This window comes from Lagenorhynchus albirostris, chromosome 16 (genome assembly GCF_949774975.1).
Source record: "Lagenorhynchus albirostris chromosome 16, mLagAlb1.1, whole genome shotgun sequence".
Classification (NCBI taxonomy): Eukaryota; Metazoa; Chordata; class Mammalia; order Artiodactyla; family Delphinidae; genus Lagenorhynchus; species Lagenorhynchus albirostris.
The window spans coordinates 48,408,906-48,697,263 of NC_083110.1; the positions used below are offsets into that span (position 1 = coordinate 48,408,906).

General features: G+C 38.8%; 1 non-coding gene across 1 annotated transcript; it reads left to right on the top strand.

Annotated features, from left to right (window-relative positions):
- Positions 1-178,748: 178,748 nt before the first annotated feature.
- On the top strand, positions 178,749-178,809 carry LOC132507687 (U7 small nuclear RNA). Its single transcript, XR_009536260.1, has one exon. It is a non-coding gene; the product is annotated as a U7 small nuclear RNA (small nuclear RNA).
- Positions 178,810-288,358: the final 109,549 nt, after the last annotated feature.

Here is a 288,358-nt window from a genome sequence, read left to right on the forward strand (position 1 = left end):
AAAGCAAAGCTATACAAAGTCACACAAAGAAGCATACACATACACACTCACAGAAAGAGAAAAAGGAATATATATATATATATATATATATATATAAAATTAAAAAAGGAAGAGAGCAACCAAGTCAAGAAACAAATCTACCAATGATAATAAGCTCTAAATACTAAATACGATACACATAAAACCAGAAACAAATTGGATGCAGAAATCAAACCCCAAGTCTACCGTTGCTCCCAAAGTCCACTGCCTTAATTGTGATATGATTCATTGTCTATTCAGGTATTCCACAGATACAGGTACACCAAGTTGATTGTGGAGATTTAATCTGCTGCTCCTGAGGCTGCTGGGAGAAATTTCCCTTTCTCTTCTTTGTTTGCACATCTCCTGGGATTCAGCTTTGGATTGGCCCCGCGTCTGTGTGTAGGTTGCCTGAGGGCGTCTGTTCCCACCCAGACAGGATGGTGTTAAAGTAGCAGCTGATTAGGGGGCTCTGGTTCACTCAAGCTGGGGGGAGGGAGGGGTATGGAATATGGGGCAAGCCTGCGGTAGCAGAGGCTGGCGTGACCTTGCAACAGTGTGAGGCATGCCGTGTTTTCTCCCAGGGAAGTTGTCCCTGGATCATGGGACCCTGGCAGTGGCGGGCTGCACAGGCTCCTGGGAGGGGAGGTGTGAATAGTGACCCGTGCTTGCACACAGCCTTCTTGGTGGCTTCAGCAGCAGCGTTAGCGTCTCTTGCCCATCTCTGGGGTCCGCGCTGATAGCCGTGGTTCATGCCTGTCTCTGGAACTCGTTTAGGCGGTGCTCTGAATCCCCTCTCCTCATGCACCCTGAAACAATGGTCTCTTGCCTCTTAGGCAGGTCCAGACTTTTTCCAGGACTCCCTCCTGGCTAGCTGTGGTGCCCTAGCCCCCTTCAGGCTGTGTTCATGCAGCCAACCCCAGTCCTCTCCCTGGGATCTGATCTCCGAAGCCAGAGCCTCAACTCCCAGCCCTTGCCCGCCTGGGTGGGTGAGCAGACGAGCCTCTCAGGCTGGTTAGTGCTGGTCAGCACCAATCCTCTGTGCGGGAATGTCTCTGCTTTGCCCTCTGCACCACTGTTGCTGGGCTCTCCTCCATGGCTCTGAAGCTCCCCCCCCCCCCGCACACCCCTCATCCCCGCCAGTGAAGGGGCTGCCTATTGTGTGGAAACTTTTCCTCCTTCACAGCTCCCTCCCACTGGTGCAGGTCCCGTCCCTATTCTCCTGTCTCTGTTTTTTCTTTTTTCTTTTGCCCTACCCAGGTATGTGGGGAGTTCCTTGCCTTTTGGGAAGTCTGAGGTCTTCTGCCAGCGTTCAGTAGGTGTTCTGTAGGAGTTGTTCCACGTGTAGATGTAGTTTTGATGTATTTGTGGGGAGGAAGGTGATCCCCATGTCTTACTGCTCTGCCATCTTGAAGGAGCCCCCCATATATATTTATTTTAAAAATCTATATATTGGGATATACAGTATGAACTTTTACTTGAAATTTGCTTTTTTTTGCACTTAATGTCATGAGCAATTTCAGAACCATTAGGTATTGCTCAAAAATGTTATACGTGGCCACATGGTAGTTAATCCAAATCCCTTCTTTGAGCCTAAATTGGTTGGAATTGGGTTTCAGGCCTTATAACCAAAAGAATCTACAAAAATATAAATACCAAGGACTTTTACATATGGTTTTGCACTACGTGAGGTCAGTGAAAAATCTTGGCTAGTTATAGAAAATGATCTGAAAAAATTCTCTTCTAGAAAATCTTATTTCTATCCCTGAATTTAGTTACAGGAGCAGAGTGCTCCTGTAACTGATTATTTTGCATTGGCCCCTTTTAGAATCTAAACTTTGGAGTGAGGGAATCAGCAGATACATTGGGACCCATTAAGAAAGAGCCCACATAATATATTGCCATTTGTGCTGGAAAGGATGCTATTTAGGATAGTGTCTATTTCATTACTGAGTGTCTTTATATGTGGACCTTAGTTAGAACTTCCTGCCTTGTCTTGGTATAAGGCAATTTCAGTAGATGACAGGGGCAATATTGTGTTCTGTGAATCCAATGTCTATTTTAACATACTGTACTCATATCTTAAGATTGAATGAGACAGAAGATGGTGGATATTTCTGTTTGCAACCTCACTTGGCACCACTAGGAGGCAATAGCATGACCACAGTCTATAATTCACTTGACGCAACAATCATGAAGTTATGCATTAAAAAATTGGGGGAACTACTATTTCAAAATTTGTGCAAAAGTGGGAGTTTATTACTAGTTTTATATTGCATTACTTGAAGTTCTCATAAAATGCAATTACACTCTATTAGGAATGGTTGAACTTCTCTTGGAAAATTGTTCTGTTTGTATCTTGTGAACATTATGGGTTATGTAATTGATCACATTTCCCCATTTTTGTTGTTAGCTAAAAATCATAGAGATAAATGTTTCCCATTTATAGAAAATGCATAATTATAAAATTTAACTTCATGTCTAGTTTGTAATTAACCTCATTCTTGGATTCAGCTTATATCCATGCCTTCTGCTTACCCACTTACTTATAATCTATTTTATCTTCCTTTGGCTCATGAATATTACAAATTTAAATTCTTATTGGAAAATAATGAAATATAAGAAGATAAAAATATTTTTGTTACCTCTTTTAAGATGATACTTCTGGGTACGCCCCATTACCTTGTCCAATGACTATCAAGTCTTTTGTTTGTTTCCTTCTCCCCCATTCCTTTCCTTTGGTAAGGGTATATTCCTCCTCCAATTTCATGTACAGTGTTTTAGCCAGCACCTGATGTTGTAAAATACCCCATGGCCTTTTGTTTTGTCTTAATTCGTCTGGTACACATCCTCTTAAAAATTTATTTATTAAGAAATCCATCAATTTTTATTTTTATAAGTATAGTTTAAAATAATTCTTTGCATAATTCTCTTCTGAGCTTTTTTTTTTTTTTTAGTGGTGCGAACTTTGTCACTCAGTCTTGCATCAATTTTTATATATTTTATGATTTTGTTTTTAGAGTAGTTTGTCTTGAGGTGAAGGTTCCACTGTGGCCTCATGAGGATGACATGGCAGGGGTTCCCAGTTCACAGCATGCCAGTCTCACTGCTAGGATCACAGTGAGACTAACAGTTGGCATTAGAAAGTATTCAGTCTTTTCTTGTTTGGTAATTATAGCTTCCATTTCACCAGGTAGAATCGTTTCACAGCTAGAGATCCACAGCTAACTAGGGAGCATAAGCAGAAAAATAATTATGCTTCTTTACTATTGGTTAGACTTTATCTTTGTCACATGGTGTGGTTTTAGATGCTTACTTTTTTCCCCCGTTTTTTAATTACCAGTATTCCTTTTTCAAATCTCATCTATGTGATATCATTTATATATATGTGTATATATGTATACATATGTGTGTATATACGTGTATATATATGTATATATGTGTGTATATATGTATACATATGTGTATATATATATGTGTATATATATGTGTATATATATATATGTATATATATACACGTATATGTTTCCATTTTCTAATGCACTAGTGACTTCAGGATGATTCTTAGCTCATAACAACTTCATTTCTCTGAGAACTGGCCCCACCAGTAGGGAAGGGTCTTTGCAGACAATTTGTATGATTCTGTCCCTTTGCCAAAACACCTGATCTGGATGTCCAGTCATATTTTCCCTCTGTGAGTGAGCCTGCGTGGGTGGCTTGAAATGACATAAAGCTGTGAGGAAATCATCTTCCACCACCTTCTGTGCTGGGAAAAGGAAGTGAACTCTCAGAAGTAGGGATGGAGAGAAAACCTGGCTGGTTTTCTTGGTAACTTTCCTGTTTCCAAAGCCCCTGAGGTCTGGCTGTCCTTGAGCTTGGTGTGTTACTCAATATCCTTCTAATAACTTTTTCTTCCCTTTCTTAAGGCAGCTTCAGTTACTTTCTGGTACCACTAGAAGAAGTGTGACAAAGTCATGTTATTAAGAAGTGAAGAGCCTCCAATATAGTATTTTAGAAACAGCAAATTCCCTTCTTTATGTTCCATCTTGTTTTTCTCACAAAGTCTACATTAGTATCATCTTCCCTTAGAGACCTATAGGAACATTGTGCCTTGAGTTCCTTTGGCACATCTGTTACATGTTCCTGTTGTGAATTGTGCTTTTGTCCCAAGTTCACATGATTTTTCTTACTCTGTCAGGTACTCCTCTGAGCTTTCTTCTTCTCTGTCTCTTGCTGTGCTTCTTGCCCTCTTTTAGGTTGGGATATTCCACATTCTTTTGGACTCAAGTTCCATCTGCAATGGGCCTGTTGTTCTCTTTGGCTTTGGTCTCCCTCTACATTAATCCCCTTGCATCTTTTCTCCTCTCTTCCATTCATTCTCTCTGGGTTTCTGACAGAGCTGCTCCTACTGGGGCAGGTACCTTTGTCTGTTTTCTTCTGCAAGAACAGTTTTCTTCCTACACTTTTCTCATGGTAGCTCTTTTTCATCGCTAGACTCTTCCCCTTTTCCTTTTATTTATTTTCCTCTTGGAACATAAAGTTTCTTCTTTATATTCATTGAGCTGTTCCTGGAGTCGTGTCTTACTGTGTTCTTATTGGCCCACGTGTCTCTTCTGCATTCATTGAGGCTGAGATCCCAGCTTAGTCAGGCAGCCTGAATATGGCCAGTTCTTAGGAAATCTGTCTGAGTAGGTCCTTTGTAGTTCCAGAGGTTAAAAAGGGGAAGAATGTATTAGTCTGGGTTCTCCAAAGAAACAGAATATATGTATGTATTCCTAATAAAAAATAAGGAGTTGGCTCATGTGGTTTTGGAGGCTGAGAAGTCCCAGGATCTGCAGCCAGCAAGCTGTAAATCCAGGAGAACCAATGGTGTGAACTTCAGTTTTAGTCAAGTCCGAAGGCAGGCGTAGATTGATGTTCCAGCTTGAAGACAAGATAGCCAGAGAGAGTCTCACTCAGCATTTTTGTTCTATTCAGGCCTTCAACAGATTGGATGGAGCCCACCCACATTGGGGAGGGTAATCTGCTTTACACAGTCTGTCTTATTCAAATGTTAATCTCATCCAGAAACATCCTCACAGGCACACCCAGAATAATGTTTGACCAGATATCTGGTCAGTCTGTGGTCCAGTTAAACTGACACATAAAACTAGCCATCTCAGAGAGTTAAATAAAATTACCTCAACTGCTCATCCGTATCTGGTAGGCATCCGAGACCTGGTGTTTCCCTCAGGACTCACCTTCCCTTGGTGTTTCATGGATCTGAGGTCTTGTTCTCAGTGAACTCTTTACTTTTTTTTTTTTTTTAAACTTCTCTTCCACACTGATACAGAGAAAGAATGAACCTTTTTTGTGCAAATTCACATAAGGCATTTGAAGATAGCTAGACCTACACATGGGACAGGAAACAGAGAAATTGTACACTATATCAGTGCCATAAATCAAAATTATATAGTAGATAGTTCTATTTTTAAAAAAATACCCAGTCACTCCACCTTCAGAATTTTCTCACTGGGCATCTTTCTCCCACCAGATACCTCAGCTGTGTCCTCTTCTTCTTACTCTATCTCCTCCTCTCTGTTCTGAAACCCACAATTCCTGTTTGATTCATTTAGACAGCAGTTTAGTTAATTCGTTATTGCAGTACAGCCTTCCAAAGTGTAATGTGCAGATTCACTTTTCCTACCCAGAGATAGTTCCCCCCTAAAAAGCTATTAAAATGATAGTTTATTCAATCTGCTTTGTTTATGCAAGTAATCATTCATTCATTAAACTTTAACAAGTACCTATTAAGTGTCCGTTAAACATAGTGAAGCAAAAGAAAGGCAAAAATTGTGTCAAATAGTTTAAGTGGTGCTATTAGCTATTATGTGTTATGAATTTAGTATCTATTGCATTAAGAAAGAAGATTAGAATAAGAAGGAAAGAAAGGAATTGTCTCATAGCTTTAGGAATTCCCGCTAGCATAAGGGCTAAAAAATAAAACTAAAATATGAATGATGAAAGAAAGAAATCACATTTGTTAAGGCTACTGCTTGAAAAACACCACCACCACCACCACCCTTTCCATTGCTTAGAGAATTTACAGACTAGTGGCAGAGACAGATAAGCAAAGAGAAAATTGTAGCACAGTGTGACGCAACAGAGGTAAAATGGGATGGCATGCATGTGCAGTGGTCATCATAGTATATTTTCTAGAAACAGTACCATCTAAACTGAGTTTTAGTTGTTGAGAAGACATAGGCAGGTAATGAAGTATTTGTGTGTTCTTGTGTATTGGCGGGTAGAGGTGAGTGGAGGTGGGACGTGATGATGAGGAGGAGTCAACATCTCCACAGGGATGTCATACTGATAGGACTCAACATATCCTAAATTAAACTCTTATCTTCTTCTCTAGTTCTGCATTTCTTCTACCATTCCCTCCTCAGTAGATGACACGAACACTCACCTAACTGTTCAACCAAAAGTTGGGCAACATCTTAGTACATCCTGTCCCTCAACAAACATATATAGTCCATCAGTTACCAAGTCTGGCCATTCTGAACAACTTTCAAAATCCTAAATATTCTGTGACTCCTTTTACCTCTGAATGTTTATTTCCTCTGTATGGAACAGGGTTCCTCTCTCACACATCACCCACCTTAGCTTGGCTAACTCATACTGATTTTTTGGTTTCTTTTCATTTTTTAATTGACTTACAGTTGACATACAATATTATATTAGTTTCAGGTGTACAACCTAGTGATTTGAGATTTATATACATTGTGAATTGATCACTATGACAAGTCTAGTAATTGGCTATCACCACAAAAAGTCATTGTAACATTACTGACTATATTCTCTATGCTGCACATTACATCCTGGTGACATTTATTTTATGACTGTAAGTTGTACCTCTTAAACTCCTTCACCCATTTTGCCTAACCTCCCACCCCCTTCCCCTCTGGTAACCATCAATTTGTTCTCCACATCTGTGAGTCACATTCTCCTTTGTTTATTCATTTGTTTTATTTTTTAGATTCCACATAAAAGTGAAATCATATGGTACTTGTCTTTCTCTGTCTGACTTATTTCACTTAGCATAATACCCTCCATGTCCATCCATGTTGTTGCAAATGGCAAGATTTCATTCTTTTTTATGGCTGAGTAATATTCCAGTGTGCGTGTGTGTGTGTGCATGCGTGCATGTGTGCGTGTGCGTGCACGCGTATGTGCTCATGCATGTGCATCAACCATATCTTCTTTATCCATTCATCTATTAACGGGAACTTAAGTTGTGTCCATAACTTGGCTACTGTGAATAATGCTGCAGTGAACATAGGGGTGCATAAGTCTTTTTTTTAAAGGTCTATTTATTATTTATTTATTTTAATTTATTTTTGGCTGTGTCGGGCCTTAGCTGCGGCATGCAGTATCTTTGTTGAGGCATGCAGGATTGTGGCGCATGGGCTCTTTATTGTGGTGCACAGGCTTCTCTCTACTTGTGGTGTGCGGGTTTTCTCTAGTTGTAGAGTGCAGGCTCCAGGGCACGTGGGCTCTGTAGTTGTGGTGTGTGGGTTCCAGAGTGCATGGGCTCTGTAGTTTGTGGCACGTGGGCTTTAGTTGAGGCACGTGAGCTCAGTAGTTGTGGGACACAGGCTTAGTTGCCCCACGGCATCTGCAAATAGTGACAGTTTAACTTCTTTGCAGTTTGGATGGCTTTTATCTCTTTTTCTTCTCTGATTGCTGTGGCTAGGACTTCCAATACTATGCTGAATAAAAGTAGTGGGAGTGGACATCCTTGTCTTCTTCCTAATCATGAGGAAATGCTTTCAGCTTTTCACCATTGAGTGTGATATTAGCTGTGGGTTTGTCATATATGACCTTTATTATGTCGAGGTATGTTTCCTGTATCCAAACTTTGTTGAGAGTTTTAATCATAAATGTATATTGAATTTTGTCAAATGTTTTCTTCTGCACCTATTAAGATAATCATATGATTTTTATTCTTTGTGTTGTTAATGTGGTATATCATGTTAATTAATTTGTAGATATTGAGTCATTCTTGCTCGCCTACCTGGAATAAATTCCACTTGATCATAGTTTATGATCCTTTTAATGTATTGTTGAATTTAGTTTGCTAATATTTTGTTGAGGATTTTTGCATCTATGTTCCTCAGGGATATTGGCCCATAATTTATTTATTTATTTTTTTAGTGTCTTTATCTGGTATTGGTGTCAGGGTAATGTTGGCCTTGTAGAATGAGTTTGGAAGCATTCTTTCCTCTTCAATTTTTTGGAATAGTTTCTGAAAGATAAGTATTAAATCTTCTTTAAATGTTTGGTAAAATTCACATGTAAAATCATCTTGTCTTAAAGTTTTGTTTGTTGGGAGTTTTTTGATTACTGAATCAGTTTCATCACTAATGATCTGTCCAGCTTTTCTATTTCTTCCTATTTCAGTATTGGAAGATTGTATGTTTTTAGGAATTTATCCATTTCTAGGTTGCTGAATTTGTTGGCATATAATTGTTGTGATGTATTTTGATCCTCTGTGTTTCTGTGGTGTTGGTTGTAATTTCTCTTTCATTTCTGATATTATTTATTTGGATCCTCTCTTTTTTCTCGATGAGGCTGTTTAAAGGTTTATCAATTTTGTTTATCTTTTCAAACAACCAGTTCTTACTTTCACTGATCTTTTCTGTTTCTATTTATTTACTTTTTTAGTCTCTATTTCATTGATTTCTGCTCTGATCTTTATTTTTCCTTCTTTCTACTAATTTTGGGCTTTGCTTGTTCATCTTTTTATGTTCTTTTGGGTGTAAGTTTAGATTATGTATTTGAGATTTTTGTTTGTTTCTTGAGGTAGTCCTGTATTGCTATAAACATCCCTCTTAGAATTGCTTTTGCTGCATACCATAGATTTTGGAACATTTTGTTTCCATTTTAACTTGTCTCAAGGTATTTTATGACTTGCTCTTTTATTTCTTTGTTGACCCTTTGGCTGTTTAGTAGCATGTTGTCAAGCTTCCATGTGTTTGTGTTTTTTGCGGTTTTCTTCTTGCACTTGATTTCTAGTCTCATACCATTGTGGTGGAAGAGATGGTTGATATGATCTCAATATTTTTAATGAATTGAGACTTGTTTTGTAGCATATGTAACCTATCCTGGATAATGTTCCATGTGCAGTCAAATAATGTGTATTTTGCTGTTTTGGGGTGGAAGGTTTTGTTTATATTTATTAAATCCATCTAGTCAAATGTTTCATTTAAAGCCAATGTTTTCTTTCTTTCTTTTTAAAAAATATTTACTTACGTATTTGGCTGCACCGAGTCTTAGTTGTGGTACGCAGGACCTTTTTTAGTTGCGGCATGCAGGATCATATGATCTCTTAGCTTCAGCATGTAGGATCTAGTTCCCTGACCAGGGATCGAACCTGGGGCCCCTGCATTGGGAGCACAGAGTCTTAGCCACTGGACCTCCAGGGAAGTCCCAAGGCCAATGTTTTCTTAGCGATTTTTATCTGGATGATCTGTTCATTGATGTAAGTGGGGTTAAAGTCCCCTACTATTATTGTATTCTTGTCAGTATCTCTCTTTAATAGTTTCTTAAGTACTGAGGTGCTCCTAGGTTGATGCATAAGTATTTACAGGTGTTATATCTTATTGTTAGATTGATTCCTTTATCATTATGTAATGCACTTATATATGTATTTTGTTATAGTGTTTGTTTTAAAGTCAACTTTGTCTGATGTTAATTATTGCTACTTCAGCCTTTTTTTTTAATTTACTTTTCATGGAATATCTTTTCCATTATTTCACTTTCAGTCTTGTGTGTGTCGTTAGATCTGAAGTGAATCTCTTGTAGCAGCATATATATGGGCCTTAGTTTTTGGGTTTTTTTTTAACCATTCAGCTACTCTATGTCTTTTGATTAGAACACTGAGTCCATTTTTTAATTAAAAAAAATTTAATTGAAGTATAGTTGACTTTGTCCATTTACATTTAAAGTAATTACTGATAGTTATATACTTATTGCCATTCTGTTAATTCTTTTCTGATTGTTTTTTCTGTGCCTTTCTTCTCTTGTTCTTTTTCCTTGTGATTTTATGACTTTCTTTAGTGTTACGTTTGTATTCCTTTCCTTTATTTTCTGTATATGTATTATGGGTTTTTGGTTAGTGGTTACCATGAGGTTCATATATAATAATTATATGTAGCAGTCTATTTTAAGTTGATGTTGACTTAAGTTCGAATGCATTCTAAAAGCACTACATTTTTACTTCTCCCCTTCCAAGTTTTATGTTTTTTACATCATATTTTACATCTTCTAATTTTATGTATTACATAAATAATTATTTTAGATATAGATGATTTTTACTAATTTTGTTTTTTAACCCTCATACTAATTTTTTTTTAATAAATTTATTTATTTATTTATTTTTGGCTGCGTTGGGTGTCCGTTGCTGCGCATGGGCTTTTCTCTAGTTGCGGCAAGCAGGGGCTACTTTTCGTTGCGGTGTGTAGATTTCTCATTGCAGTGGCTTCTCATGTTGCAGAGCATGGGCTCTAGGCATGTGGGCTTCAGTAGTTGTGGCTTGCAGGCTCTAGAACACAGGCTCAGTAGTTGTGGCACACGGGCTTAGTTGCTCCACGGCATGTGGGATCTTCCCAGACCAGGGCTCAAACCCATGTCCCCTGCATTGACAGGCGGATTCTTAACCACTGCACCACCAGGGAAGCCTCATACTAATTTTATAGGTGGTTGATCCACTAGATTTACTATATGTTTGTCTTTATTGTTGAGATTTTTTCTTTCATAATTTTCTTGTTTCTAGTTATGACCTTTCCTTTGCCATTTGAAGAAGTCCCTTTAACATTTCTTTTAAGGCTGGTTCAGGGGTGATGAGCTCATTTAGCTCTTGCTTATCTGGGAAACATTTTATTATTTCTCCTTCAATTCTGATTGATAACCTTGCTGGGTAGAATATTCTTGGTTGTACTTTTTTTCGTTTCAGAAAGTTGAATATATTATGTCAGTCCCTACTCTCCTGTACAGTTTCTACTAAAAACCTAGCTGATGGTCTTATGGGGTACCCTTATACACTACTAGTTGTTTTTCTCTTCTTACTTTTAAGGTTCTCTCTTTAACTTGTGACGTTTTAATTAGTGTGTCTTGGTGTGGACCTCTTTGGGTTCATCTTGTTTGGAAATCTCTATGTTCCTGGACATGGATGTCTGTTTCTTTCTTCAGGTTACAAAAGTTTTCAGCCATTATTTCTTCAAATATGTTTTATGTCTCTTTCTCTTTCTCTTATCTTTCGACCCCCATCATGTAAATGTTAGTTTGCTTGATGTTGTCCCAGGGATCTCTTAAACTATGCTTATTTTTAAAAACCTTTCTTTTTCTGCTCTGATTAGGTGATTTCCACCACCATGTCTTCTCCATTGCGGATCCATCTTCTGCATCTTCTAATCTGCTGTTTATTTTCTCTACTATATTTTTCATTTTTATTATTGTATTCTTTAGTTTCAATTGGTTATTTTTTATATTTTCTATCTCTTTGTTGAAGTTCTCACTAAGTTCATCCATTCTTCTTCCAAGTTCAATAAGCATCTTTAGGACAATGGTTTTGAACTCTTTATCTGGTAAATTACTTATCTCTGTTTTGCTTAGTTCTTTTCCTGACATTTTTGTCTTGCTCTCATGTTTGGAATGCCTTCTTTTGTCTCCTCATTTTGCCTCTTTGCGTTTGTTTTCTATGTATAAAGTGTACTGTCTACATCTCCTGGTCTTGAAAGAGTGGCCTTATGTAGAAGTTGTCCTTTCGGGGACCAGTGGCACAATACCCAGAGCCAGGTGTTCCAGAGGTATCCCCAGTGTGGGCTGTGTGTACCTTCCTATTGTGGTTGGGCTCCTATTGATGCAGTCACCCTGGTAGACAGGGTTTGTCCCCCAGACTAGCTGTCTGTGTGGCTTGGCAGAGAATGCTGTGGACACTCTAGAGGGTGGGGCTGGTCCCTCACCTGGCTGTCTAGTAGACCTGACTGTGAATATGTGGGTGTACTGGTGTGTGGGGCTGATCCTGGAGTGGGAACCACTTTGGGAGGGTGCTTATGCTGGCTAAGTCCTCCCATCAGATGGACAGCGCTAGCCCTCCAGAGCAGGAGCCACTATGGAGGGGTGCCAGTGCCAGCCAGGGCTGCCCACTGGGTGGAGGAGGGTGGGAGCCGCTTTGGAGGGGCTGGCTGCGTTGTCAGTTATTTCTCAGGGGAACACAAGGCGTCCAGTGTTAGCTAATCTGATGGAGAATGACAGAAATGGCACCTGCCAGTGCAAGACCAGCTAGGTGAAAGAGTTAAAAAAAAAAAAAATGTCACCTGCTAGTGCATCTGTCTCTGGAAGAAGTTCTACCAGATCACTGTCCTTCTATCACACACCCTAAAATTAGTCAGTAAATTTTCCTGCATGGCCCAGGTGCTTGGATGGCTCAGCTGCAGCCTCTGCATTGGGACTTAGAATGAGTGAGTTTGTGCAAGAGTCCTTCAAGAGTGCAGTCTCAGTTTCCCACAGCCCTCTGGCTCTCCTGGATGTAAGCCCCACTGGTTTTCAAAGCCAGACATTATGGGGGCTCATCTTCCTGGTGCAGGTCCCCCAAGTTGGGGAGCCTGACATGAGGCTTGGACCCCTCATACCTCAGGGGTACCTCCATGGTTGTGATATCCCTTCGGCTTGTGAATTCCTACAACAGGGGTATGGGTTCTGAATAGACCATGTCTCTGTCCCTCCCACCTGTCTTGATGTGGCCTTTTCTTTATATCCTTAGTTTTAAAAATCTGTTCTGCTGTTCTTCAGGTCATTTTCAGAGACAGATGTTGTAGTTTTGATGTGTTTGTGGGGAGAGGTGAGCTCAGGATCTCCATACTCCACCAGCTTGATCTGGATCCTGTCCCTCCTCTTGGCCTCCTCATACTCATTCTTTTTTTTCTTTTATTTTATTGAAGTATAATTGATTTACAATGTTGTATTAATTTCTGAAGTGATTCCATTATACATATATATATATTCTTTTTCATACTCTTTTCTATTATGGTTTATTACAGGATATTGAAAGTAGTTTCCTGTGCTATACAGTAGAACCTTGTTGTTCATCCGTTCCACACGTAACAGCTTGCATCTGTCAATCCCAAACTCCCAATCCATCCCTCCTCCACCCGCTCCCCGTTGGAAACCACAATTCAGTTCTCTATATCTGTGAGTCTGTTTCTGTTTCATAGATAAATTCATTTGTGTCATATTTTAGATTCCACATACAAGTGGTCTCATATGGTATTTCTCTTTCTCTGTCTGGCTTCCTTCACTTAGTATGATAATCCCTAGGTCTATTCATGTTGCTGTACATGGCATTATTCATTCTGTTTTATGGCTGAGTAGTATTCCTGTGTATATATGTACCACATCTTCTTTATCCATTCCTCTGTCGATGGACATTTAGGTTGTTTCCATGTCTTGGCTATTGTGAATAGTGCTGCTATGAACATAGTGGTGCATTTAACTTTTCGAATTAGAGTTTTGTCTGGATATACACCCAAGAGTGGGGTTGCTGGATCACATGGTAGCTCTATTTTTAGTTTTTTAAGGAACCTGCATACTGTTTTCCATAGTGACTGTACCAACTTACATTCCCACCAACAGTGTAGGAGGGTTCCCTCTTCTCCACACCCTCTTCAGCATTTGTTATTTGTAGACTTTTTAATGGTGGTACCTCATTGTAGTTTTGATTTGCATTTCTCTAATAATTAGTGCTTATACTCCTTCTTAAAGTTTCAGCTTAGACTTCACTTGTACAGGAAGCCTTGCGTGACAACCTGTATCCAGATCAGATGTTCTTCCTGTGGGTTTGCCAGCAAAGCATTTATGTCATTCTATTGTAATTGCCTGTTAGTTTTTCTGTCTCCTTCATTAGTCTGTAAGTTCCACAAAGGAAGAAATATTGTCTTTTTTAACTGTAACTACTTTTACAGTGACTAGCACAATGGTCGGCACAAGGAAGGTATTCAATAGGCATTTGTAAAATGAATGAGTAAATGAAAGATTGAAATTTCACAGGTAGAAAATTCCAATGACGGTAAAAGCCATGGTGTGTTTATGGTTCTGTGTGGCACAATAGAGGTGGAGTTGAAAGTCACCAGAATTGAGAAGGCCAAAGACTTGTCTACCTCGTAGGTGTCTGGAGGGATTGAAGTTGTTCAGGATGATAGAGGAGTCATGAGGCAGATCGAAAGATCATGAGCCACAGGCAAGGTCTTTAGTGAACATAGTGAGTAGACCATGAGGTCAACAGATCAGAGATGAGAAAGGGTAAATCGTGCAATAGCCGGAATCTAAGAGTGTCAAGGAATGAAGGAATTTTGTACAAACATGAATTTTTTTTACACCAGAAACATTTTTCCTGTCCGTACAAAGCTCTCAGATTTTCTTCAAGCCCCATCTCTAGCATATATTTACTGGCCTTAATAAAGCTTTAATATTGGACCCCTAAGATGGAAGTATGTGGCGAATATTTTCCACTGTTGCCTTTCAGTTTTTCGTTTCCAAGTTCAGACTTCAAGTCTGCCACTCCTTTTATTGAGACCGCCAGTCCAACACAATGCCTTTGAAAACAATCACAGTGCCTCCTACAGCAATTGTTTCCTCCCTGGAGAGAAAAAAACATGTTTTTAATCTTAGCTTTCAAAGTATGCTCTCTCACTGGCTCATTCTTTTTCTTTGAATACTCTTCAAAATCCAATTTTTCTAATGCTTTGTGGCTCACACTGAATCACTTATTTCCAGAGATTTGAATTGCTGCAAGCGGGTCTCTTGGGTCTGTCCTAGTGAAATCAATAATAGGCATTTCTACCATGTAACAACGTGCCAGGAAGTGTTTTGTATCCCTTTTTATTTAGATCATCCCAGTGAATCTTTATATAATGGTGTCCTTCTCTGCAAGAGGTTTCCCTTTTTTTTTTTTTTTTTTGCCTTCCTTCTCAACTCCTGTAGCTGGTAGGAAAGGCATGATGGAGAAATCAGTGATGTTAGTTTCTTTCTTTCCCATCTTTCTCACATTCACCTCTAGTTTTCTACTCTTCTCCCATTCCAATTCTTCAGTTGTATCTTGCTGGCCACTTTTAAGAGGCTGACACAGAGGCACCTGAGACACTCTCACTCTCAATGAGACAGTCTCACTCTGAAGGACTCACAGTGCAGACCTTTGATCTCAGGTTGCATGGAAGAGGCTCCTCCCACCTTGACTCTGCCCCCCGTCACCCCAGGGTTCTGCATGGTTTGAACAGACCCCCACTCCCTGTCATCACTGCCCTCCACTCTGTCATTTCTTGTACTTCACTTAGGTCTACTGCAGTACCCCCAACAGTTACTCACCCTACTGAAGGACATACATTTCCACTCCATGAGACCACAACTTGATTTGGATAATTGAATTTCATCAGATATTGAAGGAAAGGCGGCCTTTGAAATGATCTCTGTGAAGACATTTTAACTGATTTGAGGCCTGCCAGTAGAGTATAATAAATAAAATAGTGCCATTTAAATTAGTGACATGTGAATATCATATGATATTGACAGAATTGGGTCATTATTTCAGAAGGTCGTCTTCTTTGACTTTGAAGAAGCTTTAGTAGGAAGCATGAGAAAGGAGAGAGAAATTAAATCAGCCTGGTAACCAGTGTATGACAGATGTCATTGATAGATCATGCTTCTGAGTACAGTTTCTTCTCACAAAGCCAGACAGGAACAGTGGCAATATAAATGTTGGCCTGGGGCCTGCTTTCTCTTCTTGGTGTTGTAGAAAGGCTGAAGTTGAAAAGAAAAAAAACAAGTCTGGGGTTTTCTTTAAGCTGATAGTTTTTCTCTCAATACTAGGATACCCTGATAAATACTCCTTGACTTTCCAACTTCTGCCTTTCTAGGTTATTAGAGGAGACCACACAGCCTTTCTCAACTGTGTATTTCCCTCTTAGAAATTCCTTTAAAAGAAATACTGATATAGAGCCCTAGGCCTCTTCTTGCTGCTGGTTCTGATGCTTCTCTCCAGTATGAGAAGCAGGCAGAGGAAAGGTCAGAAGGACAACTCTTCCAGTTCAAGATGAATTGCCGTAGAGCATACAGCAAACCCATGCCCCCCACCAACTCTAGGGTGAAGATGTGGGCCTTCAGAGGCGGCTTGTGTTCCTACGGTGGGATGGGAGCCAGGACAGGTATCTCTGTGTTTTCTTTGTGCTTTTTATAGTCCATTAGGTAGGTGGAGAATACTGTGACACCATTTTAGAAATGAAGTGGAAGCAAAGCAAGGCTCTGTGTCTGGCTAGAGGACAAACACATCAGAGATGCAACTGAGCCTAGGCCTCAGGTCTTCTGACAACCAACCTGGCTTCTTGCTGTTGGTGTAAGTTGCCTCTCCCAAGACTCCATTCTTGGTCAGAAGTCCTATTATTCTGAACTAAAAGAAGAAGCTACGTTAAAAAAATTCTAAGCATGTTGTTTGTTCTCCAGGCACTGAGCTGAAGCTTTGGTCTAATCTGTACACACAGAGCTTTGACTTCATCGTGCTTTGCTAGAATCACATTCCAGGGCTTTGCGGTCGATATTATGCGATGCCATTTTGCTGGTTTGTGCTCCGCCAATTTTTTGGAGCAAGCTTAAATATGCAAATATTTAATGTTTGATAATAGATTATTCATTTTAGTTATGCGCAATTATTTATTTTTTATGCATGGCCCCCATTACTTGGACAGAGCTTAGTAACAGCTCATCTCACATCTAACAAGAAGACACAGGCAAGGACATAATTCGGATGCAGGTCAACCGCTCTTACGAGCGTCGAGCTGCATGAGGAAAGATCACATTTGAGACAAGGCCAACTATTTCTAGGGAAAACGCCAGCTGTTATTGCCTGTCTGTTACTCCCTCAGAGGCCATTTCATGGGATAGGAGGAGCAGTGACAGAGGCAGTAGGACATTACTTGAAATTATGGGTTGAAGGTGAATGGAAAAGAAACCTGTTTAGTCACTTCCACTGATTCCTAAACTGCAGCATTTCCCCATTTGGGCCACTTCTAGCTTTAGGGATAATAAAAAGGGACCTGGAGGGAAAGCATTATCACTTGGGTGGTAAATACTTTAATTAATTTGCACGAGGATGTTTCTGTACCTTAGAGGGAGTCACTAGGTTCTTACTTACCTAGTGTCAGGAAACCTCCTGTCATGGCAAAAGGAAAGAACAGTAGCCAGTAATTCCATTGCACTTTTGTGTGCTTTGCTGTTATGATTCCTGGATTTCGACGTTGCCCCTTACCTCAAGATGAGGAGAAATGGGGAAGGCAGAGAGGATAGAACTGTTTTGTCTGTGGCAGGGATGTGGTGGAGCAGTCACCTGTCTAAGGGATGGGGTTTCTAACTGCTAGTTGCATGATAAATTGGACGATAGCATCGTTTTACTTAGGCCAGTGTAGCTCCTTGACAGAAGCTTTCATTCATTAATGGATAACTTTTTCCTTAGGGTCAAATTTTTCTGGCAGTGGGTGTTCTATTTCAAATGCCCACTTTTTCAACCAATAACATTCAAATGCTTTAAAGATTTAAGTTATTCTATCAGGTATATACTCATAATACTAATTCTCTTATAACCTAATTAAACCCATTGAATTTGAAGAGTCATACAGTTCTTGCCAATACACAATTCAAGCCATTGTTTCATAATAACTTGTTTAAAACTGCAGGGTCCAGGAGTGCAGTGGCCTCCTGAAACCATCACCTGGGAGGCATCCCAGTATTTCCTATCAGGGACATGCTTGTCCTCACAGGGGATTTATCAGGATTGCCCAGTACAGACAGTTTGGGATGCTTTCAGTGGTCCTAGGATGGGATGCTTTCAGTGGTCCTAGGATGGGATGCAGCAAATGCTAACAGGGTCATGGTTTGTACAATATCTGGCACGAGGGAGAGTGAGGAGTGGGCATAGTGGCTTCTAGTGCTGTATTTCTAAAAAAAAAATTGTGGTAAAGTATACATAAGTGTACAACTTGGTGGCATTAAATACTTCACAAAATTATGTAACTATCACCAGTGTCCATTTCCAGAACTTTCTAATCATCCCATACAGACACTCTGTACCCATTAAACAATATCTCTATTCCCTCTTCTCCCAGGACCCAGTATCCTCTATTCTACTTTCTGTTTCTCTGAACTTGCCTATTTTAAGTACCACATATAAGTGGAATCATGCAATATTTGTCCTTTTGTGTCTGGCTTATTTCACTTAGTATGTTCTCAAGGTTCAGCCATGTCAGAGTATGTATCAGAATTTCATTTCTTTTTATGGCTAAATAATATTCCATTATATGATGTGCTACAGTTTGTTTATCCATTCATCTGTTGACGGACAGTTGGGTCGTTGCCTTTCTCTGTTGTGAATAATGTTGCTATAAACATTGGTGTACAAGTATCTTCTAAGTCCTTGCTTTCAATTCTTCTGGGTATATATCCAGAAGTGGAATTTCTGGATCATACAGTCATTCTATGTTTAACTTTTTGAGGGACTATAAAACTATTTTCCATGAAGTTTGTACCATTTTATATTACCGTCAGATGTGCACGAGGGTTCCAATTTTTCTACATCGTTGCCAACACTTGCTGTTTTCTGGGGGTTTTTGTTTTTGATACTAGCCATGATAATTGCATGAAGTGGTATCTCATTGTGGTGGTGCTGTATATTCGATAGAGCAAAGGGAAGCAAGGAATAGGAAGAGTACTTTTGCTTGGAAATTTAGCCATTGACTATATCCCAGAAGAGGCAAGTTCTACATTGCAGTTATGAGGTCCATCTAAAGCAAGTTACTTGGAGAGTTCTCAAGATGGCAGAGTGGGAAGATCCTGAGCTCACTTCCTCTCATAGGCACTCCAAACTTACAACTATTTACAGAGAAACTATTGATGAGAAATACTGGAAGTTACCGGAAAAGACCTTCTACAACTGAAGCTATAAACAAGGAACCACAACAAGACAGGTTGGAGTGGCAGAGCCACAGTATAGTCAAGATCCATACCCCTAGGTGGGAAACCCACAAATGGGAGAATAACTACAATGGAAGAAGTTCTCCCCAAGGAGCGAGGGGTCTGAGCCCCATGCTGTGCTCCCCAGCCTGGGCTTCCTGCACCAGCAGGCAGAGCTCCCAGAATGTGTGGCTTTGATGGCCAATGAGGCTTACTTTCGGGAGGCCCAGAGAGCTGTGGGAAATAGTGAGTCCACTCTTAAATGGCTCACAAAATATCACATGCTCTGGGACCCAGGGCAGAAGCAGTGATTTGAAAGGAGCCTGGGTCAGACCCACCTGCTGATCTTGAGCATCTCCCAGAGAGGCAGGAGGCAACTGGGACTCACCCTGGGGACACAGACACTGGTGGCAGCCCTTTTTGAGTGCTGTTCTAACAGGAGGACCCTGGTGCTAACAACCACCATTTTGGAATCCTCCCTGTAGCTTATTAGCCTCAGGACCCAGACCCACCCCTGCCCACCAGTCTGTAGGCACCAGTACTGGGACACCTCAGTCCAAACAACAATCAGTGTTTGCAGATGACATCATACTATACATAGAAAATCCTGAAGATGCTACCAAAAACTACTAGAGCTCATCAATGAATTCAGTAAAGTTGCAGGATATAAAATTAATATACAGAAGTCCATTGTATCTCTTTACACTAATAATGAACTACCAGAAAGAGAAATTAAGGAAACAGTCCCATTTATAATCACATCAAAAAGAATAAAATGCCTAGGAATAAATCTAACTAAGGAGGTAAAAGACCTGTACTTGGAAAACTATAAAACTATAAGACACTGATGAAAGAAATTGAAGTGACACAAACAGATGGAGAGATAGACTGTGTTCATGCATTGGAAGAATTAATGTTTTTAAAATGACCGTACTACCCAAGGCAGTCTACAGATTCAATGCAGTATCTATCAAAATACCAATGGCATTTTTCACAGAACTAGAACAAATAATTTTAAAATTTGTATGGAAACACGAAAGACTCTGAAGAGCCAAAACAGTCTTGAGAAAGAAGAACAGAGCCAGAGGTATCATGTTCCCAGACGTCAGAATATACTAAAAAACGACAGTAATCAAAACCCTATGGTACTGGCACAAAAACAGACACATAGGTCAGTGGAATAGAAGGCCCAGAGATAAGCCAATGCAATTGTGACAAAGGAGGCAAGAATATACAACGGAGAGAAGAGTCTCTTCAATCAGTGATGTTGGAAAAACTGGACAGCTACATGTAAAAGAATGAAATTAGAACAATTTCTTACACCATATATAAAAATAAACTCAAAATGGAGTAAATACTTACGTGTTAGACTGGAAAGCATAAAAATCCTAGAGTAAAATATAGGCAGAACACTCTGACATAAGTCATAGCAGTAATTTTTTGGAACTGCCTCCTAAGGCAAGGAAACGAAAGCAAAAATAAACAAATGGGACCTAATTAAACGTAAAAGCTTTTGCACAGCAAAGGAAACCATGGACAAAATGAAAAGACAACCTACTGAATGGGAGAAAATACTTGCAAATGACATAACAGATTAGGGGTTAATGTGCAAAATATATAAAAAGCTCATATAACTCAATATGAAAAATAGAAACAATCTGATTAAAAAATGGGTTGAAGACCTGAATAGACATTTTTCCAAAGAAGACATACAGATGGCCAATATGCACATGAAAAGGTGCTCAGCATCGCCAATTATCAGAGAAATGCAAATCAGAACCACACTGAGATATGCACCTCACACCTGCAGAATGAGTATCATCAAAAAGACCACAAATAACAAATGTTGATGAGGATGTGAAGAAAAAGGAACCTTCGTACACTGGGAAAGAAATTTGGTGCAGCCATTACAGAAAACAGCATGGAGGTTCCTCAAAAAAACTAAAAATAGAACTACCCTGTGATCCAGCAATTCCACTCCTAGGTGTTTATCCAAAGAAAATAAAAACAATAATTCAGAAAGATACATGCACCCCAATGTTCACAGCAGCATTATTTACAATAGCCAAGATATGGAAGCAACCTAAGTACCCATCAACAGATAACTGGATGAAGAAGATGTGTATACATATACAATGGAATACTACATGGCCATAAAAAGTGAAATTTTGCCATTTGCAACAACATGGATGGACCTGGAGGGTATTATGCTTGGTGAAATAAGTCAGACTGAGAAAGGCAAATACTGGATGTTATCATTTAATATGTGGAATCTAAAAAATAAAGCAAATGAATGAAGATATCAAAACAGAAACAGACTCACAGAGAACAAACTAGTGGTTACCAGTGGAGAGAAAGATGTGGGGACGAGCAAGATAGTGGTAGAGGATTAAGAGGTACAAACTACTATGTATAAAATAAATAAGCTACAAGGATATACTATACAGCACAGGGAATACAGCCAATATTTTAGAGTATTATCTATAAAAACTTTGAATCACTATGTTGTATACCTGAAACTATTATATTGTGAATCAACTATACTGCAATTTAAAAAAAAAAACAGCTAAGAAAAATAAAGTTACTTAATCGCTGACCCTCTTTTCTTCCCCAGTACCTGTGATCATGAAGCTTAAAGTGAATAAATCCCCTAGGGAATACCGCCTGCACCAGCCTAAGTTCAGAGCACATGCTGAATGGTGGGCCATGTTTCTCGCTGATTTATTTGCCTTTGATAGATACGGCACAATTTGGTTATGACCAAAGTATAATAGACTACATTTTTTGAAAAGATAAACATTACAGCTCCTAACTAAAACCTTTTACTTAAAACACATTCCGTTCAAAATACTAGCCACTTTACTTTCTGAAACTATGAGTTTCTCAAGCTAATATTTTAGAGGAAGGGCCTGTGGGATTTAGCCACTGCTGCTCTATGGGGATAATAATCACTTCATACAGGATTCTATCAGGAATAATATAGAATTTTTTTTTTTTTTTTTTGCGGTACGCGGTCCTCTCACTGTTGTGGCTTCTCCCGTTGCGGAGCACAGGCTCCGGACGCGCAGGCTCAGCGGCCATGGCTCACGGGCCCAGCCTCTCCGCGGCATGTGGGATCTTCCCAGACAGGGGCACGAACTCATGTCCCCTGCATCGGCAGGCGGACTCTCAACCACTGCGCCACCAGGGAAACCCATTTGTCATTTTTATTGACCTTCAGTCAGCTTTTGGTTGTGAACAAAAAATTGATTAAATCAATTCAAAATAACTTTCTCTCTCTCTCTCCCCCACAGTGCTCACCTACTGATGCTTATGAAGAATCTGAAAATAACATCCCACAAGACTCCAAGTGAGTAGGGGTGCCCTTAATCAAACAGGCAAGCTTTCTCAGTGAGACAAAGCATGGCTATGTCCTGACTTCCCTTCATTTTAATTAGTTTCTTATCATCTGATAACACACTGGGATGAACTTTCTTTTATGTAAGGCTGCTGTGTTTTCAATATTGTGATCTAGGAGAGATCTTAGTAGACAACCTAACATGCCATCTAATTATTACAGAAGAGAAAAACTACAGATTGTGTATCCTAAAAGGAAAACTATTTTGCAGCGAATTACTTTTTAATTAATTCATCTTTAATAATTTTGCACAGCAAGTCACCTCAGTGCTCTTGGTACACGTTTCTCATATAAGAAATAGCAGGAAATAACATTCCTCAATATTAGGCATTCCGTGAATGACATTTTAAAATGGTGGAGCCGTCATTTGGCTGTGGAATATTCTGGCTTAAACAAGTTTGGCCATTCTATTTAGAGCCTTCTGGAATGTAGATTGCTTTTTAGTCTGTGAGGTTAAGATAGAGGGATGCAGATATCAAGATGAATACACACTCAACTTTCTTACCACATCTTGCCTGAATCCCCTCGCAGAATGGAGGTGAGATGTATATCCTTGTTAGGCTTCTCAAATTCACAAAAGAACGTCAACTGATCCTCTAACTCAGCTTCAAAAGTGCCCAAGCCAGGTAATTGTCACGGATTACAAATCTGAATTCTCTTGGGCTCTATTCAAACACTTAGTCAAGAGAAAAATATTTGTAGAGAAGGGCTTGTAGGATAGACAATCTATTAAGTCCTCCAAATGAGTGCTTCTCAATTTCTCTTAACAAGGGAGATAATAAAATTAGTATTTATTAAAAACAACGTTGCTCTTTGACACCTGGTACAGCACTTGCACTGACCAGTCGGGATGGATGGTGGCTGTAAAGGACTATACTGCACACGTTGTGTCTTTGAAGATGGAGTTCCTTTGCGTATTGTGAAGTCATGTGGAGCCCCTCACCCACCATTTCCACATGATAATAATTTTCCTTCTAGTGTCTCTTGTCAAGTAGAGAATGAGAAAACAAGCCTCCATGAATTCTGTACCAAATTTAAGTGTATTTTACAATCATCATAATATCTGTACATATTTGAACATTGTTCATATATCGGTGAGTGAGACAATTATTTATGGCATAAATATATGGGCACTACCTTTGCAAAAACTTTAAGTTTCGCCAGGAATTTGTTGTGCAGAAGTTAGAAGTCACAGAGTAACCTAAGTCAATTGTGCTGTGTGATCACCAGATGAAAACCAAAAACATCTCTTGGAGGGTGCTGAGGGCCTGGTTTGTTACATCACACAATGCCAGACCCCTTCCGTGAAATTTTTCACTTTATTTATGAAAAACTATTGCTTTTCTTCTTGGCAAATAGTTTGATTTTACCTTTGGGAAGCAGAATCATACGATGGACAAGACAATTTAACCGTTAGAAAATCTGGAGGCAAATGTGCCACTTTCCTGTAACGGGCAAATAGTGCTTCATGAAAGGTATTTTATATCAGCCTCATTTCATTACTATTGTATTCCCGTGCTTTCTCATCATCATCTATCTCTAATTTCTTATCTTGACATATATGTCTTTGATAGATAACGTAAATCTTTTTCGGAATATAGCTGGATATCGATAGACAAGTGGCTGCTGTCTGTAGGTTGGCAAGTCGACATAAGCAAAAGGACAGAGGTATGTATTTGTTGATGCCTTGTGTAAGCTCTCTGGCCATTTGAATATGATGTCAAGATTTCTCTGCAAATCCTGTAAGCCCCTGCTTCCCTTACAAGGTGGATAGGTGCGGTATAGCTGGGGAAATCACTGGAGTGAGAGGAAATTCTGGGCTTTAATTGTTAGCTTTGGTGTTACCTAACAGTATTACCTTGATCAGGGCTTTGAGGCATTTGTTCTTTTACAAGTCAAGCGTTGATCAGTTCAGAAATCAGAGCTCAGTGCTTTCAGGGGTCCAAGGAACTCTGTAAGACAAAGGCCGAGGTGGGTATTGGGGAATGGAGAGCCCCTGCCCCACCTGGGGCACACCAACCTTTTCAGTACTCTGTACCAGCTGAGCAGTGGGGGTCAGATTTGCCCAGAGGCTGTCAAGTGTTTCTTTTTCTTTTCTTCTTTGTATAACCCCTGGTCCCAGTGATCCTGCAGGCTCCCGCTGTTCTGCCATTCCGTGCTGATAATTCCATTGTTCAGCAGAGTCCACCTCTTGCAGGCTAGGCAAGTGTGAAGAACGAAATGACAGCCAGAGTGTGAGCTGAAGTAGGGGATTGCAGGCGGGGAGACAGGAGAACCCTTTTAAGAATTCATTGACAGCCTCCGGCACCAGGGCAGAGCTGCAGCTGGTTGGGGAATGGTAGCAGCTCACAGACCTACATGACAGGCTGCTGGGAGGGGCGGGCTGTCCTCGCCGAGCTGGACTTTGGACTGACCGTGAATCTAAGAAGCAGAAGCACAAATAGTGACAGGCGGTACTAAATAACTCTTTCCCAGCTTCCCTTTCTTCCCTCCCCTAGACCCTTAGGCATCCAGCCTACTTTCTGCTCCTTTCAACAGCGTTCTCATTATATTCTACCCGTCACTCAAGTGCAGTTCAATCGCCAGTTTCTCCTCGAAGCCCTCCTGTCTCTGCTGTTGGAATTCTGTGTGCTCAGTGTTTGGTTTGGATTTCACTGGGTGCAGACTGCATTCTACCAGGCACTGGTATTATTATACATAGTCTGTTTTCCCCTGCTGGAATGTAAGCTGCTTGGGAGGAGGGATCACCTTCTCCCTGCTTTTCTGTCTCCCTCTTGGTGCCTAGAACAATCAGGTGTTCAGCAAATAAGGTAAAAAAGCCTAGGCTCTGTGTCCAGAAACACAGACTCAGTCTGGGCTGCTGGGCCCATTAGCTATGTGACTTTGGAGGAATTAGCAACCTCTCCAAATTTCAGAGTTTATTATTAGTTGTTTGTTTTTAGGATTATATGATAAACTCGCACACAGTTCTCAGCATAATAATACCTGTTGCCTGGATAAATGTTAAATGTTAAGAACTATGTTGCTTCGTGTTGCATTCTATGCTCACTGTAGCCAGTCCCTTTCTTCATTATCTGAAAAATGAGTTTATGCGTGTTGATGAAAAATGGGGCTTTGTGAATGAAGGCTTTAAGATGGACCAGAAAGGTACTGACAAAAATTGGAAAACAAGGATTTGGCATCTTAGATTTCGAGGAATAGGGAGAAAAGGTGACTGCGATTGGAAAGCAGAAATTGCAAACTAATTATGAAGAGGAGGCCTGAGGTAAACAGAGTAAATTTAATTAAGATGAGCAGTTGGTTGGGCTGTCCAGAATGACAAATGTTTTTTCAAAAAAAAAAAGAGGATAGAGTCAGAAGTAAAAATGAGGTAAAAAGTGAGAAAAATTCAAAGACAAAATCTCCTTGTGGAATCTGTCCTAGGACTAGGGTGCATAGCTGCGGTGGAGAGGGACCAGGAATTCCTATGTATGGGTACCTGAGGGTTGAGCAACCCACCTAGAGGCCTAAAGCTGTGCCTGGGAGAGGAGACTCATACCAGATCTCACCAGAAAGGACCAGGCATCCTCAAAGCTCAGGGAAGAGGGGTCCTATCTTCTCTGGGAGTGAAATAGCCTCAAACTGAAAAGTCCTGCTCACCTGTAAAAACATGCTAAGCACAAGTTGGTGACAGCTATGGACGAGTAATCTCCCTCTTTCCCTAGAGCCAGGATTTCAAAATTCCTTATTATTTTGCAAGTTGATCTTCATTTCTAAAGCACCTGTGAAGTGAGTGAACTAAGGTTGCAATAACGGAAGGATTTGGGAGTAGATGAAGTTTCATATGAAGCCAAATAATCAGAGGTTGCTGGCTGAGCATGGAATTAAACTATCATATTTCATTACTTCTAAGATACATATATTATCACATTTATTATGATATGTATTAGACAATGGTGTCTTATTATCATGCTGGCCAGGCAGCAGTCGAGATGTGGCTTGTCAAAATCTGCATAACTTCAAGTCAAAAGTGCGAGCATCAAAACTTGCAGAATGGGTGCGTGTGACTTTTTGAATTAGGGTTTTCTCAGGGTAGATGCCCAGTAGTGGGATTGCTGGGTCGTATGGTAGTTCTAGTTATAGTTTTGTAAGGAACCTCCATACTGTTCTCCATAGTGGCTGTATCAATTGACATTCCCACCCACAGTGCAAGAGGGTTCCCTTTTCAACATACTGGTATATTAATGGACATATGTGGAATCTAGAAAAATGGTACAGATGAACCTGTTTACAGGGCAGGAATAGAGACACAGATGTAGAGAATGGACATGTGGACACGGTGGAGAGAGGAGGGTGGGATGAATTGGGAGATTGGGATTGACATAGGTGCCCTGCCATGTGTAAAACAGATAGCTAGTGGGAACCTGCTGTATAGCACAGGGAGCTCAGCTTGGTGGTTTGTGGTGACCTAGATGGGTGGGATGGGGGGTGTGAGGGAGGGAATATATGTATACCTATAGCTGATTCACTTCGTTGTACAGTAGAAACTAACAACATTGGAAAGCAACTACATCCCAATTAAAAAGAACAAAAACCTTGCAAAATGGGTCAGCACCTTGGGAGAAAATCTGGAGACAAATGTGAATAACTGTTTTAAGAAATGTGAACTCACGACGACATTGACGGCACAGGGGCTGGAAAAGAACATGAGTGGCTCTTACACAGAAAGTGCTTAGGAAGAATGAAGAAATTTCAAAAAAGAGTTTTTATTTCACTTATATTTTTCAATTTATGTGGGTAGACGATAAAAACGCCTAAATCAGTTTCTATCAGCTAAGACTCAACAAGAGGCTGTTTACACATGCGGTAGGGAAACACAGGGGTAGTGGAATAGTACTGTGACCTGGGAACGGTAACAGCAAAGCCTTTGCCACCACTGGGCAAAGGGCTGGGGTGCAAACTAGAGGCCAGAGTGAGAGAGTTGTGAGATAGGGCTTAGGAGGAGGGAGCACAAGTGACCCTGCAGGGAGAGAGTTGGGGGAATAAACATCCCCACCTCTCTCTCCCTCATTCTCTGATCTCTTGCAGGGGCTCCCCACTGGTCATACCCAGTTGGAAGTCAGAGGTAAGAGGATCCATTTACGTAACCTACCAGTTTTCAAGCTTTTTGGTCTCAGAACTAAATTATTGAGAACTTCAGTTTATGTAGCTTATATCCATTGATACTTACCATATTAGAAATGAAAGCTAAGAAACTAAAAAAAAATAATAAACCCATTGTATGTTAATACAAGAAAAATTTCAATGAAAAACAGCTCCTTGTTTCAAAAGCTAGTGAGTATGTGGCATTGTTTTACATTTTGGAGAAATGCTAATGTTTGGCTTCCTGGAGGACACCTGGCTTTTCATGTTGATTTCTGCATTCAAAACGTGGTGACATATTATTTTGGTTGAAGTGTATGAAGAAAGTATAGCCTCACACCTACATGCAGTTAGAAAAGGGGTCTTTTAAGTATCTTTTCCAAAAGTCATGTATAGTCTTCTTTAATAATGCACAAAAGCTCAGCAAGTAGTTTCTTAAAGGTTAGTGCAACGTGGAATCTGAAATTGTAACAGTGAACTTTTTGTATTTGGTTACATTAAAATCCATTGGTCTATATCACACTTTGAATGTACCTTTTACCTATGCATGATTTTGTAGTTTTATGCCTTGGTCGTTTCAAAAATATGGGTTTAGTGAATTAGGCAGATCTACTACATATTGACACGTTTGAATATACAGTACCCAAAAAAATAACGTTTGTTAACATCACCACCAATCTCATCTGAAAAATCTTTAAACTGGGAAATTGTCAACATCATTGTAGCAGATATGTTTCAAAAATTCTAATATTTGCTTAAAAACTCAAATTTTATCATGGGCAACAAATGTCTTTCTCAAAATGATAGACCCACTTGTGTTATTTTCAAGAAAATACCTGCCAAAAGCCAATTCTGAGTAACTACAGTTTATCTGTTAGTCTTATTTCCAAATGGTGTTCCATGAGAAAAGCAGATATTCAGCCTGCAGTTGAAACAATCCTGCCGATGCTTTTCTTGGAAATAACCATCATGCTTTGGTGTACCACAGAAGTACGCTTTATGCATACTGCCATTTCATTACATGGAATATTAAAAAGACATGGACGCAAAAGATGTGAGACTGAATGCAGTTAATACTGTTTTTTTGCTGTTTTGTCATGGGCATTCTTAAATGAAACCGGCATTTCTTAAAAGATTGGGTTAGTGAAGAACACAGTGACTGCCAGCAGGTTGGTGCCGCTGCCTTGATTCCTGCTAAGGCTCCAGAAGTTTTATCCACCTTTGATTTTTGCACCATCAATTCAAATTGAAAAAGGCAAGTACTGTCTTAGTATTCTTATAAAGATACTTCTGACCTGTATACCTCCTGAAAAAGTCTTGAGGAAACCCGGGGCTTTGGGGACTATACTTTGTGAACTGCTGAGGTAGCCTATCCAGGTCAGTCCCCTGGGTCAGAAGGCAGCATGGAGAAAGGGGAGGAGTAGATTTTGGAGTGGTGGTGGGCAACAGGAAGATATGCAAAATAAAGCCTTCATCAGCGCTCTGCTTTCGTATAAAATACAAAACAAATCTCCATTATAAGACTACTTAATCTTTGGTTCCTAAGAGCTTGCAGTTTAGGAGAAGGGATAAGTCAAGTGTTCAGGTAACAACAGAAACTCAACAGTGGATGGGATCAAGATGGCAGAGTAGGAGGACGTGGACCTTACCTCCCCCCAAAAATCAGTCCACAAGTGGAACAATTTTCACAGAAAATCAGCTGGAAACTGGCAGAAGATCTCTCATACAACCAAAGCTGCAAGAAAGACCACCCTCCCCCCACCGCCATGTATCCAGGTAGGCAAAAAAGCAAAAAGGCTTCAGGATGGGACTGGCATCCCTAGGAGGGATCTGTGAAGGAGGGCGGGTCCCCACAGGCAGACCTTCATCCTGGGAAGCCTCCCTGTAGCCTGGGACAGATAGAGGGGTTGTAGGAGCCTGGACTCTGTTCACGAGGAGTGCCTGTGTACTAGCTTGCTAGCAATCAGGGTAGAGAGAGACCAGTGCTGAGGGCTGCCACCTAGCTGCACTTCCGAGCCCTGTGGGGCTGCTAATACGCACAGCACCTACGTGCTGAAAATTGGGCAGACAAACCCTGTGGTCGGGGCTGAACCTTAGAGCCCATTGTCAAGGTGCCTAGAGCGGGGCACAGCTCCTGCCGTGGCAGACTTTGTTAGCACGCACATGGCTGGGGCAGGGCTGACATCTGAGCCCATTATCAGCACTCACAGACTTAGGGCAGAGGGGAGGTCCGAGGGTGAGCCCAACACCTGTGGACTTTGTCGGCATGTACACCGGGTAGTCAACAGCATCACAGATTTGCACAAGTCCAGTGGAAAGCCCCTGGGGAGGAGTATGCAGGGGTTCCTTTCCTGGTGGGAACACTCTGGTTCCACCTAACTCACACTGCAGCTTGGAGACGGATCTGGGGCAGACAAGTCCTGGGAAAGCCCTAATAGAGAGGCAGCCCAGGTCCCAAGCAACAGCGAAACTGTCTTGATTCCTGCAGGCACCATGCTCCAGGCTCTGGTGCCAGCCCAGAACTAGGTCTGGAATGAACACAGTAGAGAAAGGAATGCGACCTTGGGCTGCTTCTGGCCAGAACTGTGGATACCTGCACAGGTGCTGCACAGGTTCACTGTGACCACATGGGCATCACTTGCTTCAGCACTAACCTCCTTGGGGACAGAACACACACTTAAGCACAAGGGACCCTTACTGAACCTGACTCTCAGGGCTTCTACTTCAACAACTGGAGAGCAGACTCTGCCACTGTCAGGGCTGTGACAGCCATGGAACAAAGAGGAGGCCCCGCCCAATATCCATTGCAGGCTCTAGACACCACAACATCAATCACATCCCCTATCAAGGGGATAACAGCCAACATACTCTGAGGAAAGATGTGGCAGCATCCATCCCAAAAACAGCCCTTGCATAAAAATATTGGACTAACACAGTCTATACAGGGCCACTCCCACATAATAACAACACTTTAAGACCACAGTAGATAACTTTCTCTGTTTCTGTGAATTTAGGAAGAATAGTTAAAAAGCAGAGAAAGAACAATACCCCAAAAGAATAATGAAAATGACCTTGCCAGTCCACTAGACCCTGAGTTCAGAAAGTAAGTAATAAAATGCTAAAGGAATTAAGAATTATTGATAGAAATTCAGATCAGTGTAACAAGAAACTAGAAACTATCTTTCAAAATTAGACAACTCAATTACTGAGATAAAAACCAAACTAGAACCAATGAATAGCAGACTAAATAACAGAGAAGAATGAATAAGTGATCTGGAAGATAGGATAATGGAAAGCACCCAATCAGAACAACAGAAAGACAAATGGAAAAAAAAGAAAGCAACATACAAGATTAATGAGATAATATAAAGCGTGCCAACCTATGCATAATAGATCTTCCAGAAGGAGATGAGAGAAAGGGATTAAAAATGGATTTGAAGAAATTATGTCAGAGAATTTCCTGCACCCAAATAAGAAAACAGATATCCAGGTACAGCAAACACAGAGGGTCCCAAGCAAGAAGAACCCAAACAGACCCACACTGAGACATATCATATATATATATATTTTTTTTTGATGTGGACCATTTTTAAACATTTTACTGAATTTCTTACAATATTGCTTCTGTTTGATGTTTTGGGTTTTTGGCTGCAAGGCATGTGGAACCTTAGCTCCCTGACCAGGGATCAAACCTGCACCCCCTGCAGTGGAAGGTGAAGTCTTAACCACTGGATGTCCAGGGAGGTCCCGTGACATATTATATTTAAAAGGCAAAAGTTAAATATTCTAAAGGCAGTAAGAGAAAACAAAGAGTCAGTTACAAGGGAATTCCCATAAGGCTATCAGCTGGTTTCTCTGCAGAAATTTGCAGGGCAGAAGGGAGTTGCATGATATATTCAAAGTCCTGAAAAGGAAAAATCTGCAACCTAGGATACTCTACCCAGCAAGATTATCATTTAGAATAGAAGGAGAGAGAAAGAATTTCTCAGAGAAGCAAAAACTAAAAGATTACAGCAGTACTAAACCTAACCTAAAAGAAATATTCTATTTCTTCTCTAAATAGAAAAGGTAAGAATCTATAGGAAAGGAAAAAAATCACAATAGGAAAGGCAAATAGATAAAAAAGATTGAGTATCAAATAAGTCAGTACAAAGATTAAAAGCCAATAAAATTTTTTTTGTAAAAGTGATTGTAACCACAATTAACAGCAGAAGGTAAACATGAAGATGTAAAATAGGACATCAAAATCACAAAATGTGGGGGAAGGGAGTAAAGAAAATGTAGATCTTTTAGAATGTGTTTGAACTTATATGACCAGCAGTCGAAAGAAATAGATATAGTTATGGGTTAATATACATGAAAACCAGGGTAACCACAAATCAAACACATACAGTAGATTCAAAAAGAACAAAAAGAAAGGAATTCAAGCATAATACAAAAGAAAACTATCAAACCATGAAAGGAGAAAGAAAAAGAACGAATGAAGAAAGAACTATAAAATCAACTGGACAACAAGGTTTGGCAATAAATACATGTGTATCAATAATTACCTTCAATGTTAATGGACTAAGCAAAACAGGAGTGGCAGATTGGATAAAAAAAACAAGAATATACAATATGCTGCCTACTTTAGGGTGAAAAGCACACACATATATTGAAACTGAGAGGATGGAAAAAGATATTTCATGCCAAAGAAAATGACAAAAAAGCAGGGGTAGCAATACTCACATCAGACAAAACAGACTTTAAAACAAAGGCCATAAAGAAAGAAAAAGAAGGACACTATGTAATGATAAAGGGATCAATACAAGAGGATGATATTATACCCAATATAGGAGCACCTAAATATATAAAACAAATACTAACAGGCATAAAGGGAGAAATTGACAAGAATACAATAACAGTAGGGAATTTTAACACCTTACTGATATCAACAGACAGCTCTTCCAGACATAAAGCAAGAGATCCTAAATGACACAATAGAACAGTGAGACTTAGTTGATATCTAAAGGACACTACATTCAAAAAAACCAGAATACACATTCTTTTCAAGTGTGCATGAACATTCTCTAGAATTGCCCACATACTAGGACACAAAATAAGCCTCAACAAGTTTAAGAGGACAGAAATTATTTCAAGCATTTTTTCCTAACCACAATGGCATCAAACTAGAAATCAACCACACACACACAAAACAAAATCACATGGAGACTAAACAACATGCTACTAAAAAATTAATGGGTCAATGATGAAATCGAAAGAAGAAATCAGAAAATACCTCGAGACAAATGATAATGAAAACACAACTTTACAAAATCTATGGGTTGCAGCAAAACCACTTCTAAAAGGGAAGTTCATAGAAATACAGGCCTTCCTCAAGAATGAAGAAAAATAAACAACCTAACCTACCACCTGAAAGAATTAGAAAAAGAACAAACAAAACCCCAAGTCAGTGGAAGGAAGGAAATAATAAAGGTCAGAGAGGAAATAAACTATAGATCAAAAAACAATAGAAAAGACAGATAAAACCAAGAGCTATTTTGAAAAGATAAAATCAACAAACTTCTAGCCAGACTCACCAAGAAGAAAAGAGAGAGGAACCAAATAAAATAAGAAATAAAAGAAGAGGAATAACGACCTATACTGTAGATACAAAAAAATCAGAAAATACTATAAACAGCTATATGTCAACAATTTGGACAGCTTAGAAGAAATGGACAAGTTTCTAGAAACATACAACCTGCCAAAATTGAGTCAAGAAGAAATAGATAATTGGAACAGAACAGTCACTAGATGTGAAATAGAATCTGTAATTAAAAAAAAAAAAACTCCCTGCAAACAAAAGTCCGGACTGGATAGCTTCACTGGGGAATTCTACCAAATATACAAAGAACTTATACCAATCCTTCTCAAACTATTCCAAAAGACTGAAGAGGAAAGAACACTCCCAAGTTCGTTCTATGAAGCCACCATCACCCTGATACCAAAACCAGAAGATACTACAAAAAAAAGAGAAAATTATAGTCCAATATCTTTGATGAATACAGATGCAAAAAACCTCAACAAAATATTAGCAAACTGAATCCAACAATACGTGAGAAGGATCATATACCATGATCAGATTGGATTCATTCCAGTGTTGTGAGGATGGTTCTACATACCCAGATCTATCAATGTGATACACCACATTAACAAAAGGCAAAAAACATATGATCATTCTCAGTAGACACAGAAAAAAAAATAAAATTCAACATCCATTCATGATAAAAACTCTCAACAATATGGGTATAGAGGGAATATATCTCAACATAATAAAAGCTATTTATGCCAAACCCACAGCCAATATAATACTCAATGGTGAAAAGCTGAAAGCCTTCCCACTAAAATCTAGAATAAGACAAGGATGCCCACTCTCACCACTTCTATTCAACATAGTATTGGAAGTCCTAGTCACAGCAATCAGACAAGAAAAAGAAATAAAAGGTATCCAAATCAAAAGGGAAGAGGTAAAACTGTCACTGTTTGAAGATGTCATGATACTCTACATAGAGAACCCTAGAGACTCCACACAAAAACTATTAGAACTAATAAATTCAGCAAGTTCGCAGAATACAAGATTAATATACAGATATCTGTTGCATTTCTTTATACTAACAAATATCAGAAAGTTAAAAAAATCCCATTTAAAACTGTCAAAAATAATAAAATACCTAGGAACAATCCTAACCAAATCTTAACCAAGGAGGTGAAAGACCTATACACTGAAAACTCTAAAATATTGATAAAGGAAATTGACTATGATTCTAAGAAATGAAAATAAATCCCATGCTCTTGAATTTTTCAAATGACCATACTACTCAAAGCAATCTACAGATTTACTGTGATCCCTTATCAAAATACCCATGACATTTTTCACAGAATTAGGACAAATAATCCTAAAATTTATATGGAATCACAAAAGACCCAGAATTGCCAGAGCAATCCTGAGGGAAAAAATAAAGCTGGAGGCGTAACCCTCACAGACTGCAGACAATACTACAAAGCTACAGTAATCAAAACAGTGTGGTATTAGCACAAAAACAGACATTAAATCAATGAAACAGAATTAAGAGCCCAGGAATAAAGCCATACACCTATGGTTAATTAATCTATGACAAAGGAGACAAGAATATACAATGGAGAAAGGACAGTCTCTTCAGCAAATGGTGTTGGGGAAGCTGGACAGCTGCATGTAAATCAATAAAATTAGAACACTCCCTCAAATCATATACAAAAATAAACTGAAAATGGTTTAAAGACCTAAATATAAGACATGGCACCATAAAACTCCTAGAAGAGAACACAGGCAAAACCACCTCTGACATAAATCATAGCAATATTTTTTTAGATCAGTCTCCCATGGCAAAAGAATTAAAAGCAAAAATATAAACAAATGGCAACTAATCAAACTTAAAAGCTTTTGCATCAAAGGAACCCATCAATAAAACAAAAAACCTATGAAATGGGATAAAATATTTGCAAAGTAAGAGACCAACAAGGGATTAATTTCCAAAATATACTAATAGCTCATACAACTCAATATCAAAAAAAAAAACAAAAACCCAACCCAATTAAAAAAATGGGCAGAACAGGGGTGGGGGACAAGAGGGATGGACTGGGAGTTTGGGGTTGGTAGAGGCAAACTATTATATTTAGAATGAATAAACAAGGTCCTACTGTATAGCACAGGGAACTATACACAGTCTCCTGGGATAAACAGTAATGAAAAATAATATAAAAAAAAGTCTCTGTGTAAAACTGAGTCACACTGCTGTACATCAGAGACTGGCACAACATTGTAAATCAACTCTACTTTAATAAAAAAAAGGGCAGAAGACCTAAATAGACATCTCTTGAAAGAAGACATACAGATGGCCAACAGGCACATGAAAAGATGCTCAACATCAATAATTATTAGAGAAATGCAAATCAAAACCACAATGAGGTATCACCTCCCACCGGTCAGCATGGCCATCATCAAAACATCGACAAATAATAAACCCTGGAGAGAGTGTGGAGAAAAGGGAACCCTCCCACACTGCTGGTGGGAATGTAAATTGGTGCAGCCACTATGGAAAATGATCTAGCAATCCTACTCCTGGGCATATATCTGGAAAAGATGAAAACTCTAATTTGAAAAGATACATGCACCCCAATATTCATAGCAGCAGTATTCATAATTTCTAAGACACAGAAACAACCCAACTGCTCATCAACAGACAATTGGTTTAAGAAGATGTGGTATATATTTATACAATTGAATATTACTCAGCCGTGAAAAAGAATGTAATACTGCCACTGGCAGCAACATGGATGGACCTAGAAAATTCTATGCTTAGTGAAATGTCAGAGAAAGACAAACATCATATATCACTTACATGTGGAATCTAAAAAAACAATACAAATGAACCTATATACAAAACAGAAATAGACTCACAGACATAGAAAACAAATTTATGGTTACCAAAGGGGAAAGGGTGTGGGGGAGGGAGAAATTAGGAGTATGGGATTAACAGATACAGACTATTACACATGAAACAGATAAGCAACAAGGATTTACTGTATAGTACAGGGGACTATATTCAATATCTTATAATAACCTATAATGGAAAATAGTTTAAAAAAATAACTGAATCACTTTGCTGTATAACTGAAACTAACACAATATTGTAAATCAACTATATTTGGTTAAAATAAAACTCAAAAAGTATAGCTTAGTGTAATTGTAGCTCTTTTTTTCTTTAGTGGTATATAAAATAAAATACATCTTTGAACTGATTCCTTAAGCCTTACGTTCTATGATGTACGATAAGTAGAGAGAATCAAACGAATCACATGTTGGAGTGACCTGATGCATCTCTGTCCATTCTAAGGTGTAACTGCCACTGGGACCAGACCGGTCAGTCTTTGGGACAGATTTCCTGCTCCCTACGTGGAACACCATGCATACTTATTTTAGAAACACTTGGTTTTCTAGCCTTCCATTGTTTATGAATAATCTCCTGAGAGATTATTTTATCTTCTAAACTTATGAATGTACAAAGGAATGGGTGAATGAATAAATATGAATGGCCTAGAAGTCATTGCGCCTCCTTCAAGGGACTTCGCCTATCCACTCTGGTGGGATGATTTTGTACCTATCATCCCACCAGAGATGATACTTTCTCTGGTGTCCAATTTCCTTTCACCCTTGGATAGGAAGGATCATTTTACTGTCACCCTGTACTCCTTGCTCGCTATACATATGGACTTAATAAAGAAATGAGGCAGACGGATACACTATACTGCCTTCAGTCACTCTTCCACGAATGCCCAGCCTTGGCTCAAGAGGAAGGTAATGTTATCTGCAAACTGCAATCACCTGAGTTTACATTTGCAAGGGAAATGGTAACCTAGGAACAATCCTTTACTTCGAGGGGATTAGCGCTTCAGCTGATTTTGGACTCTTATTTGTTTCTATAAATTTTTAACAGCTTGAAATGGCATTAAACTCTGCAGAGAGCACAGTATAATGCCACTAATCCTGTTGATCTTACATTACTTTACAGAGGCAAGAACAGCAATAAATCCTTTTATGTGTAAATCAGGAGAGATGTTAGCCATTTCTCTGCAAGGACATACTTTATTACTAGAGTTGGCTGATATAAGTTAGAACTCAAGTATTAAATTTGAAATGTCTTTTTTTCTTCCTTTTCTAGTCTACTGATTCTCTTCCTTCTCCCATTTCCCCTTCCCCAAATAACTGAACCTTTCCTATATCCATCCATCCATCCATCCATCCATCCATCCATCCATCCATCCATCCATCCATCAACTTGCAAAATCTCTGTGTCTGACCATCCTGCCATTTTAGGACATATTTCTGTAAAGCATTGTGACAGATGCTTTCTGAGGGAACACAGTAAGACCTGGTTTCTAAGATCTTGCTGTCTAGTGGGAGGGATAAGTCAAGTGCACAGGTAACAGAAACTTAAGGTTGGATTTGACAGGATATTGGTTAAGGGCAAGTGCTCAGCAGATAGTCTATGCTTGTCTCTATCATTTCCTACCGGTACATCCTCAGGCAAATCCTTTGATGTATCTGAACCTCAGGTTCCTCACCTGCAATGTCAACCACATATGATTGTTGTGATGATTAAATAAAGCATAAGTATTTAGCACAATGCTATTTATTGCCCTAAATAATATTAAATATAATTTGTGCTCAGAGATCTATAAGCAATAACCAAACTGACCCCTAAATTATTAATAGTACATTTACCTAGCCACCAATAAAATGTATCGAATTTGGTTTTCATTGTATATATCTTTCAGAAATAAAGCTAGCCAAGAGGCCCTGAGCTGTTACCAGCATTATACATATAGTAAAGTTGTTTCTTACACAGATGATATGGCTATGCCTAAGAAAAGATGCTCCCTGAATTATCTTTCTTATGGTAGACATATGTTGTGGGAAGCCACCTGCACTGTTTCAACTAATCCCTACTCTTACAAGCAATGATATCCAAATGTGTTACCTTCCCAGGGCTGGATTTATCCAGACCAAAGCTTGTCATGTCCAATAGGTCATCATATTTGCTGTGCTTGGTCCTGTACAAACCAATCCCACTGCCTTCAGCCAGTTGCAGGTTTGGCTGACCCCTGTGCTTGGTTTCTGCCCATCTCATCTTATACTAGTTTGAATCCCATCAGTTTCTACTCTTGAAGCACCTCCCCCGCTCCACCCCATGCCAACACAGCCATCACTGATTCATATAGGTTCTGGGGAAAGAAAGGGCCACAGTCTCCAGAACTTCAGAGGACCAGAGGAGACCAAGCTACTTCAAGACATTGGCAGTGTGGAGTTCCCACTGGAAGAGAGGAACAATGGGGGAAAAGGTAAAGGGCCTAGAATCAGAACCTCAGAGGGACTTCTGACCCCAGTTGCGATTTACTCTGTCATGCTGAACAAATTACTGAGACTTTGGGGGCCTCAGTTGACCCATCTACACAGTAAATGTATTGTGCTAACTAATCTCAGCTTATTGCATTCACCAGTTCATCCATTTAATATTTATAAAGTGCACAATTCTGCACTGTGCAGAAGACACACTTCTATAAGGGCTACACACACACACACACCATGGCTCAGAATGTTATATGAGCCACAAAGAAAGATACAAAATGTGAGGGGGTGCAGCTGTTCTGTTGTGGGTCTTTAAGCTACTTCTCAGTTCTAACCATTAGGCAAGACCTATCCCTTCTCTCTTCAAGTTCACTAAAATGCCACGGAGCATCATCTCTCTGGGGCTGTTGTCTCCTCTGGAAAATGAAGCAAACGAATTTAACAGCTATTTCCAAGAATTTTTTTTGAGAGGGGAGGTGAAGAGGGGAAAATGCATAGGGATATATAATTCAGTGGTCATATAACTTTATCACAGTTGTCTCCGAACCTCATTGTGAATTGGCCAGTGAAGATATCCTTATATTATTTTGATATAGCAGGAAACTGAGGCTCATAGAAGCTGAAGCACTTACTGGAGGAGAAATCAGGGTGAGGATGCTCGGTATAGTACTGTAAATATAATGCAGAGAGAAGTAACAGCTAGGTTAATTCTCCAAACCCAAATCTCACTTTTGCCATCAATATTTTCTTCTCCTGATCTATAACACATCCAGGGGAGGGGATGATGTAGGGTGACACCAGTTTCTTGGTTAATAATCTTCATCTGAGTTGAGGTTTGTGTGTTTAGGATGAGCTCAGCCAGATGATGTTTCCTCCTGCCAGTAGGTGCCAGGGGAAGCAAATTCGTCTGAGTGGAAATAAAATCCGAAAGGAGGGAGCTTGGGTTGGGATATCCTGTTTGGTCACCCTACATTTAGCAAGCACCCACACTGCAAAGCAGTAAAGACTTGAAAAAGACAGGGTCTCTACATCTTTTGGAGTTCCTGGTTAGCAGATGCATTGCAAAAACAAACAAAACACCTTTCCCCTTTTCTAACAGGAAACATTATGCAAATAGTTTCAACTAGAGTAAAAGAAACAAAAAAAAAATGCAACTTTGTTAAAGAAACTCCACATTTCTTACCCTCTCTCAATTTGACACATTCCTTAGTCTTAACTCTATAGACAACTACTCTGACATTAAGGACACCAGACTTTACTAATAATGAACCCTAGACAAACGAAACAAAACAGGGACTTCCCTCGTGGCGCAGTGGTTAAGAATCCGCCTGCCAATGCAGGGGACACGGGTTCGAACCCTCGTCTGGGAAGATTCCCACATGCCGTGGAGCAACTAAGCCCATGCACAACTACTGAGCCCATATGCTACAACTACTGAAGCCCATGCACCTAGAACCCTGTGCTCTGCAACAAAAGAAGCCACCGCAATGAGAAGCCCACACACCGCAAGGAAGAGTAGCCCCTGCTCACCGCAACTAGAGAAAGCCCGCACGCAGCAACGAAGAGTAGCCCCTGCTTACCGCAACTAGAGAAAGCCAGTGCACAGCAATGAAGACCCAATGCAACCAAAAATAAATAAATTTAAAACAAAACATACATCAGCAATAAACCCCCCAAACTTCAGCTCAAACCGAGGGCCCTCAGCCTTCTCTGAAAGAAAGAAATGCCCTTTTCTTTTACTATCAACAGATACTGCCTAAAGAACTCTAATATTTTCTCTAGAACAAGCTGTCTTCCATTCATTTGAATGACCGAAGGAAACCCACTGAAACTATGATTTAAAGCTTACATAAAGATGACACCACTTGTGAAGGATATTCTGAATTTGTCCAATTACATACTGAATTAAGTAAAAGGCAAGGGATGGAGGTTGAAAATACCAAGAGACTCTTATTTATGGTCTAAAACTCAGCAAAATCAGTGTCTCCTTGGTTAAGGTCTTCCTGTCTTTTAAATTTATTCCTTCTCTCTTCTGGGTTCTCATAGTACCTTCTACCATCACATACACTTATCCTAGGCTCTTTTAACTAATTTTTTTTAATCTGTATATTTTGCTCACCAAACTGAGATCTTGGAGGTCATGACCATAAAATTAGTCATCTTGTTTCTACAGTACCAAATACAGTAATCATTAATTATCTGTTGAAGAAATGAATTTATAACTAGACAGATAAGTGAGAAGGAAGGACTGGGATGTTATCTAAACTGCATCACCATTTTTAGAGGAAGGCTGTGGTGACTATGGAAAAACTGAGACATGACAAGAAGTTTGGTGACATAGCCTTTGTGACACATTAGCTGTAACACATTTCAGAGCCATATCTTAATTCATATATGACTGTCACATATTAGCAAATAATTTAGCATCTCTGAGCTTGTTTACTCATGTAAAATGGGAAACATAATGCTTCAAAGAACTGTTACCAGCTTAAGTAGCTAATAAGCAGGTTTAAGTTACGCATTTTAACATAACACACATATAAAGGATGGTGACTACTACTATTATCTCTGCAACAAACCATTTTCTCTTTGAAATGATATTTGATATCTTTAGAGTCAGCAAAATAACTAGCAAATCAAAAGTAGTTTATTCTTTTTGTTGTATCACCTGACTTTGCTCCCAAGGAAGTAAAGGCAATTTTGCAGGTAAAAAATGGTTGATGCATTGAAGGAAAAAATGTACTTGCATTTGTGATTTATTTGTACGATTTCCTCTTATGAACAATTTAGAAATGAAAAGGACTTATTTTGGGGTGTTGATTTTTACGCTGGATTTTAAAAGCGTTTTTGTAAAGACACTGAATTGTGTTATCTATTTGATAGCTCTTAGATGCTTTTTTTCTGGAAGACATAAATTAAAATTTAATTTGGTGGAATATAATTAAAAATAGGACTTTAAGTTGAAATTGAGGTCTGTGAAAGTTTGAAAATAGAGAACCTTTTTGGCAAAGAGAAAATGCTTGAAATATGTTTGTGGTTCATCACGTTGCTTATAGAATGATTCAAGAACTGTCGCTGGAAAATCAGAGGACTGACAATCCCGTTAAATCGGCTGTGTTACCAATGGTTGTACAGTCTCCTCCTTCCAGCTCAATCCTGGGTCATGGTACCTGCATCCGTAGCTGATGGGTCAGAATGCATATGAGGAAAAAATGTCTTATCAGACAGTAGAACCTATGCATTCTAGGGCCAGACACCAGATCCTACCATAATTAAAGGACCATAGAACAATAGTAGGAAGTGACACAATCTCCACATGCTGAATTCACCTCAATTCCTTAAAGTTATTTTTTTCTTGAGGACGTGCAGCTTGCAAAGCCCATGCTTTAAAAATGTACTGTAATTTTATCACCCCCACCTCCTGTCTTAAGCTCTGTCCAGAAGGATTTGTTCTTATTTATGTCTGTGGAATGAGGTTTTCTTTTCTAGTGCTTGGGAGCTTTCCATGGTGTCCTGTGGATGCTTCAAAATGAAGGCTTCTCTTTTTTAATCCTTTCCTTTTCTTAGACAGAATTGCCTTTTGTAATTTCTTCTTTCTTGTTAAAAAAAAAATCAGAAGAAAAGAAAAAGCAGCAGAAGGAATCTAGTTCGAGACTGCAGCCCAGGTGTTCTAGAAGACAATTCCTATAATTAGTTGTTAAAAGTGGCATTGCCATCATTTTCCCCACAGATTGAAACTGACTTTTCCTCTCAACATTTCATTCTGGGGCTAGTTAATCTGGTTAATCAATAATTAACCAATTAATTGATTTTAATGAAATAAGTGTTTAAAACATGTTCAAGTACTGGCCTCAAAGAGAAACAAAAGTGTTTTCAAGCATCTCTCTCCTGAACCAAAATTTTGCATAATCTACATGGTACAGTGTGTGAGCGCTGGTGTTCAAATGCTAAATCATTCAAGATCTGTTCTCAGTATACATTTTTCTCATTGAGAAATCTCACACATGATTTAGCATAAATTGTAGCCTATTGTAATGATCGTCCATAAGTGAAATACTCTCATTTGTGTTAAACTGTTGTTAACTGATTGGGGCAATCTGAAAAAGATCACGTGATAGCCATGTATCACTACTCGGGAAAAAGAAAGAGGTTTCCAAGGAAATGAACCTTACTCTCGACTGCTGGAGTCGAGTGTCCAAGGTCCTTTCAGTCATTATTGGAATATTGTGGCACTATGAGTGACACAAGTTAGTACAAGAGAATAGCGTCCATGAATACAAATAACCAGCCTACAGGTATGAGCAGTCTCCTACTTTGCGGATACCAACTTTCTGTAGGAAAATTTGGAAATACGTTGAGAAAATATAAAAATGTGCCCATCCCTTGGCTCCTCAATTCCATTTCTAAAAATGTATCCTAATGGAATTTAGGATGTGTGTAAAGATTCATTTACAAAGATTTTCATTGTAAAATTATGATAGAAATCAGAAGCAATCAAACTAACCAACAATAGGGTACTTATAGTACTGGTTAAATAAATCATGGTATAAATTTCAACAGTGCTATACCACTCAGCTTGAACTGTATTGTGAAGTCAGTGGAAACAGGTTACAAAAGTATTATATGTGGGTATAATTCCTTTTTTTTTTTTTGCAACTAAAGCATATGAAAAAATTCTAGAAAGTATACTTTAAAAGCTTACTAATATTGTTATCTAATAAGTTGTGGGGTTATAGGGTTTTTTTTTTAATCCTTTTGCTTCCTAGTATTCTCTTTTTCTACAATGAATGTGTGTTGCTTGTATCAATATAATAAAGTTGCCCACTGACCGCCACTCCTCCACTTTGACATGGCTCAGAGCCTCCCAGTTCACCTCAAAATAGCCACAGTAACCATCCTGGGCAAAACTAGAATCTTTATTCTAGAACATGGAATTGGAATCTCTTTAGAATCTAAAGATTTCGCCATTGTAACATCTTAACACTTTCTCATTTCACATTATCTTTTATATGTCTTAAATATATACTTCCTAAAAATACGATATTATACATGTTAATGTTTTAAAGCAATATATTTATTCTTATAAATTTATTTGAATATCTCTTGTGATAACTGTTTGCATAATTGGAACATCTAGGGCTTGGAATCACTCCTTCAGAAAGTAAATTTGTTTTAGGCTCTACTTCATAGATTTGAATCATTTTAGTAAGGATGCTAGGTAGTGATCTTTAGAATTCTTTTCAGTAGATGGTGAAACAAAGAACCATATTATGGTCAGAAAGAAAAAGGAAGGGTAATCTTTAAGTTCCGTGAATGGGACCAGTGTACTCTCTCCCTATCTCCATTATGCCTGGAATTCAATAGTCATGATCTGGGTCAAAGAAGAGAACACAGGTTAAACACTCTCCAACATAAATCACAGCAATATTTTCTTGGATCGGTCTCCCAAGGCAAAGGAAATAAAAGCAAAAATAAACAAATGGGACCTGACCAAACTTAAAAGCTTTTGCACTTCAAAGGAAACCATCAACAGAATGAAAAGACAAACTACAGAATGGGAGAAAATATTTGCAAACAATGTGACCGACAAGGGGTTAATTTCCAAAATATACTAAAAACTCATACAACTCAATATCAATAAAACAACCAACCCAATCAAAAAATGGGCAGAAGACCTAAATAGACATCTCTTGAAAGAAAATACACAGATGACCAACAGGCACATGAAAAGATGTTCACCATCACTAATTATTAGAGAAATGCAAATCAAAACCACAATGAGGTAATACCTCACACCATCAAAAAGTCTACAAATAACACATGTTGGAGAGGATGTGGAGAAAAGGATACACTTGTACACTGTTGGTGGCAATGCAAATTGGTGCAGCCACTATGGAAAACAGTATAACATTTCCTTAGAAATTTAAAAATAGAACTACCATATGATCCAGCAATTCCACTCCTGGGTATATATCTGGAAAAATGAAAACACTAATTGAAAAAGATACATGCACCCCGATGTTCATAGCAGCACTATTTACAATAGCCAAGACAAAGAAGCAACCCAAGTGTCCATCAATAGATGATCAGATTAGGAAGATGTGGCACATATATACAATTGAATATTACTTAGCCATAAAAAGTAATGTAATACTGTCATTGGCAGCAACATGGCTGGACCTAGAGAATACTATGCTTAGTGAAATAAGTCAAACAGAGAAAGCCAAATACTATATATGGACTCAAAAATAATACAAATGAATCTATATACAAAACAGAAACAGACTCACAGATACAGAAAACAAACTTGCAGTTACCAAAGGAGGGGCAAATTAAGAGTATGGGATTAACAGATACAAACTACTACATATAAAATAGATAAGGAACAAGGATTTACTGTATAGCACAGGGAATTATACCCATTATCTTATAATAATCTATAAAGGAATACAGTCTGCACAAATACTGAATCACTATGCTGTATGCCTGAAATGAACACAATCTTGAAAATCAACTCTATTTCAATTAAAAAATTAATCAGCCATGTATTTTTGGGCTCTAATGGAAAACAAACCATATCATTCATCCTTCAGGTGCACCATTTTTATAATTTTCTAAAGAGAATTATTCTCAACCATTGCTATGCCTGATATCCCAAGGTGTATATCCAGGTTTTCTACTACCATTATATCCTAATGCTAATCAGCTTTAACTACATCAGTGTGTACACCCTTGTTAGTAAGCTTGTATTGCCTTTTTGACTAGGTCCTCAGAGGGGAGTGAACCTAGAATTAAGGTTAATGGCGGGAGAAACAATTTCCATGAAAATTGGGTTAAAGGACCTTGCTTTTGTGTGAATCGAATTAATAATTCGTTTATTTGGCTTGCTTTTTTCAGACTGTGGGTACAGTTCATGCTACATGAGCAAATTCTAGATCTGCATTTCACCCAGAATTAAGAAGATTTTGCATTCAACTAACTCTCTCACTATTTTACTATTTGGATAGAAAACTACAGAGCTTAGCAGACACCAAAGTAATAGTATCTCCAGAATTCCCATGTATTGCAGTAACTTTCCCATGACATCTCCTTGTAAACATATCCAACCCTCTCAAATACCCATCCTCCCAGATGATTAGTTAGAGGTTTTTTTCCTCCCCAATAATACATTACCTTGTAAAATCTTTATCATAGCACTTAGGCTATTATATGGTAACTGTTTGTTTTGTTTGTTTTTTTCATAGAAGACTTTGAGCACCTTGAAGGCCAGAACTGTGACTAATTCATCTTTCCATATCCAAATCCTACTTATGCCATAAAATAGGCAATCGATGCATTAGATACATGTGGAATGAATGAGGACATAACTAAGAATTTTTGTTTTTTGGATTTAAACTTTAACATCTCTATTGAAGTATAATTGCTTTACAGTGTTGTGCTAGTTTCTGCTGTATAACAAAGTGAATCAGCTATATGTATACATATAACCACATATCACCTCCCTCTTGTGTCTCCCTCCCACCCTCCCTATCCCACCGCTCTAGGTGGTCACAAAGCACTGAGCCGATCTCCCTGTGCCATGCAGCTGCTTCCCACTAGCTATCTGTTTTACATTTGGGATTGTATATATGTCCATGCCACTCTCTCACTTTGTCCCAGCTTACCCTTCCCCATCCCAGTGTCCTCAAGTCCATTCTCTACATCTGCATCTTTATTCCTGTCCTGCTCCTAAGTTCTTCAGAACCATTTTTTTTTTTTTTTAGATTCCATATATATGTGTTAGCATACGGTATGTGTTTTTCTCTTCTGACTTACTTCACTCTGTATGACAGACTCTAGGTCCATCCACCTCACTACAAATAACTCAATTTCATTTCTTTTTATGGCTGAGTAGTATTCCATTGTATATATGTGTCACATCTTCTTTATCCATTCATCTGTCGATGGACACTTAGGTTGTTCCATGTCCTGGCTATTGTAAATGTTGCTGCAGTAAACATTGGGGTGCATGTGTCTTTTTGAATTATGGTTTTCTCAGGGTATATGTCCAGTAGTGGGATTGCTGGGTCATATGGTAATTGTATTTTTGGTTTTTTAAGGAACCTCCATACTGTTCCCCATTGTGGTTGTATCAGTTTACATTCCCACCAACAGTGCAAGAGGGTTTCCTTTTCTCCACATCCTCTCCAGTATTTACTGTTTGTAGATTTTTTGATGATGGCCATTCTGACCTGTGTGAGGTGATATCTCATTGTAGTCTTGATTTGCATTTCTCTAATGATTAGTGAAGTTGAGCATCCTTTCATGTGTTGGTTGGCAGTCTGTATATCTTCTTTGGAGAAATGTCTATTTAGATCTTCTGACCATTTTTGGATTGGGTTGTTTGTTTTTTCGATATTGAGCTGCATGAGCTGTTTATATATTTTGGAGATTAATCCTTTGTCAGTTGCTTCGGTTGCAAATATTTCTCCCATTCTGAGGGTTGTCTTTTCGTCTTGATTATGGTTTCCTTTGCTGTGCAAACTCTTTTCAGTTTCATTAGGTACCATTTGTTTATTTTTGTTTTTATTTCCATTTCTCTAGGAGGTGGGTCAAAAAGGATCTTGCTGTGATTTAAGTCATAGTGTTCTGCCTATGTTTTCCTCTAAGAGTTTTTTTATAGTGTCTGGCTTTACATTTAGGTCTTTAATCAATTTTGATTTTATTTTTGTGTATGGTATTAGGGAATGTTAATTTATTTATTTTAGTTTTGGCTGGATTGGGTCTTTGTTGCTGCGCAGGGATTTTCTCTAGTTGCCGCGAGTGGAGGTTATTCTTTGTTGTGGTGCGTGGGTTTCTCATTGTGGTGGCTTCTCTTCTTATGAAGCATGGGCTCTAGGTTCACGGGCTTCAGTAGTTGTGGCACATGGGATCAGTAATTGTGGCACATAGGCTCAGTTGCCCCATGGCATGTGGGATCTTCCCGAACCAGGGTTCGAACCCATGTCCCTGCATTAGCAGGCGGATTCTTAACCACTGCGCCACCAGGGAAGCCCTAGAGAGTGTTCTAGTTTCATTCTTTTACATGTAGCTGTCCAGTTTTCCCAGCACCACTTATGGAAGAGGCTGTCTTTTCTCCATTGTATATTCTTGCCTCCTTTATCAAAAATAAGGTGACCATATGAGCATGGGTTTATCTCTGGGCTTTCTATCTTCTTCCATTGATCTATATTTCTGTTTTTGTGCCAGTACCATACTGTTCTTGATTACTGTAGCTTCGTAATATAGTCTGAAGTAAGGGAGCCCGATTCCTCCAGCTCCGTTTATCTTTCTCAAGATTGCTTTGGCTATTTGGAGTCTTTTGTGTTTCCATACATATTGTGAAATTCTTTGTTCTAGTTCTGTGAAAAATGCCATTGGTAGCTTGATAGGGATTGCATGGAATCTGTAGATTGCTTTGGGTAGTATAGTCATTTTCACAATGTTGATTCTTCCAATCCAAGAACATGGTATATCTGTCCATCTGTTTGTATCATCTTTAATTTCTTTCATCAGTATCTTATAGTTTTCTGCATACAGGTCTTTTGTCTCCTTAGATAGGTTTATTCCTAGGTATTTTATTCTTTTTGATACAATGGTAAATGGGAGTGTTGCCTTAATTTCTCTTTCAGATTTTTCATCATTAATGTATAGGAATGCAAGAGATTTCTGTGCCTTAATTTTGTATCCTGCTACTTTACCAAATTCATTGTTTAGCTCTAGTAGTTCTCTGGTAGCATCTTTAGGATTCTGTATGTATAGTATCATGTCACCTGCAAACAGTAGCAGTTTTACTTCTTTTTTCCTGATTTGTATTCCTTTTATTTCTTTTTGTTCTCTGACTGCCATGGCTAAAACTTCCAAAACTATGTTGAAAAATAGTGGTGAGAGTGGGCAACCTTGTCTTGTTCCTGATCTTAGTGGAAATGGTTTCAGTTTTTCACCATTGAGAACGAAGTTGGCTGTGGGTTTTTCATATATGGCCTTTATTATGTTGAGGTAAGTTCCCTCTATGCCTACTTCTGGAGGGTTTTTATCATAAATGGGTGTTGAATTTGGTCAAATGCTTTTTCTGCATCTATTGAGATGATCATATGGTTTTTATCCTTCAATTTGTTAATATGGTTTATCACATTGATTGATTTGCATATATTGAAGAATCCTTGCATCCCTGGGATAAATCCCACTTGATCATGGTGTGTGATCCTTTTAGTGTGCTGTTAGATTCTGTTTGCCAGTATTTTGTTGACGATTTCTGCACCTATATTCATCAGTGATATTGGCCCATAGTTTTCTTTTTTTGTGACATCTTTTCCTGGTTTTGGTATCAGGGTGATGGTGGCCTCAAAGAATGAGTTTGGGAGTGTTCCTCCCTCTGCTATATTTTGAAAGAATTTCATAAGAATAGGTGTTAGCTATTCTCTAAATGTTTGATAGAATTCACCTGTGAAGCCATCTGGTCCTGGGCTTTTGTTTGTTGGAAGATTTTTAATCACAGTTTCAATTTCAGTACTTGTGATTGGTCTGTTTATATTTTCTATTTCTTCCTGGTTCTGTCTCAGAAGGTTGTGCTTTTCTAAGAATTTGTCCATATCTTGCAGGTTGTACATTTTATTGGTATATACTTGCCTGTAGTAATCTCTCATGATCCTTTGTATTTCTGCAGTGTCAGTTGTTAGGTCTCATTTTTCATTTCTAATTCTGTTGATTTGAGTCTTCTCCCTTTTTTTCTTGATGAGTCTAGCTAATGGTTTATCAATTTTGTTTATCTTCTCAAAGAACCAGCTTTCAGTTTTACTGATCTTCACTATTGTTTCCTTCATTTCTTTTTCATTTATTTCTGATCTGATTTATAGGATTTCTTTCCTTCTGCTAACATTGGGATTTTTTTTGTTCTTCTTTCTCTAATTGCTTTAGGTGTAAGCTTAGGTTGTTTATTTCAGATTTTTCTTGTTTCTTAAGGTAGGATTGTATTGCTATAAACTTCCCTCTTAGAGCTGCTTTTGCTGTATCTCACAGGTTTTGGGTTGTCATGTTTTCATCGTCATTTGTTTCTAGGTATTTTTTGATTTTCTCTTTGATTTCTTCAGTGATCTCTCTTGGTTATCTTGTAGTGTATTGTTTACCCTCCACGTGTTTGTATTTTTTACAGTTTTTTTCCTGAAATTGATATCTCGTCTCATAGTGTTGTGGTTGGAAAAGATACTTGATACGATTTCAATTTTCTTAATTTTACCAAGGCTTGATTTGTGACCCACGATATGATCTATCCTGGAGAATGTTCCAGGTGCACTCGAGAAGAATGTGTATTCTGTTGTTTTTGGAATGAATGTCCTATAAATATCAATTAAGTCCATCTTGTTTAATGTATCATTTAAAGCTTGTGTTTCCTTATTTATTTTCATTTTGGATGATCTGTCCATTGGTGAAAGTGGTGTGTTAAAGTCCCCTACTATGATTGTGTTACTGTCGATTTCCCCTTTTATGGCTGTTAGGATTTACCTTATGTATCGAGGTGCTCCTTTGTTTGGTGCATAAATATTTACAATTGTTATATCGTCTTCTTGGATTGATCCCTTGATCATCATGCAGTGTCCTTCTTTGTCTCTTGTAATAGTCTTTATTTTAAAGTCTATTTTGTTTGATATGAGAATTGCTACTCCAGCTTTCTTTTGATTTCCATTTGCATGGAATATCTTTTTCCATCCCCTCACTTTCAGACTGTATGTGTCCCTAGGTCTGAAGTGGGTCTCCTGTAGCCAGCATATATATGGGTCTTGTTTTCATATCCATTCAGCCAGTCTGTGTCTTTTGGTGGGAGCATTTAATCCATTTATATTTAAGGTAATTATCGATATGTATGTTCCTATTCCCATTTTCTTAATTGTTTTGGGTTTGTCATTGTAGGTCTTTTCCTTCTTTTGTGTTTCCTGCCTAGAGAAGTTCCTTCAGCATTTGTCGTCAAGCTGTTTTCGTGGTGCTGAATTCTCTTAGCTTTTGCTTGTCTATAAAGGTTTTGATTTCTCCGTCGAATCTGAATGAGACCCTTGCTGGGTTGAGTAATATTGGTTGTAGGATTTTCCCTTTCATCACTTTAAATATGTCCTGCCACACTCCCTTTTGGCTTCCAGAGTTTCTGCTGAAAGATCAGCTGTTAACCTTATGGGGATTCCCTTGTATGTTATTTGTTGCTTTTCCCTTGCTGCTTTTAATATTTTTTCTTTGGATTTAACTTTTGATAATTTGATTGATGTGTTTTGGAATGTTTCTCCTTGGATTTATGCTGTATGGGACTCTCTGTGCTTCCTGGACTTATTTCCTTTCCCTTATTAGGGAAGTTTTCAACTATAATATCTTCAAATATTTTCTCAGTCCCTTTTTCTCTTCTTCTTCAGGGACCCCTAAAATTTGAATGTTGGTGTGTTTAATGTTGTCCCAGAGGTCTCTGAGACTGTCCTCAATTCTTTTCCTTCTTTTTTCTTTATTCTGCTCTGCAGTAGTTATTTTCACTCTTTTATCTTCCAGGTCACTTATCCGTTATTCTGCCTCTGTTATTCTGCTATTGATACCTTCTAGAGAATTTTTAATTTCATTTATTGTGTTGTTCATCATTGTTTGTTTGCTCTTTAGTTCTTCTAGGTCCTTGTTAAACGTTTCTTGTATTTTTTCCATTCTATTTCCAAGATTTTGGATCATCTTTACTATTATTACTCTGAATCCTATTTCACGTAGACTGCCTATTTCCTCTTCATGTGTTTGGTCTGGTGGGTTTTTACCTCGCTTCTTCATCTGCTGTGTATTTCTCTGTCTTCTCATCTTGCTTAACTTACTGTGTTTGGGGTCTCCTTTTCACAGGCTGCAGGTTTGGAGTTCCCATTGTTTTTGTTGTCTCCCTCCAGTGGGTAAGGTTGGTTCAGTGGCTTGTGTAAGCTTACTGGTGGAGGGGACTGATGCTTGTGTTCTGGTGGATGAGGCTGGATCGTGGAGATCCCAGAGAGAGTCACTGCATGCCATGCAGGGCCACAGAGGAAGCTCCAGTTTTTGGTCAGGTGGCAAAGACAGGACAAGAGAAAACTTTAGGCCAGAGCCTTTAATGGGGTTTCTGAACTTGAGTTTACTTGGGAATAGCAGGGGAACTGCAATTCTAGAAGGCACAGTGTTGCAAGTTACAGGCCAGTCTGTGGAGAGTTCAGGATGCGCTGTATTTCAATAACTGTAAAAATTTGACATTCTCCTTGTGAAGAAAGCATAGGATAGAATGTCCATTTACTATTAAACTAACTTTATGTCTGTACTCATAGTGATAAAAAGCAAGAAAGGAAAACATTGTTTTATAGTGCCCATTTGACGATGTATGAGGCCTGAGGAAACGTAGGAGTTTTTCTCTCTATTGCACAAGTCAATTTGAAAAAGTGGTTACTTTACAGCTCTTTGACTGCTGGGGCATATATATGCATATTCAGTTACTGCTCAATCTCCTCAGACAACTTTTTTTCCAATAAAATTGCAGCTAACTTCTGCAAAAAGCTGATATCATCCTGTCACTCAGAAATCTTACACTGTATCAGAGTTGCTGCACCAAACATTAGCCACACACCCAAGCTTGTCTGGAGCAACGAACAGTCAGTACGGTGGCAGGTTTCATTTCAAAACTGCAGTGGAATTAAAGAAGGTTTTACTTTCTCAGGCACTAGAAATGTTTGAGTGTATCATTACTAAGAAAAAGTACATTCTTTCTGTGTATTTTTCCTCTTCTGTTCATATCTGTTTATTTCTATAACGTATGAAGTTCTAGTCATCACATGTAATTTAGGGCGAAAATGTCTCATAATGACAGAATCAAGGAGCTGCTGAAGTAGCCTGAAATTCATATAGTAAAACACATTGGGTTAAAATCTTGTCTTTAGCTGTAGGACTTGGAGGGTGTAAGTTAGACACTTCTCTATTCTTAGAGGTCAGTTCAACAGCAAAATATGTTAGGTGTAAATTAAGTGTCAGACAATATGCTGGGATCCTAGTGGGTGTTGGGAACAGAAGGAGGAATAGGTTGAAATGGCTTTTCTTGAGGGGCTCACAGTCTGGTAGGGCAATAAGACAATAGGATACATTGTAAGGACAACCAGAGAGGGCTTTGAGGTCCTAGTGCAGGGACATATCTTCTTTTGCAGTTACATTCATTTTCTGATTTTTATCACTTGTAACTCTAGGGTCCTATAGTCTTTTAGTTCTAGTAAACTGGGATCATCATTCCCTAGTCCCTGTAACCTATACAGTCTCTCTTGGGATCCATAGCTATGTCCCTGGTCTTTGATCTCTGTCCTCCTCTTGGTCTGGGACAGTTCTCAATACCTACTGCCAGAATACAGCTGATATTCCTGGGTTTTCAAACTGCTCATTTGTCTCACTTGGTTACACACTCCTGGCTTTTTCACTCCAGGTTTTTCCTCTATCTATCTCTTCCTGGGTCCAAACCACAGCAACCCAGTCACAGAATTCTGTCGGCAAGTTGCTGAATGCAGCTGCCAGACAGGGACTTCTGTCTATTGTTTCAAAAGGCCAGTGGATTTACTGTTGTGTCATGGAACCCTAGGGGACACCTAGCCCTTTCTAGTTGCCACTTTAAGAGACAATTAGGTCCGATTAGGTCCAGTAGAATGGAAATTTAATTAAGCAACTTATTTCATATTTATTCAGTGAGCATTTACTGAGCACGTTTTGGGTGTCTGGCACTGTGCTAGGAACTGGAAATTCAGAAATGCTCTCATGTAATTGATAGCCGAACAGGGGACACTGACATCAAACCAGATAGTTACACTGTCATGGAAGCTAAATAGAGACTTTGAGGGGGCAGAGGACAGACCTGGAGAACGGAAGAAACCTCCACAGAAACAGTAACATTTCAGCTGGTCTTAAGAGACCAGGACTTCATCAAGGAGTACAGAACAATCTGTTCCGAGGCATCGGAGTGGGAGAGAATGCAGTGTGGTTGGGGAACGATTTTAGTGCAGCTGTGGGAAGAAGAAAGGATTCAAGGGATTGACAAGTTCTGCCTGAGATCTAAGTGGATGGTTCTCCTGCCTGTGCATTTCCCGTTATGTTTTTCCTCTCCTTATGTTTTTCCTCTCCATTTCCTCTCTTCCTGCTAGAGACCAGATATTTAATAGCTCACTATTCTCAAAATATTGATTTCAACATGTTTTGGGGGGAAATGTTACATTTTGACCGTGACCAGGGATGCTAAACTTCATTAGGTGGTATCCAGCTGATCTGAAAGAATGAATACAATTCTTTAAAAGTGAAATTTACCCAGCAATTTACGTTTAAGAAGTAGTTAAAACACTTGCTGTATCTGATTCAAAGTTTTACCATCCTACAAAATGGGGCCCTGCAGCTTATAAACAACTGCTCTCAGGGTATATGCCCAGTAGTGGGATTGCTGGGTCATATGGTAGTTCTATGTTTAGTTTTTTAAGGAACCTCCATACTGTTCTCCATAGTGGCTGTATCAATTGACATTCCCACCAACAGTGCAGGAGGGTTCCCTTTTCTCCACACCCTGCCCAGCATTTATTGTTTGTAGATTTTTTGATGATGGCCATTCTGACCTGTGTGAGGTGATACCTCATTGTAGTTTTGATTTGCATTTCTCTAATGATTAGTGATGTTGAGCATCCTTTCATGTGTTTGTTGGCCATTTGTATATCTTCTTTGGAGAAATGTCTATTTAGGTCTCCTGCCCATTTTTGGATTGGGTTTTTTTTTTTTTTATATTGAACTGCATGAGCTGCTTGTATATTTTGGAGATTAATCCTTTGTCAGTTGCTTCATTTGCAAATATTTTCTCCCATTCTGAGGGTTGTCTTTTCATCTTGTTTATGGTTTCCATTGCTGCGCAAAAGCTTTTAAGTTTCATTAGGTCCCATTTGTTTATTTTTGTTTTTATTTCCATTTCTCTAGGAGGTGGGTCCAAAAGGATCTTGCTGAGATTTAAGTCATAGAGTGTTCTGCCTATGTTTTCCTCTAAGACTTTTATAGTGTCTGGCCTTACATTTAGGTCTTTAACCCATTCTGAGTTTATTTTTGTATATGGTGTTAGGGAATGTTCTAATTTCAAAGAGTCATGTACCACAATGTTCACTGCAGCACTATTTACAACAGCCAGGACATGGAAGCAACCTAAGTGTCCATTGACAGATGAATGCATAAAGAAGATGTGGCACATATATACAATGGAATATTACTCAGCCATAAAAACAAACGAAATTGAGTTATTTGTAGTGAGGTGGATGGATCTAGAGTCTGTCATACAGAGTGAAGTAAGTCAGAGAGAGAAAAACAAACACCGTATGCTAACATATGTATATGGAATAAAAAAAAAAGTCTGTGACGAACCTAGGGGCTGGACAGGAATAAAGACACAGATGTAGAGAATGGACTTAAGGACACGGGGAGGGGGAAGGGTAAGCTGGAATGAAGTGAGAGAGTGGCACTGACATATATACACTACCAAATGTAAAAGAGACAGCTAGTGGGAAGCAGCCGCATGGCACAGGGAGATCAGCTCAGTGCTTTGTGACTACCTAGACAGCTGGGATAGGGAGGGTGGGAGGGAGACTCAAGAGAGGGGAGATATGGGATTATAAGTGTACATATAGCTGATTCACTTTGTTATACATCAGAAACTAACACAACAATGTAAAGCAATTATACTCCAATGAAGATGTTAAAAAGAATGATAAACAGCTGCTCTAGTAAAGTACTTTACACCCATAAAATGATCTAGACAGCTTGCAGTCATCAAGGAGAGCCTCTGTGTTCTTAAACTGCAATACTAATATGATGAGTAAGAGGATGATTCATACTATAGGCATTCACACTTTGGGAATTTTAATTTTTCAAGACTGAAGATGAACAATTTGGAGAGAGACAGACCAAACTAGTGATTCTCAAGCTGGATGTACATCAGAATCACACATGGAACTCGTTAAAAATAAAGAGGGAAGGATCTGGAAGTCAAAATTTAAAAAAAGTCCACGGGTGGCTCTTCTGCACAGTCAGGTTTGTAAATTCCAGGGTCTGATGACCTTTTGTGATACATACAGTCATAAGACTGTTAGGCAGTTTTCTCAGTGAATAACTAAATGATGTAAAAATAATCCACCTGAATCTAAAAACACAATACAAATGAACGTATATGTAAAACAGAAACAGACTCACAGACATAGAAAATACATTTGTGGTTACCAAATGGGAGGTGGGGGGAGGGATAAATTAGGAATATGGGATTAAAGTATATAAACTACTATATCTAAAATAGATAAGCAACAAGGATTTACTTATAGTACAGAGAATTATACCCATTATCTTGCAATAACCTATAATGGAACATAATCCGCAAAAATACTGAATCACTATGCTCTATACCTGAAACTAACACAATCCTATAAACCAACTATATTTCAATGAAAAAAACCCCACCTCTTCTAGATTGAATTGTATATATAAAGAATTTGTTGGAGTAGAATGCCCAAGTGTTTTTTTCTGAATTGTGTAAGATTGTGTTAAAAACTGTATTTGACCTCAAACCGTTCTGTGGGTCCAGTATAGCAATAGATACACAATATATACACTATATATAGTTCAATATAACCGAGAGGAATCTAGAGTTTACCTGTTCTTTGTGTTCTTCTCATTCCTATTAGCAATACTTCTCTCACTTTTGGTCATTGATTCATAAGTGTCTTCACCCCCAGGCAAACACAGGTGGGAATGTGCTGTTACTTCTCTTCGTGAAAGCAGGTAACCACTTCTTCTCTTTTTCCTTTTTCTCCTTGTCCCTCTTTCCTCCAAGTTACTTCCCTGTTTCTTGTCAAGATGAATGTAAAGTTGGAGAACTGTACAGAAAAAAGGTTTAGGGAAAATGAAAAAAGTGTTGTGAGAGAGAAAATAAAATAAAAATAAGAAATGAAAGCCTTAAAGACAGTCTGTTACTTTGCTATAGGAATAGAGACTAATGCGGGCCTTGCAGATTGAGATAAATTAGATGGAAAGAGTCATGGTCACTAGCAATTGGCAAAGCTTTTAAACTATTCTTTTGGACTTTTAAGACTCCTTTCTGAAGATGCGTGAAGTGCAAGAGGATTCTTCCAGGTGTCTAAAGGGATGGAAACTGTCCTGCTTCCTCTTCCATGGCTTGGAAAGCAGCCTTTAATACAAAGCTTCCTAAAGTGGGATGTGGGAGGAACAGAGAAACAGAAAATCAGCTTTGACACAAGAAAAGAACTTGAAAATGGGAAAATCGAAAAGACAAGCACTTTTGCTTATAATTGCTTAGATGTCACCTGTGGTTCTATGTGGACGAAATTTTCACTAAAGGCATAATGTAAGAAGGTCATAGTTTTGAAGACTCTTTGGAGAAAGGGTTAAGGTTTAGGCAGCTGTATATGGAGTTCATTCCATAATTTTTTGAGGTTCACTTTTATTTTTAATAATGGAAGCAAATATAAGTTACCATCTAAATTTAGACTTGCTAATGGATTTGAGGCACGGACATCATAAACTCACAGGATTTTGGCAACTCTGACCCATGTGAAGGCCTTTGTGGGAGGAAGGGAGATTTAATGAGCCACGGGAAATAAGGTTTAAGTTTTAATTTCAGATGCAATACACACTAGTCTTAGCGACTTGCACAAGTGGTGATTTCTAAAGCAATCTCACAACTGCGAAATGGGGAGGAGATAATGAGCAGTCATTTTAATGACCCAACATAGTAAATGCCTACTTGTCATTCCCAACATATCCATCTCAAGTCAGCAGGCGTGTCCTGCTCATTGTAGCCACATAGGGACACAGGGTGATGGAGGCGGTATCTTGATACATGTTTTCATAATCACCAAAGCAAGGAAAGATGATGCAGTAAATCATCTTTCTTCAAGTTTCTGCCAGAAAGTGACACACATTAGTTCTGCTCATAATTGAAAAGCAAGTCATGGGACCACATCTAACCTCAAAGCGGGAAGAGAAGGGCGATCCTCACACCCGGTTATAGAATAGGAATATATGCAAACAATTCCGTTGCTGACTACACGTAGCGAAGGGCATTTAATACAACCTGAATGAATGCATGTGAAGGGCATAAGTATAGGGCTGAGAATACCTTATCCTGTCATATTAAATGGTTACTTTAAGTAGTCACTGACCCTAAACTCTAGAGCCTTAGCTCTTGATAGGATCCCATGTATTATAGCAGTGGTCCCCAACCTTTTTGGCACCAGGGACTGGTTTCATGGAAGACGATTTTTCCATGGACTGGCGGGGTCGGGGGGGATATGGTTTCAGGATGATTCAAGCGCATTACATTTATTGTGCACTTTATTTCTACATTACATTTATTGTGCACTTTATTTCTTCTTTATTTCTACTCTATTTCTATTATTACATTGTAATATATAATGAAATAATTATACAACTCTCCATAATGCAGAATCAGTGGGAGCCCTGAGCTTGTTTTCCTGCAACTAGATGGTCCCATCTGGGGGTGATGGGAGACAGTGACACCTGAAGTCTGTTGCTTATGTCTAGTCTGCTCCATAAGATGCAGCTTAATTGGCACTTGCCACTCACTGATAGGGTTTTGATATGAGTCTGCAAGCAATTGATTTATTATGGTCTCTGTGCAGTCAAACCTCTCTGCTAAGGATAATCTGTATTTGCAGCTGCTCCCCAGCGCTAGCTTCACCTCAGATCATCAAGCATTAGATTCTCATAAGGAGTGCTCAGCCCAGACCCCTTGCATGCACCGTTCACATTAGGGTTTGCACTCCGATGGGAATCTAATGCAGCCGCTGATCTGGCAGGAGGTGGAGCTCAGGCGGTAATGCAAGCGATGGGGAGCGGCTGTAAATACAGATGAAGCTTCTCTCACTCACCTGCCGCTCACCTCCTCCTGTGCAGCCTGGTTCCTAACAGGCCACAGACCAGTACCAGGGGTTGGGGACCCCTGTATTAGAGTGTTGTTTCTCCTTCTGATGACATACTTCGACACCTTTTTATCTTGCAGTCAGAGGGTACCATCCTTTGGCTTCCAGAGTTTAATGATTCTTTTCCTTTTTCTCAGGATGAAGACAACCCATTTTCACCTCAGCCTTACTGACACTGGCATTACCCATTTCTCTTAAGATAAATCTTCTGCCACCGCTGCACCATATGTGACATGGTCTTCATGACCCAGGTAAATACAGTATTCAACAGACTAGTTCCTAGTGGGCTGTTCAATCTGAATGTGGGAACTTTCTCCCCCTCTCACTCTCTTTTCTCTCTACTGCATTTCACTCCTTCCTTGATTGAGGTATTGGGTAAAAATGAAAAATGGTTGATGATCTGTTGGCGTAACCCTGGAAGTTCTGTTATGAGAAGTGGTCAAATCAAGGTATTGGGTCTCCTAGCTACAGCAAACCCTAGAGTGGTAGAAGGCACATTATTCTTTGCCCCTGTGAGGTAGTCATGTTAATTTGCATGAATTTGTCCCCTCTTGAAACACTGGGGAAAAGTTTCTCTGCTTCCTTGTTTCTCCAATTGCAATGCTATAGGATTTGCTTTTCCTTAGCCTCAGGTTTGGGGTATAGTTTTTGGCTCAAATGCATAACTTCCCTGATCCCTTGGAGTTCCCAAGGGGTCAGAAAACCTGCTCTCTCTCTCTCTCTCTCTCTCTCACACACACACACACACACACACACACACACACACACACACTCACACACAGACACACACACACACTCACACACAGACACACACACACACAACTACACAAATTCCCAGGGATATTTCTTTGATGGCAAACCCTCTCAAAGAACTTCAACCTTACCCACCTCCTAGAGAAATGGAAATAAAAACAAGAGTAAACAAATGGGACCTAATGAAACTTAAAAGCTTTTGCGCAGCAAAGGAAACCATAAAGAAGACCAATAGACAACCCTCAGAATGGGAGAAAATATTTGCAAATGAAGCAACTGACAAAGGATTGATCTCCAAAATTTATAAGCAGCTCATGCAGCTTAATAACAAAAAAACAAACAACCCAATCCAAAAATGGGCAGAAGACCTAAATAGACATTTCTCCAAAGAAGATATACAGAGTGCCAACAAACACATGAAAGAATGCTCAACATCACTAATCATGAGAGAAATGCAAATCAAAACTACAATGAGATATCATCTCACACCAGTCAGAATGGCCATCATCAAAAAATCTAGAAACAATAAATGCTGGAGAGGGTGTGGAGAAAAGGGAACCCTCTTACACTGTTGGTGGGAATGTAAATTGATACAGCCACTGTGGAGAACAGTATGGAGGTTCCTTAAAAAGCTACAAATAGAACTACCATATGACCCAGCAATCCCACTACTGGGCATATACCCTGAGAAAACCATAATTCAAAAAGAGTCATGTACCAAAATGTTCATTGCAGCTCTATTTACAATAGCCCGGAGATGGAAACAACCTAAGTGTCCATCATCGGATGAATGGATAAAGAAGATGTGGCACATATATACAATGGAATATTACTCAGCCATAAAAAGAGACGAAATTGAGCTATTTGTAATGAGGTGGATAGACCTAGAGTCTGTCATACAGAGTGAAGTAAGTCAGAAAGAGAGAGACAAATACCGTATGCTAACACATATATATGGAATTTAAAAAAAAAATGTCATGAAAAACCTAGGGGTGAAACAGGAATAAAGACACAGACTTACTAGAGAATGGACTTGAGGTTATGGGGAGGGGGAAGGGTAAACGGTGACAAAGCGATAAAGAGGCATGGACATATATACACTACCAAACGTAAGGTAAATAGCTAGTGGGAAGCAGCCGCATAGCACAGGGAGATCAGCTCGGTGCTTTGTGACTGCCTGGAGGGGTGGGATAGGGAGGGTGGGAGGGAGGGAGACGCAAGCGGGAAGAGATATGGGAATATATGTATGTATATAACTGATTCATTTTGTTGTGAAGCTGAAGCTAACATACCATTGTAAAGCAATTATACTCCAATAAAGATGTTAAAAAAAAAAAAAAAAGAACTTCAACCTTCAAATGCTTGCCCTAGGCCTCTCCACTCCTGGGACTGTAGCTCCTGCCTAATGCAAAGGTAAACTAAGTTCTGTTCTTGCCTTTAACTTTATAGCAGGTGTGTCATAAAGGCTATTCCAGGGTGCCCATTTTAGTTGTTGTTTTGCTTTGGAGATAATGCAGAATAAGACATCAGCAACACACACTCAAGTACCATCTTCCCAAAATATCTACTCAGAGAAACATTTGCTTACCCCATCTGAAAGGATAATTCTTGATGGGAGGATACATTTCTGTATATTCCTAGGCTTATTTATGGCTTCTAGAATATTGTTTCCTTGGGCTACTTCCTGCCCAAATTCTCTCCCTTTGGTGATAATTATTTTAAGTGACATTTCTGAGCCTTTATGGTATGCCAGATTCTGTGTTAAGCACTTTATGCATATTATTTCATTTACTTCTCTTTAAAGGCCCACATGTAGGTGTTGTTGTTTCGGTCTTACAGATTCCAATTCCAAGATTACCAAGGAATTAGAAGAAGAGTCTGATTTTGAATCTAGGTGTTTATCACGCAGTTCATATGCTCCATGTATATAGATAGATTCTTCTTCTTCTGTCTAACTGTGGCTCATAATTCTTTATATTTACTTACATAATAATAGTATTGAATGATACTTAAGTGATCTCTATGTGCTCAGCCCCCCTTTAAGAGAAAAAAAATAGAAAAAAAACCAACAAACAAAAGGAAAAAATAACAAACAAATGAAAATCCAATAACCCAATGTTAAATAGCAGTTTCATACTACAGTTTTATCTGCCAGCCACTCCACTGAGGTTGTGACTGTTATACAGAGAAATGAATCAATTGCCCCTTTTGCTAGTCTCAGCTTCCAGGCTGAGCACGTCTCTATGTTGAATGTAGTTCAGACGGACCCTTAACCCTTAGCTGAAGTCATTGACTTCATCTAGGGCTCATCAGAGGAAACCCCAACAGGGAAAAACACAGGGAAGAAAGCTGCTCTTGAAGAGTGATGTGCATCAGTTTCCAGTATGGCACCCTGCTTAGGGATTTTTAAGGATAATTTTCATCAGGCTCATTCTTGCCTTCTGCTGGCATCAGAGCACACCATGACACTTTCATCATGATATATGCAATATCAGAGAAGGGACCTCAAAAGCCATTTGGAACAACCCCCTCAAAGTATAAAGACAAGGAAACTCAGGCAGAAGAAGTTAAATGGTACATCTAACAAGACTAGAGTGAGTTACCCCAACCCCATCCTGTGGGTAGTAGGCAGTGCTCAGGACTAGGATTCAATGCCTGAGTTACAGACCCAGCTCTGTCGTTACCATCTGTGTGCCTATGAGATTTATTTCTGTCCATTCACAGATGAATAAAATAATATCTCGGGCTCCCCTGGTGGCGCAGTGGTTGAGAGTCCGCCTGCTGATGCAGGGGACATGGGTTCGTGCCCCGGTCCGGGAAGATCCCACGTGCTGCGGAGCGGCTGGGCCCGTGAGCCTGCGCATCCGGAGCCTGTGCTCCGCAACGGGAGAGGCCACTATGGTGAGAGGCCCGCGTACCGCAAAAAAATAAAATAAATAAATAAATAATATCTCCTCTTTTTTCTTTTCATTGCTGGTAAGTGAAATAATCCATGTAAACCTGACTTCTAAAATACTAGTATAAATATAAGGAATTATATTGTTATAATTTTATCTATACTAGGCTGCCTCTTTTTACCTTTGCCCTGTCTCTTCTGCTTCCTCTGTCTCTAAATTCATAACTGTCTACTGTTTGATGCTTCTCTATCTGTAGTAAACCAGTAGTTTTGTAATTCTGACCCCCGTGCAGATGTTTCCCACATGCTTATAGGGCATAAGCTTGGGTTAAGAGTCCAAAAAGAATCAGACTGTGTGGGTAGGAGATATGTGAGCCTCTCTGTTAGAAGGAAGAAAGAATTCTCAAGTTTGATGCCTCACAGCTTTCTTCTTCATCTTTCCAGGAAACTAACAATTTTTATGACAGCGGAGTACAAACAGCCTTGTGAGGAAGGTCCAGAAAAAGGGCTTGATTAGCTATTTATGTGTCCATTAGTATATACAGTGTTCCATGTGGGAGTGACAGTTGCTTTTTTCTCAACTCAGAGGTTTTTGTGCTCACTCAATGTGATGGTCATGAAACCTAGATGTGATGAGTGAGATTAGTAGCATCACATGTGGGTTAAAAGTATCTTTGGGTAAAAACATCCTGGGTGGAGTGAAAGCTCTGAGAATGTCCAGTTTTGTGACTTTCAGCAAATTATTTAATCTTTCTGAGTCAGGATTTCCTCATGTTAAAAATGGATACACGGATGTGTCCATCTCCATTCATCAGTTGTAACAAAGGTACCACTGTGGTAGGAGATGTTGATAATGAGGGTGTCTGTGCATGTGTGGGGGTAGGGGATTTATGGGAAGTCTCTACCTTTCTCTCAATTTTGCTGTGAACCAAAAGCTGTGTAAAAATAAGTCTTCAAATAGTAAAAGATATAGATACACTGTTTTTACTAACCTTATTAGTGTTGCTGTGAGAAGGATCTAATTATGGATGTATGATACTATACATAGAAAATCCTACAGATGCCACCAGAAAACTACAAGAGCTAATCAATGAATTTAGTAAAGTCACAGTATACAAAATTAATACACAGAAGTCTCTTGCATTCCTATACACTAACAATGAATGATCAGAAAGGGAAATTAAGGAAACAATCCCATTTATCACTGCAACAAAAAGAATAAAATACCTAGGAATAAACCTACCTAAGGAGGCAACAGACCTGTATGCAGAAAATTATAAGATACTGATGAAAGAAGTCAAAGACGACACAAACAAATGGAGAGATATACCATGTTCTCGGATTGGAAGAATCAACTGTGAAAATGACTATACTACAGAAAGCAATCTACAGATTCAATGCAATCCCTGTCAAACTACCAATGGCATTTTTCAAAGAACTAGAACAAAAAATTTCACAAATTGTATGGAAACACAAAAGACCTCAAATAGCAAAAGCAATCTTGAGGGAAAAAAATGAAAACAACAAACGGAGCTGGAGGAATCAGGCTCCCTGACTTCAGACTGTACTACAGGGCTGCAGTAATCAAGTATGGTACTCGCACAAAAACAGAAATATAGATCAATGGAACGGGACAGAAAGCCCAGAGATAAACCCATGCACCTATGGTCGCCTAATCTATGACAAAGGAGGCAAGAATATACAATGGAGCAAAGACAGCCTCTTCAATAAGTGGTGCTGGGAAAAATGGACAGATACATGTAAAAGAATGAAATTAGAACCCTCCTTAACACCAATAAACTCCAAATGGATTAAAGACCTAAATGTAAGGCCAGATACTGTAAAACTCTTAGAGGAAAACAGGCAGGACACTCTTTGATATAAATCGCAGCAAGGTCTTTTTTGACCCACCTCCTAGGGTAATGAGAATAAAATAAACGAATGGGACCTAATTAAATTAAAAGCTTTTTCACAGCAGAGGAAACCATAAAAAAGATGAAAAGACAACCCTCAGAATGGGAGAAAATATTTGCAAATGAAGCAACTGACAAAGGATTAATCTCCAAAATATACAAACAGCTCATACAGCTCAATATCAAAAAAACAAACAACCCAATCAAAAAATAGGTGGAAGATCTAAATAGACATTTCTCCAAAAACATACAGATGACCAACAAACACATGAAAAAAAATCATTAGAGAAATGCAAATCAAAATACAATTAGATATCACCTCACGCTGGTCAGAATGGCCATCATCACAAAATCTACAAACATTAAATGCTGGAGAGGGTGTGGAGAAAAGGGAACCCTCCTGCACTGTTGGTGGGAATGTAAATTGATACAGCCACTATGCAGAACAGTATGGAGGGTCCTTAAAAAACTAAAAATAAATCTACCATGTGACCCAGCAATCCCACTCCTGGGCATATACCCAGAGAAAACCATAATTCAAAAAGACACATGCACCCCAATGTTCACTGCAGCACTATTTACAATAGCCAGGACATGGAAACAACCTAAATGTCCATCAACAGAGGAATGGATAAAGAAGATGTGGTACATATATACAATGGTCTCAGCCATAAAAAGGAATGAAATCGGGTAATTTGTAGAGACATAGATGGAGCTAGAGACTGTCATACAGAGTGAAGTAAGTCAGAAAGAGAAAAACATATATTGTATATTAACGCATATATGTGGAATCTGAAAAAAAATTGACATAGACGACCTTATTTACAAAGCAGAAATAGAGACACAGACGTAAACAACAAATGTATGGATCCCAAGGGGGAAGGGAGGTGGGGAGGGATGAATTGGGAGGTTGGGATTGACATATATACACTATTGATACTATGTATAAAATAGATAACTAGTGAGAACCAACTGTATAGCACAGGGAGCTCTACTCAATGCTCTGTGGTGACCTAAATGGGAAGGAAATCCAAAAAAGAGAGAATATATGTATACGTATAGTTGATTCACTTTGCTGTACAGTAGAAACTAACACAACATAGTAAAGCAACTCTACTCCAATAAAGATTTCAAAAAAAAAATCATGGTGTTTTTAAAACATAATTGCAAATTCTCAGTTCCCATCCAGACTTGGAGTGTATGTCCCTTCTCCTCAAACGTGGACAAAACTTTGTGATGACCTGGATGAAGAGAATGCAGTAAAAGGATACGGCATAGCTTTTGAGTTTAGTTTGGAAAAGACCATGCAACTTCTGCCTGTCTTCTCCTGGGATTCCGGCAGTCTTCACCTGCCAAGTAAGAAGTCTAACTAACGCAAGTTCACTATTTGGAGAGATCCCAAAGAGAGAGGGAGAAAGAAAAAGACAGAAAAATAGAGAGAGAAAGAGGTGTCTGAGCTCCAGTTGGTCCAGTGCCCAATTTCTGAGTCTTCTAGCCCAGGTTCCATGTGAATGAAGAAGCTTTCAAGAGGATCCCAGCCCTAACCCTTGTCTACCTGCGTCTGTCTGAGAGACCCCCAGCGTGAACCACCGAACTGAGCCCAGTCAACCCTCAGAACCTTGAGAAATAGTAATAATAATAAATAAATTATTGCTGTTTAAGGCATTATTTTTGTTATACCAGAACAGAGCTTAACACCTAAGGTATTGTTCTGAGTTTCTCTCTCTATGCTTAACTCATTTAATCCTCCTAGCTCTAGTATTCTTCCTATTTTACATATTGGATAGTTGATATACAGAGAAGTTAAATGCATCAGGTGGTTTTTTTCTGTGTAACAGATAACCGCCAATCTAGTAGCATAAAATAATAATTCTGCCGATCTGGGTGTGGCTGAAATGATCTTAGCTGGCCTCGTTCATGCGTCTGTAAGTAGCTGTTGGCTCACGGAGGGGTGGGGAGTCTACAGTGGCCTCACTCACTCACACTTCTGGCCACTGATGAGTTGTTATCTGGGGATACTGGGGTGACTGGGCCATGTCATCTTTCATCACCTAGCAGGCCAGTCTGGGCTTGTTCACATGGTGGCAGCGTTCCAGGAGGATGAGTGAAGCATTGAAGGGCTCCTGAGGTCTAACCTTGGGACTAGTACCATGTCACTTCTGCCATATTTTGTTCATGAGAGCCAGTCACAAGGCCAGCCCAGAGCCATGGGGTGAGGAAAATAGAATCTGCCTCTTGATGCAAAATCATGTTACAAAGGGTGAGGATACAAGACGGAGGTTCCTAGGGCCGTTTTGCAACAATTGGCCATGTTATGTAACTCGCCCATTCCTATACAGGTTATAAGTGACAGAGCCAGGATCTGAACCCAGGCAGCAGGGCTCCAAAAAGCATATTTTACTGCACTGCCTCTGAGTAGATTATAGCTATTATTCTTGGTGAAAACCACCTTAAAAGACAGGCTGGCTCTTATATCAAATCAGGATCCCAAGGCTTTCAGAGTATGTTAGAGCAGAGAGTTTGAATCTTTGCTTAATTACTTGCCAGCTCTTTGTTCTTGGGTAGTTTACTCAAACTCCTCAAATCTCAGTGTCCTCCTATGAAAAATGATAATTGTTGTAAGAATTAAACAATAAGGTACAGTCAGTTCTACTGTAACACGACATATGCATTCCCTAAGATCACTGTACTATGCAAGATTACAAAATAAAACCCACAAGCTTAAGGGCTTCCCTGGTGGTGCAGTGGTTGAGAGTCCGCCTGCCGATGCAGGGGACACGGGTTCGTGCCCCGGTCCGGGAAGATCCCACATGCCGTGGAGTGGCTGGCCCCGTGAGCCATGGCCGCTGAGCCTGCACGGCTGGAGCCTGTGCTCTGCAACGGGAGAACCACAAGCTTACAGGATAGATGAGGTTCACTAAAACAAAGGTGAAACACAACAAAAAAAGAAGAGGGCACTTTAATGAAAATGGTAGTGCAATTTTACATGACAAGTGGTTAAGAAATATATAGCTACTACAATAAATATGTCCCTTTATGGGGAAAAAGACCTGGAGTTTTCTGTGGAACTGACTGTCCAAAGCATTGCAGCTTGTGGGTTATCGTGGAGCGGTGGATGGAGGGTTATCTGAAATTGGAAGGAAAGTTGTGACACTGGATATGGCTGAGTTGACTCATAACATGTGGGGAACTGAGGCAGCTGGTAGGTGTTATATGTATGTGCTTTGTGTGTTCATAACAGTTGGATTCAGCAGAATAAAGTTTTTGTTTTGGCCTAGAGGTTTCTGCAGTCAAAATAGTGTATAAGCAAACGAATTCTCATTATGTTCCAATCGTTCCCTAATATATCAATTGTTTTGGAACAAGTTTGTGTTTTCAAAACAAGCATTTAAGCAGAACTGACTTCGGAGTGAGCATACATCCACCACTTATTACCACTCAATAAATATTAGCTCATGACTATTAATAATGAGGACTCATTGAACGTAGAAAAAAGACAGACGCTATTCAATGGCATTAATGCATGTGAAGACAGAATATGTAGGTGTCCAGCAAGGAACCTAGCAAAAGGAAGGCCAGTGAGCAAGAATTGTTAATCTGTTTCCAGCACTGGCCAGAGAATCCAAGTGTCCTGCCTTCCTGGCAGGTCGATCTCAATTTGGAGATGGATGTGTCAGACTTAATGACAGCAGTTCTTAAGGCCATCCAACTTCTCCTGCCCCAAGTCCATGCTCACCTAGCAAACTTCCGATTATGATTTACCTCCTCATGCCTTTAGCAGGCTTCATTCTACTGCTGACATAAACATTTGGAACCACTTGGCAGTTACATTTCTTAGTATAAATTGCTAAATTGGCACTCTGTACATCAGTCTCTTGTAAATTCCCAGGGATTAATCAACTACAAGCACACTGACACATTCCACTTTCTGGAGCTGCAAAGCTGAGGAACAGATGCTGGAATGCTGTGACCCTGAGACATGACTGCGCCCTGCCAGGCCCAACAGCTGCCTCTCCAGATGACACATTTACCCCTTCTCCAACCGCAAGTGTACTGGCATGTAACTGCATCAGATCTGGACACGCATGCATGTGAACAGATAGAAGGTAGGATGCGTCTAAGGTTCCATTTCTTGTGGAATTCGGACCAGTTTCTTTTTTCATTAGCAATTCATTTCAATAGCTGGAATCTGAACCTCAGGCAGAGAATCTTTAGTTACAACACTTGGATTTTGGATAGCTGACTTTGAATGAATTTGCACCTGCAAAAACTGATTTTTCTTTTTCTTCAGGGGGTAAATTACCTTAGAAAGAAAAAGAGTATGACATTCAGCTGTCTATTCTATTCCCTATTCATTTTGAACCAAACCTGAACTAACAAAAAGCACTCATGATTAGTGTCATCAAAGACAGAACTTGGAGAGAAATAGACTCTTTACTTATTTCTTTCACTGCAATACTGTCAGACATCTAACTCCGTGACTGGGTCTGAAATGCGCCACTTTTGAAGATGCCAGGTTTGCCATCTTTTCTGTTACCAACTGAGAGAATCTGTCGGCTTTACCTATGGACGAGCACATACTAGTGCAAACAAACCAAAAATCTGCAAAAAGATGTTTTCAGATATTTGTTGTAGTTTAAAGGCAAAAATAATTGGCCAATTAGGTACATTGGAACCATTACCATTCTCTGAAATTTTTCAAAACTTGTAAAGTTCAATAGATCAATACCTGTCATTTTATAAGAATACCTTAATATTGAACTCAATGGTAGTTTGTATATTTCAAGGATGAAACACCAATTTTCTACGGCTGCATGCATTTTCATTGTCTTTTAAGTATTCACTCAATAAGTTAATGATTTGTTCAACAAACATTTATTAAATCAATTCCCGGCAGCATATTATGTGCTGAAGGTGTAACAATTGTATGATCCCTGGCCTCTAAGAGCTTGATGTTGGCTTGATGCAAAATACAAATAAATGAATGCTTCTGCAAATCATTCATTCGTGTATTCAACACATCTTTATTGAGCAGGTAAATGTCAGGAATTATCCTAAACATTGGGAATGCAATAATGAACCCAAGGTACAAGGTTCCTGCTTTGGTAAGCTTGCATTGTAGGGAACAGTCAATGAACAAGTAAACAAACAAGATAATTGCAGATGGCCATGAGAGCTATGAATAAAGTAAAGTGGGTGAATTGATACAGATGATGCACTAGGGAGCCCAGTACTTTTCTGGGATCGTTAGAACAGCTTCTCTGAGTAGGTGACATCTATGCTGAGATCTGAATATGAGGAAGTGGCCAGCTGTGAGCATCTGAAAGAGGAGATTTCCAGGCAGGGGAGCAACAATTTCAAAAGAAACAAGTTTGGCATGAGAGAAGAACAAGTTTGGTATGTTGGAGACACCATAAGCAAGCCAGCGTGGCTAGAGCAGGACATGGGGTCATAGATGTAGGCAGGGACCTCGAGACCACGGTAAAGCATTGAAATTTTATCCTCAGTGTGATAGGAGCTGCTGTGGTGGGGAGTTGCTGAACACTGAAATAGCCTGACTCATGTTTTTAAAAGATTATTCCGGCAGTTTGTGCAGGGGCTAGATAGAATTGGGTCAAGAAGTTGGCTTTTGCTCTAACCCGTGGGGAGATGGGTGACGGCAAACACAATCTCAGCAGTGACTCGAGTTACAATGTGATTGGTGTTATAACACTGTATATAAAAAGAGCCATGAAGGCACAGATGCAAATGCGTTTAATTCTGCTTTGGAAGGTTGGGACTTCATCAGGCAGGGCTTGTGGACTGCTACATGTGAGACTAAAGCAGAGATTGGCAGATTTCTGTGGAGGATCAAAGGGAAACATTTTAAGCTCTGAGAGATATATAGTTACCTGTTGCAACTATTCGATTTTGTTGTTAAAGCTCAAAAGCAGCTATAGATAATGTGTAAATGGTATGGCTGTGTTCCAGTAAAACTTTATTGACAAAAACAGGCAGCCGGGCTTCCCTGGTGGCGCAGTGGTTGAGAGTCTGCCTGCCGATGCAGGGGACACGGGTTCGTGCCCCAGTCCGGGAGGATCCCACATGCCGCGGAGCGGCTGGGCCCGTGAGCCATGGCCGCTGAGCCTGTGCTCCGCAACGGGAGAGGCCGCGGCAGTGAGAGGCCCGCGTACCGCAAAAAAAAAAAATAAAACAAAACAACAACAACAACAAAAAAACAGGCAGCCAGTGGATTTGGCCTGTGGGCTGTGGTTTGGCCACCTCTGGTCTAAAGGTTATTGTTTCTAGCACTGCTGAGTTTCTTCTTTTCCTCCCTTATGTCTTATGCCATTTCTCTTCACCCTCACTCTTCTGATTTCATTTATATTAACTTTGAGAACCCAGTATTTTTACATTTATTGAACTAATTTACAGCAGAATCAACCATGATGTCCCTCACCCCCCAAACTTTTGCTCAAAGGATTGGTCTGATGGCCTGTGATAGGTCTGAAACCTGCCCTAGACTCACAGCAACTTCTTTTTTTAAATATAGCTTTTTTAAAAAGAATTTTATTAGAGTGTAGTTGATTTACAGTGTTGTTTTAGTTTCAGGTGTACAGCAAAGTGATTCAGTTATACATGTACATATATTCATTCTTTTTTTTAAACATCTTTATGGGAGTATAATTGCTTTACAATGTTGTGTTAGTTTCTGATGTATAACAAAGTGAATCAGCTATATGTACACTTATAATCCCATATACCCGCTCTCTTGAGTCTCCCTCCCACCCTCCCTATCCTACCCCTCTAGGTGGTCACAAAGCACTGAGCTGATCTCCCTGTGCCATGCGGCTGCTTCCCACTAGCTGTCTATTTTACATTTGGTAGTGTATATATGTCAATGCCACTCTCTCACTTCATTCCAGCTTACCCTTCCCCCTGCCCCGTGTCCTCAAGTCCATTCACTACGTCTGCATCTTTATTCCTGTCCTGCCCCTAGGTTCGTCAGAACAATTTTTTCTTTTTAGATTCCATATGTATGTGTTAGCATACAATATTTGTTTTTCTCTTTCTGACTTACTTCACTCTGTATGACAGACTCTAGGTCCATCCACCTCTCACACCAACTTCTTAGTGGAAAACCTACAGCGGTCTTCATTTCTTAATCACTGCTCTATCTCTCAAGTTCATTTTCTGGCACTGAAATTGATTGGTTACAAAGATATTGGAGTCATATTTTATTAGTCACTGTCTTCAGCTCCTATATGAAATAAAATAGAAAGTTCTATTGACTCTTCCTCCTAAAGTTTTCCATCCAGCTATTACCGTTGACATAAGTCATGATCCAACCAGAAAACAAAATACTCTAAGTGTTTAAGATTTCACAGAGTGACTGGGTATCACCAGTGGTGAACCTAAAGAGATATATAGGGAGCAGTAAGATAACTCAGAGATAAGCAATAACAGGAAGCTGCTAACAACCTAGGCGGGGGTGGGGTGGCGGCAGAGAAAGGAGCTGGGGTTACTGTAGCCCAAGGACTAGAGTCACCAGGCAGAAAGTAGAATTCCTGGTTTTTGGCAGGAGCTGGAGCCATGGAAGAGACACTGCTATTGCTGAGACAATGCCCGACATAGGGAAAGGAGAAGGGAAAATCTGTTCCTTCCTCCCTCCCTCCCTCCCTTCCTTTCCACAATCACCTGCCTGTCCTTCCACAGGCCAGACTTAGCCAGAAGCCAGCTGACACAAGAGCCTGCAAAACAAAGTGAGACACAGCAGAGCAGAGAAAGGGCAAGGAGCAGATCCGAGAGAAACAGAGATCAAAGTGAGGAAGGGACTCGATATCCTTTCCTAGATGGAAAGCTGAATGGGAAACACACACACACACACACACACACACACACACACACACACACACACACACACACACACACACACACACACACACACACACACAAAGGCTACCATCAGGTGGGCAGACAGAAGAGCAAGGCCTGGAATCAGCGGGTACTCTGTGCTCTGATACAGGGTGAAACGTGCTTATCACAGGCAGTTAGAACAACAAAAATGTGCAGTCGTTGGTCTTACAAATCTAAATATTTTCAAATGTACTTAGAGGGACAGTTAGCAGAGAAGCCTCCTGTTTCCCCCAGAGGGACTCACTACCAGGTTTGTTTGTCGGAAGGAGGACTGCCTCCCGGTCAGCTTCCCCAGACCCTTACTGCCCATCTGTGATGTGAGTTGTTTCAAGGAAAAGAGTTTGGAGTTTGTCCAACCAGGCACTAGGGACAGACTGCCTCAGAGCCAGAGGTGATCCAAAACGTCTTTGTCATTCACAGCTGATTGCACAGCCTCAGCTGAGCTCACCCTGGCTGGCCTGGGATATCCTCCTTCGGTGATGGAGCTTCTCCACAAATCAGCAGCTGCAGCTTTCACAATTCGTGATTTTGTGCAAACATAAACCTGACACATCTTGGATAAATAACAGGGTGATGTAACGTGCAACCCAGGCATTTTCATTCCGTAACATCTACTAACAAACAGCTCTTCCTCCACGCATAGGGATGTCCCTTGTAGTTATGCCAGAAAGAAGTCCTTGCTGGCTTCTTTCACTGCCTAATGTCCTTCAATACCAGGATCTAGCCCTCCAACCCTTGGGGTAATGGCACAAAAGAGCTAAATCAGTAAGAGTTCAATGGCTCTACTGAAGGAAATTCCTCTGAAAGAGGTACTCTTTAAGAAGCCACTATGGAGAACGGTATGGAGGTTCCTTAAAAAGCTACAAATAGAACTACCATATGACCCAGCAATCCCACCACTGGGCATATACCCTGAGAAAACCATAATTCAAAAAGAGTCATGTACCACAGTGTTCACTGCAGCTCTATTTACAATAGCCAGGACATGGAAGCAACCTAAGTGTCCATCATCGGATGAATGGATAAAGAAGATGTGACACATATATACAATGGAATATTACTTAACCATAGAAAGGAACGAAACTGAGTTATTTGTAGTGAGGTGGATGGACCTAGAGTCTGTCATACAGAGTGAAGTAAGTCAGAAAGAGAAAGACAAACACCGTATGCTAACATACATATATATGGAATCTAAGGGGAAAAAAAAGGTCATGAAGAACCTAGGGGTATGATGGGAATAGAGAAACAGACCTACTAGAGAATGGACTTGAGGATATGGGGAGGGGGAAGGGTAAGCTGGGACAAAGTGAGAGAGTGGCATGGACATGTATACATTACCAAACGTAAAATAGCTAGTGGGAAGTACCTCATAGCACAGGGAGATCAGCTCAGTGCTTTGTGACCACCTAGAGGGGTGGGATAGGGAGGGTGGGAGGGAGGAAGATGCAAGAGGGAAGAGATATGGGAACATATGTATATGTATAACTGATTCACTTTGTTATAAAGCAGAAACTAACACACCATTGTAAAGCAATTATACTCCAATAAAGATGTTAAAAAAAAAAAAGAATAAAAGAAACAAAGTCATGTTTCTCCTTCCCAGACCCAGAGAAAATAGCTTAGTGATCTGGAAGAGGTCATCAGTGACTCCAGGTGACCTGGAACATGACAGAAGCAGTTGCAGTAGTTTGGTTTATATGCTGAGACATCACTGCCTTCTTCAACCTGATGATGTGGAGACTTCAAAAGGGAAAGTGGTCGTATCTAGGACCCACAATTTCTGAGACCTAGGAGACGTTTGAATTATGTGTTTTGGAGGAATCTCAGAACTATTTGGGGAAGGTCAACCCTCCTCTCTGGCTAAGAGTATTTCTAACTAAAGAGCAAACGGGGAGCCTTCAGAGCAGGAGTTTTACGGAATTAATGTAAATGCATTTCATTTGTACTCTCAGTTGGCTGGCGATGCCCAGAACATCCGGGTTTCATGAATAGTTTCCTAATAGTGAGAAAGATCTCAAGACTGCATTGTCTCTAGTGAAAGTGAGTTCTTGAGTGACTCAAGCCTGGACACTTCTAGTAAGCAGGGATTATTGAGGGGATTTGGGTTTCCCTTTCCAGGTGATCATATGACTCTTGAAGTCCCTTCTAATCCTCATAGTCAAAGGTAAGAGAATTTCTGTATACCATTCATATTGAGCGGCCCCGAAAAATTCTCTTATCTGTCCCTTGGACGCTTCTGTGTTGTCATGAGCCTGCATATGTCTTTATCACTTTAGTCAGAAGTTCTTATTTTCATAGTCAAGAATGTGGGAGAACGTGAGGACAGAGTGGCAACAGAAAAGAATCACGAGAGGCCGCTTTGGAAAAACAAATCTTCTGTAGGCTTTACATCTTATAGGAATTTAGTTCACAGTTGCCTTGAAGATCCTGGATGGCTGCTGAAAGTCTGTGCAGTAGGATGTGAGGCACTTCAAGTGCCAAATTATGCTCTCCATCCTTCCCACTTGCCCGTATGGCCACATCAGAGTTATACAACTGACGAGAGATTTTTATAGATTTTCTCAGCAGGATAGCACATTGATCATTTGGGGGCCTACTGAGGAAAACTGTCAAGCAGTCAATGGACGCTTCCACCTTGGCAAGCTGGCCCCATTACTAACCTGGTTTAAATAACTTGGCAGCACAGAGTGTCAACAGTTCAGGCTCTGATGGATCACTTTAGACAGGGGAGAAACTAAATTACCCTTCCAATGGGTTGATAAGGTTGAAATATGTAAAGAGAAGCAGTTTTCTCCTTAGAAAAAGTCCACTATAACACTTGAATCATAATGTAGTAGAGCCTTACAGCAGGAAGATTCATGATAATCTACTAGAGTAAAATGAAGAATTGGGGCAATTTTATGGATGTGATAACCCGGAAGTCTCCCGCTTTGCTCTGTCAGTACGGGCATAGAATGGGACTGACGTCCTACCTGGTGCTGCCAGGGGGAAATGACATTTTGCAAAAACAAACGCACCAACCAAACCAACAACCAGTTCAAGATTATTGTGCTACTTGTGAGCTTCATTTTATTTAACCTTGTCCTTGTACGTTAATGGGTCAAGACAGAAGTCCATTGCTAGAGCTGTTATTTTCTATAGTTTATTTAAATTGCTTTGTTTGTCAGGAGAACGTCAGCCTCTTTAATTTTCTGTGTGTGCAAAAGCTTTTGTTTATAATATTAAATTTTCTACTGGATATTTTACGGTGTAGATAACCTTTACCAACTTCTGTGTTATCTTTGTAAAAATATTGCCGCATGCTTCTTGTGTAAATATTAAAATCCTCAAGCCATTCCTGCATGAAATTCATTCTTCTTTTGCAAAGAAATTGGCGAAGCCAGCTGATTGCAGTTAACATATTAAATATAAAAGTTATTACTGTCTCCATATACTTAACCCACTTTTGCCTTTTGCTTTTACCTAAAAAAAAATCTTTTTATCCCATTATTTAGAATCAGTGCAGAGACTCAAAACTGCCTTGGGGCTCATCAAACCTGAGTAACAAAATAAATCAGAGAAATGAAAAAAGGAGCAGAAAATATAGGACAAAATATTATAGTCTCCTCAAAATAGTTGCAGAATTGAGGTGAGTATGAGGTGTGGGTCTTTATTTTTCAGATATCACTTTAATTCTCTATTTCACACTGAATGTTTTGACTTGGTCACTGTTAAGTACTTTTAATCAGTTGTGGTAAAATATTTTTGGCTTTTAACTTGAGTTAAAAAATATATTATGCATATACATATGACTGTGAAAGTTACCTCTATATACAGAGATGGAACATGATGTTAACTTGTTTTTTGGATTAAGTGAATAGAGGAGTCTGCATTATGTCTGAAATCTTTATACAGCAAATATATTCTGAGCATATGCTATGTGATAAGTCTTCTGCTAGGTGTAAGTTATGCAGATATCATGGGGTCAACATTTTTTTATACAATGTACTCAGGTGTCTAAAAAAGAGTTGATATATATATTAATCAGAAAGATTTCCTTCCAAAGGGGCTGGGAGTTGTTGGAAGAACCATCTTGACAACTCAATGTATCTCAGTCTCTGCTAGGATTAAATAGTTTCCTCTTGTTTAGTTCAGTCTCTTTTGGGTTCAAGGTTCATCTCCCTACCAGGCTGTGTTTCCCTTTCAAGTGTTCTCATATTGTCTCCCTCACTGCCTCCCCAAGATGGAATCTGTAAGGATGGCAAATCACTCACGTCCTTTGGAGGACAGAGGCAGCTGTTGGGTGTATGGGTCCTTGTGTCATCCTGTAGTTCTTTTCTTTTTTTTTAAAATTTTATTGAAGTATAGTTGATTTACAATGTTGTGCTTAATTTCTGCTGTATAGCAAGGTGACTCACTTATACATATATACATTCTTTTTCATATTCTTTTACATTATGGTTTATCACAGGATACTGAATATAGTTCCCTGTGCTATACAGTAGGACCTTGTTATTTATCCATTCTATATATAATAGTTTGTTTGCATCTGTTAATCCCAAACTCCCAGTCCTTCCCTGCCCAACCCCCTTTTCCCCTTGGCAACCCTAAGTCTGTTCTCTGTATCTGTGAGTCTGTTTCTGTTTCATAGCTAAGTTCATTTGTGTAGTATTTTAGACTCTGTATATAAGTGATATCATATGGCATTTATCATTCTCTCTCTGACTTCTTTTGCTTAGTATGATAATCTCTAGGTCCATCCACATTGCTGCGAATGGCATTATTTCATTCTTTTTAATGGCTGAGTTACTGAACTCTGGTTGAGATGTCCTTGTCCATGTCCACTGAGTGACCGGCTCTTATCTGAGGTACGTGGCTGGTGAAACTCATGTCCTATTCTCTCAATCCAGGCCACATTCCCTGGGAGTTCCGCCATCTCCATGCTGACCAGCAGAGGCCTGGCCCATCTGCCTCGAAGCCCTCATTCAGTGCACTTATTGGACCGGAATCGTCAGCTACCTGACTGTCTCCTGTGAGGCCACGGGAGCTTCTGGTGCCCTATCTGCAGCCCTTTCTCTACCCAATACCCCTGCGCCTCCACCACCACCATTTAACTCTGTGTGGCTGCATCCTCTGAGGCTGGCCTCTCTCAGGAAGAGGGACACGGATTCTTTCTGGCTCAGCTTCTCCCTCTGCTGCAACATATCTGGGCCTGCTATATATCATCTCCTCTCTCTCAAAAGCATATATAGAAAGGAGGAGGACTTGCATAAGGCTCCCCAGGCTCTAGAACCAGAAAGCTTTTCATCTGTTTTCTGTGAGGTGGCGGTTCCCTCACACCACATCACAGCTTGTTTACACGACAACTCCTAGCCAAGCTTTGCTCTTGTGATATGTGGAGATGAATTAGGTGAACTTTGAAAATCCCTCTTCTCTCTTGAGAAAATTTCCTTTTCCAGACGAATGTTGGCTACCCCAGGTTTTACAGGTGAGTACACCTCTCTTGTGAGGCGGGAATTTAACGTACTCTCTTGAGGTGGGAGATACCAAGATACCACAGTTGTCTGCAGCTGATGAGAAAGAAAAAGAGGCTCATTGGGGTCCTCAGCCCCCCACCTGCCTCCGTGTGACCTCTCCCAGGGCAGCTTGCCGTCCCCTCCCCAATGGGGTGCACTCCCAGGCTCCAAGTCAAGTCTATCCTTTTGTCTTATCACATCTTCCCCCATTGCCTCCCATTTTCTCTTCTACCTCTAGACTGTAAGTCAGTCTAGGACTGTAAGTTCCTTACATGCAATGCCCTGAGATTTTGGATTGTCATCTTATTCCTTTATGACAGCTGTCCACTTTTAGACAAAAGGAAGAACCACTCTCCCTACAATAGGAAGCTCTGGGCAGAGATTTCTCTGAGAGAAGAGGAAAAGAGGAGGCAACCTCTCATTTCTGAAATCTGTTGTAAGACTACATTATCAAAGGAAGAGAAGAAATACTTAAAAGGAGAAAAGGAGACTGCTAAAATTTATGATCTATGTTTTTCAACAATTATTTCCCTCAAACCTTTCCGCTTACAACAAGGATGATCAATCTGTGTGTGTGTGTGTGTGTGTGTGTGTGTAAGTGATGATGGAAACGTCATTTGCTTGAAATCTCATGTTTTAGTTTAAAAGTGTAAGAGAAAATTTTATTCGAATCTAGAATAAATCTTTGTTTTAATAGAAAAAAAATGAGCTCATAAAGTAAATTTTCCATGTTTATCTTTTGGTAGAACTCCAACCCCTGGTTGAAAATCACAGCCTCATTCTCTCTATTGACGAGGGTGTGTGGAAGAAATGGCTGGCTGTCCACCAAGATTCATGCTCCCCTTACACAGTGTAGAGACATTTTGGGGGAAGGAGCTGAAGCCAGGGACTACATTTCTCACCAATCACCTCTGACTCCACCTTCTCCACCAGCATCTCAGTATGAACTTGTGTGACTTGTTCTTGCCAATGAACTGTGAGCAGAAGAAATGTTTGTTCCCCATGTTCCAGAGCACTGGGATTAAGAAGCCAGTTTGCACCTCACACTAGTCAGAATGACCATCATTAAAAAGTCTACAAACAATAAATGCTGGAGAGGGTGTGGAGAAAAGGAAACCCTCCTACACTGTTGGTGGGAATGTACATTGGTACAACCACCATGGAGAACAGTGTGGAGGTTCCTTAAAAACCTAAAAATAGCACTATCGTATGATCCAGCAATCCCACTCCTGGCCGTATATCCCAAGAAAACCAATTCGGCAAGATACATGCACCCCAATGTTCACTGCAGCACTATTTACAATAGCCAGGACATGGAAACAACCTAAATGTCCATCGACAGAGGAATGGATAAAGAAGATGTGGTACATATATGCAATGGAGTATTACTCAGCCATAAAAAAATGAAATAATGCCATTTGCAGCAACATGGATGCAACTAGAGATTATCACAATAATGAAGTAAGTCAGAGAAAGACAAATATTATATAATATCACTTATATGTGGAATCTAAAAATTGATACAAATGAACTTATTTACAAAACAGAAACAGACTCACAGACTTCGAAAACAAATTTATGGTTAACAAAAGGGAAAGGTGGTGGGGAGAGGGATAAATTAGGAGTTTGGGATTAATGTAGTTACACTACTATATATAAAGTACATAATCAACAAGGACATACTGGATAGCACAGGGAACTCTACTCAATATTCTGTAATAACCTATATGGTAAAAGAATCTGAAAAAGAGTGGTTATATTTATATGTATAACTGAATCACTTTGCTGTACACCTGAAACTAACACAACGTTGTAAATCAACTATAGTCCAATATAAAATAAAAACTAAATAAAAGAAGCAGCAGCCCATTTGCCTTCTCCACTTTCCCCTTCTGCAGTGTGCTTGGAAACATTGTGCTGAAGATGATAGAGCCATAAAAGGGAATGAGGAAGGGCTTCCCTCTTGGCGCAGTGGTTGGGAGTCCGCCTGCCGATGCAGGGGACACGGGTTCGTGTCCTGGTCCGGGAGGATCCCACGTGCCGCGGAGCGGCTGGGCCCGTGAGTCTGCGCATCCGGAGCCTGTGCTCCGCAGCGGAAGGGGCCGCAGCAATGGGAGGCCCGCGTACCGCAAAAAAAAAAAAAAAAAAAAAAGAGAATGAGCAAATGTTCATCTGTCACCTGTTGGAAGGTATCCACCCAATACCCACACTGGACTGCTGCATGAGAAAGAAGTACCTCTTATATTGTGTTCATCCACTGAGGTTTTGGTATTTATTTTTTTACAGCAGCTAGAGTTGCCTTAAATAATACGAGGTATGTACAGAATTTAGAATCCAAGCATCGTAAATCTGTCTAGATTAAAAGAGGTCACTGTGCAAATCAACTTGGGAGACAGCCACCACTAGGAAGGCAGGGGGTGTACAGTGGGCAGTTGTACCTTCTGACCATTTCTCCCACAGTGCACGGAGTGAAGAGAGTGGAAACCTCTGCTTCAATGAGGTATGCATGACAACCCCTAGTGCAATACCTGACACACAGGATATTATCAGGAATATTTGTTGAATGTTAGCCTACAGTGAATTTGTGGGCATGATACCATTTATTCCTCTTATGCAAATATTTTGTAGCATTCAACAAGCATTCATTTAATGCCTATTGTATGTCAAGTGCTTTGCCTGTCAGGACGTGGCTAAGAAGCAGGGGCTCACCTTTGAGGCAGGGCTAACTATTGGAGGTCTAGCCAAGAGCTGCCAGGTTCCCACGGCCTCTTGCAAATCCACTTCAGAGCCCAAGGATCTAGGGCCTTGACTGTAGGGCCATAGATTCCTCCCAAATCAATTTCTTCTCCCTCCTCACCTGTTTTATCTCTCAATTTCCTTTCCCATCTTTCCTCCTCTTCTTGTTTTCTCTCTCTCCATCCTCCCCTTCTCCTCCCCTTCCTCTTCCTTCTCTCCTTCTCCCTCCTTCTTCCTCCTTTTACCCCCTACGACTTTATTCCTTTTGTTTCCTCTTCTTTCCTCTCCTGTTCTTTTTCAACCTCACCTTGCTGTCTGTCTTCCTAGCTCTGGTTGGTGTTTCAGATGCTGGAAGCTTCTAGTTCTACATCAAAGCCTCAATCTTAATAAATTCTGCTGCAGGTTCCTAGAAGAAGGGGTCAGTTCTGTCTCCACTGGTCCTAGTTCTAAGTACTAACACATACAAAATACCAACTCGAGCCTTTCAAGGAACTTTTACTTTGATGAGTATTATTCTGGAAAAGATACCCAAGAACCACAGAGTATTAAACATTGAAAGGACATTGGAGGTCATATAATTCACCTGTCTCTTCCCTTGACAAATGACAAAATTGATACCAAGAGATGGAAAGTGGTTTTCCCCACAAAGCCAGCTTGGGTCAGAACGAGGACGAGAACCCTGATCTCCCTACCCCAAGTGCTCTTTCCATTACCCAGTGATTCTCATTTGATTGATCCCATACCACCAAGAAGTGTGGAAATATTTTAGGTGGAACTTGAGGCTTTCATAATGGAAATTACAGCAACTTTATTCCCCATAGGGCCTCTGCAGTTAAAAATCTACCATGAGCTACCGTATGATCTGGCAATCCCACTCCTGGGCATATATCTGGAAAAGACAGAATCTAATTCAAAAGATACATGCACCCCAATGTTCATAGCAGCACTATTTATAATAGCTGGAAATGGAAACAACCCAAGTTTCCATCCACAGATGACTGGCTTAAGAACAGCCATAAAAAAGAATGAAATATTGCCATTTGCAGCAACATGGATGGACCCAGAGAACATTATACTAAGTGAAGTATAGAGAAAGACAAATATTATGTATCACTTATATGTGGTCATATTACTAAAAATAATTACTAATTCGTAATTTTAGTAATTACTAATTTTAGTAATTACTAAAAAGTAATTCAAATGAATCTATATACACAACAGAAACAGACTCACAGACACAGAAAACAAACTTACAGTTACCAAAACAGAAAGGGAGGGGGTGAGGATAGGTTTGGAGTATGGGATTGGCAGATACAAACTACTATACATAAAAGAGATAAGCAACAGGGATTTGCTGTGTAGCGCAGGGAACTATATTCGACATCGTGTAGTAAACTATAGTGGAAAATAATCTGAAAAATACATATATGGCTGAATCACTTTGCCGTACACTTGAAACTAACACAATACAAAGAGAAAAAAAAATTTTTTTAAATCTACCATGAAAGTGGAATATGAGAGAGGATACTATACACATTTAAATATTCTCTTCAGAAAAAAATGTTCATGTTTCTTTCAAGAGGAAACTAAGCTCTTTGATAATGAGTGGACAAGAGATTTTGAGAGTCACTGTACTTCACTAATTAGATTATTCTTGGTCCATGCTTGACATTCTTAGGGAAGTTGATCACCTCTTCACAGGTTTGCTACCACCCCCTCTCCACAGCTATAGTTTCCAGTCATTATGATACCAGGCAATTTTACATCACATTTTTAGAAATCCATCCAAGTTGTTGATCTGAGTGGGCGGCGTCTTGATTTATGAACACTGTTCTGTGAAATGTGATCCAGCTGACATTTATACTCCACTCGTCCATACAACATGAACCCATTTTTGCTCAGTGCATACTCTACTCATAGGAAATCCTAATAGTGCAGGCAACTTGCTACTGATGCTCTGGCTAGCTCCAAATCATCATCAGCACCTCCAGATGAGGCTGGTGACCATCCCGCACTTAAGGAGGCAGGCGGCATAGCCTCCTGGCACAAAAATTTGTCTCTGTGTTCATTCGGTTCTATTTGAATCCCTGCTCTGACACTTTCTAGCTGTGTTATTTTGGGAAAGTTACTTGACCTCTCTGATCCTCAAATTTCTTGTCCTTAAATTGAATATTATAATAGTATCTACTTAAGGGGTGTGTGTGTGTGTGTGTGTGTGTATGTGTGGTATTGGGAATAGAGAAAAAATACCATGGGATGTGTGACTAGCGTGTAGCAGTTAGTGCTCAGTAAATTTTAAGTTATTAATTACTGTAGTAAACACTGCCGTTATCATCTCCTCCTCCTATTCTCTTCCCAAGTTTAAAAGAAGGTTATCTATGTGAACGCACCTAGTACGGCTCAGGTCTGCTTACTTTATATCCGAAAAAATTAAAAGGAGGTCTATTCAAGACATTCTGAATAACCTCTTCATTTGCCACAGTAATATTGAAAAGTCCATCTTTACTGGGTTGGTTGAGCAGAGAAAATCAACTACATCAACATATATATTTATTGAGTTCAAAACACTTATTATTCTGCTAAGAGCTTTATGTTTTTCTCATTTAATCTTTATAGAAAGTCTCAGAGAACTCAAGTAATTTGCTCACCGTCATACAACTGGAATGGACAAAGGTGCAATTTGAACTCTGACCTGTTTGAATTCTGAAGACCATGCCCTTTCTATAAAGCAATGTCATCCACCCTCCACCACCCTGCACAGAAGGAGAGATAGCCACTAGATTTCACTCACCACTGACATCACAGCCATTTCTCCTCAACTACAATCAAAATGGCAAGGGCAATGGCTCTCCTAAGTGGACAGAGACTCCTAGAGTGCTCCCTGAGGATTCAAGACCTTGGTTTCCTCCAAACCAGTCCCCCATCCCTTGTTCATACTGTCCATCCTGACTCTGGAGGATGTCACTAGCCCCTTGTGTCATCACTCAGCTCAACTGCCTCTTTATAAGAAGAGAGTAAGACTAGGATGGTCAAGCCAAGGTGGTGAGGTCTGGATGGGCAGACCTCAGGCCATACCCAGCCATTTCCAGCCCCAGGAGAAGATCTGGAAATTTGCCTGCACGGTAAAGAAAAATGGTCAAATCACATGCCTCATCAATCGTGTGTGATGTGAAAGATTGAGGTAAGCCAGAAAAGTGACCAATTCTCAAATGCTTGTTTTCTATCATTTGTTTTGAATCCCATCACAGAAGGCAAGGCCACTTAACCACTGTAATTTGGTCTTGGGATAACTTTTCTGAAATATAAAGTTTTTATCTTTTCAAAAGGGAACGTTATTCCTTACTGCTTGTATCACAATTTAAATACAATTTTATGTTCATAAACCTTTCTTTTCTAATGTTGTCAACAGCTGAAGGTAAATAAAAATAACATCTGAATAATGTATGCTGATAAAATTCATAAAGGGAAGAATGTTTATAATAGAATTGAAAAATCAATGCCATCAAACCCCTACACAGTCTAAAAACCCATATTCAAAACACATTATTATTTTAAGGACAGTGACATTTCAAAGCTGTTAGGATGTCTTAAGCCCTTCCGAATTGTATGACCTGAGAATACTAAATAATTATTTCTTTTGATTTTTGTCCGTAGCTATTCCAGGAATAAGGGGAAAGACAATTATGCAAACAAGCCTGGGCAACTTGCTAAAAGGATCACGAACCACAAGTGTTATTTCAGATGCCCATATTTTATGTTAGATGCATCTCCTCAAAGAGTAGAAAACAGATTTCCAATTTTTCCCCCAAGAAAGTTCTCAGTTCAGAGTGTATTTCTGCTCCCAGGGTTTGAAGCTCAAAACATAAGCCAAGTATAAAAATATAGGAGGGTTTTTTGCTATTCCCCAAACAAAGGGTCTCTGGGTATCAAAGACCGTATTATACAAATAGTTTTTCAAAAGGCACAGTCCATGCAAGTAAGGAGCTAGAGAAAACTAAAGAGAAATTCAGCACGTTCGCTTTTCTTGGTCTTGAATTTCCCAGATAATTGTCCAAATATCTGTTGCATTTTGCGTAAGGAAATACAGCCATCATTTTGTTGAGACAGGAGCACCTTTTGGATTTCTTTAGTTCATTTATTAACTTATTTTATGGTTCAGCATGAGCTGAGCGATGAGGCCATTCATATAATCCAGCCGCACGTTGGGGTCAAAGCCACCAGCCTGTGACTATAGAATCCTGTCTTCTACTCAAGTCGGCTAAACACAACGAATAAACAAGGGAACAAGAGCTGAGTAACTCAGGAAAAAGATACACAAATTCTGTGCAGTCAATATGAATCTAGCACACCAGCTGGTGAAGAGCAGAGGGAAACTAAAAATGATACCGTCGACTTTAAAATAGTGGAAGCCAAGACTTGCCAGTAAATAGTCACATTCAACTAACATTTATTGAGTGCCAGCTACACACTAAGGCCCATGCTAAGCACTTCCCATATATCACCTCCTTTCTCGTCACAAGAACCCAGCAAAACAAGAGCTATGGAATTTTTTTTTAGAGGTGGAAACTGACATACCTCTAGGTTCAATGACAGGTTTCAAGGCCTTGCAGCTGGTAAGTCAGGGTTTCCTGACTCTATTTGAAGTAGTTGCTCCCAGAAGCGGACTCTGAGCCAAGTTTGAGTACAAGTGATTAAGAAGAGAGTGTTCCCAGGAGCAGGGAAACAGGATAGGGATGGGCAAGGAAACAGACCAGGGTGCAATTTTAGATGAGGCCTCAGATTGAGATTTTGCTTTGAGGCAAATGAACTAAGACTTTGTGCCCCCTCATCAGTTCATCTGTGGCTGGCCCGGCCACTTCCCTTCCTGCAGAGCAACCTTTTAGTTATGAGCATTTATCAGCAAAGCAATCAGAGGCAAGCAGAAGTTGGATGCAAAGAGAAGGTGAAAGAATGTCATAGGAGCCTACTCTAGTCTCGAAGAATTGTGCTTCCTGCTGGGTTCTGTGTGTGTGTGTGTAACTTTGGAATACATGTTTTTCCCCAAAATTATGGAACCAACAGTGTAACATAATAAAAGCACCCAAAGCAAGACAAACATAAGGAAGAGACAGATATTCCAAAGGGTGTCTTCAAAGATTGCACAGTTACACGGTTGGGCAATTTCTTTAGTTCCAACAGAAAAAAAAAAAAAATCATCTGTATAAGACCTATGGCTTCACAGAGTTTGTGTGACATGCAATATTTTCCCTTGAGCTTTCCTGGAACTGAAGGGAAAAGGAGACCATTTTTGTTATTGTTTTGTTTCTTCCCTCCCTTAATTTCACATTTTTGAAAGCCTATAGTTGGATGAATCAGCAGTTTGTTGGTGTTATGAGTCAAGCAGGACAAATTCTATTACTGTTTCTTAATAAAAAATGAATTATTAGTACTCACATCTTGCTACATTTTTTAAAAGGCCCCTCTCCTTTTTTTCCTTCTGCAGCTTCTCTTCACATCTTTATTTCTACTGGGTATATAATTGTTCTAATAGTGGAAACAATGACATTTATTTGAATGAGCTGTGTTAACATTTCTTCAGTGCTGACCATCACTTTACCAATCACTCCTGGGAGCATACCTGCTCCAGGACTCTCTTGTAACCAGGGGGGTCTCGTCATCTCTACCTCTTTTCTCCTGTTCCAGGTGCCATTATGGGCTATGAACTTGTGTGCCACCCCCAGGCAGGAAAGAGTCTATTTTTAACACTGTGATTGACCTTCATTGGGAACCAGAACCACAGTCAGCTGTGAATCTTCCACTGAGAACAATGAAAGCATTTGCTAAGAGGGACTAAACCCTCTCTATGGTATGAGTTACATGCTGCATTCCATGTAACTAACCTAGCAAATTACATGGAATGCATAATATGGTTTTAGTGCTAACTTTCCATCCCTCTTCCCAAGGATTGGGAGAAATGCCTCTGACCCTGCCTCATTTGCGTCCTCATCTTTCATGTCATCCATGTTCTGCATCCTTCATTGATCCTCCTCCTGGCTCATTCCATTTCCCATGCTTGTCTTTGTCAAAATGGGTACTTCATTTTGATTAGTCTTTGTTCTCCAGAGAATTCTGTCCTTCCAGAGTTGCTCAAAGTGCATGCTTTCCACAGAGGGCTGAATCTGGCTCTCCCAAATTCAACTTACACCATTCCTTGGTAAAAGAACAAGAGGAAGGTTGGTCCTCTTGCAACACACACTCTATAACCAGCCAACTATAACCACCAGTTACCCCAGAAATAGCTTCCTTCTCCTGCACTGTCCGTCCTCTGACTTAGGCCCGCTGAGTGATGTTATCCATGTGTGAGTGTGCACACCTACTCTCTGTCACAGTTGTGCACATGCATCAGGAAGCACTCCATGCTCTTATGTCCCCCCCACATGTGGGCTTCACAGAGGTGCTCTGTATGTGGGCAGGGCCCGAGGCTCGGGGCGTGCTCATGCATATAGCTACCCAAGTTATTGCTCCACGTGGAAATGTAGACTGGGGATTGTAATCACATCTTGGGTCAGTTCTCAAAATCTCTGCCCCATAAAGAAGAGAAATAGGGAGATTGACTGATTTCTTTTAATCATCAGGACAGCTAGTGAAATATAACCTGTCACTTACCACTAATCAAACATGAGAGTTTCAAAGTTTCCGTGACTTCAGAAAAGGCACTTATGCCGAATTTATAATCGGTTCCAGAAAAGTAAGTGACATTCCATAGATCAAATACAAGAGAGTCAAACTAGGATACATTGCCATCACATTTAACTACATTTTCTAACTCATATGAAGCAATACATTGAGATGGATTAGTAACTGGAGAGAAGCTGAGAAATGTTAGGCATCTGAAAAGACACTTATCACACATGCAGTGTACTATCAGATAATACTGACTGCTTCCATTATAGAAGCCAGATTCTGATAAAGGGGAGAAATATTTCATAAGCATTTTTAAAAAGATGCTAAAATATTGCAAACCTCTTTCTACTTTCACGTGGATGAAGAACTGAACTCTTCTTCTCATATTAAAAGCTCTTTGTCACTCTCCTATAAATCACTTCTCATTGCTCGAAATGTGGACCAATTCTGTAGTCATATCCTCAGATTTTTTTTATTGCTGTGGACTAAAATCCACCACAGGCCTTCAAAGAAGAGTCCGGTATGATGCATTTAAAAAACTACAGAGGTAGAGTTCCTTAGCATAGAGATAGTTTGTAATTCAGAGGTAATTTCATAAAAAGGAATCATGATAGTAAAATATCATTACCACTGTGTTGTTTTTAATGTAGCATCTAAAATGATTTAACTTGGATTTTGGAAGGAACCTATGCAAAAGACAGAACTAAAACTATTTGTTTTTCCCTGAAAATAATATAGAGTAGATGCTCATTTAAAGGGGTAGAGTAGAGAAGTCTATTGGTCACTGTCATCCATTTTGAATGTAGACATGATCAGACGTGAACCGGTGCCAGGCAAAGCCAGATCTTTCTGTGACTGGTTCATAATTTCTGTGCTTCTCCTCATTGCTCAGCCTTTAGATGAATCTCTGGTTATTACTGTCATTTTAGTTTTCAGGACTAACTAAGGTTTCTGAGCTTCACTCTCTTTTTCCTAATTATAATTTCTCAAACATATGACCAGTTTCAGATTTTATAATGTCAGATACAACCAAATGAAACAAAAATGCTCACTGTCTTAGCTTACCAAGGACACAAATCTCAAGGCATCTAAGAGATGGTGAAAGGAATGAGAATATGATGAGGTTCCTAAAGGATATGGAAATCAATGTCTTTGATTCTCCTTGGAAAAAGAAAACTAAAAAAGCATACTCAAGATGAGAGAGCACTGAGCCTCGGTCAGGGGCAGGACTTAGGTAGAGTTCTTATTGCTTGCACAGATGTTTGAGACCTGACTTTAAGATTGAAGTGAGTTCATTCTCATCAACAGTTGAAGGTAAAATTCTATCAGCAATCCCTGAGTTAAAAAAAATAAACAACCCTGTCTGTCTGTCTATCTATCATCTACCTATTTTTGCTCATTATTCTGTAAGGAAAAATTTAAGACTTTAGAAAGGGAAAAAGGATTACTAGATATCTATTCAGCAGAATGCCAGAGTCCCCAGCGAGTCTGCTCTTACAGGGATGTGAACCGTTGTCTTTCACTAGGCTGTTATTTAACTAGTAGAAAATGGATGGTAATGGAAAGCTCTGCAATCGATTCCTGTTCATGGCAATGCAAATGAATTTTGTTCAGTGGAGAATATAAATCTCTGTAAATCAAAACCTCATTTGGACCACTTCTAACACCTTACCTGTTCCCTTCTTAACGTGTCAGAAGTATTTTTGACACCTGTTCATTTTATATCTATGTGAGAGTCGGAATTTTATTTTTGTTGGAAGACTATCCTTTAACAATACTCAATAAGGGACTTCTTTTCCTTTTCAGAGCTAAAATGATTCTGGAGGAAGGGCAGTGGTGCCAGTAGGAGCAGAATCATTTAGTACCACTTGTGGAATACTTTTGCAGAATACTACAAACAGTTGGGATATGGTTAGGGATGGGGCAGGGCTGAAAGCACTGGGATATTGGGAGCAAAGACCCAGTTTTGTGCTACACACACACACACCTTTATAGGTGTGCACTACACAAATATGCTTATGGGGGAAAGGGAGAGAGGAGAGAGACATTTCTCTTCCTGAAACTTTCCTCTTACCCTTTGTTTGTTTCATGACTTGATATTTCTTACACACATCATTATTTGTTTTGCTTTCTTCCTGAAGAAATTTCACAGAATGCTTGCAATTTATACAGCAGATATATTTATTTTGGCATGCTGTCACTTTCATTTCTTTCAAGAGAAGATAATTTCAAAATACTTTGTCAGTAAAAATTGTTTACCTCTGTCTTTCTAGACTATGTATCATTTTTGTGTGCTCGTTCGGGGGAACCTTACAGAGCTATCTTCTATTCTTTCACACACCCAACCCCTATAATTAACTAAAAACATCAGTTGATCTTTTAAATTTTTAATTAAATGTTATAGTGCTTTCCTGTAAGCTACCAGGGCAGATCCTGGGCAAGCCTGTGAACCATGAATAAGATGCAGCCTATGATTAGGGAACAAAAGCAGAAAAGCTCAACTGAAAGCTGTAGGATTAGCGATGGAGGCTGGCTCAGTGATTCCCAAGTAGAGTTTGCAGTTGTAGACTGAGGAAAAAGGCAGGCTCACAATAGAGAGTGTGTGTTGAATATGCCTATTCAACTCAGCCTGGTACTGAAACACTGTTCATCTGTTTCCTTCTCTTGAAGTTGTCATCAACTGATGCTGTGTCGCCACAGATGGCCATGAGCCTGGCCAGGGAAGGCCTTGGCAGGGTACCCAAACATGTTTCTTTCTCTAAACACAAGAGCTCCAAAACTTCATAGCCATCTTGAAGGGACTTATTGCTATAGAAGTAAAATGTCCAAGAAAGGGGAGTAGAGAGAACATCAAGGAAGAGGCATCTGCCCAGTGAAAGTCTGTTCATACTTCTTTGCCCTTGCCTTAGGTTGAAGGAGAATTCCTCTGCAGACCTGTGAATGTCTGGGGCTGCACTTAGCCCAGGCTGCAAACACAGAGCTGGATTATCAGAGGAGACCAGGGTCCACTCCATAGCAGGGAGGCATCCGGTCTCAGGCTTGGACTCAGAGCATCTACTTGGTTCTGCCTATCTTGCATAATTTAGTGTCCAGACCACTGTATGACTCTCTACTTCCGAGCTTGGTAGTTCTTGCTTTGCTGGAGCTGAAATATCTTGCCATCTTCCTTGACTTATTATATGAAAATCAGGTGAAAGCCAGTTTATTTCAGTCACACACATTCAGGGTCAGTGCTTGAAGATGAAAGAAGTGGCAGGTTTGACAGTACAAGTAAAGAGAGTCTAAGAAATGAAGAAGAAAATACCTATCTTTAATCTAAAATTGCTCAGACCTAACTAGGTTTTTATTACAAAGCTATTTATTTAAAAAAAAACTTCAAACCCACAGAAAAGTTTATATGTATAATTTTTGCTGAATCATTTGAGAGAATGTAGTGTCACAATCCTTCACCCCTAGGAATAAGGACATTCCCTTACAGAATTACAATGCAATGATCAAATCAAGAAGTTCAACACAAATATGATACTATTCTTCAATATATAGTCCATGTTCAAGTTTCACCACTTGTCCCAGTAATGGCCTTTATAACAAGTTCTATTTTTTGATTCAAGACTCAGCATAGTAATAATTCCCTTCAGTCTCCTTATATCTAGATCAGTTTTCAGCCTTTCTTTGAATTGAATTAGGCATTTTTGAAGAGTACAGGCCAGTTGTTTTGTAGAAAGTCCCTCAGTTTTTGTTTGTAGGATGGTTTCCTTATGATTAGATCCAGGCAAAGATTTTTTTTTTTTTTTTTGCAGAAATTCTACATAAGTAATGTTGTGTCCATCTCAGCACATCAAAACTGGAATTTTGTGATGTTATTTTGTTTCATTATTGGTGACATTAGCTTTGATCATATAGTTAAAAATGAATCCTGTGCAGGATTTGGCAGTAGAAAGAGAATGAAGGATAGTATAAAAGCTTTATTTCACTCTATTAAGTATATTATTGTATCTAATATAGTAATATGTGAGGAGATACTTTCAGACTATGGAGGTATCTTGTTCCCAAATAAACATTTTAGCCAATGGTTTAAATATCTGTAATGATTCTTCCTTGAATCAATTAATACTACAGACTTTGAAAATTATGATTTTCTATTTCATTTATTTCACATACAATGTTAAGAATTCTGCTGAAAAGGGAGGCTTCCCCTTTCTCTGTTTCTTCCTCCCTCCCTCTCTCATTTCATTCTCATGTGACAGCTCCCTTTTCCTATGATATTTTATTAGAATTTTAACCTGTTTGCACTGGAAAGTCTATTGACAAAAGTCACTTTGTGGTTATTTGAACCATGTGGATAACAAAGGAAAGGACCTCTATCACCCTCTTCATCTCTGTATCTACTCTACCATATGCTCCACTATTATCAGTGTGCACAAACATATTTTAATATATCCCACAGAAAGAAATACATTTTCCATTATACTCCTGTGTTCATTTACCTATGCATTAACATAAGCTGAAAAATATCACTTTTGTTTATTACCCTTAACATATGCAAAACATGTTTTCTAGTCTATTCTAGTTTTTTTAAATAGTGACATCCACCTATATTAGTCTGCTTGGGATGCCATAACAAAATACCATAGACTGGATGGCTTGAACAACAGGAATTTGTTTCTCAGTTCTGGAGGCTGGAAGTCCTAGATCAAGGGTGGTCAGATTTGGTTCCCCATGAGAGCCCTTTTACTGGCTTTGCAGACACTTGCCTCCACACTGTGTCCTCATGGCAGAGACAGAGAGAGAGAGAAGGAGAGAGAGAGACAGAAAGCGAGAGAGAGAGAGGGAGAGAGAGGGAGAGAGAGAGAGAGAGGAAGGGAGGGAGAGAAAGTTCTCTGGTGCTCTCTGGCATCTCTTCTAATAAGGACACTAGTACCTCATGACCTAATTTAAACCTAATTACTTCCCAAAGGACCCATCTCCAATACCATCACACTGGGCATTCAGCTTTCAACGTATGAATATTGGAGGGGACACAATTCACCCCATAAATTGATCTCATATCAATTACTGGGTAACAACCCACAGTTTGAAAAACTTTGCTCTATGGCCCATATCTTGCCCAGTCTCTGAACTCTAGGGAAGTTTCCACTAAGTTCTATGTTACATCCCCTCCTATTTTCCTAACCACGGCTACGCATAAACACGACAGCCCTATATGATGTGGAGATAAATAGGACTGAGAATTTATAATGGCAAACATTCCTTGAAATTAAAAAAAAAATCAAATATGGCCTCCCAAATTCAAACAAATCATTTATAATATAAAAACAAGTTTCTAGCTACTTACAGAGTTGCAGCTACATTAAATCATTGTTGTCTGGTATTCACAGCAACTAGGCACTTTTTATTCATGGAGGCTGTTTGCATGTGGGACCCCTGGATTATTCATTACCACTCTGTTTCCTGGTCATTTCAATTACTCATTTCCCTTAACCAGGTTAACTGATTTTCTTTCTTTCCTCAAATAATTCATTGTTTGACCGAATCGACCAAGTAACAGCTTGTGCTCTGGAGATAATGCAAGTAAATGCAGAGCTGAGAGCTAATCTAGATGAGACCATTTGTTTTGGGTGGATCTTAATATGGTCTTAAGAAAAACAACCATCAGAAATTATCCCTGGACAGATAAGCTAATAATTTTGAGAAATAGAAGGCACTATTATTCAGGCTTCCGTTCTTTTTGTTTCTTAATAATTTGAAGCTACTTGGGAATGATGAGAATAGATACCAAATATTTCCTCTAAGCTAATAAGATATTTTTGTTAGAAATTTAACAAATAAATTCACTTTATTATCTAAAGAAGGTCCACAGAAAGAACTGCCAGGGTTCAATCACTCAAACCTGAAATCAACTTGAGAATATCATTGAGTTATACTACCAACTCTCTAGGGCTGGGTCGTTTAGAATATTTCATAATGCAGTGTATCCTGGAAAGCTGTATTTCTCCAAATAAGATAGTTTGATGTGTTCACCATTAAGGTTTTTCTTTGGTGAATCTAAGGGTGATTGGTGACTTCCATATTAAAATTGCCTGGGCTATAATCATCATTGTGATCATACTCTATGGTTTAGAGCTGAGTCTTGTATAGTAATTCACTCTCTGTTGGTGCTAACTTATAACTCTTTCCTGTGTTATGCAATGTTCCTGTCTGAATAATTCCCACCAACCAACAAAGGTGGAGTAATCTCTACACAAACAGAAGTGTTGACTGGGGGCCTTAATTTTGAGAAGCTATCAACCTCTTTATTGTCAACCAGTTTTTAAAGACCAAAGATGGTCCAGAATCAGCAATACAGAACACATGTAACTCTGAACATTTTTCAGAGGAATAACTTGACATTATCTAGTGCCTGAGTTTTTATCCAAAGCTAAATTGTACAAAATTCATGGAAGATTGCCTGTATGATCTGTGGCCCCTTCATTGCTCCATTTGCTTGAATTGAGAGAAATTATAAAAAGCAGTCATAATAAATTTGCCTTTACATCTATATAGGGATGTCACCGATTAAAACACTTATTGTCTTCTATACTTAGAGAACAGGCAGAAGAACTTTTCCTTTAGTATCCCAAATGAGGTAAGAAAATGATGACTGGATATCAATTCAGACGAAAGTGATGAAATGTCTCTATTTGCCCAGGATAGCCTTGTCTTTACCTGTTGTTTTGCTGTAATTATTAATAGTGACTCCCTTTATCATTTTCAAAAGTGTCTGGGTTTAAAATATTAATCATGTGGTTCCCCTACCACAGGAACACAAATTCTACCCAGTTTGGGGTTAAGAAAAGGAGACAGAGCATCTCCCTTCTTAGAAACAGTTGGTTTCTTGCTTACATTCTCGCTTACAGAGTTTGGCTTTGTGTCATGGGCAGAGCCCTGAACAAGTCTACCTGAATGCTAAGTGCAGCACTGTAGCCAAGGATCTGGGAATGGTCAGGTCTCGGGAAAGAAAAAAATTCAGCTTTGGTTAAGTCTTTGTTTGTTTGTTTTGTTTGTTTTTTTTTCGGTACGCGGGCCTCTCACTGTTGTGGCCTCTCCCGTTGCGGAGCACAGGCTCCAGACGCGCAGGCTCAGCGGCCATGGCCCACGAGCCCAGCCGCTCCGCGGCACGTGGGATCTTCCCGGACCGGGTCACGAACCCGTGTCCCGTACATCGGCAGGCGGACTCTCAACCACCGCGCCACCAGGGAAGCCCTTTGGTTAAGTCCTAGAAGCAGTGCGGGCATTTGAATATTTCCCTGCAGCATCTTGAATAGGAAATACAGGGTTAGGAAAACAACTTCTTCACAGTGATTATAGGAGTCAAAGTAAGACCATGCTCAGAGAGGAAGGTGTTCTTAATTTTCATAAATTCTATGACACGCAGCTCAAACGTCTAATGGTGTCCTATGTCCTCACACTGATGACTTTAAAATATTTGGATGTCATAGAAATAATGTATTATTTCTATGGTATATATGGTCAAGACTACTGTTTGGAATGTTTTATTCACCTCTAAAGGGGCTGTAAAGAACAACTCTATGCATGAGTAACACTCAAGGAATAAAAACTATTTCTTACCTTGAATATATTTATAAATCATCAGTGTACTTTTGTAATCCCAAAGAGTACAATATCCTAACATATGATGCATACCAGAGTCACTATTTCTTTAAAAATCTTTTTCTAAAGATTGAAAATATAGCAGCAGTTTGAATTTGAAAGTCAGACATCCTACAACAGCTAGCAAATTTGCAGACTCACAAAGTCAGCTACCTTTTTATCCTTCCCTTGATTGGAGAATTGGGCAGAAATGATCAAGATCAATCCAGGATGCATGAATTTCACCTTCTTCAGTTTCTGAATGTTGTATGAGGCCTATAATTTTGTCTACAAGCTGACGCTCTTAGGGAGTGAACAAAGAAAGCAACCGCTGCTTTATTCTTACTCTTGCAATGAATTTTGCTCATTACCTTCTTCAAAGTACAATTGAGTGAATAGTGATTGCCCCTGCAAAGGTGTAAATGCATATATGTGGAAGAAGCTAAAAATGAATGGCAGGAAAATAGCTTTCAACTTCCAAAACCATTTGCTCAGTCTGCTACATGAGGCCAGATTTGTGCAGTGGACATCAAGCCTAAAACAGAATAGACTCTTCCAGCTTTGTTGCTAACTTTGGGTCCAGTAATGTAAGGTAAACAGAAGCAAATGTTACTAATATCGGTTTTTCTACCTGTGGATGGGTAGAACATGAATCGTGTGTACTTCAATGCCATGTCTTTTGAGCACTTCACATATTTTTAAGGTACATATTTGTGAAATTAGTCCGTGGATTCTATTCCATGAATGACTGGAAATAAATGTTCAGTTGGTTCAATTTACATAAATTTTTCTTCCTTTCCCCTTCCCCCATTATAAGTATTTCTCCTTAATCAGTGTTATTAGAATGTAAATAGATTTTTTTCCCTAGCTAAATCATTTGCAAATGATTGCCCACAACTATTTCACTTCATGAATCTCCATTAATTGCATATATTACTATTCAGCTCACACATATATCGTGTACTCTCATTTAGGCACAATAATTAAGGAATGGACACTAACAGTTAATTGGCCATTCTGGTTAACTGGTAATTATGTGATACATTTCCAGAAATGAAGCAAAATCACAAGCAATATATAACACATCATTTAATCTTGTCTTTCACAGTCACAGGGAATTTCAGAACCTTCATGTGGCTCAAACTCCTTCTATTAACTTATTTCATGAGCACCGAGGCCTGTCAAAATTTATCTGTGGAATATACGTGTATGTGGACTCAGCCCTATTTTCCCCACCCCTGATTAATTCACTCTTCCTTCTGAAATTGGAGAGATTATTAAAAAGAGAAGTTCATAATTTTACTCCTCTGCTTAGAACAATGGCTATTCTTTCAGGGTAAAATTCAAAATTTTCAGTATGGTCTAGACCATACTTACTTTTCAGGGTCATACATCATCAGCCCGCTCTATATCCCAATCCCACTCGGCACACGTGCGTCATCTCTACACCTTCAGTCTATCCTCTCATTAGAAAAATGATTTTCAGGTCGCAGAAGCCTCTGGCTACTTCCTGGCCTCCAGGCCTCTGCACCTGCTGCCTCTTTGACTGGACCATTGTCTTCCCGTTCTACACTTTCTATCCCACTGCATGACTAATTCATATCCATCCTTCAGATATCAGCTTCACCACGGGTTTATCCAAGAGTGCTGCCTGCCTCTCTGATACGTCTGAGCCTTAGCCCAGTTGAGCATGTATCTGTAGTGATCCCATAGCAGATCACTAAACATCTTTCATCCCAGCACTTATATTTTGGACTAAAATTCCCTGTTTACTTCTTTATGCCCCCAAGTCTGGAAGGGCCTTCATGGTAATAAGTCTCACCATTAAAAACCCAACACCTAACACAGTGACTATATATAGAAGTCACTCTATATATTTTAATTAAATAAATGAATGTACTGCTTTCCTTGATATGAAAAAGCATAAAATTTAATCAGTTTAAATATCAGTTTTCTGTGTGCTCTATGAAAAAACATAGCAGATAAACTATTTACATTGAATCTTTAGCTACCTGAGCATGTGCCCTAGAAAATTCTTTCTAAAATCAATACCGGATATTAACATGTTTGCTTGTCACTTAACTTCTTTTCATAAAAAAATGTGCAGATTGGGCAAACGCAGAGCTGGTTAGGTCAAAATCACCTGGCTGCCCTTCATAAAAATGAATATAAGATTCTGCTCATTTGCATGCTCTGATGATTACAAGATAAAATGAATTGCGACATATAACCTGAGAACAAAGATTTATAAAGTGAGAATGGCAGAAAATATGCACAAGGAACCGTGCATGTGTTGTGTTAAACAGATTCTCAAATCTTGAGAAATTGCAAACTAAATATAGTAGCCTATGATAAAACTCTGAGAATTTAATCAAGCAATTACATACAGGAAAAGTATTTAATTGAGGTAATCGACAGGATTTCAGGTTTGTTAAGAAATAATTAAACCCAACTGATGTCATCATCATCCAAGAAAGCATCCTTATAAAGAACTGGCACCTCACATCCTCAAGGGTGTGACCCGAGCCCCAGAGCCTGGTGGAGATGCCTGAGAGAGGCTCTCAGCTGGGCCAGAGTGAGAGGACCTGAGGCAGGAAGTCTGTCTTGGTAGTTACCAGCTTTGCCGTGGTGACTAACGACCCTCCAATCTCAACGGTTTCCAAACATAAATGCTTATTTCTTATGCGCATTTCATGTTAGCTGTGAGTCAGCTATAGCTCTGTCTCAACATCCCTTTACTGGAAATCCAGGCTGAAGGAGAAGCACTTATTTGGGACACGGCATTCTCGTGGGAAAGGAAACACAAGAAGCAATATTTAAACACAAACTCACTGCTATGATTCTTTTCAGACATGGCCTATGTCACAACTGCTTACATTCCATTGGCCAAAACAAATCACCTGACTAAGCCTGATATTAGACTGAGGAAGTATCTGCCAACAACACAGAAGCCCTGAAAGTCACGTGCAGGGTGGGGTAGTGTTATGTACTCTTCTTATACAGAAGTGAATGAATACTTGGGAATAATAATATAATGGACCATAGTCCTTGAACTGGGACATAGAGAGGACAGAGTCAAAATGAGGAACGTGGCAGGGATGTGTTAGTTTGAAAATGAAAGGCCTTGTGGGATAACATTTCTAAAACCTGTGTCTAGTCCATTATATATAGAGGCTGGAGGTTAAGGACTCAGGCACACAGATCTCAGATTGTCCTGGATGGGAATCTGGGCTATATTGTTTATTAGCTTTGTGACCTGGTGGGTCACTTCACTTCTCTGAGCCTCAGTTTCTCTGGCAGAGTCTATTCTCTGCTCATGAAATATCAAAGAAAACTCCACATGCTTCTCTGTATTTACTCACCCCACCTGCAACTGGAGTGAGGCCTGAGACAGATTCTGGCTATAGGATTTTCTTCCTGTCCTATCTGGGGGGATAGGAAATTTCCGGACATGGCCCCTTAAATCTGCCCCGAGATCCTCGGCTCATTTTCTTCTCTTCTGCAGAGCAGGAGTTGAAGGAAGTATGGATCTCTGAGCCACTCTTTGGAGAAGACTGACACAGGAAAGCCACCCAACCCGCATAGGACTGTGCTGGGGTGACAACTCTGTGTTAAGGCGTTGAAATCTGAAGATTTGTTTCTGAGGAATCACTGAACATTCATCTATAGAAGAAGACAAAGAATATCTCCAGGGTCTTTGCAAAGATGAATTGAGATAATTTACGCAAAGCACACAGCAGTGCCTGGCACAGTTAAGGCTCGTTTTGTGGCAAGTGTTATATTTTAAGGTCATGTTCATTTAGAGGTTAGAATAAGGTCATTAAGAGCAATAGATGGAGTTTATATCCCAGCTCTGCTACTAACTAACCATGCATGTTAAGAAAATTATTTAACTTCTCTGTGCCTCAATTTCTTTATTTATAAAATGGCAATAAAAATAGCATCCAACTTACAAGGTTGTGTATTTATAATAAGATAATCCATGTGGTGGTGGTGACGGGTGATGATCTCCTGCCTGATCTACCATTACAGAAGCAGAGGTGATTGTCAGGGAAAAGAACTAAAGTGACAAGCTTGTGTGGAGACTGAACTATGATTTTGATCTGATCAACTGAACTGACTAGTCACAACATAAGTACTGACAGAGCTGTCTCCATCCACAAAGACTGTACCCACATCACAGCAGAATGTCTATATCAGTAGGTAGATTTTCTGCTGAAGACAAGAGAAACTTAGGAGCTGTGAATACACATATACCATTTTGACTTTATGTTGTGTTTGTACTTCCTTTTTAGTAATTTCAATGCAGTAAGGGATGCAGCATTAAAAATTAATTTCTTTCAATTATAATAGTAATGTAGTTTATTGTAGAAAATTAAGAAGTACAGATATTTGTACAGAAAAAAATGCATAGTTCTCATCTAACAAACAACTAGTAACTTTTCTGTATTTACATTCAGCCTTTTTGCTATGGATAAGCTTTGTTTATTTAACATAGTTGGATTTTCTAATGTTATATTAAAATCACAACATAAACATTGTTGTCAAGGACTTCATTAAATGAATGTACCAGTTTACATAACCATTTATTTATCTTGGAGCATTTATGTTTCTTTTTTGCCATCATAAATGATGCTCCTATTAATTTTCCTGTTATATATTTCTGCATGTTTTGATTTATTAGGACAAATTCACAGAACTGGAATCAGTAAGTCAGATAGAAGAAATATTTATAAGAAATAATATATTGCCAAATTGCTACCCCCAGAAATACAGTCATCCCTTTATATCCACAGGGTTTTGGTTTTAGTTCTGGGAACCCCCCTCAAGTCCCTTACATAAAATGGCATAGCATTCGCATATAACCTACACACATCCTTTAAACTATCTCTAGATCACTTATAATACTAATACAATGTAAATGCTATCTAAATAGTTGTAAATACAATGTAAATGCTATATAAATAGCTGATGGCGGGTGCAGCAAATTCAAGTTTTGCTTTTTGGAACTTTCTGGAATTAAAAAAAATGTTTTCAATCTGCAATTGGTTGAATCCACGGATTTGGAACATGCGGATTCAGAGGCCTAACCATATATGAAAACGATGATTTCGCGTGACCCATCATGGTTTTAATTTTTTAAAAAATATTCGCTAATTGTTTACAAATATTTACTAATATAGTATATCTATCTATATTTATAGATTTAGATACATAGAGTTATTTTCTTAATGATACGTGAGTTTGAAAAATCTTCCAAGTTTACTATTAGTGCACGGTTTTTGAATCATCTCTTTATGTCAGTTGCCAATTTATCAAATATTTTTATTATTGATTTGCATTACTGTTTTTAAAATTAGACATACTGTCTTCTATATAAATATATATCATCCTTTATATCAGGAGAACTAGAAGCTGGCTCTGCTCTTCTTAGCTCACTTTCAGCTGACTAGATGGCTGTCTTTTTACCCTCTGTTATGTACTCTCATAGCTGGATTTTCCAATGACCATAACTAAAATCTCCCTTCTGGGTGGACTCTCTATCTTAATAGTAGCCAACTCTCCATGAAGATAGGCCTCATGGAGACTTTTCAACTTTTAGTAGATATACTTAGTATCTGTTCTTTTTCAAAAATAGCACAGATGCAGAATTTTATTTAAGTCCCTCTGTCTTTGCGCAAAATGCTTCTTCTAACACAAATCAGAACTGTCAGAGAGGTACTGAACTGTGACTGAGTTTCTGTGTAAATTGAAATGTGAGAAATAATTGGCATCTTCATAAAAATTTCCATTTCCAGCTATAATTCACATTGCTGTCTGAACTTTAGACATTTTAGAATACCTCTTCCCAGATTATAGTTCTAAGCATTGGGAGTATTTTCTCAGAATTCCCCCCATGGAGGTGCTGTTTTCTATGATTGCCTGTCCTGGTATAAAGCAGTGGAAAAGTTGGTAGACTCTGTGGTCCAAGCTGTCAGTTGAGCTTTTACGTGTGGTTTCTGCTGAGCATGCTTTCCTGCCCAGCATTAATGCAGCGAAGTTTCCAAATGCCACAGTGCTAAGCAGAAATCCTCAAGGTCATGTGTGGCTTTCAACCATTGTTTTCCCTCAACTCTCACCTATTCTCATGTTTAGGACAGGAGATCTCAAAGATTTTGGCTTCCAGGATTTCAAACGCACCAGGACACATGCTGCGTTAACACTGCCATTGTATAGTATCATAACTAATGTCTTCCAGAATTAAAAGGCATCATCTATCCATTCATTCATTTGACAAATATTGACTGCCTAGCGGAACCAGTCTGCTTGCATTTGAATTTCAGTCTATTTAGCAGCTGTGTAAATTTAGGTAAGTCTAGTTGATCTTCTCAGTTTTCTTACATGAACTGTATTGTTTCAACTATAACGACTATAAGCCAGGCACTGTGCTAGGCGTGGAGAACACTTTAGTGAATAAAGCAAACACCGTCCATTCATGGAGCTTAAACTCAATCAGGGGAGGCTTCTGGGTTTTGGAGAAGATAATGGAGGCTACTTAAATTCGAACCTCTCTACCTAGCTTTCTAAAATGCAGAAAGGATAACAAGAAGAGGAATTAAATCTCCCTTAGCTCACAGCTACAGCTTTAGTAGGCAAAAGAATACCCAAAATTTCAATTTGGGCTTCCCTGGTGGCTCAGTGGTTGAGAGTCCGCCTGCTGATGCAGGGGATACGGGTTCGTGCCCCGGCCTGGGAAGATCCCACATGCCGCGGAGCGGCTGGGCCCGTGAGCCATGGCCGCTGGGCCTGCGCGTCCGGAGCCTGTGCTCTGTAACGGGAGAGGCCACAGCAGTGAGAGGCCCGCGTACCGCAAAAAAAAAAAACAAACAAACAAACTCAATTTGCATGTAGGTGAAAGAACATGTCTAAAAACAGTGGAGTCTGCTCAGGAGTCCAAAAGAGTTGAGAATCAGATGGGAATTCTGTAGAATTGGAGAGAGGGCAGTGGCGCCTGAGTGTCCCTATGACACAGATAGTATCAGTTGAAGTTTATCCCCGAAAGGACTGGGGCTTACTCTGAATGGAGAAATAATATGAAGTGTAGGTTCAGAAACCTGGCGGATAGGAGCCCTGGCTACTAAGGAGTCTAAAGAAGGAGGCGTGGAAAGTGAATGTTGTAGGAAGGCACCACTTCTGGGGAAGAAGGTGGCACCACCATAGAATCTGCAAGTGTCTCTTGGTGACTCGGAGGTAAAGCGAAAGAAAGAAGCATCTGAAGGTAAAAGCCACAACTTAACCTGATAAAATCAAAGATTCAGAAGAAAACAGACCAAAAAAATGTCACTTATTAAAGAAATTATACCCCACTGTAGCAATAGAAGAAGGCATTCTTTTTTTTTGCAGTACGCGGGTCTCTCACTGCTGTGGCCTCTCCCGTTGCGGAGCACAGGCTCCGGACGTGCCGGCTCAGCGGCCATGGCTCACGGGCCCAGCCGCTCCGTGGCATGTGGGATCTTCCCGGATCGGGGCACGAAGCTGTGTCCCCTGCATCAGCAGGCGGACTCTAAACCACTGCGCCACCAGGGAAACCCCGAAGAAGGCATTCTTAAACCAAGAAATCAAGTAAACCACTCAAACTCCTATAATACTGCTGCTCTAGGAAAACGCAAGCCAAACAAACATGGATGCCAATAACAAAAAGACCCGACACCCCTACTGAATTGTTATACCCAATCAAAGCAGTGGTATGATGAAAACACATAGCCTTAAATACTTTATGTTAATCAAGATTTCTAAAATGCCAGTAAATTAATTAACTATCCAACTCAAATCGTTAAAAAAAATTTAAACTGAAAGACAACAGAAGAAATGTCAAAGAAAACTGCAAATGTAATCATTTAGAAAGCAAAAACATGAGAACAAATCAATAATTATTCTCAATTATTTTCACATGTGATAATGGCAGTCACATGTTTAAAAAGTCTCCTGGAATTTTCTTACATTACTGATGGAAGGCAAAAAATGGCCCAGTCACTCTGGAAAAGAGTTAGGTAGTTTCGTAGAAAGTTAAACATGCACCTACCATAGGCTCTATTAATCCCATTCTTTGGCATTTACCCAAGTCTAATGCAAACTATGTTCACTCAAAAGCCTGAATACAAATGATGATAGTGGCTTAATAATCACCCAAACTTGAAACATCCCAGTCCTTCAACTGGTGAGTAGATAAACAATCTGTGATACATCCATAACACAGAATACTTCTCAGCAATTAAAAGGAACAAACTATTAATGAGGAAAACAACATGGATGAATATCAATTATGCTGTGTCAAAGAAGCTAGACTCCATTTACACTACATTCTGGAAAAGACGAAATTATACAACAGAAAGCAGATGAGTAATGCTGGAGTTAGTGGGAGGATTAATTACAAAGAGGCATAATGGAAATTTGGGGGTGGTGGAAATGTTCCATGTCTTAATTTTAATGGTGTTTACATGAATATAAACATAGCCTAAAACATGGAAATGTACATTTAAAAGAGTGACTTTTACTGTATGTGAATTATACCTCAATAAATCTGGGAGCGTCTTAGAGATTTAAGAGTTTTAGAAATTTTTGCTAAAACTTTTATAGATAAAATGAGATCTGATATTTTCTTCAAGATAACCTGATGGTTTGGAGAGAAGTAGGTGGAACTATACATAAAATCAGATTGCCCAAGTGTTGTAATTGGTTGAAGCTAGGGCTCATTACACTATCCACTTTGCTATTCTGTACATTTGACATTTCTCATAATAAGCAATATTTTAAATGTAATAACTTATCTGGAATTGGAAATTAGTCAACATAGAAGAAGAAGTCAATTTCACATATCCTTAAGATCAAGAAGCAAAACTTAGTATACTTTGCGGGAAGCTATTATGTTGTTACCACTGAAGAAGACTGGTTGGAAGTCTTGAGCTTGAAAGGCTAATTTGGAATTTTATAAAGTAGGTGTGTTCCATGGGAGTCCCATATTAAACAAAATTAAACTGTATTTTCACAAAGTGGTTATTATCTTGATGTATATAGCATTCTCAAATTTATTTGTCTATATAATCCTCTTTTTTCAGAGCGTTTGTAGAAGTAGCATTGCATGGAACATACTTGAGATTCTATACAATTTTTAAGACTAACAGTACATATTTATAGTTGCTTCGGTACCAAGAGGCAACTTAATCCTGAGAGAGAAACTTGGTGCTTCATATATTAGGGTAATGCTCTCTGCTATATCATACATTCATATATTAGGGTAATGCTCTCTGCTATATCACATAATTTCCAGCAGTAAAGTAGCTTAACAAAATAGAATTTATTTCTCCCTCATATATCTGTTGAACGTGGGTATTCTGGGTGGCAGATGACCTTCCTTTATGTGGACTTTCCAGGAAATGATGCTCTTCCCATATTATTCCTGTTTCATCCTCCAGAGGCTCAGATCCTTCATCTATCCAGCCTCAAGGAAGAAAGAATGAAGTCACGTTGACACCTTAACCACCTTCACCATCCACTGACGACAGTTAGTCATGTTACCCAACTAGGTACACGAGTCTGAGAAATGGGGTTCCTGGCTGGGCAGTTGCTTTGCATGAAAAGCAAACATGAATTTTGATGGGCAATTCACTGCCTCTACTATGGGTGGCATAAACACGTGAGCAATTCAACTAATTCAGTGTTTCCACCAGAGATTATGACTTTAATGATCTGAAGTGTGGTCCTGGCATCAGTATCTTAAAAACTTCCAGATAATTTTATTGCTCAGTTTGAATTAAGAACCACTGGAATAGTCATTAATTCTTAAGGAAGAAAAGGAATTTCTTATTCTTCATATTTTTCCAGCTTTATTGAGATATGACTGACAAAAAATGTATATATTAGGTTGAACAATGTGATTTAAAAAAAAAACAGCTCTGTTATGCATAGGGCACTTCATTTCATCCTACATTACAAATAACCCAGTGGACATGCTAACTGATCAGAAGACATTCTATTTAAAATATCTGAAATTAGGTCAATACAAACAAGCACTGTTGACATGATGATCTGCAGCCAATGATACCTTAATGCCACTGGGCAGCTTTCTCCAGAATAATATAGTTTTGCTTCCCAACAAAATAGATGTCATATTTTTACCCAGAATACTCCTGGAAGATAAATCATCCAGATGGCTGAAACTTATTCTTTGATGACATGATAGATCACTGGGCATTAGATCCTTGAAGAGATGCTGTTTTTCAGAAGCTGACTTTAAAACATCACTCACACTGTCACAACAGATCCAAGTTTTATAACCCTGCAGCTAGTATTCTAAATTATTGAAGTTGACACTAAGTAGGATGTCCACCATAAAAGACTTTTTAAAAAGTATATTTGAAATTTATTTCACTTATTTTGATAAATCGCATTAAACTAATTTGAATTTACTACACAAGTGCCCACAACTAGATTCGTCTGCTATGTGTCTAGGAGTTTTAATCTCTATTCTTTAAGAAATGATTCATTTTGTTTTAGCCACACAGGTCCAGAGCACACCTGTCCATCATATTTGTATGTGAAGGTGTTTATGTTGTTTTATTATGGAACATTGTGTTCCTCCTGGAATGGAGACAATCATAGAAAAGAGATGACCTTTATCTCTGTGCATAACTTCATTCCTGCTTCTCAACATAATCAATTGATTTCTATGTTTGTCAATTTGGTTTCATCAGCCACCATAATGGTCAATTACTAAATAAGAATTGATCACTAAGTGGCCTGATGCTGTTACCTTAGCAACCCTGTACACAGTCTAGCTATTTTAATCATGTAAATGACTAGATCAGATTAGCCATTTGCTATTTGATCAATAGCGCAGTGACCAGCATAAGACTGACTAATCTTACTGTGCACTTAGGCAAAGTCTTAGGGGAAATATGGTTTAATTAATATACAAATATATTTCTCTGGGCAAAACAAAATATTTGCAGATCTACTATCTAACATTGCAGCTATTTTATTTTTCTCATAAAGTGAGAAAAATGCTAGCCTTAAAGACTACGGTAGAAAACCACAGATAACTTATTCATTTAACAAACACTATTAAGAACCAAGTAAGATTTTATGAGCTTGATGTTGCAGATGTAGTGATGAATAATTCATAGTCCCTGCCTGCAAGTAAATCATGGGCTCATAACAGAGATATTCTGGTAAGGAAATAATTTCAATAGAGCATGGTAAGTAAAAACAAGGTATGATGAGTATGTGGGGAAAGGAGTTACTTTTTTCTACCTGGAGAAGTCAGGGAATACGCATACAGAGGAGATAAGCCTTAAGTAGGTTCTTAAAAGATTAATAGGAGGCCAATGCCTAGAGAGTAGCATTGACATATATACACTACCAATGTAAAATAGAAAGCTAGTGGGAAGCAGCTGCATAGGACAGGGCGATCAGCTCGGTGCTTTGTGACCACCTGGAGGGGTGGGATAGGGAGGGTGGGAGGGAGGGAGACGCAAGAGGGAGGGGATGTGGGGATATGTGTATACATATAGCTGATTCACTTTGTTATGCAGCAGAAACTAATGCACCATTGTGGAGCAATTATACTCCAATAAAGATGTTTAAAAAAAAAAAGATTAATAGGCATTTCAAGGTAGACCAAGGAGAGCATTATAGTCAGGGGAGGCACAAAATAGCACAACACGTGTGTTTTTTCATATCTCTTGGTTAAAAGTGACAAAAATCAGAAAAACTGATTTGAGAAGAAAAGGTGATTTTTATTGGAAATAGCAGTAGGAAGGCAGAATAATGACTGCCCCAAACTGTCTACATCCTAACTTCCGAAACCTGTAAGTATGTTGTGTTACACAGCAAAGGAAAATTAAGGTTGCAGATGGGATTAAGGTTGGTAATAAACTAAATTTAATTAAGATGAGGTTACCCTGGATCATCCAGGTAGGCCCATTGTAATTACAGGGGTCTTTACACGGAGAAGAGGAAGGCAGAAACACAAGAACCAGAATGAAAAAGACTTAACCAGCCACTGCTGGCTTTGAGGATGGAAGGGAACCATGAGACAAGAAAATGGGAAGTCTCCAGAAGCTGGAAAAGACAAGGAAACAAATTCTCCCCTAGAGCCTCTAGAAAGAAATGCAACCCTTCTGACACCTTGATTTTAGCCCAATAACGCTCATTTTGGACTTCAGACTTATAGAAAGGGAAGATAATAAATTTTTTAAGGCGCTGAGTTTGTGGTAATTTGTAACAAAAGTAATAGGAAACTAATGCAGAAATTTACTTGAAACTTAGTTTACTTGAAATTTAATTGAAGGAAGAGCTGGGAAATCAAGCCTCAAGAAGGGAAGGTATAACTGGAACCAGATTCTCCATCGTCTATGTCTCTCCACTCTCTCTCTCTCAATCTATTGGCTTTATTCTCTGAAAGCAGTTTTCCCCATGGGGCAGGGGATCTGGTCACTAGCTGCCCTGGGCTCATACATCATGGCATTTCAGAGAAAAATATTTTTCTATCTTGGTTCCAGTTTGGAAAAAATGCCATGAAAATATTCTGATTGGTCTATTTTGAGTCAAATGTTCAACCATTGAACTAAGCTCTTGGGGTGAATGATATCAATTAGCACAGCTGGGGTCATGTGCCCATTAATTTGGCAAAAAAAGAGAGATTTTCTACCAAAAGAAAGGGGACAGGAATGTAAGGTAAATTGGAATAGTAGCTGTCTACTACAACATGTTGAATGAGCTACAGGTGGTTTATTATGGTGGGAGCTTAAAGTCAGTGACAAATTCAACCAAAACTCATATGAATAGTTAGATCATGTAATTAAGCTCTAACTCTGTGGACTTTAAATCATTCCCAGAACTCTAGCTTTCCCAAATATATATTTATGAGCTTCCTGTTAACTGGAGAGGTCATGACAGATAAGTTCAGTTTACATTGGTCCACCATCTTGTTTTCAGTATAAGAAATTCAGGAATTGGTCAGCTGTGAGGAAGGTCAGTTTAGGAGAGATCAAGGTCTGGAAATTAGATTCTTACTGAGAAGTGCTGGTGCTTGGATCAGACTTAACTCTAGGCAACCAAAGAGTCCATTCAGGAATCTTCAACCTATTGGAAAGTACCTTGGAGTTTGGTTTCAAGGTCTGGATACAAGCCTAAGCTACACTCTTTCTTAATTTTATTACCTTAGACCGGTTCACTCAGCACTGTAAATCTCATTTTCATTATCTGCAATCTATATATTTATCATAACATCTGCTCCCTGTAAAAGCTGTTTATTGAGAGCTTATAGGTATCAGGCACTTTACGAGGTTCCAGGAAACTTCAGTCATGAAGGAGAAGTCACTGGCCTTGAAACAAAGTAAAGCTCTCAACTAAGGAAAGAAGCAAGAGCAAGAGTGCTGGTGAAGTATCGGGTTGGCCACAGAGTTCGTTCGGGTTTTTCCATAAGATTCTGTAGACATAAAATCAAATACTATAGACTTAGTAGTATTTGTCTATACTATAGACATAAAATCAAAAGAGGACCTCCAGTGAGGACCTCCAGTTAACTTGGTGCAGAGGAATTTAAAGTCGGGTTCTTGATACAGATATGATGGCTTGCTGAGCCTGGGTGAGATAGGAATGGGGTTACAGAGTCTATAGGTGAAGGAGGTCAATTATGGGGGGAGACAGAGAAAGAGAGACAGAGAGTGTCAGACAGAGACAGAGAAGAAGAGTGAGGAGGCACAGAGATCATTATACTTCCTGTTCTGCCTCTGCTTTTCCTACCCCAGGTTTTCCAAGTATGAAAACCACTCTTGAACCTGGCATTCATTTGTCATTTCCTTAATGAAAATGATTCAGATGAATCTAGGAAAGGAACCTCCAACCAAGACTGTTTTTATAATGGCCCCCAAATGGCAACTGTTTCCCAAATCTTAGAATTGGATCATTGCTGATGCTGACCCTTGAGGCCAGCTAGACCCACACTCACTTAGCAGAGTCTCTCATCCAATAAAGCACCACATTACTGTCAGGAGTTACCCTAACCCATCCATACTAGTTTCCTAGGGCTGCTGTAACAAGGTACGACAAATTGGGTGGCTTAAAACAATAGAAATTTATTGTCTCACAGTCTCCCTGTGTGCCTCTGTCTGCACATGGCCATTTTCTTTTAAGGCCATTAGTCATACTGGATTTGGGGCCCACCCTACTCTGGTATGACCTCATTTTAATTTAACTAATTACATCTGCAATGACCCTATTTCCAAATAAGTTCATAGTCTGAGACTCTGGAGGTTAAGACTTCAACATATCTTTTGGAGGTGATATAATCCAACCTATAATACCATCCTCTTATTTTTGACCAACTCCTGTTCAGATTCTACATCCATCTGATTGCTGGTTCCTCACTCCTGATTTCTCCCCTATTTATGACCCAGCTCTTATACTTGGGGTTAAGTGTTCACAGACTGTTGATACAGACATGAGAAAGAGAAACACAGCCCCTGACATCTGGGAGCTGGCTGGGTATTATCAGCCAGGCCTTGGTGTTGCCATGAGCCGCCTGGCAACTACAGCTAGGCCTTGATGTTCCCTGTTGAATATAAATAAAACTACTGTGAACATGATGAATCAAGACAAAAACAAGACCACTCTATAATCATGTCTGAACACACAGCAAAATACAAACACTGTCCAAACCACACAAAAGACCAATCTCTCTTTATCTGGCTAATATGAGTGACTGCTGCTTCTTTCCCAGTTACAGCTTTGCCTTGGCCTAGTCCTCTCCCCTGCTAGATAAATTTAATTAAAATAAATCATTAAACTTTCTCCCACTTCCTGAAAGCATCTAATCCAGAACAAAGCTCCCCTTCCTTAAATCTTCCCCAAATCACATAACACAACCCCAAACCTTATAGTGAATTCTTTCTAATACCTTCTTCCTGAGTCACCCCCTGGCTTAGAGATGTGCATTCTCCCTCACTGCAACAAGCAAAAAACTTTACTAGTTGAACTATGAATGTGTTCCTGATGGAATTTGCCTGGAGGGCACTGACAGGAATTTTAATAATGCATATTAGCTAAAATGTGATAATTGAATTAGGAAACATTTTGCATATGAAATGTATCAATCTATCCAGTGACTACTGTGGGGATGATTATACTTCAGAGAAAACCATAAAATATGGTTGTACTTACAAAAGTATTAATTGCTATACAAATCTGGTGTATAAATGCAGTCATATCTCTTATTTTATAAATCAAATTAAACTCAAACTTTGATATATCAATTTGGCATCAGGTCTAGTGTCTTTTTTTTTTTTTGAGTGTCTTCTTCTGTTGAATGGTCAAAAAAAACCAAAACCTAGAAAACTTATCAACTTCCACACCCAATTTGTGGGATGTGAGAGGGAAGGTCAGAGATCACATCAGCTGGTCCGTGCCATTACTTCTGGCTGCCCCACGGAGTCACAGTTGGAAATTCATCCCATCCTATAAGGTCAGGTGGTCAGTCATCTTTGATGATTCAAATCCCTCAGTGGGGACTTCTCTGGTGGTCCAGTGGTTAAGACTCTGCATTTCCACTGCAGTGGGCACAGGTTCATTCCCTGGCTGGGGAACTAAGATCCTGCATGCCACGTGGTGTGGCAAAAAAAAAACAAAAAAACCCTCAGTTCCTGGTGCTAGTGCCACCAAGAATATCCCTTACTTTGGTTCTCCAGGTCACAGCTGTTAGCTCTTGACTCATTCAGTCCCAGCAACAGTCATTCTGCCAAGGTGCCAGGCACTCCAGGAGTGCTGAGAGAAGTGGGTCAGGAGTCTGCTGTTTGGGAACTAAAACCACTCTTTTTCCTGTAGGGGAATTGCCTCTCCAGGATGCGCAGCTCATCTTACTCAGACCCTCAGACACAAAGGTCTCTTTATGTACATTGCCTCTACAACAGGAGAACTTTTTAACCTCAAGAGAGTTCTTAAATTCCTACTTCCACCTGGAAGGGAAGGAACCTCTATGTCTCAATGAGAAGAATCGTACCCAAGATTCTTGGGTAGACATGCGGGCTGTCTAAGCCCTCTCTCAAAAGAACAGAGAAGAAAGAAAACACTTTTAAGACATAAGTTAAATGCTTGATGGGGCCATGCTGCCACATGCAGTGACAAGTAACATAGAGCTTTATTGTTGAGTGTCTGCTCACTTGGAATTGTTGAATTTACATTGGATGTTGACTTCTGTGGTACAGTTTATTTTGATAATTTAGAAAATGAATACATTTTGCCTATCTTATATCCTATCCCCAGACTTTTAAATGTAAAGTACACTTGCTCTAGTCAAATATGTTCAACACATTATCTTTATTTTTAAAAATTTATTTATTTATATAGTTAGTTAGTTCTGTTTTGGCTGTGCCGCACCGCGTATGGGATCTTAGTTCCCCCACCAGGGATGGAACCTGCGCACCCTGCAGTGGAAGCGTGGAGTCTTAACCACTGGACCGGCAGGGAAGTCCCAACACATTATTATCTTTAGCTTGAAATAAGAATATATCCTTATATTCTTAAAAACCTTTTTAAAAATCCCTCTAGGAAAGATCACATTATCATTGAAAGTTAAAATTTCCTTAGCTCCTCGCTCTTTTTCCCCAATGAAACATTTATTTTTATAATTTAATTTTTAATAACATGATGCCATCTTGATGATATCTATCTGCAACTACTATATCGTAGCAGAACAGACAATATTTATGCTCATTCTAAATTCCTGTCAGGACTTTAACTCTATCTCCTGCCCCCCTTTCCCTTTTTACTGACCTAATAGGGTACCTCATTCTCTGATACAGATTTCAGTATCAAATCATTGGCCTCTGTACAGATTCTTTGAGGGGAATATGTTTAGGTTACTCTTATTTGCCCAAGTAAGAGTTACTTTCAATTGTTGCAAAATAACTGAGGCCTATTCTATAAGGAGTTGTGCTGGTACTATAGGGGAAAACCATTATCAACTAAGATATTCTTTGCTTAAAAGTGTTTTTTACCATAGTAGCAGAGAGAAAATCTGAGGATGGGACTCAGACTAGGTCAATTTTTGCTGGAAGCCAAAAAAAATTGAGAATATAATGTAATCCTCTAGAGCATCAGCTTGTAAGGGTGGCCAAGGTAGAGGGCAGAATAAGAGGGATGGGGATATGGGTAAGGGTAAGGAAGTCAAAATTTAATTCATGTCCTAGTTTTGCTTTGGTCTCTCCCCAAACCTTGAGTTTGTCTATGATAGCAATTAGTATCTTTTATAACAATGAACTAATTTAAGATAAGAAAGTCAATCATGTAAGGTTTAGATTTTTTTAAATGAACTTAGGTTGAATAATATTCACTCTCTTTCCAACTCCTGACACAGTCTCCTGATTATTTCAGCTAACTCAGATTTGTAGTACCTACCTGGAGTCTAGAAAGCCAGGAGACATACTACATCTCTGTCATCACTGATATCATCATTCTGGAATGTGATTTCAGCTCTGGTGAAATCCAATTGTGATGATAGAAAAACACATTTCCCTGTTGCTTTCAACTCAATCTCTGTTACTGGGCAGTATTTATTTGTTTCTGTTCTCTTCTATCAGACAAAGTATAGAAAAAAGCTCATAGGATAAACAACACTCCTTTCTTGCTCTACACCGATTCCAGTGAAAATTGAACTCGTGGTTCTCTGCAAAGAATATTTGATAAAATACTGACCATGAATCCTATGGAATATATGCTTCTTAAACTAAGCTGCATGCATTTATACTTTTCAAAGTAGCAGAATCTTCAACCATTGTCCTCTACCTGTTATGTCATGTTCTGATAATTAAAAATTTCTCCATTTGGAGAATCATCACTTCCAAAATTCTTATTTACCTTATATTATTCAGGAATCAGAGTTAAACATCTGTTCATTAAAGGACCACCAATAATAAATTTTCATCTCAAGATTTTCAGTGAACAGAATAATAGAAATATTTTTCTTTTCTGATGTTTTGTTACTTTTAGTTTACTGACTTCATTTGTATTTTAGTGCTTGACAAGTGAAGCATTCTAATATATCCTTAGATGATGCTTTCAGTGACATAGGTACCTAAAGTAGCGGAAACATGGTTGAAAGAGCCATTGGACTAGGCGACAGTAGAGGTTATTGCAAATTTTGTCCCTGTTATTTATAAACTATGTGATCACTGGAAAATTACTTAAGCTCTCAGATTCTCATTTTCCTTTTCTACAAATTGGAGATAATAATTATGCTATGTAGGGTCATTGTGAGGATTAGAGGTCATGTATATAATGTGAGTAAGAGCTTGGCATATATTAGATACTGATTAAAAGGTAGCACTTATATGAAAGCCCTGGGACATATGCATTCAGCAGCTTCGGATGGGCCCTAGTGGTCCTCATCTTCTGGAGTTCATGCCCGTGGGCAATCTCCTCTCCTTGAGTGTGGTTGGACTTATTGCCTCACTTCTAATGAATGGAATATGGCATAAGTGATGAAATGACACTTGTGGGTTTAGATTATAAAATGACTGCCTTTCATCTTGAGTGTGCTCCCTCTCACTGTCTCATGGGTCGTGTGCCCTAGGGGAAGGCAGCTGCCATGTGGTAGGGCAGCCCTGTGGAGTGGTCCATGTGGTAAGTGACTAAGGCCTGCCAACAACCATAGGAGTGAGCTTGGAAACAGTCACTCCCCAGATGAGCATTCAGATGAGACTGCAGCTCTGGTGCACCTCATGAGAGACCCTAAGTCAGAAAGACCCAGTGAAGCCGTACCCAGATTTCTGACCCCACAGAAACTGTGAAATAATTAATGTTTGTTCTTTTAAGCTACTAATTTTGAGGTAATTTGTTATATGGCAGTAGATGACAAATATATCATTTAAAATCATAATAGCAAAATTTTAGAAAAAGAAAATATTTTCTTCCATTTTATGGAAATCATTTGGTAAATGTATATAATAGGTTCATATAGAATTCACCTTTAAACTATAATTGACATGTTTTGGAGTGTGAGGTGGTGGAAGGGAGAGTATGAAGCAGTTTTACAAGTCAAACTTTAGATTCTGTTTATTTGACTATAGGCTTGAATCTCAAAATGTATCCACGGAGCACTAGTCAGCTTTTGAAATGCTCCAAGAAATGTGGTCATTGTGCTGAGTCTGGGACACACCAATACCTTCTTTCACTCCTGGAGAGTCACAATGAACAAAGTATATCATAGGTTCTGGAAATCTGAGAGATGCCAAGATTTCTAATAGGTTAAACATCTCACTGTAGAATTTGGGAAATCAATAAAGTGCCAAAATCCTGGCTTATACCTTACAGCAGCCCAAACCTTATTACTTTCAGTCAGTTTAACCTTGTCTTGGTCCCCAGACCCTGAGGGTTCAACCATTCCCCAGAGCAAATGTTTTATTATAAAATAACAAGAACTCAGTGTTACAATCACCAGATGGTAACAGCTGAGCAAGTTCTAGTCTGACACCACAGAAGAAATTGTTCCCAGTCTCATTCTGTCCGTTCTCATTTCATCATTTTCCTCCTAACTGTTGATTATTGCTTGAGCCCAATAATTCACTCATTTTTTTTCCAGAAGGACTTGTTAACAATGCCTTCTCCACTCCCACCCTTCAAGAAAATATACATATTGAAATCCTTCCCATTTAAAATTCCTGGTTAAGTACAGTTTTCGTTCTCCATGAAGGACTCCCCTCCACTATGACTTGCAGCACGTCTACTAAATATTGTATAATGTTTGTGCAACATATTGAAAAATTCTTTGGAAATGTTTGCATATCCCTCTAGTACCATTTGCAGCAGTGTGTGGCAGTTGCTATGACAACTAAATTTAAAATTAGAAAGAGAAATTAAAAGTCTTACATAACTGAAAGGATCTTCTGACACTAAGTTGAAGATGTTAGGACTTTAACAGAAATTATGTCTTAGTGTGTAGGTCTGTTCTTATTAGGATAAGATTTTAGAGATCATTAGAAATGCTGTTCTACCCATTTTTTTCCATGTCAACTAGGCTAATATTGTCAGAAAATTTCTACAAAAGGTCTGCATGGTTAGCAAATTCTCCTTTCTGAGTGCTAGGAACAACAACCACAAAAACCACAACAGTGCTAGCAATCACTGAGTGGCTGTGTGCTGTGCACTACGTCACTACTAATCACTACATTGTAGATATTCAGGATTTTGTAGGATTGTTGTGAGAACAAAATAGAACTGTGCAATTTTATATACACAATTAAATTCCTTTCTGACAACAATCCTACTAAGTAGCTGTTGTAATCCCCATTTTACCCATTAAAAAAAACTGAGGCTCAGAGAGATTATATAATTTGTTCAGGGTTATAAAGCTAATGGGTGGCAGAGACAGCATTCAAATTCAGGTCTGTTTACTGCAAAAGCTGTGCTCTTAATAATTATATTGCTTTATAAAAAATAACAAATATCCTATGATAGTGCTTATATGTGGAATCCCCCCCAAAAAAGATAAAATGAACGTATTTACAAAACAGAAATAGACCCACAGACATAGAAAACAAACTTATGGTTACCAAAGGGGAAAGGGGGGAGGGGGATAAATTAGGAGTTTTGGATTGACATATACACACTACTATATATAAAATAGATAGCCAGTAAGGACCTACTGTGTAGCACAGGGAACTGTACTCAATCTTATGTGATAACCTTTATGGGAAAAGAGTCTGAAAAAGAATATATATATATATATATATATATATGCATGTACACACACATGTATATAACTGAATCACACTGCTGTACATCTGAAAGTAACACAACATTGTAAATCAACTATACTTCAATTAAAATATTTTTTAATCTTTAAAATGTATCTACTTTACTTTTTAATTTGTCACTCCTTGCAATTCATACACAAGGGGTTCTTGACATGAGGATAGGGCAGGAGTGATCAAGGGAGAAGCTAAGACAAAGCAAAGACACTTTCACATTCCGTTGGCTTGACAGAGGTCACTAGGGAAATGCAAATCAAAACCACAATAAGATCACTTTACACTAGGATTGCTATAATCAAAGAAACAGAAAATTATATGTATTGGTTAAGATGTGGAAGAACTGGTACCCTTGTGCACTGTTGGTGGGAGGGTAAATTGTGCAGCCTATGTGGAAGACAGTTTGGTGGATCTTCAAAAAGCTCACATAGAGTTACCAGATGACCAAGCAATTCCACTTCTAGGTATATAGCCAGCACTGAAATCAGGAACTAAAACAGATTCTTATAGACAAATATTCATTGCAGCATTATCACAATAGCCAAAATGTGGAAGCAACTGAAGTATCAACACAGAAATGGACGAACAAAACACAATATGCATACAATAGACTATTATTCAGCCATCAAAAGGAATGAAGTTCTGACACAAGTTACAACATGAATGAACCTTGAAAATATTATGCTAAGTGAAATAAGCCAGACACAAGAAGGACAAATATTGTATGATTCCACTTCCATGAGATATCTAGCATAGGCAAATTCATAAAGAAAGGAAGCAGATTAGAGGTTAACGGGGCAGAGGGGAAGGGAAAATGGGAGTTACTACTTATTGGTTATAGAGTTTCTGTTTAGGGTAATGGAAAAAATTTGAAAATAAGTAATGGTGATGGTTGCATGGCACTGTGAGTGTAATTAGTGTCACTAAATTGCACACTGAAAAATGGTTAAAATGGCAAATTTTATGTTATATATATTTTACCACAAAAAAAAATGTTTCAATTATCTTTTTTTTTTTTGCGGTATGCGGGCCTCTCACTGCTGTGGCCTCTCCTGTTGTGGAGCATAGGCTCCGGACGAGCAGGCTCAGCGGCCATGACTCACGGGCCCAGCCGCTCCGTGGCATGTGGGATCTTCCCGGACCGGGGCACGAACCCGTGTCCCCTGCATTGGCAGGCAGACTCTCAACCATTGCGCCACCAGGGAAGCCCTCAATTATCTTTACTGTAACTACTAACTAACCTTTCCACAACTGTCCTGATTCAGCTTCCTGATACTCAATTCTAGCTTTAGTTGTTTTGGTTTTTTTTGTTATTGTTGTTTTACCTATATAGTCTGTCCAGAAAAGTTCCTCAGAGGGCCAGAATTTTATGTGTGCATCTTAGAATTTGAGAACTGGGATGAATTTAGACGTTAATTCTTTAAACACTCCAACCCTGTTTTTTAAAAGTTTAGATCCTCAAGACCAAAAATTGACCCATATATTTCCAGGTGCTATCACAATGCCTGACATGTCACACTTGAAAATTGTTAATTTGAATAAACGAAATGAAAGAAAAGAAGGAAGCAAAATGAAACCCAGAGAAGTACATTTCAGTTCATTTTCTTCCTTAATCTAGCCATTCATTCAAACAAAATTTATAACTGCCTGCTTGGTGTTAGGGCTACAAGATGCTGATATGGTGACCTTTATCCCTAAGGAGCACAGATTCTATGGTGGGATACAGATATAGAGGGATATTTCCAGCACAATGGAGTGTATGGGCATATGTACAGTCAGGGGTAACATAGCCAGCCAGTTGGAGGACCAGACTGTAGTCTCTTGTTTCCTATTTTAGCTTTATTCCTAAAAAAAAGATTTTATTCTAAAAAAAGATTGAACAGTATAAGTTGTGTCAATAACCTCTCTCCATTAAGGACTGGAACTAGGCCAAAAAAAGGTCACTCTGGTCTCTAACATTGTAGGGACTCTTGAAATTGTATGACTTGGGTTGGATTAGGCCACTTCCTAATTTAGGTGGCTGGTCCTGTTCCTGGCTATGGTAGGATATGAGAAGTCTCTGGGAGATTATATCAGGACTCAAGATGCTCAGCATATGTATGGACTGAATATTTGTGTTCCCCATTATACATATGTTGAAGCCCTAATCCCCAATGTGATGGTCTTTGGAGGTGGGACCTTTGGGAGGTAATTAGGTTTAGATGAAATCATGAGGGTTGGCCCCCCAGGATGGTTTTAGGGTCCTTATAAGTTGAGGAAGAGAGCCAGAGCTTGCTCTCTCTCTACCAGGTGAGAACACAGTGAGAAGACGGCCAACTGCAACCCAGGAAGAGGGAGCTCACCAGGAACTTAGCCAACACTGTGATCTTGGATTTCCCAGCCTCCAGAACCGTGAGAGATAAATGTCTGTTGTTTCAGTTACCAAGTCCATGGTATGTTGTTATAGCAGCCTGAGCTAAGAGCATATACATGAAATGGGAGGCTATAGGTGCCTGAAGACGGGGTGGGGCTGGTTTGTCTGTTCTGGGTTAGGGTAGATGGGAGAAAGGTACTGGAATGCCTGTCAATATGAGTGTCAGTGCATGAGCTCAGAAGGTCAGCTTCATGCCCCGTGGTAGGACGGGGACAGCAAGGTGGGACCAGGGTAATGAAAGCAATGTGGACATTCAAAGCCAGCAGTTTACAAAAGAAGAATTGAGAGTTAAGGTCCAAAGTTAAAAAAAAAAAGGGAAGATGAAAGTAAGATGAAATATAGACTGTGAACAGGAAAGATGGGCATATTTTAGAGGCCAAATTTACACATACACCTGTATAGGTTGAACAGGTCCCTTTTAGGGGGCTGAGGTGGGTTATACCATAGTACAGCCATCTTCTCACCTTGATTTCACTCACTTGGCTCAGTCACCAGGAATGAACTTGGTTCCCTTTACCAGGACCATCATGGGTCTATGTGTTTTTCAAATTGCCACAATGGTCACAAGTCTGCTTTCTCAGGAAACTTGGAGGAAGTTTGTGAACATCACAGGGATGCCCAACAAAAACCCTGACTCTAAAGAAGGAAGAAACCAAAGATACATTCATGACTCAGCTTCATCAGTGGAATATGATTTGAATTACTTTGTTCCTTTTTCCTCAATGGTTCATCTAGTTTGGCATAGGCCAGACACTTCAGAAACATACAAAAATTTCCTCTAATTCACTCAACTGTGTAACTGGAAACATCTGTATTATCCTGAAAACCTTTAGCCAGATCAAAACTGCTTATCAATTTATGCATGAACACTGCATAATTTGTAAAAAATTATTTTGCATGTCACTGAAATTGCTATGTTTTAAAATTGACAAATGCTTGGAAGTTAAAATTGCAACTACACATACTACTTGCAACTTTTCATCATGCATATTTCTGGAAATCTGAGGGGTCCCAATTTAGAAGCTCATTTTTCTTTCTTTCATCCTCCTTAGCATTCCAACCTTTTTCCAAACCAGGCTCTATTTTCCAAATAAAAGATGCAAAGAGATCGCTCATGTTCAATTTTTTCCTTTTGGTTCATTCAGAGTATCCGAACTGTTTATTTTGCATTGCATTTTAGGTTAGGTATTACTCTTTCTATATACTCTAGCTTTGGTAGAAAAAAAAAAAGAAAAAAAAAAAAAAGCCCTGGTTGAGAATTTAGAAAACTGGTTCTTTCCCACCACACCAGCTTTGGGTAAATTTCTTAAGTCTCCGAATTTCCGTTTTTATTGGCAACATAGGAACAATAATTCTTGCTCTACCCACATTGCTAGGCTGTTGAGATGATTAAATGAGGATACCAGATATGAACAAGGCCCTGTAAAGAACACAGCACAACTCCAAGAATGCATAATACAAAAAACAGAAAAGAGTCCTGGAAGCTTAGTTATTTAATTAACTACAGTTTCAAACACAGAACAAGTTGGAATCTTTCTGGAGCAGCTTTCACCCTGCTCCTAATCCCCATGCTTGAGCAAGCAGTATGAGCTCTACAACAGAGTAATTGAACCACATGCCTGGAGGGGAATTTCCCTGTGAATGTTAGGAGATGAGAAAGAAGCATGGAAGAGCTTGATGTAATTCCCAATCCACAAACAGATAGGGAGGGGTTACACGAAGGAACAGCAGCCCTATCCAAGAGAGAAATACTCTAGAATTCTCTATACTAGAGGGTGGAGTCCTTCTTACTTAGAAAACTGAAGAGATCCAGGGACTTCCCTGGTGGTGTAGTGGTTAAGAATCTGCCTGCCAAAGCAGGGGACACGTGTTCAAGCCCTGGTCTGGGAAGATCCCACGTGCCGCAGAGCAACTAAGCCCACAACTAAGTTGTGCACCACAACTACAGAACCTGAGCTCTAGAGTCCATGAGCCACGGCTACTGAAGCCTGCATGCCTAGAGCCCATGCTCCACAAGAGAATCCACCACTATGAGAAGTCTGTGCACCACAACAAAAGAGTAGCCTCTGCTCGCTGCAGTTAGAGAAAGCCCACGTTCAGCAATGAAGACCCAATGCAGCCAAAAGTAAATAAGTAAATAAATAAATTTAAAAAAAGAAAGAAAAGAAATTGAAGAGGTCCAAAACGCGACTCTGCTTTCTGCCTGCTCTCCCTTGAGTGGAACCAGACTTTCTGCCTTTCCCATACAGGAGAGAGACAACTGTTGGGAGAACAGACTTATTTAAACACTGAGGAAAACTACACAGTTCCTTTCTAATTAACTAGTCACTAAATTAATTCAAGTGTAGAGATGGGAAGAATCATCAGATAGCTGAAAGGGAGAAAATATATAAAAGGGAAAGGTTTTGATCAGTTAACAGAAATGATACCAGAAGAAGTAGAGATAATGTAGCAAATAAAAAAGAACTTAAAAATAATATTTTTTCTCTGGGAAATTTTAAAATATATTGTAGTCATAATATAAAACTATTTTGGAATGCAAACTAAGATATTTAGGACCAAGATAGCATCTTAGAAATTAGAAACATAATTCCTTAAAATGTAAAAGATCTAGAGTGATAGCTGAAGACAGAAATTTTGATCTGGAAAACAAAGTGCAGCTAATCTCCTAGAAGACAATGCAAATACATAAAATAATAGAAAAATAACAGAGAAAATGAAGAGATGTGGAAAATTATTCCAGATGTCCAATATTTATCTAAAGGAGATCCAAAAGCATAGGAATTAGAAAGTGAACATGGGAGGAATCATTTTTAAAAGATGATTATTTTTGCAAGCTGAGGAAAGTCACAGGTGGAAAGCTCTAAGTGCCAAAATGGAATGAATGGGGTAAACATATAGACAAAAGATGACAGGTAGATAGACAGATAAACAGACAGATAGATATCCATCCTGACAAAATTGCAAATACTCAAACATAAAAAGAGTATTCTCAAAGATTTCAGAAGGAAGAAAAGCAGCTTATTTACATAAGAAGGAGAACCAGATAAATATTAAATTCTTTACAGATGCAGATACTAGAAGATAGTGGAACAGTAGCTTTAGAGTTCTGAGAGAAGGGGAGTTCAAATTTAGAGTTTCATACCCAGCCCCACTGGCATTAGAATGTGAAGGCAAAGTAAAGATATAAATCTGCAAAGTTGACCATCCACAGAACTTTGCTAAAGAGTTGTTTATGAATATACTGCAGCAAAATAAAAAATGAATGCCAAAACAAGGGAGGCAAGAAATAATAGTGAGCAAATAATCCAGTAGAATGCATAAACGGAACGTTTATCTCTGTTTTAGGAATCCCAGTAGTATTCATGGATTAAACTGTACTATTAAAAGTGTGAAAAACTTAGCTTATAATTAAGAAAACCTCACTCTATTCTTTTAATAAGTATACCTAAAAAATAACAGAGAAAGGTAAGATATACAGGGGGTGAAAGATATAATAAGCCAATAAAAATCACAAAAACTAGGAGCGGCAATATTAATATCAAACTAAAATTCAAGGCCCAAAATAATTAAACTGGACAAGGGGGAGACATTTCATACTGATGAAAGGCATAATCCACCTAGAAAATACAACATACGCCTTTATTCTTTTCACAATATAGCTTCAAAATGTATGAAGTTATTACAAAAGAGTTATTATAAAAATTAGCAATATCCACAAACTTACTGGGAATTTTACAGGCCTCTCTCAGAAATCAACAGATCAATTAGGAGACAAAGTATAAGGGCACAGAGCTGTGCTGTCCAACACAGCAGTCACTAGCCGTATGTGGCTACTGAGCACTTGACACGTGGTTAATTCAAACTGAGATGTGCTGTAAGTATAAAACACATGCCTGATGCGAGAGGGGGAAGATGGCAGAAGAGTAAGATGCGGAGATCACCTTCCTTCCCACAGATACATCACCAATACATCTACATGTGGAACAACTCCTACAGAACACCTACTGAAGGCTGGCAGAAGACCTCAGACCTCCCAAAAGGCAAGAAACTCCCCACGTACCTGGGTACGGAAAAAGAAAAAAGAATAAACAGAGACAAAAGAATAGAGACGGGACCTGCACCTCTGGGAAGGAGCTGTGAAGGAGGAAAGGTTTCCACACACTAGAATCCCCTTCGTGGGCGGAGACTGTGGGTGGCGCAGGGGGGAAGCTTCGGAGCCGTGGAGGAGAGCACAGCAACAGCGGTGCGGGGGTAAAGCGGAGAGATTCCTGCACAGAGGATCGGTGCCAACCGGCACTCACCAGCCCGAGAGGCTTGTCTGCTCACCCGCCAGGGCGGGTGGGGCTGGGAGCTGAGGCTCGGGCTTCCGTCAGAGCTCAGGGAGAAGACTGGGGCTGGCGGCGTGAACACAGCCTGAAGGGGTTAGTGCACCACGGCTAGCTGGAAGGGAGTCCAGGAAAAAGTATGGACCTGTAGAAGAGGCAAGAGACTTCTTTCCTCTTTGTTTCCTGATGCGCGAGGAGAGGGGATTAAGAACGCTGCTTAAAGGAGCTCCAGAGACGGGTGCGAGCCACGGCTAACAGCGCAGACCCCAGAGATGGGCATGAGACGCTAAGGCTGCTGCTGCCAACACCAAGAAGCCTGTGTGCAAGCACAGGTCACTCTCCACACCTCCCTTCCGGGAGCCTGTGCAGCCCGCCACTGCCAGGGTCCCGGGATCCAGGGACAACTTCCCTGGGAGAACGCACGGCGTGCCGCAGGCTGGTGCAACGTCCCACCGGCCTCTGCCTCTGCAGGCTCGCCCCGCACTTCGTACCCCTCCCTCCCCCCGGCCTGAGTGAGCCAGAGCCCCCGGATCAGCGGCTCCTTTAACCACGTCCTGTCTGAGCGAAGAACAGATGCCCTCCGGTGACAGACACGCAGAGGCAGGGCCAAATCCAAAGCTGAGCCCCGGGAGCAGTGAGAACAAAGAAGAGAAAGGGAAATCTCTCCCAGCAGCCTCAGAAGCAGCGGATTAAAGCTCCACAATCAACTTGATGTACCCTGCAACCGTGGAATACATGAATAGACAACGAATCATCCCACATAGAGGAGGTGGACTTTCAGAGCAAGATTTATGATTTTTTCCCCTTTTCCTCTTTTTGTGAGTGTGTATGTGTATGCTTCTGTGAGAGATTTTGTCTGTAGAGCTTTGCTTCCACCATTTGTCCTAGGGTTCTACCCATCCGTTTTTGTGGTGGTTGTTGTCTTTTAATTTTTTTTCTGAGTAATTATTTATTTTAATAACTTTATTTTTTTCTTACTTTATTTTCTTTTATCCTATTTCTTTCTTTCCCTCCCTCCCTCCCTCCCCCTCTTTCTTTCTTTCTACTTTTTCTCCCTTTTATTCTGAGCCGTGTGGATGAAAGGCTCTTGGTGCTGCAGCCAGGAGTCAGTGCTGTGCCTCTGAGGTGGGAGAGCCAAATTCAGGACACCGGTCCACAAGAGACCTCGCAGCTCCATGTAATATCAAATGAGGAAAATCTCCAAGAGATCTCCATCTCAACACCAACACCCAGCTTCACTCAACGACCAACAAGGTATGTGCTAGACACCCTATGCCACACAACTAGCAAGACAGGAACACAACCCCACCCATTAGCAGAGAGGCTGCCTAATATCATAATAAGTCCACAGACACCCCAAAACACACCACCAGATGTGGACCTGCCCACCAGAAAGACAAGATACAGCCTCATCCACCAGAACACAGGCACTAATCCCCTCCACCAGGAAGCCTACACAACCCACTGAACCAACTTTAGCCACTGGGGACAGACAGCAAAAACAACGGGAACTACAAACCTGCAGCCTGCAAAAAGGAGACCCCAAACGCAGTAAGATAAGCAAAATGAGAAGACAGAAAAACACAGAGCAGATGAGGAGCAAGATAAAACCCACCAGACCTAACAAATGAAGAGGAAATAGGCAGTCTACCTGAAAAAGAATTCAGAATAATGATAGTAAAGATGATACAAAATCTTGAATATAGAATAGAGAAAATGCAAGAAACATTTAACAAGGACCTAGAAGAACTAAAGATGAAACAAACAATGATGAACAACACAATAAATGAAATTAAAAATACTCTAGAAGGGATCAATAGCAGAATAACTGAGGCAGAAGAACAGATAAGTGACCTGGAAGTTAAAAGAGTGGAAATAACTACTGCAGAGCAGAATAAAGAAAAAAGAATGAAAAGAACTGAGGACAGTCTCAGAGACCTCTGGGACAACATCAAACGCACCAACATTCGAAATTATAGGGGTTCCAGAAAAAGAAGAGAAAAAGAAAGGGACTGAGAAAATATTTGAAGAGATTATAGTTGAAAACTTCCTTAATATGGGAAAGGAAATAGTTAATCAAGGCCAGGAAGCACAGAGAGTCCCATACAGGATAAATCCAAGGAGAAACATGCCAAGACACATATTAATCAAACTGTCAAAAATTAAAAACAAAGAAAGCATATTAAAAGCAGCAAGGGAAAAACAACAAATAACACACAAGGGAATCCCCATAAGGTTAACAGCTGATCTTTCAGCAGAAACTCTGCAAACCAGAAGGGACTGGCAGGACATATTTAAAGTGATGAAGGAGAAAAACCTACAACCAAGATTACTCTACCCAGAAAGGATCTCATTCAGATTTGATGGAGAAATTAAAACCTTTACAGACAAGCAAAAGCTGAGAGAGTTTAGCACCATCAAACCAGCTTTACAACAAATGCTAAAGGACCTTCTCTAGGCAAGAAACACAAGAGAAGGAGAAGACCTACATTAACAAACCCAAAACAATTAAGAATATGGGAATAGGAACATACATATCAATAATTACCTTAAACGTAAATGGATTAAATGCTCCCACCAAAAGTCACAGACTGGCTAAATGGATAAAAAACAAGACCCATATATATGCTGTCTACAAGAGACCCACTTCAGACCTAGAGACACATACAGACTGAAAGTGAGGGAATGGAAAAAGATATTCCATGCAAATGGAAACCAAAAGAAAGCTGGAGTAGTAACTCTCATATCAGACAAAACAGACTTTAAAATAAAGAATGTTACAAGAGACAAGGAAGGTCACTACATAATGATCAAGGGACCGATCCAAGAAGAAGATATAACCATTGTAAATATTTATGCACCCAATATAGGAGCACCTCAATACATAAGGCAAATACTAACAGCCATAAAAGGGGAAATTGAGAGTAACACATTCATACTAGGGGGCTTTAACACCCCACTTTCACCAATGGACAGATCATCCAAAATGAAAATAAATAAGGAAACACAAGCGTTAAATGATACATTAAACAATATGGACTTAATGGATATTTATAGGACATTCCATCCAAAAACAACAGAATACACATTTTTCTCAAGTGCTCATGGAATATTCTCCAGGATAGATCATATCTTGGGTCACAAATCAAGCTATGGTAAATTTAAGAAAACTGAAATTCTATCAAGTATCTTTTCTGACCACAACGCTATGAGACTAGATATCAATTACAGGAAAAGATCTGTAAAAACTACAAACACATGGAGGCTAAACAATACAGTACTTAATAACGAAGTGATCCCTGAAGAAATCAAAGAGGAAATCAAAAAATACCTAGAAACAAATGACAATGGAGAAACAAGGACCCAAAATCTATGGGATGCAGCAAAAGCAGTTCTAAGACGGAAGTTTATAGCAATACAATCCTACCTTAAGAAACAGGAAACATCTCGAATAAACAACCTAACCTTGCACCTAAAGCAATTAGAGAAAGAAGAACAAGGAAAACGCCAAAGTTAGCGAAGGAAAGAAATCATAAAGATCAGAAATAAATGAAAAAGAAATGAAGAAAATGATAGCAAAGGCCAATAAAACTAAAAGCTGGTTCTTTGAGAAGATAAACAAAATTGATAAACCATTAGCCAGACTCATCAGGAAAAAAAGGGAGAAGATTCAAATCAATAGAATTAGAAATGAAAAAGGAGAAGTAACAACTGACACTGCAGAAATACAAAAGATCCTGAGAGATTACTACAAGCAACTCTATGCCAATAAATTGGACAACCTGGAAGAAATGGACAAATTCTTAGAAATGCACAACCTGCCAAGACTGAATCAGGAAGAAACAGAAAATATGAACAGACCAATCACAAGCACTGAAATTGAAACTGTGATTAAAAATCTTCCAACAAACAAAAGCCCAGGACCAGATGGCTTCACAGGTGAATTCTATCAAATATTTAGAGAAGAGCTAACACCTACCCTTCTCAAATTCTTCCAAAATATAGCAGAGGGAGGAACGCTCCCAAACTCATTCTACGAGGCCACCATCACCCTGATACCAAAACCACACAAGGATGTCACAAAGAAGAAAACTACAGGCCAATATCACTGATGAATATAGATGCAAAAATCCTAAACGAAATACTAGCAAACAGAATCCAACAGCACATTAAAAGGATCATACACCATGATCAAGTGGGGTTCATTCCAGGAATGCAAGAATTGTTCAATATACGTAAATCAATCAAGTGATACACCATATTAACAAATTGAAGGAGAAAAACCGTATCGTCATCTCAATAGATGCAGCTAAAGCTTTCGACAAAATTCAACACCCATTTATGATAAATACCCTGCAGAAAGTAGGCACAGAGAGAACTTTCCTCAACATAATAAAGGCCATATATGACAAACCCACAGCCAACATCATCCTCAATGGTGAAAAACTGAAAGCATTTCCACTAAGATCAGGAACAAGACAAGGTTACCCACTCTCACCACTCTTATTCAACATAGTTTTGGCAGTTTTAGCCACAGCAATCAGAGAAGAAAAAGAAATAAAAGGAATCCAAATGAGAAAAGAAGAAGTAAAGCTGTCACTGTTTCTGGATGACATGGTACTATACATAGAGAATCCTAAAGATGCTACCAGAAAACTACTAGAGCTAATCAATCAATGAATTTGGCAAAGTAGCAGGATACCAAATTAATGCACAGAAATCTCTGGCATTCCTATACACTAATGATGAAAAATCTGAAAGTGAAATCAAGAACACACTCCCATTTACCACTGCAACAAAAAGAATAAAATATCTAGGAATAAACCTACCTAAGGAGACAAAAACCTGTATGCAGAAAATTATAAGACACTGATGAAAGAAATTAAAGATGATACAAATAGATGGAGAGATATACCATGTTCTTGGATTGGAAGAATCAACACTGTGAAAATGACTCTACTACCCAAAGCAATCTACAGATTCAATGCAATCCCTATCAAGCTACCACTGGCATTTTTCACAGAAGTAGAACAAAAAATTTCACAATTTGTATGGAAACACAAAAGACCCCGAATAGCCAAAGCAATCTTGAGAACGAAAAACGGAGCTGGAGGAATCAGGCTCCCTGACTTCAGGCTATACTACAAAGCTACAGTAATCAAGACAGTATGGTACTGGCACAAAAACAGAAAGATAGATCAATGGAACAGGATAGAAAGCCCAGAGATAAACCCACACACATACGGTCACCTTATCTTTGATAAAGGAGGCAGGAATGTACAGCGGAGAAAGGACAGCCTCTTCAATAAGTGGTGCTGGTAAAACTGGACAGGTACATGTAAAAGTATGAGGTTAGAACACTCTCTAACACCATACACAAAAATAACCTCAAAATGGATTAAAGACCTAAATGTACCGCCAGAAACTATCAAACTCTTAGAGGAAAACATAGGCAGAACACTCTATGACATAAATCACAGCAAGATCCTGTTTGACCCACCTCCTAGAGAAATGGAAATAAAAACAAAAATAAACAAATGGGACCTAATGAAACTTCAAAGCTTTTGCATAGCAAAGGAAACCATAAACAAGACCAAAAGACAACCCTCAGAATGGGAGAAAATGTTTGCAAATCAAGCAACTGACAAAGGATTAATCTCCAAAATTTACAAGCAGCTCATGCAGCTCAATAACAAAAAAACAAACAACCCAATTCAAAAATGGGCAGAAGACCTAAATAGACATTTCTCCAAAGAAGATATACAGACTGCCAACAAACACATGAAAGAATGCTCAACATCATTAATCATTAGAGAAATGCAAATCAAAACTACAATGAGATATCACCTCACACCAGTCAGAATGGCCATCATCAAAAAATCTAGAACCAATAAATGCTGGAGAGGGTGTGGAGAAAAGGGAACACTGCTGCACTGCTGGTGGGAATGTGAATTGGTACAGCCACCATGGAGAACAGTATGGAGGTTCCTTAAAAAACTACAAATAGAACTAACATATGAGCCCGCAATCCCACTACTGGGCATATACCCTGAGAAAACCATAATTCAAAAAGAGTCATGTACCAAAATGTTCATTGCAGCTCTATTTACAATAGCCCGGAGATGGAAACAACCTAAGTGCCCATCATCAGATGAATGGATAAAGAAGATGTGGTACATATATACAATGGAATATTACTCAGCCATGAAAAGAAATGAAATTGAGCTATTTGTAATGAGGTGGATAGACCTAGAGTCTGTCATACAGAGTGAAGTAAGTCACAAAGAGAAAGACAAATACCGTATGCTAACATATATATGGAATTTAAGAAAAAAAAATGTCATGAAGAACCTAGGGGTAAGACAGGAATAAAGACACAGACCTACTGGAGAACAGACTTGAGGATATGGGGAGGGGGAAGGGTGAGCTGTGACAAAGTGAGAGAGAGGCATGGACATATGTACACTACCAAACGTAAGGTAGATAGCTAGTGGGAAGCAGCTGCATAGCACAGGGAGATCAGCTCGGTGCTTTGTGACCGCCTGGAGGGGTGGGATAGGGAGGGTGGGAGGGTAAGAGATGCAAGAGGGAAGTGATATGGGAACATGTGTATATGTATAACTGATTCACTTTGTTATAAAGCAGAAACTAACACACCATTGTAAAGCAATTATACCCCAATAAAGATGTTAAAAAAAAAAAAGCTGAAAAAGTCTTCAGAGTCAAGAAATACTAGTAACGATTGAGCAGGGTGTGTTAAGCGTTAAGGTTGTGTGCTAAGTGCCTTATAACCATATAATCCTAAAAATCAATCCATGAAGTTGACATTACTATGCTCATGTGACAGATGAAGAATCTGAAACTCAGAGAAGTTAACTGAACTGCCCAAAGGCATTCAGCTCAAAGGAATTCAGTAAATGTTTGAGACAAAAATGAAACTCACATATATCAATAAAAGATTACAAAACCCAAAATGCATGCAGTCTTGATTTCTACCATATTGTTCCCTAATAGTCTCAACATGAATTTTCTGTTACTCTCTAGAGCCCACAACTGCAAAAACATTCTAGCGCAATCTTAGGCTATGCTTATATGAGAAGTCACGTGCAGTCACACGGTTTTAATTTAACATTCAATCCATTTCCAAATGATATACATTGATATTTCCTCTTAGAACTATGGGCAAATCTTTCAGTACCTAGCAAAATGTGTCTGTAATCTCCCTGGATTCTACTTATTTCTGGTCAGCAAGGCACAGCCCAAATCACACTGCTTCGGTTTCTAATTTAATGGAACATTAAACATCCATTTCTGGTACCTAAATTATCCAGTCTCTATTATTTATAGAGCTTACATGCAAAGTGTTTAAGTAAAAAGTGGAAATAAAAATAGGAAACGGATGGGTGCCTGTCATTGAAGTCTCATGAGTGATCCCATAATATTATTAAGTCCAGTGGGTAATGAGTGTTAAACAATTTACATTTTAGAAATTTTAAAATAAAGACTTAATTACTTCCTTCTACTAATGAGCCTCCCGTTTTTCTTTTGTGTTGCAAACAGGGGCTTCTGCAAATAGTCAGGTCAGCCATGCGCCATATATCATTCAGACATCTCTTGTTCTTGGTGGTGGTACAGTAGGACCTCTTTCTGTCTCCCCCTCTCCCTCCCTCCCTTCCTATCAATCAGTGCTGTGATGCAGAAACCAGAAATGAACTCTAATACTGCACATGCTTGGCAGGGAAGCACGTTGTAAGCCTGTCCAATACAGTTTCAAAATTCCACTAATGAAAATAAATATACCTAATCTGAATGCTGTCTTTTGCTAGGGACATTCAAAATGGATATTTATTTTTGTTGATCTATAAGCACATGGAAAACAAATTTTTTGCTGATTCACAAATTCCAGCAGGTACTTAGTAAGGGTTTGAGTGTCTGGGACATAGATCTCCCCGCACACCAGTCTGACATCTGATTTCACTAATTGTTTGTTAAAAAGCAGTTGGGAGTCACAGAGTATCTCTTTACCCTTCTATAACTCATATGAGGTCCGAAGTCCAATCCCCTCTTTCCATGCAACTGTACCCATGCACACATGCTCTTTTCTGTCAGGGTTTCCCCTAGGGTACCACCTGCATTCTTTTGATTCCCAAAGTACCCCCTGACTTCTCCTGATGTTTGGGGGCATCAGGTGTTTTACACCGTAGAACACCAATGACTGGAAGGAATATTAACCACCTGGAGTCCCTCCACTCTCCCTCTAACAATTTCAGCCTGGGCTGCTACTCCATGGAAAGACTTGGCCCAGCGCCATGTTGCTCTGCTGCTTCTCCCCTCCCCACCCTCATCTCCCCATATCACCTCCTCACACATTCAGACTTTCCAAGCAAGTTTCAACTTCTTCCTACTTTATTATGCAGAGCAATTTAATTCTCTCTACCTCACCCTCTGCTCATCCTGACCAGGCCGTGAGGGCTTTTGTTCTAGAACCATAGGTTGTTTGGCTAAACAAAACAGTTCTTCCGTGCAAGAATTCTGCAGCCAGGATTAACTGTATATTAGATTAATCCTTTTTCTCCTGATCTCACATTCCTGACAGTATTCTAACCTCACAAAGTCATTACCAGTTAGGCAGGACTTATACATGATCCCCATTCTATGGACAAAAGATCTGAGTCATAGAGTTGCCGTGACTTGAAGCTGGAAAATTAAAGATCTAAAACTAGAATGCAGACCTTCCCATGCCTTGTCTTCTGCTTGTATCCTACACATGGTATGGGCTTCATGGATCTTCACAGTTATAGCCAGTGTATGCAAGGAGTGTGGCCAGTGGGAGATGTGGTGGTGAATTTTATGTGTTAACTTGTCTGAGCCAAGGGATGCCCAGATGGCTGGGAAAACATTATTGCTGGGTGTGTCCGTGAGGTTGTCTCTGGAAGACATCAACATTTGAATCTGTAGACTGAGTAAGGAAGATTGCCCTCCCCTAATGTGGGTGGGCATTATCCAAACCACTGAGGGCCTGAATAGAACAAAAAGGTGTTGGAAGGGAGAATTCTCTTTCTCTGTTGGAGCTGAGACATCCATATTCTCCTTCCCTCAGTCATTGGCACTCCTAGTTATAGGGCTTTTGGATTCATACCAGGATTTAGACCACTGGCCCCTGATTCTCAGGCCTTTGAACTTGAATTGAATGACACCACTGACTTTCCTGGTTCTTTAGCTTACACATAGCAGATTGTGGGACTTCTCAGCCAATTGGCCATGTCAGCCAATTCCTATAAGCCTCTCTCTCTCCACACACGCACACATATATCTCCCATTCGTTCTGTTTCCCTGGAGAACCCTGACAATATACAGGGTTCTGTGGGTGCTCCGATAGCACCCACAATATACAGGTGCTATTGGAGCAATGCACTGTGATGAACATAATCATTGCTGGGCTCATGAATAAGGACTGTAATATATTGTCTACAAAAGGGTGGCATTAAACGCTTCCCATAATTGGACAAAATGTGTCCTCTCCTCGCCTGGGAGAGAATGAAGAGGAGAGGGAGAAGGAGGAAGAAGTCATGCCCCATGAACAAGCTCATACGTTTGGAATCAGACAGCCTAAATATCACCTTAGCTCTGCCACTAGACTTGAACAGCCAGACCTTGGACTAGTCTGTCAGTCAGGTCCTAGCAGGAGAAAGAGGACTAAAATGATTGAAGAGAGTTTCAAAGATTATTTGCAACGTTGTAGGAGGGTTAAGAAAAAATCAAGAAGGAATAGAAAAACTCTGAAATTAGCAACCTAGGGAAATTGCTACTACCTCTAGAGCAATGGGCCAGGGCCAATAAAAAGAACTCCATGAGACCTGGCAAGAAAGGGTCAGAAGAATAAACACTCCAACCTCTCTTTCTTCCCACCCACTCATCTCCTGCAAGTACCTCCCTTTGGCTGAAGCCAGCTGAAAGTCAGAGGGCATGGGAGGCCACTGATGCAGTCCACAGACATCAGGCATGGAGCAGGGTGGAGAAGGGTAGAGGGTTCATCTGGAGAGGCAAACAGAAAAAATTCTGCACAATCGATATTAATAACAATCTCCTGGTACATAATAGAGAACAAAAGTGCCCATCTCAAAGTTTTGTCCGTTTTGCTTTTGCTCACTGAATGAGACACAATGACTGCAAAGGACTTAGGTAACCTCTAGATATATGTTATTTGCAAAGCAGTGCTCTGCCAAAGGAGAAAAGTGACACTAGCGTGAAAATTCACTGGATCCATCTGGCACCATTATTTCTATAGTGCCTTTAAGTCAATTTATCCATTTACTGCACAGTCTCTGTGGGTGGAGGATGGGGAGTGGTGGTCCAAGCCACCTAAAAGCACCCAGGGTTGGTAGCAGGGCAGAGGCAATCCTTCACTACACTGATAGTCCTTAACTCCTAGAGGATGATGAAGTGTTCCCTTTAGAGCAATGACTATGGTTTATAGAAGCATGTGTGAAGTTTGATATATTTATCAGAGATTCTAACATGAACAAAGTAGTTCTGTAATCACATCCAAGAAAAAAAATGAGGCACTTGAGCCATATAACAGTGTCTGGGAAGGCATATTGTTGTCCCCAGCCTTACCAGGCCACGAGGACCAATTGTAAAGGGACTAATCAATAATTTTACGGCTGGTAGCACTGATTGGTTTTGGGTTCTCTCAGATGGGAACATAATCTCAGCTTTAAGGAAGGAATTCTCTGAGGTTTTGAATTTCATTCTCCTGGATTTGTAAAGATAAGGAATTTGTGACTTCGTGTTTTAGCTGTAAGCCTGAGGAACATTCAAAATAGCTCTGATCTAACTACGTTAGGTGCATACTAAAGCCCCAAGTTTACTAGACTGACATGACCACTGTCTACATTTTAAAATGAGGGGAAAATTGAAGGGACAGAGGAGAGAAGTGAGTCCTGGGGAATGCAGAAATAATACATTAATAATTTTGATGAGAATTTGGGATCCGTGCTTCCAAACTTAAAGGCTCAGGTGGGAAGAAAGAGCAGAGTAATTGAGAAATTCTGAGAAAACATCTAGCAAAATAACCAGTTCTGGGAAACACTGTTCATCCACTAACTCACTCATTCAACAGATGTTTATTGAGCAACTACTACAACTCAGGCACTGTCCTACGTACTGGGGAGACAGAAAAATTCAGGAAAAAAATGTCCTCATGGCATACAGTGAGCAAGTGACATTTGACAGTAGGAAAAGTAGGCAGGAGCCAGGTCACAGAGGACATAGAGATTTGGGTAAGAAGTTTGTATTTTATTCTACGTGTAGTAGTGTAGCATCAACAATGCATTCATCTACAAATGTTAGAATGCCCTAACTTAACTGACATTTAAAAGGGAGAAGATTTATTATCTTACATAGTACATGCCAGAAGTAGGGTAGCTCCAGGAATGGTTAACTTAACACTTCGATAGAGCCCTCAAAGACCCTGGTATTTTACATCCATCTGTTTTGTCATCCTCAGCACACTGTTTTGTCTTCATGATTGCAAGATGGCAACCTAAGTTATATTCTGCAACTAGCAGACATGAAAAAGTTTAATGGTAGTAACTAAAATAAAGCAAGTAATAGTCGCTTAAAGAGACAGAAATTTATTTCTTTTTGCGTAAAAGAAACCTGGAGTTGGAGTTGGTATGGTGTCAGCCTAAAGTTGTCAGACTCAGGTTCCTTCCAGCTCTTTACCGCCATCATCCCTAGGATGAGACCCCATCCTCAGAGACAAATATAACTGTTGGAGCTCCGGCTATTTTATCCAGTAAAATGCAATGAGGAAGAAAGAAAATAGGTACATACCCCTTGTCTTTTAAGGGGAGTTTCCAAAAGTACACTCAAAACTTCTACTCACATCTCATTGGGTAGCACTTAATCGCAATGCCACATGTAACAGCAAGGAAATCTGTGACATGTGGTCTTACAGCAGGACAGCAAAATAGCCAGTTAAAAATTAGAAATTTAGGCGGGCTTCCCTGGTGGCGCAGTGGTTGGGGGTCCACCTGCCGATGCAGGGGATGCGGGTTCGTGCCCCGGTCCGGGAAGATTCCACATGCCATGGAGCGCCTGGGCCCGTGAGCCATGGCCACTGACCCTGCGCATCTGGAGCCTGTGCTCCGCAACAGGAGAGGCCACAACAGTGAGAGGCCTGCGTACCGCAAAAAAAAAAAAAAAAAAAAAAAATTAGAAATTTATTAACAAAGAATAAAAGGAGAACGAATATGGAGGAGAAATTGGAAGTCTCTGGCACTAAGAAGTATCTTCTTTTCTTTATGTCTCAATTGGAAAGCATGGGAAATTTCCAGAAGCATCTTAACAAACAGCTTAGTTATATAGGTTCTGAATTTAAACGAGTGGTTTGGAACCTAAAAGTTGGTTTTATTGGATTGGCCAGTAAGTTTCGTTTGGGTTTTTCCATAACATCTTACAGAAAAACCTAACGAACTTTTTGGCCAACCCATATCCCAGCTCTGTTATGCCGAGGTTCAATTTATAATATATAAAATGGGGATTCTAAGCTTGTAAGGTTGTTGGGTGTATTAAATGAAATCATGTATTGCAATAAATGGTGATGATAATAATAATTTAAAAGCGGAATTGCATTTCACTACTGGGGTCATCCTAGTGACCAACACAGTTCATCAGTTGATTTGATTTTCTTTTTTTTTTTTTGAAGATCAATGCTCCTGGATAGACTTTGTGACCAGATAGCACAGAAGGGACTTTGGACTCACCGGCTCCTCTGTAGGCTATGTGTATGAGCATCAGAACTTGGCCTTTGAAGCCACAGAACACATGGATCCTTTCTCCTGTAGCAACCAGCAGTTTTATCATTTGCCACTTTCCATCAGGGAAAACTTTAGGATATTTTAGAATTTTCTTAAGTAGGGACTCAGCTGCAAAATATAAACTTTCAGAACACATGGTATGGAGTACAACTAATGTGAAAGTTCCAAAAAGAAGATGAAAATCCTAAAGGACTAAAAATACTTTCTTCCAACAACCTTTTTCGGTACAGCTGCTTCTTTGTTAAACCAGCTGTTAACTAACTCTCAAGGATACCTCTCACATGGGGCTAGATTTGCTTTTTTTAAATGATTTAATTCTTATAGCTCAAACTGCATTGTGTTCATAATGGTTTTACATTTCAACCTCTGAAAGACAAAGAGAGAGAAGCAATGAAAGAAATTAAAGGCTGGAGGAAGACTGATGAAGAGTTGTGTAGGGTTTCCCTGGCGGCGCAGTGGTTGAGAGTCCGCCTGCTGATGCAGGGGACACGGATTCGTGCCCCGGTCCGGGAAGATCCCACATGCCGCGGACTGGCTGGGCCCGTGAGCCATGGTCGCTGAGCCTGCGCGTCCGGAGCCTGTGCTCCGCGGTGGGAGAGGCCACAGCGGTGAGAGGAGAAAAAAAAAAAAGAGTTGTGTATATCAAATTCAAAGTGTGGTGGTAGGGAGGAACTGGCAGTATAGCCAAGAAAATGAGGATGTGAAAAATAAGGATGTTCCTGATGGAGAATAGCTGCAGATTTAGCAAATTAGGGTATGCTCAATCTGCAGATTAAATAATTTCTACACCATATTGGCCAAAATACAGGAAAGTAGCTGAATGTGCTATTGAAGACAGTGTTCTTGGGAACACAGTGGATTGTGGAAATCTCAGTTCCCCCACTTATTAGTGGTGGGACATTAGCCTCAGAAAAGTTACTTAGTGTCTTTGAATCTTGATATCCTCATTCTAAAACAGCAACAATAATGGTAATGTCTACCACATGGGATGACTGTCAGGGTTAACTGAGGCAACGTGTGTAAAGCATTTAGGACACTGCCTGGCACATACAGAGCCCACAACGAATTTAATGAATATTACTACAATTTTGCTTTTTCAGAAAAAGTTCATACTTGTCAAGAAAAAAATCAGTATATAAGAAATAGATTAAAATATACAAGAAAATGTTCTCTTTCATCATGGGTTCTGCAAGAAAAAAGTTGTATAGTCATATCCTGTCCTTGAATGGGTCAAACTTTCTTTCTCATACTCGAAGCAGACTGCCTAATATTATTCAGCCTTAAAAAAGAAGGCAACTTTGTCACATGCTACAACATGGTTAAACCTTGAGGATATTACGTTGAATGAAATAAGCCAATCACGGAAGACAAATACTGCATGATTCCACTCATATGAGGTATCTAAAGAATCAAACTCATGGAAATAGAAAAAATAGAATGGTGGTTTCCAGGGGCTGGGGGAGGGGGGAAATGGAGAGCTGTTCAGTGTTAACACACTGTTGCACGTAGTTAACAATGCTGTAATGCACATTTAGAATTTGTTAAGAGAATAAATTTATGTTACGTATTTTACTGCATTCACATGCTACAACATGGATAAACCTTGAAGAAATTGTACTAAGTGAAATGAGCCAATCACAAAGGGGCACATATTATATGGGACCACTTATATGAGGTACCTAGAATAAATTCATAGAGACAGAAAGTGGAACGGTAATTGCCAGAGGGGAGGAGGAGGGAGGAATGTGGAGTCACAGTTTAATCAGTATGGAGTTTCAGTTTAGGAAGATGAAAAATTTCTGGAGATACATGGTGGTGACGGTTGCCCAATAATGTGAATGCACTTAATGCCATTGAACTATACACTTAAAAACGGTTAAATGGTAAACTTCATGTTATATATTCTCTACCACAACTAAAACAAACAAGCAGGCTTGTCTGTGATGGGGCTTACCAGTATGTCTTTACAATTGAATTGGTCTGATGGTAGCACGACCAACTGAGCACTTAAACAGCTGCCGTATTCAAAGGCTCAAGAAAGAATGGGGCCCCACTTTCCCATGCAATGTGTGACACTCTGTGTAACGGAAGAAAGGTAAGTTTTGCTTAGACAAAAATCTTCTAAGGAGGGCTCCTTGCCTGATATATCTTCTGAAAGAACAAGGATCAAGGACGTTTTTCCTTCTAGAAAAATACATAACGTGGATACTTAAACTCAGGACTTTAAGAAGATGGCAGAAGGATTTGCTGACCATGTTTCAAACCGTTCTCTTAGTTCTGTAACCAATTTGTAATATACATTTAGCGATGGCACATTTTAAAAGATATATTTATTTATAATTCTTCCCCAATAAAGAACTGGTGTCAATCCCTTAACAGAAAGGCAAAAGAGATGATTCTTATCCAGACTTCCTTCTCCTTTCTTCAAACTCGATGTCAGCTTATTCTGTCCCGTGAATTCTGGGACAGAATAAGGGGTGTCAAATATGGCTTCAGGGCCATTATTTATGATTTCTTGAACTTATGTAGGTACTTGATTAAAGTAGAAGCATTTTGTTCTGAGCCTTTTGGAATCAATTTCTATAGAAGGCTTTGCTTCCTCCAAAATAATCAATACTGTTCTGGCTGTACAAATTCTTTACACCCCTAGTTGTTCTTCTGTGATCACCAACTTCTCAACACTGTAAATGGGAGGTGAATTTTAAACTGATTTTAGTGGAAAGGGTCACTTCTTGCTCAGATCAAAAGCTGGAAACTAGTACTCAGCATGGAGTACTTCCTAGTAAAACCATTGTGTGTACCCAGACCCCCAACAAGCTGAAGTAATAATTCAGAGCATTACTATTTGACTCTCTATGTACTATATCATTTTGATTTTATAAGGTGGAGATCTTTTGAAATGGAAGTTCATGAAAAGTAAAGAGGCTCTTTCTCTAAATGTTTTCCTATGAGAAAATTAAAAATAAATGGCTTTAAAAGCGGCAAAGCACTCAGAAACGATAAGCATAAAGAATATATTTTCAAATCATAAGTGAGCTCACAAGAAAGCAAGAGAAATCCCCAGGGGCCACAAAGCAAGAGAAGGAAAAGCGTTGAATTAATACCAATGCTATGGTTGCCTTGCGAATGGTTGGCATTTACTACACCCATAACAAGGGTCTGGGATTTCAGCAGCCACACGAAGATATAAGATAAGCTGTTGTATAAGGTAGGACAATTGTTACTGAGACTCTTGGATAATGCTGAGACCCTGTAAGGGCAAACCCTTAGTGAAAAGGCAAATTAGAGGAGAAATCTATGCATTGCAAAGGGAGATAAGATAACGTAAAACTCTTCTATTTCAGCATGGTCTTTGACAGAAAAAAATTTCTGTAACCATAAGCTTGTCCTCATATAGAACTGAGTTCCAATGTATTCTCCCTCTGCAGTCAATAATACTTTAACCTAAAAAATTAATTTACAGGGTACAGAGCTAATAGCAACGCAAGAAACTTAGCAAAGGAAAAGCAAATCATGTTTCAGGCTCATACCCTCAATGCAGGCCACCCATAATTCCACAAAAAAAGTTTGAATAAGTAAAAGGATATAATTACAAATTACATATTATGGTTAAAGCAAACCACCATGAGTGAGGGACAGAATGGCTATCATCAAAAAGACCACAAACAAGTGTTGGCGAGAATATGGAGAAAAGGGAACGCTTGTAGACTGTTGGTGGGAATGTAATTTTGTGCACCCACTGTGGAAAACAGTATGTAGGTTCCTCGAAAAAACTAAAAATAAAATTACCATATGATCCAGCAATTCCAGTACTGGGTATGTATCCAAAGAAAATGAAAACATTAATTAGAAAAGACATATGCACCACAATGTTCATAGCAGCACTATTTATAATAGCCGAAATATGGAAGCAACCTCAGTGTCCATCAAGAGACAAATGGATAAAGATGCTGTGGTATATACATACACTGGAATACTATTCAGCCACAAATAAGAATGAAATTTTGCAATTTGCAACATGGACAGACCTGCAGGGTATTATGCTTAGTGAAATAAGCCAGACGAAGAAAGTAACATACTGTATGTTATCACTTCTATGTGAAATCTGAAAAATGAAGCAAACAAATGAATATAAGAAAAGAGAAATAGACTTACAGATATAGAAAATAAACTAGTGGTTACACATAGGTAGAAGGAAGGGGGAGGGGCAAGATAAAGGTAGGGGATTAAGAGGTATAAACTGCTACATATAAAATAAATAAGCTTCAAGGATATATTATAGTGCACAGGGAATACAGCCAATATTTTATAACTTTAAATGGAGTATAATCTATAAAAATATTAAATCATTTGTTGTACATCTGAAACTAATATTATAAATCATCTATACCCAATAAAAATAAATGAATAAATGATAAAAATTTTTAAGTAGGTACTATTGCAAGTTGTCATTTTTGGTACAAAATATGTATAATATCATAATCATATTATAGAAGTTTATAAGTAGTTGTATTAGGTTCATTTTCTTATATATTTTAAATAATCTTATAAATTAAAATTTATGGTATACTTATAAATGAGCAGCATCTCTTTATATAAAAATATAGCTAGCTTATATTATGCAATTATAATTACATGATATAAATTGTTTATAAAATTTTGACAACTTTTATTTCCATTGATCAGATTGTTCAAATGCAAATATGAATTGTTTCTGAACCACAACGAATTCCAAGTAGACTTCTGCCACATTTATTAAGAATGTTATTTTTACAATGACATTGTGAGCCACCAAAATTTATTATTTGCATAATTGTTACAAAAATAATTTTATCTTCAGTTGTTTAACTTTCTAATTGAACTTACAATAGCATGTATATCAATATCAGATGTTTTACTTTTGGCAGAGTAATCTTTTAAAAGCTTTACTTTTGATTTCAAAAACTGTTATTAAAAATTGAATGATTAGTACTGATTTAATACTAGCATCATTTAACTGTTAGAAAAATCATGCTTTCAAAAGAGCCAATGTAGTAAATAACATCACCTCAATTTTCTTAGACATTTAAGAACCTTGGATTTGAAAATGAGCAAAATTAACTTTAGAAAAAAAGTCATTTTGTTTAAATAAAAGAAGTGAGGTTTCACAGTGGACAGCTGCTTGTGGCAAATCACCATCATCAGAGACAGGCTCCCTAAAATACCTCCGAACAATTAAAGGTGATGCTAGGACTTCCCTGGTGGCGCAGTGGTTGAGAGTCCGCCTGCCGATGCAGAGGACACGGGTTCGTGCCCCGGTCCGGGAAGATCCCACGTGCCGCGGAGCAGCTCGGCCCGTGAGCCATGGCCGCTGAGCCTGCGCGTCCGGAGCCTGTGCTCCGCAACGGGAGAGGCCACAAAAGTGAGAGGCCCGTGTACCTCAAAAAGAAAGGTGATGCTAATGCTTCTTCAGCAGATATGTCTCCTCTGATTTTCCTGAGCTTAGTGATTTTGCCATGATACCATGATATTGTGTAAATATCAATAAGCATTTTGTACATGGTCATTATCACCTTTCTTGAGAATGAAAAACAAAATTCAATCCTTAAATTTTTATTAAATGTACACTTCTTTCTTTGGTTCATTGTTGCGTAAAGGGTTTATTGTAAAATAAATACACATAATAAAGAAATAAATATGTATAGCTTTGTACCATATATTAAGTGATAAACTGCTATAGGAAGGCCAGACTACTCTCTTTACACTCCATGGCAGAACTGCTCAGCCTCTTATAAAGACTTCATGTATATCTAACTTGCAGCTTCCCCTGTTCACTGTTGACCTTGCCAACTGTTGGCTTGGTACCTTTATGCTCCTTCCTGGTCTTGGCCACAGCTGGCCAGCAGGGGCATCTGCATCCCTTACTTCTCCCACTACCACTCAGGGCAGGAAATAGGTAGCTATCCCCGCTGCTAGTACCTGACAGTACTTTGTTTTATTAGGGAATGATCCACATGCATTGCATTTCCTTTCATCTGGAAAGGTGAGAGAAAAGAGTTAATATCGAGAACAGTGTACTATGTGGAAACCTCTGGATTCTCACAAGGTATATCTTTAAAAATGTAAAAATGTAGCTACCATACTTTCACTTCAGTTTAAAGTGTTAGATATATTTAGTGGCAGTAAAAATAATTTTTTCATTAGGTTTCAAGTACAAAATTCAAAACCTGGTCATTTCTTAATGGTTTCACAAGTGCTGATTCCTACCTTGTCAATTCTATTATAAGAAGCACTTTTCTGCCATGCATAACAGTAGTAATTTGACACAACTTTTGTACTCTGATCATTGACTAATCTTTAGTAGTACAAATTCTAGCATCATTTAAATATTCCTTTCTTTTACCAAGTAAACAGTCACTTTTGCATCACTACATATTTTGACCTAATCTCGTAATTTAGGAACATGTTTCAGAAGAACTCTCTCATTCACAGACTAAATCCATTTTGAACATCTAACATTGCCTGTGGGTCTTCCCTAAATTCTCACCTCCATAACTTCCTTTCTCATCCCCACTCTGCAGCCATTCGATTTCCACATCTCTCAAAATGCTCAAGTTTCTCTTTATCTTAAATGTAAAAGGCAAATACAGGAATTAAAAACAAATCTTTCCTGAGACTGTATGCCAGTGACCTCTTACTAGCTTTAAAAATGTACTCTATGCCTAATTTTCTGCTTCTGGTTTATTGCAATGTGGAGGTTTCAATTTATTTTTAGTTTTTCCCTTGGACACAAGCTAAATTTGATTTTAAAATTTGCCTCTATTTTTGTAGAACTTGATCCCATATTTCACAGTTAATTTGGGGTTAGATACATTCAGCTGTAGTCTTTTATTCCAAGTTGATAATCCTACCCAACTAATGTAGAAGATGCCCATATAATCTTAATTGGTATATTCCCCTGGTCCTAGGCACTGTGAGACAAACATTCTCTTACTTTCCAACATATACACATATGTTTTGATCATTATTGCTTAAGCCCTCTGACAGAGTTCAGATCATTAAACAAAGATTCTCTTGGTGCTTCCTTCTCTACAAGAAAAAAAAAACCCTAAATTGCTCTGATATGATTTGAATTTAGATACTCTATGCACAGCTTTCTCTGAAACACGGCTGTTACCAAACACATTTTCCTCCTTTCCAGTTAAACACATCTAAGTATCTTATAGTGAAAGACTATAAAGCTTTTGAAAACATAAACAGACCAGTTTTTTCTAAGCAAGTGATTTCAAATTGGGATTTTTGAAGAATTTCTAGGGAACAAATGGGCAGAACAATCTAGTAAAATCACAATTTGAATTTCTCCAAAGACCAGCAAAACTTAAATACCAGTGACTTTTACCTTAGACATGGGTTTGGTAAGTCTGAGGAAAGTACTGTAGCAGGGAGAAATGCCTGAGAGGTGTGAGATTTTTTGGTTTGTTTTTAATTTTAGGGTTTTTTTCCTTTTGTTTTTAATAATATGTTAGGGAATCGTTGTACAAAACTTAGAAACAGATCTGGTCAATACCATAGGAAGGGAAGAGATGGTGATTATGTAGTGGCAACATCATATAATGCAGAAGGGCAGATAATATTTAGACACTTTTCCCCACCTCTCTGAGCCTTGTTTTCCTAATCAGAAAGGAGAGTATCTTATGTATAGAGTGATGTACAACTGCAAAAAATTATGATAAATGCAGTGTGCCAAGGTCATTAAAATTTTTGTGCAGAAACAAATTAAAGAAAAAAAGGAAATCAATGCTAAATCAGTTAAGACACCAATATATCAGCCATAAACCAGGTAGGACGACCTGTGAGTGTGCCTACTTTTGCAAAGCATACTGTTTAGGGATTCTCTCTTGGCCTTTTCTCTATGATCTATAGTTTTTTGGGATTTTTTTTTTGTGGTACGCGGGCCTCTCACTGTTGTGGCCTCTCCCGTTGCAGAGCACAGGCTCCGGACGCGCAGGCTCAGCGGCCATGGCTCACGGGCCCAGCCACTCCGCGGCATGTGGGATCTTTCCAGACCGGGGCACGAACCCGCGTCCCCTGCATCGGCAGGCGGACTCTCAACCACTGAGCCACCAGGGAAACCCTGATCTATAGTTTTTTAATCTTGGTCCTTTTTTGAATAATTTCCTCTTATGCCACCAACGAGGTGACCCATCAGAAACATGTCCAGAGGACTGTATTAAAAGACAGTAGGTCTGAACTAGCTCTGTTCTAATATTTACGGAGAAAAGGCTCATTCCTTTTTAAATTATCAGAGTTAGATCTGCCTTGGAAGCCAAGATTCAGGAGTGGATCAAAGGTAGAGAAGGAGAGGAGGACTCTCAGCATGCTTATGGCCAAAGCTTTGACAGAAGGGACAAATTATGTCACCAACTGCTATTTGAGAGTTTGAGACCAAAGCCACCTAACAGGTTCCAAACAGGAGTTTGTGGATGAAGTCCTGCTTCAATCGTAGAGTACTACCAGGAATCTCCCTCTTGCACATCTTTCTCACGAGTCTACAGAAGTTAGATTTTCAGAGTAACAACTCAAATCTACCATCTTCACCCACGAAAGCCTATTTTCCTTCATCATGTCTGAAAAAATAGTATACATGGTATAATTTAAACCTGGACCCTAAAATCAGAGCATCATATGACAGAAAGAGAATCTAACGATGAGTTTGTTCGCAGTCCCAGGGGAAGAGCTGGTCCTAGGACATATTTTAATAAAGACTCTACCTTATATATTCTCCTTTCTCTTATATGTTCATTCTACCTCTTACAGCCCTTCATGAATCCCATGCCATCATAATGCCTTAAGATACTATGATACTGTGATTTCCCAACTTGGCCTACCCTACTTCTAAAAGTCTGCGAGTTCCTAATTTCCTGTCTCCCACCTCTACCCCAAACCCTCATGTTCTCTATACAGCTGGTTCAGACAGGGGTATGAAGGAATGCAGCTGATTAAACCAATTCACAGAAAGACTTGAATGCCTGATCTTTCACACCCCCCCAGATATTTGCATTTTTGGAAGAGAAAGCCCGTTAACTCAAATAAATCTATCATTAGTGAAATTTTTTGACAACTTAACAAAGAGAAGAAAAAAAAAAGTCAGGCTTTGACAGGAAAAGAGATTTAGGGAAAGGTAGCAGAAATTAAACTCAATTTTGTCTGACCATCTCATTCCCAAGTATGGTTTTACTCTGGTTTCATAAAATTCCTCAACATACCAAGGCTAATAACAATGGTTCTCATGCAGCAATCTAAACACAGATGAAAATGCATGCACATATATACACACATGTACGTGTGTATGTGTGTAAGGGAAACAAGTTTGATGATAGGGACAACAGCAATGACTTACTTGTTTAATTGAGATCTGACCACCACTAATGCCTGATGGTGGTTAAAAATAAAATAATTCTAGCATTCACATGAAAGGTCTTAAGTATGAAACAGATGTTTCCTTTGGATTGGCTAATTACGCACCTGTCAGTAAGAGACTGGCAGCACTGGGAAACATTTAGGATGACTGTATTGGTTAACCTTTGCTGAGCAACAAACGCCTCAAAATATAGAAGCTTAAAGCAATAATCATTTATCTTCCCATGATTCTGTGAGTCAGCAATTTGGAATGGGCTCAGCTGGAAGATTCTTGCACTGGTTTTGCCTGGACTCACCTAGGGGACAGCAAGTAAACAGGGGCTGAATGGTCTAAGGTGGCCTCATTCAACATGACTTGCAGTAAAAGCTTCAGGCTGGACGCCTCAGTTCTCCACATGACCTCTCCATCAGGCTGACTTAGACTCATTCACATGGAAACAACACTCCAAGAAGGCAAGAATGAAAGCTTCAAAGCTGTCTGTGTCTAAGGCTCAGTATACACACGATGTCACTTGCTTGGTTCCATTACATTCTATTGACCAAAACAAGTAGCAAGGCCAGCCAGAGTCTAGGGCTAAGGAAATAGCTCCACTTCTTTACGAGGACCACTGTAAAGGGCCACGTTGTTATCAACCATAAAGACTTAGGAGTAGCACAAAAGGTTTAAATAATTTTCTATTTGAGGTATTTTCTTTTTTCTTTCACTTTCTCCCTAGTTCAGTCCAATGAGATTATCTTTTTCATAGAGAAATCACACTGGGAGAGCTCATGTTCCATTTATAAACTAGGTTTATGAGAACTGAGATGTTAGGTTGCAGATTATTCCATTTTAGGAAAAGTGAACAAAGCTAGACCTTATAGTTTTTAGGACATTTCAAGAATGACATGTAATCTTTTTTTCCCAAAAAAATGTCCTCTAGTGGCACTCTTTGGAAGAATTATACCGCTAGGAAATTCATTGTATATCTTCTAAAGTTTTTATTTTAAACTGTTTGAGCAGATGTGCTAAGATATTGCTTCACACATTTCCCAAATATTGACTTCTTTAAAGGGCATGTTTAGCTTTTATCCCTTGGGACTCAGATTTGTGTTTCCTACCACTCTTAATAAGGACTTGAAAGTTATTTTTTTTCTGGCTGAACACCTTATTTCCATTTTTTAGGCTAATAAGGAAAAACGTCTAGGGGACTATTTTCTTAGTTTGTAATGACAACGTTTATGAGAGGCATTGATTTCTTGTGGTAAGCATCTGGTCATGGTTCATGATGGAATGTAACAGCTAAAATTATGTTCTGAGAAGTTGATATGGGTGTCCCAAGATTGAGCTCTGTAAGTAACATAGCCTATAAAATAAGATGATCAAGGATTCAGTCTAAACCAGCTTGGCACTAGAGCCAAACCAGCAATTTTGAAGAACAACAAATACCTATTTTTAGCCTCACCTTCTAAACAATGGAGACAGTAGGTGTGATGGGAACAAATCATGTGTTAAGGAAACAGAGGAAAGGAGCAACCCCTGGACACAAGAGGGTTCTTGTACTTTCAGACTCTCTGATCTTGAACTCCACTCTTCACCTCCATCTGTTTTTGTACTTTCTAAAGTTCAGTGTCATGAGCCAGGACAAGAATTAATCCACACTCTGATAAGCACCAACATCCACAAGGACCTCAGAAAGTGAAAAACCAGTCGTCAACTGGCCCCTGGCTTTCTTAAACCCTCCTTATAAACTCTAGGCACAAGCCCAAATGTTGTGATAAGCTCCCCCCAACTTCCTCCTACTGAGGTGTCCATGATTCCTCAGTGTGCGTTCTCCTTTGCTGCAGCAAGCTCAATAAACCTAACTTTAACTTTGATTACAAAAATAATAATAAATAAATAAAAATAAAGTTCAGTGTCTTTGGGGTCAGAGCTCTGATTGAAGAGGTGACAGTTTCTATTGCCCATAATGTAAAGACTTGTGATTACAACCTAGTCCTCAAGGAATCTTTCACTCTGTTTTGTTTTGTTTCCAGATGAATTTTCATGCCTTATCTTGTTTTTGTTCATTTGTATTTCAGCATTTTGGAACAATGCATATACTTTATTTTGTTGAAAGGAAAAAGAAAAATGAACATTGTTTCTATGACTTGAGTTGGATTATAAAGGAAATCAGCCTGACCACTTATTTTAGACCACCTATCCTTCTTGCAGGAAGCAAAATCTACAATAAACACACAGTGTACCATTTGCAAGCCATATCTCAATGAAAACCCAGGCGAGAAGAGTTTTCTACATTATAGCTGATTTTTTTTTTACATAATTTAGCCCATTTGACAGAAACCAGGACCTCAAGAAACGTGAATTCCTGCTGCCATTAAATGTATCTGTTTCTAATGTATGCTGCTACTAAGATGATAATATTGTCTAGTGAAGTTTCTATGACTACATAGATATTATATGCTCTAAAAAACTCTTTGTCATGAGTGTGAATCTTTCATAATAACTCAGATATTAAGCAGTTCATAGATATCATCCCTTGAGGAGAAGCCCTAAAAGGTATTGCAGGGCTTCCTTGGTGGCGCAGTGGTTGAGGGTCCGCCTGCCGACGCAGGGGACACGGGTTCATGTCCCGGTCCGGGAGGACTCCACATGCCGTGGAGCGGCTGGGCCTGTGAGCCATGGCCGCTGAGCCTGTGCGTCCGGAGCCTGTGCTCCGCAACGGGAGAGGCCACAACAGTGAGAGGCCCGTGTACCGCAAAAAAAAAAAAAGGTATTGCAGCAAACTTGATGAAATTAAGTACATATCATATGAAAACTTTTATATTGATTTTAAGTTTTATTCTTTACATACTATTTCCCACTACGGATGATGATGAGGTACACATTCAACTACTTTACTTCCTCTACTTAATTTTCATTTTTGGCTATATAACTATTACAGTTGAATCCTTTGGCATACTATGATTACATTTCCTTTCTTATAAACTGGATTTTTTTCTAGCTTTATTGAGGTATAATTGAAAAATTAAAACTGTAAATAATTCAGGTGTATTAGGTGATGTTTATTGTGGTGTTTTAGGTGGTTGTGGTTATAAGACACAACTTTCAGTTAAAAATGAATAAGTTCCAGTGATCATTAGATGTACAGCATGGTAACTATAGTTAATAATAATGTATCGTATACTTGAAATTTGCTGAGAGTAGATCTTAAGTGTCCTCACCACATACACACGTAAAGTGGTAACTACGTGAACTGGTATGTTAATTAGCTTGATTGTGGTAATTATTACACAAGGAATCTTTCACTCTCTTGCCTCTATTCCCAGTCTGCTTTTTCTTCTAGTCCCTGTTCTGTTTCTCATGTCCAATATGGACCTCACACTATCAAATCCAGTGCTCATTTTTTATCCTTAATCTTATTTGACTTCTAAGCAGCAGTTGTTATCACTGATCAATTTTTCCTTCCTAAAATTTCTTTTCTTGGTTTCTGTGATGCACTCTCGCCTGGACGTTTATTCTCAGACTCCTTTGCTAACTCAATACTTCTGCTTGAACTCTGAATACAGGTACTTCCCAGGTTCAGTCTTGGAATTCCTTTCTTTTCTATTTCCACTCTCTTTCTCTACACAGTCGTAACCATTTTCATGATGTTAAATACCAGCTATGCCCCGTCTTCGAAATTTTTACCACTAGTCTTCATATAATCCTGGAATTGGATTGGAATAGCCAACTATCTACTTACAATTTCCATTAGGATGTCCAACAGGAATCTTAAACCTCACATGACTGAAGCAGAACTATTGACTTTGAGTCCAACCTGTTCCTCTGTCTGGTTTCCCCAATTTAGAACAGTATCACCATTCTCCCAGTTTATGTAAACCAAAAATCCAGTTACAATTTTTTTCCCACCTCAAATTAATCCAATATCAAACCCTACTTACTTTATCTCCAACATGTATTCAGAATCCATCCACTCTTCCCATCTCAACTATTTTACCCAAGTCCTATCTACTTCTATCCCTTGTCTGAACTACTACATTAGCTTTTCCCCCTTAATCCATGATTGGATATTATCTTTTGTTGTTTACGATTTAACTTATTACTAGAGTAATTTTTAAACACACACAAAACTATGGAGAATATTATAATAAATCCCTAATTAAAAACTTCATCTAGTTTCAGCAATTAACATTCTGCTAGTCTTGTTTCATCTATCATTTTCTCTTTCTCCTCCTTTGATCAATGAAGTACTATAAAAGAAAACATCCCAGTATCTATCAATAGCAGAAACTGACTTATGATTTTAACATAACTATACACCTAACAAAAAACCTCAATAATTTTGTTGCATCATCCAATATCCAATCCACTGTTACATTTCCTAGATTGTGTCAAAAATGTCTTCTTATGGTTGTTCTATTTGAATAAGACTCCAAACAAGGTCCACACACTGCATGTACCTCTTTTAACCTATAATATCCACCTGTATTTCATGTCATCCATTTGTTAAAGAAACCAACTTATTTGTCCTGTAGTGTTACCTGCATTCTAGATTGGCTGGTTGCATATTCATAGTTCTTTAAACATATTTCTCTCTCCACATTTTTCCTTAGATTATCAGACCTAGAGACTTGACTGTATCTAGGTCCAATCTTATTTTGTCAAAAATAATTTCACTTCATAAGTGATGTGCTATGTACTTTCAATTGCATCATATCAGGGGTATCAAACGTCTAGTTGTACCACTTTAAGTGATAATGAGATTAATCTGTGGGTTCAGGTGATGTCAGTTTGGCCCATTCATTGTATAATTCTCAAATAACTTTTTGCTTTAATGTTCTAGGAAACAGTGATGACCACTCTCTGTATCCGTTGTTTCTGTATGGGTTACAAAAGGTGATTTAAAAAAATTCTGTCCTTTCACCTGCATATGTTGGCTGAAACTCCTCTGTAAAGAACATTCCATCAGCAACTATTTTGTTATCCTGAAAGCCACCTTACACAGGAAAGACGGGATGTATGTTAAATCTTTGCCCTTAATTTACCAATTTTCAGAATAATGAGCCAGTGCTTTGGAAACTTACAACAATCAAAAAAATTTAAATTATTGTTCAGTTCTGTTTTTATTATCATTATGAATTTGCATATGTTTGATGGGTGTGAGTCCACAAAATAGTCTTAAAATTATTCACCCCATTACAATTATATTCTTACAATATTTTTACTACATTGCAGTCAGTGTGATCTTTGAAAAACCCAAATCACATCATGCCATCTGTCATTTAATACCCTCCAGTGTCTCCCCATTACAATTAGAATATTCCCCAAATTCTTTATCCTAGAAACGTCTACATAACCTGCCTATTTCTCTAACTTCATCTCATATAGATCCCCCCTTCAACATCAACGCTATTCTGTTTCGCAAATGCCTGTCATTCAGGGACTGTGCACTGTCTATTCCCTCTATCAGCAGTGCTGTTATTCCTGATTTTTGCCTATGTCCTTCTACAGCCACCCAGTTATTTTACATCAGATCTCTCACCATGTTTTTATTCTTAATGTAGAATTACCTGATAGTTTCTTACTAATTTATTGTTTTGTGTTTGTTTTTATCTTACTCTCTCCTCTGGAATATAAGTCCTATTGAGAGCAGGGATCTTGCCTATCTGGTCTACTACTGACTCCTCAGTGCCTAAAAGAAGCTTAGCACCAGGTTCTCAGTAAATACTTCTGAGTGAATAACTGATTGAATGCATGAAGGGCTCACCAAATTTAAGACTGAATCTCCCCAGAAAAGAGGACCCTTGACATAAACAGATACACTAGTGACTTCCTGGTGGAAGAGATGGCTCTCATATTGCTGAGAAGGCTGGAGTTGCTCTAACCCAAGGATGGCAAGTAAGTTGCAACTTACAAATAAATAAAAGAGAAAAAAATCCTTTGAACAATTTCACATTGAAAGAAAAATTTAAAATCAACACAATTTATTTTAAAATCTTTGTTAGTCTTTTGCAGCAAAAGTATTAATTTCAATTAATATTAGTAGTGATTTAAGTTTTACAGTTTGAAAATTTCTGTTTCATACTGTTAGCAGTACCATACAACTTATTAAAACTGTATTATACTGCAGTGTGACACACACAGATATTCTTTTGGTGTTTCTTATTTCTGACTAGATAAAATTTCATGTGCAAGGAAATTGACAAAAGACTTTTGGACTAATGAGCTCAAAAGAAAAATGTCAAAAAGTACAAAGGTTTTAGGCCATAAGAACTACTAGGCTCTAATTGCCAAACTTTTGAACAATATAATGTCAAGATTTTTTTTAGGTAACTATAAAATTTCATTTCATATACTGATGTTACTCCATCTCAATTACATGCTGGCTTAATGTCAAAATTCTGGATGTAACTCTTTGTGGTCCATAAAGATTTTTGAAATTGTACACATATTTTATTTCTGATTTCAAAATATAGAAGTAATACCACAGTAACCTATAATACTTTTAAAAATTAAAAACGTGAAATTATTTTTATTGTTTTGATTACAAATATGAACATAAAAATTAACCTTTATTTTAAATATTAGCTAGTGGGAAGCGGCCACATAGCACAGGGAGATCAGCTTGGTGCTTTGTGACCACCTAGAGGGGTGGGATAGGGAGGGTGGGAGGGAGATGCAAGGGGGAGGAGATATGGGGATATATGTATATGTATAGCTGATTCACTTTGTTATAAAGCAGAAACTAACACAACATTGTAAAGCAATTACACTCCAATAAAGATGTTAAAAAATAAATTAATTAATGTATTTTAATAAAGAAAGTATTTGTGTTTTCTACTGCAACAACTACTGAAATACAATTTCGTCCAGCTATTTATTTTTGAGGATGCAACTAAATATTAACAATTTCTTTTCATTAAAATACACCAAAACCAAGTGAAAAAGTCACAGTTTGGAAGATGCTATTTACAATACAACTAACTAATAAAAGACTAGTATCCCAAATATACATAATGCTTAGAAGTCAATTTTTTAGAGTAAAATGGGCAAAGAACAGACATCAAGAGCAGATATTTTACAGAGAAGGAAACATGAATAGTAAACCAGTACATAAATAGCTGCTGAACCTCATTAGTAATCAGAGGAATGTAAATTAAGACCACAATGATTACAATTTTGCATGCAATATCTTGGCAAAATATTAGAAGTTTGATGATACCAAGTATTAGTGAATATAAAAATCAATGAGAACTCATAAGCAACTGTTTATGAGTGTGTAAAATAATATAACAACTGTGAAAAATAACCAGATACTATCTTAAAAAGTTGAAAATGTGCATATGCTCTTACACAAACATCCCACTGCTAGTTGTATACCTTACAGAACCTCTTGACTATGACAATATGAGACATGTACAAGAATATTCAGAGCAACTAGTTTAATTTTTAAAAAAATCAGGGATCCAAACCATAAATGCCCAGTAAAAAGAAAATATATATTTGAAATATATATATGAATAAAAGAATTACAGCTAGTCATGATAACATGGTTAATCTGAGAACCACCATACTCAGGGGAAAAGGTAAGTCTCAGAAGACTATAGAAAGTATATACTTTTATAAAGCAAAACCAAACAATATATTGTTTAGAGGTATAAATATATAGGGTAAAATAAATTTTAAACAAAGGGAATTCAGGATAATGGTTACTTCTGGGTGACTGGCAAGACAACACAGGATATAGGTAGATTCAATTACGTTAGTAATATTCTAAGTAAGGTGATGGATTCATAGCCACCATTTTATTATTTTACCTCAAATTTTATAACCTTAAGTTCTGTTGCCAGCATGGATGACTGGGTTGATTAGGACCAACTTTTCAGTTGAGAAAAACTACAGAATCTGTCCAAAATGTATAAACCATCTGATTTAAGTTACTGGAGAGCTAACAAGGAAGTGAGAATTTTCAGGCCATAACCTGTAAAGATAGTGAAACTAAGAGAAGTATTTGTGCATCACTTACCTGCTGGGTGACTATGGATTCCGCAAAAAGCACTGAGTGAAAAGGTGAAAAGCTGAGCACGGTTTTCATTAGTCTGTGGAACTAGAAGAAAAAAAAAAAAAAAGAAAATTAAGACTCAAGAAGAAGAAATGTCCGGGGTTAATATTACATATTTCAAAATCAGGTTCTGAAGGGGTACATTCTGCAATTTACAATGAACAGCAAATAGACTAGATCTCAGAAGGACTGAAGCACATCTTTAAATTATCTCAAATCAGGTTTGGTTCATGTGACTTGTCTCTAGCCTAGCTGCCTATCAGAAGTGAAATATATTATTTCTGGAGGAAAATACCATCATACAGAACTTTAAATTATTTCTACAATTTTTGACATGCAACTTTCAGCCCTTAACAAAAACTACTGAGACTTACAAGTACACAAATTGATCAAAGGGGGAATTAATATTAGAACTAGACACCCAAAAGATCAAGATGTTGACATTTTATGGTGCATCCTTAGTGAGAACACAAAATGATGCTTAATATGATCAAGGAATTAAATTATAAGTGGAGAATTTAAAAAGAAAGCAAAATTAAAGTAATAAATAAATAGTATATAGCTAAGATAAATACAAAACTGAAATTAAGAACTCAGAGGATGAGTTTAATAGCATATTAGACTTAGAAAAAGAGAGAATAAAGTAGAAGATAGGACTGACAAAAATCTAGCCTGAAATATGAAGAGACAAAATCTGGAAAATGCAGAAGTGAGTCTAAGAGACATATAGTACACAGAGGAAAGTTGTCACAAGAATCAACTGGTGCTCCAGAAAGATAACAGAGAAAGAGTAAGGCAGAGTAAGTATTTGAAGAGATACTAATAACTTTTCAAAACTGATAAGAGGTATAAATACACAGATTCAATAAGTGTATGAACCCCAAGTAGCTTTCTAAGTAGGAAGATAACAACAAAAATGTATATATAACTGCATCACAGGAAAACTGCTGAAAATTAAAGACATATGAAATCTTTTAAAAGCAGCCAGGAAACAAAAAAACGTACCTCCTGAACAGGAGCATCAATAAGATTAACAATGATTTCTCAACAGAAATAACGAAAGACAAAAGACAGTGGAATAGTATCTTTGAAGTAAAGAATGATGATGCCTTCTAACCTAGAATTCTGAATCAACAAATACAACCTTTAAAAGTGAAAGAAATATAAAGAAAATTTTAAACAAGCAGAAATTCAGAGTTTTTATAATCAAACTTATACTAAAGAAAATATTAAAGTGTATTCTTTAAACATAAGATAAATTATTCACAATGAAAACAAAGTTCTGCAAGAACAAATAAAAGAACAAAGAAGGGGGTAAATATGTGGTAAAAATAAAATGAATATTTACAATATAATACAATACTAATATAATATCATGTGACACTTAATATTTAAATTAAAATCCATGGGATAATAGCACAAAATCTGGTGGGTGGCTGGGTGAAAGGAATTAAATTGTTCTTTGATCCTTGCATTTCCTGGAAGATGTTAAATTTCTAATTTCATGAAACTTTAATAAGTCATGGACATATGTCATAATCTCTATGGTAATTACCAGAAGAATGTATAAGTAGTAAAATAAGAAAGAACCACAACAGAAACACACACACACAAAATCAAAAGTAAAACTATAAGAAAGAAGGAAAGAAATTATAAGACAGGATAAAAAGAAAATGAATATTAAGATGATAAATTTAAACTCAAGTACAAAAAATATGGAATAAATATTCCATTTTAAAATAACAATTGTCAATTTGGATGAAAGAAAACAAATATATGCTTCTTACAAGAGACATATAAGTTAAATATAAGAATACACAAAGAAAAACAGAAAAAACTTACAAAAATTACCAAATAAAAGCTATTGTGTCTATACTGATATGATAAATTTACTTTAAAGCAATCAGTAATATTAGAAATAAAAATGGATATTTCATAATGAAAGGTCAATACACCAGGAAGATATAATAATGACAGAGTCTCAATATCTATGAAACAAAAACTGACAGAAATAAAAGACTAATAAAGTTGATAAACTTCTAAAAAGATTGACAAAGAAAAAAGAGAGAAGGCGTAAATAGCTAATTCAGGAATAATACTATAGTAAGAGAACACTCAGACACCTTATGATACTACATTTGAAAATATAGAGACAGGAGGAAATAGAACACTTGAATAGTCCTATAGCTATTAAAAGAGTTGAATCATTTCAATTCTTTAAAGAAAAATTCAAAGAATTTGTGAAAATCTCCTAACAAAGAAAAGCCCCGCTCCAGACTATCTTACTGGTAGATTCTACCAAACATTTACAGAATAGCACAATCTTGACCAAACTCTTCCAGATTATAGAAAGATAGATAATGCTTTCCAACTCATTCTATGACACCAGTACCTCCAGAGAAATAGTTTATTATTTGTGTAATTAAAATTATTTTAAAAATATATATGCTTATGTAGATAGAAAATATTTCTGGAAGGAGACACAAGAAACTACAAACAGAAGTTGCCTTCAAAGAGAAGAGCTGGGAGCACTAGTATGGGAGAAAGAATTACTCTTTATTGTATATTTCTTGGTAATATGTGAATATATATGTATAGATGTATATATGATGTTTATGATTGACACTTAATTTTCAAAAATAAAAGTATAAAGAGTGGAAAAAGGGGACTGCCAGTTTCCAGTCCAGCACATAAGAAGCTTGGAAGTCACTACTCCATCCTAACAACAAATAAAAAGCTGAAAAGTTGGGCTTCCCTGGTGGCGCAGTGGTTGAGAATCCGCCTGCCAATGCAGGGGACATGGGTTCGAGCCCTGGTCTGGGAGGATCCCACATGCCGCGGAGCAACTAGGCCCGTGAGCCACAACTACTGAGCCTGCGCGTCTGGAGCCTGTGCTCCGCAACGAGAGGCCGCGATAGTGAGAGGCCCGTGCACAGCGATGAAGAGTGGTCCCCGCTTGCCACAACTAGAGAAAGCCCGCGCACAGAAACAAAAGACGCAACACAGCAAAAATTAATTAATTAATTAATAAACTCCTACCTCCAACATCTTCAAAAAAAAAAAAGCTGAAAAGTCAACAACTCTCTCAGATCTGTAAGAGAAGAGAGGTCATAGACAAAATTGCTGCCTCTAAAACTGGAGACTGGCAGGCAAATTCAGAGAATCACACTTTACTGGATCAGAAACCTCCATAGGAGTCAGGACTGGGGTAGGTAAACCTGCACTAGAATTAATTTCTGGAAGCTCAGAGAGGACAACTCAGAGTTAAAAAACCCAGGTCGGGGCAATCACAGGGTGACGGGGGCATCCCCACTTTCTTTTTTTTTCTTCTTCTTTTTTTTTTTTTTTGCAGTACGCGGGTCTCTCAGTGTCGTGGCATCTCCCATTGTGGAGCATAGGCTCCGGACGCACAGGCTCAGCGGCCATGGCTCACGGGCCCAGCCGCTCTGTGGCATGTGGGATCTTCCCGGACCGGGGCACGAACCCGTGTCCCCTGCATCGGCAGGTGGACTCTCAACCACTGCGCCACCAGGGAAGCCCCTGGGTCCGCACTTTTGTGAGTGTTACTTCTCGCATCACTACCAGGTTCTCCTGGTGAACGTCAGGGGAAAAAAAATGCCTTTGTGCTTCCTGCAGGAGGAGAGGAAAAGGAACCGTTTTGAAATAAACCACAGCATTCGGTCCTTCTTTACAAAGTTTAACCTTGGGAGAAACCGTTCAACCAGATCCTAATCTGCTGAGACTTTATTAGAGCCTAACTAACCTGAGGGAAAGAAAATACCCAACTCCAGCCCACATGAACCATCCTGTCCCACCTATGTGGGTGGAGGGACTGGAAAGCGTGCATGAATGTCACAAGTCTGGAAACATAGGTTCACTTAAAGACTGACCCTCATCATGGGACTACAGAATGTTTCCCCTCACCCCTCACCTCACCACTAAGTTACTAAGGCCTATTTGCAACAGTAAACTACGGACTTTGGGTGATACTGATGTGTCAATGTAGGTTTACCAGTTGTAACAAATGTAGCACTCTGATGTGGATGTTGATAATGGAGGATGCTATGCCTGTGGGGTGGGTGGGCAGGGAGTATATGGAAAATCTCTGTACCTTCCCTTCAGTTTGCTATGAACCTAAAACTTATCTAAAAAGTCAAGTCAGTTAAAACAAAAACGAATTAAAAAGAGCTCCTTTGGCCTTTTTACCTAACTTGATGTATGTGAAATATTGAGAGACTGACTTATGACTATGGACTCTGCTGGGGGCTCCTGGACACTGGAAAGAGGGTGGATATAGTGAATTGGTTGGTAGCCTCAGCTGCCATCCTGAAACTGGAAAAGGCCGAGGGAAGGTAAGTTATCCACCAACCTCAAGGCCACACTAGAGACCTGAGACACGGCTGTACCAAATGTTGTCTCTGTGACCTACTGCTTCGTGCCTGCCATATTGTGGCAAAGCCTTTAAAGGGGCCCATCTGCACTTTGGTTGATGTTAAATTCTCTCCTGTTCCTTAATCAGCAGCTTAAGAAACTGCTGAAGCTTGCCCTGTGGCATCATATGATGAATCCGGCTTCCTACACCGCTGATCAATGCAACGGTGTGTTAACTCCCCTGTGATTCAGATGGGAGAAAAATAGAAATTAAGATCAACGAATTGCTTTTATAAGCACCATTGTGAACGTAATCGTTTTCTGGTTCCAAGATGTTGCCTCAGAGTGAATAATTCACAGCGCTGGTTTAATCACTTCTTCTATCCCCATTCCTAATGCTGGTTTTGGCAACTGACCAACTGTTGAGCATTCAGCTGTTTTGATAGCTTATAAAAAAGTAATAAAAATGGTTGGTTGAACGATATCTAGCGTTGCCAGATTTAGATGTTGAAATGTAGAAATAGGGGAGGTAACAGTCTGGAAATGTGGAATGTGGAAGGGGGAAGGAAGGCACAGGGCATCAAAATGACTGGCGGACAATGTATCGACTTAGAGAAGAAGGGGACAGACTGTCACATATCTGACAAAAGCAAGTACTGAGAATGCAGCAAAACCTCAGGAAAGAGGGATGTGGGGGGGGGGAGCCTCATAGAGGTTCAAAGGGATATTTCAAATTGTCACATATTAAAACATTTGTTTTGTTTTTAGGAGAGCTTCAGGTCTATAACCTCAGATTTTGTATACAATTCTAAAAGTCATTGTTACCCTGTGTTAAAGCATGTAACAAATGTGAACAAGGTACATGGGACTTCCTTTAGCAGATATCCTACAAAAAGATGAGGCTGACTGAAATAAAATGAGGGGGAAAAGCAAACACATGAACCTTCAATATCTAGCAATTTCAGATTATTTAGTAGGGAGACAAAAGACCCAAACACTTAATAATTAGGGCTCAAGCATCACTGTTTTGAAGATGCCAGAAATGTTGATTCTGAGTCCATCAAGGAAAAAAAATAAATTCTATATACCATAACCTATTTTAGAAAACAAAAGCATATGGAATTCATTTTAGAAATGTTTCCACTTCCAGATTAATTCAAATATGGAAGCCCTAGCCTTATAGACCCACTCATTCTAAACAAGAAAAAAAAAAAAGATAGCTACATTTATTGAACACCTATTTTGTGCCAAATCATACCTTAATGCTAATCCTCAATAATTTTGCAAAGTGTTTATTATTATCCTCTTTAAATATAAACAAACCGAGATTCAGAGAAGCTATATCTTATAGCTTGCGAATGACCAAGCTAGAATTCAACCTCAGGACTGTTTGACTCCCTGATCATGTGGCCTCTCAACTAGAATGTTCCTAAGGAGTTCAGAGGGCTGAACTCTTGCAATAAGTGATCCTAAAAATAAGTGTAGTTTGTGGACAAGGCATATTCTTTGTCTTTCATGTGAGCAGAAGCGATCACAGAGCGATAAGAGCAGGCTCCCCTGTCAGCCCCCCTGTGTAGGGGCTACCTGTCCTGCTTTATGGCAACATGTGACCTGGCACAGTAACCATTTCAAACCCCGGTGTCTTCCTCCACCAGTACAATCTGTATAATAACACTCGTCTCACAGAGACTAGAAGAAATTCCCCGTGTGACATAGTAACCGGCACCATAAGATCTCAATAAAAGTTAGCTAATATTACTTTACTACTGAACACACATATCTGAACACCTACTTCCTTCTGGACAATGTTCTTAATCAAACAAGGATAATTAAAACCTCAAGCCCTCAAGTAGCTGATAATCTAATGGAGAAGAAATGTAAAAAAATATAAAACTTATTAAAAGCGATATAATAAATAAATGTATATACATATGAGAGAGACAAAACATAGTTTTTTGTATTTACCCAAGAAGGCTTTCCAGAGATGAGTGCTTTTCCATCTTGAAAAGGACATGTGGTATCTAACTAAAGCAGCCCTTTTAGGGCATATGTGCTGTTGCCTGCTTCAAATATATTTTCTTGGAATGGTTCACATATGGATGAAGTCACTGCTTCTATTAAAATCCCTCAGAGTCCTTTTCCTATTATCAGGGAGCACTGAAACACATTTTCGCTATTTCTTTGGCTACTTATTTGCAGAGAGCAAAATGTCAGGATATGATTAGTTGCAACTCCTGTATTTCCCAGCTACAGTTCTTGGGAGTCTAGAGGCAAAAGCAGAGTCTGGGTTTATTTCTCAATTCAGTATCACACAGAGGCAAGGGGAATGATGGGAAAGGACTCCCTACAGGCAAGAGCCCTACTTTCATAGAAGAGCAGATGCTGCTTGTTCATGGTCACAGTCAAGTGGTAAATACTGCCTTTGAGATGAGTAGCCATCTACCTCAACCTGAAGAGCATGTGGCTAGCCCTCCAAACTTGGTCCTTTCATATAGATGATCGATCACTTAATCACTTAGGGCAGCCCTGATCCAGTTTCTGTTGGAGAGGCCTGATGAATTGACCAATCCTGGCCCTAGAGTGGGGACTGTTTGCACTGAGTCATCTGCTCTGGCTTTCTATCTACATGGATCAAAATCACTAAATATTGGCCCCTCACCACTTCCTTTTGTGCTAAATCCCTGTCTGAGACAAAGCTCCAACCAAGGAAAAGGAACTTCCGGCAGTAGAGCATCAGAGGCCAGAAGGAAGGGCACCTTCCTCAGAGGGGGAAATGTCCCCTCTGTAACCTTAAATAAAATGTCCTAATTGGAGGCTAAGAAAAAATAGTAGGTCAGCAGGGTCACATTACTACAAAGGCTACCACCACTCACGTTTTAAAAAGAGAAATTTCCAAAAGAAATCCGAACGTCAGGTCCAATTTCATAAATAGTTTCGATATGCATAACCTGCATATTTAAGGATTTCCTGCACCTTTAAACATCTATAGAATCAGATTCTTTTTACATCTATTTTACGACATTCATGCAATTATTTTTCTGAATAAAATAGTAAATGTTCATCATACAAAAACTGAAAAATACGGAAAAAGTATAAAGAAGAAAACCCAAATCCTCCACAATTCTACTTCAGAGAGAATCGCACTTAAGAGCTGCAGCCTTAGAAATTTTGAAAAATGATTTCAAAAAGCCGATTTATTTAAAGAAATTATAGTATGGTTTGATTTTCTGCTTCACTTCCACTGGAATAAAAATCAAATAAGAACTCCCCAAAGTCCATAACATTTAGGAGAAGAAGGGAAGGAAAAGTTAAAAAATATAAAATTTCAATAAACCCATGAAAAAAATCCTATTTATTTTTTCCTTCTGTTTTTCCTCCACTAGTAAAGCCCGAATGCTTTCTGGCTGATTGTTTGAATTAACTGGGCAGGCACACTAGGTGACAAGTACCCGATCTGCAGACATTTATTTCTCTCCTATGTCCGAATGGGGCTCTTTTTTTAAATAGGCCATCTTTTAGTATCTAGTCATTGTAGGAGCTACACACACTGAAATAAAGAAATCAGCTCAGTCTCCCTTTAAAAAAAAAATGCAGGACAAGATGTGAAAGGATTTTTCATTATCTTTGAGAAACAATTGTGAGAAAGGGCTGCAAGGAAACATCAAGGAAAATGTTCTTTCCCTTAGCTTAGGAATAGGCTATATTTGTACATAGTTGCATGGACTTAGTACTTTGCCTGTATTTTTTTAAGGTGTGCTTATAGCTAGTCTCTTAGGTTACAGTTTGCCAAATTTCTAAAGTTAAACCCCAAATTCTGGGCCCTTCTTTCTGAAGTAGGAGTGTTATGGTATGTGTCTTAAGAGTTCCATTGATTCTTAAAGAGGTTCTCGATCAGGAAACCACACTGACTTAGGCGTTTTGATGATTTGAGGTATAGAGATGGTACAGCATGGTGAAAAGAGCCTAGCAGACTTGGATTCATATTTTATACTTTTATTTGCTAGCTTTTAGAAAATTATTGAAGCTCTCTGAGTGTTTTTCCTCACATGTATAACAGGAAAAATAATACTAATTTCACAGAGTGTGGTGAGAATTAGAAATAACACACAACGACTAACTGAAGTAGATATTCAACAAGTAGAAAATATATCAGCATCCTTTATATAGACATTTATAATCAGAGAAAAAACTGACCATTTTCTGTGGATAAAAGGAAGTTACAGGCTTCCCTGGTGGCACAGTGGTTGAAAGTCCACCTGCCAATGCAGGGGACATGGGTTCGTGCCCCGGTCCGGGAAGATCCCACATGCCGCGGAGCGGCTGGGCCCGTGAGCCATGGCCGCCGAGCCTGCGCGTCCGGAGCCCGTGCTCCGCAACGGGAGAGGCCACAACAGTGAGAGGCCCACGTAACACAAGAAAAAAAAAAAAAAAGGAAGTTACTATAATAGGAAATCTCTAACAAAAAAATACATTTTCCTCTGACTCTTTCTTTACCTCCCATCCCTTCCTGAAACCATTAGTGAGATCTGTTCTGGGCTACTGCGGGGGCTCAATGACCCACAGCGGAATGCCAGTGTGAGAGTGAGGGGATGAAGAGGGCGACTGTGGGAAACAGAATCAGAGCCTGAGAAGGATGAGGAGGGCATTCGTGCAGGGCACCGGCCTGGCAGCAATGTCAGAAACCAAGAAGAGTGAGGAGGGCATGCAAAGGGGATCAGTGCTGACAAACTTGGGGGGAAAAGAAAAAGTCCCATGGCACTATGTCTTGGAAATGCTAAGGTCTACAGGTTTGTTTTCTGTAGGTATGTTCAGGGTCTTTAATACACTAATTTACATTTCAACTCTCCAATAGTCTTGGCCATGGAACTCTTTCTTTATAAAAATTCTCTTATGACCACTTATCTGTGTTGATAGACCAGTTTATATTTTCAAATCCACCATGAACTGATACTTTTGCAAAAATGAATTAGTAAAAAACTGAAATAATCAAAGACTTCAATTCAAACCTCCAATATTTATGAGAGTTTAGATACGTAGAATTACTCTGTCAAATTGTATTTATTTACTTTTATTTATTTATTTAATTGGGGTATAGTTGTTTTACAATGTTGCATTCCTTTCTACTGTACAGCGAAGTGGAGTTCCCTGTGCTATACAGCAGGTTCTCATTAGTTATCTATATCATACATATTAGTGTATATATGTCAATCCCAATCTCCCAATTCATCCCACCACCCACATTCCTCCCCTTGGTGTCCACACATTTGTTCTCTACATCTGTGTCTCTATTTCTGCCTTGCAACTGGTTCATCTGTGCCATTTTTCTAGATTCCACATATATGGAGAATAGTATGGAGGTTCCTTAAAAAAACTAAAAATAGAATTACCATATGACCCAGCAATCCCACTACTGGGCACAGATCCAGAGAAAACCATAATTCAAAAAGACACATGCACCCCAATGTTCATTGCAGCACTACATACAATAGCCAGGACATGGAAGCAACCTAAATGCCCATCAACAGAAGAATGGATAAAGAAGATGTGGTACATATATGCAACGGAGTATTACTCAGCCATAAAAGAGAATGAAATTGGGTCATTTGTAGAGATGTGGATGGACCTACAGACTGTTATACAGAGTGAAGTATGTCAAATTGTATTGAACATTTTAAAATGCCCATTCTTAATTTCTGCACTAAACTTGTCAGAACCAGAATTGAACCATCTGCACATGGGCACTGAACCGTGTAAGACTATTATAGGACACAACCAGGTCCCCTGGTTTACAGATGTGGAAACTGTGGCATGGAGAGAGAGAATGACCAATCTGAGACATACAACTATGGAAGGGAACAGCCAATACTAACGCTCAGGACTCCAGGCTAAAATAAGAATACTCTCTAATATTCTTTGTGTTTGATAATAACCTCTGGAAGGCAAGGACCAAATGTGTTTTGTCATTCTATCAATACTTGTTAGTATGATGCTTGACTGTAGTACATTCTCAAATATTGAATGAATGCATAAGTATATTTCCAAGTAAATGTACAAACCACTATCTCTCTTAACTGTTTCACTTTAAATTAACTGACTAATGTTACTATTTCTCCACACTGGTTTATCTGTACACAGTGTCTTGCGTCAAGGCCTGTGGAACTGTATCTTCTTTCATAATTTTTATACACCTGTTATAAGACAATTTTAGGTGGAGAAAAACGTCCAGCTGAAACCCAGAATGTGGAAAGTTAGCAAAATCATCTGGAAGGGAGGGTGGTCTATGATGTGAGAGACTGAGACAGGTAGATCATAGGCACAACTACGGTGTTTGTATTTCTTAAGTCTTTTGAAATCACATCAGTATTAGAGAAAGTTAATTAAACTCTTTCCCCTTGTCTGACCTGAAACCAGGTGGCTGCTTTCAGATAGCAGCCACAGACAGAAACAGTTCCACCAAAGGGAGAGCTGTTTCCCAAGAGTTAGAAGCCTTGTCAAAGGAATAATTAACACTTTTTTCACAAGCTGAGAAGGAACTCTCTCATTGCTTCTCCCCCAAATTAGACTGGTTAGCCAAGGGGGGAAAGTCTGATATTAGCCTAGGAAATACAAATATTTCTATGAGCTTTATTACTCAAATTAAGAACATGAGGGATTTTGTGTTGAAGAACAGAAGATCGCATAGAAATTCTTCTAAATACTACACTTCTCTTTGCCTTTAGCATCAGCGACCTTAGGGACACAAAAAAGGTTCCTGTTAAACAGTGACTCTTCTTACAGCTCTGCCTCTTTTCCAAATGCAGCACAGGGAGTTCTGCTGAGTTCGTTCATCACTGACACCATACAAGGCATGCAAATCCTTCTGAAATATGGAACTCCCAGCATGTCAGTGAGGAAATACCTGATTCGCTTAGTTCCACAGTTTATAAAATTGCACAGAAGAGCTTTGCCCTCTGCAAACATAATTTTAGCTAGAGGTGAAGATAACTGTTATCACTCTGGACTTGCTGCTGGGTTGATGCCTTAACATATCCTTTCTTGAGCAATTTTTTCCTCTCTTCTGGTTTTTCTCTCCCTGTCTCTTCTCCATTCCAGCCACTAGCCTGAGGCCCGGGGGCTCAGAAAAATACTGTTAAGATGATAGCAAATAATCCCAAGTACATTGCCAAAAAACTAAGTGAGGATCCACTCTTGGAGAATGTTCTGCAGATGAAGCTACTATAAGACTTAGATAAAACTTCCTCCCAATATTTTCAATTATAAAATGCAAGTTTTAGGCTCAGTGGTTTCTGAAGTCCCCTAACTCTAAAATAGTACAACTCAGTGGGGTACAGTACACCCACTTATTCATAAGTCAAGCTTTCTGGAACACAGCATGAAATGCAAACTTTAGGAGAAATCAACTCCAAGTACCAAAATAACTGTCATTTTCACCAAGTCTCTAGTTTCAATATAGGTAATTTGGCCTCTTAAGTCTTTTTTCCTCAATTACCACAAAATTCTTAAAAATGAGACTTATGTTTTTTAATCATTCTGTGTTCCAGGCACTCATCTTAGTTTATTTCATTTAATTCTCCCTGTTCTATGAGGGAGGTATTCTACAAATGAAGAAATTGATGCTCAGAGAGGTGTTCTAATTTTAAAAGGTCACTTAGTGGTAAATTTAACCAAAATGACTTCTACCTTGTACTGGCAGAGCTTAGATTCAAAACCAGTAAAGTACATTGAAATATTACATCAAAAATTTGTTAAATTATTAAGTAAGTACATGGTAATTGCAGAAATTTGGGAAAAATACTAAAAAGAAGAAATTAAATTCATATTACTCTAGCAGTCCAGAGAAAACTGCCACTACATTAAGATATATTTCCTTCCAAATATAAATATGTAGGCCTTTTTTTTTTAAGTGCAGCCCATAATCTTTTCTCCTACAAATTCTGCTTCCTGAGTTGCTTTTTTCTTCACTATCATACTAGAAAGAGCAAGCTGAAAAAAATATAATGGAGAAAACAAAGATTGACAAATTGATAGAAGAATAAATGTCAGCATGAAATTAAAGAAGGATAAAAAGAAAGGGAAAGAGGGAGAAACAAGCTGATCACTGCACAGAAAAGTCACCATCATATGTATTGATGTCTTGGACATATCAAGAAAAGACTAAATTGTCTTCTTTTTAAAAGGATAGAAAAATGTATACATTTTTAAAAACATCAAAGAAGAGATAGACTTTCGGGGAAACATCATCACTTAGAGGTGTCAGCGTCAGGAAATCTGAAACATTTTTTCTCTTGGTCTTCCCAGCCTTGTACGGGGTCTTTATTTTGGAGAAAGGGTCTATTATCTCTTGTCACCTTAAATCCCACATCACTCATCTATAGCCCACATTAAATCAGGGCTTAGGGAGTGAATTACAAAATAGCAACTTCCATTGCCGAAGGAAGAAGTGAGGGTGGGGATGAATGCTGCAACCTGTCTCTGGATACTTCGGATTGATTCAGGCGTTCAGCTAAACCACCTCTTTCTAATTCACGGGCCAGGAAAAATAAAACCTACCATTATAACTCTACCATAAAGTAGTAGAAATTTACATCCAATAGCCTGGAACCCCAATTTCTTCATTTCAATAGCTGATCTTTAACATCTCAGTTTGGAGAATCCAGCTATTAATCTTTGTAAATACCAGCACAGAAAGTTATTGATGTATCTGCACTGCAGCACACTGGAACTGAAATTTTCTTTGGAGAGTCAGCAAATCCACCAGGACAAATCAAGTCTTACGACCTGGAAGACCCTTACGTTTAGCTTTCCTGAAACTCCCATGCCCTAAAGGAAAGCTACAGATCCACAGATGGGCTCATAAATGCCTTAGAGAGATATAGACCCACCTCACGTCCCATAAGAGATATGCTCTTAAAATGTAGTCATAATTTGGGAACTATACAAAATCACATATGAGATTTGTAAAAGGTAAATCACTTATCAGTGTTATTAGCCCTCCTACAAAGAACTTTCACAACAACAAATGCTTTTATAATGCAAACAATCACTTCTGTTCTTTTAAAAATAAATTCAAATGTTTATATGCTGGATATGTTTAGAGGACACTTGACTTTCTTATCGTCATGTTTTAGCCAGCTCCTAGGTGGCAGCTGTGCCCCAGTAAATCTTACTAAAAACACTTTGCTTTTCGAAATGCAGACAGCCCCCTTCATCGTATGCACCCCAGGAAGCCTAGTTGTAGGAACGTGAGGATCACAAGCTATATCCAGAAAAGAGCTTCCTACTGCTCCAAGTTGTTTTTCATTTTCATTTGTGAAGGTTTCTCTCCTTAAGCTGAACCTCACACTGTAAAGTTACCCACAGCCCTTTAAGGAGTAGCACATTTAAATCACAACCTATAAATATTAGAGATGAAAGATAACTTTTAAAATGAGGAAGTTCAACTTCTGGTTGTTTGAAATTAGAAACTGAGGTCCAGAGAGATTAAGATAGACTGTTCATTTTCATACAGGGAGTTATCAAAAGAGCCATGATCAAACCTAGGTCTTCTGATACTAAAAAGTATGCTCTTCCTAACATAAAATGCTGCCGCCTCTGCAGTACTTAAATCCCTGTAATTGATATCCATTTCTAAGCCTATCTGTAAGTAACAAGTATGATTAGAAAAAGATTAGAGAGTCAAATACTAACTCATATTTTTTCCTTTGAGTGTGTTTTCTAGGTTCATCTGAACTAAAACAAAAGGGTATTTTTAAAAACTTCTTCCTGCTCATAAAATTGTGAATTCATTCTTGAAAATGATGTTCACATTCTATGTACTTTCCAAATACAGAGATGCCTAAGATGGGGAACTTTCAAATATAACGAAGGTTCTCGCAATTGAGAATACTCTCTAACCAAACTACTTCCATCAGCCTGGTGCTTCTGAGGTCTGGATCTAAGGGGAATATTTTCAAAGATGAGCATGAAACTGAAAGACAGTACAGGCCTCCTCTTATCTACCTGGAGTTTTAAAGTCATGAAAACCTTGTGTGCAGCTTTGAAAAGCTGCCCTGGAACATGGAATACAGCCTTTTCTCCCCAGTGCCGAAGGTGGCTTCTTCCAACTGCAGCTTTACTATCTCTCAAGATGGCCAGTTAGATGAAACCATCCTTGCAGAAAGCCTGAGTGAGTCCGAGAGGCTCCCCAGCAACAAATTAGGTAGAAAGAAAGTGAGCTCCAGTGGCGTGTATCATGTAAAGATTTGGTTCCCAAACGGTTGCTCATTGGAGTAATCTGGGGAACTTTAAAAGTACTAGCTGCTCACAAAGGTTGCAAATATTCAGTGGTGTTATGGAAATTTCCATTAATATGTTTTGAAAATCCTGACCTACTGATTGAATTTCTGTTTGATTAATTGATTTATAAATCTATGTCCCTTTTATGACTCCTTTTCTTTCTTTTAGGCTTGGAGTTTCATTAAGTTTACCCAGATCTTAATGCACACATATTACTTGATGATTTACAGTGGATTTCCTCTACTATAATATTCCTCAACCCTGTACATTGAGAATCATTTGGGGAGCTTAAGGGGAAAAAAAAACAACAACAACAGATGCCCAATCCCCAAAAGAGTCTGAGTTAATAGATCTGAGGTTGAACCAGGGCTTAAGTACTTTTTCAATGCTCCCCTTAGTAGCCAGCCTTCAAGATGGTCTCCGATGAATTCCACCTACTGGTACTCGGATCCTGGTAAGGCACTCCCACACTGTGCCAAGGGCTGTTCTACATGACCAATAAAACAGTGCAGAAGTGATGATATAATTAGGTTATAAAAGACACTGCAGTTTCCATCTTAATTGTTCTATCTCTCTCTCAGATTTTTGCTCTGGGGAAGCCAACCACCATGTCATAAGCAGGCCTATGGAGAGGCCTATGTGGCAAGGAACTGAGGCCTCTTGTCAACAGCCATGTGAGTGAGTTAGCAAGTCGATTCTCCAGCCCTATCAAGCCTTTCAATGACTGCATCCTTTGTCCACATCTTGACTGAAACCTCGTGAGACACCCTGAGCCAGAATCACCCAGTTAAACAACTCCCAGCCGCTCAGAAATTGTAAGAAAGCAAATGCTTATTCTTTTAAGGTGCTAAGTTTTAGAGTAATTTGTCATACAGTAATAGATAACTAATATACTTCCCACATGATTTAATTAGCAGAAAAGACTGAGCCATGAAAAAGATTAAAGTTTCTGGATAGCTTATTATTATGATAAGCTATTTTCATAACTCTATTATGATAAGAGAATATACTATGTAAAATTTCATTAAAAATTTTATTGAGTTCTTTTATGGCCCACGGCTTGTTGAAATTACTATGTGCACTTTAAAAGAACATGTCTATCTTGCATTTGTTGTGTGTGTTGTATTATGTCAGTTAGATCATGCTAGTTGATAGTATTTTCCAGATCTATGTTTTTTATTGTATACTTTAAATATTTTATTTTTATTTATTTTTAACATCTTTATTGGAGTGTGATTGCTTTACAATGGTGTGTTAGTTTCTGCTGTATAACAAAGTGAATCAACTACACATATACATATATCTCCATATCTCCTCCCTCTTGCGTCTCCCTCCCACCCTCCCTATCCCACCCCTCTAGGTGGTCACAAAGCACCGAGCTGATCTCCCTGTGCTCTGCAGCTGCTTCCCACTAGCTATCTATTTTACACTTGGTGGTGTATATATGCCCATGCCACTCTCTCACTTCGTACCAACTGACTCTTCCCCCTCCCTGGGTCCTCAAGGCCATTCTCTACAACTGGGTCTTTATTCCTGTCCTGCCCCTAGGTTCTTCAGAACTTTTTTTTTAGATAACATATATATGTGTTAACATACGGTATTTGTTTTACTCTTTCTGACTTACTTCACTCTGTATGACAGATTCTAGGTCCATCCACCTCACTACAAATAACTCAATTTCATTTCTTTTTATGGCTGAGTAATATTCCATTGTATATATGTGCCACATCTTCTTTATCCATTCATCTGTCGATGGACACTTAGGTTGTAAATACAGATCTATGTTTTTACTCTCTTTTTGCCTAGTTATTCTATCAATTTCTGAGAGAGGACTGTTAAATTCTCCAACTATGATAATGGATTTATCTATTTCTCTTTTGAATTCTTTCAAATTTTTCTTCCTATATTTTGAAGCTCTGTTGTTAGATGCATGAATATTTATGATTGCTATATCTGCCTTATGAATTCACCAATTTTCCTTATTAAATATCCAAATATCCTTCTTTGTCTCTGGTAATAATTTCTGTCTCTGGTAAAACTCTTTGCAAAGCCTACATTATTTTTGATATCCCTTCTTTTAATATCCCTAACCTTCTATGCTTATTATTTTCATGGCATATCTTTTTTCATCTTTTTATTGTCAACTTATCTGTGTCTTTTATTTAAAATACATCTCTTATGGAAAGCCTATAGTTTAACCTTGTTTTTAAAATCAGATTTGACAGTCTCTGACTGTTAAAGTGTTTTGTCTACTAAATGTAATTATAGACATGTTTGAATTGGAAATGAGTAGGTCTATAATTTTACTATTTGCTATCTCTTTAGACCAACAGATTTTTTTTCTTTTTTCTTTACTCTGTTAGGTTTTTCACATTTTAAAGCATCTGTTTATCTGTTGACTTGTTAGTAATAGACCTTTGCATTTTTAGTTGTTGCTTAATGATTACAATATTCATTTTTAATTCTTCACAGTCAATCTTTAGTTAATATACAACTTGACATAAAATAGAACCACATAAGTCAATTCACCTGTCATTTTTATGCTTTAATTTTCCTTTGTATTACACCTGAATGCATTATAAAATCCAACAAATAATTTTTTAGTCTTATTTTTAATTAAAAGGAAAATATATTTTATACCACAGATATATACCATTTCTGATATTCTTTATCTCTTCCTGAAGATCTGAGTTTCCCTCTGTTATCATTTCCCTCAGTCTCAAGAGATTCCTTTAATGATTTTATAGTACACTTCAGCTGGCAACAAAATATTTGTAGTTTTTATTGATTCAAAATGTTTTTATTTCACCTACTCCAGATGTATTATTTTTAATACTGAAGTTTTTTTAATATGAGATAAACTTCCACATGACAGTACACAATTTCACATTCCACTTACAATTCTCAAGAGGATTTTCAAAATGTTTGCACTCTTGAAGACTTGCTTTTAAAGTCAATTTAAATATCCTATAATTGTATTAAATTCTTTTAAAATTTTTGATAAATTTTGTAATACTGTAAGTTTGGTAAATTTTGGTGCTCCTTCTCCAAAATTATTTGGAAATCTGTAGTCAACTATTCAACAAATGTACTGCCACAAAATTTCAGCCTTTGAAGCAAACTATAATTACTGAAAATAAAGCTTATAAAAATTTAGAAATTTATCTCAAAAAAGGGGAACTAAACATATTTTTAATGAGAACTAAAATGATATGCAAGATTTAGTTTTAATTTCCAGCCATTTTACTTTTGATATCTCACCTTGTAAGAAGATGCTTTTAATGGAGCTTCTATAAAAATAGATAAATTTGTAGATAAACATTTATTATGAACTGGAATGGGATGTAATTAAGAAGACTGACATTTTTCAGCATCTAAATTGGTCTTTTTAATGTCCATGGGATCTGTAGTGAAGTTCTCACTTTCATTTCTGGTAATAGTACTTTCTGTTTGCTCTCTTTTTTTCTTAGTTAGCTTGGCTAGGCATATCAATTTGATTGATCTTTTCAAAGAAGCAGTTTTTGGTTTTGTTGATTTTTTCTATTGATTTCTTCTTTTCAATTTAATTGATTTCTGCTCTAATTTTTCTTTCTTTCTGCTTTGGATTTAATTTGCTCTTTTTTTTTTTAGTTTCCTAAGGAGGAAGCTTAGAATAGCTCTTTTTTTCTAATACACACATTAGTGGGTTTCCTAAGGAGGAAGCTTAGAATATTGATTTTAGCTCTTTCTTTCTAATACACACATTATATGCTATAAATTTCCATCTAAGCGCTGCTTTTGCTGTATACCATTTTGATAAGTTGTGTTTTTGTTTTCATTTAGTACAAACTATATCTTAATTTATCTTGAGATTTCTTCTTTAACCCATGTGTTATTTGACATGTGTTGTTTAATTTCCATGTAGTTGGGTATTTTCCAATTATTTTCTGTAATTGGTTTCTAGTTTAATTCCACTGCAGTATGAGAGCAGACATTGTATGATTTCTACTCTTTTACATTTGCTAAGGTGTGTTTTATGGCACAGAATTCGGTCTATCTTGGTGAATATTCCATGTGAGCTGCTATTGTTGGAAGTAGTGGTCTTTACATGTCAATAATATCCAGTTGATTGATGTTAGTTAGACATCAACTATGTCTAACTTACTGATTTTACTGTCTTCTATTTTACTTATTCAACTTACTGATGTTCTGCATGTTAGATCTGTCTATTTCTAACGGGGGGGGGGTGCTGAACTCTCCAACTATAATAGTGGATTTATCTATTTCTTTTTGCAATTATATTAGTTTTTGCTTCATATAAATTGCTGTTGTTTTGTTAGTCACATACACGTTAAGGATTATTGTGTCTTATTGGAGAATTGACCCCTTTATCACTATGTAATGCCTTTCGTTATCCTCTATAGCCTTTATTGCTCTGAAGTCTGCGCTTTCTGAAATTAACATAGCTAATCCTGCTTTTTAAAAACTAATTCTAACATCGTATATTTTCTTCCATCCATTTACTTAAAATTTTTATTTTTGAAAATAGCATTTGGATAGAACTATTTTCTAAGTTTCTCAATAAAATAAGATCAATTGGTTGGTCAGTAAATATCTCAAAAATCACAAAATTTATTTTTTTTACCTTATTTCACTGTCAAAATTGAGCCTGTTGCAGTGATAAATTATATACTTGCCCTAGCCCCTCATTGTGGGAAACTTCTTCCTCCTGTGACCCAACTCATCCTTAAAGATGAGCCAGTTATTTTCAGAGTCAGAATGAGAACCAGTAACAGGGAGCTCCACTTATAAATATGTGTAACTGACACTAACCTCCTTGTTTCTATGTATTACACCACTAGGAACTACTGGTTCTTATCTTGGAAGTGGCAGTTAAGGGTAGCTACGCAGAGGAGACACTAGACTCAGTTACAATACAATAATATCATAGATCCTTTCTATTTGTATCTACTATGGGCTAGGCACAAGTTTGGTATTTACATTATTTCAATCCTGACACATAGGAATCCCTATGTTTGTCATTGATAAGACTGAGTCAAGGAGATTACTTTATTGCCTAAGATTATAACCTGGAACGTGAAAGAACTGAGACTAAGCAGTAGGTCTGTGTCATCTCTTTCTTCTTTCAGATTGCCTCTCCACTGAACAGCTCTTAAGAGAGTGTGGTTAGAAATGTCTCTGGAAGGCATAGATGTTACTTTTCATTTTTAAGTAATGCTGCAACTTCTTTCCGTCTCACGTACGCTGGAAACACTGCTGGGCATGTAAAGTAGGGATGTCTGAAATTTCCACAGTTTAAGTAGAACCCACAAGTAGGGACCACAAGTCCTGGACCAAGCATTACTGCCTCACAGAACACTGCAGCACAAAGGAGCAGCACCCATGGACATGTTCTATCCCAACTTTCTCTCTAAACTACCTGAATTCTCTCCATACTATGTCTGTCACAGGTGGAGTTGACCTTAGTGCCTGCCTGGTGGAAGTATAGAGGCAGCCCTGGGGCACTATATGATTCATTTAGACTGTCTTCATGGTCAACTTGGCTAATTCATATTTTTAAAAAATACTGCATTGCTTTAAATTACGTACCTTTTTTCCTATAGAGATCAAATTAGTGATGTGAATATCAAATATTTTCAGTCTGTGTAATAGAAATTCAGCATCAGATTAGAATTTTATTGCTTCTTTCACTTGTAAAATGTAAGGTAGTAGGTGAGTCTCTACAAACAGAATAAGGTATATGGTTTTAAAAATCATCCAGGTAGACCTGTTGCTCATTTTTGCAAGCAACAACTACAAGTATTTATTTAGCTAAAGGATTTGAGATATCAAGAAGATTTTAAAATATTACAACCCTGCTTCCATTCCCCTTTCCAGTTCTAGACATCACTAATTGTTTACAGCATTTTTCTTGTTGTTGCTGCTGTTGCTGAGCTGAGATGTAACCTAGAATTCTTCTCAGATTAATAACTTGGCATCGGATATCTGAATAATGCTTTGATATATGCTGCTTTGCTTAGTTTAAAGGTAATCTGAAGACCGGATTAGTTTTAAACATTGCCCATCTCTACTCCCAACCTACTTATACAAATGTATCTTCCAACTCCCCAGAATTTTCTGATGTGGGTCCTTCTTGCCATTCAGATAAATCATATTGGTTGTATTGACACCTGTGCTTATTTACACTTCTGATAAATTGATTCTGTCAGATTTCTAAACGTTTTTGATTATATACCCATAGTTTTTGGGCAAGTACCCCCAATATATTAGTATTTATTGAGTTGGCTAAGAAATTCGTTGGGGTTGTTCCATAAGATGTTATGGGAAAACCCAAATGAAAATTTTGGCCAACCCAAAACCCATAGGTAAATTCATATTTACCTATGAATATCATATATGCACTATTGTGTTAATATGGTATATATAAATATATATAAATATACAAACACACACTTTTTTAAAATGAGGATAATAATAAATAGAAATAGAAATTCTAATACCCCCTTAACTTTTGGACACTAGTGTCTTATACAGTGGAGTTATGAATTCACAGTCTATGGAAGCTAGGTTCTAAAGTCAAAACATAAGGTTAACTTCACAGACAGCCACGTTACCCTTAGAAATCACTTAGAAGACACTGTTTTGGAGACTGATAAATAATTTCTCAGGTTTATAAATAAACACACAAGTTCGACACAGCTTGTTTATTTTTTAACGTTGAAAAAGTAGTTGTTGCTTCAGTTGAACAAGTTGTGAAGTAGTTGGCTTAGGGATCAGATTGCATGAAAAATATGTGCTAAACATTAGATCATGCCAAATTTTCTGTGATATTCATACTATGTACTTTCAGAGATAGGAGGGGACTGAGGAACAAGGGGTGGAAAAGCAGATTCAAATCCCTTATTTCACATTCTCACCAGGACATATGGATCATTCAGTGCTATGGGGGATGGAAGCACCCACACAGTTTAAATTCTGTCTGTCTGTCTGCCTCTGTCTGTCTCTCTCCTCCCCTGTGTCTCTACCTCTATCTCTTGTTTCTTTCTCACACCATCAGACTTGTAACTGAGTTCAAATGAACTAAATGCAAGTTTATAATGACTTCTTTGCATAACACTTTTCTTCTCCTTTCTCATTATCAGATCACTTACTATGCTTTTATCATGAGCCCTTCCCCAGCTCTCTCTCTCCAAATTCTACTAGTATTTTAAGATCAATTTCAAATTCAACCACCCCCCAAACTAAAATTTGCAACAAACGTAAGTTCTTGTCATATTTGAATTATGATACCAATTCCCCTGTTTCATTAAATTGAATATTCATATGAAGTTTATTTACCTTATCTCCCTAACAGTTTAGGCATTTTGACTTAAACAATTAGGCAGAATGGTAAGGATATAGTAGTAGGAATCCTGGCTTGAATCCTAATACCTCTCTAACAGCCTAGTGCTGTCCATTTAGTATTTCTGATTATCCTCTTTCCGATCATAGAGTAAGACTGCACTTCCCAGCTTACTTGAAATTACATATGATCTGTGATTTCCTTTGGCTGATAAAATGTGGGCCTTTCACTTTGAATTATATGAGTTGTCCTCCCCTGACCCCTGCCATAACCCAGAGTGAAGCGTCCATCAACCTGATTCCTATTCTGAAGACAACATGGAGCAGTGACACTAACAATTCAAGGTAGACATGTAGCATAAATGAGAAATAAAATGTTTTTTATTAAACCACTACAATTTTAGGATTGTTTGTTACTACAGCATAACTTGCTCTATTCTGAATGCTATATAGCGACATTTCTATCATGCACAAAATAGAGATAACAATAACTTACCTTAAATGTATCATCAAATTTTATAAGAATCAAATAAAATATATAAAATGCTATAAAATTCAGAGAATCATTAAGAACAAAATAGGAATATCAAAAATGTCTCAACTTCTGTTTAGTACTGTTGCTACTGATGATCAGACATGTAGACTATTTCCTCTTATACTGTTAGTACTTTTTACCTCTTTAATTAATTGAACAGCTATTTATTGAGATGCTAAAACCAGCGCCAGATAAGGACAATGAAAGAAAACTATAAACCTATATTCCTCATGAATATAGATGCAAAAGTTCTCAATAAAACATTAGCAAACTGAATTCAACAACTCATTAAAAAGATATGATCACCTCAATACTTGCAGAAAAAGCATTTGACAAAATACATCTTTTCATTAGCTCATAGAAGGAACACATTTGCTACAGAAGGAACATACCTCGGTATAATAAAGGCCATCTATGGGACAAGGTGGTGGAGTAGAAAAACGTGAGCTCACCTCTTCTTATGAAAAAACCAAAATCACAACTAACTGCTGAACAACCGTCAACAACAACAAGAAAATACTGGAACCTACCAAAAAAGATACATCCAAAAAAGACCTACATCCAAAGACAAAGAAGAAGCCACAACAAGACAGTATGAGGGGCACAACTGCAATAAAATCAAATCCCATACACACTAGGTGGGTGACCCACAAACTAGAAAATAATTATACCACAGAAGTTCTCCCACAGGAGTGAAAGTTCTGAGGCCCACATCAGGCTCCCCAGCCTGGGGGTCTGGCAACGGGTGGAGGAGCCCCCAGTGAATCTGGCTTTGAAGGCCAGCAGGGTTTCATCACAGGAATTCCACGGGACTGGAGGAAACAGAAACTCCACTCTTGAAAGGTACACGTAAGGTCTCACACGCACCAGGACCCCACCCAGAGAATAAAAGCAGTGACCTCATAAGAGACTGAGCCAGACTTACCTGATAGTATTGGAGGGTCTCCTGTGGAGTCAGGGGGCAGCTGTGGCTCACTACAGGGACAAAGACACTGGCAGTGGCAGTTCTGGGGAGTACTCATTGCCGTGAGTCCTCCTGGAAGCCACCATTTTCTTACCAAGACTTAGCCCCACCCCCCAGCCTGTAGGCTCCAGTGCTGGGATGCCTCAGGCCAAACAACCAATAGGAAAGGAACACAGTCCCATCCATCAGCAGACAGGCTGCCTCATGTCTTCCTGAGTCCACAGCCCTCTGGACACAGCCCTTGGCATGGCCCTGCCCCCTCAGAGGGACAAGACCGAACTCCACCCACCAGTGGGCAGGAACCAGTCCCTCCCACCAAGAAGTCTGCACAAACCTCTTAGACAGCCTCATCCACCAGGGCTCAGACAGCAGAAGCAAGAAGAACTACAACCCTGCATCCTGAGAAATGGAAATCACAATCACAGAAAGTTAGACAAATGAGATGGCAGAGGAATATATCCCAGATGAAGGAACAAGATAAAACCCCAGAAGAACAACTAAGTGAAGTGGAGATAGGCAATCTACCTGAAAAAGGCCATATACAACAAAGGCCACGGCTAACTTCATAATGAACTGTGAAAGGTTAAGAGATTATCCTCTAAGATCAGGAACAAGACAAGGATGCTCACTCTCACCACTCTTATTCAACATAGTTCAGTAAGTCCCAATAAATAAAAGGAATCCAAATTGGCAAGTAAAAAGTAAAATTGTCATTATTTGCAGATGACATGATCATATATATATAGAAAATACTAAGGACTCAACCAAAAAACTGTTAGCTAATCAACAAATTTAGTAAAGTTGCAGAATATAAAATCAACATACAGAAATCAGTTGCATTTCTATACACTAACAATGAAATATCTAGAAAAGAAATAAAGAAAACAATGAAATATCTAGAAATGAAATATCTAGAAAAGAAATATCTAGAAAAGAAATAAAGAAAACAATACCATTCATAGTAGCATCAAAACCCATAAAACACTCATGAATAAATTTAACCAAAGAAGTAAAAGATCTGTACAATGAAAAATATAAGACTTTGATGAAAGAAATTAAAGAAGATACAAACAATTGGAAAGATCTCTCTTGTTTATGGATGATAAGAATGTTATTAATGTGTCCATATTATCCCAAACCATCTATTGTTTCAATGCAATCCCTATCAGAATTCCAGTGGCGTTTTTACAGAAATAGAAAAAACAATCCTAAAATTTGTATAGAATCACAAAAGACCCCAAATAGCCCAAGCAATCTTGAGGAAGAAAAACAAAGCTGGAAGCATCATACTTTCTGATTTCAAATTATACTAAAAAGTATAGCAATTAAAACAGTATACTGTACTGGCATAAAAATAGACGCATACACAAACAGAACAAAATAGAGAGCCCAGAAATAAGCCTATATATATGATCAACGAATATTTAACAAGGGAGCCAAGAATACTCAATGGGGAGAGAATGGTATCTTCAATAAATGGTATTAAGAAAGCTGGATAATCACATGCAGAAAATGAAACTGGACTCCTATATTACATTATTCACAAAAATTAATTCAAAATTGATTAAAGACCTCAATAGAAGACCTGAAACTGTAAAACTCCTAGAAAAAGAGATAGGGAAAAACCTTCATGTTGATCTTGGCACTGATTTTTTTGGATATGACATCAAAAGCACAAGCAATAAAATAAAAAATAAACAAATGGGACTACATCAAACTATAAATCTTCTGCACAGCAAAAGAATGAAAAGGTAGCCTTTGGATAGATGAAAATATCTGCAAACCATACATTGGATAGAGGGTTAATATCCAAAATCTATAAAGAACTCATACAACTCAATAACAAAACAATAAATAATGGGCAGAGGAATGAATAGACATTTTCTGAAGAAGACATACAAATGGCCAACAGGTACATGGAAAAGATTCTCAACATCACTAATCATCAGGGAAATGCAAACCCAAACCACAGTAAGACATCACCTCACACCCATTAGACTGGCTATCATCAAGAAGACAAGATTTAACAAGTGATGGTGAGGATGTGGAAAACTGTGCATTACTCAGTATGTAAGTATAAATTGGTTCAGCCACTATGGAGAAAAGAATGAAGGTTCCTAAAAAAAATTAAAAATGGAACTACCATTTGACTCAGCAATCCCACTTCTGAGTATATATCCAAAGGAAATGAAATGAGGATATTGAAGACACCTGAACTCCCATTGCAGTGTTATTCATAACAACTCAGATATGGAAACAACCTAGGTCTCCATAAATGGATGAATAAAGAAGATACATATATCTTCTCTATCTCTATCTCTATATTTTCTTTATCTATACCTATCTATCTATATAAAATGAAATATTATTCAGCATGAGAAAGAAAGAAATCTTATCTGTGACAACACAGACCTTGAGAGCATTATGCTAAGTGAGATAAGTCAGAGAGAATGATAAATACTCTATGATAGCATGTATTGATATATGTGGAGTCTAACAAAGCCAAACTCATAGAAACTGAGAGCAGAATAGTGGTTATCAGGGGTTGAGGGCTGGGCAAACTGGGGAGATCTTCATTAAAGGGTACAAACTACAAACTTGCAGTTACAAGATGAGTGAGTTCTGGAGATCACTATTATCTAGTGCTTATAGTTAACAATACTGTATTATACACCTCAAAGTTGCAAAGAGAGTAGATCTTAAATGGTCTCCCCGTAAAAAAAAGAAATGATAATTGTGCAACATGAGAGAGGTATTAGCTGATGCTATGGTGGTATTCATATTGCAATATATAAATGTATCAAATCAACACACTGTACACTTTAACCACACACAATCTTATATATCAATTATATCTCAATAAAAATAAATAATAAAATAAAAATTTTAAAAAGATGATAAATTTTGTATATGTAACAGTTTTTCAGAGATTCCATTGATAAGTTTCAGAGATTTTTTTCCCTCAATACAAACTACATGAAACCAATTTAAAATACTCTGTGGAAGTGTTACAGCTCTTTTAGAATTTGTCTAGCAGGTTTTTCGGGCCACATGGGAAACCACCTCCTTCCCCCCCAAAAAAAATACTCTGTGGAAACATGTATGCTAATATTCATAAACAAGAATGCCCGTGTAGTAGACTTTCTACTTTATAAAAAGAGAGTGATATAAAACATCTGGCCGCACATTAGGAACATAACTCAACCCCCAGTGAGACCAAATCTGTGATATAAATATATGTTTTTTCTACTCTTGCAAAACAACATACAACCTTATGATGGGCATTTTTCAGGACTTCCATTTAGCCCAATGGTCACCATGGTAACAATGTGAACACACTGGTTTGTATGCACTTTCTCATCTAAGGCTGAATGACCAGAGTAGGCCACTTGGCACCTGATACTTCCAGATATAACAACACATATTCCCCACAGAGTTCATAAAATTGCTCCTCAGTCCATCTGAATCAGTTGATATGGTAGCCAAAATGGCTGGCTGGTGTTGCTGAAAATCCTGATACTTCTGGCATCTTACACACCAGAGTAGACCAATTTTACTGTATGTTTTTCAAAGTGGCAGGGCACTGGCTACGCCCACGGGTCTTACATGGTGATTGGTTGCAAGATAGATAATTGGATAAAATCATGTAGATGATTAAACAGGCATCTAGGTAGAAACCAAAAACATTTGAAATGTGGGTAATAAATATTTTTATCCAGATGTTGAATCTTATATAGACACAAAGTAAATTTTTCATTCATAGCAATTTTGAAGTAGAATGATAACGACTGCTTTTCTCCTTTTCACCTAAGCTGGCTCTAAAATTCACTCTCAAGAAGAGAGTAAAGATTTTTATGATGGAAATTGGCTAATGTTAGCTGATCAGTACATATTAGTTTAATGAATGAATATAAAACTAATGCCAGTTAGTATTTTTAACAGGGAGTCCCGATAGAAATTCAAAAAAGAATATTTATAACTTGTAAAGTATAATCACAAGAATTTAATTTTTAGTCTAGTTAGAAAGTTTATGATTACTCCAGTTTTATAGATGAATAAATATGAGGTTATGCAACTCAAAGACACATAGCAGGTAAGTGGCAGAATAGAATTCAGTATAAGGTTTTCTAGTGGTAACTCTCACATCTTTTATAATTCAATATGGTGCTCAATATAGTAGATGAGTTCAAAATAATGCTAAGGTAAACTATGAGGTGAAGTTTTATTTATTTTATTGCTGTTTCTGCAGAATTTGGAAGAGTTTGAATAATATTTAAGGTCCCAAATGTCAAAAACAAAATTGTAATGATTTAAGAAGAAAATACAGGAAACTGTCTTTTACCCATGGATAGAAAAGAAGCCTTTTCATTAAAAAAACACAAAAAAGAACAAACCACAGGGCTTCCCTGGTGGCGCAGTGGTTGAGAATCTGCCTGCCAATGCAGAGGACAGGGGTTTGAGCCCTGGTCTGGGAAGATCCCACGTGCCGCAGAGCAACTAGGCCCGTGAGCCACAGCTACTGAACCTGCGCGTCTGGAACCTGTGCTCCGCAGCAAGAGAGGCCGCAACAGTGAGAGGCCCATGCACCATGATGAAGAGTGGTCCCCGCTCGCTGCAACTAGAGAAAGCCCTCGCACAGAAACGAAGACCCAACACGGCCAAAAATAAATTAATTAATTAAAAAAAAGAACAAGTAAAAGATTTTAACTTTATTACATTAAAATTAAAATTTTATTTATTACAAAGAACCCACAGATAAATTCAAAAGGTGAGTCAAAGACTGAAAGAAGTTATTTGCAATGCATACAACCAAAAAGAATTGTTATTCTGAATTTTTAGGGAAAGTTTACAACTGAATAACCCAACAGAAAAATGAACAAAGGAACAGGAATATGAAACTATGGTCAACTTTGCTAGAAATGCAAATTAAATAACAGGAGGAAATGCAGATTTAACCAATAAAATGCAATTCCACGTAGGTTACTTTGGTAGAGTCATCACCCTTGAGAGAAGCATTGACCCAGAAACAGTGACTTTGAAGGCAGCCAGATCAAGACAACATTTCAGAGAGAGAGCCAAGGGAAATAAATGCACTCACTTCACTCCCCTACCTCATTCTGATCTCCTGCCAAAGCTCCCTATTGGCTTAAATGAACCAGAAACTAGAGAGATATGGACATGTGGATATAGTCCATATGGCCAGACTGCCAGCACACATCTGATGAGGCAGGGTAGAGAGTGTATCTGGAAGGATGGATCAAAGATATTTGACACAGAGGCTCTGATGCTTGGTGCCCTGCCCAAATGACAAATGTCTACAGTTATTAAATGTTAAAAAATGTATAATGCACATACATGACAAAACAATTTTTAACTAGGAAATGGAAAACTTTTACATTATTATTTTTAAAAGTCTAGTTTTAAACACTATATTAAAATTCCTCTTTTGATTCAAATGCATAAATTATCTTTCTACTGGGAACATACTTTACAAAACAACATATTCTCAAAATTAGATTACAAAAATAGAGCATTTTAGTCTATAATACCAATTTCAAATAGTACTATTTTTTGATGCTTTACAAAAAGAGTCCTCGAGGGATCAATTTTAAAAAATAATTTCCTAGAAACAGTATAGAGAAGTATATTTATTCTCACTGTTCTACAAGATTTTTTATGTTCTTTGAGGCACACCTTGGAGATATTGCAGGTTCATTCCAAACCACTGCAATAAAGTGAGTATTGCAATAAAGCAAGTCATGAATTTTTTTGGTTGCCCAGTGCCTATAAAAATTATGTTTATACTATACTGTAATCTGTTAAGTGTGTAATAGCATTATGTCTAAAAAGATGTACATACCTTAATTAAAAAATAATGCTGTTAGAAAAATGGCGCTGATAGACTTGCTCTGTGTGTGGTTGCTACAAACCTTCACTTTGTAAAAAATGCAGTATCTGTGAAGTGCACTAAAATGAAGTATGACTGTAATTTATTTTCATTTTACATTGTTTGCTTTTGGCCTCTGCAAGTAATAATCTAAAATGTGAGAGTTCATTTTACTCACTTGACTGCACTTTTAATTATACCCTTATGGCACTAAAGGAGCATCTACACAGCCTAGTTCTCTCTTGATTTAGATGGAAGTACATAAACTAAAATCTAGTGAAAGTATCTCTAACAGCTTTCAACTGAGTTTGAAAATGCTTTTCTTTACAGTATGAGCTACATGGTATCTATATCAGTTAAGGTAACCCAAACGAAACAAACTTTTAGTTCTTAGTAGTCTAATGAAATTCAACAATTCATCCAATGCATATTTTGAGTATCTTCTAAGTGTTCCAGATTTTTGAGCTACATCACTGAATTATAGAGAAAGATTTCTGTGCTCCTGAAGCTCACATTCTGGCCGTGGAGACAAGCAATATGTAATAAACATAATAAATATATGAATTGCATAGTATGTTAGAAATGGATATATGCTACAGAGAATGGAAAAAGTAAAAGAGATAAGAGGGACTGGGTTGTGGGGCATGTTGCAGAGTTAGGATTAGCTTCATTGAGAAGGTAATATTTATATCAAGATATGAAATAAGTGTGGGAGGTGACCAAGCTGGAGGAAGAGCTTTCCAGAGAGAAAAGCCATATTCTATATATAAGAGAGTGTGCATGTCCTGAAATTAAAAGACAAGTGTTACTTAGCTGGTATATCATATTTTTCACTTAACCTCTTCTTTATTACATCTAAAACACCATACTTCCTCACCAAGAATTCTGGTTCTCAAATACAGTGGAGATGATCGAATAAGAATAGTCTCATAATTACCCATTTGCTTTACCTCTTATTCCATATATAATACCAATACTATTACCACCAATTATGATTACTGAAAATAGTTAAGACATTTTTTTGGTTGTTCCCATTTCCTCTATTTTCTTGTGGCTTTTAGCATTGTATGTTGCATATAAGAGCATATAGCCATTACATAGTATATTCTCTCCCTTCTATTTACATTCAGTATTAATTCTATAAGTAAGTGTATATTTGATGCTCACCACCAGTCTTATATTGATGTATCTCTATACATATTGATTTTCTGAAGTTTGTTATTTAATTCCTCAGAAAGGGGACACGGCAAGAGCATTTCCTGAGTTCTTGTATGCTGATAACATACATGCTATCTATACTTGAAAGTCAGTTTTGCTGGATATAAAGTCCTTTGCTAAAATATTTAAAATATATTAATCCAATTTGTTGTGGTATAAAGTACTAGTGTCAAATAGTTTGAAGATAATCTAATATTAGATCTCATTTACTATTTTTTGTCTAGGCACCCAAATACTTTATTTTTAGGGTCCATACTAAAGAAGTATCTTTCTGTTGATGGTTCTAGGTTGATATTTGTAGGTACACAGTATACTCTTTCAAATTGTAGTTACAGATATCTTATTTTTAATTCAGAAAAGTTTTCTTGAATTATAGTTTATTATGTTTTTTTCCCCTTGCTTTGGCATTTTCTTCAGAAATGCATATTATTTGTGTGTTGGATTTTCTTTGTCTATCGTCAGTATTGGTTTTTTCCTCAAATTATTTTCATCTCATTTTCTTATGTGTTACTCCTTTTTATTTTTTATTTATATTAAGACATTATTTACTGTGTTTATTCATTTTTGTCCACTGTAGTTTTTAGTCCAGTGTTAATTTCTAAAATTATTTCCCCCCTTATTTCTAATTCTTGAGTTCTGTCTTCTCATTTCTGAGTTTTTCTAATTCTGATTTATGTGGCTCTTTATATCACATCATTTTATTAACATATTTTTGTTTGTTTTGAATAGTAAGTTACAGTTTAAATCTGTTTTATGGGATGCCTATCTGGTATGCTTTAGTTGTCTATGGGAATACTAGTTTGTTCTATAGTCTCTCTTTTGTTGTATAGTAATTTTGTGTGGGATTTGTTCCCAATACAGTATATACTGGTCAATTTTATTTGCAACTAGTTTTCTTGGACTTTTAGAAGGCAGAATTCAGGATATCTTTTCTAGTTTAACAGGGCCCCCCCACCCCCTTTTCTATTGTATTCACATAGTGTGCGAGAATATGGTGATTTGCTTTCTGAAGTTTTCTAGCTCTGTCTCCCTCTCAATTTTCTGGACCTTCTCTGTCCTTTGTCTCCATTGTCCATACCCTTTTCAGTTTTGATTCCACTCCCACCAATTTCTCTTCAATGTTGAGCCCTCTCTTGGAAGAGAGTCCTGCTCAGTGTAAAGAGTTCACAGGAGCTACTGCTCAATTACTTTAGACTTTTCCATGGGTCCCTCGTGTGTCTCTACTCTTAGAGTGGTCAAAACCCTTGTTAGCTTTAGATGTTGTTCTCAAGTTGGCACCCCCTGATTTTCAGTGAGTACCTGGGTTATTTGGGATTCTATATTCTTTAGGTCACTCCATTTTTCAGTCACTCCATTTGTGCTTCTTCCTTCAGAAATTATGACACTAGGAAGTTCTAGAAATTGGTGAATTTTTTGGTCACAAACTTGTACTTTGGGGTTAGAGGGAGCACTATTTTTGTTATCCATAGGTTTTTAGTTTTATTATCTAGTTGCTCTATCTGAGGGGATTGGGAAGTTACCTAAACCATACTTCCTCTACTGCCTTCCTAGAATCTCCCTCATCTTGCCTTTTATGATTAAAATACATCTGTTTAAATTTTCATCTCATGGAAGACTTGAAAACATTATCTCATTTTTCCCAAAACATTATCTCATTTTTCCTGGAGTCCATAAATTGCCATAAGCATTCTCATGACAATTATCCAAGAACAACCTCTAAGATGATGAGCTGCCCTGTTTAGAGGATCACTTTCAGTAACTTTTCATAGCTGAATTCTTGCTATGACTCAGACCCTTTGAAAGCTGTTTGGAACCTTAGAGATCAATGCCAAGTATTCCTCTGGGGCCGGGAGCAGCAACTTTTCCATTATACACCCAGAAACATCATTTCTCAAAACTTCTGCCTTTCAATAGAAAAACATGATCATTAGTGTTAGAATGATTTTCCTTTCAGTAGTTATCACCGATCTCATCTGGACCTGAATAAGCTAAAAATATTTTGGGAGTTGACATATTTCCACATCTTCTAATGGGCCATATGCCAGGGTTTCATTTTCAAGTTCCCTAAAATCACATGAGAAGTGAGATTTTGATATTATTAATATAGCTTTTTAAAGATAATCAATGAATCATCATCTTCAGCCAATTATTCACTTTTATATTACCCTCACAGTATTTACTCATGATGTTATTTTTGGGGGCCAATCAGTCCCAATGACTGACTTGTCTAAGATATAGACAGTCTTATTAATGAGTCACTGCCTAGCACCCTGCATGATTCGAGAATATCTTAAAACAACAGTTATCAGGATTTCCAAATCCAGGAAGAAGATTAAAGGACATTCTTTAAATAGACATAATCAGTACTACAGCACCTAATTAAACAGATTTCTATTAGGGGCTGAAAATGTCATTAAATTGGCTGTGTGCTGCTGTGATTAGTTATTCAAGTAAACCTGTGAAGCCAAATGAAAGTTGAAGCAGTCATAAGCTTTCTAATAATGCATCTATTCTAGAATTTTTTCCCAGAAATCAACATCAATTTTGTTAGGCAGTATTCAGAATCCATTACATTCTACTTTCTTGAAAGCTCAGAAAACATCAGCACCATCATCCTATCCATTCCTTTTTCACAATTCTGGCTAGTTAGATTTTGTCAGAGTATACCAGAAGCAATTCCTTCAGAAGTAACATGGTTCAAATCTTCAGTTCATTCTCAGATGAGGGGAAGCACGGCACCCTCACACATTGTTGGTGTGATGTAATCTATTACCAGTATTCTGAAGGGTAATTTGGAATTAGATACCAAGAAGTCTACAAAAGAATATTCTCTTTAATTTAGTAATCCCACTTCCAGAAATATATATATTCTAAAGAAACAATGAGAGCTGTACACAAAAGTTTCTGTGAACAATATGTTCACTGAAGTACTTTTAGAATAGGGGGATCCTAGAAACAACCATGTTCCACCACCATTAGGAGAATGGATAATGAGGTATGCAACAGCCACATAGATGGTGGAAAACAATAGAGCCAATAAAATATCCAATATGTTTGGATAGCCAATATGTTTGGGAATAAAATAGCCAATATGTTTGGGAATACTCAGAACTAGGAAATGATCAGTACATTTAATTTTTTAAAAAGCAAGTTGAAATTGGTATATAAATTATGAATTTAAATTTGTTTTATGCACATGGACACCGCAAGTGTCTATGTGTGCAGAGAGAGAGAACAGAGACAGAGAGAGAAAGACAAAGAGAGACAGAGAGGAAGAATTTTAGACACCAACATCAGGCTATAAGAAATTATGCATTCTTATATTTCTCTAATTTTTATTTATTTATTTTTTTGTGGTACGCGGACCTCTCACTGTTGTGGCCTCTCCTGTTGCGGAGCACAGGCTCCGGATGCACGGGCTCAGTGGCCATGGCTCACGGGCCCAGCCACCCTGCGGCATGTGGGATCTTCCCGGACCGGGGCACGAACCCATGTCCCCTGTATCAGCAGGCGGACTCTCAACCACTGCACCACCAGGGAAGCCCTATTTCTCTAATTTTAATTTAATGTTCTTCAATCCCCTACTCACTCACTGTCATTCTTAGGGCCTCCTTCTACCTCAAAGAAACTTAAAAAAATATATATTGGATTTAAGTAGTTACAGAAAATAGATGTAGGGACCAAGTTATTAATCCATGATATTTATCATTTTTTCAATGCTCCTAAGCTACAGGATATTCCTATCAAGTATGGTCCCTACAATTTGTCTCTTAGACACTAACGCTTCTGGAAGATGCAGGGATGTTTCTCACAGCGCTCCTGCACACTGGCACATATTTGGAACCCTATAACTATTTCCCAATCTGGAGATCTCATTTTTCATTGTTCCCTAGTCCAGGGCAAAGCACTAAATTCTCCCTGGCTCTTTGCTTCTGACTCTGTCTCTCAAACTTCTTCCCTTCAGATACACATTGAATCCTCATAAAGGGAATTAAGCCCCCAAACTCTTGATTTTCACAATGGTTGGGAGGAAGTAATAGGGAATCCAATTTTCTTTCCTATTGGTGGAAGTGGGGAAAGAGATGTTAGTACATACTTATTTCTTAATTACTCATCCTATTACATAAACAAAGCAGAAAAAAGTTTAAGACTGAGATGATATATAACAGAACAGTGTTCATCACTGGGTACAAGGATAGTGAGTGGAGTTTTTGTTTGTTTAGTTTGGTTTGGTTTTTACTTCTAGCTATTTTCCTATTTTTCTATAATGAGCACATAGAACTAGATAAAAATTATAATTAGAAAAATAAACATTTCATATTAAAATGGAAAGAAACCCTATCCTAAAATAGACTGATAGTTGCTCTCACTGAGAAGAATCAACAGGTATATTGGTATAAGAATATGCTAAATGTTTGTATTATTCAAGAATTATTGATGAGCAACCAATGTGACAAGACTAAATGGATCAGTGAATGTGGAATCCCAGACATTGTATGTGGGCAGAGAGAAAGAATATGTAGAACTACGGAATATATGAGCTGAGATTGAGAAGATCAATAATGTAGGGATGAGGATGAAGAGATAAGATGCTTTGAAGTAAACTGGTCTTTTGTCCTCTTATGGAAAGCCTACCTGTGAACCCTCACAAGATAAACAGCAAGAAAGGAAAAGAAAGTTGCTTGGAAGCAGAGAAGCATCTGCTGGCATTTTGTCCAGGGCTAAAACCTGGAAAGGAAGAAACATTCAAATAATTACTAGATAACAGATTCGGTGCTACCACAGTTTACCCTAACATTCAGTTAGTAACATATTAATCTCCGTAGGACATTCCTTCAAAAAATGTCTCATGAATTATCTTAATTAAGGTTTTTATTAATACCTTTCTTGACCACTCACTCGTACAGCCAATGATTTTGAAGGCCTTGCACACTTTTAATGAGACAGTAGCTGGATAAGAGAACAGAGAGTAGAGAGTAAAGCGGAAAGATGATTTAGATATGCTGGAAAGGATGGGTATTTCAGAAGACCTAGAAATGCAGAATAAGAAACGTTTTTCCCCTAGTTCTACCAACAGTAAGGGGCCACAGAAGATTTTGAGAAAAGGAATAGAAATGTCAAAATATGTTTCCCAGTAACATGAATTTAGCAGCAGGAAAAAAATGGGTGGGGAAAATACTGGGGCAAAAGTGAAACAAAGGAAAACACAGTTAAGTGGATATAATGATGTTGGTTTCCAAGCAGAAATAAGGACCAGGGCTTTCATTCCAACCAACTATACATCCTCTCATTTTGGTGAATTTAGCATTACATTAAATACCCTGGTTTTTAAGTTTGTAGTTTGCTCATTTCTAACTATTCCTTCTTCCACCACCTCTCTACTACCTGCTCACTTGGTCATATTCTAGATTTTGTCGTTACAAAAAGTAATATCATTGTATAAGTGTCATCTGTCACCTCATTGTTCAGCAGGATTGATTCCATTTCTCTGGCTGGACAAGTGGGAGTCCTTCCATCCTTCCCCACTCCATGTGTACCCTTTCTGAAGGTACAATGGCTAACTCTCCTTGGTGAAGGAAGACTATTCTCCCGTAAGAATCACGGATCAGCATGCTGCCACTTAGGAAAAAGCATGTCAGATCAAGGACTCAATCCCTCTCAGTACTATTTTGTTTTGTTCTGTTTTGTTTCTTCTTAAATGAGCTCATAATAAGAGAATGCAGACTTTTGACTCTCACTTTCCATGACTCAACTTTTCCTTGGTGTTTGTAACGAATTCTTTTCATCTTGGAGTATAAATTCAAAGAAAAGGGCTTCGAGACCACAATAAGCTCTCTGGTCATCAGTTTTTATAATTAGTTCCTCAGAGATGTGGCTGCATCTCTGTCAGTGATAAGTAGATCAAAAGTCCCTTATTTTAATTATAGTTGATACAAGGAAGTATTTTTTTTTCTCCTGAAGTTGTATGAATTGAATTCTGATCACTCAGAGTATGGGTAAATGACTTAAGTCTTCCCATCTAAGTTTCAAATTCTATATTTTCTGTTCTTAAATGTTTCTCTATCAAGTAAACATATTTAAAAGACATATTTTGTTACATGCATGTCAAGACAGACCATGAGTCAAATCTAAATTTCCTTTTAGACTAATACTATAAATCAATAACATCTGTTGATAAGAACTTGTAAGGAATATGAAATGTTAAAAATATTCTTCATTATAAATGACAATTGCCATCCTATTTGAGAAGTGATTGAGGTTCCTTGGATGTGTGTTTCTCTTTTACTAATATGTAAGATGAAAATAAATATATAGAGTGCATTTTCTATAGGAAGTCATCACAATTCATGGGAAATGGGAGAATCTTCTTCAAAATGTTTAAGCTATTTCTTTGTCTAAAATCTTAAAACGTTTGGATGACAAATTTCAGGATAGAAAAAGCAATGTATAATTTCAGGGCAGGCTCAAGTGGCCACTCCAATTTACCTTTTTAGTTTGCATTTACGTTAGTAGAATAAACCCTCTAACTTTTTTCACCCTCTATAAAACTTTTCAATGTCTGATTTATACAATCCACAAATCATTTTACTGTTTTATTTTGTTTTAATATGTGCGTTTCATTTTTGTCTAGATGATAACCTCTTAAGGATAAACACGATTTGTCTTTGTTTTTAAATTTTTTTTAGGACTCAGCACTACACCTGGAACATGGAAGGTGCTGAATAAATATAATAGCTAATCTTCCTAACACAATTTTTAGTGATTAGGTGAGTTCTTCCCAAACCTATATATATTAGAACCACTTGGGTAATGTAAAACAAAATCCAGGTCCTACTCAGGTTTCCTGAATCTGTGAGTAATAGGGCTAAGGAATTGTTAGATACTGACATAATCTATCTACCGCACTGAGCACTGCTCAGTACTCTATTAGTTATTTTATTTAAAATACTCTCAACAATCAATTTAAATTACTCTCAAAAATCCTATAAAGTTGATGTTAACAGCTATGTTACACTAATAATAATAATAATAATAAACAATAATGTTAACCAAAATTTCAGAAACAGAGATCTGATTGAAATAAAGAGGTGCTTCTTTGGGGTTTGTTAGGACTGCAGCCTGGAAGATACAGATTCAAGAAGCGCTTGAATTGTGTTCTGCTGGACTACAAAACGGGGGAGGATTATAAAGGCCAAAATTGCAAGGCCACGGTCAGTTACATGAGTTGTGTATCAAGAATTATCACTGGAGCTGGCAAAAAGTAAGGGTGCTTGTTAACCAAGAAGTGGCTGGGGTCTGAAATGATTGTATAGTTACAAGGGGGAAAAACCTTAAGATACAAGGTTACAGCTAGCAGATATTGTTCTGAAAACAGCTTGTGTCCTTGGGTTAGGTATAGATTAAGATTAACTTGAACTTTCTCAGTGGTGCAAGGATGTGTCTGAAGCCGGGTCCTCAAGGGCCACCAGAGTCCATTTGTGTGTGCCTCAACAGTGATTACTCCATTCTAATTTCAATTTGTCATCAGTAATGATAACAGCTAACATTTGCTATGTGCTTATTCTATACCAAAGTTTAAGTGTCTTTCACTCATTAACTGATAAGAGGACAAAAGGAGTTAAGTGACTTCCTGAGATTTGGAAGCTAGCACATGGAAGAGGCTGGATTTGAACTCATGTTTTCAACAGCAAAACTTTTTTCACTGCATCATGATGTCTTCCAGCAAAAAATTTATTTGCTAACTTACATCAAAATGCAACATTCTCACATTACTTAAAAGCACCCTAATTACACTTCTCCCATTCTCTCTATGGTTTTTGTTTTCTGAGATTTCTATTCAGGGGAGGCTAGTCTGCCCAAAGTTTCCTCAGTCAATCTCTAAGGTATCTTCAAGGCTATTTTACAAGAAGAAACCATAGCTGTCTCAGACTTCTCTATTTACCAAAATGATAGAGGCCAATAACCTGGATTACTAGTCTACATAGGTCAGATGTAGAGAATATGGGAGTAGTCCCTCTGCGAGACAATAAAAATATTGATAAATAAGTAACTCAGAGAATATAATAAAATTACCTTCCATTATAGAAGCCTAGCCACTGACTCTATTCTTAACAATTGCTTTTTTTCCAATACTTATCAAAGTTAATCTCACAGAAATTTCAGTATTTTATGATCTTTCCGACTTTCTTATCAGTCCCATTTCAGCTGTGCTGTGTAAACAAATTTAGGCTCTCCCTGATATCTGATGAGACTTTCATTTTACTTTTTAAAATCATTAGGACTGGAATCATAGTCACCATCCAACCTTCTCTGCCTACTCCTCTAAGCCCCTGCCACAAAACAAAATCCAGGGGTTCTCACTGAAGCTGGATTCACTTACATGCTAAAAAATAAGGTGTATAAATGCTGTGTCAAAGTTAACAGCTCTGTACTTGACAGGATGCCACATACAAGCTAAAATGTCCAGATAAAGCACATGATGGAAAAGACTTGGGAATTTGGAGTGGAACACCTTGGGTTGTGGAAAACCTTGGGTTGTGGAACTGTTCTTGGCTTTTACCAATTTGTTCAAAAAAGTCACCATTCTGAGCCTCAGTTTTCTCATTTGCAAAATGTAAATAATAATATGTATGTGATAAGGTTGTGGTGAAGACTAATGAGATAATATATGCCTCACTGCCTCCCACCCCACCCAACAGGGACTAGCACGCTGGTCTCGGTGTGCGTTTCCTTCCAGCACACTGATGAGCTTTGCCTCTGTAGGGAAGTGGGGACAAAGTCTGAAGCTGCACTTAACCTTGTGCCTACACTAAGTCAACACTGGGCAGTCTCTGCCACTCATACTGACTGACACATGCTCCTCAGGATTCCCATCAAGTTAACTCAGAGTTCTAAGACTTCAGACACAAACTAGAAATCCTGTACAAGCGATATCATGCAATGGTGAGAGGAAAGAGAAAAGCAATGTGAGATTTATGTAATAAATGTGTGAGGGCAGAGAGGTGAGGCAGGCATCATCTTAAAGGAATAAAGTCTTAAGGATATGGTTTTTATATCTCACTAATATCCTTCATTGACTGTTCAGACATCAGCCTTATTTTTTTAAATAAATAAGAATGAGGAAAGCGTAATTTGTCCATGCAAAGTGCCCCCAAGTGCTCTATTTCCATTGAAAGAGTGGTGTACAGGGATGAAGAAACACAGGTACCTCTAGATCTTGGAATATCACATACTAAGAGTGCCAACAATTATTCAAAAAGTATAGCAGAATTTTATGAAACTTTTCACACCTCTATTTCTCATTTGATCTTCTCAACAACTCTCTGAGATGGACAAGGAAGATATCATTGTTGTCCCCATTGTATAAATGAGAAAACTGTGACACTTATCCACTATGTCATGCTGCATAAAAGCCCCCAAATTTCAGTGGGTTACAAAGACAAGTGTCTACTTCTCACTCATGTACAGGGTAGTTGTGAATTACCTTGGCTGTGTTTCATATCTCCTTTATTCTAGGACCGAGGCTGAAGTAGCAGCTCTCTCATTTGCATGGCAGAGGTTAAAGGGAAATGGTGGAACCACACATAGTTCTTAGAGCTTTGGTTGAGACTTAGCATACAACACTCTACTCACATTTCTTTGGCTAAAGCAAGTCACGTGTTCAAGTCTATTTTTAGAAGTAGAGGGACTATAATCCTTTTATAGGGAACAGAGGGAAAAAGAGGACAACAACATGGACAGAGAGAAAGTATTAGAGGTGAAATTAAAACTGAGATTTTTCTGATCCTTAAGTGCAGTACTATTAGACCTAGCATATTCCAGTGGTGAATGGACACTGGAATCAACACTGTGAATCAACACTGAAAACTAATCTACTGTATGAGTGAATGAAAGAAAGAAAAACAGGATGAATGAGTGTTATCCATGTGGTTTCCCCTTCTTTGTGTGAGAATTCTAGTGGATAATTATTGAGACTTTTGATTGCCAGATATCTTAGATGTCTCTACGGAACTCATAACCATGTAGGATTGAGCCCAGGAGACTAGGAAAAACACCAGAAATATATCAACACAGTCTAAAAGAAATGCCATAACAGGAGAGTTTCTCTACAAGATAATAGACACTGCTACACTTGAAGAGCAGTCTTTGAACAAAAGCTAAAGATTAACAATTCTTACCAGTAGGACGTTGAGAAGATGGACATGAGGTTCATCATAGTTAAAGGTTCTGATTCTTTCACAAATACACTCATAGGAATGAGTGAAAGACTTGATTTATAAAGTACAGTGTCAAGAAGGTGGACCTGTGCAGGTTGGAATGCACAGCTTATTTCAGTTCAGCTTTTCCCCCAATTAGACTGCCAACTTCCTTCTTAGTCATTCAACAAGTATTTACTGTGAGCCAATTATATGCCGGAAATGATTTAAGGTACAAGAGGTATAAATTTTAAAAGGAATAAACATTTCCTCTTCACATGAACCTCTTTTCTAGTGTAATAAACAATGATTTCTCTGACTGCATATATAAGAAAATAAAATATATGGACAGTCAGATCGTCATAAATTCTACAGAAAAAAAAAAAGGGAGTAAGAAATCTCAGGGGAAGAGATTGGTAGGGCGAATTGTAATTTAATAGAATGGTCATGGAAGGATTTGAGAAGATGACCCTTGAACAAAGGCCAGAATGCATTGAGGAAGCAAACCATGTAGATCTGGGTAAGAGTGTTCCAAGCAGAGGAAACAGAGAGTATTCAGCAGGTCTAAGAAAAAATGAGCAGCCAGTGTGGCTGGACCTGAGTCAATCAAAAGAGGATAAAAGGAAGAAATTAGTTCAGAAGGGTAACTACTGTAACGCATGCTTTGTAACTAATGCAAAAGATGGCGTTTGGTAAAAGTTGGTTGACTGAGATAAGGCATCAATAAACATTAGTTAGATTTGAACAGTGGAGATAAGGTAGATGAAAAAATTCTGCATAACTTGGAATGTCTGTGGAGTTTTACAGTGTCTGAATCCTGCCCTGTGATGCCAGACGCTGTTCAGCTCTGCATGGCAGAAGGATATGAGCATGAATCATCACTGACTCATGGACCCAGCTCATTTCACCTCCAGTGCTCGCCTTAAGCCACAATGACCTTTCCTGACCCCTTGTAATGGCAGCACAGTGGGGACCACAGTTCCTGGATAGTGCACCGTGAACAGGGTGGTAAGCCAGTACTGCTTCTTGTCCCTGGGAGTGAAAGGGAAAGCGAAGCCAAAGAACAATGATTTAATGTCACATTTTTCTTCCCTCCATCGAGAAATGTATCAGAAAATCACCATAAAACTTGCTATTTTTAACAGGTAGTCTTTGCAAAGTGATTTTGGTCTTTTTCAGAGAGTCAAGGACTTTTTAAAGACATTAAAGAATTTATTACTTTTACTCATGTAGAATAAAATACAGGAATATACGGATCACAGAATCCTGAAGTATTTCCTTTAGAAACATCCTGGTTGGAAAAGGAGTTTCTATTTTTAAGAGGGAGATGAGACTATGTTGTCTTAAATCCTTTTTAACACAAAGTTTGTATAATATTAATCCACTAAATTGGAAAAATTCAAATACTGTTTTGATTGAGGTAGAAATTTAGCCAAATGCCTTTACACTGTTCCCAACTGCTATGGACTGAATTGTATCCCCCAAATTGATATACTGACACTCAAACCCCCGAGGTGACTGTATCTGTAGAGAAGGTCTTTAGGAGGTAATTAAGGTTAAGTGAGGTTGTAAGCGTGGGACCAAAACTTCATAGGTCTGTGGCCTTATAAGAGAGAGAGAGAGAGCTTTCTCTTTCTCTCTCTCTGCCATGTGAGGACACAGTGAGAGGGCAACCAGTAGCAAGCCAGAAAGACAGCCCTTACAGACACTGACTCTGCTGGTATCCTAAGCTTGGATTTGCTGTCCCCAGAACTGTGAGAAAATAAGTTTCACTTGTTTAAGCCACTCAACCTGTGGACTTTTGTTATGGCAACCTGAGCAGATTAAGTCACCAACCTGCCCACCTTTCTAGAAATGATATTTCTTCCTGAAGGAAAAATTGATTCATATCTCATTCTTGTTTGGGAGGTAAATTCTGAAAATTTATACGACAGTCAAATATATGTGAGACTTTAAGATCTTCTCTTAGATTGCCAATGTCTCACTGGTGTGGACTGGGCCTACTGGTCCACCACCAGCACATGGGGTGAATGGAAAAATGCACGCAAAGAATCTTTTCTCTGGTGAAACTCTGGGAAAGAAGGAAAATACTGAACAATATGTTGCCTTGCAGCACCCATGTGAAATGAAAGCCTCGCTGTCTTTGGCACCCACCTCTGTGCTTATTATATGTCAGGATACCAAGCAGTAGAAAATTCGTTTGTGCTTTTTATTTTTCTAATTTAAAATTACTGGCTTGATACTAGCTCACTCAGTATCAAGATTCTGTCTCGAGATCAATAAAAGCAATCACTTTTTTTTTTTTAACATCTTTATTGGAGTATAATTGCTTTGCAATGGTGGGTTAGTTTCTGCTTTATAACAAAGTGAATCAGCTATACATATACATCCATCCCCATATCTCCTTCCTCTTGCACATCCCACCCCTCTAGGTGGACACAAAGCACCGAGCTGAAATCCCTGTGCTACGTAGCTGCTTCCCACTAGCTATCTATTTTACATTTGATAGTGTATATATGCCCATGCCACTGTCTCACTTCGTCCCAGCTTCCCCTTCCCCCTCCCCGTGTCCTCAAGTCCATTCTCTATGTCTGCATCTTTATTCCTGTCCTGCCCCTAGGTTCTTCAGAACCATTTTTTTTTCTTTTTTAGATTCCATATATATGTGTTAGCATACGGTATTTGTTTTCCTCTTTCTGACCTACTTCCCTCTGTATGACAGTCTCTAGGTCCATCCACCTCACTACAAATAACTCAATTTCATTTCTTTTTATGGCTGAGTAATATTCCATTGTATATATGTGCCACATCTTCTTTATCCATTCATCTGTCGATGGACACTTAGGTTGCTTCCATGTCCTGGCTATTGTAAATAGAGCTGCAATGAACATTGTGGTACATGACTCTTTTTGAATTATGGTTTTCTCAGGGTATATGCCCAGTAGTGGGATTGCTGGGTCATATGGTAGTTCTATTTGTAGTTTCTTAAGGAACCTCCATACTGTTCTCCATAGTGGCTGTATCAATTTACATTCCCACCAACAGTGCAAGAGGGTTCCCTTTTCTCCACATCCTCTCCAGCATTTATTGTTTGTAGATTTTTTGATGATGGCCATGCTGACTGGTGTGAGGTGATACCTCATTGTAGTTTTGATTTGCATTTCTCTAATGATTAGTGATATTGAGCATCTTTTCATGGGTTTGTTGGCAATGTTTATATCTTCTTTGGAGAAATGTCAACTTAGGTCTTCTGCCCATTTTTGGATTGGGTTGTTTGTTTTTTGGATATTAAGCTGCATGAGCTGCTTGTATATTTTGGAGATTAATCCTTTGTCAGTTGAAAAGCAATCACATTTTAATGCCACTGTAGACTTAGGTACCTAAGATTTAGCAATACCCTCAAATAGATGTCAGCACATAAAACAGAAAAAAAAGTTTATTGCACACCAGAAATTCTAAGTACATAAAAAAGTACCAATTCTTACCCCTAGATGTTTGTTTTTTGCTTTACGCGGGCCTCTCACTGTTGTGGCCTCTCCCGTTGCGGAGCACAGGCTCTGGACGCGCAGGCTCAGTGGCCATGGCTCATGGGCCCAGCTGCTCCGCAGCATGTGGGATTTTTTTTTCTGTAGTGTCTTTTTCTGGTTTTGGTATTGGGGTAATGGTGGTCTCATAGAATGAATTTGGGAGTGCTCCATCCTTTTCAAGTTTTTGCATAATTTGAGAGGGGTAGATATTAGCTCTTCTATGCATGTTTGTTAGAATTCCCCAGTAAAGCCATCTGGTCCTAGACTTTTGTTTTGCTGCCATCTGAGCAGCATCTCTGTGTTCACCTGGGCAGGTGTCCTTAGCACCAATTTTTCTCTCTCCCTGTCTTCCTTGGCCAGGCAGCTGGGCCAACTGTGTCCCCTTTGCTTTAAAATAAAGGCCTTGGAGAAGTTTCATAACTTTGCCCCTTTGGTCCATTAAATTACAAACAAAACTCACATCTACTGAATTTACAGAGGCTACTGCTAGGTTCTTACCCCTTCACACTTCCGCACTCTTTTTTGCCTCCTTCTTTCAGCTTTATTTGACATCACTCTCCTGCTTTCTCATTCTCTGACTCTAATTTGAGTGATAAGCTTTGACTTTGACTTACACACCAATCTGTTTCTGGGCTCTGGGTCTTCCTGCCTGCTTGTCCCTTTGATTGGAATTTTCTTCTCTTTCCTGTTTACTTGATCAATTTTTTTTTTTACCTTTTATATGTCAACTTAGATGTCAGGAAACTTAGTGTGATCTCTCAGGTTTCTCATTTTATGTATTCAGTGTATATTGTGCTTCTGTAAGACACATTTATTAAAATTAAATTACTTCTATATTTATTTGTCAACTGGTTGCCTCCTGCACCAGCCCATAAGTTGCTGTTTTGTTCAAGGATACAACTCCAGCACTTACCACCATGCCTGGCAGATAGTAAATTCTCAGTAATACTTGAATGGATGAACGAATGAATGAACATGTGATTTGCACATCCCTTTCCCATTACTTCTCATGGTAAATATAACTTCTTCTTTGACTAGTTCCTCTACCAAAGCTAATCATCCTCTACTATAATACAACATGCCAGACAGAAGGTTCATTCTTCCCTCCATTCCAGAATTTTATATTTATACTTTTCAGTCCAAATTCAAATAAGCATATTTGCTGGACTCTCGGAGACTCAAAGTATCTCTTTAATCAATTCCCAATATGTAGCTGTTGATTCTTTCAGCCTTAGTTTGCTCAGCAGAGTCGTATGGTTTCTGTCCATAAGAGTCTCCCCTGTACTCTATGGCTAAAGAGCTCCTCTCAATGCCTGTGAAGCAGATCAAGGTCAACTCCTCTAGACAACGTTCGCTAAGTAGCCTCTTCCCCTCACTGTGGTCCACACGTTTTTTCCTTTTCTTTCTTATACTCCTTGTCTTTGTGGTTCTTGCTGAAGATCAGAGAGCAATATACAGGTCTCTTTCAAATCTGTTTCTGCGGCCTTTGTCTTGTCTCTTTCTAGCAGGTATTTTGGGATTAAAGCCCGGCATGCTTCCACTCCCTTTCTGCCTGCCTGCTCCGCAACCTGGGGAGGTTTCTTGCTTGTCAGCACTTTCTCCAGTCATAGTTTTTCACTCTTCTTTTTAAACCTCACTATGGAGGAAATACTGGGACCCTCGTGATAACCCCAAAAGTCAGCAAGCACCAGATAAGATTTTGGGAAAACTGTGGATTTAGGGACAGAGAATCTATAGAGAATCTCCACTTAAAGTTGAAAATTTCTTCTCCTAATACGTGAAGCAAGTATATGTTTTGGTGGAGAATTTGATTCTCCAAAAATGCTTCGTGTGAACTGCCTATAAGAAAGCTAGTTGGAGTGATAAAGGTCAAATTTCCCAGGGGACTCTCAGTATTTGTGTCCATGGAGAGGGAAGACTTGGGGCCCAGAACCAGAGTCCTCCAGTCATCTCAGCCTGGCCTAGTGGGACCTTCAGTGGGAACCAGAAGCCCTGGGGGCCAGTCACTCCATTCAACTGCCAGTGCAGATTTACAGGCAGAGGAAGAGAAGTTGAAGAATGTGGACTAAGGTGACAATAAATAAAGATGTCTTGCAAAAATAAGAGAGCAGCTGTGCAGGGCCAACGACTGGGAAGGTAGGGAAAGGGAAAAAGGGAAGTATTGCTGTGGATTATAAATTGTAATTTTAAGATTTTAACCAATATTGAATTCCTTCTTTAATTACTTTTGGCTTTTAGACTGTGTTTTTTTTTTTTTTGGATTGCAGTGCTGTGCAGAGACTGGGCCACAGGGTTGTGTTTTTTTTGGTTTGGCTTTTGTTTATTGGTTTTTGTGGGTGTTTTTCCTTCATGTTCTTTTTGGATTTCATTTCTTGCCTGTGGTTTTGTACTTAGTTACAATTCTCAGCTATGCTTCTGATGAACAAAATCAACACAGATCTTATGCCAAGGGTATATTTTCGCCATGACTGCCTGACCACTGGATACAGGGTGTAGGGAGTAGGGCTAAATTAGATGTGAGTCATTATGGTTCTTGGAATATAAGTACAAAGTCAGTGGGGAGAATGTACAATTGAGGACAGAATGCTGCAGGCAGACAGACTCACACAGCATTACATGAAACTGTAAACTTGAAAGGAGTGTTGTTTTTAATCTGAACTCCATGGATCCTCAATATCATAAGCTATCAGAGTCCTTTTAGGACAGCAAGAGGAGTCAGGGGAAATCAGTCAAGATGGCAGAGTAGGAGGTCATGAAACTCACCTCCCTCCATGAACACATCAAAAATACATCTACATGTAGAACAATTTTCACTGGAAACTGGCAGAAAGACTCCTGTACATCCAAGGCTGTTAGAAAGATCTACATGTAATCAGGTAGGAAGGGAAGAAAAGTGAACAGGTTGGGACTTGTGCCCCTGGAGGGGACTCAGAGGAGAAGGGAGAATACACAGGTAGAGACCTACCCCTGGGGAGTGGGTGGTGAAAACCACAGATTGGGCACCCCAGGCCTGGGGTCCCACACAGAGGAGGTGAGCTCCCTTGGCTGGTTGGAGGACCTCTGGGACTAACAGGAGGGCTGTGGGAAGCCTAGACTCTGCTCATGAGGGGTTTGTACCCACTGGCTTGCCCCCAAAAGCAGAGTGGAGAGGGCAGTTAGAAGAATGCTCTAGTGCTGCCAGTTTTCCTGCAGCTGCCTCTATGTGAGCCCCTGCCCGAGCCACAAGCCAACATTCCAGCCCCACTTTCTCCACATCACACCATGGCACAGTATCTAGGGCTGTCACAACCAAAGAGAAAACTTGGCCATGGGATGCAGCGGCAACCTAGTCCCAGGACGGAGCCTGGCTTGGGGAGGGGCAGCAGCCATTATTACATGTACTCAAGCAGTGCATCAGAAGCAGCCCAGAACTCTGACAGTGTTCTGCTCACACCCAGATATACACTGAGGGTCCACGTGAGCCTTGCCTGCCCTGCGACTCCACAACAGTTATATGCCGAAAAGTGGACAACATGGAAGAAATGAACAAATTTCTAGAAACTTACGGCATGCCAAGACTGAATCAAGAAGAAACAGACAATTTGAACAGACTGATCACTAGTAGTGAAATTGAATTTCTAATAAAAAACCTCCCAGTAAACAAAGTCTAGGATCAGATGGCTTTACTGGGGAATTCTAACAAACATGCATAGAAGAGCTAATATCTATCCTTCTCAAATTATGCAAAAACTTGAAAAGGATGGAGCACTCCCAAATTCATTCTATGAGACCACCATTACCCCAATACCAAAACCAGAAAAAGACAATACAGAAAAAAAATTATAGGCCAATATCTTTGATGAATATAAATGCAAAACTCCTCAGAAAATATTAGCAAACTAAATCCAACATATAAAAAGGATCATATACCATGATCAAATAAGATTATTCCAGGGTTACAAGGATGGTTCAAATTTTGAAATCAATCAATGTGATACACTACATTAACAAAGAGATAAAAAAATCACCTGATCATCTCAATAGACGCAGAAAAATCATCTGCAAAATTCAACATCCATTCATAAAAATTCTCATCAAAGTGGGTACAGAGAAAACATCTCTCAACATAATAAAGGCCAGTTATGACAAACCCACACCTAACATCATACCCAACGGTGAAAAGCTGAAAGCTTTTCCTCTAAATTCAAGAAGAAGACAAGGATGCCCACTCTCATTCCTTCTATTCAACATAGTATTAGAAGTCCTAGCCACAAGAATCAGTAAGGAAAAGAAATAAAGCGCATCCGAATTGGAAGGGAAGAAATAAAACTGTCACTATTTGCAGATGACATGATACTTTATATAGAAAACCCTAAAGTCTCCACCAAAAAACTATTAGAACTAATAAGTGAATTCAGGAAAGTTGCAGAATACAAGATTAATATACATAAATCTGTTGCTATACACTAATAATGAATGATCAGAAAGAGAAAGTTAAAAAATCCCATTTAAAAGTCACATCAAAAAGAATAAAATACTTAGGAATAAACTTAACCAAGAAGGGGAAAGACATATTATGAAAACTATTAAACACCGATGAAGGAAATTGAAGATAATTCAAAGAAATGGAAAGGTAGCCGGTGTTCATGGATTGGAAGACTTAATATTGTTAAAATGTTTATATTACCCAAAGCAATCTATAGATTTCATGCAATCCTTATCAAAATACCCATGACATTTTTCATAGAACTAGAAAAAGTCATCCTAAAATTTATATGGAACCACAAAAGACCCCAAATAGCCAGAGCAATCTTGAGAAAAAAGAACAAAGCTGGAGATATCACCCTTCTTGACTGCATATATATATATACATATGTATATATATATATATACACAGTTAAATATTATGTTTATAATAAAATAAAAATATATATTACTTTATATATATTATACAAAATGGAATATTACTCAGCTATAAAAGAATGAAATTCTGCCATTTGCAGCAACATGGATGGACCTACAGAATATCATGCTTACTGAAATAAGTCTGACAAAGATAAACACTATATGATACCACTTACATATGGAATCTAAAAAATAAAATAAATGAATGTATATAGCAAAACAGAAGCAGACTCACAGATATAGGAAACAAAGTAGTGGTTATCATTTTGGAGAGGAGAGAGGGGAGGAGCAAGATAGGTATAAGGGATTAAGAGGTACAAACTACTATGCATAAAATAGCTAAGCAACAAAGATATCTTGTCCAGCACAGAGAATTATAGGCATTACTTTGTAATAACTTTTAATGGAGTATAATCTGAAAAAATACTGAATCACTATGCTGTACACCTGAAACTAACATAATATTGTATTCAACAAATCAATTATATTTCAATAAAAAAAGAGGAGGTCAATGTCAGACTCACTTGGAACAGCAGTACATTATTGCTGCCCCAGTGGAGAGAGTCCTTGGGGATTCCCCAAGGACTGGGCTGTTTCTGTGGAACTTTAGTGAAACAGGGTTTTAATCCATGGGTATAATTGGTCTTCCTCCAGAAGCAATAAATTCTCATGAAGAACCAAGCCAGAGGACAGAGAAAAGACCTTTGAGTCATGGTTTAAATGTCATTAATGTGGTGCTGGGATTTAAATCCTTAGGGGCTGATAAATGCTCTTGCCGAGTGAGAGCCCACACACCCTCAAGGCTGCTCCCAGTTGTGCAGCTACAGAGACAGTTGTTCCCAGGGAGAACTGTGGTACTTTGTAAGACAAGTGTGGGGTAGGTAGAGAGCAGCTGGGACTGACTTACAAACTTATGACCAGGTATCAGTGGACAGGGCAGAATTGCTACAGGCTAAGGGTTCAGAGCAGAGCTCCAACAGTGAATTTCCCACCAGGGCTGTAAAATGATGCTCGGAGTATTAAAACCAAACCAAAACAACAGAAAAATATGTTGGAGCAAATGGTGGAACCAATTGGGGTCCAGATTCACTAGGCAATTTTGTAATTCATGGTAACCCAAAGGGGTTCCTGGAATTCTCTCTGTAAGTGAAGCTAATCAAAGCCCAGGGATGGAAGAAGGATTTCACGTCGGTACTTTCACGATGAGGCAGAATATTTGAGCTTTGCTCAGTGAGGACCAAGTGGACTCAGGCAGCCTGGATGCTGAAGGAAATCAGGTCTCCTGAAGTCAGATCTTCCCTCCTCAAGCCAGGTCTTGGTAAATGCAGTAAGAAGCTCCTTCATCCCAATTTGGGGACAGACCCCTGGAAGGTTGGAAGCTGAATTCTGAAACTTGATTCCAATGAGGTCGTGTTGCTATAATCATTCCCTCGTATTTCCTCTTCCATAGCACAGTGGAACACTCTAACCATGGTCACGCTGTCTACAGTTTTAACAGTTTCAGAGAGCTCTGCCTTCAGTTAGAACAGCAATGAACAACTAGCAGCCTTCTGTTCACAAGAGACAGAGAAATTAGGAAACATATTCCTCACCTTTCCAGGGTCACAGACCTTTGAGAGGAGAAAACTGAAACCTTCAACTGTCATTTTACCTGCAGGAAACTCTCCAATCCTTAAATACAAAGATTGCAGGATGAGACCTAATGGAACGTCAGAACAATGCTTCTCATGGGTTTCCGTATGCTTACTCCCAGGAGGGGTGGCAGACGATCAGGGAAGACAGAGTGACTGTGTCCTCTTGGCATTTTCCAAAGATAAATCCCAGCCCTCCAATGGCAGCGGAAATTATGAAGGCCCAGCAGTTATTAAAACACAGAATGGGAAAATGTTTGTGGAAGTTGGGGAGAGAAAAACATGGGCAAAGATAAACTGGATAATTACTGTCTCATTTATGGATAAATGAGACTCCATAGGTATCAAGTTAGAATAAAGATAAAGAGGGATTTGATAACGTTTCCTCATGTTATGAATTGGATCCATTCATGTTCTTTGAAAATCAGAGTGAAGACATTTAAAATTACTTGTTCTGATTTATGCCTTGAATGCAACTCTGGTCAGCACTTGGCACCCACAGAGTCTAAAATCTATTATTCTTTATTCATTTTCTTAGTTCGGGCTTCTATAATAGAATACCAGAGACTGGGTGGCTTACAAACAGTACAATTTCTCACAGTTCTGGAGGCTGGGAAGTCCAAGATCAAGATGCCGACAGAGTCAGTGTCCTGTGAAAACCCCTTCCTATAGACAGCCGTCTTCTCCCTGAGTCCTCACATGTTGGAAGGGCACTAGAGAGCTCTATGGGGTCTCTTTTCTAAGGGCACTAACCCCATTCATGAGGGCTCTGCTCTCAGGGCCTAAGCACTTCCCAAAGGCCCATCTCCTAATAGCATCACATTGGGGATTAGGATGTTAGCATATGAATTTTGAGGGGACACAAACATTTAGGCTATGTCATTCATAGAAAATATTGATAGGTATTATACACTTTCTATCAGGTAGGAAATAAAAAGGTAGTTAATACCTCATCAAATAGTTACCCTGAGATTAAGATTCTGCCAACATTTATGAGGAGAAAGGAAAATTCAACTTTTGTCTCCCAGTCTTTCTTAGAGGTAATATTACTTTGCACGCATGCACGTATGTGTGTGTACCCACTCGATTAGACGGAATTACTGTGTATTAAGTACATGTGATAATGAACTTTTAAAATTCAATGACAGACTTCTAAGTATGATTATCTTTTCTTTCCTAAACAGGTTATAAATTCCTAGTGGAATGGAACCATATAGGACTCTTTGTAAACTGTCTTTCTCCTTTACCCAAACTTGCCTTGCTGTTCTCTTTCCTATTTCATTTTCTTTTTTTTTAAGATTTTTTTTTTGATGTGGACTATTTTTAAAGGCTTTATTGAATTTGTTACAATATTGCTTCTGTCTTATGTGTTTGGATTTTCTTTCTTTCTTTTTTTTGGCCACAAGGCATGTGGGATCTTAGCTCCCCAACCAGGGATTGAACCCGCACCCCCTGCATTGTAAGGCAGAGTCTTAACCACTGGACCACCAGGGAAATCCCCCTATTTCATTTTCAATATTTTTTCTTTACTCTTTCCTTCCCTGATCTCAGCCCTCCTCTTGCCCTTTCTTCACCTTTAATTTTTCAGTCTCACATGTCAATTGAACCCTAAAGGATAGCAAACTAATTTTTTAAAGGAGTAGAAGGAAGCAAGGAGACTGAATCTGTTGGTTTCAATCAGGGAAGTCAACCCTACAAGTTATGGAATAAAAGACTGATTATAGGAATTATCATTTACATGGCTATGGGAGGAGCTGGGGACTTAAAGTCCCAGAAAGGGAGCTGGAGGACCAGAGGCAAGTCACCAGCCAGCCCTGCTGAAGCACTGGTAGAGGTGGTCAAGCTAGAGCCAGCAGGGAAATCTGTTAAGCCAGGCATGTCTAGCTGCCAGGCACTGGTAGAGGGATCTCCCGAGCATTGATGCCTCTGCCTCTGATGATGAGCCTGGGCTCACAGTTGATCACCGGGTTGCCAGTGAGGAAGAAGAGCAGGAATCAAATCAAGGAAGAGCAAGTACAAGCTGGAGTCCGTATCTTGCCTATGTCTCTCACTGCATGTTGAGCGAGGACAAGCTTGAATCTGCCAATACCTCTGCATGTGTCTCTCACTCCACCTAACCAGGATGACCTTCAGAGAGTAATAGCTGCTGCTTTACTTCTCCCATCCAGATATTACACAAATGTCTCTTTGGCCAGCTCTAAACTAGAATTGTGCAGGAAGGGGAAGGTAGTTTCAGCTTATGTAAGTTAACATATACAAAGTCCCCAGAGAACATAAGCGTGCTTGTATCATAGATGTGAGGGTAGGACAAGGGAATTTGTAACTGTCAGCATCACACAATTGGCTTTCTCTGTTGAGTTCAGAGGCTCTTACAGCAATAAAGATTTTATGGGATTATCTGTTATAGTCATTTTAGTTTCTCTAAATTAGACGGCCATAATAATGTATTAGGCATAAATGGATAAATGATGCATTAGGAATAAGTGGATAAAGGAGACAGAGTTGCTGCCTTAGTGTTAATCTCTCAGGAAAGGCAGACATAAACAGCCATTATTGACACAGGGCAGTAGATGCTCAAGTAAAGGTGGACCAAGCATTCTGGGAGTACAGAGGAGGTGCCCCAATATGGCCTGGGTGGGAAGATCATGCTGTCTTCATAGACCAGACGAAGCCTGAAATGAGTCTTAAAGGATGAGAATACTATGGGCAAAATCATGGAATCAACAGTTTGGTGTTGCTGGAAATCAAAGGGTACACATGGGAATGGCAGGAGATGAGTATAGCAAGGTAAGCAAGATCATCCTGAGAGCACGTGGGACCTCAGGCAAATATATTTTGCAGCATCCTTGTTTATATAAGTAATTTGAGGAAAGTCATATTACAAAATTTGTGGACCCACGTGAGGTATAGTGATTTATTGGTGAAGATTCAGACCAATGGGTAGAAAGGAGGTTTATACATCTTTTCTTATTGTGTCTCAGTGCATGTGAAGATTTTTTTGTAGTAGGTAGGCTCTTCCTGATCACATCAAGTAATAATCTCTTCAAGTGCTGTATTGTCAAATGCACCATTCCTGTCGAATTTCTTATCTCCCACCATAAGAAAACTACAGTGACAGTATTATAACTCTATAATGCCACAGCTCCTCAGAACCTGCTTGTAGGGAAACGCCATAGCCTTTCTTGACTCTGAAGTTCCCTAATACCACCTGTTTAATGCTGGTTATATCATTATTCATGATTCTGTATCATCCCTGATGCCACCTGTGGATACTACTGGCTTCCAGTGATTCTCTTAAAAGTTGTTATTATGTTTCCTTGATGATAATCATAAATGCAACCCTTATGAAGCAAAAATGTGAAGGATAATTTAATGGCCATAACAGATTTATTATTCAGAATGTTATGGTAGAACAACATTTCTCTTTCTGTATCTTCTCTTGAACTCTTTGGGCCACAATCACAGCATTCCTAGAATGTGATTTTCTTATGTGAATCTGTCCCCACACACTACCACAAACAGGAAATATAGGCTAGGGGCCATACAGGGTAAGAACAGTATTCTCATTCATATAAGAAATGCCTGTCCCTCATCCAGCGCATGACAGATTGAGGAGAACATGTCACCACGTGGGTGTGGATAAGAGAGGCCATCAGTCAGAAAGGGCTGTTGGTGCTGCCATCATAAAAGCCCTCAGATGCTATACAAGCATCCACCTACAGAGAACTGAAGAGAACATTTGGCATGGAGCCGATGAAGGGGGTGGCAAGCCAGCACTAGCTGGCTTACACAGAGTAAGTGACACCTGCCACCACTCCTGCCACCCTGTGGTGCTGTAGGCTAGAGATGGCACAGTCAGAACACAAATGGGTGAGAACCACAAATGTAGCACAAGTCCAAAGGCCAGCACTGGAATTGTCAATAGCCCACAGCTCTGAACTCATCCTGTGCTTATTATGAGGGCAGTCACCCAAAACCAACATGTCAGCATCCCTCTGGTGGTCCATCTTCATGTAATCATTCCAAAGGAGTACTGTGCTACTCAGCAAGAGAGATCCTGTAACAAGGGCCAGCCACAGGCCCCAGGAAAACCCCGTAGCCCGGGTCTCTGAGTTTCATGTAAGTGTCTGGTCAACTTCACAGGTTGTAGAGCACCTTGAAGGGTATAAATGAAGTCAAGGGTCCCCATGGGTCCCAGTCTGACCTCAAAGTGCCTCATGCAGGTGGTATTTCCACCCAGCTGGTCCCAGGATTTCCAGGAAGGAGACTGAGAAAATTTCAAGGAAGTTGCTCCAAACATAGTAGGCTTCATGAAGCCCAAGCCTAGATCAGGGCTGAAATTTGCCCAAGTCTAAGGGCAGTACTGAAAGGAAGCTAGGGCCAGCTCATGCAGTACCTTGTAATACCATGCTCAGGAACTTAAATTCTATCTGTAAGAACTTCCAACATGTCTTACTTTTCTGTTCAATGAATGTTATTAGGTAAATTGAAAAAAAATACGATGAAATAAATGGGAAACACTGGACTTTTGACAGCCTTTAATGTAGTAGTATGAGTTTTGAATTTTCTATGAAGAGATAGACTACCCACCCTTTTGTAACTTTACCTTAAAAAATAACCTATGAAATCCTTCATCTGTTATGAAGTATATTAATGACTATTCCACAGATTACACTTTAGAAAAAGCTACAACAGACATAAGAGCCACTGCAGGGATTTCATGCAGAATAGATTTCCATTTTAGGAAAATCACTTATAGGAAAGTCAGTAGTTAGAGGAGAGAGAAGGGAAAGATCAAGAGTAGAGGTTAGTCAGTTTTTGCAAGATTTAGTCAAGTGATGATGAGGTCTGAACTAAGCCAATATTAGCAGTATAGTGCAGTCACAAACACGTGTTTCTTAGATAAATTAAACTGCATGCACCTGGCCAAAAATAACTAAATGAGGGAGTCATTTAATTATTTCAGGATCGTGAGCCTGCCACTGAACTCAATGATAGCAAACTCCAGACTGTGTGTGAGCTTTCTTTATCAAGTACATTTTATTCATGACCAACTAGCTCCTCTGAGTGTGATTCTCATATTTAAGAATATGTATTTTCCATAAAACATTGGCTTTAAACAAAAGTCAACCACTTCATCTGGGACTCAATCTGTTCCATTGCTGCAGGGAAAATGGGCCGTGTTGGACTTACTGAGAGACCGTATGTCAGGCTCTGATGTAACCACTTCCTAAGGTATCCTCAAGGGTAATTTGGACCATATGTGATCGTTCTCCTTTGAAGATGACTTCTGTAGCCAATCCCAGTGTAGGTTGCAACTGTGTTCACGGGAGGTCACAAAGAGCACATGTCAACCTCTAAGTCGAAGTCTTGTGATTCTACAGCCCCAACCACACATAAGTGAGAGTTTGAAAAATCTCTGGATAGAAATAGAAACACCATATGTATTAGAAGCTGAAAGGGCTAGAATTTGATAGCTAAACTGCTTAATTTTTGGATAATGAAACTGAAGTTCAGAGAGAGAAACTGACCAATCCTAATCCAATATGGCAGAACTGAGAGGTAAACCCAAATACTCTTACAGTTTTAGAAATTTTAATCTCTGGTGACTACAAATCTCTTTTAGAATATGCCATAAAAATGCTTTTATGAAAGCGTAAACAAATAGTACGTTATTTTTTCTTAGTTTCAAAAGGCATTCAAACTTCAGCTGTGTGGAATCACATGGTTCAAAGGTATATCACCTTCATATGTGTTCCCTACGTTTCTAAATACCTCATTTCTGTCTGCTGCATAATAGAATAGTTCAATACAAACACAAAACATCTGAAAACCGGTTGCTGTGCTATCCTCTGTTGTTCTGAGGCTCCCCTTCTATCCTGTCTGACCTCCCCACTGGCGAGGGGACTCCCCAGGGTGGGAGAACATTTCCTCTTTCACAGCTCCCTCTCAGGGGCACCTTGAGATGCTTTTTAAGGTCTTTATTTTTCTAGAAATTTATCAGCCATATTCATTCTACCTCTAAATGCAAATAAGTGTGGTCCTGCTCCATAAACATGAACACCCCTCACTTCACCACACCAGCCACACCAGGAACCAAATCCTCAGTGCTGCAGTGCCTTTTTAGCCAATGTTCTATCTGGATATTTAACTGTAGCCAAAGGTATTTGGTCTTTGGCTGGCTGGCTAGAATCCTGAGCTTTTTAAAATACTGGATGATGAAATTACAGAACAGCTCTCAATATTCTACAACAGGAGCTCATGATTAAGCCTAAGAAGAAATAGAGCAAAGCATAGGCTATGGGCTGGAGAGGAGAACAGCCAGGTCCCTCACTGATGGTGGCTTGGCCAGCCAGGTTGACAAGTAGGCTTCCATGCCCCTTCTGAAGACAGGTGTCCATAACAGGCAGGCATTCTGAAAATTAAGGGACAGCAGAGCAGCAGTTGCCATGGTTAGCTGGGGAAGACACAGCGTCATGGAGAGAGTGCTGTGTCGTTGGACATGACGGACGGAGGGGAGGACCAACTAGACTATGGCAGAGGAGCCAAAGTGCCAGGGAGCCAAGCAATGTTGTTCAGAAGCTGCTGATAACACAGTGGCAGCACTATTCATACCAAGCATGTCATCTGCAGCAACCTCATGGTGCAAAAAGGTGATCTGAGAAGGAAAGGGATCCCAAAGCCACTATGTGGCAGAAAAATTAAAAGAGCAAAGCTAAGCAACCGATCTTGCTCTTTCCTAGAAGTTTCAGAATGCAGTGAAAACATACTGGGGGAAAAACAAAAGTTAGAGAAAAACAAAGCATAATCCCATCTGCATTCTTAAAAAATATAAGTATGTGTTTGTGTTTTGCATGTATATGTATGAGAGAGTGAATGTGTGAACATACCCATATAGATATGTCTGTATGAGTCTGGAGAAATGTCTGAAAGCATACCAAATTGGCCAAATTGTTTACTATACTTATCTCTAGTTGTCAAATAAGATAGATGGAGGAAAACACTCTCTCTTCTTAATTACACGTACTAAGGTTTAAAATTGATGGCAGATCCTCAGCCCCTTCTCTCCGAATATTTTTCAGAACACTTCAGCTGCAGAAAGGGTATGTGACACTTAACTGAGTATGAGGAACATAACCCAATTACAAATTGGGGCTTGAACACCTATATAATCTGGCTTTACATACTGTGTTGCCCCCTGAAACAAGTTGCCCTGGGAGGACCTTCAAGATGGTGGAGGAGAAAGACGTGGAAATCACCTTCCTCCGTACAAATACATCAAAAATGCATCCAAATGTGGAACAACTGCTACAGAACACCTACAGAACAGTGGCAGAAGACCTCAGACTTCCCAAAAGACAAGAAGCTCCCCAAGTACCTGGCCGTGTGGCTGACAGGGTTTCGTGCTCTGGCCAGGTGTCAGGCCTGAGCCTCTGAGGTGGGAGAGCCAAGTTCAGGACATTAGACCACCAGAGACCTCCTGGCCCCACATAATATCAATCAGTGAGAGCTCTCTCAGAGACCTCCGTCTCAACACTATGAACCAGCTCCACTCAATGACCAGCAAGCTACAGTGTTGGACACCTTATGTCAAACAACCAGCAAGACAGGAACACAACCCTACCTATTAACAGAGAGCCTGCCTAAAATCATAGTAAGTTTAGACACCCTAAAACACACCACCAGATGTGGTCCCCCCACCAGAAAGAAAAGATCCAGCCCCACCCACCAGAACACAGGCACCAGTCCCCTCCACCAGGAAGCCTACACACCCACTGAACCAACCTTTCCCACTGGAGGCAGACACCAAAGACAATGGGAACTATGAACCTGCAGCCTGCAAAAAGGAGACCCCAAACACAGTAAATTAAGCAAAATGAGAAGACAGAGAAATACGCAGCAGATGAAAGAGCAAGGTGAACACCCACCAGACCAAACAAATGAAGAGGAAATAGGCAGTCTACCTGAAAAAGAATTCAGAGTAATGACAGTCAAGATGATCCAACAACTTGGAAATAGAATGGAGAAAACACAAAAAACTTTTAACAAGGACCTAGAAGAACTAAAAGCAAGCAAACAACGATGAACAACACAATAAATGAAATAAAAAATTCTCTAGAAGTAATCAATAGCAAAATAACTGAGGCAGAAGAACGGATAAGTGACCTGGAAGATAAAATAGTGGAAATAACTACCAAGAGCAGAATAAAGAAAAAAAGAATGAACAGAATTGAGGACAGTCTCAGAGACCTCTGGGACAACATTAAATGCAATAACATTCAAATTATAGGGGTCCCAGAAGAAGAAGAGAAAAAGAAAGGGACTGAGAAAATATATAGAAGAGATTATAGTTGAAAACTTCCCTAATACGGGAAAGGAAATAATGAAGTCCAGGAAGCACAGAGAGTCCCAAAAAGGATAAATCCAAGGAGAAACATGTCAAAACACATATTAATCAAACTATCAAAAATTAAATATAAAGAAAAAATATTAAAAGCAGCAAGGGAAAAGCAACAAATATCATACAAGGGAATCCCCATAAGGTTAACAGCTGATCTTTCAGCAGAAACTCTGCAAGCCACAAGGGAGTGGCAGGACATATTTAAAGTGATGAAAGGGAAAAACCTACAACCAAGATTACTGTGTCCAGCAAGGATTTCATTCAGATTTGATGGAGAAATTAAAACCTTTACAAACAAGCAAAAGATAAGAGAATTCAGCACCACCAAACCAGCTATACAATAAATGATAAAGGAACTTCTCTAGGCAGGAACACAAGAGTAAGAGAAAACCTACAACAACAAACCCAAAACAATTAAGAAAATGGTAATAGGAACATACATGTTGATAATTACCTTAAATGTAAATGGATTAAATGCTCAAACCTAAAGACACAGACTGGCTGAATGGATACAAAAATAAGACCTGTATATATGCTGTCTACGAGAGACCCACTTCACATACAGACTGAAAGTGAGGGGATGGAAAAAGATATTCCATGCAAATGGAAATCAAAAGAAAGCTGGAGTAGCAATTCTCATATCAGACACAATAGACTTTAAAATAAAGACTATTACAAGAGACAAAGAAGGACACTACATAATGATCAAGGGATCAAACCAAAAAGAAGTTATAACAGCTGTAAATATTTATGCACCCAACATAGGAACACCTCAATACATCAGGCAAATGCTAACAGCCATAAAATGGGAAATCACCAGTAACACAATCATAGTAGGGGACTTTAACATCCCACTTTCACCAGTGGAAATATCAACCAAATTCAAAATAAATAAGGAAACACAAGCCTTTAAATGATACATTAAACAAGATGGACTTAATTGATATCTATAGGACATTCTACACAAAAACAACAGAATATAGTTTCTTCTCAAGTGTTCATGGAACATTCTCCAGGACAGATCATACCTTGGGTCACAAATCAAGCTTTGGTAAATTTAAGAAAATTGAAATCATATCAAGTATCTTCTCCAAGCACAATGCTGAGACCAGATATCAACTACAGGAAAAAAGACCTAAAAAATAAAAAGATATGGAGGCTAAACAATATACTCCTAAATCACCAAGAGATCACTGAAGAAATCAAAGAGGAAATAAAAAAAAAACCTAGCAACAAATGACAATGAAAATACGACAGCCCAAAACATATGGGATGCAGCAAAAGCAGTTCTAAGAGGGAAGTTTATAGCAATACAATCCTACCTCAAGAAAAAAGAAAAATCTCAAATAAACAACCTAACCTTAAACCTAAAGCAATTAGAGAAAAAAGAATAAAAATACCCCAAAGATAGCAGGAGGAAAGAAATCATAACTATCAAGTCAGAAATAAATGAAAAAGAAATGAAGGAAATGACAGCAAAGGTTAATAAAACTAAAAGCTGGTTCTTTGAGAAGATAAACAAAATTGATGAACCATTAGTCAGACTCATCAAGAAAGAAAGGGAGAAGACTTAAATCAACAGAATTAGAAATGAAAAACGAGAAGTAACAACTGACACTGCAGAAATACAAAGGATGATGAGAGATTACAAGCAACTATATGCCAAAAAAATGAAAACCTGGAAGAAATGGACAAACTCTTAGAAAAGCACAACCTTCCGGGACTGAACCAGGATGAAATAGAAAATATAAACGGACCAATCACAAACACTGAAATTGAAACTATGATTAAAAATATTCCAACAATCAAAAGCCCAGGACCAGATGGTTTCACAGGCAAATTCTCTCAAACATTTAGAGAAGAGTTAACATCTATCCTTCTCAAACTCTTCCAAAATATAGCACAGGGAGGAACACTCCCAAAATCATTCTACGAGGCCACCATCACCCTGATAACAAAACCATACAAGGATGTCACAAAGAAAGAAAACTACAGGCCAATATCACTGATGAACATAGATGCAAAAATCCTCAATACTAGCAAGCAGAATCCAACAGCACATTAAAAGGATTATACACCATGATCAAGTGGGATTTATCGCAGGAATGCAAGGATTCTTCAATATACACAAATCAATCAATGTGATATACCCTATTAACAAATTGAAGAATAAAACCCCATGATAATCTCAATAGATGCTGAAAAAGCTTTCAACAAAATTCAACACCCATTTATGATAAAATCCCTCCAGAAAGTAGGCATAGAGGGAACTTGCCTCAACGTAATAAAGGCCATATATGACAAACCCAAAGCCAACATCCTTCTCAATGGTGAAAAACTGAAACCATTTCCTCTAAGATCAGGAGCAAGACAAGGTTGCCCACTCTCACCACTATTATTCAACACAGTTTTGGAAGTTTTAGCCACAGCAATCCAAGAAGAAAAAGAAATAAAAGGAATCCAAATCAGAAAGGAAGAAATAAAGCTGTCACTGTTTGCAGATGACAAGATCCTATATATAGAGAATCCTAAAGATGCCAGCAGAAAACTACTAGAGCTAATCAAAGAATTTGGTAAAGTAGCAGGATACAAAATTAATGCACAGAAATCTCTGGCATTCCTATACACTAATGATGAAAACTCTGAAATAGAAATTAAGGAAACACTCCCATTTACCACTGCCACAAAAAGAATAAAATACCTAGGAATAAACCTACCCAGGGAGACAGAAGACCTGTACGCAGAAAACTATAAGACACTGATGAAAGAAATTAAAGATGATACAAACAGATGCAGAGATATACCATGTTCTTGAATTGGAAGAATCAACATTGTGAAAATGACTCTACTACCCAAAGCAATCTACAGATTCAATGCAATCCCTATCAAGCTACCAATGGCATTTTTCACTGAACTAGAACAAAACATTTCACAATTTGTATGGAAACACAAAAGACACCAAATAGCCAAAGCAATCTTGAGAAAGAAAAATGCAGCTGGAGGAATCAGGCTACCTCCAGATACAGTAATCAACAAGATGGACTTAAGTAATCAAGATAGTATGGTACTGGCATAAAAACAGAAATATAGATCAATGGAACAGGATAGAAAGCCCAGAGATAAACCCACACACATATGGTCACCTTATCTTTGATAAAGGAGGCAAGAATATACAGTGGAGAAAAGACAGCCTCTTCAATAAGTTGTGCTGGGAAAACTCGACAGCTACATGTAAAATAATGAAAGTAGAACACTCCCTAGGGCTTCCCTGGTGGCACAGTGGTTAAGAATCTGCCTGCCAATTGGGGGGACACAGCTTCGAGCCCTGGTCTGGGAAGATCCCACATGCCATGGAGAAACTGAGCCCGTGTGCCACCACTACTGAGCCTGTGCTCTGGAGCCCATGAGCCACAACTACTGAGCCCGTGTGCCACAAGTACTGAGGCCCAAGCACCTACAGCCCTTGCTTGCTGCAACTAGAGAAAAGTCTGCATGCAGCAACAAAGACACAATGCAGCCAAAAATAAAATAAATAAAGAACACTTTCTAACACCATACACAAAAATAAACTCAAAATGGATTAAAAACCTAAATATAAGGCCAGACACTATAAAACTCTTAGAGGAAAACATAAGCAGAACACTGACTTAAATCACAGCAACATCCTTTTTGACCCACCTCCTAGAGAAATGGAAATAAAAACAAAAATAAACCAATGGGACCTAATGAAACTGAAAAGCTTTTGCACAAAGGAAACTATAAACAAGACAAAAAGACAACCCTCAGAATGGGAGAAAATATTTGCCAGGGAAGCAACTGACAAAGGATTAATCTCCAAAATATACAAGCAGCTCATGAAGCAGTTCAATATCCAAAAAAGCAAACAACCCAATCCAAAAATGGGCAGAAGACCTAAACAGACATTTCTCCAAAGAAGACATACAGATGGCCAACAAACACATGACAGGATGTTCAACATCACTAATCACTAGAGGAATGCAAACCAAAACTGCAATGAGGTATCACCTCACACCAGTCAGAAGGCCATCATCAAAAAATCTACAATAATGCTGTAGAGATAAATAATAAATGCTGGAGAGAGAGAGTGTGGAGAAAAGGGAACCCTCCTGCACTGTTGGTGGGAGTGTAAATTGATACAGCCACTATGGAGAACAGTATGGATGTTCCTTAAAAAATTAAAAATACAACTACCATATGACCCAGCAATCCCACTACTGGGCATATACCCTGAGAAACCATAATTCAAAAAAAGACATGGACCACAGTGTTCATTGCAGCACTATTTACAATAGTCAGGACATGGAAGCAACCTAAGTGTCCATCGACAGATGAATGGATAAAGAAGATGTGGCACATATATACAATAGAATATTACTCAGCTATAAAAATAAATGAAATTGAGTTATTTGTAGTGAGGTGGATGGACCTAGAGTCTGTCATACAGAGTGAAGTAAGTCAGAAAGAGAAAAACGAATACCGTATGCTAACACACATATATGGAATCTTAAACAAAAATGGTTCTGATGAACCTAGGGGCAGGACAGGAGTAAAGATGCAGACATATAGAATGGATTTGAGGACACAGGGAAGAGGAAGGGTAAGCTGGGACAAAGTGAGAGAGTGGCATGGACATATATACACTACCAAATGTAAAATAGGTAGCTAGTGGGAAGCAGATGCATAGCACAGGGAGACCACCTCAGTGCTTTGTGACCGCATAGAAGGTTGGGATGGGGAGGGAGATGCAAGAGAGAGGGGATATGGGGATATACGTATAGCTGATTCACTTTGTTATACAGCAGCAACTAACACAACAATGTAAAGCAATTATAGTCCAATAAAGATGTTAAAAAAAATTGATGGCAGTAGTAGCAGATTTCACTTTCTTTTAGTGTCTGTCCATATTTCTTAAAATACATATATACTTATAAAATAAAATTCTGTGTTTTGCAGCCCCATTTTGTTGTGGGAATTTGAAGAAAAAAATTTCTTCACATTTATCTTTATTTTCCAACTCTGTTAAATGGACATGCCCTTCTGACCAGAGATGTGAAGCTCAAATGAGCTGATGCTTCCAAGAATGTTCTGTAGCTGGAGAAACAATATAATATAAGCATGAGATTAGTCTTTTTTAAAATTTCTGTTGAGAAACCAAGAATATACGTAAAATACCCATGTAGAAGCACTGCCATTCCAGAAGGTAGAAAAAAGCTTTGTTTTTGCACAAGTCTCATCAATCCAGGTTTCTGAAAATCCTATAACAATGACTGTCCACGTAGATTTGGACCCGTCAAAGAATACTTCTGGAATGTTTTCACTGTAGGCCGCCCATCCTCTCCCTCCCTACTCTGAACTGGGGAGAGGTTATTAGCATGGTTATCTGAGAGGTGGCCGAAGTAGCTTTATTTATCTTCTGATTTTCTTTCTCTGTTTTTCACTTCAGCTTGCAGCCAAGAGAAACAAGAGAAATGAGAATAACATCCTAATTTAAAAGATAAAACTGGGCTTTTACTTTCTCACTTATAAGCATTCTCCCCATGTAACACTAATTCCACAGTGGGAAAAACTATCTTCTAAGAGTCACATATCAGTCATTAAAATAAATATTAAGGCTTTATAAATGAGGCTTTATAGAGTTTTATTCCCAATACTCTCATATTCGCTAACTAGAATCCTTCAACTCCAGCCCCTAGTAATAACCCACAAAGAGCATTAGCTTTCAAATTTAGTGTGCATGGGATAATTTCAAGTGCTTGCTTAGAATGTAGATTCTTGAGACTCATTCATAATTATTCTGATTTAGTTTAGGTCTGGGGTGCACCTCAGGAATCTGCATTTTAACTTGTACCCCACATGATTCTAATGCAGGTAATCTAAAGATTTAGGTTCCACAGCAGTGGCCTAGGAAATCCAGAATAGGATACAAATCCCAATCCTTATTTTCAAAAGATAACAGCCTTAGATATATCTAACACTCACTCATTCAACAAATGTACATTGAGTGCCCATATGTTTTAAGCACAAGGTAACAAGGATATTGACACAAAGCATCTTTTATCCTCAAGGAGTTTATGAAATAACTTTTAGGAGCTGAGCCAAGTTTTTGCTGCTCTCTCCCCATGCACTACGTGCCCAATTGGTATTTTGTTATTTCCATTACTTTCAGTATCATCTGGGAGCATAAAGCAAAAGGTCCTTCAAACATTTTCATGTTTTCGAAGGGGAAAAGGGGGGGGTAAGGATAAATTGGGAGATTGGGATTGACATATACCCTCTACAATAGATGAAATAGGTAACTAATAAGAACCTACTGCAGAGCACAGGGAACTCAATACTCTGTAATGACCTATATGGGAACAGAATCTAAAAAAGAGTGGATATATGTATGTAACTGATTCACTCTGCTGTACGGCAGAAAGTAACACAACGTTGTAAATCAACTATACGCCACTAAAAATTAATTTAAAAAACATTTTCATGTTTTGAGCATAAATATTGTCTAGATGACAGTGGAGGAACCACAAAGTCTGCAGATACCTTATGATGAAAGCTATTTTTATTTGGTGAGAAATAGGAGGTTGGTAAGGGATGTATATACAACAGCAGAGAACATTCTCTCTTTGGCAGTGTCCCTCAATACGAAAGTCTTAATGGAAGCCTTAACCATTTGGATTGTCACATCTAGCACTTTGAAACTGAAGAAGCGGTGCAAAACTAGAGGGCCTGTCATGATAACATTTGTTACAGAGACTATGGAGAATTTCTAGTGTCAGTGTTGACGATTAAGGCACAGCAGCAGCGAATGAACAGTATTGACAGTGCCCGTGGCAACATCATAACCAGACTGTTTCTGGGTGTAAGGTAACCTCCTTCAGCTCCAGCCCACTCTCCAAGAGTGGTTCTCCAACCTCCTGATAGATTCTTTCTGATAAATGTATTTTCTGCTTTAGTTGGTCAGGTCAGTTTCTGCTGCTTATAATCCAGAACGCTGATTGATACCAAAACTAGTACCAGCCAGTAGGTAACAGAAAACACATCCTCAGAGAAATGACGGAGGAAAATCCTGAAATTGGATGTATGGACTATGTGGTCCTGATGTCAGGGAGAATCCCATGAGCATGGGAATCTGAAAGACCCCAGAATGTAATGCCATCAGCCAGTTAAATTCTCATTGCTGTTTACCAGGAATGAAATGCCCAATGAAGATAAGTCTTTCTGGGGTCAAGTTGCCAGGTCCACAGAAAACTGAAAGGAACGTAGATAGAAGTCAAGGACTACAGAGTGAGATGTTGGTCTGTCACTTTCCTGGAAAGTTCACTGAAAGAGAGTAACAGTCTCCAAAATTCCCATATAAAGACACCAAATGAAACAGAGACTGTTTATGACCAAGCTAAAAGAATGTTGTATCTATTGATGCAAAGTGGCTCAGAAAATTACGTCTGTTGAATTCACTCCCATTGTTCTGGGGCTGGTGGTACTCCTGAGAATATACAGGAGGTTTGTGAAAACTTGAAGTACCCCGAATCCTCACGTACATCCTCTGCCAGCCTCTTCCCTGTCAATGAGGCCATCCTCCCTGGCTTGAAGACACTGTCTTCCTTCACCTAAGGGAATTACCTTCCCAAGGGAGCCAACTCTTCTCATATTTCACTCTTTCCCCCTCTTTGTCTCCAAGGACAAATCAGGGAAGAAAAAGAAGAGAAGCATTACAAACATCCTCGTACTCCATTAATTTATAGCTGTTAGAACCTTGAGAATACCTGTGGAAATGGATTCGAAGAGGGATTGGTCAAGGATGGATCAATGTGAATTTATTGATGAGTTCCAGAGTTTCTGCATTAAGTATGTTAGTCAAGCAGTTGAGAATAGTCCTAATTATTTACTCAGTTAATGAAATCCTGAACTAAATATGGTGTTCACATAATATTAATGTGAAATGGACTGAAGTAGAGAAAGGAATCCAATGATTGAAATAGATGGTCTGGAATAGCCTTGTCTTGTGTAATCTGACCAAGCATATACATTCCCCAATTAAGTTACCAATAGGCCCAGAAACTAGTCATTTCGCCAATGAAATGGCAAAGGGACTGTCAGTGTGTTTGAAGATGAAAGGAATGTTTGGTCAGAGGCACTAGAGATGAGATGAGCCTTTGATTTCAACGTGGATGGTAGAATTCTGAGGTGGCGAAGAAACCAAGTAATATCAGGAAATAGCAAGGGGCGTGGCCATGGACATGCCACATGGCATATATCAGGATGGTCTGACATACAGGGCTCTTAAATAATATTCAGTTGGTCAGTGACTAGCTAGGTCTAAAATAGATGTGGAGTCCACTAAGGTGTTACTTGGTTTGTATTGACAAGAGCAGAAATGCAACAAACTTCAAAGCTAGTGCACAGAGATCTGATTGGAGGCTCCATGAGAGTCACAAGTCCCTTTTTCATTTCTCTGACTTGAGTCAGTTCATAGACCCGGAGATCTTTGAAAGTAAAGATGATATTGGGGGAGCAGGGAGGCATAGATGGACCAGTTTTCGTACCTTGGGAGACATAGGGGCTGAAGGAGCGATGTGAGACTTTAGGGTTATATTTTTATATTTATCTAGATAATATTTTGTATATTGTTATACAAATGTTCTGGTATTAACATTTTAAACTGTCTTCCAGTTTTTTAAAAAAGAATTTCAAAGGGATGTTTTCTACTTAGCTCTTCAAATCTTGAAGATAAGCATATAATATACCAGAATACCTATAAAATGGCCGTTGTTTCTTTATCCATTTCATTATTAACCAGAAATGATCTTGTTTATGATTTAGCAATTTAGAATTTTCTTTTTTGAATGTTGTGGTTACTTAACTCATCTTTCCAAAGGTTTTTTTTGTTTTGAATGCCAGGATGAGTCTGCATTACATTCAGATTCTTACCTATCTTCTCAAATGGAATGTTTTTCTTTTGCATTTGGAGAATATGTTAATTAACACATTAGGCATGTATTTAGTACATTTGGTTGCAAATGCAAACAGTCTAATCTTCTATTCATTACAGTCTTTTGTCTGAATCATTCAAGTGAGTAACAGGTTGCACTGAGACATCACCAAAATGATTCAGTTATCCTAAAAGTACTCCTTTTGTTTTTCTGGGAAGAGTTATGTATTATGAATTACTCACATTGCATTTTTGTTTCATCATCATGTTAACTACTATGGCAACATTTGAAGGGATGGCTATATTAATCACTTCACTGAACAAGAGATTCTGGCCACAGTTTCTGTGCTGAACTTAGCAGAGAATGTTTACAGCATCCACAGGAACTAAACATCATCAGAAGTTTTGTACTTGGAGACTTTATATTGATGTTGGAAGAACACTGAAAATGAGTTCCCCTAAAATTGAGTTCCCCTGCCCAGTTAAGATTAACCTCTCTATCTAAATCTTCATTCTCTTTCTTGTCCCACACCCTGCCCCCCTCAGGATTGAGGAGTATGAAAGAAAAGGGGGGATTGAAACAAAGCAGGACCCTGTGGGGCCCTCCAGGGTACAAAAGCCCCTCTGTGTCACCACTTTCTTGTTTGTAGAAAAAGGATCTAGTCTCCTAGGCCCTCTGCTGAGTTCCAAAGAGCTAACTGAAGAACTAACTAATTAGGGAAGTGAGGGAATGAAGAAACAAAGGAAAAGCAAATAGTTCAGGATAAAACAGAATCCTAGTTCCTCCTCAACAGATATACCTAACAATCTGATACATATCTTTGAGTTGTTCTGCAGACATTAAAGATGCTCAACCCAGGTGGAGGATGGTGACTATATGCCGACCACAACCACATAGACTCGAGACTGGTTAGAACCAAAAGGTTGAATATTAAGATTCCTGAAACATCCCTCCATTACCTCACCACCAACCAACTAGAAGAAAGACCACAAACTGCCTTTAAAAACCCTTCCCTGAAAGCTGTCAGGGAGTTCCAGTCTTTTGAGCGTGAGCTTTCCATTCTCCTTGCTTGATGACCTGCAATAAACACTGTACTTTCCTTCACCACAACCCAGTGTCAGTAAACTGGCTTTGCTGCACGGTGGGCAAGCAGACCCGAGATTAGTTTGGTAACACTTTCCTAGGGGAGAGCACAATTGGAGGGCAGAAAAATAAAGTCATTTATCAAGTGCCTACTATGTGGTAGGTGCTTTCTCTCAATGACCTAATTTAATCTTCCCAACTGTTCTATGGGGTAAGTACTATTGTTTTTCCTTTTGACAAATAAGAAACCCAAGGCTCAGAAAAATGAGTTCATTCCATCATTCATCTAATAAATAGTTATCAACTGTTCTTTCAGCGATATGGACCAAACCTTACAAATAGAATTAGTGAAGCTGACATTTAAAACAAAGTTCAACTGACTTTAGAACCCACACTTTTATATTATATGATTTTTTTCTCCAGGCAACATTGAGTTGCAATGTGTTGTCCCCACTCAGGTCTTGGTTGACAATAGCAGGGTAAGTTATATGAGAGTGAGTGAGTGAGTGAGTGAGTGAGTGAGTGAGTGTGTGTGTGTGTGTGTGTGTGTGTGTGTGTGAGTGAGAGACAGAGAAATGGTTTGGGGACAGATCTCTTTATAGTCACAGTCAAAAAAGGGGTGTAGAACTTACACTACAAGGAAGCAGAATATAAGGTCTAATATGGGAAAGCCTCTTTTCCAAAAGACTATTCTTTCCCTACCTTTCAAGAGGGGTAAAGTCTTCATAAATGTAATGAGAATAAAGTGTTAAACTGCAAACAAAAATGCAACCCAAGGAGTTAATTTCACATGTATAAATGACTCATAAAGATTCTTTCCTTTCTTGAGATTTATGCTCATAGGGCAGTGAGGGCACTGGGACTAAAGTGAGGGGGAACAGGGTTTGCCACCCCCAAATATGGCTCTTTGGCATAAGGATTATTTTAGACTGATTAATTTTAAGAAACAGTCAAAGGAGAAGCTTTGAAAACTGAGTAGAATTTACCCTTTAGTGAGAGACATTCACATTTCTAAGGGAAATCTCCATCTGTAAGGGTGTTTCCCTCTCTGTACCAGGAGGATATGGATGACTCTAGATCAGTGGAGAAGAAAATGACCTAAATCTGCATAACAACCTTACCCATGTTTACTGTGATTTCTTGGTCACCTCCCATAATTGACTCCCCTCCCACCCAATGTTTTCTTTTGTCTTTAACTGGAGATGGTATTTAAGGTGGTGACTTGGGCCATTTCAGAGAGTTACTTAGTTCTCTTGGATATCACCCATGTATACAAGAGTATACACGTCATTAAACTTGTTTTTCTCCTGTTAATCTGTCCTCTATTACAGGGGGTGTCTCAGCCAAGAACCTAGAAAGATAGGGAGAAAATTATTTTTCCTTCCCTTTAAAAGGTTAGATTGGGAACTTAGAATGAAAGGCTGAAAATCATTTTGTATCTGCATGTCCTGAAATGGTGCTCAGAGAAAGGAAGGAAGGCACTGCTATCACACTGCTCTCGAACTCACCATGTCAGGCAAAATTAGACAATGTGCTAGGTATGGGGACTCCATGGTGAGCGAAATCAAAAGCCTCTACCATCATGGATCTGGCAATCCAGGGATAGAGCCTGACAATCAAATAATAAGGTGATCCCACAAATTAATATAAAATTTCAACTGTTGTAATGACTGTGGAAGAAAGCTCATTGTGCTGTGAGAAGGAATAACACTTCCTGGGCCTGTCATGGTCTGGGAGAATTAAGGAAGATTGCCCTCTAAAGTAGGATCTGAGCTGAGATCTACCTCTATCACCTTCTCCTCAATCTAGCTTCTTTGTATGCATTCTCCATCTCTATGAATGGCTCCACTATCTATCTGTTTGCTAAAAAAAGAAATACAGAACTCATCTTTGATTTCTCTTTCTTCCTCATCTCTCACTGAATCATGAGATTCTGTCTCTCTGTAAGCAAATAGGGTAGGGGGTCCCTAGAGAAAGAGAACCAGGCATGGCTTTCTTGACATAAAAGAAGCCATTTTTGGCCTAAGCCATTCTGCAATCTAAGCCTGGTCATAATGCTTGCCCTTGAACAGGTATCAGTAATCAATGATCTTAAGGGAAGTAAGGAAATGCAGGAACAATGGAAAAGCAATCAAGAAACAATAGTTTAGTGATAAAACAGTCCTAGTTCCTCCTCAAGGGATATACATAACTATCTGATACATGTCTTTGAGTTCTGTAGGAACTCAAAGGCCCCTCCCCTGGTGGAGGATGGAATAATGACATTGACTCTTGTGATTTTAATCAACTAAAACTTGGACTCTCTCAACCTTTGCCCCAATTCTATGCTGAATTCTTCTCTGCTCAAGTCCCTCCATGAATATGCATGTTCCCTTAGCTTAAAAACTCCCCGATTTTGCTGTTCAGAGAGACACTATTTTGGGAAGGATTCCCAGTGTTCTCCTTACATGCTGCAAGTAATAATTCTTTCTTCTGATCTTTGACTTCATTTTGTCTTTTGGCTCGATACCCATGAAAAGGTAAACCCAGTTTTGGGGGTAACATCTGTTTATTCAAAATAAATTTTCTCTTTGCCACCTGCACAACCCTTGTCCATGCCACGAACCAACATCTTTATCTGGACCAACTTAACAGACTCCTAATTAGTTTTTCTGCCTCAGTTCTCATCCTCCTCTTGGCTCTGCCAATCATAGTTTATTTTCCACAATGCAGAAAAAGTGATGTATCAGAAACACAAATATAATTGAGTCACCCTCTTATGTTAAATCTCCTGGGAACTCCCCACTGCCATTAGGATGAAATACAAACATCTTAACATGGCTTATAAGACCCTTTAGGATCTGCTTTTTGCTCATTTCTGTAGCCTCTTCTCTTTCTGCTTGTGCTGTATCCTCTGTTCATCCTCAATTTCTCTCTCCTGGAATACATCCTGTTCTTTCTTTTTTCATTCCTATTCATCTATCGGGAACACTCTTCTTCCTTCCTTCTCCTTGCACCTTTTATACCTAGACATCTTATACTAATCTTCTAGCTCTTGATGTTCTGACATCTCTTTCTCTGTGTAAACCTGAGGCCCAAAAACTAGGTTAGGAGTCATAGAACCTATCACACTGGATCATAATTGCCAGTTAAAGGGTTCAGAATGAGCTTCTCCAAAATGGGTCACTTTGGAATCTGGACTACTTTGAACTGAAAGCAATCAAAACCCAGAAGATTTAAGAAAAACATTTACCTCTCCCTTAATTGTCTGAAAGAATTTAGATAGTCTGGTCCAAGAAGAGAACTATCACCAGAGATAACTACAAAGAATATGGGCTAGGTGTGGAGAGCTGGGAAGAGCTCAGCTGGGCCTGCAGAGCAGATTCCTCTCTGTGTCCTGTTGTCTCTGCAGAGCCTGGTAGACATTTACCAAACAGTTGCTCTTCCTATCTTCGTGTAAATTGTCTTCCTCCACTTTGAGGATTCCTTAGCTCACGATGGCATATAAGCCTCAACTGCCTGAATTCCTTTGGGTCTCACATTCTTATGAGGATCCCGTACGTATGTGATTAAATTTGCTTTTCTCCTGTCAATCTGACTTGTGTCAATTTAATTATGAGACCAGCCAAAGAACCTACAAAGTAGAGGAAAGTTTTTTTCTCCCCAACACCAGTTTTCACTTGTCTGAATCCATTGTGACTTGTCTGAGGGCGGGAGTCACATGAATTCTTGTTTACCATGGTAGCTCAAACGCTTAAACAGGGCTAGGCTCATTGTATTTGCTTACTAAATATTTACTGGAAGAAAAAACAAAAAGAAGGGACAAAGCAATTAAGAGAAGATGAAAGGAAAGGAGGGAAGGAGAGGAGGAGGGAGGGAGAGGGAGAAGGAGGGAAAAAGAAGAAGGAAGAGAAGAGAGAAAGGAGGAAAAGAGGAAGGAATCCTTAGGGATAGTTCATTGTTCTTTCCTCATTTAAATGACTCTGATATGGCACGAGGGGCTTTGCTCTCCTGCCTAGAGCAGCATGATACAATTAAATTTCTGCAAGAGAAATGTTCTGTATTTGCACTATCTAATACGGTAGTCACTAGCCACATGGGGCATTTGAAATGTGCCTAGTATAATTAAAGAGTTTTTTAATATGATTTTATTTTAAATTTAAATAGTCCACATAGTTACCAGCTACTGTATGGACAGTGCAAGACTCAAGGAACTACTGGCAGAGCCAACTTCCCGTGCTTCATCTGCACGACTCCTCCCCCACCATTTCTGTTGCCCTGCTGCTCAATACTGTGTTATTCACTGCAGTTTCTGTGTTGCTTTCAGGAATTTCTCTAAAATTCCTCCTTGCCATGCCAAGCAGCATGATAGAATGCCATTTACACTTCATTTTCAATAGTCTTAATGAGGGTCATTTTGATCTCACAAATACTGGTGAGTGATTTCTATCTTTATCACCAAGAGCTGTTTTTTTCCCCGAAAAAACACTCACTATAATGGCAAAATGGTCAAATAAGCCAAGAGCCTCTTAGACTATTAAGCCGAATGCTCAAAAATCAGCTAAAAAAAAAAATAACAAAGGTTTCATTTGAACATTGCTCTTCGTCCCTTTCTTTGGTATACAGAGAAAACAACAGGCTTCAGAATAGCAGAAGGCAGGCAGGTAGAGACAAGAGGAAAGCATGAGAGAGAAAAGGACTACAAAAGCTTTGCCTCCTCCCATAAAACTGAGTGATGACTGTCCTACAATTATTGTTATTAGAGAGCCAGCAGGGTGGAAAGGGAAGGGAGCTGGATTTAGGGGTCAGAAGTCTTCTTTCTGTTATACAGACTTGTGTGTGTAAGTTACATAACCTCTCTGACCCTCAAGTATTTTTCTTGTCTAAATGGGAGAAAATATACCCACTCTCCTTATCTGGTTAGGTTTTTGTAAGTTTCAAATGAAACAATATATGCAAAAAGGATATGCAGTGTAAGTTATTCTCACTGTTACACAAGAGGAGGCAATATTAAAATCTCACTACTTGCTGTCTTCCAATAAAAACTTCAGGATGGAAAACAAACAAGAATATATTGTTTCTATTTCTTAACAGCCTTAGAGCCTACTTACCTACCTTCAGCCATTGAAATTTACCTGAAAACGTATTTCTTTTTCTAACAAGTATCTATTGTTGAGAAGTATCTACTTCCACACTTGTCCTGGAGGCTGGCAGTAATATGGCTTCAAACCAAAGGCCACATTATATCTTGCCGGGTTGGTATGAAGGGAAGGGGCATAGTAGTGGAATTCAAAATTGAATGAGGTCTGCAATGAGGGTACATCTTTGGGTCTCTCCTATCTCCCCTATTTCCATGTTATACTAACTTCCCTCTTTGAGCAGGTACTTACTTACTCTGAAATGTAATAGTCCATTCTTGCACCAAGGGTTCCCTTTAGCTTTGAGAGATGTATTCATTCAGTAAGCTTAATTGAACTTCCAATGCGTGTCTAGCAATATACTCAGTGCTCTGTAAAAGGGAAGGAAAGCCCTCAAGAAGCTTACAGTCTGGAGGCAGAGCCCATATGCATGTAGATGACACATGAGACAGCATAGTTGAGTGTACTAGGGAAAAATACCACCCCCCAGACTTTGTAACAGCCCCCCAGAGTATTATAACTGGAGCTACCCATTTTTACTGTCATTCTTACTTTGAAGAGAAAGAATATTGACATCCTATGGATGAAAATTCAGATTTGCAAATTTTATTTTCCATACAAATAAAACCATCAGAAAATTACAGCCTACACACTAACTATACATGGAGGATTCCATTAGGTTAGGTCAAACCTAGGTGGCTACTATATTCAACATATATTTCTAAATTGAGTTTAATAAAGTTTAATTATCCATGGTGTAGTATCTACCATGTGGGAAAATTCCAACTATTTTCTGATACATTTCCATCACTAGAATACAGTTCCATTAAATAGATCTAACATTATTAAAACCTCTATACACAAATTATGACCCAAATGAAATATTACCAATTTCCAAAGGTAATATTTTCCTAGGTAATTTGTACAAAAGTTACATCCACCTAGTCAGATGTGACCCAAGTGTACATTTAACAGTTGCTTCTTGTGTTCATTCACTCATTAATTTATCCATCCGTCCATTCATCCACCCATTCATCCACAGTAGAAGCAGCTTAATATGGAGGAAGCATAGGTGTTTAGAACTGAGCAGACCTGGACTTGAATTCAGACTCTACTATTTAATATTAATTATGTCTCTGGGCCTCAGTTACTCATTGTAAAATAGAAATGAATATATAAAATACCTAACCAATATGTCATTGTAGCATTGTGGAGTATGTCCTTGCTGTAAGGATAATTCGTAAAGTTTAACTTATAATTATTTAATCTTGATTGAGATGAGGAAAAGTAAAACAGTTATTAACCTTGTACTGGAGTTACTTCTAGGAAATAGTGATATTAATCACATATCCTCCATAGAAGAAGAGAAACGCAAGCCATGTTAATTGTCAGGGCTCAAAGAATGAGCGTTTTGGTTTCTCACGTACTGTGGATTGGAGATAATTTTGGACTGGTGAGCATGACCTTGCTAGTTAGACATTCTGATTTCTAGTAGGGTAAATCATGTTTCCTAAGTCAATTAAAGTAGTTGAAAACCAAGTCCCTATTTTAAAAATAACAACGTTGGGGGACCATTGAGAAGCTAGTTTTGCTCCGACAGAGCAGCCAGGAAGTAGGGCTATCTCAGTACATGTCTTTTTATTCATGTGGTACTTTGAGAACCAGTTCAGACTTCTCCTTTGAGAAGGAGAAAAGTAATGAAAACATCAGGGTTCAGCAGCAACTGAGTCTCAACCCAAAAGAAGTCATCAGCATTTGCTCTGTGTCCAGCTCTGTCCAACCTAAGAATGCCAAAGACAATTGCTACCATTTCTACCTTTTCTGTCTAGAACTTTGCTTAGTATTAATACATATTTAACTTGATCCAAATACATGATGGACTGGGAGAACTGAAATGGGCATATATATAAGTGGATTTGGTTAAACTCAGAAGCCATCTTGGGGGGAAAAATTAAAGTGCCTAGCAGAATACCTCTACATAGCAGGAACATAGCAGATAATTAGTTTCATTCCCCAAACTTTGAGCCCCTATTGTGTGCCATGTACCATCCATCCTTGTCCAAATAAAACTAGGTCCTTGCTCTCAAGGGGCCTATAATTCAGTGCCAGAGGGATTCACTGAAAGATATAAAGTGCGTTTAATAAGTATAATAAGGCACAACATTCTGTGGCCTCAACAGGAAGCAGGAACGCCCTCAGTGACAGGGAATGGGGAGGTCCATTAAGAGAGTGTGTTGTTCTCAGGCACGTGAATGACAAGAGGTTTAGGAAACTTCAGCCTGTGCCCATCTCATGCTTAACCCTGAAACACTGTCTGGGTCTTGGGATCTCTATCAGTAAAGCAGAGCTTGGGAGTCAAACGATGACACAAATCCTGGTTTTGCTACCCTCCAAGTTGTTCCCATTCATTCATTTATTTCTTCATTTGTTCCTTCATCTTTTCATCAAATATCTACATTGTACCTACCATGTGCTAGGCACTCCGCAAACAGCACTAATAATAAAACAGATATTTAGTCTATTCTTGCAGAGCCTATGATAGATAATAACAAGTGAATAAGAATAATTGGAATCAATGTAACAACAAAACCCCATAAGCATGATTTTGCAAGTCATAATGCAGCCCATGGAGAAGGAGAAAAAGGGAGTCCTGAGAGAAAACAGAGAAAACCTTCTTCAGGCATTAGCTCCAGGAACTAATGTTCACATTGAGGCATGAAGGCATAAGAGGAAAGGGAGTGAGAAGAGTGGGGACAGAAGCGGCAGGGAGAGCATCTCAGGAAGGAGGAGGAGTGTGTGCTAAGGCCCTGAGGTGGGGGCAAGGCTTGGCAGGCTGGAGCTATTGAAAGGCAGCCAGCAGCAAGGATGTGGGCGGAGTTTGTTACGGAGAAAGCAGCCCAAAAACCCTCGCTGGCAACTCATTTACATTCATTTCAACATGTTCTCTGGGCACCTCAAGTGAGACTAGTATCAGAGTTCCTAAAGTAATACGAACAGGGATGGGGTGCATCCCCTCTCTAACCTCTGATTACTTTCCCTTGCTCACTTCTACCTCTGGTTCTGCTGTTCACCAGGCTCACCAGCCAGGTGGTGCCTCAAAGCCTGTGCAGCTGCTACTACCTCTGCTTGCAATGCTTTTTGCCCAGATCACCCCATGGCTCAGTCCCTTACCTTGTTCAAACCCTTGCCTCCCCGGTAAGGACTTCTCCATCCACACCATCTACAACTGCATCTCTCCAGACCCTCCGCATACTTGCTATATTTTTCTCCATTGCATTTATCTTCTTCTAAAGCTGTAAAATGTCCTTATTTATTCTGCTTAGCCTCTCTCCTCTAGAAAATAAGCTCCAGAAAGGCAGAGATGTGACTCTGTTTTGTTCACTGCTGTAACTCCTATCTTCCAGAATAGTGCCACAGTCAACATTCAAAGCTATTTCTTCAAAGAATCTCATTATATCTTCACAAGGCAACATGCAATGACTAGCTCAAAGGGGTGGTGTATTAGCTTTCATAAAGTTACAAAAATCATTTCATTGACAAATCAAAATCTTGTATTGATGAAGGCAATAAATACCCACAAAATAAATTCAAATATTGTATTAATAAGTTTTGACAGTTTTTCCATCTCATGAAATGAAAATCACATAATTTATTAAAGTTAGTAATTTATTTTTGCTATTAATCATATATTATTTGCACTGTTATATCTGTGGATTACATTTCAAACTGAAATTCAAAAAGAGAGTATTAAAATTTCTCTGTGAGATTCAACTTTCTTCTTAAAAATTGCTATCTCTTGTCTTCTGACATTATGGTATAAACTGTGGATTTTAATTAATTATATATTCAAATAAAAAAAGAAATTGGTCTTAAAAATATGATTCATTTTGCTGCCATTTTAAGTATAGAAAACAGAATGCAAGCGGAGAGTTTTTGGGCTTTTGACTGTTCTTTAACTCTGAGAGGTAAAATGCAAAATAAAGCAAAACTGGAAAAAAAAAACCTAGCAAGACAAGTATGTCTCCTTGCTAAAACCATGGTGTTTAAACTTCCCAGTTTTGGTATTCGTTTTAACTTGATGCTTTCTGCCAGAAGACTCTTAGGCTGTGGGATGGCTGGGAAGACCTTGTATGAGCATTTTAATTAGCTAATTATCTGATAATATAAGGTAACACCTTTATTCTCCTATTGAACTCTCAAGTCCTCTCTCTGTGAGAATGCTGTACTTTTCACCATCAGGACAAAAATCCTCAGTCATCCTATCCTTCTGGCTCTAGTCATATCAAAGTGGATCTTACAAGTCCCCTTCCAGAACATAACTGGAGGAGTCAGGATGTCAATCCAGCCAAATCAGCTAAGGCAGGGAGTGTTCATAGGTGGGATCTTGAGTCTGTGGAGTGAGAGTGAGTAAAAGCAGAAGTGAGGGGCAGAGTAAATGACGTCCATCCAGGGAAAGAGGTCATGTGCCTTTGCCCTTGACTCTGAGGCATTCGGCTGTACTGGAGTATGCAGATACATGACTTCCTGGACCCAACCGTGTTGTTGACATTTCTTTAGCTTAGGTTAAAAGGATGGAACACAGTGATCAGACAGGACTTGGTGGGCCAAGTCAGGGAAAAGCATCTTTCAGAACCATAGCATCTGTCCATCCAGAAAACTAGTGAACTGTATCAGAATGATGGAAATTAACCTATGAAATGTCAATGCTAGCATTTCTTCATAACCTGATCAAGAGCTCTAGCAATGTGATGGTTTGTTGATGTGTGACAATCTTTTCTCCAGTGATATAAATATTCTGGTAGCTCTGTCTTTATGTAAACACTCTCCAAGCGATATAGAACTCAGTACCTTACACAGGGTAATCCCTTGGTCCATGCTTATTGACTGACTGATAAATGAATGAACTGATGACCAACAAAGGAATATCTCTCTCCTAGCAAATATCAGCCTTTTACTCTGAAAAGCAAGTAACGAAGCTGAGAGCTAGCATTTTACAACTTAGTTCTTCTAAAGGCTTTTGATAAAACCTTTTTTTTTGACAAAGGCTTTTAAAAAAATACTACATATATTAAAAATAAGACAGAACAATTTAGCAGTAATAAAATAATTTTCTTTCAGTGCCATATTACCAAATATGTTTAAAATATAATTTCTAATCTTATGTAAACATTGTGGACATTAACATATCAAAGAAAGTTTATCATGTACAAAGTCTCCTCTTTGCTAATTCTCCTTTTTTTTATCATATAGTAAGCGCCATATAGGTAAGATAACTAACAAGCCCACCTGTATCTCCGCTTCTGTTCTACCTCCCATAGGGAGTGAGGATGTAGGAAATTCAGTCCTAGCTGGGCTTCGATGTGCCTTGTGTAAATCATGTGCCTTGCGTAAATCACTTAATATCTCTGTATCCATGTGCCTTGCGTAAATCACTTAATATCTCTGTATCCATGTGCCTTGCGTAAATCACTTAATATATCTGGAAAGCTTAGTTTCCTCACGTGTAACAGGATGGGAAGAATGCCTGCCCTGCCCACTGCCCAGATAATGTGGAAAGTGCTTTGAAATGCTGAAGTGGAAAACAAATGTATTTATAAGTGTAAAAACCGCTCACAAGAAGTATCACCAAGAGAGGCCCTTCCTGCCACCTTAGAGGGTCTCTACAGCTGCAAGTCTCCACCCAACTTCTCACCAGAGAGCGTGGGAATTTCTAGGGAGATGGGCCTCAGCTGGGATCAAAAGGCAATAAATGTTTCACCCTCTAAATTCACAGGTACAACCGGTATTGCTCTTAATGTGTCTGCTGTGTTACCACAGAGCTGACCAAAAGGGTTTATTGCAGAGAAATCAGTTCTGAAAGTCCTACCTGATGCGCCTATATAGAGAAGGCTGAGGCTAGGGGGTGTCCCCAAGCTGAGACTCATGGGCTGAGTTGTGTCCCTTCCTAAATTTATGTGTTGAAGTCCTATCTCCCAGTACCTCAGAATGTGACTGTTTCTGGAGCTTGGGCCTGGACAGAGGTAATTAAGGTAAAATGAGGTCATTAGTATGGACCTTAATTCAACATGACTGGTGTCATTCTAGGAAAAGGAATTTGCACACAGGTACAGAGGGAAGACCATATGAGAACATAGTGAGAAGGTAGCCATCTACACCAAGGAGAGAGGCTTCAACCCTGCTGACACCTTGATCTTGAACTTCTAGCCTTCTGGCTAGAAAACTTGGAACTTCTAGTCTTCCGGTGAGAAAATAAATTTCGGTTGTTTAAGCCACCCAGTCTGTGGTATGATGTTATGGCAGCCCTATCACACTAATGCACTATACCTTCATATCTTTCTCTCCCCGAGGGAGAAGAGGATACATTGGACTTAGTACCCATTTCTCCTGCAAAGAATGAGCCCAAATCTTTCCTCCACTAGGTAGGGTCAGTGGTCACTGACCTGAAGGTTGCTGAGTCACTGAATCTGCAGGGTACCTGATTCTTTGATGCTGCCAGTATAAGGAAGGGTGGCAGGAGTTAGGGGGTGAACCTGGGAGGGAACCATCCTCTGCTTGTTGTGGGGAAAACACTTAAGTCTCCTGCGGTTGAGTGGATGCTGCACAAAGCCTTCCCCTAGGAGGGCCTCCCACTAGAGCAAGGGGACCCGTTGCAGGAGATCTGGGGAAAATTCACTACTGGGAGGATGAAGGTCAGCGAGAAGCCCAGCCTTGCCAACTCACTCATGCCAGGGAACAGCCCAGGAAAATGCCCTCACCTGCAGGAGCCCCTGAACAAGCCACATGTGAGATGCCCTCTGCAATTCAGACTTAGGTGGCACTGGTGACCCACAGCCAGTTACGAATAGACATAAAAACTGTAAAAAAAAATTAATAAACAGAAACCTCAATGAAATAGAGTTGGGAGAGCAGAAAGGGGAGCTCTTATGCCTGCAATATTAGCAGAGCCCAACAGGAAGAAGAGTCCTTTCCTGGCAAGGACTCAGCCAATGAAAAGCATGAACTCTTCGTTTACTATAGCCCTCCCCGCTTCCTTTTCCTCCCTATGAAAAAGTTCTCCTTCCCTTGCCACGTGAGAGCTTGCATGATCCTCACCATGGTTGCAGACCCTGAACTGCAATTCTTTGCTGATCCTGCATAAACCCATCTTTGCTGGAGAAATATCTGAGTGTCTTTCTATTTTGGGTCAGTAAAGCTACAGCAACCCACTAAAAGGAGATGGTGAATTTGGAACTGCCACCATATTGGCCATCAGCAAGAGAAAGTGTTTTTCCTCCTTCCATCACCAGGGGAGACGGCTGGAAGGAGCAGACTATATCCTACTAACAATTCTGACGTGTGGGTGGGTTTTTCCCACCACCAAGCAATTCTCCAGCACCAGCTGGGTGGCCTACAATTCAACTCAATTCTGACACTACTTGGAGAGAGCATCAGATCCCACAGGCCAAGGGCTCAGTACTACAAGACAGCGCTCTCTCCTCCCCCTTGAGACACCAATTGCAAGTCCAGGCTGTCACCTGCGCTTCTAACTGAGCAGCTGTAAATGGGAGGTTCCTACAACCCCCTCTTCAGGTTTGATTAACTTGCTAGAGCAGCTCAGAGAAACATTTTACTTTACAGCCAGATAGAAGAGACGCATAGGGCAAGGTATGGGGAAAGGGCATGGGGCTTCCATGCTCTCTGAGCAGGACACCCTCCCCAAATCTCCACATGTTCACCAACCTGCTTCCTTAGAGTGGAACCTGGAAGCTTTCCGAATGCCGCCCTTTTGGATTTTTAGGGAGACTTCATTAAATAGGCACGACTGATAAAATCATTGTCAATTGGTGATGGAACTCCATCTCCAGCCCCACTCTCCTCCTTGGAGGTCAGAAGGATGGAATTGAAATTTCCAACCCTCTAATCATTTAGCTGGTAGCCCTGGCAACCAGCTCGCATCCTTAGGTTATCTACAGGCTTTCCAAAAGTCACTCATTAACATAACAGAAGACACCTTTATTGCCCTCTTCACTTCGGAAATTCCAAGGGCTTTAGGAGCTTTGTGCAAGGGTCAGGGTCAAAGAACAAATCTGTAGTTCTTATTATAAATCACAATATCACACCTTCTTTAACCATACCTTCCCTTCTCCCAAGTAGCTTCATCCTCCCAGTTAGGCCCAGGAAGGGACAAGTGGAAACAGTTTAGTAATAAGACTGGATGACAGAAACCAATGGACTGGCCTAAATTTTAAATGGGATTGAGGAGGCAAAACACGTCCTTTTGGTCAGAATGGGAAATCTGGGGTCTAAAAAATGAGCAGTCTTGAGGCTTAAGGGATCTGCATGTTCTATGTACCTGCTGTGAGGCTCCGAAGTCAAATACCTCATAAATGAAGTGTAGCAGAGCTGCTTAGCAGGTATTTATTCAAACCTCGGAAATCCTCTTCCTCCCTCAGTGTTTCTTTCAAAATTTTATAATCTACCTCACCCTCATAATCCCGTTTCTAAATTTTAATGTTGTCTCTGCAAGAAACAGTGATCTTGAGCGAGTCACTTACCCTCTCTGGCATGGCGTCATCTGTAAAATGAGAATCACTGACCTAAAACAAAGAGGCTTCCAGTTATTTTTCCTGCAAAAATGGGCGTATTTGGGATCAACAAAGAACTGCAATTCGAGTTCTGCAACCATGGCTAGCCATGTGCAAATCCCCCCAAAAATGGAGGGGAGAACTCCTCTAGGGGGAAAGGAAGTTGGGAAGTAAACAAAGAGTTCACTGGAGGAATTGAGAGTCTGAAGTATAGTAGCTTTTCATTGGCTGAGTTGTGGCAGTCCCTCATGGGCTGACCTCTTGCCGGGCAAGCAGTGAAAGCCTTTCTTCTTCCTGCTGGGCTCTGCCATTGTCTGGGGGCATGAGAGCTCCTGCTTCTGGCCTTCTGACTCTATTTTGATTAAGGTTTTTGATTATTCATTTGTACAAGATAATAATACCAGCTTGCAGGGTAGTCACGGAGAATAAGTGATATAGAGCATTTAAGATCAAGTCTGGTACATACTACATACTTGATACATGACAGTTACTATTAGTATTATTAACAGCAATACTTATATGAGTAAATCCTACATTCTAGGAATAGTCATCTATCTGTGTTAACCAAACAGGGATACTCCGGCCCCCAAGCAAGCTGTCTGTCCAGAAAACACACTGGCACTCATCCTAGAACACATATCCTGGGGTCATTATCGAACGTCATCCCTTCTGTGAAACCTTTTTTAACTGCAACTCTGTAACCCCTTCATCCGCTTCCCAACACTACAGAGGAAGCCTTTTCCCCTGCTGGGCTTCGTTCAGGCTGCTGTAAAAGGACTTGGCTCGTGAGCCTTTGCAGCTAAACCTCAAGCCCTTGGAGGGTTAGAGCTACAGTTTAACTAAGTTTTGTACCCGGTAGTTTGTCAGCGCTCAGTGTTTTTTACCTTTAATTCAGGGGTTGACTGCTGTATGCTCACCTACAAATGAGGTTTCGGATGATACTCTGAAACAGTTGTGTCAGAATCATCCAGAGAGCTTGTTAAAGACGGGAATAAAGACACAGACCTACTAGAGAATGGACTTGAGGATATGGGGAGAGGGAAGGGTGAGCTGTGACAAAGCGAGAGAGAGGCATGGACATGTATACACTACCAAACGTAAGGTAGATAGCTAGTGGGAAGCAGCCGCATAGCACAGGGAGATCAGCTCGGTGCTTTGTGACCACCTAGAGGGGTGGGATAGGGAGGTGGGAGGGAGGGAGATGCAAGAGGGAGGAGATACGGGGATATATGTATATGTATAGCTGATTCACTTTGTTATAAAGCAGAAACTAACACACCATTGTAAAGCAATTATACCCCAATAAAGATGTTAAAAAAAAAACACCTCAGGCTCCTGGGCCGCACCCTCAGGGAGCCTGACTCAGCCAGTCAGGGAAGTCCAGGGCTTAACCATCACCCACCCCTCTACAGTTGCTTACTATGTAAGTGATCTTCCCACCGTCTGCTCCCGGCCCTGGGATTCTATGATTACTCCAGTCAGATTACTAACATCTTGAATGTGCCCTTTGCTCATTTCCCAACTGAGCTCTTCAACTTGCTTTCGCTTATGGGAGAAGGACAAAAGGTTTTGCTCCTTTGTTCCCAGTGTAAGAACTAAGTTTTACTGAGAATCAATTGCTCGCTGTGGAGCACAGGAGTATTTAAGCATTCAAGTCAGTTCAGTGTTGATGAAGCATTTCTTGAAATTATTTCAGAACCCACAGACGAGCCTATTTTTTGCCTAAGAATGGCCTATAACGCATCATCTGCTGTACTCGCAGTACAAAATTGTCTTCCCGAAGCTTTAGGGTTTGTCTTCTAGCTCCAAAGATCCGTGAATAAAATTCTGTGAGACTCGCACAGCAGATCTCTGACCTACAAACCTTGCCTATCAAATCTAGCCACTTTCTCAGTAATGGTATTCTCCCTCCTCCAACCCAAGTAGCAGTATTAGAAGTGCTACTCTTTTTTTTTTTTTTGCGGTACGCAGGCCTCTCACTGTTGTGGCCTCTCCGGTTGCAGAGCACAGGCTCCAGACGCGCAGGCTCAGCGGCCATGGTTCACGGGCCCAGCCACTCTGCGGCACGTGGGATCTTCCCGGACCAGGGCATGAACCCGTGTCCCCTGCACTGGCAGGCGGACTCTCAACCACTGCGCCATCAGGGAAGCCCAGTGCTACTCTTTTTTAAACAAATGAGGAATAGCTGCTTTAAAGATGTACATCATCTAAGAGGACACAGATTAGAATAGTCACAGGTGTTAAAATAGAGATTTCAACGTTTTCATTTTACCCATTTCTCATTCTCTGAATAATCCAGCATCCTCTGACACTAACCTACCCCCAACCCTGCCAAGACTCTATGCAGCTAGAGAATAGGAACAAAACATAAAACCCTCTGGAGAAGGATCTTAGACCTGTGGTCACTGGGAAGAAAGGTTGGTGGCTGGTGGCGGGAAAGTTCTGTTTCTCCTTGGCTCCTTCCATCAATCAAGGAGGAAGATTGTTCCTATTTCCCTTCCCCGCAAAAAAATGTAGGAGAAAAGAAACTGGGCACACCTCCCATCCTCAACTGGATTGCTGGCAAACTCTGATGAATTATCCTGGGGATATTCTAGTTGAAAATCCAAACTAAATATGCTACTTCAGCAAGTAAAGTTAGAAAAAGTAAACAATTTAATACACTTGCAAGAATGCTTGTTAACAGTGCCCCATCCCACAATAAACACTAAGTATACTTCTTCCTTTAAACCTGTAAATTATCTTTGCTCATCTGTACATACTGGAGGATGTTCTAATTTTGACCATCATATTCCAGTGCTACCTTCTGCCAACTTGGGTTTCTTGAGAGACAGATCATACAGAACCCTCAAACACATTACAGTTATTCTTAAACATACTTTCTTCCCCTAAGTCCTAACCCTTTTCTAGCCTGATGAGCTAGAAAGGTCCATGTTGAAGAGTGTTGACCTCTACGTGGCTCACGCACCATCATTTCTCATCCCTGTGCCCATGGCAAAATTTTTCTTTTTTAAATTAAAAAAGTGTTTTTGAAACATCACAGATACAGACTTGTGTGTGTGTGCATACTGATCTCAGAGAAAACTGCTGTTCTGACTTTTTTCCCACTAGTTAAGCATTTTATTTTATACCAGGTAAACTAAATAATTCAAAAATGTCTTGCTTCCCTTCTGCCCATATTCCATCTCCCTCTCCACTTTTCCTTCCTGTGGATTACTTTCAATAAATTTGTGGGCTTGTCAAATTCTAATTCTCGAAGCTATTGCTTACATGTATGTTCTTTCAAACAGCTCTGAAGCGTTGTCTCATTTCCAGAATTCTATCTTCTGTTAGCTCTCCAATGTTCTCAGACAGGAAGTGATGTTAAAGACATAGTCTAATTCTCTAATTCCTCAAACTGACGAAGCACATGGGAAAATGTGCTCAGGATGTACTTCAACTAAAGCTTTCCCTACAGCGTTATACATGCAAATACTATTCCCGAGGATGACTGTGCTGTCCACTTGTTTTCTGGTGGTGACTGTATGCTGACTTTTATGATAGTTATTTTCTTCCGTCTCCTTATAGCTTTATACCTAATGTACATATCTAAACAACCTAGCTTTGCATTGCCTGTTTTTGACCTTTACACAAATGAAAATATATTATGTTTTCTTTTGAGACTTGCTTCTTTTATTCAATATATTTTTTGTGAAATTTTTTCTGTTGATGCGTAAAGCTATAGTTCATTTAGGGCCGTCTCTGTATACTATTCCACTATATAAATTAACAGCAATTTAGGTGTCAGTTCTGCTCTTGATGGGCACTTAGGTTGTTTCATACTTGAGCTATTACACACAATTCTGTTATGAATGTTCTTATATAAATCACTTGGTGCCCATTGAAAGAGTTTTTCTAGGGTAGATAGCTAGAGGTAGGCTCGTCAGACCAGAAGATATACACATTTACTTTATGAGGTAATGTCAAATTGTTTTCCAAAGTGGTTGAACCAATTATACTCCAACCAGCAGTGGAGGAGAGTTCTACTTGCTTCCATCCTTGCCAACATTCTCTCCAGTCAAACTCAGTGCTTTTAATCCTTCTTAATACAGCACTCAAGGCCATTATTACAAATTTATCAAAACTGACATATAAGGTAAAACCTGTTTATCATCTCCTTCATTTCTCTTTCTTAAACCTTACAGTCCAGAGAAGCTTCACCTTGGCTTCTTAGCCTTCCAGAGCCAAAGGCATCCCATATAAAAAAGATCTACCCAGTATCCAAATACATATCCTCAGGCTTAAGATGAAAAGACTATAGGAAACATGTTTGAAAAAAGAGTAAGAAAAAAAATTTTTAACAATGCTTTCCATCTTCCAACTAAAATATTTCCTTTTCTTATTATTTCTAGGATGCCTTTTTATCTTTGCCCAACTTATAATGTAATCAGTGAGATAACAGTGGGAAAAAGCGGAGACAAAGAGAAAAAAAACTACATAAAAATTCAAGAATTTTATTTTCAGCACCAAAGCATCTGCAGTTTTTCAGCCCCAAAGCATCTGCAGTTTTTCAGCCTTGCATGTCACAGAAGGTACTGAGGACTTTCATGATTTGCAAGGAAAAGGGGCCCTGAGGGCTCTGAGTAGCCAACGAAATGTGGAAGAATTAGGATGAATTTTCCAAATATATGGCCAAGGAGTCCAGACTTCAGGTCCCTGAAACCCAGAGCAACCTAATTACCAAAGCCCAGGGGGGAGCAGCTCCTCCCTCTTTTCCAGCAGAACAGAGAGGTTATCCCCATAAAAGAACAATCTCTGTGGTCCAGCATGTGGGCCTCTTGCCTGTTTAGGATTAATAAATGAATTGCCTACACTGTACCCAACCCACTTAGTGATTCTCTGGAAGGGCCAGTCCTTGAACTCAGTGTGTGACTTGGGAAACTCACTTAGCCACAGTTACCTCACTAGTAAATAGTGATGTGAGGCCAGGTGATTTCTGACATTCCATTGTACTTTCACATTCTTTGATTACTTTTCATTTCTGCAGCTTGAGTGTTCCAGGTCAGATTGACACCCTAATCTAAAGTGTGTTTTAGGTAGGTCACCTATGATTATTTCTGAAAGCATTTTCTGTAGTTCAGCCGTGCATTTGTCTGCTTAATCTGAGGCTGATGATAACCAAGTAGATAGCTTAATAAAGCACAATTACTACTGATTTCTTTACTCAGCTGTCAGTCTCTGCATTGCGGCTTTGAAATGGGAAAGGGTTGTTGCAGGTACTATTTATTGGCTCCCAGCACCATTTCCTCTGCTTCCTTTTGAAAGACCCTCATTTGGGAACTTCTGCAATATGCCCAGTTGGAATCATATAATCTCATTTTCTTTCATGATTGCCTTATGGGGGTGAGCATATGATTCCATCCTAGTCAATGAAGCATAAGGAGAAGACTGCTGGGTATTCCTAGAGATGATTTTCCTCTCTGATGAAAGATAGAGGTATAAAAGGAGATGATCCTACCCTGCCACCTCTTCCTTCCTGATTTTAGATTTTGTCCTGTGAGGACATAGTGTTTAGAGCTGCTCTAGCTATTTAGCAACCTGAGAAAAGGCATGATTGAAATGTTGAAGATAACAAAGCTGAAAGGGAAGAGAAGTTAATGACATTATTGAGCAGCTAAATTGTCTCTGGAACCACTGAGCTACAGATCTTTTGCTTTGTGAGAGTAATAAACCTCTATTACTTGTTTAAGACACTTTTATACAAGTATTCTTATACATACAGCCTAAGAGGCACTTTCTCATACAAGGGTCTAAGATGACTAAATGACATTGCTTTGAGGATGTGGATGCCTTCAGACCTCCCTCCTGGAGGAAACACACATCAATAAAATAAAGCACATATATGATAAACTGGAGCTCACATCATACTCAAAAGGTGAAAAGCTGAAAGCATTTCCTCTAAGATCAGGAACAAGACAAGGATGCTCACTCTGCAACTGTTATTCAACATAGTATTGGAAGTGCAAGCCCCAGCAATCAGAAAAGAAGAAGAATTAAAAGGAATCCAAATTGGAAAGGAAAAAGTAAAATTGTCATTGTCTGCAGATGACATGATACTATACATAGAAAAATACTAAACACACCTCAAGAAAACTACTAGTGCTCATCAATGAATTTGGTAAAGTTATGGGATACAAAATTAACATACAGATATCTGTTGCCTTTCCAAACACTAAAAAAATCAGAAGGAGAAATTAAGGAAATAATCCCATTTACCATGACATCAAAAATAGTAAAATTTCTAAGAATAAATCTATGTAAGGAGGTAAAAGACCTGTACGCTGAAAACAATAAGAGACCGATGAAAGAAACTGAAGACAACACAGATGGAAAGATATACAGTGTTCTCCGATCGGAAGAATCACTATTGTCGAAAATGACTATACTACTCAAGGCAATCTACAGATTCAATGCAATCATTATCAAATTACCAATGACATTTTTCACAGAACTAGAACAAAAATTTTTAAATTTGTATGGAAACACAAAAGACGCCAAATAGCCAAAGCAACCTTGAGAAAGAAGAATGCAGCTGGAGGAATCAGGCTCCCTGACTTCAGACTATACTACAAAGCTACAATAATCAAAACAGTAAGGTACTGGCACAAAAACAGAAATACAGATCAATGGAACAGGATCAAAAGCTCAGAAATAATCCCATGCACCTATGGGTAGATTAATTAATCTACCATAAAGGAAGCAAGAATACAAGATGGAGAAAAAACAGCCTCTTCAATAAGTGGTGTTGGGCAAACTGGACAGCTATATGTAAAGGAATGAAATTAGAACATTCTCTAATACTATATAGAAAAATAAACTCTAAACAGTTTAAAGACCTAAGTATAAGACCAGACATCAGAAAACTCCTGCAAGAAAACATAGGCTCTCTAACATATATCTCTTTGACATATATTATAGAAATATTTTTTTGGATCTCTCTCCTAAAGCAAAGGAAACAAAAGCAAAAACAAACAAATGGGACCTGATTAAACATAAAAGCTTTTGCACAGCAAAGGAAACCATCACAAAAAACAACATACTGAATGGGAGAAAATATGTGCCAATTATCTGACCAATAAGGAGTTAATATTCAAAATATATAAATAGCTCATACAACACAACATCAAATATCAAACAACCCGATTAAAAAATGGGCAGAAAAACTGAATAGACATTCTTCCAAAGAGGACATGCAGATGACCAACTGGCACAGGAAGAAAAGCTCAATTCTGTTAATCATTAGGCAAACGCAAATTAAAACCACAATTACCTCACACCTACCTGAATGGCTATCATCAAAAAGAACACAAACAGAGACCTTCAAGATGGTGGACAAGTAAGACGTGGAGATCACCTTCCTCCCCACAAATATATCAAAAACAAATCTACATGTGGAACAACTCTGACAGAACACCTACTGAAGGCTGGCAGAAGACCTCAGACCTCCCAAAAGGCAAGAAAATCCCCACGTACCTGGCTAGGGCAAAAGTAAAAAGAAAAAACAGAGACAAAATAGGGATGGGACCTGCAATTCTGGGAGGGAGCTGTGAAGGAGGAAAACTTTCCACACACTAGGAAGGCTCCTCACTGGTGGGGACGGGGGGTGGGGGGGGAAAGCTTCAGAGCCATGGAGGAGAGTGCAGCAACAGGGGTGCAGAGGGCAAAGCAGAGAGATTCCCTCACAGAGGATCAGTGCCAACCAGCACTCAGCAACCTGAGATGCTTGTCTGCTCACCTGCCAGGGCGGGTGGGGGCTGGGAGCTGAGGCTTGGGCTTCAGAGGTCAGATCTCAGGGAGAGGACTGGGGTTGGCTGCGTGAACACAGCCTGAAGGGGGCCAGTGCACCACAGCTAGCCAGGAGGGAGTCTGGGAAAAAGTCTGGATGTGCCGAAGAGGGAAGAGACCACTGTTATGGGGTGCAGGAGGAGAGGGGATTCCTCCTCCAAGTGTCCACAGAAGGTGGAGCACTGCCTAAGTGATATCCAGAGAGGGGTGTGAGCAGTGGCTATCAGCTTGGACCCCAGAGACGGGCATGAAACGCTAATGCTGCTGCCACTGCCACCAAGAATCCTGTGTGCAAGCACAGGTCATCACTACCCGCCCCATTACGGGAGCCTGAGCAGCACACCACTGCCAGGGACCTGTTATCCAGGGAAAATTTCCCAGGGAGAACACATGGCATGCCTCAGGCCGTTGCAATGTCAGGCCAGCCTCTGCCACCGCAGGCTTGCTCTGCATTCCAATTATGACTAATCTACCCCTCCCTCTCCCCAGCCAAAGTGAGCAAGAGAGCCCTAATCAGCTGCTGTTTTCACATCCTCCTGTCTGGGCCAGGAACAGATGCCTGAGGGTAGCTTGAACAAGAGGCTGAGCCAAAACCAAAGCTGAACACCAGGAGCTGTGCAAACAAAGAAGAGAAAGGGAAATTTCTCCGTGCAGACTCAGGAGCAGAGAATTAAATCCCCACAATCAACTTGATAAACCCTGCATCTGTGGAATACCTGAATAGACAACAAATGTTCCCAAAATTGAGGCAGTGGACTTTGGGAGCAACTGCAGACTTGGGGTTTGCATTCTGTGCCTGATTTGTTTCTGGATTTATGTTTACCTCTGTTTAGTTTTTAGTGCTTGTTATCCTTGATGGATTTGTTTATTGGTTTGGTTGCTCTCTTTTATTTTTCTTTTTTCATTTTTATTTATTTATTTCCTTTTTTCTCCTTTAGTGAGTGTACGTTTCTTTGTGTGATTTGTCTGCTTAGGTTTGCTTTTACCATTTGTACTAGGATTTTAACCATTATCTTTGTTTGTTTGTTTTCTTTTTATGAGTGTGTGTGTGTGTGTGTGTGTGTGTGTATGTTTCTTTGTGTTATTTTGTCTGTTTAGTTTTGCTTTTACCATTTGGTTTGGGGTTCTATTTTTTTTCCTTTTTTTTCTTCCTTACCTCCAGAACCATGTGGCTGGCAGGGTCTTGGTGCCCTAACCGGTTGTTAGCCCTGAGCCTCCGAGTTGGGAGGGCTAAGTCCAGAATATTGGACCACCAGAGACCTCCCGGTCCTATGTATAATCATTCAGCGAGAGCTCTCCAAGAGATTTCCATTTCAAAGCTAAGACCCAGCTCCACCCAATAGCCAGCAAGCTCCAGTGCTGGATGCCCCATGCCAAACAACTAGCAAGACAGGAACACAACACCAGCCATTAACAGACAGGTTGCCTAAAGTCATATTAAGTTCACAGACACCCCAAAACACACCACATGACACAGCCCACCCCAGCAGAAGGACAACAACCAGCTCCACCCACAGAAAAGAAACACCACTCCCCTCCACCAAGAAGCCTACAACACCCACTGAACAAACCTCATTCATTGGGAGCAGACTCCAAAAACAACGGGAACTACAAACCTGCAGCCTGCAAAAAGGAGACCCCAAACACAGTAAGATAAGCAAAATGAGAAGACAGAAAAACACACAGCAGATGAAGGAGCAAGATAAAAACCCACCAGACCTAACAAATGAAGAGGAAATAGGCAGTCTACCTGAAAAAGAATTCAGAATAATGATAGTAAAGATGACCCAAAATCTTGGAAATAGAGAAAATGCAAGAAACATTTAACAAGGACCTAGAAGAAATAAAGATGAAACAAGCAATGATGAACAACACAATAAATGAAATTAAAAACACTCTAGATGAGATCAATAGCAGAATAACTGAGGCAGAAGAACGGATAAGTGACCTGGAAGATAAAATAGTGGAAATAACTTCTGCAGAGCAGAATAAAGGAAAAGAATGAAAAGAACTGAAGACAGTCTCAGAGACCTCTGGGACAACATTAAATGCACCAACATTCGAATTATAGGAGTTCTAGAAGAAGAAGAGAAAAAGAAAGAGACTGAGAAAATATCTGAAGAGATTATAGTTGCAAACTTCCCTAATATGGGAAAAGAAATAGTTAATCAAGACCAGGAGCCAAAGAGAGTCCCATACAGGATAAAACCAAGGAGAAATACACCAAGACACATATAAATCAAACTGTCACAAATTAAATACAAAGAAAACATATTAAAAGCAGCAAGGGAAAAACAACAAATAACACACAAGGGAATCCCCATAAGGTTAACAGCTGATCTTTCAGCAGAAACTCTGCAAGACAGAAGGGAGTGGCAGGACATATTTAAAGTGATGAAGGAGAAAAATCTACAACCAAGATTACTCTAGCCAGCAAGGATCTCATTCACATTTCATGGAGAAATTAAAACCTTTACAGAAGAGCAAAAGCTAAGAGTTCAGCACCACCAAACCAGCTCTATAACAAATGCTAAAGGAACTTCTCTAGGCAAGAAACACAAGAGAAGGAAAAGACCTACAATAACGAACCCAAAACAATTAAGAAAATGGGAATAGGAACATACATAACAATAATTACCTTAAATGTAAATGGACTAAATGCTCCCACCAAAACACACAGACTGGCGGAATGGATACAAAAACAAGACCCATATATATGCTGTCTACAAGAGACCCACTTCAGACCTAGAGACACATACAGACTGAAAGTAAGGGGATGGAAAAAGATATTCCATGCAAATGGAAACCACAAGAAAGCTGGAGTAGCAATTCTCATATCAGACAAAATAGACTTTAAAATAAAGACTATTAGAAGAGATAAAGAAGGACACTACATAATGATCAAGGGATCGATCCAAGAAGAAGATATAACAATTGTAAATATTTATGCACCCAACATAGGAGCACCTCAATACATAAGGCAAATACTAACAGCCATAAAAGGGGAAATCGACAGTAACACATTCATAGTATGGGACTTTAACACCCCACTTTCACCAATGGACAGATCATCCATAATGAAAATAACTAAGGAAACACAAGCTTTAAATATACATTAAACAAGATGGACTGAATTGATATTTATAGGACATTCCATCCAAAAACAACAGAATACACATTTTTCTCAGGTGCTCATGGAACATTCTCCAGGATAGATCATATCTTGGGTCACAAAACAAGCCGTGGTAAATTTAAGAAAACTGAAATTGTATCAGGTATCTTTTCCAACCACAAAGCTATGAGAGTAGATAACAATTACAGGAAAAGATCTGTAAAAAAAAAAAAATACAAACACATGGAGGCTAAACAATACACTATTTAATAACGAAGTGATCACTGAAGAAATCAAAGAGAAAATCAAAAAATACCTAGAAACAAATGACAATGGAGACATGACGACCCAAAACCTATGGGATGCAGCAAAAGCAGTTCTAAGAGAGAATTTTATAGCAACACAATCCTACCTTAAGAAACAGGAAACATCTCAAACAAACAACCTAACCTTGTACCTAAAGCAATTAGAGAAAGAAGAACAAAAATACCCCAACTTAGCAGAAGGAAAGAAATCTTAATAATCAAATCAGAAATAAATGAAAAAGAAATGAAGGAAATGATAGCAAAGATCAATAAAACTAAAAGCTGGTTCTTTGAAAAGATAAACAAAATTAATAAACCATTAGCCAGACTCATCAAGAAAAAAAGGGAGAAGGCTCAAATCAATAAATTAGAAATGAAAAAGGAGAAGTAACAACTAACACTGCAGAAATACAAAAGATCATGAGAGCTTACTACAAGTAACTCTATGCCAATAAAATGGACAACCTGGAAGAAATGGAAAAATTCTTAGAAATGCACAACTGCCGAGACTGAACCAGGAAGAAATAGAAAATATGAACAGACCAATCACAAGCACTGAAATTGAGACTGTGATTAAAAATCTTCCAACAAACAAAAGCCCAGGACCAGATGGATTCACAGGCGAATTCTTTCAAACAATTAGAGAAGAGCTAACATGTATCCTTCTCAAACTCTTCCAAAATATAGCAAAGGGAGGAACACTCCCAAACTCATTCTACGAGGCCACCATCACCCTCATACCAAAACCGGACAAGGATGTCACAAAGAAAGAAAACTATAGGCCAATATCACTGATGAACATAGATGCAAAAATCCTCAACAAAATACTAGCAAACAGAATCCAACAGCACATTAAAAGGATCATACACCATGATTAAGTGGAGTTTATTCCAGGAATGCAAGGATTCTTCAATATACGCAAATCAATCAATGTGATACACCATATTAACAAACTGAAGGGGAAAAATGATATGGTCATCTCAATAGATGCAGAGAAAGCTATCGACAATATTCAACACCCGTTTAGGATAAAAACCCTGCAGAAAGTAGGCATAGAGGGAACTTTCCTCAACATAATAAAGGCCATATATGACAAAACTACAGCCAACATCATCCTCAGTGGTGAAAAACTGAAAGCATTTCCACTAAGATCAGAAACAAGACAAGGTTGCCCACTCTCACCCCTGGTATTCAATATGGTTTTGGAAGTTTTAGCTACAGCAATCAGAGAAGAAAAGGAAATAAAAGGAATCCAAATTGGAAAAGAAGAAGTAAAGCTGTCACTGTTTGCAGATGACATGATACTATACATACAGAATCCTAAAGATGCCACCAGAAAACTACTAGAGCTAATCAGTGAATTTGGTAAAGTAGCAGGATACTAAATTAATGCACAGAAATCTCCGGCATTCCTATACACTAATGATGAAAAATCTGAAAATGAAATCAAGAAAACACTCCCATTTACCACTGCAACAAAAAGAATAAAATATCTAGGAATAAACCTACCTAAGGAGACAAAAGACCTATATGCAGAATATTATAAGATACTGATGAAAGAAATTAAAGATGATACAAATAGTTGGAGAGATATACCATGTTCTTGGATTAGAAAAATCAACATTGTGAAAATGACTGTACTACCCAAAGCAATCTACAGATTCAATGCAATCCCTATCAAACTACCACTGGCATTTTTCACAGAACTAGAAAAAAATTTTTCACAATTTGTATGGAAACACAAAGGACCCCGAATAGCCAAAGCAATCTTGAGAACGAAAAACGGATGTGGAGGAATCAGGCTCCCTGACTTCAGACTATTCTACAAAGCTACAGTAATCAAGGCAGTATGGTACTGGCACAAAAACAGAAATACAGATTAATGGAACAGGATAAGAAAGCCCAGAGATAAATCCACACACATATGGTCACCTTATCTTTGATAAAGGAGGCAGGGATGTACAGTGGAGAAAGGACAGCCTCTTCAATAAGTGGTGCTGGCATAACTGGACAGGTACATGTAAAAGTTTGAGATTAGAACACTTGCTAACACCATACACAAAAATAAGCTCAAAATGGATTAAAGATCTAAATGTAAGGCCAGAAACTATCAAACTCTTAGAGGAAAACATAGGCAGAACACTCTATTACATAAATCACAGCAAGATCCTTTTTGACCCACCTCCTAGAGAAATGGAAATAAAAACAAAAATAAACCAATGGGACCTAATGAAACTTCAAAGCTTTTGCACAACAAAGGAAACCATAAACAAGACAAAAAGACAACCCTCAGAATGGGAGAAAATATTTGCAAATGAAGCAACTGACAAAGGATTAATCTCCAAAATTTACAAGCAGCTCATGCAGCTCAATATCAAAAAAACAAACAACCCAATCCAAAAATGGGCAGAAGACCTAAATAGACATTTCTCCAAAGAAGATATACAGACAGCCAACAAACACATGAAAGAATGCACAACATCATTAATCATTAGGGAAATGCAAATCAAAACTACAATGAGATATCATCTCACACCAGTCAGAATGGCCATCATCAAAAAATCTAGAAACAATAAATGCTGGAGAGGGTGTGGAGAAAAGGGAACACTTTTGCACTGCTGGTGGGAATTTGAATTGGTACAGCCACTATGGAGAACAGTATGGAGGTTCCTTAAAAACTACAAATAGAACTAACATATGACCCAGCAATGCCACTACTGGGCATATACCTGAGAAGACCATAATTCAAAAAGAGTCATGTACCAAATTGTTCATTGCAGCTTTATTTACAATAACCAGGAGACGGAAACAACCTAAGTGTCCATCATCGGATGAATGGATAAAGAAGATGTGGCACATATATACAATGGAATATTACTCAGCCATAAGAAGAAATGAAATTGAGCTATTTGTAATGAGGTGGATAGACCTAGAGTTTGTCATACAGAGTGAAGTAAGTCAGAAAGAGAAAGACAAATACCGTATGCTAACACATATATATGGAATTTAAGGGCAAAAAATGTCATGAAGAACCAAGGGGTAAGACAGGAATAAAGACACAGACCTACTAGAGAATGGAGTCGAAATGGGGAGGGGAAAGGGTAAGCTGTGACAAAGCAAGAGAGTGGCATGGACATATATACACTACCAAAGGTAAAACAGATAGCTAGTGGGAAGCAGCCGCATAGCAGGGGAGATCAGCTCGGTAGTTTGTGACCACATAGAGGGGTGGGATAGGAAGGGTGAGAGGGAGGGAGACATAAGAGGGAAGAGATATGGGAACATATGTATATGTATAACTGATTCACTTTGTTATAAAGCAGAAACTAACACACCATTGTAAAGCAATTATACTCCAATAGAGATGTAAAAAAAAAAAAACAAACACACGGAGGGGAAACAATATGCTACTGAATAACTGAGACATCACTGAAGAAATCAAAGAAGACATCAAAAAATACCTAGAAACAAATGAGAGTGAAAACACGACAGCCCAAAACCTATGAGATGCAGTGAAAGCAGTTCTAAGAGGGAAGATTATAGCAATACAATCCTTCCTCAAGAAATAAGAAAAACCTCAAACAAACAACCTAAACTTACACTTAAAACAATTAGAGAACAAAGAACAAAAAACCCCCAAAGTTAGCAGTATGTAAGAAATCATAAAGATCAGATCAGAAATAAATGAAAAAGAAATGGAGGAAACAATAGCAAAGATCAAAACTAAAAGCTGGTTCATTGAGAAGATAAAGAAAATTGATAATCCGTCGGCCAGACTGATCAAGAAAAAAGAGAAGACTCAAATCAACAGAATTAGAAATGAAAAAGGAAGTAACAACTGACACTGCAGAAATACAAAGGATCACAAAAGACTACTACAAGAAACTATATGCCAACAAAATGGACAACCTGGAAGAAATGGACATCTCTTAGAAAAATACAGCCTTTCAAGACTAAAACAGCAAGAAATCGAAAATATGAACGGACCAATCACAAGTAATGAAATTGAAACTGTGATTAAAAATATTCCAACAGGGGCTTCCCTGGTGGCACAGTGGTTGAGAGTCCGCCTGCCAATGCAGGGGACGTGGGTTCATGCCCCGGTCCGGGAAGATCCCACATGCCACGGAGCAGCTGGGCCCGTGAGCCATGGCCGCTGAGCCTGTGCTCCACAACAGGAGAGGCCACAAGAGTGAGAGGTCCGTGTACTGCCAAAAAAAAAAAAAAAAAATTTCCAACAAACAAAAGCCCAGGACCAGATGGCTTCACAGGCGAGTTCTATCAAACATTTAGAGAAGAGCTAATACCTAACATTCTCAACCCTTTCCAAAATATAGCAGAGGGAGAAACACTCCCAAACTCATTTTACAATTCCACCATCACCCTGATACCAAAACCAGATAAAGATATCATAAAAAAAGAAAACTACAGGCCAATATCACTGATGTACATAGATGCAAAAATCCTCAACAAACTACTAGCAAACAGACTCCAACAGCACATTTAAAGGATCATACACCATGATCAAGAGGGATTTATCTCAGGAATGCAAGGATTCTTCAATATATGCAAATCAATCAATGTGATACACCATATTAACAAACTGAAGGATAAAAACCACATGATAATCTCAATAGATGCATAAAAAGCTTTTGACAAAATTTAACACCCATTTATTTTTATTTTTTCAGTACGCGGGCCTCTCACTGTTGTGGCCTCTCCCGTTGCGGAGCACAGGCTCCGGACGCACAGGCTCAGCGGCCATGGCTCACGGGCCCAGCCGCTCCGCGGCATGTGGGATCCTCCCAGACCGGGGCACGAACCCGTGTCCCCTGCATCGGCAGGCGGACTCGCAACCACTGCGCCACCAGGGAAGCCCCTTAACACCCATTTATGATAAGAACACTCCAGAAAGTAGGCATAGAGGGAACTTACCTCAACATACTAAAGGCCATATATGACAAACCCACAGTTAACATCGTTCTCGATGGTGAAAACTGAAACCATTTCCTTTAAGATAAGGAACAAGACAAGGCTGCCCACTCTCACCCCTGGTATTCAACATAGTTTTGGAAGTTTTAACCAAAGCAATCAGAGAAGAAAAAGAAATAAAAGGAATCCAAATCGGAAAAGAAGAAGTAAAGCTGTCATTGTTTGCAGACGACATAATCCTATACATAGAGAACCCTAAAAATGCTACCAGAAAACTACTAGAGCTAATCAATGAATTTGCTGAGTAGCAGGATAGAAAATTAATGCACAGAAATCTCTTGCATTTCTATACACTAACGATGAAAAATCTGAAAGAGAAATTAAGGAAACACTCCCATTTACCACTGCCACAAAAAGAATAAAATATCTAGGAATAAAGCCACCTCGGGAGACAAGAGACCTGTACTCAGAAAATAGTAAGACACTGATGAAAGAAATCAAAGACGATACAAACAGATTGAGTAATAAAACATGTACTTGGATTGGAAGAATCAACATTGTGAAAATGACTATACTACCCAAAGCAATCTACAGATTCAATGCAATCCTTATCAAACTACAATAGCATTTTTCACAGAACTAGAAAAAAAATTTCACAATTTGTATGGAAACACAAAAGACCCCAAATAGCCAATGCAATCTTAATAAAAACGGAGCTGGAGGAATCAGGCTACCTCACTTCAGACTATACTGTGACGCTACAGTCGTCAAGACAGTATGGTACTGGCACAAAAACAGAAACATAGATCAATGGGACAGGATAGAAAGCCCAGGGATAAACCCACGCACCTATGGTCACCTTATATTTGATAAAGGAGGCAAGAGTATACAATAGAGAAAAGACAGGCTCTTCAATAAGTGGTGCTTGGAAAACTGGACATCTACATGCAAAAGAATGAAATTAGAAAACCTTCTAATCCCATACACAAAAATAAACTCAAAATGTATTAGAAACCTAAGTGTAAGGCCAGACACTACAAACCTCTTAGAGGAGAACATAGGCAGAACACTCTATGACATAAATCACAGCAAGATCCTATTTGACCCACCTCCTAGAGGAATGGAAATAAGAACTAAAATAAACAAATGGGACCTACCGAAACTGAAAAGTGTTTTCACAGCAAAGGAAGCCATACAGAAGATGAAATGACAACCCTCAGAATGGGAGAAAATATTTGCAAATGAAGCAACAGACAAAGTATTAATCTCCAAAATATACAAGCAGATCATGCAGCTCAGTATCAGAAAAACAAAGAACCAAATCTAAAAATGGGTAGGAGACCTAAATAGACATTTCTCCAAAGAAGACGTACAGATGGCCAAGAAGTACATGAAAAGCTGCTCAACATCACTAATTATTAGAGAAATGCAAATCAAAACAACAATGAGGTATCACCTCACACCAGTCAGAATGGCCATCATAAAAAAAATCTACAAACAATAAATGCTGGAGTAGGTGTGGAGAAAAGGGTACCCTCTTGCACTATTGGTGGGACTATAAATTGATACAGCCACTGTGGAGAACAGTATGGAGGTTCCTTAAGAAACTAAAAATAGAATTACCATATGACCCAGCAATCCCACTACTGGGCATATACCCTGAGAAAACCATAATTCAAAAAGAGTCCTGTACCACAATGTTCATTGCAGCTCTATTCACAATAGCCAGCACATGGATGAAACCTAAGTATCCATCGAGAGATGAATGGATAGAGATGTGGCACATGTATATAATGGAATATTAGCCATAAAAAGAGACGAAATTGAATTATTTGTAGTGAGGTGGATGGGCCTAGAGTCTGTCATACAGAGTGAAATCAGACAAAGAGAAAACCAAATACCATATGCTAACACATATATGGTATCTAAAAAAAAAAAGGTTCTAAAGAACCTTGGGGCAGGACAGAAATAAAGACACAGACATAGAGAATGGACGTGAGGGCTCGGTGGGGGGAAGGGTAAGCTGGGATGAAGTGAGAGAGTAGCATGGGCATATATACGCTACCAAATATAAAATAGATAGTGGGAAGCAGCTGCATAGCACAGGGAGATCAGCTCAGTGCTTTGTGACCACATATGGGGGTGAGATAGGGAGGGTGGGAGGGAGATGTAAGAGGGAGGGGATATGGGGATATATGTATACATACAGCTGATTCACTCTGTTATACAGCAGAATCTAATACAACATTGTAAAGCAATTATACTCCAATAAAGTTGTTAAAAAAATAAATTTTTAAAAAACACAAAAAATATTGACAAGTATGTGGAGAAAAAGGAACCCTCCTACACTATTGGTGAGAACATAATTGGTGTAGCTGCTGTGGAAAACAGTATGGAGGTTTCGCCAAAAATTTAATATAGAGTTACTATATGACCCAGAAATTCTACTCCTGCGTATATATCCAAAAAAAATGAAAACAGTAATTCAAAAAGATACATACACTCCAATGTTCATGACAGCATTGTTTACAATTCTCAAGATATGAAAGCAGCATTAAGTGTCCATCAACAGAAGAATGGATAAAAAAGATGTGATATGTATACACACACACACACACACACACACACACACACACACAATGGAATACTACTCACCCATAAAAAGAATGAAATCTTGCCATTTGCAACAAATTGGACTTGGAGGATATCATGCTAAGTGAAAGAAGTCAGACAAAGATAAGTACTGTATGATATCACTTATATGTGGACTATTAAAAAAAACTAGGGAATATAACGAAAAAGAAACAGATTTACAGACATAAAGAACAAACTAGTGGTTACCAGGTGGGAGGGCGAAGTGGGTAGGTGTAAGATAGGACAAGTGGACTAAGAGGTACAAACTATTATGTATAAAATAAGCTACAAGGACGTATTCTAAAACACAGGAAATACAGTCCGTATTTTGTAGTAACTACTAATGGAATATAACCTTTTAAACTATGAATCACTATGTGGTACACCTGTAACTTATGCATTATTGTACATCAATTATAATTCAATAAAAGAAGTATAAATAAATATTATGAAATATTTTTAAGATTTCACTTCTACAACGGTGTCGAGAGATATAAACCACGAAATTCTTTGTCATCCTCAATTATTTAAGAATACAAAGAGTTCCTGAGACCAAAGAGCTTGCGAATCACTGGTTAAGACTTAATCAAGACCCATCCACTATAACTAGCAAAGTCATTAGACTTCCTAGAAGCATATGGATCTCCAGTTTACAGCAGGATACATGAATACATCTAGAGTTCTGTTACTCAGGAAAAAGGGAGCATCTGATACAATTATAGCTGTAACTTTCTCCTCCGTCTAGTATGTGCTGCAATGTGCTGGTTGCCATTTGAGTAATTACTATGAGTGCCTTTGTGACATGGGCAGCTCTCAGTCTCTGATTTCTATGCTCTGCACCTGTGCTCTCCTAACTCCACCCCATGAGTGCACTCACTCCCCCATGATGAGTCCCTTTACCTGTCCTGGCTCTGTAGTCTGATGTTTGGAAACAAGTTGAGTAAGGCACTGGGCTCCTCTTATAGCAATAGAGGACTGGCATCATCAGGCCATGATCATGGTTGGTAATTCTTGGTCTCACTGCAGCCAGAGGGGAAAAGTGTGAGAATAAAGAACTGAGAAATATTCATAAACACAGTTGCATTTAGGGAGTGGTGGCTTTAAATTTTCTTTATAGCAGGAGCTTAGGAGCAGTAACCTGGTTGGAAAGGAGAGTCTGTGACATTTGCTCTGAAACTACATTTGCCAAGCAAGCATGCAATTGATGTTTTTAATCTGTGCTTTATATCACAGATAAATAAAAAGAGAAAAGCTTGGTAAAGATGCTTTAATTCACACATTACTTCAGGTTTAGAAAATGATAACTGTTTATTTTAAATAAAAAGCCCCCAAGGAGTGATTTGGGTGCAGAGCAATTGATTGAGAAGTTAAAAGGGGAGTCTCCTATTCCTAACGCATTCTTGGGCAACACCTCTGCCTTGAAATTAAGGAAGGAAAGGGTCCAGGGAATAAGGTACAATTGATTCCTAAGTCAGAGATGCTAAATAAATAATAATACTTAGAGTAACATGGGGTGAGGTGAACAATTTCTGCTCCTTTTGGTACCTGAGCAACAGGAAAAGCGTGGCAGGCATCAGGGGAAAAAGAATAAACTTTGGTTGGGGACTTAGCTAAAAGGAAATTTCTGCCTGCTTCCAAGATGCAGCAAATGGTTTAATAGAGTCCTAGCAAATGTTGAAGAGGGAGAGGATATATGTATACATATAGTTGATTCACTTCATTGTATAGCAGAAACTAACACAACATTGTAAAGCAATTATACTCCAATAAAAAAATAAATAAGTGGGAAAAAAAGGAATACCACACACAATACTCTGTGTCGTCACTTGGGAAAAGGATTTAGTAACAGGAGTTGGGGTAAGGGAAAGACATGATGCCTGAGTTTGCTCAGGACTTATCAGTATCAATATAAAAGTCCTCCACCTAACATTTGATACATTTATTACATAATCCCATCAATTAACATATGTAATATAATATTATGCTGAGAGCTCTTGTCTTCAGTTTCAGATATTCCCAAGAGTTTCCCAGGAAGCCATTGGAGAACGGTACGTCATCCAACAATATTCTGTGAAATTGATTATCTGGGAAACTCATTACAAATCTCATGGAGCAGTGAACGACAACTTAGTAACGTAACAAAAATTATACCTCCTGTCTGTGTAGCGTTTAACTCTTTACAAAGCATCCTTATTCTCTGTCATCCTCACAACATCTAGCATGACATTACCTCATGTTATCTTAAAAACAATGTGCAAAATAAGCTTTATCTGCCTTTGAGATATAGGGAAATTGAGGCTTATACAGTGTTTTTTTTCTTTTTCCTTTTTGCGGTACGTGGGCCTCTCACTGTTGTGGCCTCTCGGAGCACAGGCTCCGGACGCACAGGCTCAGAAGCCATGGCTCACGGGCCCAGCCGCTCCGCGGCATGTGGGATCTTCCCGGACCGGGGCACGAACCCGTGTCCCCTGCATCGGCAGGCGGACTCTCAACCACTGCGCCACCAGGGAAGCCCAAGGCTTACACAGTTTTAAACAATTTGCCCCCAATCCGTGAACAAGTAGGTGCAGGAACATAATTTGAACCCAGGTATGCTAAATTCCACTTTCACGTTCTTCCGCGACATCACAGCTGCCTGCTTCTTGCAAACTTGCCCTACTACATCCAGAAATATGAACGTAGCTTCCAAAGTCATCTAACTTGCTCGCTTCATGACACTCATGTTTTAATATCAAGATTCTCCCTCGTCTCCACCTTCCTCTGGCACTCTGTTGTGCCCATCTGGTAGCACTTATCACTCACTGTCTTGAAGAGCTGGTGCTGTGTACCATGCTTTATCTCCTCTGTACCATGCTTTATCTATCCTCTGAGGGAGGATAGTGACTGGCCTCATAGACCCTTGTTTTTTTCCAGAGCCTAGCTCAGTGCCGGGCCCATGGTAGGAGTGTAGTAAATCCTTGATCCTGGTTGATGAAATGCTCCAATTACTGCTTTGAAGTGAGTGCCGGGATGGTTTCATAAGAAACTCACCCTGACAGCAAATCAATTATCCTGTGCAATTGTCTCTTTCAACTGAACACAGATTTGATCCTACAGAATATGCCTAAATTCAGCGAGGCCAACCAGTGTTCCCAGCCCATTGGGATCATTGTGGCCATTCTGGGAAGACAACGAGATCCACTGCCCAGGTCCCTCTCAGGGAAGGACTTGATGCCCCAACTGCTGGCAGTGCTGTCATAAGACACAGCTTCAGCCTCTTCAGGGACGGAACTTGACTGCCCTTGCTCCAGGTACACCTTATCCCTGACTGGAGTTACAAAGGTCTGGCCATCTCAACTCAACCGAGGTCAACCCTGAAGGGCCATTTCTACTTGAGAGCTCCCTGTGGGGTCACCTGAGGCTGTCACTGGACCAGCATGCAGCTCAGCCTTGCCCTCTGTTCAACCTTCCTTCCTCTCCTCCCCTTCTCAGGTGTGCATCTCAAGTGCTCTCCTTAATAAGCGGCCTGCACATAAACTGCATCTCAGAGTCTGCTTCCTAAGTTCCAAACCTGCATCCTAATTTTTTCCATGATTTGAAACAAATTCAAAACAGGTTCCAGAGGCTCTTCCTTCTTTCTAAATTCACCTTGTGCAATTATAGCCAGCCTGGGTATTGCTTGCTCTCCTTTTCTGTACATTAAAGATAGTTTTTCTCTGATTATATTAATAATACAGACCCAATATAATTCTAACAAAACAAAAATAAACAAGAGAAGTTATATGAATATTATCATGATAATTGCCTTTAATGCTTCGGCAACTAGCCTTTCATACATTTCTTTACATATACATACATATATAGTTTTCCAAAATTTGGAACATAAATGCCATTTCTTTGTAATCATAGACCCTGTATATACTGTGCGTAGACCTACAACATATATTACGCAAACTTTTGATTTTACCTACTGTTCCCTCCTGTTGCTTCCCACTTTTTTCTACAAGCCCTAGACACACCACAGGTAAGTAATGTTAGTTACTCAGTGAGTCTCTTCATATTGACTTCTCCATGCTCGTATACTTACTTACATACACATTTGTGCATAGAGACAAGAGGTATTTTTGCCACTGTTTCCTTTTCCACAATGGAATCATCTATTCTCCTGTGTCTTGCTATTTCACTTTATGTACCATGGAAATTTCTCCAAGTAAAATAGATTTCTCTTGTGGCATTATATTCCACCAAATAAATGTACAACTTAAACAAATATTTGAACCCTATTTTTTTATGAATATTTACATTGTTTCTAGATTTTTTACCACCTCAGTGTTGTAATAAACATCCTTGTACTACTGCTTCTACTTCTAAGATATAATTATAGATAGACAGATATCATATACAGAGAGATTTCTTTCCAAAAACGGTGTAAAAATTCACATTCCCTCAAACACTTGAGTGTACCCCTTTCTCTTGCAATCCCAGAGTAGGTATTATCACTTTCTAGACTTTCTGACAATCTGATGATTATATATTTATATTTCACATTGATTTGCATTTCCCTAGCCACTAGAGAAATCAATGTTTTTCATATATTTATTGGCTGTTAGATTTGCAGGTTTTGATCCTCTCCATGTTTTCTATTTGTGACCTAGATCTCTACTTATAAATTGTTTATTACTAGACTTCTCAGTATTTTAAACTTTAAGTGGGAGGATATTTGTGAGTTGGACATGAATAGTACTAAGAACAGGGAGGTAGGAATCGGGGGGCTGATTTGGGACAATGAGCTGAGAAAGAAAATATCATTGTTGAGCTACTGCTTTGCCCTAGGTGCTTGGCCTACATTAACTGATTCTATTTTCTCAATATCACTGAGAAGTTGGTATTATTATCTCCCATTTTACATAGGAGGAAACTGAAGCTCGGAATTTTTCAGGAGCCTCTTAAAGTCACTCAGGTACCGATTCATAGCTGGAACTCTGTGAGCCAGAATTCATGTTCTACCACCGTTCAGCACTGCTCCCCCCCATACTGGCAATTTCATAAGCATGTATTCACACCCACTCCACATAAGGCATAAAGTCCTGCATAAGCTTCTCATGCTCTCTCTACAGGGTTAGGACAGTAGGTCCTGGGGCACAAGGGTGATAGATCAAGAGATAGTCCAGTATTTCATAAGATTGAAGGGGTATGAGAAAGGATTTATTTGTTAAAATTATGTATTATATGAGGCTGCTATGATTTTAGAAACCCCCATTTTTGAATGGGACTTTCTCAGGAAACTATTCTACTGCCAAAGCTTTTTTTTTTTTTTTTTTAAGAGCAATGACATAGATATTGGTGTTTTAGGAACTGATTTTTCCTAATTTGTTGAGTTATCCATCTGTATTCTCTTGTAGTTCACTGAACTTCCTTAAGACAAATATTTTGAATTCTTTATCAGGAAATTCCTGGCTCTCCATTTCTTTAGGGTCAGTTGCTGGAGGTTTGTTACTTTCCTTTGGTAAACTAATCATGTTTGCCTGATCCTTCATGATCTGTGTAGCCTTGCCTTGGTGTCTATGCATTTGAAGGAGCAAACACTTCCTCCTGTCTTTTCAGCAGGTAAAGAACTTCTCCTTCTGGGTCCCCTGACTGATGGGATAGCCTCTGGGATCTCAGTCAAGCGAGGCTGGCCCCAGGCCACAAGGCTGCTCTTGGTTCAAAGTTGGGTTCCAGGTTGGCAGGCCTGTTACCGGAAGCATGGATAGGTGTGGCTGCCGCTGGGTCCTGGATGAGCAGGACTGGGCCTGGGTCACAGGGCTGCTTCAGGATCGTCAGTGGCCAGTTAGGCTGTTTGGAAGAGCTGTGTCTCCTGTTGGGTGCTCCTAAGGGCACGACTGACTCTGGACTAGCAGTAGAGTGGTCCTGAAGCCAGGTCACAGGGCTACTTCAGTATCTATGGTGGGCAGTAGGGCTATCCACATGCAAAAGAGTGAAGTTGGACCCTTACTTATATCATACACAAAAATCAACTTAGATTAAAGACTGAAATGCAACACCTGAAATCATACAACTCCTAGAAGAAAACATAGGGGAAAAGCTCCTTGACGTTGATCTTGGCAATGATGATTTGGATATGACACCAAAAGCACAGGAAACAAAAACAAAAATAAACAAGTGGGACTACATCAAACTAAAAATTTTTTCACAGCAAAGGAAACAATCAACAAAACGAAAAGGCAACCTACAGAATGGGAGAAAATATTTGCAAACCATATACCCTATAAGGAGTTAACATCCAAAACATATAAAGAGCTCATACAACTCAATAGCAAAAAAAAAAAAAACAAAAAAAAACCCCAACAACTCAATTCAAACTTGGCAATGGACCTGAATAGACAGACACTTTCCAAAGACAACAAATGGCCAACAGGTATATTAAAAGATCATCAATATCACTAATTATCAGGGAAAGGCAAATCAAAACCACAATATCATCATAAACTTGTTTTCTATGTCTGTGAACAAACTTATGGTTACAAAAGGGGAAAGCGAGGAAGGGGAGTGATAAATTAAGATTACAGATACCAACTACAGTATGTAAAATAGATAAGTAACAAAGATTTACTATATAGCAGAGAGAACTCTATTCAGTATCCTGTAATAATCTATAATGGAAAATAATCTGAAATATATATATATGTAAATGAATCACTTTGCTGTACACCTGAAAGTAACAATATTGTAAATCAATGACACTTCAATTAAAAAAACACAGTTGTTATGGCCTCACACTTATTAGGATGGCTCTTATCAAAAAGTCAAAAAGTAACAAGAGTTGGCGAAGATGTAGAGAATAAGGAATACTTGTGCACTGTTGATGGGAATGTAAATTGGTACAGCCACTATGGACAGCAGAATTAAGTTTCCTCCAAAAATCAAAAATAAAACTGCCAAATGATTCAGTAATCCCATTTCTGGGTATATATTCAAAGGAAATGAAATCAGTATCTTAAAGAGATATCTGCACTCCCATTTTCTTTTTTTTTTCTTTTTTTTTTTTTTTTGCTGTACACGGGCCTCTCACTGTTGTGGCCTCTCCTGTTGCGGAGCACAGGCTCTGGACGCGCAGGCTCAGCGGCCATGGCTCACGGGCCCAGCCGCTCCGTGGCATGTGGGATCTTCCCGGACCGGGGCACGAACCCGTGTCCCCTGCATCGGCAAGCGGACTCTCAACCACTGCGCCACCAGGGAAGCCCTGCACTCCCATTTTCATTGCAGCATTATTCACAATAGCTAAGACATGGAAATGGCCTACATGTCCACTGACAGATGAATGGATAAGGAAAATGTTATGTATACATATATTATTCAGCCACAAAAAAGAAGGAAATCCTGCCATTTGTGACCACATGGGTGAACCTAGAGGACCTTATGCTGCATGAAGTAAGCCAGACAGAGAAAGACAAATACCGCATGACCTCACTTGTTTATGGAATCTAAAACCAAACCGAACCAAACTCATAGAAACAGAGAGTAAAAGAATGGTTACTGGGGGCTGATGGGGTGAAGGAAATGGGAGCTATTGCTCAAAGAGTAAAAACTTTCAGTTATACAATGAATACGTTCTGGAGACTTAATATACAGCATGGTGACTATAGTTAATGATGTATTATATACATGAAAGGTGCTAAGAGAGTAGATCTTAAATTTTCTAACCACACAAAAAATGTAACTATGTGAGGTGATGGATATGTTAATTAGCTTGATTGTAGTAGTTATTTCAATATACATACTTGTAAATACATATATTTCAAAATATATATATACTTGTCAAAACATCACATTGTACACTTTAAATATATACAGTTTTTATTTGTCAATCATACTTCAATAAAGCTGGAAAAAAGGAATTGATTTTTATAGGTTCAGTCGCTTAATCTGGATGTGTCATCCTTCTTTCTTGTACTACATTGTGATGTCTTATTCAACAAACCTGACAACAGTCATCATGACTCTAATAATAATTATTATCATTAAAATTATAATGGCAGTACTGACCCTAATTCTATTCATACGAGATTTTACTAGCAGTAGTTGTTATTTTAGCAGTGGTTCTCTGGGCCAGCCACTTTCTCATGTGCTTTAACAAGTATTGCTTCATTTAAATATAAGTGCAGACGAAGTCCCATACATTAGTCCCACTAAACCCAAGGAAAAGAAGGACAAGTATGATACATTTAAATCATCCTCTGTGCTGTCTATCACAGTCTTCAACCCCTAAAGCTTTCTGTCCCACCTTGTGGGTCACTGTTGGATCGTCTTACTGGCTCCTCTTGCAAGTAGAGAGAGAGAGTGACACATGGGAAAAGCTTGCCGTAAGTAGGTTGCTTGCATACGTTATCTTGGAAAACCTCATGTCTGTTCATCAATCTCTGCACCACAGGGAGGGTAAGAAACGAAACGTGCTTGGCTCCAGCTCCCAGTACTTGCATTAGGAAATTATTGTCTGGTTGCTTAGAAGTCCATCTGCTCCTGCTGGGTATTGCCGCATTTGGAGGTCTAAAACCCGTAAGTCATACCAAGCACTGCCAAGGACCCAGAGTCACTGTAGCAGGGGTGATTAGGTATCCATGCGGGAAACAGGCTGCAGGAGGAGATGACTTTCAGAGCTCTGATTTTTTCACCCCGCATGACCTATGGCACACTAAAAAGAGAGGATGCACGATTTACCAAGAACTGTTTTTGTACAGCTCATGTATTTCTCCACTGCAGTGCAATTGTAGGTCTTTACACTCTGCTTTCTACATTAAAAAGGGAACTGTGGGGCTTTCAGTGGAATGATTAGTATAAATATTTGATTAACATGCTTTCCTGAACTGGGAAAGACATAGGTCAGCACTCTGGGGCTTCTCTGTTATGCTGGGCAGACCGGGCCTATGATTTTGCTCATGGATGAAACGCTCACCTTGGGAGACAGAGTAGAAACCAGGGAAGAACTCTGGGCTGGGGATCCTTCTCCTGGCTTCTCCAGTGATTTCTTGTCTTGTGTTCACTAAGTGGCTTAATTTTTCTGAAAACTGAAAGTCACAAATATACTATAACATGCTGTTAACCTTTCAAATCAACTGCATAGATTCTTCCTCGATGTGGCAGTTCCATTTCGCTTGTCCTCATTCAATGCCCTTTGCTGGTTGCTAAGACATGCCTGCCACACATCTTTTATACAGCAATGTTCATTCTTTTCCTCAGGTAGGAATTCATACGGTGTACCATTTCTTTGCTAGAGTGTAGGTACTCAAGCTCTGCCCCAGCACATGATAACATCAAGTCAGAAAAAAACTCTTGTTCCCACTTTCCATGAGGTATTCTGTGATCCTCTTAGGCTCATGAGTACTGAGGGTGTTTCAATACTACATAGAATATAACTGGAAAATTAGCAGGTGGCGTTACCAAAGTGCAGAAAGAGTCCTGTATCTGACCTCAGAGTGGCAATCTGCCCAGGCAAGTTATCGCTGGAAAAGTGATACTGAGACTGGTCCTCTAATCTGGGCATTGACCATCATGCATCACTGTGTCAATGCCCACTTCAGCTGTCCATTTCCCTGTTCATGAAAAAGGAGCTATGAGACCCTGTCCAATTCCAACCCCCCCAGTGGTGCTCTTGGGTGTCAGCTAACTTCCACTCTAAACATTTTTCCTACATTCTGTTTCTCCTTCAGAGTTTCTACACTAGACCATTGAGGATGGGTCCCAAAATTCAAAAGGGAAAATTCCGCCTGCTATCCAGGACCTCACAACTTCCAGACACTTCTTTTAAAACACAAACGAGGCTGGGTATAAGCCTACCCTGATGCAAAGGTGGACGACTATTTCTCTTAGCCATCCAAACTACTAAGTAGTATTTTTACTTTGGACAAAGCATTTGTGCCTTCTGAATGTTGGGAGGTAAGACCTGCCTTACCAGATTGTGGTGAGAATTCAATGAGATGATGCTAGCAAATGAGGATGACAAAAAGGAATTCGAAATGCTTTATCAATTGTAAAATTGTGGCACCAATATTAAGTGTCATGTCATTATTCTTAGTAATAATTTATGTTTAATTTCGTTTATGCATAAATGAAAGTTAGATGAGTTTCCCAGCATAATTAATTTTTAGAGCCACTGTTGAGTGATTCTCAGCATTCCTGGGAATATCTGAAACATAAGGCAAGAGTTCTCAGCCAAGTTATATTAAGAGGTGAAATTAATAGAAACTATTATATATGTATGTGTGTGTATCTCAAGCATTAAGTGGGTAAATGTCATATAGGCATGAAATTCAGTCTGAAATACTGAGACTGAGAAACACTGCCTTCATACCAAATCCCTGTTAGAGTCAGGCTTTCCTCAAATGTCCATGTGAGTTCTTAGGGGTGCCTTTGCTTCCATTTTCAGCTTATGAACATTTTCTAGAACTCTATTAAACCTGCTGAATCGTGGATGCAGACAGAAATTAATTTCCCGTGAGCTGGGCCTCTGGAAGAGGTATTTCTCCTCCTGAGTCCACCTCTATCCCACTCCCGCACCTGTGCACAGTGATCACTGGCAGTTTCTGTACTCCCCTCCTTCCATGGAAACACTGTTGGCGGTTATTGATCGTCCAATTTACCCTCTCCCTAAGACCTTCTCTAAATTTGCCAGGGAGAGGGAAATTACTCCTTGTTTGTATTTTTGCAATTATTTTTCAACTTTGGTATCATCTATTCTGCCTTGATAGTCACTTTTCCCCAGTTGGTCTTCAGTGGTCCTCAATGACCACTGAGTTTCCATGGTGCCTTGTTGTCATCATGTTGCAGATTAAACAGCATCAGTGTAGCAAATTGAACCCACAGCTGGAAGAAGTTAATGAAGTTTCCCCAAAATATATGGGTCACTCCCCCAAAGTTATATATTTGAAGAATCTGACTCATGAACTATGTGATCTATATAAGCAGAAACATTTCCTAACAGAAATTACCATACCAGTTTTATTTTTCCCTGAGACACAAAGCATGATAAATAATGTAATTTAGTACAATATAATGCAAAGAATAGACCATTATTCACAAGAAACAACATATTGCTTAGCAGCTGACAAGAATTACTAGGAGACTTCCTGCAACAGCAATCTACATGAGCAATAACCAAAGAATATAGCTCTTTCTTCACCAGATGGCCAATATATACTAATTCAGCTCCACGAGCGAAATCAGAATCATAGAAAATCATTTAATACAACCACTCAGCAGTGCTTCTCAGACTTCAGTCTGCATAGGAATCACTGAAAGAGCTTGCTAAAAATTCAGATCCCTTCACCCCAGCCCCAGAGATGCTGGGCAGGTGGACATAAAGTTAGAGACTAAGAAAACGCATGTTTAATGTGCACACCAGGGAATGCTGATGCAGTTAGCCCACAGACCACACTTGAAGCAACGTTACTTCTACATGACATGAAAAAATTGCATTTCAGAAATACAAATGTGCGGGCCCAAGGTCAAAGAGCCACTTATCAGCAGAACAGGACAAGTAATCATTAATACTACTACTAATGATAATAATAATAATGATGATGATGGTAATAAGGGGGGAGTAGGAGGGGAAGGAGAAGAAGAAATTGTTAAATGTTTTATGGAAGATTAGAAACAAACCTCCTGCCTCCTGCGCAAGAGGGAGTCCCATCCGTCCTTTATCTCTTACTTCCTTATGTACCTTTCCTCAGCATGAAGGCATCTTTAAAATATTTATTGAGTATCTACTATAATTAAGACACAAAGAGTAAAATGTTTAAAGACAGAACCTGGTCTCATCCCTCATGGAGCTTACAGTATATAAGTATTTATAGGAACAAGGAAGTATATAGAATAAAAACAATGAAAGAAATGATTTGGCTAAAGAAAAAATCCTTAAGGATCCACTCAATATTTACGGAATTGGTGTAACGATCATGAGGAAAGGTATTTCACGTAACCACTTATCCATTTATTCCTTTATTCCACAAATATTTATTACTTATTTTGTGCCAAGCACTATGCTAGGCATCAGGGATGCAGCAGAAAATACAAAAGATGAGGTCCCTGACTTCTTGAAGGGTGATTTCTAATGGACTGAGAAATAGATAATTCATGATTAAGCCACATAACTAAGCAATATAACGATACACTAAGAAAAGCACTCCAAAGGAAATAAATAGGACAATGCAATAGAGTAAGAGGAGGAAGGGGCAGAGACAGTTTCAACATGATTGCCAGGGAAAGCCCCTGAAGGGACATGACATTCTATCTGACACCTAAAAACCACACAGGAACCCACTATGCAAAGATCTGGTAAAAGAACCTCCCAGGCAAAGGGAGTAGCAAGTGCAAAGACCTGGAGATGGGAGTGAGCTTGTAGTAGAGGAAGGCCAATTTGACATCTGATGGGAGGGTAGAGAGTGAAAAGGAAAGTGGTATGACATGAGGTCTGAGCTGCAGCCTGGAGTGAGGACCTATGGGGACATGCAGGCCACAGTAAGGAGTTTGAACGTTATACAAAGGGCAATGGTCAGCCATTAAGAACAGAGATTAGATTACTCAGTTTGTACTTTCCACTCACGGGATAAAGTGTGAAGAATGAACTGAAGGGGAGGATGAACATAAGGAGAAAAACAAGTTTAAAAACTGCTACTTGTTCGAGGATGTTTTATGCTTAAAGGGGAAGGAAGGCTATTCACCAGAAATGAGGAAGAGAGATAAAGGTGTACCCTGGGGACACTGATTTTCATTTTAAGTAGGTTTGACTGTGTGCGCAAGTCCTCTTGGCCTAGACAATTCAGCACAGACTGCCCAGCCTGGCAACCAAGAACATCCACCTCATGTCCCAGGCAAATTGTTGCATTTATCTTGCCCACCTGCCTACCAACAAGATTGAACTGCCTGTTCTCTAATTATCCTTTCCGTGTCCAGTGCCATGTTTATCCTCATTTTATTCCCTTCCATCTCAGTTTGTTCTTGCCCAAGCTCTCTTTATCTAAACTTGAGGCCTTACAAATGTTTCCTCCTTCATAAAACTTTTTCTCTCATTCCGATGCAATCTCCTTCTCCTTGGAAAACACATTTCAATGCACAGTTATGCCCAACATTATTGCAAGTTATTTTTATATATCTCCATCTGTATTAGATTGTGAGCTGCTTGAGGAAGAAATGAAGTCTTGTCCACTTTTCATTACCTGTGATGCTCTGTACTGGGCCTCAGAATGGAATACAAGGAGCTCTATAACCTGAACTTGATTAAGAGCCCCGTTTCTGATTCTCACCTACTACCTGAATTCATGTTGTTCTACTTGAAGTTCTATGGAAAAAACTATGCCGTGTCATCGCCTGGGCCTTCGTTCTTACTCTGCCATCTGCATGATATCCTCTTCAGCCCCTTGTCTGCCCAGCATCTTCATCTCTGAACACTTGGCCAACGGTCAAACTCTTAATGAAGTATTTTCAAGGCACCCTCACCCTCTCTTCAAGTAGAACTGACAGCTCCCTATTAGACATTCTCCTCCATAACTTAAAATGTAACCCTCCATATATATTATTTAATATAAAATGTATGATATCTTTCAGGACATTGCAAATATATGAAAATAAATAAATGTAAAAGGCAAACTGAGAATAACAAAGAGCACAAGAGAGGAGACTACAATAGACAAATGCCAATTTTTCAGAAGTTGAAAAACCCTGAGCTAGCAGAGAAAGCTGAGTCCCCAAATGGCTGGATCCCCAACTAATCATTCTGCCGTGCATGGTTAGTTGAAAAGCACTGCATATGCATAACAAACATCACACCAGATTTGTGTTTGTGTCTGTGTGTATGTATACCTCACTCTTAAATATACACATATGCACCAACTATATACTAGCAAAAAGCCTCTAACAAGAAAGGGAATTCGGAAGCTATAGCAAATAATGGGGGGGGTGTGTGGGGGGAAATGTCTCCAAAACTATAATTAATCTCTCCAGAGAAAAAAGAAAAAATTCTATAAAAAGTAACAGTTTTAGAATTTCCAAAAGAGCTCTTAGAAATTAAGACTACGTGAGAGAAGGAACACGCACTTGCGCACATACAGATTGGAAGATACAACTAAGATGATCTCAAAGCCGTCTCTCAGGAAATAGAACACAGTAAGAAAGAGAATGAAAAGTAATATTTTTTAAAAAGAAAATGAGACGATCAAATCTAACTGGAATCAGTTGGAGAGTTCAAACACCAGGAAAAGAATGTAGGAAAAAATGGTGTGTAAAAAATATCAAAGAAATAACTCACAAAGAAATGCTCAAAACCTACTTTTCTAGAAGGAAAAAACCCACTGAAGGTTCAGCTTAATGACCGAAAAAACCTTACTGAGGCACATGATTCTTAAACTCCAGAAATCTGTGTTTAAAGAGAAGATCCAAAAAGGTCCAGAGAAGAAAAATATATAATTTGCAAATAATCAGAAATAAGAATACTCTCAGATTTCTCACCACAAATGCTGGAAGACAGAGAACAACTGAGTCATGTATTTAAGCTTCTGGGGAAAATTATTTTCAGCTTGGAATTCCATACTCAATGCAACCATGCTGGATGTTTAAGGGCAGAATATACACATGTTCAGACACAAAATGTCAGAAAGATACCAGCGGGTGTGCTTCTCCAGAGCAAGCAGTATTGTATCAGGAAACAAGGGATCTAGCCCAGGAGAAAGGAAAAGGAGAGAAACAAGGAAGATATTTCTAGAATGACAGTAGTGGGAAATTCTGGGATAAAAACTGTGAAGCAGGCCTAAAAATTAAGTATTTCAGATTGATACAAATATATACATTTATATATATATATTTATATATATATGTGTATATATACATATCTATATATATATATATAGATATAAATAGATTGCTTTCAACAGGGAAAAAAATTGCACTGATCAAGATTACCTAGTGTGTTTGATCACAGTGAGGAATCCCACTCAGTCAGAGAGTATGGAGTAGCAGTGATAAGCATATGGAAAACAAAACCAAAAAGAAATTGCAATTATTAATTCTATAAAGTAGGCAAAAAAGGAAATGTGATCATAATATATTAGGTGACTCAGCTAGAAATGGTATTTTCATAATCATGATGATGTAAACACTGAATACTGATTTAACCAAAAATTCTGATATAATTGTATTTGAGTGAATGAGCAGAAGGGAAGTCCATTGAAGGTGGTTGGAAAATGAGAGTTAAATATTAGATCTCTCTACATCAAGAGATAAACTAGAATTTTTTAAATTAAGAAATATACATATACACATATATATATATTCTTTTTCAGATTCCTTCCCCTTACAGGTTATAACAAAATATTGAGTATAGTGCCCTGTGCTATATTGTAAGTCCTTGTTGTTTATCCATTGTATATATAGTAGTTTGTATCTGCTAATCCAAAACTCCTGATTTATCCCACCTTTCCCCTTTCTCAACCTTAAGTTTGTTTTTTACATCTGTGGGTCTATTTCTGTTTTGAAAACTGCCAATACTTTCCTCTTTATAAATAAGAAGTCAACAACATACAGAACAATGTGTTTCACTGTCTTGAGAATAGTATACTTTGCAAAGTGATGATCTGTTGTCATAAGTGACCCTGAAGATAATGATTTTGAAGGTGTTTGGGCAGTTTTTATAGAGTTTAGAGCCAGAAACTCTATATTTTGCAGTATGTGAATTTCCCATTTTTTAAAAAACAAAAAATTCTTGCTACTTATCTAGACCACAAAGTATGATTAGCCAAAATACATTAATTTATTCAGTCATTCTTTCACTGAATGACCACTAAGTATTAGGCACACCACATGGAGCCTAAGTACAAAGGGAAACCTTAAGTGGAGTAGAGATGTGATCAGATTTGCATTTTAGAAGATCCTGGCTGCTGTATGGACTTGACAGGACTCAATTAACAAATACTGTATTGAATACTGGAAATTTGCTGAGAGAGTAGACTTCAGGTTATCTATCTCTTATCTCTCACACACACATATATATAAAGGTAACTATGGGAGATGTGTTAATTAGCTTGACTGCAGTGATGATTTCACTTTGTATATGTATACCAAATCATTATGTTGTCTACCTAAAAATATACACAATTTTTATTAAAAATAAAGAAATACATATTTTGAAAAGAATTATAGTGTGAAGGTACTCATATGGGGAGGAGCATGGATTTTTTTGAAAAAAATCCTGTTTAAAAAAATCCAGGATTTGTAAGCATTTCTATCCATTAAGATGAGGACTCAGATGACAATCAAAATGCTGAAAGGAAAATTCCCATCATATCCAGATGCAATTCAGACATTATTATATTAGCATAACTATTTGAAAAATTGACTGAAGTTTCTATTTGTGGTGTTGAGCTCATGCCTATAAATGATGAATCTAATAAAATTGCATGATCATCAAAATATGATTATCAAAAACAGATACAGGCAGGGAGATTGGTTCAAGATGGCGGAGCAGAAGGAAGTGCTCTCACTCCCTCTTGTGAGAGCACCGGAATCACAACTAACTGCTGAACAATCATCGACAGGAAGACACTGGAACTCACTAAAAAAGATACCCCACATCCAAAGACAAAGGAGAATCCACAATGAGACAGTAGGAGCGGCACAATCACAATAAAATCAAATCCCATAACAGCTGAGTGGGTGACTCACAAACTGGAGAACACTTATACCACAGAAGTCGAATGACTGGAGTGAAGGTTCTGAGCCCCATGTCAGGCTTCCCAACATGGGGGTCTGGCAATGGGAGGAGGAATTCGTAGAGAACCAGACTTTGAAGGCTAGCGGGATTTGATTGCAGGACTTCGACAGGACTGGGGGAAACAGAGACTCCACACTTGGAGGGCAAACACAAAGTAGTGTGCATATTGGGGCCCAGGGGAATGAGCAGTGACCACAGGGGAGACTGAACCAGACCTACCTGCTAGTGTTGGAGGGTCTCCTGCCGAGGCGGGGGGTGGCTGTGTCTCACCGTGAGGACAAGGACACTGGCAGCAGAAGTTCTGGGATGTACTCCTTGGTGTAAGCCCTACCAGAGTCTGCCATTAGCCCCACCAAAGAGCCCAGGTAGGCTCCAGTGTTGGGTCACCTCAGGTCAAAAAACCAACAGGGAGGGAACTCAGCCCCACTCATCAGCAGACAAGTGGATTAAAGTTTTACTGAGCTCTGGCTACCAGAGCAACAGCCAGCTCTACCCACCACCAGTCCTTCCCATCAGGAAATTTGCACAAGGCTCTTAGATAGCCTCATCCACCAGAGGGCAGACAGCAGAAGCAAGAAGAACTACAATCCTGCAGCTTGTGGAATGAAAAGCACATTCACAGAAAGATAGACAAAATGAAAGGCAGAGGACTATGTACCAGATGAAGGAACAAGATAAAATCCCAGAAAAACAACTAAATGAAGTGGACATAGGCAACCTTCCAGAAAAATAATTCAGAATAATGATAGTGAAGATGATACAGGACCTCAGAAAAAGAATGAAGGCAAAGATTGAGAAGATGCAAGAAATGTTTATCAAAAACTTAGAAGAATTAAAGAACAAACAGAGATGAACAATACAATACCCAGAAGGAATCAATAGCAGAATAACTGAGTCAGAAGAATGGATAAGTGATCCAGAAGACAGAATGGGGGAAATCACAACCATGGAACAGAATAAAGAAAAAAGAATGAAAATAAATGAAGACAGCCTAAGAGACCTCTGGGACAACATTAAACACACCAACATTCACATTATAGGAGTCCCAGAAGGAGAAGAGAGAGAGAAAGTACCTGAGAAAATATTTGAAGAGATTACAGTTCAAAATTTCCCTAACATGGGAAAAGAATTTGCTACCAGGAAGTGCAGAGAGTCCCAGGCAGGATAAACCCAAGGAGAAACATGCTGGGACACACAGTAATCAAATTGACAAAAATTAAAGACAAAGAAAAATTATTAAAAGCAACAAGGGAAAAACAGCAAATAACATGCAAGGATATCCCCATAAGGTTAACAGCTGAGTTAGCCAGAAGGTACACAATACAGAAGGCACAATACATTTAAAGTGAGGAGAGGGAAGAATCTACAACCAAGAACACTCTACTCAGCAGGGCTCTCATTCAGATTCAATGGAGAAATCAATAGCTTTACAAACAAGCAAAAGCTAAGAGAATTCAACACCACCAAACCAGCTCTAAAACAAATGCTAAAGGAACTTCTCTAAGTGGGAAACACAAGAGAAGAAAAGGACCTACAAAAACAATCCCAAAACAACTAAGAAAATAGTAATAGGAGCATACATATCAATGATTACCTTAAATGTGAATGGATTAAACACTCCAACCAAAAGACACAGGCTCACTGAATGGATACAAAAACAAGAGCCATATATATGCTGTCTACAAGAGACCCACTTCAGACCTAGGGACACATACAGACTGAAAGTGAGGGAATGGAAAAAGATATTCCATGCAAATGGAAATCAAAAGAAAGCTGGGGTAGCAATACGCATATCAGATAAAATAGACTTTAAAATAAAGAATGTTATAAGAGACAAAGAGGGACACTACATAATGATCAAGGGATCAATCCAAGAAGAAGATATAACACTTATAATATATATGCACCCAACAAAGGAGGACCTCAATACATCAGGCAAATGCTAACAGCTCTAAAAGAGGAAAATGACAGTAACATAATAATAGTGGGGGACTTTTAACACCTCACTTACACCAATGGACAGATCATCCAGACAGAAAATTAATAAGGAAACACAAGCTTTAAATGACACAATAGACCAGATAGATTTAATTGATATTTATAGGACACTCCATCCAAAAAGAGCAGAGTACACTTTCTTCTCAAGTGCACACAAAATATTCTCCAGGATAGATCACATCTTGCATCACAAATCAAGCCTCAGTAAATTTAAGAAAAATGAAATTATATCAAACATCTTTTCCGACCCCAGTGCTATGAGACTAGAAATGTTACAGGAAAAAAAACCGTAAAAAACACAAACAGAAGGAGGCTAAACCATACACTACTAAATAGCCAAGAGATCACTGAAGAAATCAAAGAGGAAATCAAAAAAAAACCTAGAGACAAATGACAATGAAAACACGTCAACCTAAAACCTATGAGATGCAGCAAAAGCAGTTCTAAAAGGGGAGTTTATAGCAAAACAATCTTACCTCTCAAGAAACAAGAAGAATCTCAAATAAACCATCTATCCATCAACACCTAAAGGAACTAGAGAAAGAAGAGCAAACAAAACCCAAAGTTAGTAGAAGGAATCATAAAGATCAGAGCAGAAATAAATGAAAAACAAAGAAAATAGCAAAGATCAATAAAACTAAAAGCTGGTTCTTTGAGCAGATAAACAAAATTGATAAACCTTTTAACAGACTCAACAGGAGGGAGAGGACTCAAGTCAATAAAATTAAAAATGAAAAAGGAAGAGTTACAAGGGACACCGCAGAAATACAAAGCATCATGAGACTACTACAAGCAACTCTATGCCAATAAAATGGTCAACCTGGAAGAAATGGACAAATTCTTAGAAAGGTATAACCTTCCAAGACTGAACCAGGAAGAAAGAGAAAATATGAACAGACCAATCACAAGTAATGAATTTGAAACTGTGATTAAAAATCTTCCAACAAACAGAAGTCCAGGACCCAATGGCTTCACAGGTGAAATCTATCAAACATTTAGACAAGAGCTAACACCCATCTTTCTCAAACTCTTCCAAAAAATTGCAGAGGAAGGAACATTCCCAAACTCATACTATGAGGCCATCATCACCTGATACCAAAACCAAACAAAGATACTACAAAAAAAGAAAATTACATACCAATATCACTGATGAACGTAGATTCAAAAATCCTCCACAAAATACTAGCAAACAGAATCCAACAACACATTAAAAGCATCATACACCATGATCAAGTGGGATTTATCCCAGGGATGCAAGGATCCTTCAATATACTGAAATCAATCAATGTGATACACCATATTAACAAATTGAAGAATAAAAACCATATGATTGTCTCAATAGATGCAGAAAAACCTTTGGACAAAATTCAACACCCACTTGTGATAAAAACACTCCAGAAAAGAGGCAAAGAGGGAACCTACCTCAACATAATAAAGGCAATATACAACAAACCCACAGCAAACATCATTCTCAATGGTGAAAACCTGAAAGCATTTCCTCTAAGATCAGGAACAAGACAAGGATGTCCACTCTTGCCACTATTATCAACATAGTTTTGGAAGACCTAGCCATGGCAATCAGAGAAGAAAAAGAAATAAAAGGAATATAAATTGCAAAAGAAGACGTAAAACCATCACTGTTTGCAGATGACATGATACTATACATAGAGAATCCTAAAGATGCTACCAGGAAACTACTAGAGCTAATCAGTGAATTTGGTAAAGTATCAGGATACAAAATTAATACATAGAAATCTCTTGCATTCCTATACACTAATGACAAAAAGTCAGAAAGAGAAATTAAGGAAACAATCCCATTCACCATTGCAACAAAAAGAATAAAATACCTAGGAATAAACCTATCTAAGGAGGTAAAAGACCTGTATGCAGAGAATTATAAGACACTGATGAAAGAAATCAAAGATGACATAAACAGATGGAGAGACATACCATGTTCTTGGATTGGAAGAATCAATATTGTGAAAATGACTATAATACCCAAAACAATCTACAGATTCCATGCAATCCATTTCAAATTACCAATGGCATTTTTTTTTTTTTTTTACAGAACTAGAACACAGTATCTTAAAATTTGTATGAAGATAAAAAAGACCCCGAATAGGCAAAGCAATCTTGAGGAAAAAAAAAAAACAAAAAACAGAGCTGGAGAAATTAGACTCCCTGACTTCAGACTACACTACAAAGCTACATTAATCAAGGCAATATGGTACTGGCACAAAAACAGAAATATAAAACAATGGAATAGGATAGAAAGCCCAGAGATAAACCCATGCACATATGGTCGCCTTATCTTAAACAAAGGAGGCAGGATATACAATGGAGAAAAGACAGTCTCTTCAATAAATGGTGCTGGGAAAACTGGACAGCTACATATAAAAGAATGAAATTACAGCACTCCCTAACACCATACACAAAAATAAACTCAAAATTGATTAAAGACCTAAATGTAAGGCCAGACACTGTAAAACTCTTAGAGGAAAACATAGACAGAACACTCTATGATACAAATCACAGCAAGATCCTTTTTGACCCACCTCCTAGAGAAATGGAAATAAAAACTAAAATAAACAAATGGGACCTAATGAAACTTAAAACTTTTGCAGAGCAAAGGAAACCATAAACAAGACGAAAAGACAACCCTCAGAATGAAAGAAAATATTTGCAAACAAATCAACGGACAAAGGATTAATCTTCAAAATATGTAAACATCTCATGCAACTCAGTATCAGAAAAAACAAACAACCCAATCCAAAAATGGGCAGAAGACCTAAATAGACATTTCTCCAAAGAAGGCATACAGATGGCCAAGGGGTACATGAAAACCTGCTGAACATCACTAATTATTAGAGAAATGCAAATCAAAACTACAATGAGGTATCACCTCACACCGGTTAGAATGGCCATCATCAGAAAATCTACAAACAATAAATGCTGGAGAGGGTGTGGAGAAAAGGGAACCCTCTTGCACTGTTGGTGGGAATGTAAATTGATACAGCCACTATGGAGAACAGTATGGAGGTTCCTTAAAAAACTAAAAATAGAATTACCATATGACCTAGCAATCCCACTACTCGGCATATACCCAGAGAAAGCCATAATTCAAAAAGACACATGCATCCCAACGTTCATTGCAGCACTATTTACAATAGCCAGGTCATGGAAGCAACCTAAATGTCCATCAACAGATGAATGGATAAAGAAGTTGTGGTACATATACAATGGAATATTGCTCAGCCATAAAAAGGAACGAAATGGGGTCATTTGTAGAGACGTGGATGAACTTAGAGACTGCCATAGAGTGAAGTAAGTCAGAAAGAGAAAAACAAATGTCATATATTAATGCATATATGTGGAATCTTGAGAAATGGTACAGATGAACCAGTTTGCAAGGCAGAAAGAGAGACACAGGTGTAGAGAACAAACATATGGACACTAAGGGGGGAAAGCTGTGGTGGGGGTGGGATGAATTGGGAGATTGGGATTGACATATATACACTAATATGTATAAAATACATAATCAATAAGAACATGCTGTATAGCACAGGGAACCCCACTTCACTGTACAGTGGAAACTAACACAACATTGTAAAACAACTATACTCCAATTTCAAAAAAAAGGATAAATGTAAAAATCATAATAATAATAAAAATAAATAAATAAAAACCAAGCAGCGAAAAAAAAAGAGCTGATTGTAGACAAACCTAGGGTGGTGACAGTGGAGATGAGAAGTGTATTCATTTGAGATATATTTTGGAGGCGATTATCAATATATTTTGGTGGTTAATTGGATTTCAGGGTTGACAGAGTGAGGTACTGAGGATGATATCCAATTTGGGGCAACTGAGCAACTAAGAGCATGACAGTGCTGTTAACTGGGATGGGCAACAGTTTCATTACTGTCCCATATTAGGATCTTATTTATGCCTCTTCCTCAAAGCAACCAGGTTTTCAATCCATTGTAACCTATAAATGAAGCACCTAGGAACTTCAAGGAATATCAAGACTCACTTCTTGATATTTCGGTTTTGACTCCAATGAAAGGACGTGGGAAAGGGTGTGTATTCATGCTTCTGCTCAGATAGACGGTAAAAAAAATGAAGTTAGTTTGGGACCAGAATTTTTTGTACCGGTAACTGAAAACTGTTCTTTCAGTTTCATTGTTTTCCTAGGACTCTAGTAGGATGTTCTATGACTTCCTAATTCTAATTGTGTCCCTACTGAGCTGGCTGAGTGTCTGACTCTGTTTCATAACCCCAGATGACACACCCACAGCTCAGGTGGCACCAACCAGAACAAGTCCAAAGTTCACCCTCTGAGTAGTATAGAAAATGCATAGATTTCCATTGGAGACTTATTAAGAAATAATACATTCTGTTGTCAGGAAGATGTAGAATATATAATCGGTGTGCGTGGTGGAATGGATAGCATTGCAATATTCGATTAAAAAGAACCACAGGAACCACAGGAGTCCACAAGACTGAGGGAGCAGATATACCTGCTTTACCACGTTGGGGATTGTTCAGTTGGCCAGAGAATAACTGAATATTGTAATCATCTTCAATTCCACCAGTTCTTGTGAAAGCCAATACTTGAAGGTGAAACTAAAATTTGAATCCAGTTTGCAATGACAGACTCTATTGTGAAGAGATAGGTGATCAAAATGGTGGAGAAGAAACAAGAGGGGTTGCAGAGGAACAATGTGGGATAAGGCGCAAGCACTGACTTTTGATCCAAACCAGCTGGCATTTCAAAGTCTGTCCTGGAAACAATTTGAGAAAACATCAGGCAAGTAACTGAATATGTTATTCTTGGGCTTAAAAAAATCGAGTATGTCTTGAAAGTCTTAGGGGAAGCATCTTTTACCTCTTCTATCAATAAAATTTAAAACACCATCAGCTTCCTAAGGGATAATGAATGTGTCAGTGCCAAGCCAGGACCCCAGATTCAGACTCAAGATGGCCTCATTCTTTCCACTACAAGTGTTAAACAGTCATTTACCCACTAGGTCCTTTTTACCTTCTCCATTGTATTGGACTTGCCGGGACTAAGCTAAGGAAATTATTAGCATTTCTCTTGTCAGCTTTATGTAAACAGGACATTTTTCTCTCTGCTTCTGTGAGAGGGTGTGTATGTATGTGTGTGTCTCCCAATGGACTTGAATGACAAAAAGCTTTCCAGGAACTTCCAAAGGAGTCAGAAGAAAATGAAATAGAAAAATATTTCCCTTATGCACAAAGGTTTCTGAGGTTGAATAAATAAGAACATTTTAATAGAGAGAAATAAAGAAATGTTCCAGCCATGGGGATAAATCTCATGTGGGGGTCTTTTATAATATTCGTATTTATATTCAACATAGTTTAACAAGATAAGAAAGCAGAACATAAATACCATTGAAACCTCAAACTTCTCACACATTTTGTTATCCTTTTCGGAATTTCTTTAAATATGAGAATGTGCAAGCTCCCATCACAGTTGATTCTTCAGGAACCGCAAATAACTCGATAAGAAGCAAGTATAATCTACCTGGGTTAAACACACACACACTTATTTTACTCTACATAATGTCCATGAAAATACTCTAAGTGTCTTACTAAAGTCATTTAAATTCTAGGAGAGCCTTCAAACTAGACATTAAAGAATAGGTTCAGTATACTTCAGCTACATAAACGTTTTCTTTGCACTGTTCATGTTTCATCTATATAAGTATATCCTCAGCAGTTCTCAGGCATAGCTCACAAAAAACTCATTTTTAGTTCAACTTCTAAGGAATTACAGAAAATTTCCTTTCAGGCTTTCAAAACTATGACATGTGGTTGTGCAAAGTATACCCCCCACCCATAAACAAGGAACATGCCTGAACTTTGAGTTGCCTGTGAAATGAGACGGGTCTGACATATATGGAACTTCCATTCAGTATAATTTATTAAAGTTTCTCACTCCTTTGGATCACAAGTCAATGTTCATTAGAGACTTGTTGGAACCCCCCAGCCCTCCTAACTTTGGGGATAAGGGAACATATTGTCATTTCAACAGTGCTCCAAGATGTGTTTTGATGAGCTTGGGTTTATAGGTCTTCTGGGGATATTTCAGTGTCAATATTTGGAAAGCAGCAATTCCTCAGAGCCAGTCATCCTTCTAACACATGTAAGAGTCATATTTTTTGTGGACTACTTGGTTTGCACTCATGAGCTCTTTAATCTTCTAGAAGTTGGGACTGACATCAAGCTGACTGTGCAGTATAAGAAAATCATCTTTCATTCTATCTCTGCTCTCTTTCACTGTCTGTATCCCTGTTCTGGGGATCACTCCAGGAAACATCAGTACCCTGGGCTGGTTTGGGCTGTACAGAATCTTGCCTCTGTTCCTGCCTGCCCCCTTGAATCATATAATCAGTACTGCCCAGGAGATAGACCCAAATCAGGTCCCACACAGACAAATCTGACCAATTAATATGTCATGATATTAATGATTGACAGTGGAATAATAGGCCATATTAATGCCAGCGTGTTCTCAGAGTCCCTAAGTAAATCCACTCTGTTGACTACCATTCTGCTCACTATAAGCAAGACCAACTAGACAATGAATTTAAAATAATAACCTATGTCACCATTCTTCCTGTCCTATGTCCATGGCAGACAATTATAATTGATGGACTGTACTTTCCTAAGGAGTAAAAAGAGCCTCAAAATCCTTTGCAGCACCGTACTCCAGGCAGCCAGTACTAATATGCATTAATTATCCATTGCTTTGTTTCAATTACCGTAACATGTTGATTAGTGACCAAAATCAACAAATATTTATTATCTCACAATTTCTGTGCATCAGAAATACAGGCATAGCTTAGCTGGGTGCCTCTGGTTCAAGACCAAAATTCCACTGGGTTAGGATCTGCCTCTAAGCTAACTCACATGGCTGGAACAGATCACCTTAGGTCTTTGTTGGTCAGAGACATGTGGTCCTTATCACGTGGTCCTCTCCATAGGAGAGCTCACAACATGGTTCTTGACTTTCCTTAGAGCTAGTGAATGAGAGGCAGAGAGTATGAAGGAGGCAGAGAGGAAACCACAGCCTCATTGTAACCTAATCTCAGAAGTGACATTCCGTCACTGTTGCTGTGTTTTATTTGTTAGAACTGAGTCACTAGGTCTAGTCTTTATTCAAGGGGAGGGAATTACATTAGGACATGAAAACCAGGAGGTGGGGATCATTGGAGGCTATCTTAGAGAGGGTCTACTGCACTGTCTAGCAATCTGTCAGATTAGACATGCAACATGGGCTTCACTCTACAAATTACTGTTAAATAATTTCAACTGAAGGCATGAAAAACTTGAATTTAGTAATCCATCAAAAATCTAAAATAATAGCCTTTCTTGAAGCTATTACTTTAAATGGATGCATTTCTTTAGCTTCTCTTAAAAAATCAACTACTTAAATCTGGAAAATAGCTATTTCCTTTAGAGTTCCAAAAAAGCAATACCAGATCTGTGATGAGATACTCCTCTTGTAGATTTAAAAATGTAACAAAAATGTAACAAATAGCCATTTATAAAGTTTGTAAAACCTAGGAGAGTATAAGAAAAATAAATTTACCTATGATTCAACCTTTCATGAACAACTACTTTTAACAGTTTAGCCTATTTAAAAATTAGTTTATATGTGTATTTATTTTCTACATTTTAAATTTTCACATTTGGTTGACAACATTTTAGCATTTACCAAAGGGCAAATAAAGCTGGAAATATTATCTTGTGAAGTGTATGTCAAGATGGTTTATTCATTTGCACGCATATGGACATAGACTTGAAGGAAATAGTTGTAAAAATCACTTGGTTCATAGCACACTGTGAGCCTGTGGTAACTTTTTTATTCTTTGTGGAACATCTGCAACTGCCACAATAATGGTTTACCAATAAATGAAACACCAAGAGAGGAAGGCAGAGGGTATTTTCTCCTCTTAACTGGATTGAAGAATTATGAAAGTACTTATGAGCCTTTTTTAAGGACGAAGATACAACAAATCAACAATTTTTCTTTTGAGTTCAGCCTCCTATTACCTTTGTTTAGTATATTCTTTTTTTTTCTATTCTGTTTACTTCTTTTACTAAGATCACTATTCCCATTATTAATTCTGATCCATCTGACAGAATCTTCTTGTCCTCTTAACAATGTTTTAGACTTGGATGTACAAGCAAAGTCTAAGAAGACCATTTTGTTCGTACCGAATACCTTTAAAGTGTATTTTAATAGTAATGTTAAAGTTAAAATATGTACCTCTTTAGGTCATTGGATGGACTGAGTGGGATAACATTAATAAAGGGCAGGTACATATCAAGCACTCAGTAATGGAAGCAGTTTGGAAGGAGGACCCTGGGCCAATCAACTTCTATAAGCTGGATTTTCTTAAACGTTAATGTGTGTAATGATGCGGAAGAGAGGATTCTGCAAAAGCTCCGACTTCCAGGGCACTATGTAAAGAGGGGTGGAAAGAAGAAGATCCACACTTTAGGCCAAGATGAATGAAAGAAGGAAAAGAATCTTTTCTTGAATTTTTATGTTTGGTCCATATTTACTCCTTTAAAATTTCACAGAACATTTTAAAAGATTCAGAAATGTAATATACTTTGCTGCAGTCATCTGAACTCTGACTGACCTAGGAAATTCCTTCAGACTCCCCTTTCTCCTCCTGGTGCACCTCGTCCATCTTGGTTCCCTTTCTGACTCAACCTTACTCAAATCTGTTATTGTGGCAAAGATGGCTTACAATCAACCATTCATGTCCTCCTTCACATACAGCTGTTTCCAAGGAAAGGCTGGGCAGCCAGTGACTGCATTTCCCAGGCTCCCTGCATGCAGGTAGAACTCTGCAACTAGAATTTTCCAGTGGAATGTGAGAGGAAGTGGCGTGTGTCACCCCCAGGTTGGGAGAGGTCTATGTCCCCAGGTGCTGGATGAAAGAAAAGAGAAAGCTAAAGCAGAGGATATAACTAGCCTAGGTTCCTGAATGATTACATGACTACCTTGTTACTGACTAGGGAACTCTCTAGAACTCTATCTTAGGCAATTACCATTTAACTGCACATATACAATCTGTGGGTGCTTGGAACTGTACTCAATTGCCTAGCTAAGGTGGCTATCTACCTTATAAACCCACTTACTCCTCTAGACCTCACACACCTAGGAAGAGAGAAGATCATGTGTTTGCAGACAGCCAGTTCCAGCCTGTGTCCCCTTGAAATTTCATTGTCTTGTCCCCAAGTCCAATCAAAGAAACACTGCCATAAATAACTTTCTAATGGACATTGATAAGGCACAATTTGACTGATAAAAGTTACTGGGAAGCTAATTATAGCATCAAAAGCAGGAGACATACTTCAGTAGCTAAGTGGGGGAAAAAGCATGGATGGGAAGTCCAAATTAATTACCAAGCACCAGGAGTTTTGGTACCTGCTATAAAGAACCTAGAGCCACTACCCATTGACCTCAATGATAAGGCATTAGCTGACTTTCTGGGTTATAGTTGAGCCCCCAATAACCATTACGTTGCACAATTAATAAAGTCTGCTGCAGAGAATGGTGGGTGTCAAGTGTCTCCTAGACAGAAGCCAATTGTCAATTCCACTCTATCCATGCAGTACTGCTTGACTATCTACAGAGTTCCAATATCCAGCAGCTCATACACAGGGCTGCTAAGACAGTCCATTTGAAGAACATTTGGATAGCTGTTCTTTTATATCTGATATGATGGGGCCAACAAAATTGGCCCCCACCATTCTAGTCATGTAAGACCTTTTCTGGTGGTCCACACACAACTAAGAGGGATTTTCCTACCAAACAACTTCAAAAGGAGTCTGTACCAAAAATGAGGAGAAAAGACATTTAATTCAGACCATATAGAAGATATAAAGGTAAATTACAGAGTTAATTAGGTAAATAATTTTAGGAAAGTTGTTGTATCCATCTTTTAATTTTATTTATTTTATATTGACCAAGATTAAAGCCCACTAAGCTTTTGGTTTTATATCAGTTTGGAGAAATAATAAAACATCTCATGTCATTTTCTGATAACAAATGTAACTTATAGAGCATAAAGCCATATTATCTAACCGATATGGGCACTGGTTCTTATTGTACCTCTTAAAGTACTCTATTACTTCTATTCTAAGACCCAGGTCACCAAAGTATAGCTAAACTGTTTTTAGATGCTGGCGAATCACTGTGGAAGCACAAATCCTGCATTATTAGAACAGCAATAGGGAACGGTTGCTATCAGAATTGAGACAGTGCCAATAGATATTGTCTCTCTCTACTTCTCTCTTCCTTCCCCCTCCCCCACCTTCTTTTTCTCTATCTCCCCCTCCCCCACTCTTCTTGGGAAGGCTGGTATGAATGAAATTTTTACAGAAGAGAGTGGTAACTCTGATGGAGATAATAAAGTCATAAAGTCCATGTGACTCCCAAGTAAACCACAAATAATCTGCTCAAATTATATCTAAATACAAGTTATCCAATCTGTTAAGCCATGAGGACTGTGTATGCCCCAATGAAAATGAAAAGTAACTTAATTATTCTTGGACATCTATAGCACAAAACATATTCACCTGGAATATCGAGGCAATAGGGATATTTGGTCACTTTCAAGAATACATATACTGGGACTTCCCTGGTAGTTCAGTGGTTAAGACTTCGCCTTCCAGTGCAGGGGGTAAGGGTTCAATCCCTGGTCGGGGAGCTAAGATTCCACATGCCTCGCAGCCAAAAAACCAAAACATAAGCAATACTGTAACAAATTCAATAAAGACTTTAAAAATGGTCCACATCAAAAAAAAATTTGAAAAAAAGAATACATACACTATCAATTGTCTAGCTCAATCTACATTTGTGAAATACAGCCCTAAATGATGTTTGCACAGAATGTGACTTGTACCATGGTATTGGTCAACCTTCTCAATTCACCTATTGGCTGAACTGAAGACTGAGCTTTGTCAAGGACTTTAGTGATGTTTGATCTATTTATTACCCTAAGCTAGATAAACCCACTCTTTTCACCAAAAACTATTTCACATAATATTTACTATCTCCAAGTAGTGATGAATTTCTGTATTCTAAAATGTTAATAATTAAGCCTAGTAGATAGAAAAGGAGGAAGAGAACAAAAGAAGGTAATTATAACGTTGTGAACATCTCTGTGCCAAATATTGGGGAGTAGTTTCACATACATGATTGCATTTAATCATTACACTACAGAAGGAGCTATAACTTCAGTTTTACAGATGAAGAAACTGAGATTCCAGGAGGCTCAATAATTTGCCCCCAAATACACAACTAATGAGTATTAGGGCTGGAATTCTAATCATGTCTGTTTCATTCTAAAGCCTTTGCCCATACGACTCCATCCTCCTGCCTCTCACTTCCTATGTGTCACTTACTTTCCTTGTTGGTTAAGTTGTAGACTTAAGCTTGTTAGCATAAGGTCAAGGGAAATAGATTTGACTATGTTCCTACAAAGCATGGTTGAAATCTAGGCAAAAAGCCCAGTGCAAATCAATGTAATTCACAACAGATTAACAAAGAATTATACATAAAATCATCATCATGATGTCAAGTTTTCCTTTTAGACCATCTGTCAAACTGAATACATCCCAGAAAATAGAGACGACAACAACACTTGGAAACTAACTCTCCAAATATTGAGCGGTGGACTATAAATCAAAGAAATAAGACGTAACAAAAAGAAAAACAACTTTAAGATGTTTTTGGTGCTTTCTGAAGGCTTCTAAATGTTGCTTAGATGTTGGGTGACTGCTTGCATTGGTGAAGAGTCTAATTAGAAGATAACCTAACTGGGAACTTTGTGAAACAAGAAGGAAAAATATCAGAATCAAATTTATCTAAACTGTAGCTTTCAATTCTAAATAATCAGTAGGCCGGACAGCCTTCAAGATGTAGGTCAGGGGTTGGCAAACTTTACCCATAAAGGGACAGATTGTAAATGTTTTAGTCTTTGCAGGCCACACGATCTCTACTGCAACTGCTATAGCCCTGCCATTGTAACATGAGAACAGACATAGACAATACATAAACAAATCAGGGTGGCTGATTTGTTCCAATAATTTTTTTTTTAACCAAATATACGTAGTGGGCCAGATTCGTCCCACAGGTTGTAGTTTGCCAACCTCTGGCTTAGGCTATTCTTTTTGCCTAGGGTGGGAGAGGGAAAGAGGTTTGCTTAAGTTAATGTCCGTCACAAGACAATAGGCTCTTGATCAGGAGAGCAGGAAATAGAAGGCAGAAGGAAGACCATAGCATTACAGTGATGCTAAAGCCAACAGGAAAGTGGATCTGTCAGAGAAGCGGAGGGAACTACATAGATATTGCCTGGACTGGAGAAAAAAGGAGGTGACCCTTTAATTTCAGGAATTCATTCTCCTCATTAGCAAAACTAAAGGCTGAAGTACAGCAAAGGCTGTGAGAACACTTTCTTCAAATGAAGTCTTGTGGAGCTCCAATATGTAAAGCAAATTAACCTACTGACACTCTTGTTAAAGCTAGAATCAGCGAGTCTTACCTCACAAGAGTGATCCTGAGTCAATCAAAATGTCCACATCTCTGCCCAAGAAATCATAACTTCAAGCGTAAGTTGAAAGCTTCTATGGTAGACAAATATGAAGACTCTAATTCTGACATTCTATGATTGCGTGATTTATCTTTGCTCCTGCTCTTAAGATAGACAGATACATATAGCTAGCTACATTTCTATATATGCATCTACATACTAATATTCCCATTTTAAGATGTCATTAGCTACTGAGGGCATCATTGTAGTAAATCTGTCAATTGCTAGATTTCCAAAAGAACCACACAGTTGGTATGAGTTAACATGGTGTTGCTGTTTCTCTGTACAACAAATTGATGGCTCGTATTTGCTCAGTTGTTTAACAATTTACCAAAAACTTTTTTTTTTTTTTTTTTTTACCAAAAACTTTTAAATAACACAGTCCAATAGACCTGGTCTTCATGTCCACGTGAACTAAATTTCAGATTTGACCGGTTGGATCTTGTCTTTGTCTGTTCAGGCTGCCATAACAAAATAAACTGGGTGGCCTAAACAAGAGAAGTTTATTTTCTCATAGCTCTGGAAGCTAGAAGTCCAAGATCAAGGCACAAGCACAGCTGTTTTCTGGTGAGGATTCTCTTCCTAGTCTGCAGATAGCTGCCTTCTCACTATGTCCTCACATGGTAGGAGGGAGGGAGGGAGGGAGGGAGGGAGGGAGGGAGGGAGGGAGGGAGGGAGGGAGGGAGGGAGGGGAGGGAGGGAAAGCAACCTCTGGTGACCATTCTTATAAGGGCACTAATCCTATCATTAGGGCTCCAGGCTCATGACCTGATCTAAACCTAATTATCTTCCAAAAGCCATCTCCTAACACCACCACATTGAGAGTTAGGGCTTTAATATATGAATGGGGGGGGGTGGCATTGAATGTATTATTTCATTCCATAGTAAATCACATAGGCTATAAAGAGAAGGACTTTAGAAAAAACAAAACAGATAATTTCTAACAATTGGAGGAGAGTTATGTTTTCTTTCCTTCCAAGATGTTTTTAGAAACCAGCAAACAAAAATTATATTTGCTTATCTCTATTTAACCTTATGTTACATCGATTTTGCCATCTTCGTTATTTTTAACTTCTTCATTGAACTCCATCCTTCTAGTCTGACTTTTTTCATGATGAACTGTTTTTAGGTAACATTGTTTGGAGGACTAAAATAAAAATTAGATGAAGATGCTACTGTGCTTGGACTGGATATATTAACAGGAAGTATTATCTTTTTTCTTTCTCTTGATTGATTAAATGTAGGAAGAACTAGTGAAGCACCTTTCCTCCACACTGTACAGATTTGAGGTCTGGCTCTAATGGTCTGCTTTAACAACAAGTGTCTTGATTATGAAAGTGTTCTCAGAAGTTGCCCTTCTACAGTCACTGGAAATTGAATTACTTCCATGAGACTGGCAAACAGACTGCAGGTTTTATATGAGGAAAACACTGCCTGGGTTGTAATTGAGTTTGGATTTCATCAGAGGTGGAAATTGTCCTGCTGATCAGTTTTTTTCTTTGGTGACTACCTTGCTCCAGTTTCTAGCACAAAGCTGGGTACCAAAAAGGCATTTGGTGTGGGTGTTCCAGTTGCTTTATTGCCAGGAAGCATCCTCTGATCTGAGACTTAGGACCACTCAGGAAGATAATATACAGAAATATTGAAGGAGGCTGGTACAGCAATTATCTTTTGGGAGTAGGATAAGTTTGTTCCTCCAAGCATAGTTCTAGTTGTTTAGAAGAAATGTCAGGCCATTTTTAACCACATTTTGTCATAGACAGCTGTGACACTTTATGCAGTAGTTCCTTTTATTTTTTCACTCCTTTAACACCAACAATAAAGAAAGTTAATTTTTTCCTCTTTTATAACCTCACAATACATAATGCATAGTCACTGCCACTATTCACAGAGGCAGCACGGTCTTGCATTTATCCCATTTTATCACTCACCTGAGGACACCATGTTTCCTATTAGCAGTAGTGAACTTGATGCCATTATGTATAATTTCTTCCAGATGAGCAGTAGCACTTAACTTTCTGCTTCAAAATACTGATTTATGCTTAAAGCAAGCCCAGCTTCTATAGAGTGATTTCCCAGAGCAGAGAATTCAAGTCTAATTAAACACATTGCTTCCCCATCAATGTTTTCTCTGTGACCAAATTTTTCCTTAAGAGGTAGGAAGGTAACAAATCAAGCCTGGAAATAATTTTTAGGTTTGGGGTGGACATTAATAGAGATAGTAGCTTACTGATGCATAACAGTAGTCATGAGTGAACTAAAAATAATTTATAAGAATAGTGATTTTTTTTTTTTTTTTAACACTGCAATGCAGGGTTTTTGCTCACTCTGCTTCACTGTACTCTCATAATCCTTTTTGGGGTTTTCCTCCTATGTAAAACACAAAAACAGGAACTTAAAAGAAGCATTTTGGAATTAAGTGCTACAATTTACTAAGTGCCTACTGTGTGCCGATGCGTTAAACAGGTTATATAGTTTATTTCTAATCCTTGCAACATGATGTAAGAAAGTATTACAGATATGCAATCCCTTATCCAAAATCCTTATAGCCCTGTGTGTTCCAGAATTCAGAATTGTTTGGATTTTAAAAGATAATAAGGAAAAAAGGAGGGGGTGATTCCCTGGCGGTCCAGTGGTTAAGACTCCACGCTTTCACTGCTGAGGGCCCAGGTTCGATCCCTGGTTGGGGAAATAAGATCCCACAAGCCCCGCGGCACAGCCAAAAAAATACAAAAAGATAATAAGGTGCATATATCACATGTTTTGCAACCAAGTGAGATCTGGTATAGTGTTTTGGAGGCAAATAAAATATTTGCAGTGAAACACATGAGTCACCATATTAAGCGGGATTAAAAACACACACACTACAAAAGGTACATCAGTAATCATCAATAAACTTGCCATATATTTACAAAATATTTTTTCAGGCGTTTTTGGATTTTGTACTTGTGAATGAGTTATTGTAGATGTTTAGGCAAGTGT